The 227,569-nt window shown below is 46.7% G+C and overlaps 4 protein-coding genes, 4 long non-coding RNA genes and 3 pseudogenes across 10 annotated transcripts in view; 5 read left to right on the top strand and 6 right to left on the bottom strand.

The window, feature by feature from the left end:
- The first annotated feature begins 7,699 nt into the window (after positions 1 to 7,699).
- Positions 7,700 to 9,402, top strand: LOC146181354 (uncharacterized). 2 transcript variants are annotated; one of them, XR_014700203.1, is made up of 3 exons: positions 7,700 to 8,126; positions 8,239 to 8,378; positions 9,196 to 9,402. It is a non-coding gene; the product is annotated as an uncharacterized LOC146181354 (long non-coding RNA). The 2 variants fall into 2 exon arrangements; XR_014700202.1 differs by having other exon boundaries at positions 7,700 to 8,151.
- Positions 9,403 to 12,017: 2,615 nt separating this feature from the next.
- On the top strand, positions 12,018 to 17,914 carry LOC146181353 (uncharacterized). The gene is made up of 2 exons (XR_014700201.1): positions 12,018 to 13,262; positions 13,830 to 17,914. It is a non-coding gene; the product is annotated as an uncharacterized LOC146181353 (long non-coding RNA).
- A 5,427-nt stretch (positions 17,915 to 23,341) lies between these two features.
- Positions 23,342 to 149,818, top strand: LOC146181350 (uncharacterized). The gene is made up of 3 exons (XR_014700200.1): positions 23,342 to 23,446; positions 146,467 to 146,564; positions 149,334 to 149,818. It is a non-coding gene; the product is annotated as an uncharacterized LOC146181350 (long non-coding RNA).
- On the top strand, positions 113,835 to 123,785 carry LOC146181352 (uncharacterized). Its single transcript, XM_084577717.1, has 2 exons — positions 113,835 to 120,687; positions 122,178 to 123,785. Exons 1-2 carry the CDS (start codon positions 120,323 to 120,325, stop codon positions 122,512 to 122,514), a joined length of 702 nt encoding a protein of 233 aa, XP_084433843.1. The 5' UTR covers positions 113,835 to 120,322; the 3' UTR covers positions 122,515 to 123,785.
- On the bottom strand, positions 121,838 to 127,519 carry LOC146181351 (uncharacterized; annotated as a pseudogene).
- LOC146181349 (uncharacterized) lies at positions 137,935 to 149,838 on the bottom strand. Of its 2 annotated transcripts, XM_084576393.1 has the most exons (6): positions 149,747 to 149,838; positions 148,820 to 148,852; positions 141,562 to 141,675; positions 140,104 to 140,249; positions 139,846 to 140,030; positions 137,935 to 139,733 (listed from the first exon to the last, which is right to left on the bottom strand). In XM_084576393.1, exons 5-6 carry the CDS (start codon positions 140,007 to 140,009, stop codon positions 139,367 to 139,369), a joined length of 531 nt encoding a protein of 176 aa, XP_084432519.1. In that variant the 5' UTR covers positions 140,010 to 140,030; positions 140,104 to 140,249; positions 141,562 to 141,675; positions 148,820 to 148,852; positions 149,747 to 149,838; the 3' UTR covers positions 137,935 to 139,366. The 2 variants fall into 2 exon arrangements, with proteins under 2 accessions (XP_084432519.1, XP_084432518.1); XM_084576392.1 differs by having other exon boundaries at positions 139,846 to 140,249.
- Positions 149,839 to 152,382: 2,544 nt separating this feature from the next.
- LOC146181348 (uncharacterized) lies at positions 152,383 to 153,856 on the bottom strand. Its single transcript, XM_084577881.1, has 2 exons — positions 153,497 to 153,856; positions 152,383 to 153,386 (listed from the first exon to the last, which is right to left on the bottom strand). Exons 1-2 carry the CDS (start codon positions 153,700 to 153,702, stop codon positions 153,020 to 153,022), a joined length of 573 nt encoding a protein of 190 aa, XP_084434007.1. The 5' UTR covers positions 153,703 to 153,856; the 3' UTR covers positions 152,383 to 153,019.
- Positions 153,857 to 155,178: 1,322 nt separating this feature from the next.
- LOC146181347 (uncharacterized) lies at positions 155,179 to 163,510 on the bottom strand. The gene is made up of 3 exons (XR_014700199.1): positions 163,376 to 163,510; positions 162,453 to 162,485; positions 155,179 to 155,321 (listed from the first exon to the last, which is right to left on the bottom strand). It is a non-coding gene; the product is annotated as an uncharacterized LOC146181347 (long non-coding RNA).
- Positions 163,511 to 167,072: 3,562 nt separating this feature from the next.
- On the bottom strand, positions 167,073 to 169,102 carry LOC146181346 (uncharacterized; annotated as a pseudogene).
- Positions 169,103 to 170,227: 1,125 nt separating this feature from the next.
- Positions 170,228 to 173,213, bottom strand: LOC146181345 (uncharacterized; annotated as a pseudogene).
- A 40,835-nt stretch (positions 173,214 to 214,048) lies between these two features.
- LOC146181344 (uncharacterized) overlaps positions 214,049 to 227,569 on the top strand; it is a 16,645-nt gene continuing 3,124 nt past the window's right edge. Inside the window, exons 1-2 of the mRNA XM_084577880.1 lie at positions 214,049 to 214,158; positions 220,740 to 220,890. Of these exons, the coding sequence (XP_084434006.1) occupies positions 214,106 to 214,158; positions 220,740 to 220,890 (204 nt within the window). The 5' untranslated portion in view covers positions 214,049 to 214,105. The remainder of the gene's footprint in view (positions 214,159 to 220,739; positions 220,891 to 227,569) is intronic.

The raw sequence follows: 227,569 nt of genomic DNA, 5'->3' as shown, positions 1-227,569 counted from the left end.
GGACGGTAGTTGCCTATGTCAGCTTTGTCCCCCTTTCCCTTATATATCATGCTCATTCTACTTAGTCTCCATTCATCAGGAACTTTGCCATCCATTAACATTTTGCTCACCACCTCTCTTAACGTTTCCTTAGACTTTGGGCCCAACATCTTTAATAACCTAACAGGAATACCATCTGGGCCTGCTGATGTGCTACTTGGTACTCTCTTCTCAGCCCTTTCCCAATCTCTTTGTCCAATTGGAACAATTGCACTAACCGGTCTATCGTCCTCTACTAAGGCACCTACTACATTTCTTTGTTCTTTAAACTTTTCTGACATCGTTAGTCGTATATGCTCTATTGCCTTTTCCCCTTTTAGCCGAATACCTTGATCTGTAACAATAGACCTCTGCTCTAGGCTAGTCTTATTACTCAGGGAATTCAAGTGTTGCCAGAATTTCTTAGCTGCATTTTTATCCCTTTTGTTTACTTCTGACAGCCACTGGGAACCTTGTCTTCTAATTTTCTCATTGATTAAGTAGGATGCCTCCCTTCTACATTTTATGTATTTATCCCATTTTCTCTCAACGTCTGCTTCTGGGTCTCCCCTATGCTTAGAATATCTGTGTTCCCTGGAGGCTTCCTGGCGTTTCTCTATGGCCTTCTTCACCTCCCCATCCCACCAGCTCTTTGGTTTTCGTCTTGTCCTTTTTTTCCTGACTCGCACCTTAGCCAACTCTAGCCCAAACAGTCCCATTAACTTTGTGTATGTCCACTCTGCTTTCTTATCCTTAGAGATTACTGCTTCAATTTGGGTGCTTGCTGTTTCTATTTGCTGCTCCGAGTAAAAGATCCCATCTGGCTGGTCATCATGTTTCATTCCTGAATTAGTTTTTATTCCAAAACTCATCTTGATACGTTTATGATCACTGCCTAGACTCCTGGCACCATGTTCATCTATGTTCATGACCCTTAGCCTATCGTACATCCTGTGTGACATTATCGCATAATCTATTGTCGAATGCCGACTCCCTACTTCCCACGTTATGACCCCGTCACACTTCTCAGTACTGTTACAGACAACTAAGTCGTGTCTTTCACACATATCCAGCAGCATGGTACCTTTCGAGTCTGTGTATCCATCTATATCTTCTATATGAGCATTCATGTCCCCTACTATAATTATTTCGCATCCTTTTCCTAGCTCATTAATGTCACCTGCTATACATTCTACCATTTTTTTGTTTTCCTCTTTGGCAGTTGCTCCTGTCCACAGGTATACAAAGCCAAGGAGTGTTTGCTCCCCTGCCACTTTTCCTTTTAGCCATAAATGTTCCTTACATTCCTGTTTGACTCTTTGCCAATTTGTACTTTTATGGATGAATGCCCCAATTCCCCCTCCCTTTCTGCTGCCCTCTGTTCTGTTGCAGTATTCCCATGCATAATCAGGGTTACAGGGTGGTTGCTCCATGTCCCGAAGATGCGTCTCCACAAATCCATAAACCATTAACTTCTCCTGCCTAAGCTGCTCTTCTATTTCCTCCCATTTTAGCCTATTCCTGCCTCCTTGCATGTTAATATACCCTATGTCTGAATTAATTTGGCTCTTGCGCTTATGCCTGTTGCTTCTCCTATGGCTTCTATGTTTCCCTAGTCTATGTTCGTCCTCTTGGTCGCCTTTGTTTAAACTGGTGGCTTCAGGGCCCTGGGCCCTCCTAAAAAAGCTGTTGCCTGGCGGCCTATCCTGCCTCCTACCCTCCTACCGGTGGCCCGGCTGTAGTGGATGCCTTCTCGTGCAAACGGGTGGAGGCCGGCCTCGTACACATCCCTGTTAAGGGGGGACACGGCTCTTTGGCACCGAAAATCGGCCTGAAAATCGGATTTTCAATTTTTTCATTTTCGTATTCCTCGCACCATTCCGCATCTGCACGCAAATTTTCATCCTTATACCCCGCTTATTTATGAAGTTATAGCGATTAAAAAATGCAGTACCACACCCACTGCCCTTTAAATTGTGGACAAACGACACCCAATTTCGATCGCCCGGCGCATGAGAACTACGCGCTCCACCGCGGCGATTTTGGTCTCGTTCGAAAGCGCGCGCTTTCGGCTTATTTTTTCTTTCGGAAAGCAACCCTGTGCGCTCCGCCTTCCCCATAAAAAACAAGCAAAAAGATAGCATGCAGCGCGCGCTACTATTGGCCGGTTAAGGCACGTGATCAAAATGGCGTCGTTTGGTTGGTTCCAGCAAGCTAGCCCTGAAATGCGGACTCCCAGTGACGCCATTTTGTCTTTCTGCCGACCACGCTAGTGCAACGCGAGAGTCATGCCAGGCGCGAAGAAGTACCGCTCTTTGCACAAGTTCGGGCGAAAGCAACCAAAGAAACGCGTTAAGAATGCGACTTCGTTGCATACTGTGCAAGAAGCAAGTGCCAGTGCTGCGGGATTGTGTGACGATCACGTTGCGGGCGGCGACGCTTCTCCGATTCCGCTGGACAACGGCGCCGTTCTTCGTGCCGACTGCAGTCGTGTACGTATTGATACCGCGCCTGTCACTAACAGTGACATAACTCAAGTGAGTGCCCGTGAGCAGGCTACGCTTGATAGACTGGTATCGACGCCGGCGACGGCACGAAAGACCGCGCTGTTCGCCGATGCAAGTGGTGCGTCCGCAGAGTCAGATGCGGACGGAACAGCCTCCTATGCGGTAATTGACCTCAGCATTGTGAATATCCTTCTGGATGCCGTGCGGTGCAAAACGTGTCGTGGATGCGTGCGTTTAATTACCAGCGACCGGAGCTATGGCCTCGCCGTAAAACTGATCGTGCTGTGCGACAACTGCGGTGAGATTGCGGCCGAGTGGAACTCGCGGAGGGTTGACGGCGAGAAAAGGTGCAATCCTTTTGAGCTAAATATTCTGGCTAGTCGAGCAATGCTGTCGACCGGTAACGGCCAGACAGCAATGAACGATATCTTTTCGGCGATGGGGTTGTCGCGGCGCGGGATGCACAACAAGACATTTCAACGGCATCTGAAGAACACACTGCAACCCGCTGCTACCCGAGCCGCCACGACCGCTATGGCACAAGCCGCGCAGGCAGTGGCGAAGGTCTACGATGACTTGTGTTTTGGGCATAGGGGGAACATTGCCCTGTGCTACGACGGCACATGAGATTGCAGCATCTTTAAGAGCACTGAACGTGCGACTGTCCCCATCGCATAGCATGGTTGTGTAGCGCATGTTGTGGCGCTGCAGAGATCTTTCAAACAGAATTTTGCCAGCCTCTACTTCCATTTGACCAGCCTTGGAGTTGGTGTTTTTTTGGCACTGGTGGCGTGATTTCCAAAGTTCGTAGCCGTCAGTGTTTGGCTTGGGACCAATTTCGCAGCCCAGACAAAAGTTTGACAACACCACATAATCAAGCACGTAACCAGTGAAGAGTTCCACCACGGCACCGACGCCTATATGTGATGAGTGTACACTCATCACATATAGGCGTCGGTGCCGTGGTGGAACTCTTCACTGGTTACGTGCTTGATTATGTGGTGTTGTCAAACTTTTGTCTGGGCTGCGAAATTGGTCCCAAGCCAAACACTGACGGCTACGAACTTTGGAAATCACGCCACCAGTGCCAAAAAAACACCAACTCCAAGGCTGGTCAAATGGAAGTAGAGGCTGGCAAAATTCTGTTTGAAAGATCTCTGCAGCGCCACAACATGCGCTACACAACCATGCTATGCGATGGGGACAGTCGCACGTTCAGTGCTCTTAAAGATGCTGCAATCTATGGCTACATTGAAATAGTCAAAGAGGACTGCATAAATCACGTGCACAAGCGTATGGGAGCAGCTTTGCGCAACCTCTTGCAGAGACACAAGGGTGCAGGGAAGCAAAGTCTTGGCGGCAGAGGAAGGCTGACAGCTGATCTAGTTGACAAGCTGGCAATATATTATGGCCGAGCGCTTCGATCAAATGTAGGTGATGTGGATGCCATGCAGCGAGCTGTGATGGCGACATATTACCACATCACATCTACTGATGACTGCCCCAAACACAGTTTGTGTCCTACCGGTGAGAAGTCATGGTGCCGCCACAACGCTGCAAAGGCAAAAGAGGAGCCTGCACCAAAGCACAATTACAGTCTGCCAAGAGATGTGGCTGATGCTCTTTTGCCTGTTTATAGTCGTTTATCAGAGAAGAGCCTGCTGCAGAGGTGCATTCGGGGGAAGACCCAGAACTCGAACGAAAGCTTCCACTCGGTCATCTGGACCTTGATCCACAAAGAGCGGCACTCATCACTGTTTGCTGTGGAAGCAGCCACAGCAGAAGCTGTGCTGCGCTTCAATGCCGGCTGCAAGCATACAGCAGCAGCAATTCTGCAAGAATGCAGTACAAATGTGACAGCAACTGGGTCCAGGAGAGCTGAAGAAAAGGACTTGCACCGTAGCGTACGTTCTGCAAAGAAGCGGGCGGCTTCGCTTGGCGTTGCTAAAACAGAAAAAAGAAAACACCGCGACAGCATGCACCCCGACTATGCTCCTGGTGCATTTTAATAGCATGAGGTCTTTGGGGTTGCCCTTCCTGATTAAATGCCGTGAGGCTTGAGTGCTTCCGACAATCCCCCAATTTTGGTAGTGTTGCATTTTTTAAAGATCAATATCTCTGGTCCTGTTCTTGCTATTGCTTTAAAAAATTTTTTTCTAGAAAGGGAATCCTGCGAGTCTCATGAAACCAAGGTAAATGCAGTGACGACAAAAGAAAATTTGCTGAGAAGGTTATGTTGTCTTCGGTACCCAAATGGAATTTTCCTTTCAAGCGTTTCCTATTGCGTAACTTTGGCTCAAATTGGCATAGGCCATTAATTTTCGCTTCAGATCACTTTCCACCTGTTTCTGATCTTGTTGACATATCAATCATTGACATAATTTACACCTACATGCTGTGAAGTGTTTTTCCTCGTTTTCTCAAAACTGCAATTTTGAGGGTGCTGCAATTTTGGAGGAGAGATATCTCTTAGTCTATTTGTGCTATAGCTCTCATTCTTGTCTTGTTAGAAAGAGAAAACCTTCGACAGTGCCGTAGGACAAAAATATGTACAGTTATTATGCGGCAACATTTACAGAATTAATTATCAATCTTAGGTGCCAACCTGGGCTTTTATTCATAAAAGTTTGACTTATTGTAACTTTGGTTCAAATTCTTCTACCACGTTAATTCATGACTAGCGGCACTCTATGATCCTTCTAGATCACTCTGGCAGGGCTATTCTCCTCATGCCATAAAGTGTTTAGTAATTAACTCACCTCCAAACGAAGAACATGAATTAGGGATTATTTTGAAAGCTATTTCATCTACAAGAAAACTAATCAGATATTTGAAATCAGCATGCAAAAGTACATTAATGGTGCGAGTTTCAGTCAGATCCACCCATAAATAAGGAAAAAAGTTTTAAGAGGGGTGTCCCCCCTTAACCTCCATTGTGGTGTACCCAAGTCGTCGGCTTAGGCTCCTAATGACCCGGTTGGCTTCGACTACTCTCCCCTCTGTTCTGCTGGACTGCCCTTCTACTTCCGGGATTGTGCATACAGTCACGTGTACTTTCTCAGAGGCCTCCTTTATGTTATTTATACCTACCTCTAACTGCCTCCCGAGATTCCGGCTCGTCCCCTTCAAGACATCATTGAGTCCAGCATGGATGATGACCAGCGTAATTATAGGCGGCTCCTGATGGGCAGCGCCATCTGTGGCAGAAAAATACACAGTGGGGCGCCGCCGGCTTGGCTCGCTGTCTTTGCGGCGTGCGCCGCGCGCTTTCTCTCGCACGAGCACGCGCCCTGACGCGCCCCCGCAGGCGCATCGCGACATGCCGCCTGCATTCCGTCTTGATTATTGGACAACCTGCCGCGTATTTCCATGGAGGAAGCGTAATTATAGGCGAGAAAACTTTTATTCACGTTTGTACTGCACAGCAGACGACAGACGGCAATGAGTAAATACTGATTGTGAATGCGTTTCCCACGTTAGCGAAAACGTAGGAAGTGTATTTCGACGTAAGTCTGCTATGTAATTATATTATTGTATATAAAATGTTTAAAAACTGCAAACGTATTATCAGAACTCTGAAATAAAGAGGCTCGCTCGTTGATCATCGTTTTGGCCTGTAGCATTAGATCTGTATACGGTTTTGTTTTTATTATAACGACGTTGCTAACGCAAATCTTGCAGTAGAAGAATGAGTTATAGTCCGAAGGAGGTGTTTCTTCAAAGGCACGAACGCTAGCAGTCTCAAAAGCACATGTGTGCTGCACGCGACATAACCATGCTCGCTGGCTCGGAAGGCAGGTGAGATCAAAGCTTGTACTACATAGTGTTTTATTTCGGTTCTTATTAAATGGTTGTGCTTCATTTCTATTTGGTTCGCATTAACGAAACCTGTGACGCGAATAGGGTGCTCCGCGCGAGTAATTGTCAATCGAGCCATAACTAGGATCGCTTTTGTATTGCACTTCCGACATATTTTCGTTATGAATAATAATAATGTTGGTTCATTTATTGGCTAATTTGCGGATATCTGTAAAAGAGTTTCAGCTCAGCAAGGCATGTCCCCCCCCCTCCCCCCTTTCCAAGAAAAAAAAAAGGTCTCGTTCCTAGATATTGTCAAAATTGGTCTTAGGGTACATTCACACAACATTGTCGATCGTGGACGTCGCGCGCTGGATATCTGTTGATTTGGTTGCTTTCAGAGCACCCGCAAAGCAGGGAGAGAGCACAGAACAAAGCAAGACACGCGGGTAGCGAAGAGCTGGATATTCCTTCACCCCCTTCGCTTTGTATGCATGGTGTTAAACCACTGTACTCTTTCGATGCCTCTCCAAGCCGTCTTTACCAACTGTCGACATTTCTGAGTTTATGGAGGAGGAAATTAGCTCTTTTCGTTTCCACAAAGAACGCAACACTTCTTAGAACGCTGTCACGCGGTTGGAAAACAGGTTTTGTGGAAACGCTTCCAAAGGAATCTGCAAAGTTTCACACATGAACCTCGTCTTTTGGCGCTTCGCCTACTATTGTGGCTGCCAATAACACAATGCTACTTAGTACCTCCGTTTCGCATCAGCGGAAGCGTTTTTGTATCGCCAAATAACCGCCAGGCGCAACTCAATCGCCGCACGCGCACAGGAAGCTAGCGGAGCGTCTGCTCCGGCGACGTCCCATCGTTTCACATTTCGCCACCATGCCAGGAATACGGCGCTGCCATCGCGCGGCGAAACTTGAGCTTGGGTTCCCTATCCTGCAAAACCGCAAAACTGCAGACCACGCGTTTTGTCAAAACTACACACCAGCTTTTTCTGACAGTGAAGTGTTTATTTCTTCACTAATGTGCTTGCCATCTTGCCCAAGCAAATTATTCAGGCGCTGCACGCAGCGTACGTACAACCGTACAACGTTGGTATGTACATACCAGGTACAACCAGGTATGGAACAACCAGGTACAACCAGGGGGGGAATTCTGTAACGCTCTCAATACAAAACCAGTCTCAAACCGCTCAACTTGCCCTGCTCCTATTGGTCGGCGGCCATATTGAAATTTTGCGTCATCACTGATCTCACCGGTGACTGCGCTTACGTCATCAACAAGACTAAAGTAGTGACGTTGCCCATGAGCTGAATATTGACTGAAATTGTGAGCGAAACGAGGTAACCCCAAAAACAGTCAACTGAGTAGAGCGAAAATGGCGGCTGTGTTCCTTGCGTTGTTATAGCGTTGCGCTGGCTGTGTGACAGTTGTGTCGGTGCGATCCACGGCGTTGAAGGGAGCACGAAGACGCGTTTGACGTACCGGTCTAGTTGTTCCGACTGTGTTCAACTCGGAAACCAGCAGAAAGTGGAGTGACTGTGCGGCGATTGCCGACGAACATCGATGAACGGGGGCTCACGCAGCTCACGGACGAGTGCGCAGCCACTGCGGCTGCATGCGCACCGCGTTTTTTTTTGCTATCGGGGGCTACCAGCTTGCGTCGGGAACGTAACATCGTTTGCATCGCATAGGCATCGATCAGCAGGTGCGTGTGCTGATAGCGGAAGCCATCGGGCGGAACGCTGATTGTCGTCAAGGCGCCGCGGTGCGATATGGAAAGAAGTCGCTAGGTTCTACGTTCTGAACATCACAGTAGTGAGTAAATGTTGGTTTTGACTGTGTGTGTTTGGCTACGACTTCGAAACGTCATTGTAAACTTGTATTGTGCCTATTTTATTACAGATCTGCGACGCGAACATACGCACTTTTGACCCTCGTTGCCCCGTGGGACCAAGGACTCCAAACAACGCGTTCGTCTAGCGGTACTCCTGCACGCCGAAAGGTGAACGAAGGCCTGCTAAACGCCTGCGACTTTTTCTTGGGTAAGCTGTAAAAAACCCGCGTCGGTTATCGAACGATATTGATTATATGCATTAATATGTGCAATCGACCACTTGCTGTAAGTTGGCTTCTCTGCAAGTCTTGTTTTCTAACCAAAAGGACTCGTTCCCCCTTGCAATGTTAAAAAACGAACAGAGGAAAGATCTCTTTTCTTTCCAGCTGTTGTCTTCGAGATTACTCAGCGACACCTGACGAAAGTTCAATACCTGTATATACCTCAAAATACAGGACGAAGGGACTAGGGATTGTAGTGCCTTGCCCCCATTCGTTACGCTCCCTCCCTACGACACGTTCGCTACTCGAAAGTGTGAGTACGCTGCAAAAAGCGCCTGCTTCTTTTCGTTTCAGCAAGAACTAGAAGAGTGTTGTGTGATAACGAGACCTTTTGGTTGGATTACGAGCCTTACAGAGAAGCTGACTTGTATTTCGGCGATTGATCGATTGTCTGAATGAAGCTGCATGCATAATACGGACTAGTTATGCATATGAATGCTTGTTAATGTACAAATTTAGTGTTATGGCACCAGGAACCAAATATTCAATGTTTTAAATCTCTTTACTGCCTAAGAAACCGTAGCGCTTGTGTTGTGCAGGTAATCTGTTGATTTTTGTTTATATCACTGTGAAGCTACAAGGCTATCCTTACAATGATGCTTGCTTGGACAGCCCTGTGACACGTTGCCAACATTCCTGTGAATGTTTATCACCTCACTGTGGGCTAGTTGGTATGGATCTTTGATTGTATACTAGAACATGCAAAAGGCGGACTTAAGTGGATGTCATTGTTTGGTTATGCAGGAGACAGTGACTACCCACTGGAGTCATGGCTGCTTACACCAATGCCAAGTCATCCCAGACCCAACTTGCTGTCCCTTCTCTGCTATCACCTTGCAGCCTGGCACAGTTGGCTGTGGTCACTAGCTGTGTGGTAAACATGCTTAAACCGAAAAGCGTAGCGTTACAGCAAGGTAATAAATATCCATGACGCTTATTGGAATCAGAAAATGGCACCAAAGATTTTTTACTGCCACATATACTCAGTAGAAGCACTTATTTCTTGGCCGCTGTATTTCACTCCAGTGTTTTTATTGAGAAAGAGACGTCATACATACCAGCACACTTACCTTGATGTACAATGACCATACAACATTGACATGGATATTGCAGAATAATTATCGGGCTCAAAGAAGCCGCTCCCTTTCAACATATTGAAGCTACCTATACAAATAGGTACTGTATGCATGGTGCAGTGTGCAAAACGCTTACATATCAGAGGTAAAAATGCCAGCTAGATGGTATACTACTAGAGATCTTGCTCGCAGTGCTAAATGCTGTAACAGCTGTTAGGAGAATGGTGTACAAATACTAGGCTGCAGTGCCCACAATGATTGCTGAATGATTACAAAATTCTAGTGAAAATAAAATAAGCATCACACATACATTGTCAAGGCAATGTGTGAGCAGATGTTATGTACACTAATAAAATGTGTAAAACTGCAAGGGGACTGCTGAGCAGCTTTAAGACAGTAGAGGCAGCTAAAACATGAGCGTTCAAAAATATTTTACACCATAAACATGGTAGAACGAGGGAAATAAGATGGCTACTCAATACAAAACAGCACTAAACAAGGGTTGAGGAGGAACCTTGGTTTGTGGTTTGCTAGCCAAAATCGAAATGTGGGCTCGGCTTGCAAACTGAGGCTCCCCTCAACCCTTGTTCACCGCTCTTTCATACACCATAAACATGTGATAAGCACCTCTTTACATAATTGTCACCTACTTTTGACCTTGGAATTTATTTTCCAAGTTGTTTTCACCAAATAATCAGAAAAAGCATCTTTTGTGCAAACTGGCTTTTCAATTGAAATGGTTTGTACATAATGCACACAACATGGAAAGGTAATAGAATGAGGAATGTGTGTAAAATGAACATCTTTATGAAACACTGCACAGACTCCATGATGACACTTCAAAACGCACACATTGTTCGCCTTCGAGGTAATCTGCACACCTCACTGGTGGGCCCCTTGTTTATAAGACTAGGGAAATTAAGCAGATTCACCAGCTCGCCTCCGGCATCGCGCACCAAGCTTGCGTGATGTGTTTGCCTTTCCCGTCGAAAAGGGGGGGGGGGGGGGGGGGATACCGTTCAACATGAACAGACACTGACAACGTTTCAACAATGTGCCACTAACAAACACAGCCTGCTGCGCGAAATACAACATACTGCACATCCCTGTCCAGACCTGGCTGAACAAGCTCGTCCTCGGTCACTATATCAAATTTCTGAATAAAGTATTTTCTTTCTCTGAACATACCAAAGGAAGCATTAACATCACAGTTTGTGTACCTTTTAGAGACTAAACAATCAACATCAAAACATCAACGGAATATCGGGAACGGAGCCCGATGTGGCCGAAGTCAATTGGCTGCGAAGCACAGGAGTGTCTGTCACCGTGGCTTTCATGAGGAGTCCGTGGTGGAGGGTCGTGTGTCGGATCCCGTTTCCCGCACTGCAATTGCTAACTCTTGCATAGTAGCTGCCACCTGCCTTACTGCAAGTGCAAACGTTCCTCTGTCGGCAAACACAGTAATGTAGCCTTCATGATCTTCTTGTATTTTCTTTTAAACAAACAGAACAGCAGACCACATACCTCCCACTCGTCGCTCTTGCCATCGATAGTAAACACTGTTTGACAACGCTGACACTCTTCAGTAAGCTGATGACTTAGTCGATTTTCATGCCCAACGCTTTCACCACGCTGATCACTGCAGGTTCGTAGCCTTCATTGTTTTCAATCGGATTTTTCCAGCTGCTCACGACATCCGCACAGGACCTCGATTTCAGGCGACGCACGGAAAATAGCAACTAGCCGAGGAATCAGCTGTTTTCTGGCAAGCCGCCATGTGCACTCTTTGACACCTTCAGCGTGCCCTCGCGGAGACAAAAAGTTACTGAGGAGCAAATTTAATTGCGAAGCCTAAAACGTATCTCCTTATGCTTCATGTTTGTTAGTTGTAAATACAGTTCCTCAGTAGAATAAATATTTATTAATTTTATTTACTGCGTATTAACTGCGCCGTTTCATAAAAACTTAGGAGACGGTCCCTCGTCGGCCTCGGCTAGCGTTGCGACAAATGTGTAGCAGTAGGCCCGACCGCGGAACGGGGACCTCAGGGGCGGAGTCATGCTACGAGTCGCTGGCAATTGGTCGATTCCGTAATCCGTCACAATTGACGTCTTAAGGTCACGTGAAAGCCGCGTCAATTTGACGTCACGCTCTACAACTTGAGAGCGAAATTGAGAGCGTTACAGAATTCCCCCCCAGGGGTGTGAAACTCCCTATACCTCCCAGCGGCCACGAATTACAGACGCTAGCGCCAAACTCCCCATTATAGGATTATAGCGGGCGGGGGCGCGTAAAAAATGGACTTGACGGGGGAGGCCGTATAGCGGACTGGTCCAAAAAAACGGTGCGCTGAAGGGGGTGTCGGTAGGCTGCTTCAAGCAGCGCGGGTCGCGCGCTCGCGTGCGCCCGCGCCCGGGAAAACGCTCTGCCCGTGGATTTTCTACCGCATCATCGTTCTGCCGCGGCGCGACCATGCGACCGGGGGCCCGATCCTCGATATTCGCCTTCCCCTGGCGGCGCCATATTGTCTTTCTGATTGGCTCTGAAAAGAGTCACGTGCTTCAAACTTGTGGCGCGAAACCATCAGTTGAGGCAAGCACTTTTAGCGGTTACGTCAAAATGACGTAGCCGTGAAAATTGATTTCAACCGGAGCTATCCTTGTTGCCTGGATGACAAATACGAATGATTTTGGAGTGGAAGCAAAGTTACTGATGGTGGTTTGGAGAACACTTACGCTCGATTAACCAATGTGATGAAAATAATGGCATACTGGGAAGGAGCGGATGCTCAAATTTGATTGGCTGGAGCTATGTCACGTGAAACACGTGATACGCAGGCATATTTAGATTACGTCAAATTGACGCGTCATGACGTAACTGATGTGCCGCCATTACCGAAAATGCTGACGTTTGGCCGCCATAATTTCGCCGAGTGGCGAGGTGCCCGAATTATGCTAATGAGACTATGGCGACAGGCAAGCTGATTTATGCAGCCGTTAGCCTACCGTAGTTTCTTAGCTTGTTATTAAAAGTAAAAGGATAACTTTATATACACCTTGCATGGCTTTTAAACGCAATAGAAAGGCAAATAATGAGCGCGTATGAAATAAAGGACGCTTGAGACAATCTGTAATGGGGGCAGAAGCTTGCGGCCGCGTGACGGCGCTAACTGCTTTCTTATTTCAAACCCTTTCTTCCCATGGTAAGAAATCATTGGTCTGTGCGGTTATGATAACCCAGCAATGGCGGCGGCCATGGAGGGAGGCATGAAGGGAGGTACGCTTTCATTATAGTGAACTAGAATATATATTCTAGTTCACTATAGCTTACATGGAGGAAAGAAAGAACTTGTACGCTTATGAGTGGTCTTCGTGCCGTTCGTCGTCTGCAAGTAGTGATCGAGGATTTGCTGCAGCACAGCAATGCTGTCAAATTGTCTTGAAAGATAGCTCGTCAGTACAGTCAGATCAATCATCTGACGAGGAGTGTAGTGTGGCGGCTTTGCAAGCTCCGAGGCGAGAATTGTCCTGCGCTCGGAATGTTGAACTGTTGAGCTACTGGTGCTTCGGGTGTGATCGCCAGTGGTGAACGCCTCTGATGTTGGATGGCACGAAATGTATTCGTTCGGCCGAGCGACAAGCTCCCGGAATGTGTCGGGCTTCTCGATGGGTGTCGACCAGCAGGGCAACGCAGTCAATCTGCTGGAAATGGTGCAGCACGTCGAGCATCACAGAGGTAAGTGCAATAAGAAAACCTGTAAAGGTGACTGTTCATGCAGCGTCATTCGCATTCAAGTTGTACGCAGGCGGGAAATGACAAGATTAAAGGAATACTCACAGGACGCATGCGGCGAATCCGATATTTTTAATCAGCACTTTGCGTTGCTTTTAGCTGCATATTTCTACGACGCATTATAATTTTCTTCAACTTCTCTACACTGCACGAACTTTAAAAAAAAAAAAAAAAAAAAAACTGAGTGTGCTTGTAGTTGTCAAGATTTCTTGGTTAATGGTTTCGACGACCGAGGAAGGAAAAACAAGTGAAATCGCCTGATATAAGTCGTTCCCTTAATTGCAAAAAAAGAAAGAAAAAGTTAGCCACAATACAATTTCCGCCACCAAGCCGTCTTTACCTGTTACGGAAATGGTTCACTTAGGTTTAGGTTTTGCACTGACCATTTCTTGCATTCATAGATTACACTTTACCGCAGCCTAGCTTGTAGCTTTGATGATTTTGAATGTTCCTGTGCCATGCGTGTTTGATATTTTATTTGCATATAATTTAGGCACTAAACATTTGCAGGTGATCGTGTGGACCTTGTGCAGCCGTTGCAGCACTTCCAATCCGAGTCATCATGTGGTCGAGAAGTCCTGGGGCCATATTCAACATCATTAACCTCTCTGCTAGGCTTGTATAATCTGGGAGGCCACGCCTTGTCCCTGGACGGCCACATCAGATGTGAAGTGCTATGCAGATGGACAGCTCTTTTTGAAGATCGTTACAGCTTGTAGTGTGTGCAGATCACATGACATTGACGCCACCTGCAAATGGTAATCGCAGCAGGAACATCAACAAGTACAAGGAAGAGGACGTGCAACATTTATATTAACTCGGACAGGAACAACTTGATCACCTGCACTTGAGATTTTCACTCGCTGTCATGATTTTGATATATGCCACAAGTGATCAATGTGCACATTCTTACTGCTTCATGTTCGATAGCATACTGCTGAAAAGCCGTCCAAGTCTTAATTTTTTCTGTGGTTTTGAGATATAACCATCTCTTTGGTGTACATTTTGTTGATAGCATGTGCAAGAACCAAGTTCAGCTTTGGGGTGGCGCAGTGGTTACGGCGCTCGACTATTGTTCCCAAAGACGCGGGATCGAATCCCGGCCTCGGCGGCCGCTTTTCGATGGAGGTGAAAAGCAAGGCGCCCATGTGCTGTGCGATGTTAGTGCACATTAGTGCGATGTTAGAACCCCAGGTGGTCGAAATTTCCGGAGCCCTCCACTACGACGTCTCTCATAGTCTGAGTCGCTTTGGGACGTTAAACCCCACAAACCAAACCAAACCTTTCCTTGGTGCTATAATTTTTTGTCTACCATCTGTAGACATACTGAGTGTATTCTACAAGTGCTGTGGCCCTTGCTGAGAGCTGTCATTCTTTGTTGTATACTTTGCTTTTTTGTGTTCTGCTTAAACTCAGTGTGCATTTTATTAAGTGCTTCATGTCAATGAAACACAGGAAGGTACAAAAACGTTCTCCTTCTACCTCCAGAAGTGCCATTCTGAGTAGGACATGCGGGCAGCAACAGTTCACAATTCACTTTGGTGTTTGTGGCAAGCAGGCAGCCTGCGATGTACTACTTCAGTGAGAATATTTGACATACGTGCACCCTGGTGGATGTGTCTGCAGTCGTTTACCATAGCAGAGTCCATTTCGTTACACCTATCTTGTGTGCTACTAGGGTGAAATGTGAGGTGCCCACTGTGTTTTTCCACAAACTGCAGAGTGAAGCGAGCTGTGCTTCTTTGTATTTGGTTGCCTTTATGCTTGTTTTCTATTGCTTCCTTCATATGCTGAATGTAGATGAACAGCAATCAACTAGTTTTCCCAAGGATAATTTGTGCATCTATTTGGTGGTCATTGTCTTTCATTGTTGTATGCACGGAAAATGAGGCCCCCGCCAACTTGTCAACCCATTTTGGCAATTTTAGATTCCACTTTTGCAAAATTTGCCAGTTTCATTTTGCACTGCAATTACTGATGCTTTGTAGTGATGTTAATCAAGATCCCAGATAACCTGTTTAACCTCTGCATCATTTGTGTGGCTCGGCGATCAATGAACATTTTTGTATTCTTCAGTTTTTTCACAAAGGCAACTATTGACTTCTCTGTTTTGTAACTAGGTGATATTGATGTGCATGTGCACCCACTGGCAAAAGTTCTTGAAGGTGGCTTCGCAGGGGAAAGAATGCATTCATTTGTGTACGGGATAAATTGCTTGACATTTCATGTTTCACTATATAACTCATAGTCACAATAATGATGCACAAGCGCAGGAGTGAAATAAAAACTTTTTGATAAGATTGTCCTTCATAAATTTTTGACTGCAGCTCTACAAAATGCTTTGCTCCTTTTGTGCATTGCTACATATCTTGTTCCATAAAATACCTCCCTCCATGATAGCGTTGTGTGTAGTCCTTCCATACCTCTATTATGAGGCTGCTATCTGGGCCATTTGCTTCTTGACACATTCTTGCTGCTGCCACATGCCCTCCGGCACTCACATATGTTAAAAGAGGGTTGGTAAAGCTCTCATATTCATGCTCTAAGCCACTGGAGACTGGCTTCATCACTCGAGATGTTTATCGAATGATTGCAGCTGTGTATAACTGCTTCATTACTTTTTTTTCTGTTAGTTGCTTTTGTAGCCTTCATTGTTCTTTGTGAGCTTTAAATTGAGAATTTTAAGGAAGGGGCACAAATTTTATGCCAATCACTTTCATTTCATTTATGTAGAAGCACTTTCAAGGAAACTTGTGTTTCATCATCACTTTTCAACATTTTGTACCATTGTGCTAGTACTGAGTTGTATAACTTTTTGCTCTCATAAGTGACAGCTGCGCTAGTTTCACTTACACCTATCCTATTGTCGCATGTGTTTTCTATGTTATCTAGTATCCCTATGCTTTCCTATTATATCAGCTTCAGCAATCCTCTCTGCATTTAACCCTCAGAATGTGCTGCATATTTTGCACGTCTGCTATGTGTACAGCCTAAATTGAACACCACAATATATTCTTAAGATTGCATTCAAAAGATAACTTCCTGAAGGTACAATCCTATTGAACACAGTAGACGTCATACTATCCATAAGTGAGCCATTCTTTTTCGTGATGTATTGAAGAATTTGTGAACAAAGCGATTTCATTTTATCTTGACCACATTCATCTGTTGTTTCTGCGGTACAGCCTCTGCCACAGCTGCATCTATAACTCGGCTGTTGACACTGTGGTCAAATGTCTTGCGAGCCAGCAGAGCCTAATGTAGCGTTGATGTTCAGCTATTGGCTTCTTGCTTTTATTTTTTTTGATGCAGCAACGTTAAAGCCTCTTTTCTGCACAAAACGCGACGTTGTGAGTGGAAAATCTTGGGCACATTTCAGACAGGTGACATGGCCGAGTACTCAGTGTGATGTCTCTGGCTTCACCTTTGAGATGAATGTGTGAGGTGATAAACCTTGCAGGATCTTTGGGTAATAAGACAGGCAACCCTTAGGCCATGGAAACGCATCCGTACAGCTTGGTTAGAGTGGGCTTTATAGGTATCTAGACAAGTGGTCTTCCACATAATTGGATAACTTACAGGTATATGCTACTGATATGTATCATAGAATAAATACTAGATGTTAGCAGTAGCAAAGTCGATTCACACGAATGAGAGTCTGCAGACAGGAGCCATAAAAGCTGTTGTGTCATAGCGGTAAATGCTGAGCTTGCGTGTCCCCACAATTGTTTTTAGAGCATGAAGTTTTCAAGTGCTGTGCTGGTTTGCCTGATAGCCGTCACACTGAGTGACTTGCTGAAATAATGCTTAAGGCTTGTCTTCCTGAGCCAAACATTTCTCCTTTTTGGTAGACTGCATAAAGGGAACATTCTAGGTGTGGCAGGCATTTATGCACAGATAAAATCATTCTTACACACACTATAACTACCTTTGCCCTGTCCATAACAGAATCAGGGAATACTTGCTCTGTCCCAGGTGCCGACTACCATTTAAATGACGTTGAGTTCCATAATCTTTGATACTGGTAATACTGCGGAACGCATAGCATCCCTTGACTGCAGTTGCAGCCTAGTGGTTTGAGCATTTGGGGACCAATCCTCAGTGGTGTTGGGTACTCATTGGTAAAACAGTGGGTGCTTGCTTTGCTGGTGTTGGGGTTATCTTGGGCCAAACACTTGGAGAATGGGTTTTTGACCCTATCTTGTGTTCCCTTGCTTTGTATAACTAATTTCTCTTCTTTGGTCTCCAAGGCCGTGCCACCTTTCAGATATGGCGATGAGCTGTACAAGTACAACAATACTGTAATTACTTGAATGTGTGACAGCCTTTCATTTTAGGCTGTGTATTGTAGAGTGTGCAGTGCTGTAAATAAATTTTGTATTGTTTTGTATATTGTAATTTTCAGTTTTCTTATAAGCAAGGCTTCATGTCAGGTGCATGTAAAAAAAAATGCCAAAAAGTACCGAAAGCAAATGATACACCAATTGTTAGTCAACGACGAGCTGTTTAAAGCTACAGGGAATGTGTTACGTGAGTAGCAGGTCTCTTAAAGTGTGCATGTTTTACCAAAATAAAGGACAGAAGCTATACTGCAACCTGTTGGAAGAACCATGCATACAAGACGCACTAGCTGCAAATCATACGCTCATTTAAATCACGTTTAGTTTTCCAATGATATGCAATCAGAATGTCGAAAAAGTAAATTTCATGCTTTATTCCCATATTTATGCCCGTATTCAGGTGAGGTTCATTTGAGCATGTTTTTGAGTCAGAGTGTAGAGAGTGGATGTTAGACAGTTGCACGTTGGACATTATGCATTGCTGGAAGAGCACACAGGGGATGGCACAGCCAATACAAATCATACAGTATTATCACCTGGCATTAATGAACCTTTGCCAAAAAATCCAGAACACCACCCTGATGTGCTGCAGGCCACATTGCTGCAGGCCTTGCAATTCATGCCTCTTTTTGTCGAATATTGTTCCTGTGCATGCTTCTGTTTTTCTTTTTTGTTGCTGTTACTTTTTACTTACGGTGTCTTTAAAGTCACGCTTGCTTTCCCCTTTGGCTCCCTTGCTTCACTCAGAGACAGGTTCGGGCTTTGTGTATATAGCATGTGCACTGGTTAATGTGTGCATGAATGCTACATTCATTTGACAATTGCTTCAAGAAAATGGTTTCCGTACTGCATCTAGCTCATTGTAATTAGGCATCATATATCATATTCACTCTTCATGTCTGTTCCTTCACTTCCTGATCGTCAAATAGTATATGTGAAGGCATATCTCTAGCCGACCTCATCACCCTTCTCTCCTCTGAGGAATCATGCTGCACTGAAAGAAAGTGCCGGATGCTATTGCAAGTGCAAAACTGGTAAACAGTAGCAAAGGAACTAGGCTGTACCTGACAAATTTTGTTTCTCTTGTGACATTGTGGTGTGATGTGCACCTGCATCAGACGAGCAGTGTTGCTACTTTTATAAAATGTTTTTATGCAACATGCTCAGAAACCAAGCAGAATAATACCGACAGCTTTTTTTTTTATTATTATTATTTTAACGAGGCATCTGCCACAACAGAGTGACACACTCTGCATGCGGTGAAATGTGCATACAGCGTGCTATGTCTAATTCAGGGCACATTAAATGCCATCAGCGTGAAAGCTAACCTGTTGCTGCCAGTGGGCATCTGGATACACTTTTCATTGCATTTTCATTGCTGCCAGAAAATCTTATCTGCTTATTTTTGCGGCTGCGTGAAAACGTCCCCGCCTCGATGGCTCAGTAATGATTATAGACGCTCGGCTCTCTGACCCGCAATATGTGCGTAGCCCAGCTACGACGATCGCATTTCGATGGAATTAACACGCTAAAGGTGGTCCGATGTCAGCGCATGCTAAGATCGCCAGATATATGGCCTAATCGAGCTCTCCACTATGCGTGTTTTCACTACGCCGCTCCAGTCGGGCCGATATCCGCACGCTACGCCACAGAAGCCGACACGTATACCCGGCCGTAGCAGACTTGCTAACATGATGGAAACGGTGGGCTGCCGCAGGCAGTTTCCAACGACAGTGATACCCTGAGAAGGCCAGCGTTGTCGTCGGATAGGTGCGTCTCTTCTCTAGAGGCAACTGCAGCCCGAAAATCTGTTGGGCGCTTCCAATTCTCAGTCGTAAACAAATTCTTGAATCCTGATACTCGCCGATTTCTCTGCGCGACTAAGTCCATAAATGAAACACGGACAGCTAGCAACATGCAGGCATCTCAAGTGAGGCATCGCTCACACTTGACGACCGGCTGTTTGTGGGGTTTGCGTCGAGTACCGCCGTTCGCTCAGCCTAGCTGCTGGTGGACGTCCGACAGCGTGTGTACTATGATGCACTGTGGTCGCAACTACCGTTACTATAATAGTACAGTACAGCCGCAATGTATACGTAAGTATCTCACTATCTCCTCAGCCTTGCCCTGCCGCGCGACGCGTGTATGCAGCGTAAACACTGTTCGCACCGACCCTTCAGCTTCTTGGCATCGCAGCGTTGGCATTTTTGTAATCGGCGCCAAGTAGCAGACGACAGCGTTATTTTTTGTAACTTTTTTCCTTGTTTTTTAAATTTCGTCATCAATTTCTGTTTATACGCGTTTTAGCGCCGCCCCAATATTTACGTCACGGGTACGTCACAACATGGCCGAAAAGGCGAATATCGAGGATCGGGCCCCGGCTCGCGGCAGGAACAGCATAGAGAAAGAGATTGGTAAAGAGCGGACACTCCCATAGGGCCCAGCGGCCCATTTGACTGTAGTGCACCAAGCGGCCGGCGGCAACTACTTCCGGTCTTGCTGAAAGGCGCGCGATTTGAATGCTAGCCTTGCGCTGCGCCCTTCCCTGCCCTTTTGGCGCATTATTTTGGTTTTAAATAATCTGCCAGTGTTTCTATTTATTTTCAGCATGCATAACAACAGGAAAAATAGATTCCCAGTTCTCTAAACTGCCCATAAACGCAGCTGCGCCACAGCCTTTGCAAAACCGTATTGCAGAAAAGACGCCAAGTGCTTTGTGAAATGAATTTATTTTGCTTCATATAAAACACGAGATGCAACAGATGTAGACGGATGCATTGACAATACTTGACACACATTAGGCGATGTGCACAATACAGAAAAATAAAAATACACAAGGTGAAAAACAGCACTTAGGTAGAGACAAAAATAGCATAACTGATTTCCGAATTATTGCAAATGATATGTAACAAAACAGGCATTTTACATAAACGACACAGTCCCAGTAGTGGCTACCTTAGCAAGGGTAACTTGTATTGTCCAGGGCAGAGAGGAGTACTGACGCTTGAGGGAAGGCCACACCATTCACTCGTCGCATCTGCCGTGCTTCGGCTGCAGTCCGTGGGTCCATGCAGTGCTGTTGGAAAAGGAATGAACATGATGCAGAAGGTTGCAATGAAATGTAAGGCCACTGCACCGCGCACACATCTGTGCATGTGGGTGGGTACTGAAAACTTGGTCAGCAGCAGTTATGGTCCAGAACAGAAAAGCTACTCTTGCAACGTAGAGGTCAGGAAATGCAGGCTAACCTAACCTATCTGAAAATGCATTTCTACAGAGCGTGAAATAACAGCCACTAATCTAACAATATTCCTCAAGAGCACTGAACAGCTGAAGCAGTGAAGCTTGCCGCATAATAAAACATTTTTCACTTTAACGTTGTCCCGTTAAATGTAACGCGCCACCACGCAAAACCGCGGCCGGCGAGCACGCCATTTTGGCTTGCCTTTCATACGCGACTTTGTGAAGCGCAGACCACCGCGCTGAGCTAAACTGCCCCGCAGTTTTACAAGAATGAAACATTTTTCACCTTGCGGTTGCCCTGTTAAACGCGACACCACGCAAAACCTCACGCCATGCCACATGTCATCGCGGCCGGCGAGCCATATTGGCGAGCGCCTTGTCATGCCTGTTGGCTGCCCTTCACGTGCGACTTCGTGAAGCGCAGACCGCCGTACTGAGCTAAACTGCCTGAAATACTGCGTAATTTAACAAGAAAGTCAAGAATGAAACGTTTCTCACTTTACCGTTGCTCTGCTAAATGCGACACTTAGCAAAACTATAGCCGTTCGGCAAACTGCGTCAGCATGGCCGCACCGGCCGGCGAACACGCCATTTTGGCGCAACGGCATCCCTTGGTGCCTTCACATGCCACTTTGTCAAGCGTGACGAGCTAAACTGTTCGAAATGAAGCTGCTGCCCGGGAACACAACATATTACACCTCGCCGTGGTTGGGAACCGCCAGAGTTACGGCGTAACGAACTGCGCCTGAACAGCCGGCGCGCCTGTTCACGAGCTGCGAAACTTATTGGCACCGGCCGGCACGGTCAGCGTAAACTGCTTGAAATGCAGCGTAGTTAAGCAAAAAACGTGGCTCACCTTGCCGTCGTTTCCAACCGCTGTCGTTCCGCGCAGCAGCCCACGAGAGGTCAGTGACGCACAAGCGCGGCGAGGCACGGGCACACTACCGCTCCCTTCGACACCTTCTTGTCGTCTGCTCTGGCGGGCTACCGCTGCTGCCGCTGCAGCGAGTGCCGTCGCGCGCGCGTCCGCGCATGCGCACGTCCGTGCCGCCATCCATCAATCGGCGGCAGCGCAAAAAGTCGCGCGTCATTTCCTGGGGCCAGTTTTCGCCGAGTGACCGCTCTTTACCAATCTCTTTCTCTATGGGAACAGTGTGATGGAAAGAAAAACCACAAACAGCGCTCTCGAGGGCGCAGGCGCTCGCGAGCAAGCGTACCCGACCGCAGCAAGAAATAGCACAGAGAACAGCAGATATCGTTTCTCTTTTTTATTAGCTGCACGTGAAACAGAAAATGAAAAGATGCGACAAGGTATCCCTCACACACGCGCACTTTACATAGCTAACAGTTTACAGTAGCGTTATGTGTTCTGCGCTAACATTGTAATCTTGCATGCTTGCTTTATCACTACAAAAGAACACAGTTTGCCGGCACTGCTTCTGTCAGCATGTGTACAGTTGATATGAAATTAAATAAATGATGCACATATTCATTCTACGCATTCCATACCATCAAAGCAATGTAGAAACATGAGCAAATACCTGCATTCTAGTTACCTAGTGGTTGGTATTTGATGCAAGTAATCACATGTCACTGCGCTATACATAACCAAAATGCATGATTAAAAATTTACACTACCCTTCCTGGAAGAACAGTCTTCTTCGAAACGCACGTCTCTCCACAGTACATGAAGGTAACAAGTTCAACACGAAACACAGCGGATATCGCCGACTGTAATGGCCAGCACAATCAGCAGACGAGATGGGTCCACGGAACTGGAGGTGCACGCAGACAAGTCTCTCGTCTCACGAAGGGGCGAAGAGCCAGCAGGAATGAGATGCACAGAGTAAAAGAACCGCGACGAAAAATCGCGACTTTGGCCGATAAGCCAACACGCAGAGAATTCACAGCGCTAGGCTACGCAGACGACCGACGCAGACGACAGTTCTAATTCAAAACGAGCGGAGTCGTAACGGTTGCAGCGGTTCACGCGACGAAGCAAGCCACGCAGCGCAGTCGGCGGCGCCGTCAGTGCGAGGGGAAAATTTAGGCGCGAGGGAGAAGTCCTCCTCTCAGCTTTTTCTTTCCTCCTTTCGCCCCCGCTTGGGAGAATTAGACGGGACGGAAGTGCCCCTGACTTTCCGCGGCCTGGTACAACCAACGTCAATGGTACAACCGCCTTTCTGGATCTGGTGCATCTCTTGCTGCGTTCATGATCAGTCAATGGAAGTTATCCATATTTGTTTTGTAATGGTAAAAAATTTCTTATTTCCTTTGCAAGAGCTTTAAAAAAAATAACGAAGGTCAGTTCCGGTTTTTATTTTATTGCTGTTCGTAATAAATTTCTTATTTCCTTTGCAAGAGCTTTAAAAAAAAAATAACGAAGGTCAGTTCCGATTTTTATTTTATTGCTGTTCGTAAAAGTCCAGATCAATCCAATCCAGACGAGCACCATCTTTCTTTTTTGCTTATGTCACTTGTGTCCAAGCACAACTACCAAGGCCCGTCCTTCCTGGCATCGTTTTTACGTTAACCGGCCATACAGTAAGTGCGTACACAGTCATTTGTTTTCACTGACATGTTTTCTATTGACTCATTTAGCTCGAACAATCAAATAGCAGTACGGAACGGACGTCGGAGTAGTCGGAAGTTATTTTTCTCGTGCCCTCTTGCACGTGCTGACTTATCAGCGTTGACGCCACCATTGGTAAGTAGTGATTCTCACATCGACGCACCATGATGCTGTTCAGGGTTGAGATCTTATCAGAGTGCGCGCAAACGAGCATAGTTGAGTAGCCTTTTTATTATGCCGACTTGCGCCCGCAAAAGAACTGCACAACTCTTCGGCGGCGATAGTGACAAACGTTATCGCTGGTTGTCTAACTACATAATCACCGCTTGTCCCGGCAGCGCTGAATTTAAAGCCAGCATGGAAACGTCGTGCAGAAGCCGCCAAAGGCAACTGGAAAGATCTGGGACATTGTGGATTGCAGTCGCGTGCGGATGCGGTCTTAAAAGATCGAAATAAATCTTGGCGCATCTTGCGCTACAAAGAATGCGATAAAGAACATCAGAGAATGGACAAGGAGCACATAACGTTCGTTGCACAATTTCAGATAATGCGCACTCCTCACATATTGAAAGAATTCTTAGCACTGAAAGAAAAATATACGAATTACATTGCCTTTTACACAGATGGTTCAAAAACGAGAGAATATATGTTGGAAGTGCAGTAGTACAAAATGAAACAGAAGCAATAGCAAGACTACTTCCTTATACAACAGTGTTCACTGCAGAGTGTTATGCTGTTTGTGCGGCGGTAGAGAAAATAAGAAATCAAAACATCAAAAATAGCATTATCTACACTGACTCCTTAAGCGTCCTCACTGCATTAAACTCTAAAGATGCAGTTGAACCCCTAATTGGCAACATATATATGCATAGGGCACACACACATCACTCATAATTTTTACTTGACAAATAAAGACAAACCAGTGTGTGAATTGTGCGGAGATGAGCTCACAGTAAATCACATTTTAATCTCATGCATGCAGTTGAGAATCTCAGAAAAAACTATTTTACTGTATTTTATAATGAACACATTCCATTTCATCTTGCATTGCTTTTAGGGGAACAAGCATTTGTAGATTTTTCTCTAGTTTGTATATTTCTTAAGACAGCAAATGTTTTAAATCGAATATGAGAACCGTAACTCTTAAGTACCTCACTTAACAAATCATCTAATCTTGTGTTTGGTGCAACCTTGTGTTTGGCGCAACCTTGTGTTTGGCGCTGCACTTATAGAGAACTGCTTCTTTTCACTGCCTATAAATACATAAAATGCACAAAAGTAAGCAAGCAACAGCACATCCCCTGTGTGTGACTGATTGGCCGCAGCTTCACTTTATGGGTCTAGAAAATTCATGTGGATGCTTGCAGGTATACCATGGACGGGCAGATGTTTGTAAGGGCACAGCACACCTACACAATTTTATCTAGTGCGGAGTACTTGTGTCTTCGTCTCCCATGCAACACACTCAATTGGCTGTACAGCCTTCAAAATGGTGTATTTGTTCCGCACTAGGCCAATCACTCGTTTTACATGGATACTTACATTAACTAGCCGTCTGGCTGTTTCCACGTCCAAAGCAGTGAGCTGCCTTTTGCACCTAGTGAAGGCAGGAATGTGCAGTTTAGCAAAGTACAGTTGTCCGCAGGCTTAACACGAATAACAGAAACCGTGGCCGGAAGCGGCCTGGACTGATGCCAGCGATGCAAAGTGTTGCGCGCTGTTGCCTAACATCTGGGTATGTTTGAGGTGGCCGACGATAGCAGGAGCGCAGCTCGATTTGACTAGTCACCTTGTCTTTTGCTTGTGTGTAAGGTTAAAAACTATCCATTTTTAACCTTACATACTGGCATGATGCATTACGTTGGTTGCACTAAATCTTTCTTCGCTTCCTTATGCATGTTTTTAATTTCAGGCAATATTTGGAGCTCCAGACCACTAGGTGGGTTCTCCACAGTGCATCAATATCGCCAAAAATTTGAAAACAGTAGTAAAGGGCAAATTTGATTGCAATTTAAAAAAAATCGTCTTTGGTTTTTATTTCAATGTCTCTTAAGAATCCTCAGTACCTCAAAAATACCACGGACTAAAAAGTGTTCCATTATATTGCTTAAAAATATACCAATAAATATAAAACTGAGTGCTTGTCTTTATAATGGCCAAATTCAGCCTGCATTTTGGCAAGATTCAATAATATGTTGGCACTAAACTATTTCTCTACATTATCTAGGTTCATTTCTTTATTCCTGAGAAAATTTGAAGCTCTAGATTTGTCTGTTTTTTCTGCATATTATTTTGAAATCGGCCAAAATTCAAAACATGGCAAAAGATGGAAAACTGATTCGAATTTAAGAAACTACCGCAACTTTGATTTTTATCGAAATCTGGAAACAATGCTAAGTACTTTGTTAATATCAGTCAATAAATTTATTGAATTCTGCAAAATAATAATAGAAAGATATAAAAGTACATGTTTTTATTCTATAGATGTGCTTATATGGCTTTCCCTTATGGAGTAGGCATCAAAACTTCAATTTAGTATTTGCTGAATTTAGTTACGTTTTATCTTATGCAATATCTAAAGCCTTTTCAGTGCTTATAAAGCCTTTTTCTGCTTGTTGGCAAGGGTTGAATATGGCTTAAAAGGGTATTAATTCATTATTTCTGGCAATTTCATGGCAGAACACAAGTGAAGGCTGAACCATTTTCTTAATTATATTATTCCATTTCTCAATTTTGGCAATATTTAACAATACTATATTTTTTAAATTTTTTTTTAATGTTCACCTTAAGTAACTATCATAAGCAAATCGCTTTGCTGCACGAGTTTTGGTTGCATTGTGGTGGCGTTGTGGGGAACACACCTAGTGGTCTAGAGCCCAAAATTCTGCTTTAAATTACAAATATAACCTGCGTAATAAATGGAAAATTGTTTAGTGCAAACAACACAATGCATCATTCCAGTATGTAAGGTTGAAAATGAACATATTTATAGCGCGCTGCTCCCGAAGCAAAGTTCGCAATTTTTGAGTAAATCAACTGTATAAACAAAACAAGCTTTAATAGTTCTTATAAAAGTATAATGTTTCTTAGTCGTGGTGAGTAAGAAACAATGGATGAAAAATTTTAGTGCACAAGCAGCAGGTCCCCAAACTTGCAACTTTTTGAAAAGGCAAAAACTGTGTTCACCACCTTTAGTGATATGTCTTTTTTTTTTTCGAGAAAACTACGCCGCACCTTACAAACCTAAGGGTCATTTCTTTGGGTCGAGACATTAGCCCACCACATATAAAAATTTAATTGATAAAAAAAATGGTCATGACACCATGATTACTGTTCCTGTCCGAAGACATCCATATTTATTTTCATTTCGTCTCTTCAGGCAATGCGGTGAATAAAAATATTATAGCATATGTTAAAGATTTTTTGCGTCTTATGTTATTAAAGCCACCAACCTACATTGTCACAACTGTCATCCGCTATTTGTAGCTGAAATGACATCACAAAAAGAATTCTGTTGCAAATTGTTCACAAGTTAAATAGACGTACGAGATGACACATGTATACAATAGTAGAATACAATTTAAAAAAGAGCAGTTACTAATTATAGGCAAATTAAAGTTATGATATGGAGCGTGTGTATTACTCTGATTAAAAGTAACAAAGTAGATTTTTAACATAATTATAGGCAAATTAAAGTTATGATATGGAGCGTGTGTATTACTCTGATTAAAAGTAACAAAGTAGATTTTTAACATAATATGTTCGACAATTAATTGCATGTTCACATAGGACACAGTGAGGTCATCCACACATCTGTCTGTGGGGATTAAAGTCATGCCTCGTTAATATGGACACTTTGGTTTCCGACCAAAACTGTCCATAAAGCGAGCCATCCATAATAACGAGTCGTGAATAAAAACTAAAATGATTTTATTCAGAAAAAAAATTTGTAATTTATTTATTTATTTATTTATTTGAAAATACTGCAGGCCATTGCTTGGCCCAAGCAGGAGTGAATTCACATTGTTACATAATGAAAAGAATAAAATTATTCTTTTGACTGCTTTTGTACATAACGGTGTTCACTGGACTGAAAATTTGACAGAACACCGGCAATTTTGAGTGCATTATCCTTGTCATTGTTATCTTCGAAAAATTGTAATGCAGTCTGAAGCAACTCGCACACCATGACACGCGTGAGGGTGGGCTTTGTGTTGGTCGAACTTTCCAGCACGAAATCCTCACTGGCCGATGAATCAGCGTCCGATTCTCTACTCACCGCCACTTCCAAAGTGGCCTTGTCACTGAGTAAAGTAGCCGCCAAGTAGCTGCTTAAGATTCTCTTGAGGCTAGGAAACAGGAGATGCCATGTCTGTTCTTAAAACTTATCAGCCATCCTCTTGAATAGTCACGCCTAGACAGAGCGCAGAATAATTTTTCTCAGTAAACATCACCCTGTTTTACTGAACAAAACATTCCGTAAGTCATCACAACTAACATTTCGTCGCTCACGACCGCACCATACGCGCACACATTTCCAAACCACATTAACAAAGCTGTCTCCATTTCTTCGAACTGCGCTGAGCGCTGTCAGACTGTGGCTGACGCTGTGATGCCGACGTTGAGCCATTTATCGGAGTCCTGTACTATTGATGCTACCGTCGACCTGGCGAGGCTGAGGCCTAGTTTAACTTGGGCCCAGTCCCTCATTGCTTGGATTGACTGAGATGGTTTTTGCTGCTTCTATTAACAGATTGCTTGCTTTGCGCCTACGCTCGGCTCTGTTCTTTTGCGTTTTAACTCCTGCCATGCAAAAAGCCAGACTCAAGTTGAGGGTTACAGGATCTTGATGCTTTGCACTTTTTTGCTTAGTTAACCTTCCTGCCTTTCCGTTCTTGTGATTCTTTCTTTTTTGCCTTGTGCTGTTTTCGTAAGGAAGCGAGGGAGTCAAGTTGGCAAGCTGCTGTGCAGAAGGCTATTGTTGCGTCGAGTCTGCTCCTGTAGCGGACCAGTGGGTAGCGAAAAGCTGAGTCAGACGTCGAGCTGCAGGCACTTGAACATTGGGCGGTGGTCACCCAAGCAGAGACTGGCCGAGAGTTAGAGAGAACTTAACGAAGGTTTATTTACATGGTGAACATATGAGAAGGTACTATCGGCCGAAAAATAATATGGACCACCGCTCAGGTCTAGGCACTATAGCTCAGGGTAGCGAAGCGGCTACGGGGCCGCACAGGGGCGCTGTTATCTCGCGCCGCTCGCTGGCAGCCAGAGCATAGAGAAAGAGATTGGTAAAGAGCGGACACTCCCATAGGGCCCAGCAGCCCATTTGACTGTAGCGCACCAAGCGGTCGGCGGCAGCTACTTCCGGTCTTGCTGAAAGGCGCGCGATTTGAATGCTAGCATGCGCTGCGCCCTTCCCTGCCCTTTTGGAGCATTATTTTGGTTTTACATGGTCTGCTAGGGTTTCTATTTATTTTCAGCTTGCATAACAACATGAAAAATAGATTCCCAGTTCTCTAAACTGGCCATCAATGCAGCAGCGCCACAGCCTTTGCAAAACAGTATTGCAGAAAAGACGCCAAGTGCTTTGTGAAATGAACATTTATTTTGCTGCATATAAAACACATAGAGATGCAACAGATGTAGACGGATGCATTGGCAAAACTTGGCACACAGACGATGTGCACAGCACAGAAAAGTAAAAATACACAAGGCGAGAAACAGCACTTAGAGACAAAAAAAAATAGCATAACGTTGATTTCCGAATTATAGCAAATATGTAGCAAAACAGGCATTATACATAAACTACACAGTCCCAGTAGCGGCTACCTTAGCAAGGGTAACTTGTATTGTTCAGGACAGAGAGGAGTACTGACGCTTGGGGGAAGGCCACACCGTTCACTCGTCGCATCTGCCGTGCTTCGGCTGCAGTTCGTGGGTCCATGCAGTGCTGTTGGAAAAGGAATGAACATGATGCAGAAGGTTGCAATGAACTTTAAGGCCACTGCACCGCGCACACATCTGTGCATGTGGGTGCATACTGAAGACTTGGTGAGCAGCAGTTATGGTCTAGAACAGAAAAGCTCATTCGTAAAATTGATACAAAAGCTACTCTTGCAACGTAGAGGTCAGGAAACGCAGGCTAACCGAACCTATCTGAAAATACATTTCTACAGTGAGTGAAATAACAGCCACTAAACTAACAATACTCCTCAAAAGCACTGAACAGCTGAAGCAATGAAGCTTGCAGCATAATAAAACATCTCACTTTATCGTTGTCCCGTTAAATGCAACGCAACATTACGCAAAACTAGCCGTTCGCAAAACCGCGGTCGGCAAGCACGCCATGTTGGCTTGCCCTTCATACGCGACTTTGTGAAGCGCAGACCGCCTTGCTGAGCTACACTGCCCGAAATGCCTCGCAGTTTGACAAGAATGAAACATTTCTCACCTTGCGATTGTCCTGTTAAACGCGACACCACGCAAAACTAGCCATTTGAAAAACCGCCTCATGCCATGTCGCGTCACGGCGGCGGCCAGCACGCCTTGTCATGCCTATTATCTTGCCCTTCACGCGCGACTTTGTGAAGCGCAGTCACCGCCATACTGAGCTAAACTGCCTAAAATTCTGCGCAGTTTGACAAGAAAGTCAAGAATGCAACATTTCTCACCTTACCGTCGTCCTGTTAAACGCGACACTCAGGAAAACTAGTCGTTCGGCAAACTGCGTCAGGCCTGGTCGCACCGGCCGGCTACGCCATGTTGGCGCAACGGCGTGCCTTGGTGCTTCGCATGCCACTTTGTCCAATGTGCTGAGATAAACTGTTCGAAATGCAGCTCAGTTTCGCAGGAACACAACATTTTAAACCTCGCCGCGGTTGGAAACTGCCGGAGCGTCACGAACTGCGCCTGAACTTCTCTATGCCTGAACAGCCGGCGCGCCTGTTCACGAGCTGCGAAACTTAATTGGCACCGGTCGGAGTGGTCATGGTAAACTGCTTCAAATGCAGCGTAGTTCAGCAAACAACGTTGCTCACCTTGACGTCGTTCCAAACCACAGTCGTTTGGCGTAGCAGCGGTCTGTGCCGCACAGGCGCGGCGAGGCACGAGCAGACAACTCACTCTCTTCGACAGCTTCTTGTCGTCTGCTCCGGCGGGCGGTGGTGGTGGTGTGGGTGGTTGATAGGAAGATGAAGGGGGAGTGCACTGGCCGGTTCACTGCCGACGGTGTCGACACCGCCACTGCCGAGTGCAGATAGTTGGAGAAGGGGGAGGGGAAGAAAGATAAGGAAGAAAGAAACGCAGGCGCTATGCAAAAGCAGTCATGCCCCCCAGGGCGTCTAGAGAAGGTCGGCGAGGCCGGTTACCGCCAAGAAGGCGAGGAGCAGGCGGAAGGGCTTGTCAGATATCGGCCCACGAGGAAACAGAACCTCTTCTGAGGTGGAAGAGGGGAGGGAAAGGGAGTGATAGCCCGAAGAGAGGACGGCACGCTGCAGCGCGAAGGCTGGGCACTCACACAGAAGATGTTCGAGTGTCTCTTCCTGGTGTCCACACACTGCAGACATGCCGGAGAGGGGGTGAGGCTGAACCGGTGGAGACAGGAAGATGTCCGAGCGGAGTCGACTCGGAGAAGGAAGGACCGGTCGGCAAAGGAAAGGCCCGTGGTGGGAAGCGGACGGGGGGGAGATCCGCCCGCAACTCTGGAGTCCGGGTGTTCCAGGAGGAGGTGGTGTCGGATGATGTCTCTCGCCTTGTCCAGAGGTCCCACCGTGGTGCTGGGGAGGGGGGGGGGTGCCAGGATCGTGGGCAGTCCTGGCCAGGGAATCGGCTGCCTCGTTGCCAGCCACTCCAGAGTGGCCCGGCACCCAGCAGAGGATCAGGGTGGTGCCCCAGAGTCCAATGGTGGTGAGTCGTGCAGCCAGGCTACGCACCATAGGAGGGGCACCATCCGGTTTCTGCAGGAGTTGGAGGGCGGAGCGGGAGTCTGTGAGAATGGCCGCCTTCTGGATGTCCGGACTCTCCGCTAGGGTGTCCGCCGCCAGGTGGAGGGCAGCCAGCTCGGCGGTGGTGGAGGCCACAAATGGCAGCCTGGCCCGCCTGGAGATGCCGAGGGCCGGGACAGTGCAGGCAGCCGCAGTCGACGATCAGGGCCCAGGAAGCACCGAGCCGTTGGTGAAGAGCTGTGTTGCCCCAGCGAGGTCCTCCTCCAGGAGGCAGGCAACCTCCTGCTGCAGGCATGCAGCAGCCGCAGTCCTCCTGGTCCCAGCCCCAGGCAGGAACAGCCGGATGGAGTTCGGCCGGCCCAGGTCCGGTCGTGGTGGAAGGGGATGGTCCTCGCTGGTGCCACCCACGAGCTGCTCGAACTCACCCGCCAGGTGGCCTATGCGGGAGCGAGGGCAGCCCAGGAGGCGGTCCAAGAGGGGGGCGGCCATCAGGGGCATTATGGAGGCCCGGCGGGCTACCACTGCAGCGAGCCTTGCAGCGAGTGCCGTCGCGCGCGCATCCGCACATGCGCTCGTTGGTGCCGCCATCCATCAATCGGTGGCAGCGCAAAAAGTCGCGCGTCATTTCCTGGGGCCAGTTTTCGCCAAGTGACCGCTCTTTACCAATCTCTTTCTCTATGGCCAGAGTGCCCCGAGTGGCAACAAACTTCGCCCTCACCCTCGCGCGGGGGCTTGTCGCGCTTGATAAATATCTAGTGTTGCGGTCAGCTGCTCTGCTGTTGACGGTCCCGACGAAGGGGAGCGCACATCGCCTATTCATCGAGCACATCGGGCTGTGGCAGATCAGTTGGACAGCCGCAGTCCGTAAAACTGCAGCTGTGTGAAGAAACGAGTTGGAGTTTTGTTTTTGGCTGTCCTTTTATATTGCCCTCATGTTAGATGTAACTGCTAATCCCCTGCATCCACCATAGCCGGATTTTAGGCAACGTGGTCCAAGACGCCGCACCAGCAGCCACCGTGACTGGCGCTTTTTCACGCCAGTGAGATAACAGAGACGGCGAACTTCCCTGCGGGCGCTGCTTCTCTTTCGAAGCTTTTGTATTGGCACTGTCTTCGCAATAAGCTTGATATTCTGTTAAGCAAAACATTGCAATTTTTTTTTAATTGGGGTCTACGATACATAGTCTTTGATGATAATTTCTTTACAATGGTTCAGTCCCGAAGAGATTCTTAGGAAGACGAATCACAAAAATTATTGCCAGTGATGAAATTTATTTGCAAAAGCAGATTAAGAATCTCATTGGAATTCTTCAGCGTGAGCTAGCAGCCATCCGGGAACGGTCCATACAGGACGTAGGGAATCATGTGACCGGTAAGGATCTCGCAGTACCTTGGCGCTGTGAAAGAGCCCTCGATCCGCACGAGTGGGCCGAGGCCGTCCCTACTGATGGCGCCCCAGACGCTGACTGAACACCGGCCACTGCTGAGCATGTTGTGGGTGTAGTCAGGGAGATACCTGTGCATAGGATAGTTTTTGTTGCGCTTGACGCATTTCTCCAGCGGAAGAGGTGCTCTGCCTCTTTTTTGAAGCTGAATTGGCCACCCGCGGCCAATTCTTCACCACATGGCCCACATCCCAGGCCATGTCGGAGATCTCCTGGAGAAGCTTCTCCCTCTGTATATTGCTCCTCCGTGCCGGATCTGAGGTGAAAACAATGCTCCCGTGAGAAACGAAAAACATCCGGCAGAGACTGTGACAATGTTAGCGTGGGATTACAGTCTGTGCTCAGCATACATACATAACATGCCACTTACTTTCGAAGGTTTTCTCGGTCTTCCCGACGGAAGTAGCCCACCAAGAGATCCGTGCGCTCTTTGATGTATTGAAGCGTCAACGGCTGGCCGACCGCGAACGACACATAGCGTAGCACCGCCATCCAGTTTTCAGGTCGTTCAAATGGATTCTGTGCCACTACCTCCTGAAGAAGCAGCAAATCTTCATGAATGCGGAAGTGTTTCCGCATCCTCTGCTGCGACGAGCTCGAACCACTGGCTGTAGAAGTCGCCGAACCGCTAATCATGCCTGCTACGCTGGTGGCAGCCATCTTTCTCCGCTTGCGGGGACCGTCTCGCTATGCCCGTTACGCTAAGATCGTCCGCGAGCGGAGCGGGTGGTGCGCTCCGCTAGCCCCCTAATGGCTAAGCGGGCTGCGCATGCGCAGTTGAGCTCCCGCTAGCTGCCTTAGCGGAGCGGGGTCTCCGCTCCCGTCAACTAAAACTCTAACAGCGCCCCTGTGCGGCCCCGCAGCCGCTCCGCTACCCTGAGTGGTAGTCCATTTTATTTTCTGGCCGATAGTACATACCAGAGAGCACTCATGCTCTCGTTTTTGACAACTTTTTTGTCCCCAAGTACCTAGTTAGGGAATGTTTTCATCTGGTCGAGACAATTTGTGCAAATGGCTGCCTGCAGCGTTCGGTCGCGCGTTGGTGGCACACATACCTGTTATGCCCGGCTGCTCAATTTTCGTTGCAAAGGATCGCAGCCAGCAAACAAGTCCACGCACTACCTGCATATAACCCTGATGAAAATTCGCTTATTCTTTCATGCTTCGCACAGTTGTTTTGAGCAGGATACGAAACGAGAACATTTGGGATTGGTAGGAGAATATATAGAACCACTAATGGGACAATGGCATGCTGCAAGGATATATACTCACGGTTTAAGATGACGATCACTGAGTCCGAAATGCTAATGGTTTCCCGCCGTTGCTGTACTCCATACTCCGGTGACATTTCACAGCTCTGCTATTCAGAAATATGTAGGAAGCACAAACTGGAGCACATGTAACATATATAGGCTTAAGAGAACGAAATTGTGCATAGCACAGCGTAAAAGAAAATTAGCGAAGAAATTAAATAAAGGCATAAGAAGCAGTCATAGGTCTTGTAGCTTCTTCAACAAGCTCTGAAGTGAACGCTTACGAAGGAGGCACTGTGCCGCTGCGGGTGCTTTCTAAAAAAAAATAGGAAGCCTCCCCATCCACTGTCCGTTTTTTTTTTCTCGATTGTTGGCTTCCGGTTCTCCAACTTGGGCATCACGGACCAAACGTCCCATCTTTCTGCTTCTATCCCGGTCCCCGCGTTAAGTGTTGTCTTCTGAGAGAACCAAGGCACAGAGGCAGACTGAGAGCTACAAAGGGACGAGAGAGAGAGGGAGCGAGCGAGCGAGCCTCGCTTGCATTGAGATGCCTATCTCTCTTTGGCGCACAGCATGTGCTGTACGCGCCAATCCTGACTCTCTCCCTCTCTTTCAAAGAACTTGTGGCCGGCTGTGCTGCTAACAATAGGCATGCACATATCTACGAGTATTAGAACTCCTGCAGCAGCTTCAAAAGATAACATTTTCAATCTTGTAATGGCCGGAAGGTTTCGCCCTGTCCTCAAATCACATTATAGTTTGTGCCAACGCAACCAATGCGTGAACCCATATAGTTGGTGAATCAACAAATGCACGTCATCTTTCTCCTCCCTTTTGCTTCCCACTCATAGGCAACACTGGTACTATTTCTTTATTCCTTTTCCACCGCGTAGCGCGGTTGGAATGATCGAACTCTGAAATAAGAGGTGGAACAAATTTATTGTTTATTGCCGATACATGTGTTGTGCGCCATATATATGTGCCAGGGCTTGTCATGCTCGCAGCCTGCGCAAGAAACTGCCTTTTTTATACCACTGTGTGAATTCCAAAAAGCTAAAATGGTAACCTCAAGAGTCTTCCTTCGTTTCATTTGCAGGGCTTATGTCTAGAGAGTTTGCACAGCGTATTTGGTCCTTTCCCCAGGTAAACAGGCAATGCGGCGCTAAGTGCCTTATGGATAATGCAAGAGTGCTAGAAAAAAAAAAAGTGACTGAACACAGTCGTTTGTTCAATCAACTTCGATGCCAAAAAGATGTTCGACAGGGTCTGGCTCACCCTGCTTGTCATTACACACTTGAAACCTATATGTTAAGTCAAATACTTCAACGGCGACAAGATACTGGATAGTCGGATAGTGTTACATGCAGTCCAGTTGCTGTGGACTGACTTCCACAGCAATTGCCACTCTGACAGAAATGAGAGGTCAATTTCTCGGCTGATGCAGAGTTGGGACGCAGTGCTTCAGCTGAAGAATGTGGTGTCATGACTTGTATAACACTATGAATGGACATGATGACTTGTATAACACTATGAATGTTACAATGCAATGCATGAACAGCTTAGAAATGTTCCAATGATTTACATTAAAGAGGCTGGGACACCATATTCTGAAGGTATGAAAAGCCTACTGTTGGTTACTCCTGTATGCAAGGACACTCTCAGCGAAGTATCAGACGCTACAAACGTTTTTAAATAATTTTAATTCGGCTCCAAAGAATCTCAAATGCTCTTTCTCTTGATCGAGACCCATCGCTAGCACAACAGTTTGTGACGTATGAGCTCGGGAATCGAAACACGGACGGATCGACGTCATAGCTCAAAAAAGTGACGTACGGTGAGCTGCCGGCCGCACTGGTCGGTGCGGCCCGCGGCATCGACAGCATCCCTTAGGGGCCAACATGGAAACAGCGTACTCGCATTCAACCATCGGGGCGCGTATGAAAAATGTGGTTCAAGTAAGCACTTTTTGCTGCGAAGTCGTTGGCAACCTGTAAGAAAAAAAAAGACTATCTTTTTCTAGAGTTTCTATGTTTCAATAGTTCGTTTAGAGAGAGGCCACGATCGCCGCGCCTCTGATGGCATAACTCGCATGGCATAACTATTTCGTACAACTAAAACTGGAATTGAATAATGTGGGCCACCATGAATATTGTAACGGACGACATCAAGGAATAAAAAGCGGGCAGTGAGCGGACAGGAGCGCTCGCGCTAGGCCCGGCAACATTTTCATTAAACATCAACTCACTGTCATCGACGATCTCTCTGTCCTCTGTTGTCCTGTTTTCATCGGCTTGCCGTATCGTAACAATATCAAACTTCACAGCTAGCTGATCTTGAGGGCACTGTAACACAATGATTACTGTCAAAATGTTCAATGCGGACTCAATCGCAGGCTCCAAACAGGGCCTACGCATTAACGAGCGTAGCCTGCACCCCGGCCCAGTATAAACAACAGAAAGAAAAAATACAACAAAGAAGAGAGTAGTTTACCGAGCAATGGGCCCATGAGAGAAAAAAACAACATACAGCGCTTGTACTGCATTATATTTTGCATGTTTCTCAAGATTTTGAGCTCCTTGCTCTGCGTATAAATTAGCTGAGCCCTCAGTCATCGCATCGCTTCCCGAAATGTTTACATACAAATAAGATTTAGTTACCATCAAAATAGTGTCGCTGCTGCGCTTGCTGGTATTGAAGCTTGGTTGCACTTTCTTCCTTGAAGGCTTGTGCTACAGCTGCTACAGCTCCGTGTTCAGCGATTACGCCCACTGTAGCAGAGCACCACCAAAGAGCCGGCGCTGGTAAATTTACCAGCGATGCCAAATTAGACATGTTAAAATGATTCCAGTGCATAAAATAGTGCACATAGGCATCCAGAACATTAGTTGCAAGGCGTGAGTGCAGGCAGCAAGCTCCAATGGTCAAGACGTTGTAATTGTTAGAGCGGCAGCAATGGCCTGTATGCTTCGAAACATGATGTCCCAACCTTATGAATGCGATTCAACAAGATTGACGACTGGGCGAGCTGGTAACGGTTCATTTTAAACCAGCCAAAGGACGAGACACGGGGAATTGAAAAGAACAGGACAAGGCTGGACTAACAACTGAATATTTATTGAAGGAAAGAAGACAACGAAGACTCGTTCTGAAAAGCGCAAAGATGCAAAAATGTTTCAATTGCTCCCACTTCTCGACATGGCCGAGTGGTTAGCGCAGAAGGCTAGTGAGTAGAGGTACAGAGTTCAAAGTGTGCTTGTGCTGCACTTTTTCTAGTTTCAATTTTTAAAAATTTTTTGAGCATTTTTTAATGTAGTTGAGGAGCGTCGTTACTTTTTAGCTTTTACTTTTTATCGAAGACGTTTTATCTTCTCCGGGCGACCAGTGTCACCAGTGCGGTGCGTGCCAGTACGCCCAGTCTCCAGCGTCATACTGGGTCCATAATCAGCTATGGCACTGGGGCGCTGGGACCCAGCGACACTGGTTTTTGCAATAGGGATATCGTAGTGCAATGTCGGCAACTTGTTATCGGTAGCTAATGCTGGCATGTATGTGACATTTTGTGCAGTGCATTGCTGAAGTTGGTAGCGATCCTTGACAATTCCTGTGATATGACGGCTATGGACGAAGTAACAAGCATCGATCGCATCATTTGTGGGGATTGTCGAAAACAGAAAACTTGCGCTGATAGAGGTGGCTCGCAGATTTGTGTCCAAAATTCATAACCGTAGCATAAGGCAGGTGTTGGCACGATGGAGCGAATGCTAGGAGAGTAATCGATAGGCTAATCCAGCGCGTAGCTGTACAAGTTTGCCGATTAATGCACACTGAATGGACCATTTGCAACTTAGTGTCGTCTCCTCGTGTTGCCTCTGCGCTAAACTTGTTGCGCTCGAACTTGTTGAGCATCCATCGCTTTGCCGTCGTCATCGCTGGCAAGCGGATCGAAGCGAAAATGATTCTCCGGATTCTCAGTTGCGTTTTCACCGCCGTCCTTGCTTAAAAAGGCGTCGATGTCCTCGTATTCTGAAGGCGACACACTTTAATCGGAATCCAAGTCTGACATAGTTGTTGCTTGGCTGGGTGCTCCGGTGCGAGAGCAGACAATGAATAACAGATTGCATCACTACTATTGGTCCCCACGTGACCAAGCCGGTGTGCCGCTTCCCTAGCTGTGATGTCATGGCCTAACCCGGCGCTCAGAAACCAAAACCGAAATCACTCAGTATAAACATGCAATAATAAATTATTCATCGGACATAGATGATTCCTACGTTGTGCATCATGCTCCCTGAAACAATACGCGACGTTTGAAACAAAGAACGCGCAAACGAAAAATGAAGCGTCTCAACCCCTTTAATACAACATTTAGTTAAGTAAAAAGAACAGCAGTTTAACCATTGCTTAGCCGAGATAGGTGATCGATAGCTCGGTTTTGCATGGTTTAGCATATTTTTTTCTAGCCAAAACCTTGTAAAACCTTAATAAAACTTGAAATTTCTCTAACCAACACTTCTATTTTATAAAAACCCGACGTTTCGTAGCCGGCTCGGCTCCTTCTTCAGGGGTGCATGACGCGGGGCTGCGTGCAGCTATAAGTAAAGGAATGGTCGAGGGGGAGAAGAAGGTGGGGGGGGGGAAGAATGGGGAGGGGGTGAGATGTGTGTGAAAGAAATGAGAAGGAAGGAGGGGGTTTAGATGAGTGAGGGTGCCGCAGGTGCAGGTGTGCTCGCTGGCGACTTTTTTCTTTTCTTCTGTGAAGTGGCCAGGAGAGAGCGAAGACCTTGCAAGTATACAGCAGGGAGGTTGCCTATTGTCCGGTTGATGTTATTTGCGGTCGACTGTATGTGCCATGACTCGAGGAGGCGTCTTTTGCGGTAATTGGTCTCGATCTCTAGGATGAATGTTTCTTCGAAATTTATTCTGTGGTCGGAATCTTCTGAATGTTCAGCTACGGGGTTGCGTTCTCTTGAAAAATTTCGTACATCGTTCTTGTGTTGCCGAATTCTTTCTTTTAGGTTTTTTGTTTCGCCAATGTAGCTAGCATCACAGTCGGCGCAGGGAATTTTGTAGACAATGCCTTGGGCTCTTTCTCTTGGTGGTGGATCTTTGGGGAAGGGTAGCAAGCTCCCCAAAGTGTTTGAAGGCTTGTGCGCCATTCGAATTCCCTCTTTTCTTAGAATACGGGCGATGGTTTCGCTGGCGCCTCGGACATAGGGGACAGTGACATACTTTTGAGATGTAGTTGTTTGCTGCTGGTTATTTTCTTCCCGGGGCCTGTCGTTGCATTTTTGGCGGCGAATGATTTTCCGGATAAATTTTTTTGGGTAGCCGTTCATGGTTAGTTCCTTGAATATTAAGCGTTTTTCGTTTGCTTTGTCGGGCTCTGTGGTGCAATGTGTTTCCACTCTTTGTAATAAGGTCTTCACAACTGACGCTTTATGGCTTGTCGGGTGGTTCGAAGTGAAATGCAGATATCGCCCTGTGTGGGTGGGTTTTCGGTATACGGAGAATCGCAGACGGTTGTTTTTTCGGGCCACCAGAATGTCCAAAAACGGCAGGGCGCCTCGCTTCTCCATTTCTAGGGTGAACTGAATCTCCGGTTGTATGGAATTTAGATGAGAGAGGAAATTTTGGACTTCAGATTTCTTAATAATTGAGAAACAGTCATCGACATATCTCAGAAAAATTTTTGGCGGTGGGCGGAAAGAGTTGAGAGCTCGTTCTTCGATGTGCTGCATAGTTATATTCGCCATAGCGACAGAGATGGAGGCACCCAAGACAACCCAACCAGACAGGCAAATCTGTCGAAATGTTTAGCTTGTAAAACCTTGTCTTGACCTTCATTTGCAACGGTGTCACAGATATGTCTGGAGTACTTGGTGCCTCTTTCATGAATGGTCATTGCAGTGGTAATACTTCCTGCTGTGCCTTTCACTACATAGTTTTTCTTCATAAACGCTACAACCTACAGCTCTTCATAAAGCAAGATGACGGTAGGGCATCATCGTTGGAAGTTCAAAAAAACAAGTGCAGCTGAGCAATGTGATCCTAGTTTCACTAGAACTCGACTGGCATTGCCGCTAGCTGTGGCAGTTAGTTTTCATCACGGAAACATTCTTTGAATGTTCGTCTTGCTGCTTGACAAATGGTAAAGCGTAGTGTTTCAGTATACTGGTGGAAGAGTTGCACCACTTCTGTACGTGCTGGGCATTTATAATAGACTTCTGCAGCCATGGGGTCCAGATATCTTGCAGCAGTGTGGTCAAGAAGCGGAATAGTGCTGAAACAAACTGCTCAAGAGAGCAGTACAGAGGGACAGCACTTTTTAGGTTAGGATTCGGTGAAATTTATCGCGAAGTGACTTCCACCGCCTCTGGAGGAAGTTTATTCCTTCTGCGTGATTGAAATACAGTGACAAATTATTCTTTATGCACATGCATGTCATAAATGTCAGGTTGGCTTACCTACTCTTGGTGCTCCCGGAAGAATTACTCCCAGTATTTCTTCCCAGAGAGCTCTTTTGACCGATTTGTTTTTATGCAGCCGGTGGCTCGCCAGCCACAATGATGGCCTCCTTTCCATCTCTGCAATTAACAACTCATTATCAACTTCTTTACTAGCCCACAAGGTCTCCATCGCGCTGTTTCCTAGTCGACGAGGAAAAAAGCAGTATGTGCATTCAGGCCGCTCGAAGCCTCATTCCGGATGTGGAACTACCAGTGCGTTGTCCGATTGGTCTACGCCGGTCATGACGCCTGCGCGCCGGTAACGATGCGTGCATCGCGCGCGCCAAATATCTGGCAAGAACAGATCGGAGCGTCGTCGCTCGCGTTGCTCGCATCAGGGCCCGCGCGCATGTGCAGACTGAGTTTGGCTGACACGTGCGACGTCGCGCGCGCGGCAGTGCATGACGCGTGTGTGTTTGGAGTCGGGCCTTAAGGATGTGGTCACATTGTTCTGCTGATATGGCCATCTTTTTGCAGATGACTTCATGCCTAAATATCTACCCTAAAGGCCCTCGTCATGAGAGTATTACATAGGGTGGGGTAAAAAATTAAACATGAAAGTACAAGAAAGAACATATAACATTAAGAATTGAACAAAAACAAAACAAGAAGCGCACAATAACTCAATAGTCAATAAGTATCAAACTGCAGTGGAACAGCAAAATGCAAAATGAACATAATGAAAGAAAACTACAAAATAATAAACAGAACGAAAAATTTCAAACACATAATGATGAGTAGAATGGAACTAAAAAAAAAAAACTGCACATCGTTTTCATTTTTAAAAGTTCATGAAATGATGTCGCATTCGTTTCAGTTTCAATTGTGAAAGGCAGCTGGTTTCATCCAATAATAGTTTTAGGTATGAATGATTTGGCGAAAGTTGAACTGGGGTATGTGATGTGTTTGGCCTTAAAAGGTTGCTCACGGTGCAGAAAAACTGCTGAGGGTGAATGAAAGAAATCGTTTTGGAAGGAACAGTATAAATTTTGTGGGAAGGAGTTAAGCGAGTCTGAGCTGGTTTGCGATGATGGGAAAGGTTTTCAAGTCCAGCACGAGCTTTTAATCTGGTGACGCTAGTAAAACGTGAGTAGTCTAAAAAAAGTAAAGTGAGCAGCACGGTTTTGCAGGGATTCAATGTTATCTTTGACGTAGGCTTAATCTTGGCTCCATATGGCAGAAGCATACTCAATTTTAGGTCGTTAGTTAATGCAGAACCTTTGTGCTCTAGCTCTAATCGTCTTGGGATGCGGCACAGTGAAGTTTTCATAGCCGCACACATACTTGTAGGCAGGGGGTGAAATTGTAAACAAAAAGAATCAAAACACCATAAATTTAACTGAATAACACTCATTGCTTCATCAGGCAGAGAGCTGGGAAGCAGTACTGGTTGCGTAGGTTCCTTGTCTGTTTTGTCTAGCAGACGGGGTCGCTAACTTAAATGGCACGAGCCCACACCTGGCAGGCAAGATGAGGCTCTGGCAAGTGTGAAAGACACTCTTGAAATAAAAGTTCCATAGGCTTCCGCACCACGAGCCCAGACCGTTCCATTGTACACCAAGTGACCTCTACAGTGGTGTTTTTTTTACACACCCAGACCGGGCCCTCAAGCATCTTATTAGCATCTTTTGAGGAATTTCGCCCTTCAGGGGGATATGCACAACTCCACATTGCGGTTTACTAGCCCGAGGTGGCCACCATCTTCTAGAGCCCCCTTACCACCTCATACTTGTTAAAAGAGCAGAGTGCTTGCTTACACAGAACTCCTCTACAGCATGCTACCTTCACATTCATTTGCTTCTCATGCATAACAAGGTGGACACCCACACTAAGGTGGACACCAAAATATTACATTGCGCCTGCAACATGAACACTTCTGCCTTGCAGATATCACTGTGCTGAGAGAGGTTGCTCCATCCCGTGCCATCACATGCTTAGCCTGACTTCGTGGTCGGAGAAATAGATGGATATATGCTCGACTTACTGCACTGATGCCTGGTTCTCAAAGATGAGGCAAGTATTTCACAAGGTTGTCACAGCTATGAAATGGGATGCCCTGCATAAGTTGTAAGAAATTCCTGTTTGTGTTTATATCTCCATTAGTCTCCCACTACTAACGTTGGTGTGGATTGATGGGCAGTTATTGTGAGTCGAAGGAAGTGCACATCTTTGGTGAGCGCAGTAGGGGAGAAGTAGACAGCTAATACCAGCAAGCCATTGATCAACTTTGCGGTGCACAGTCTACCAACTTCATCTGACATGCCAAACATTTCGATCGGTATTGCAGAGAGACCTGTACGGTGGCTATGCGTTTTGGCTCGGGCGGTGCACATATCGAGATCTGCCGCCATTGATCTGGCGCTCTAATTGCCGCCGCACAGGGGTGGCATTGGAGGAGGAGCAAAGAGAGCAATTAAGGTACATAAGTTATCAGGAGTGGAGAGGCAGCATGTGGACGCATTGGAACGCTGCGTGGCGGAGAGATCGCAGGGACTAACTGATGCCGCTGACGCTGCTAGCGAGTCGAGTGAACATAGCTCTGCATTTCTGCTTGGGATGCACGCACCGTGATCCATTGATGCTGAGCCAGTGCTTCGGCAATCGGAGAACACCATGCACTATTGTGCAGTCGTCGCCGCGGATGAAGAAAGTGGGGGGTGCACGCAGTGGCAAACAGCGGCGGCTATGCATTTCGGCTTGGGCATGCGGTAGAAATGGCAGGTTAGGAGTGCGCTGCCTTGGCTGCGGAGCTGTTTACAAGGGACAGCGACGCGAAACGCAGGAATGAGCGCGTAAGAGCTGTGCTCTAAAATTCGCACTGACATCGGTGTCCACTGCTACCTATGGTGCAAAGTTGTGCAAGTCTTCCACTGTGCACGCAGTGCATCGTGGCAGCCACCTTGACGTTCTTTGGGGTGATCTCTTTCTTGGGCTGGCAGTCGTTGAAGCATGGCATGCTTGGTTTTCTGCTGTGACAGCGGCGGGAGAGTGGGAACAGCACAGAAGAGGGCAATGGCACAGTAGAACGAAATGAATTAAATCACTATAATGCAAAACCAAATCAGGTTGAGTATTGTATGAGGAACGCAGCAAGCACAAAACACAAAATGTGCCAAATAAGGGAACGCAATATCGTGTCTGAAGGGACCATAACAGCTCGAGAGAGGGAATACAATTACAGTAGAGATAACATGGCTGCCTTGAAAACGTAGAGCAATGCAAAACTAAAGAAGAGCATCATACTAAACATTAAACAGCATGCATATAATCACATACAGCTAAGAGCTTTCAGAACTTCAGACAATACACTACAAATCACGGTATACGCACCAGCGGCAGCGACAGGCGGCGGGGTCATGCGGCGTATCACCAGGGATTGTCGCCTCATGCGGTTACCAAATCTGGTAGCTTCTATTTTTTTATTATGGGCATGAAATTAATGAGACGAACTTCGTAGAATAGCAACTGTGAAAATATCTCGCGCAGAACAAAAGACCTTGTTGGTACTGCACCTTTTGCAAGACACGGTCGCCGCGGTGCACTGAGTGCATGGCCCTTGTTCTCAGCTTCCCATGATTTTGACACGAGATGCGGCTCGTAATGGTTTTTGCATAGGAAGTCTGAATGTTGGAGTAAACGATCCTTAGGTGGGATGGCATTTCTCCGCACCTTCAAATGGTCTTCATCCTTTGGTGCCGAAAACAGTGCCAACTTTGCACAACCTGTTGCCTGTCGTGCATCGTGGGGCAAAGCACTTTCGTTCCATCTTCGAGACCCTGAAGCACTGGCAACAGCACCATACACACCAACAATCAAAGTGCAGTCATGTTTGAGTAAAACAAAAACATTGCATACCGAATTACAACACCGTTCCGAATAAAACTTACATTTAACGGCGCACTCACTGCGAGCAGACAGCGGCGCAGGAGCGCCCACTTGGGTCTGCATGTCTGCATCGCCGCCTGTCGGCAGGCAGCGGAACTGCGAAACATTGCGCAACGTTTGGAGCACAGGACAAGCGGCGCCGCTGACGCACCTTTCTATTTTTCACCGTGGCGCAAACACAACGTTATGCTTTTTTTTTTTTTTTTCATATTTCTAAGGGACAGTGTCGATGATTGCAAGAACGTAACGCTGGAGTTCCAGCTTTTTTTTTATCAGCAATGCTTTCTGCAATAGCAGTTTTCCGTACAGCATTTCCTGAGTGAGGAAATTAAAAACTGGCAGTCGCTTGTTCACGTTGTTGCTCTTTGAGCGCGGTTATTACCTTGTGGCCTCGACGCGCAGCCCATTGTCAATAAGCATTTCAAGTGCCGCGGTGAGTGCCACTTCGTCAAGGCACAGTGTAAAAAAATGGGGGTGCTCTGTAATGCATCCAGACGGTTGCTGCCTAGTTGCCGCCGGGATATCACGGCTGCAGATGCTCTCGAAGGCAGACGGCATCAGCACAGTGTAAAAAAATGGTGCTCTGTAACGCATCCAGACGGTTGCTTCCTAGTCGCCGCCGGGATCTCGCGGTAGCAGATGCTCTTGAGAGCAGACGGCATCAGCACAGTGTAAAAAAATGGGGCTCTGTAATGCATCCAGACGGTTGCTTCCTAGTCGCCGCCGGGATCTCGCGGCAGCAGATGCTCTCGAGGGCAGACGGCATCGGCACGCACTGCCCGCAGCTGCACCTGTTCGAATTCATCAGTTAGCGATTGCACTCTCTCAATGTCTGAAAGTAGGCCAGGTTGCAAGGCTCGAACATCACACACCAATGCGTACTCCCGAGACGGCCGGGCTCGGGAGGCTGACGATCGGGGCTTCTGCCTTTCGGCACGACTGCTGCTGGTCAGGCGCAGGCTCCGTCTTCGCCTTCGCAGTTGTCATAGTCGCTGTCGTCTGAACCTTCTCGACCTCGCATCCATAAACGTGCATCGGCCTAAGGCTCAAGGCCCAAGCGTCGGCTTCTTTCTAAAAGGCGACGCTGGATCTCGGGGAGGTCGGCCATATTTTTAGGAGGTAGTATTGCTGTAGAGCATGATTAGAACTCCTAAATATGCGCCGAGCTCGGTCAACTTCGGCTTAGCAGGCTCTGACAACAGGAGCTCATTGGCTTAGTGACATGACGTAGGTTGTTGAGTTGAGGAGGACGTGCGCTAGGCAACCGAAATTGTTTTTTCATTATTATATCAATGCAGATGATGAAACGAATCAAGGTATAATGTAGGATGAAGGATCAGGATTTCATAAACAGAAGTCATGCAAAATTTCCGGAAAACGTTTCACGACCCCTTTAAAGACGAGACATTTTGTTATGCAGCAAAGTGTGAAGCATTTATTATTTACAGCTCTTGTTAAAATAATAATAATCGTCTTGTTTCTGAATTGTCACAAAGGTGACCTGATGATCTGTAAAGTAGCAGGCAGCAGTCTCGATGGCCCCAATGCAGTACTTTGGAAGGTTTGTCTCTGGTACGAGGGGCGTTCAATAAAGATTTCTCCTGACCCACTTTCTATAGACTGAGAGCAACGAAACTGCAGATTTATTAGTCCTCTACATAGGTGCCACCCAGGCACACACACTTCTCCCATCTTTTTATGCAACTGGAAACACCTCAAGTTGACTGGTTGCTGCAAAAGCCATGTTGTGACTTCAGAAATCAGTCTCATCATCTGGTAAATGCTTGTTCTTCAAATATGCTTCATTGTTAGAAAGAGGTGGAAGTCCGATGGTGCGAGGTCAGGTGAATAAGGGGGATGTGGTAGAATTTCAAAGCCGCAGCTGCGTGCTTCCATCTGGGCAACATGTGAGTTGTGAACTGGGGCATTGTTTTGCAGAAGGTGGACACCCTTGGTGAGCATGCCACGTCTTGCTTTTGATGGCCTCCCGCAATTTCCGCAGCAGTGAAGCATAGTATGCCGCAGTAATCGTGGGACCCTTTGCTAGGAGATCTATCAAGACTACTACGCGGTGGTCCCAGAAGACTGAGCATGACCTTGCCCGCCGAGGGCTGGGCGTATGCCTTCTTTGGAGGCGGTGAGTCCAACTCCTTCCATTGCATTGACTGGACTTTAAAACATTGCTCCTCGCGTGGCAGCAACTCACGCAAATACGCCTAAGTCATTCCTGTAGGCACTGCTTCTCTCTTTGTCTGGCAAGTCTTCATTCCGTCGTTCGTGTACATCCCGCTGGCCTGTTAGTCTCCGGATCATAGTTATGGACCCAGCTTTCATCCCGAGTAGTTGCGCTTCGTCGGCGACAGTGCGTGGCTGGCAAACGCCACGGGGCGCAGTTTCTCGTCCTCCTTTTGAAGAAGCACTGTGCCCACTCCGAAATCACAGGCATATGTCTGGATCACGAAGGGTTGGGTAGCTTAGGTAGTATTTAGGTTGGGTAGTTTCGGTGATGCGGTGTCGGCGATGGCTTGCGAGAGCCGACGAAAACTCGACTCCTGTTCCTCTTTCCATTCCCACAGGGCTGCCTTCCTTAACAACTTTGCTGGAGGGGTTTGCAGTCGTATCCAGCGACTCCCCCCTTTTGGGGGGAGGACAATCACAGTTCTAAAATCAGAAAAACATATTTTTCATCCGAGCTTGCTGCTTTGTTTCTTTTTTTTTAATACTTTTTTCCGACCTTTTTTTTTTTGAATTGGTGATAGTTGCTCACAATTCTGAGAAAATGCCGCATGGCCATTACATCATTTGGCCCTGAGAATTCTAGGATATCGCGAAGTTTTCAAGGTTCTGGAGCAGCTTGTCCTCGCTGAACGCGGTAGCCGCACAAACTGACTTCAGCTCTGTACAGCTGTGCCTTAGTGGGGTTCAGTGTGAGGCCTGCTGTTCTGAGTTTTTCCGGAACGTCTCGGAGATGATTGAGGCGTTCCTCGAATGTGCGGGAGTAGCTGACGATGTCGAGGTAGGCGAGGGCTTGATGCCATTTGGCGCCTCTCAGTACACGGTTGACCAGCCGCTGAAAGCTGCTCGGACTTCTGGACAGGCCGAAGGCCATCCTAACGAATTCGTAAAGACCCCTGTGACAGGTGAATGCCGTTTTACACTCGTCGCCTAGTCACATCTCTACTTGGAGAGATAGCCTTTGCTAGCGTCCAGAGTAGAAAAATACTGCGCTACGCCGAGGTTCGAAACAATGTCGTCCACTCTTCAGAAGGGGCATGCATCCAGTAATAACCTGCACGTATCTCCTTTGCACCTTGGGTGCTCCGTCAGGGACGGTGAGCGTTACAATATACAATATTTGCAATAGGGGTTCAAGGTGGCACTGGCTAACAGGGAAATATTCCCAGCTCGGCATAGTCGAAGGTGCAGAGCATCTAAACCTAGTCCAGAACAGCGTCTCAGCTTCTGAGGCTCTGTTTTATCGACCCGTAAGCCCTGCCCACATCTTGGTACACCCCGTCTCTGCAAACATGCAACCCGATTCATTCACAACACGCGACACGCCTTTCTAATATTGGGACAGTACGCGACCCTTTCCCCAAAGCGTAAAACACACAAAAAATTCGCTTCTTTACGTATTGGCCACCGCTGCTCAATTGATTCACCACATAGTGGGCCCTGCCTGGTGGCACTTGCAGTCCAGCAGAAAACTCTCTGCTACCAGACAGACTGACGCGTTCCCACGCCTTGTGGTGGTTTTCCCCTTTGCCCGTAAGCAGCTCCGACAGGTAGCGATTAGCGGTGTCTCGACGTTATGCACCGCCTACGCCCCTTCTCGAATGCGACCCGACGAGGGCACCCTTTTCCATTCAGGGACTCTGGACGCTCATCCACCCCACATTGCGTTGGCGTCTGTGACAGCGGGAGACGCGCTCGTCTCTTCATCGCCTCTCGAATTTTGCCTTTCTTGGCTGAGTGGCTGAAGCTAGCCTTTACGCATCCTTTTGTGCGACCGCATTCAGTCGCCTATAGTCCACGCACAGTCTTGAGCTTCCGTCCTTTTTGGGGGAAAGCACAACTGGGAATCCCCAGGGGCTTGATGAGCGGCGAACAGTACCCGCATCGATAGAGTGTACTGGAATAGCCTGACCACAGCCGCATCTGTGAGGCGTGGCGTACAGACGGGAAGAGGGGGCTGCGAGTGACCTGTCTTGGTTGGCTTGCTGTCGTCTGCCTGCAGCGTTGCATATTGCTGCACGCTTTGGTGGTTACTCCAGTGGCTGGTTAAGCTGTCCATTCAGTACAGACTGCGTGTGCGCGAAGGCAAGTAAAATGCCTCCGAATTGTAACGAAATACTGTCAAGGGAATTGCTTGTCCAGAGCGTCTGCTGCTGTGGCGGATACGCCCTGTGCAGTCGCTGTTCTTAACTTGTTCCGACTGCGGCGGTTACCTAGGCAAGTCTGTATCGATGCTGGCGTCATGTTGCAAATGCAAGCTTTTTTTCCTTGTGTAAGCTGCGGAAACTCCAGCAAGGATAAGCGTCCAATCGAAACTAGCAGCCAACACGGCGGTCGCATTCACAGTTTCGGCAGTGTATGGCCGGTGTGAAGCACACGTGCAGTCGTGGCACATGTCACTCCGACCGCACAAATCCTTGCAAAATATTCTGTCACCTACCCCTGTACTTTTTCAGACAGAATGTGGAGTTTGCATTTATTGCTTAAATGGATATGGTCATGCAATTGAAAAACAATAAATGCAATTACAAAACTTTTAATGACTATTTCACAAAGCATTAGCAAATTGCCAAACAACCATACACATCCATATTTTTCAACATACCATAAGCATGCATCAAAAACAGCTTCAACATCATAACTGCACTAAAGCTGACCTTAATCTTGAGTGTTTTTTTTTTTATATTCTTTTGCGATTCATTATTACGGGCTACTCTTGTGGACAGTTTTGCTCGGGAACCAAAGTATACGTATTTAAAGAGGCATGACTAATTAGAATTCAATGTGTCTGATGTATAGAATGGTTTGAGAACAAGGTGAAGGGCCTGGGGAAGAAAATGGGGTAAGCTACAGTGCACTTGTGAATTCTGTGAAAGTATGTGAATTTGTCAAAATACAAAGAAATGTGGCAGCCTGAAGGGTCAACACAGTAACAAAGTTACACACATCGACGCACCCTCAGATGCTGTAGCATCTTTGCCGCTCTTCGTTTGCCTTATTGGTACCCTTCAACAGGAAGTGCAGACGAGTGACAATATAAAATTTCACTATGCTGCCCTTCACTTCAGCATCATGCAGAATACAGCCAAAGCTCTTGTCTTCAGCCCTGATAAGGGCAAGAACATCTAAAATGCTGTCAGAATGAACGTTATTCCCACTGAAGCAGTCAGTGAATGCACATTCTAAGTGGTTTACGAAGTTAAACAACTGCTATGATGGGTAGAGCAAACCAGCCCCTATCACAGTAACTTGTAAACCCAGTGCATTCGCTTCTGTTGAAGCTACAAGAAGAAGGGAAAGACAAGCTTCACAGCCAGACTTTTCACACATTTTCTCGCAACATAGCTAGCCATATAATATGCAAAGCGGGCATCACTTTGTTTTTTTTTACAAGGCTGGAAGGTTCATTTGGGAGACACTGCTGACAGGCAGGTTCCGCTCAGAAATATGCTTATCTATTCCACCAAGAATGATTCTAGCCTCAGCACGGCGTGCATCTGCTGCATCTAGAAGTGATGTCAGAACCAGTGGCTCAACACTTGTGTCATGAACTGGTCTTGGTCTGGCTGGGCTGTAGAAGCTTTTGACAGTTCACAGAAATTAAGATTTGCTCAGGGGTTGGGTGATGTTACACCCAGGCGATTGGCGCACAACCCCAAACAAGTTTTCAATAGGATCTTGAGAGAGCTTTGACGTCAGTAGATATCAGTAGCCAAGTTCCTTGGTGACATAGCTGAGCAAGGACAGGTCACTAGAAAGGGTAACCTTCAGGCCGATAGCAGTTGGTTTGCTCAAGAATCCTTTGCCGTTGCTGGTGTGCTACTCCCACTTGTTGAGGTACTCGAGCAAGCCAGAAAGCACAGCTGTACCATTAGAGCCCGGCCAAAGGGCTTCTGACCTTAACTGGGATGTAATGATTTTAATGACTTGATTCATCAACCTGGAATTAAAAAAAACTTGATTCATCAACCTTGAATTAAAAAAAAATGATTGTAGAAATCGGAATAAAACGAATCAAAAAGTCGCAAGGTTTTTGGAAGGCACACAGAATCTAAATGTTTTGTTACCTGAAGAAAAATTCTGTTGCATTAATGGCCCCCTTTACATAGCTGTCTTCAAGTTTATCCTTGTAGTGGTGCAGGTCCCATAGTACCATGTCTCCAAAAAAGTTGGAAAGTCAGAGACACTCATTTTTTCGAAGCCATTCGGTTCAAGGTGGCTACTGGTCAACCGAGGCATCGCTTTCAAAGTGACATTGTCTTTGTCTAGTTTAAATGTTTCCCAGAGAAAATACATAGATACCTGAAGCAATGAAAACTGCAATAATGAGTTATTTAGCAAAGTATATGAAGTACCATAACTGCAACGTATAAAAAATCATACCCACCCACTTGGTGTGTGTGGTAAAGCCATCTTTCAAGAGTGCGTTGCGAAGGCACTTGACTGAAGGCACTTGAAGGGAAGTCTGACAGAAAATGAAGGGTCCTCTTTGGGTCGACAGGGTGCGTCACTTTGCAGACAGTTTTACTGGCTGTTCCTCGAATGCCCATAAGTGTCCACATTCTCCGGTTCCACGAGGCACCATCGCATGTGATGAAGTCCACAAAAAGTCAAGCCTGTTCTGACAACATTATGGCCTCAATTAATATCTTGCAAAGCAGTTCACCTTTCACATTTCCATGTGGCACAAAAACTGCCAAAATCTGAGAAAATTTTCCAGCAAATGGAAGCACATGCCATGTAACCATTGTGCAGATGTGCATCTTCGGGATGGGTAAACTTAAAAACGTCAACAAACAAAACGTCAACAGTGCTGACCGATAGTTCATCTGGAAGTGGCTGGCTGTAGTTGTATGATAACTGTGGGAACGATGCTGAGACTTAGCATTGCCTTGGGGCACTGATATCGATGAGCGTGCTGGCGTTGCTGGAAATGTTGCCCTTTCTCTCTGTTTACGGCCCTTTTTCTCTGTGCGCCAACCTTGCAAATGGCCTCAGCCACTCATTGCACACACTTGCTCACTGTCAGCTGCGCGAGGCTGATGCACACCTTATTGCTAAAGGCGGCTTGGAATCCTTCAGTGGCGAATAGCGCAGTGTGCACAGTACCTGCCATCTCACTGACAGTGTACTTGGCTGCACACTTCTCAGTTCATCGGCGAATTCGTCACACAGCCACTGTACTCGCTCTTTCTAGAGTTGGAACATCCGTTGAAGCACCTCGTCAAATCAAACGGCAAGTCAAACGGCTCTTCGTACACCTCCTACGATGTTGCTTGCGTCACCACCACTGCCACAACCACTTTATCCTCTTCAGTCCCAAGAAAGCAGTTTTCGTGCGATTTCTTTCAAACTTGTTTATTTGCCACTTCTAGGCACAAATGACCGTAGAAAAAAAAAGTAAAAAAAAAAAACTAAGGGAAGTGGTGAAACTTGGCTGTACCCGATCGGGGACTGTGGGACTCAACGGGTGTGAAAGTCCATAAAGCAGTTGCGGTTTTGCAAGCAGAGAAATATGCCGCACTTGATGCATTTGGCTCTTGATTTGCCGCTGCAACCTGGATTTCGGCATCTATTGTGGGATCCGAGCTTGTGGTGTTCTGGAAAGTGCCCCGTCCTGTCATATCTGACGTCATCCGGAGGTAGCGGAGTGATCTTGCCACGCTGTGGTGTACTTGGCTGCGCGTCTTCATCATCACTTTCGGCTTCCTGATCTCTTGGTCTTTTAGATCGCCGTGTTTCCGCTTGAATTAAGGCAACAGCAATGTTCATCTTGAATTCCAGCAGGTCGAGCCGCTGCTGCTTTGGGGTCTCACTTTGTTCACAACCTCTTCTGTACTCAATCCACCCGTTGCAACAGGCCATGTCGAGAAACTGTGCGAATATACGGACCATCCACTTTTTCGTTCTCATAGAGATGCGATAGTAGGAGACGAACCGGTCAATCAGGTCAACTCCACCCATGTACTGGTTGCATTTCGCCACCGCATCCGGTTGCTGCACTTTGACTTTTTTTTTCTGATCTTTACACCATCTTTGGCAGCTTCCTTCTGGTGCGATGGCAAACGCAGTGGATAACACTAGCACAGATTTATTGTCCTTCCACTTGACAATGCACATTTTATCGTCACTGCATACCTTAGAGACTGAATCTCCGCGCTGCATGTCTCGGTCCTGCGGCATTGCGGCCGCAACTCCGCCAGTTCGGTTTGCCATCACTGTTCCAGTTAGAAAAACGTTTTGGTCGACCAGGTGCTCAGCAATCTTGAGGCCTGTGAAATACCTGTCCTTGAAGACAAAAGTGTCTCGATCCCGATTTAACGTTTGGACAAGTTTCTTTATAACGCTTCCTCCGAGACCAAACTCCCTCATGTCGTCATCAGGAACTGTTCCCTTGCCAACATAAATGGCGAAGTCCAGCACCAAGCCGTCCGGGGATGCCATTACAAAATTTTTAAGCCCTACAGGATTTGGCTTTGAGGGAACGCACTGCCGCACAGGGCACCTTCCAGAAAACGGTATCATCTGCTCATCAATGGACACCTCACGAGATCGCGGTAGCTCAATGCAGGCTTTCCGGAAAGAGGTGATGATGGGCTCTACCAGAAACAGCCTGTTTTTTTCCTGTTCTTTTTTCGGTATCGACAGCTTATCCACGGAGTGCACGTAGTTCCTAAGCTCAAAAAATCTATTTCTGGTCATTGCCTGAGCAATGAGGTCGATTCTGAACATTCGTGGCCAGTACAGCCGAACCCTTGGTAGCTTTAGAATCCCCATTGCAATGTGGATGCCCACAAAAACCTTCAGTTCTCTCGCATCTGTTTGCACAGACCTCCCTCTAGCCTGAACTGAATACAGGTTGGTCTGGAAGGCACATTTTTCCCAGAACTCTTCCGGAAAGTACTTAAAAAAATACTTCAGCGGAGTGTCGAAGTCTTCGTGTCCCTGATTCATCAGCATTTGCTCTTCCTCCATCGTCATGGCAGGAAACCTGATTCAAAAGAAAAGAAGGCGCAATTAGGTGCAAAGAGTTATTTCTTTCAAAGCGCTTTATTTTTTTAACGTGCATCAAGAAATAAAAGAAACACGAAAACACTTACGTTCCATTCGTCCACTTGAACTTAGTCTGTCTTTTTCGTCGCTGGTCATTTGTGACGGCCGGGCTGTCTTCAATTTCTGCTTCTGTGTCGCTATCTTCGTCCGGGGCGTCGATAGAGTCAAAACTTTCGATGTCCTCTGAATCTGATAGTTCAGCGTCACTTTCTTGAAGAATAGCCTGAATTTCATCGTCAGTCAAGTACCTCGCTGAAAACAACAATGCAACAAGTGTTAAGACCCACAGTCCCCGTTCGGGGACATCAAAGTTCAACAGCATCTAACGAGAAACAGCAGCAAAACATGCACACTAAAATTGCCCCAAATTGTCGACCCACCTTTCAAAATTGACGGGAAGTTCTCTAATTAGGAAGACAGTTAATAAAATGTTGTAAAAAAAAGAAGTACTCACGTCGAGGACGACAGCGCCCGGCTTTGCTGGGAGATGCCATTTCTGACCGCGCTTTTTTTTTGCTCTGGCTGGACTAGGAGCGCCATCTCACGGAGGAGAGAGAAAGTATGATCTCTAGAGGCGGGAAATGTGAATTTCGAGTTGAGACGCGCGTTTGTTAGTTGAGTGCTTGCGCTCAAACCAGTGTCCCCGATCAGGGACAGAGGGACTGAAGAGGATACGAGCACGCTGTCCGTGCCATACAGTAATGGTGGCGCCAATTTTTTCTTCGTGAGCGAGATGGGATCGGCTCGTCGCACAGCCACTGTACTCATTCTTTCTCGAGTCGGAACATCCGTCAAAACACCTTGTCCCGTCCGGCAAGTCAGACAGGTCTTCGTGCACCTCCTTCAATGTCGCTTGTGTTACCATCATTGCCGCAACCACTTTACAAGCACGCCATTCGCGGCATAAAGTATGGTGGCGTCCATTTTTTTTTTTTTGAGCGAGATGTGATTGGCTCGTCACACAGCTACTGTACTCTCTCCTTCTCGAGTCGGAACATCCGTCGAAACGCCTCGTCTCAACCAGCCAGTCAAATGGGTCCTTGTACACCTCCTATGATGTTGCTTGTGGCACCACCACTGCCGCAACCACGTTACGAGCATGCTGTCTGTGCCATACAGTATGATGGCGTCTCTTTTGTGAGCAGGATGTGAGCAAGATGTGTAACTCTCACTGGTCACAACAAGCTCTCATAATCAGCCCACATATTTAGGTGGCCTTCGTCATCACTTCAAGTGTGTTCATGACGTAAACCGCAGCCGTCGGTGATGTAAAAAAAATACTACTTCCGCCTTGTTGGTGCTGGCCGATAGGAATGAAGGCATTGTGAGTGTCTGTGAGTGCTAGCCGTTCGTGATCTAGCCCCTGGGTAGATGGGTAGGGGTCCTTGCGGGCGCACTAATTGATGCTGACATATGTTGATAGTGGGATGATTGCCATCACAGACAATACATGTGGGTGGGCATGTAAGGGCGGTCTGGAGGGGTGTGCGTCTCCTCTCCTCCGGAACGTCATCAGATTAAGATGTATGTGAAAGCTTGTTCTTTTCAGCGATGCACACTGCTGCGCACATATTTGTGTTCAACTAGAATTATGCTTGTTGCTGCATGCAAAAATGTTCTTTGATGTTTTAAGCCCCATTGCTTAATGTACACCTAATGCATATATAACACTTTTCAGAAGAGTCGGCTCCAATATTGCTAGTAAACATCTGGATATATATTTGTGCAGTGGATTTTTTAAACGAAAAGAAGCTTTTATTGTGTCAGTGTTGGTATAACGCAATGGATAAAAAATCTCTTCAGAGATCTGGTAGCACATCTTTTATGACTCATCTCTGTACTCGTATTGGAAATACATTGGTAAAATTTTTGTGATGCATTCTAAACACATAGCTCCGAGCTCAGCAGAGTTGTTTGTTTTTGGCCTTTAGGCTTGATTTTAACTCAGTGCACGTTTAAACTGTATCTGCTGTGAAAGTTTTTATTAAAATATGCAAGTGTCCAGGAAAGCTTTGATCAATGTCACACACAAAATTAAGGGAAGATGCGCGTGAACAAACCGGGATTTTTTTTCGAAAAAGTCGATTTTGTGATTTCTTACGTTTTGTATTCTCCCAAGCCTCTTCTTTTATGTATCAAAAAATCAAAGCCGGGAATCAACGGGAAGTTAATAAGAAATGCAATTAAAGCACTCACGGTGGCTCGTGAAAGTGTGAATTTGACTGAATTTCAGGCACGCGGCATTTCATGCCACGCTCTTGAAATTTCGCGGGGAAATAGCCCCAACCCCCTTCTTCCAGAAGCCTTATCAGCAGTGACACATTCTTGATAAAAATAAGAAAAAAATCGTTTCCCGCCCATGTCGAGCGCTATGACTGGCCCTTTAAATCACGTGGTATGTTCGGAGCCCCGCCATTGTCTACGAACATTCCACCGCACGATTGGGCACGGACGCTCTTTCTTCGCTCCGCTGTCACTGCGACGTGAAGTAACGCTTTTGCCTGAGTTTTTCTCCTTTCTCTGCCATGGATGTCAGCGAGAAACGCAATTTTTGTTCATGGAAGTTCCCGATGAGGCATTAGTATTAATCAAGACACCACAACCACAAGCGGAAAGCTCCGTTGACGGGAGGTTAGTCTGCTGTTAGGCCTAACTGCGGCAACGGCGATGTACCCGATTTGGACTTTTCTAGCTTCATCCGGAGCATCGAAGACTTTGTCAGTGCATAAGACCGGAACAAGCATAAAGACGAGCGTGGAAGCAGTTATCTGCGAGATCGGCATGTTGCAAGGCATCGCGCGGCATGCCCTCCGCCGGCTCATTCCTCAAGAGCGTCCCACCATTCCCACTTCGAGTTATAGATCAATTCGCTCTCGCCCTACCGTCTGTTCTGCTGACCGTCCTGGTTAGCTAGTTCAGTCGGTAGAGCGACTGCCCCGGAAAGGCGGTGGTGCTGGGTTCGATTCCCGGATCAGGACGAATTTTTCTTTAACTACGAAGAATCTGAGAAAGCTGTATAGCTTTCCTTTGTAGCCGTATGGCTGCGCTTGGGTGGATGCAATGAGTAATTACTCCCTTATTACAACGTCAAGGTAAATTCAAATCTGCTCCTGTTAAGCACCTGAGCATATTACCAAGATTTCTATACACTGATATGAAAACATCTACAAAATAATATCTTCCGAATATCCGCTAATTCATATTTTGATGCAATAATCCTCATATCCAGACAATATCAACAAATAACATTGGATGCAGGACCATTTGTGAAGATCCTCTGCATATATATGGTTGGCTGGGTACTACTTACGACTGTAGCACATGCCACTGGTATGCTTGCGTATGGGCCAAAGTAACCATAGCATCTTAATTTCAAGCACCAGAAACACACTCCATGATATTTTGGATACCTGCAACTCCTGGGTGGGTGTTTGGCTATTAAGGAAATTGAGAGCAATGCCAGAGCATATGCGCTTACCCAAGGTGGAAGCTGCGTGGGTCTCTCAATTTCCTGGCTAACCACCCTCTGCAGGTTTAGTCATATTTGCAGATGTGCCTCTGTCTCCAGGTTGAAGTGTCCGCTCAGAAACTCCGCTGTCGACCCAGGTCGGGGTTGGCGAAACATTGACACTCGTGCTTTCCCCCAGTTGTACATCTCTTCTGGCGGGTCCCAAATCAGTGTCTTCATGTACTCGATCCATGCATCTGGGTCCCGTTCTTTGGGCATTTCACCAAGCTCTGGGACAGCTGCTGTGTCCCTGGTGCCAGTCAATTCCATCACCAACATTGCTCTAGCCTTGATTACACCCCTAAATCTCTTTGAAACCATTTTACGGAATCCTGATCCAGAGCGATGAGCATAAGCTACCATAAATGCATTTGTGATAATGTCGCTCGGTCCGTCACAGGCGACATACTTTCTGTGTTGCAGAACAAATGCGTTCTAGGGCCGATGGAGGCAGACCATGGTGACTTTGATGATAAATAAAAGTCGGCCAAAAAATGATAGCTGCTGGGTTCACCCAGCTCCTAGTCCCCTTGAACCATCTTCAACTCGCTGTAAAGTTGGGTTGAAAATACCCAATAACACACTTTGGGCTTACATGCCAGTGCAGAAGCTGTCCTTTGGACATCCTTTGGAATAATGGTGCAATCTTTGCCTCTGGAGATGAGAGTTCAGTTCTGAGGAGGCCAGAATCATGATTCCCACAGGCATGAAAGAACATGTCACCTGCTGCGATCATCATCCGCAGTGGCTTATGATTCGTCCATGTAGGTTGCCCAATGGTCCATGTAGAGTCCAGGCATGGAGATGGGTGCCAAAGAAGTCAGGTCCTTGAAATGAGCCTCGAGTCTGGCGATATATTCAGGGGTGCCTCCTCTGTTTTGGCACTGACTAGACGGCAGCTTAGGGCGATCTAATGCAAGGGTTATTAAGCCACTCGGAGGATCGTCTGACGAAACTGTGGTTGTTGGAAGGATGTGGGCCAGGCTCATGAGACAAGCATTGTGAGACTTCGCTCTCCTGGCAAGGAGGTTTTCTCCGTTGAGGAATTTACAAGAGGCTGATTTATTTAGTGTACAAAAACAAAGACAAAAATGTTGCAGCACTGTGGGCACAACAACACGCAGCTTCTTTCTCAGTGGTCCCAGTCTGTTTGTAATGTGCTGTCAGTTCAAAGGGGAAAATGCACCTACTAAGCATGGACTGCCCTTTTGTTCAACACCATATCTGCTCATCTCGTGCATACACAATCTCTGTCATTGCAAGTTAGCACAATCTGCTTGCCCGCATGAAGCAAAAAAACAAATATGCCTGAAAACACTGTTCAGCTACGAGTAAAAGAAAACTATGTTCCCTTCCAAGTTTTTCCGTGGTAGAATGTGAGGTTACGCTCTTCAAGGTGAACAGCAGAGTAACGAAGCCAAGAGATGGTGCTGAAATACGATGGGGTAGGTGATTGGGCTGGTGCCGAAGGTGGCGCCAGTTTATTTGCTGGCATTCGAAATGGCATCAAGAAGATTAAAGACAATGCTGGCATAGTGTTGTGCGCGTGAAGCAGAAAAAAGAAACCATACTTACGGCCTTGAGTGGGATACAAACCCATGGTGGCACGAACAGATCAGCTTTGCTTGCCACTACTTCGTTGGCAAAGAGAGGGCGAGCAAAAAATAAAATCCACGCTACTCTGGCACTGGATTGCTAACACAAAGAGTTCTTGAAGAATTTGATTTCTTTATCATTGGTGGGAGGAGTCTGGGCAGTTGGCCGCATCACGGATCCCTCTTTCGTCTGCACTTTGATGGAGTTGACTGCGCTAGTGTTGTCTTGGTCCAGGTTCTGGATTGACGATGTTTTACAGATCTGTCCATCGTCCGCAGGGGGGCCGTCGGACCCCCCAGTGCTCCCACTGGGGATTTGCGTGTTCTCCTTCTCCAGACTTTCTTTCTTATTCTTTCGTTGTTCTGGGCCAAGTGCTTCAAGGTCAAGGGGCTGGCAACCCCATGAACCCGTTTACATCGCACGTTTGGTCCACAGAACTTCGGGGAGGGCGTTGTTCTGCCATTGCCCCTTGTACCCGATGAGAGGGCACCATATCTGAAGGTGTTCACTGCTTTGGCATAACACAAACCTGCGCCCACTCCCTCGCAGGGCCACCTCCTGGTTACACCTTTGTTGGGTTCCTTACATAACCGTTGCCCTGGGCCGATAAATGAATGTGAAAAACCATGCCTACTCTCTCCTGGCTGGTCAAAAAAACACCTCCCAAACGGTTGCCAGTTGGCCCTCAGTGAAATCAGTGGAAGCCGTGGGTGACACCTTATGAACTCCACCAGCCTCCAAGAGCGCGCATAATCACGCGTGTTACCCACGCGCGGCCCTTTATAATGGAGCAGGGGATTATGAATCCCCACATCCCCCCTCCTTAAAACCGCCTTATCACCTTTTCCGAAGTGGGGTTGGAAGGTTCTTATTCAGCCATCAACTTCGCAAAGTCCATCAGCGGGTCCGCCAATGATGCCGTCGAGGGCGATGACGTGGTTCACTCGTGCGCACTTGGGGACAGTCGGGACCGACCCGGCCACGCGGGGGAAAGGCCACTGGAAACACTGCTGCAGGCAGGCCCCTCCGCTGCTTCGGTGGTGTTCAGCTGGCTCAGCTCCGGCAGCGGTGACGCCGACGCCCCAGGACCGGTGCGCGCAATCGCCAGCGACCACTGCTCATACGCTGAGTCCTCGGCGAGCCGACGCATCATCTCCGCTGCCACGGGACCGAGCTGTGGCGCGAATGAAGATGACGTAGCAGCCTCCGCCCGGTTCTTTTTGTCCCAGCTGCGGTGAAGCCTGGAGCCTCTGTGCCTTGCGCTGGATAACAGCAGGCCTCCACATATGCAAAACACGGGGCATGGTGCTGGAGGTAGAGAGGCGCCGTTGGCGCGGTGATGTTCGTCCTCCACGGTCCGGCCCTAAAACATGCTTAGTAGTCTATGGCTCTTCTTGCTGCGGGGCGTTCGCTCTTGTACTCTCCAGGGCCGGTCCGAAAAATAGCTTACCGGTGCCTCCGTGCCCCTCTGGTGTGTCCAGGTAGCAACCCAGTGCCTCTCTGGCGCGGTGACTGCTGTTGCAGTATCGGAGTGGCCTGTGCGTCCACCAGCATTCAGGGTAGTTGGTCCTGGGCGGGCATTCTTCCTTGGGGGGGCCTCCCGGTGCCCCGTGCCTCTGATTGTAGCGCCTCTTTCCAGCAGGCCCCGTGCTGGCTGAGCGGTGGTGATCAGGGTGTCCCTGCCCCTTATGGCCGACGGGATTGGGCTGTTGGGCCTGCATAGCTTCAGGGCTTGCATGGAGCAGTCAAAATTGCCTCCAGCTCGCTCAACGGTCTGGTGACAAGTGCGATGGGTGGTGGTGGTTACTATGATGAGGGGGGATGGGGTACTGGGCACGACGTATTCCAGCCTGAGCTAGCGGCGGCACTCTTGGTGCCTAGGGGAATGGGGTAGGGGAAGGTTGGGAAGGGGGGGGGAGGACGTGCGAGCAAGTCCGAAGAGTCAGGGGCCGAAGAACGGAAGCACTGCGACGAGGTCCGCAGAACACAGAGGGCTATCCTGGGTGCCCCGCGGGTAGCACACAGCACAAGCGCAACCACTACCGGCAAGTCGGAGCCCAGTGCAGGGTCGGCTTAGGTGCGAGCAGCGTGCTGCTCGGCAAGCGTCCTTTTCCTGTTATAGATCAGGACGCCGGGGTGACTGCAGAGGGTCTGCAGTTCGCTGTCACGTCGGTGAGTCCGGGTGGCAGTTGGGAGGACCGCTGGGAAACCGCTACCGTGGAAGCGGCGCGGTGGGTAGGGGGCATCTCGGAAGATGGCACTCCTAGGCCCGTGCGCGAGAGGCACACGGGACAAGTGTGATGTCCGTGGAGCTTGTTTCGCGCGCTTTTCCTTCTCCACCAGGCATACCCTCCCCACAAGTTGAAATTATGTAATGTGAGGACGTTTAATGTCTTCAATAAAAATATGTTCCAAATAGTGCATATAGTTGTCATGCATGCTCAGATGTCTATTGCAAATGTGTTCTTCATTACTGATATTATCCTCACTACATGTAGTGGATAGAAACAAATAATAGCAGCTTCTTGGAGCACTGATGCATACCAGCTGATTATGGCGCACTAATCAGAACAGCCTAGATCACAAGGCTCACTGCAGCAGCAGGAATTGCGGGCATGCCCTTACTCTCGCTTGCCCATTGCCGATGTCTTCCAGCGGAGTAGCTTCGGGCAGTCGACGATCCCATGTTAAATGGCCGGGTGTACACAGTTGGAATATCTACTCGGAAAAAGTGCCTTGCTAAGTGCACATTGCAGAAAGACAAATATAACGAAAAAAAAAACAATTGGTCTTGGTCGACCGACTCGAATGCGATCACCTTCCAACTGATACTGGCATTGTTTGTCTCAGGATCACTTTTCTGTAAGCGCACTGCTACTAGCAAAGAGCATGGAAGCATTAGTAAGGCAGCCGCCATACTGCATGAAGCAGCTTTGATACTCGCCTAAACATTCATTTTTAATTTGCCGTATAGTGCCAAGTGCAACTATAGTAGTTTTGACCGCAGCGCTGTCATGGCACTAACATAACCACGAGCTAGCACTCAAGGTTCTGAAATGTGCTCATATGGCTACATAGACCTAAACCACTTCAAGACCAGCAACCACATTTTAAATAAGCCCCACGTAACCACATAGTAAACATGACCACTTAAAACTACGAAAAACACCCACCTGAAAGAGCAATTACAAAGACTGGATAGTAGTAGCCTTCTACCTCACCGTCCTCGCTATGCCAAAGGCGTCCACCTTCTTTGTGGGGTTGTTGTCATTGACGCTTGATGATTTAAAATTCTTTATCAAACTTCTAGGCGATATCACCTTCACTTTATTCACATACTTCACATAGGCAAGCATCGTATTGAAAACAAAAATACCTGAGCGTCTTTGTCACGATGCTCAAACGCTGCAGCAATCGCTGTCTGGTTACAACTTCGTCTACAAACGGCTACTGAAGTTTACTTTCCTCTCCCTTGCCCTATACTGTAGGTGCTGTCTGTAGTCGCTCAGCTTCGAAAAGTAAAACATGACACACACATTCAATGTGCAAGATTTCTCTTTTTATTGGATACTTTTTTTTGGGGGGGGCAGCTATTTTCAGGTTGATGATCTCTAATTTAATTAAACCTTCTTGTTGGTGCATTCAAGTTCATGCAGTTCATTTGCATTCTGCACTTGGAGAGCATGCTCGGCTCTCATGAGCTTCATTTTGAGGAGATGCTCCCTCCTCTTTCGTTTGTTGTCATTGTCGATGGCTTTCAGACGTACACTGAGTTCTTCAACAGCCGTCTGTTTTGCGCACTTTCTGCATTGAGCAAGAGCGGGGTGTGGTAAAGGTTGTGAAGCAACTGGTGGTGACTGCTCTGCTTCCACTGCAGCCGCTCTGTCTTCTGTGCCCTGCACAACCTCCATCTTCCACCGTTGGGGTGTCCCACTGATAGGGCATATCTGTGAAAACATTGCAACTGTTACTTTTACCTGCAACTCTTGAAATATCTCCGGGCTTTCTTAACCTGTAAACGGCCCGAGTCGCCGTCGACAACACAGCAGAGCCGGTGTTTGTGTTGACGGCTGCCATCTTGAGTACTCATACATGCCCACGTGCTCTTACGCAAGCTTGCGCGCTGCCTATTGCTCCACTGGGGAAGGCTTCCCAGCAGTTGTAATCTTCGCTCCATAAAAACGCTGGCCGGCCCAGGGACATGCGCATGCGCAGTGATGTCTGCGTTCATCTGCGATATTTTGCAGGCTGTAAAAACGCTCAGCTAAAAACTCTTCAATGAATTCCCGTGACGCTCTTTTTACCCGACGTAGAGCACTCATCCAGTACTCGTAGTCTGACACTGCACTCGTAGGACGTAGTCCGAACATCACAGCATTTCACGGAAAGCACAAACCGGCGCCTACACCTCTAGTCACACAGCAAACAAAAATGACTCGATGCTTGGTTTAGAGACACGCCTGTGGTACCCAGCTCTTTCAGCATTGCTTGTATGTACAGTACAACATGTGGTACCGCAAAGCACATTTAAACCTCAATACGAGCAGAAGCGACACATTACGTGACGCATTTCATCATAGATGGAAGGAAACTTTGAAAAATCAAAACTACATAAATATCGTCGTAGAATATAATCCAGAGTATACGGGACCAAATGAGCGGGCGTGCGGGCCACTGGCTGGCTGTCAACACCGATTACATGCGTTTCTGCTCTAGCTGTGCTGGCCACCCTGCTGCGGTCCAACTCACGTAAACCAATCATGCCATCACGTAATTTATCACCCATTCTAGGCACTATTCTTGCCGCTATACTATCCTTCGTAATTTGACATTTCACTTAGTACTTCCATCCTTGCACACCTGGTATCAACTACGATTTGGGGATCGCAAATCTGTCTGACTTTTTGGACGTATCCGGGAGCATAGAAAAACGCATTAGGTCCGTCTGCTGTACCTCTGAAAAAATATTTCCCGAATCCGTCCGGCTCTTCCGACGTATCCCGAAGAACAACGCACTGGGTTCGTGCGCCATACTTTTTTTAATGCATTTTTTTTCTTGTTTAGGGCATAAATAGTTCAGTTCAGTTCAGTCGTGTCCGACTCTTCGTGACCCTATTGACCATGTCACGCCACGCTTTCCGGTCTCTCACTATCTTCCTAACATCACATAACTTCATCTGCAGTGCCTCGAGGATGCCATCTAACCATCGCGTTCGCTGCCTACCCCTTCTCCGGCGACCCTCAACCTTTCCCAACATCAAATCTTTCTCCAGCGACTCCTCTCTTCTCATCAGATGACCAAAGTAGCTGAGCTTTAACTTTAGAATTTGACCCTCCAATGAGCAGTCAGAGTTTATGGTCGACAATATTGACTGATTTGATCTTCTGGCAGTCCAAGGAACTCTCAAGAGTCTTCGCCAGCACCACAACTCAAACGCGTCAATTCTTCGGCGGTCAGCCTTTTTCACAGTCCAACTCTCGCATCCATACATCACAACTGGAAAGACCATAGCATGAGTTACGGATCTTGGTTGGCAGACTAATGTCTCTGCTCTTTACTAGGCGGTCAAGGCTAACCATTGCTCTCTTTCCCAGAAGCAGGCGTCTCCTAATTTCATGGCTGCAGTCTCCTTCCGAGGTAATCTTGGAGCCCAAGAAGAGAAAATCTGTCACAGCTTCCACTTCTTGTCCCTTGATGCTCCAGGACTTGATAGGGCAAGACGCCATGATCTTTGTCTTTTTAATGTTCAGTTTAAGCCCAAACTTCTCACTCTCTTCTTGTACGCGCATCAGAAGTCTCTTGAGTTCCGCTTCACTTTCTGCCATTAAAGTGGTATCATCCGCATATCTAAGGTTGTTGATACGTTTTCCAGCAATCTTCACTCCAGCTGAAGACTCGTCCAGACCAGCCTTCCTCATGATGCACTCTGCATATAGGTTAAATAGGCAGGGCGACAGTATGCAGCCTTGCCTCACTCCTTTCTCAATCAAAAACCAATCAGTAAGACCATGCCCAGTTCTGACTGTGGCCTCTTGCCCTTCATACAGGTTCCGGAGGAGACAGATGAGGTGAATTGGAACTCCCATCTCTTGGAGAGCTTGCCACAATCTGCTGTGATCTACGCAGTCAAACGCTTTCGCATAATCAATAAAGCAGAAGTAGATGGGTTTCTGGAACTCTCTTGCTTTTTCCATGATCCAGCGAAGGTTGGCAACTTGGTCTCTAGTTCCTCTGCCCTTGTGAAACCCAGCTTGTACGTCCAGAAGCTCCCGATCCACATACTGCTGCAGCCTACCTTGGAGGATTTTCAACATCACCTTGCTAGCATGCGAAATAAGCACGATCGTGCGGTAGTTGGAACAATCTTTGGCACTGCCTTTCTTTGGAATGGGGATGTAAACTGACCTCCTCCAATCCTGTGGCCACTGCAGGGTTGTCCAAATCTTCTGACATAATGTATGCAGAATGTTAACAGCGTCATGGTTGAGGTTTTGAAGCAAGTCGGCTGGAATGCTATCAATTCTGCTAGCTTTGTTCTTAGCAAGGCTGGCTAAGGCCCAATCAACTTCACTCTTCAGAATGCCCGGCTCGAGATCAGTGATCACAACCGTCTTATGTTGGGTTTGCACATTCGGGTCCTTCTTGTACAGTTCTTCTGTGTATTCCTGCTACCTCTTCTTTATCTCTGCAGCTTCAGTGAGGTCCTTGCCTCGTTTGTCCTTTATCACGCCCATCTTAGCACAGAAGCTTCCTTTGATATCTTTGATTGTCTTATACAGAGCTCTTGTGTTCCTTAATTGGCTGTTGTCCTCAACTGCTTGGCACTGTATGTTCAGGAAGGCATTCTTATCTCTCCTTGCTATTTTCTGAAAATCCGCATTGAGAACCTTGTATCTTTCTCTATCCCCCATAACTTTTGCCATCCTCCTTTTCTCAGCTATTTGCAAAGCCTCTTCAGATAACCAGTTTGCTTTCTTGCATTTCTTTTGCTTTGGAACTACCTTAGTAGCAACTTCTTGTATTATATCACGAACATCAGTTTACGTCTCTTCGGGCTCTTTGTCTTCTAGATCTAATTCTTGAAATCGATTCCTCACTTCCACAGCATATTCTAATGGAATTTTATCCATATCATACCTGAAAGGCCTTCTAGTTTTCTGCGTTTTCCTCAATCGAAGCTTAATTTTGGCAACAAGAAGCTGATGATCGGTGCCACGATCGGCCCCAGGCCTTGTTTTTACTGCTTGTATAGCGCTTCTCCATCTCTGCCGGCAAAGAATATAATCGATCTGATTCCTGTACAGACCGTCCGGTGAAGTCCATGTGTACAGGCCCCTCTTGTGCTGTTGAAAATGAGTATTCGCTGTGGTCAGGTTGTTTTCTTGACAAAACTCTACTAGCCTCTGCCCAGCTTCATTTGGCTCACCAAGACCGAACTTGCCTGTAATTCCGGATATTTCTTCACTCCCTACCTTAGCATTCCAGTCTCTTATGAGAAACACGACGTCTGATGATGGGGTGCGGTCTAAAAGGCATTGTAGGTCCACATAAAATCTCTCAACGTCAGCTTCTTCAGCAGTAGTGGTCGGTGCATAGACTTGGATAACTGTTATGTTGAAAGGGTGACCTTGGATCCGAAGTGAAATCATTCGGTCGTTTTTGGGGTTGTACCCTAGCACTGCTTTGCCCATTCTTCTGTTTACTATGAGAGCGACCCCATTCCTTCTCTTGGATTCGTGCACACAATAAAAGACATAATGGTCGCCGGAGTTAAATTCTCCCATTCCGGTCCACTTGAGCTCGCTGATACCCAAGATATCAATGTTCAATCTGTCCATTTCTCGCTTGATGATATCCAGTTTACCTTGCGTCATAGATCTTACATTCCATGTTGCTATGTGATACATCTCCTTGCAACATCGGACTTTCCGGTCGCTTCCCGACACATCCACAACTGAGCGTCCTTTTGGCTTTAGCCCAGCCGCTTCATTCGTCCTGGAGCTACTAGGAATCGCCCTTTGTTCATCCCCAGTAACATGTGGGACGCCTTCCAAACTGGAGGGCTCATCTTCCGGCGCCATATCATTAATGGTATTGTGACTGGCCATAGGGTTTTCTTGGCAGGAAATACTGGAGTGGGTTGCCATTACCTTCTCCAGTGAATCACATTTTGTCAGAACTCTCTGCCGTGACCTGTCTGTCTTGGGTAGCCCTACACAGCAGAGCTCACGACTTCATAGAGTTTCGCAAGCCCCTCCGCCACGACAAGGCAGCGATCCATGAAGGGGAGGGCATAAATAACATCACCAAAAATTTTCAACTTCATAACATCAATACTTACAGAATTACAAGTATGGTGTCAAAACCGTACATCAGGGCTCAATGGTTGCAAAGTGAAAGATGTAGCAGCTTTATTCAAAAGTACATAGGGCGATTCAAAATAGTGACAGCGATCAAAGGGATATCTTATACACGCATATGGAAACCCCTGAAGCAATTTCGCGACTTTGTTAGGCACAAGTGAACCTTGCACTTCTCGCACATTATGCGGCTTCTTCCTGTGCAGCCTTCCATCTTGCACCTTCTTTCTCTCGTGTCATCATGAAGTGGGAAATGTCCGAGCTGATCAAATCTCACATCCTGGACAGGTCTATTTACTGCCATCCTTGGGTGTTTCGAAGCCTGCAATGGTGAAAGTGAAGGCCTTCCCCTCTTGGGTGCCACAGGTTTCAACCCAGCTGCTGACAGTGCGTCGATGACTTTCAGAGTGAAGTCAAGGAGATCAAGCTGCTTAGGGAGGCTCTCTTTGTCCGCGTCACGCTTATACTCAAGCCAAGCGTTCACCACTGCGAGGTTCATAAAATGAAACGTCATTCTCAAGGTCCACTTCCGTGAGCGAATGGTAGTCCGATAAAGAGAAATCAGGAAGTCTACTTTATCGACCCCGCCCATGCTGCGGTTGTATGCTTTAATGACTGCTGGTCGCTTCACGTCCACAAAACGCTTTTCCGCTTTGTTCCAACGACGAACACTGTCTTCTTCCTCGATGGCAATGAAATTAGACGCAAGGGTCACAATCCTATTGTCCATCCACCTTGTTATGGCTATCTTTCCATCAGCACTCACAACGCACTCTGAAGAACCGCGGCCGCTTTTCTTCAATTCCTTTTCAGTCAGCAAAGGACACTTTTCACACCTGTTCGATCTTACAGTGCCGGTAGCAAATATTTTTTTACAAAACAGATTACGGAGCAGTGGCAGAGAGGTAAAATAGTTGTCGAAAAAAAGCTTGTGTCCCACATCAGATGGAATTCGGTCAGCTAAATGCAAAACTATTGCGCCTGTAACACCATACTGCTGTTTGACGCGATCTTCGATCTTTGTTGTGGACCCTTGATAGGGTAGAAAGTCATATACAAGGCCAGATTCGCCACAGAGCATAAATATTTTGATGCCCCATGGGTGCGGCTTTCCTTTGACATACTGTTTTATGTCAAGACGCCCTTTGAAGGGCACCATCTGTTCATCTATGCAGAGGCGCTCCTCTGCTATAAGTGATTTACACTTGCTTTGGAAAGCACCGAGCAGTGGCCTCATTTTCCAGAGACGGTCGTTGGAGTCTGGGCAATTCACATCTACAATATGCAAATTATCGCGCAGTTTTTCGAACCGGTTTTGTGGCATTCCTGCAGACGCCACGAGATCGCATCTCATGTTCGGCTTCCAATAAAGCCTGAGCCTCGGATAGTGGAGGACCCCCATTGTTAGGTGTAGTGCGACTAGCCGCCTTATCTCTGCCTCGTTGGTGTTGACGGAGCTGCCTTCATGAAACACCGAGTACTGGTTTGTTTTTTCAGCCAGCTCCAGGAATACACTATTTGGCACATACCCTTTGAAATATTCATAGGGTGACGGCAACTCTTCAAGTCCCGATGCTTCGTGGACATCACCTTTGTATGTCGAGTCTGGTGGCTTGAACGATTTTCGTCTCCAGGCCCCAGATGTGTGCAGTGCACTCTCGTCATCGGAGCTTTCACTGTCGCTCTCCGTTAGAGCTTCATCAAAAGCACAAGGCCGCACTCCCTCGTCCAAATTTGCCGTCTACGTCGCACAAGTTGCCGTTGTCGAGCTCCTCGAACAGCGCGTCGGTTGTTGCTTGTGGCCCTGCGGAACGGGTTCGGTGACACGAATAAAACAAAGTCGCAGGTATACCCACACCTGTGAACAGAGAGAAACACGGTAATAACATACTGCGTCAGGATTCATTCAGATATCGCGCCTCTAAAGCAGGCGCCACAATCGATTCGTCCACCGCCATTTGCAACCGTTAAGCCCTGATGGTGTCGAAATCGTACATGACAAAAGCATGCCGGTGCGAAAAAGCTGCATGTGCAAACAAAAAAACTCAAACGCCTTCTCACTAATGTACTGCTAAGGCACAACATACAAAAAACTGGGCACATAATTCGAAGGAATTACATAGCTACAATTGCAGAAAATTGCAACTCACCCGTCTCCGCATTCGCCATGATGTCTCTGCTGCTTCTTCTTCGTTGTGAACTCAGCGTTCGAGAAAACGCAAGAATACTGATGTCCATGGCAGTAGGTGGGCCCGGACTTCACTTTGGGCGAAAAATTGCCAGTTCTTGTTTCGTTTTCTTTCCGTGGCGGTATCATTCGTCATGCGGTGTCAATTGACACCGCCAGGGCCGAAAGGGCAACCATTGATCGGGTCCGTCCGACATATTTCTAGCCAAATACCTTTAGCCACAGCCTTGAATCAAACTCGCAAGGAGTGCAAGCTGCAGCAGCGCGCTGCTGGGGCTGTGAGGTTGCAGAAACGCCCCCATGTAGAAATGCGAAGCAAAATTTCTACAAGATTGGTTTTCTGTCCTTTTCTCCCGAAATATTGGAAAAATGGCAAAAAGAAGTTTTTTTAGCACACGGCAATAGTTTATGGTCAAAAGTCAAATGCCTTAACTCTCAGTATGTAAATAATAAGTGAAATGCTTTCTGCCTTTTCACTAACGAATGCAGGGTTTAACAGATCGAAAGGCAGATCACCGCGAATGCGTTCAGTTCTCTGAATGGGTGCGGATTCACAGAATTGTTACGGCAATTAGAACAAAGAACACTGAATTGTCTCTTCTGCAGGTATTTCTTCGTTGCTTCGACTATGGAAAAATTGATCAAGGAACATTGAAACGTGATCCCATTCACTGCGAAAGAACAGAGTACTGTAGATTCGAGTGCATTTGCTCCGCTTGATTGTGAAAGGTCACTTTCCCTTCTCCCTCCACTGCTGCAAGTGTATGGATGAATGCTGCCTCTGTGTGCAGTACTGCACTCACCTACTTACTCTGCACTGCCTCGAGGAGCTCTGTGCATATCATCTTGAATGTATCGTCATCTCCAAGGACAAAATCCTGATTACTCTTCCATGCTGCACAGATCTTGGCTGCCTGCTGCATGCCATGAGTCATCGTGGACGAGTGTTCCCCATCTAGCTGCACAGCTTCTTTAAAGATGTGTGTCGTCTGAACAATACTTGCCAGGAACATCAAAAACTTCTTGACATGGGCCATGAGTTCTTTGTTTGCAAAATGCTTGATCTTCCGCATCTACTTGGGCTGTATGTGCTTGGCAAGTCCACCATTGCTCTTTTAAGCTTGAAGGACATGGAATTGAGGAAGGCCGGCTCAACATTTCTTTTTGTGCCATGGTCCCATGCAGCTGCCCTATCGGTAGACGAGCTGTCAGTCAGCCCTAGCGCGATGTCCATCTCCACTTTCCACAACGGGGCACCAACATAGCTACGGACTAGTGCTTTTCCAGCCTTTCATGAACAGCCAGCTGTCACCACTAGTCCATCTCTTCATACACAGGCCTATGAAAACCATGGCTGCTTATTAAATGATAGTGATGGGTGTACGTCGGCCTTCACATATGTGACACCCGGAGCAGCTTCGTGGCTCAGCACCTGGCTTGCCCGGCCACACTGGAGCTGGTTATATGAGTCTAAGCTCTTGTAGGCCTCTTCCTCTTTCAGGTCGTAGGCCCTTTGTTTTAATCAAGTAGCACACAATGACCACTTGTTATGTTGGGCGGTGCTTTAGTGTCATCGCTCCATATTTGAGTAAACACAAAGTGCACGTCACTGTCTGAAAAAAAAAAGGAAATACAAAGGTAATTAAAAACAGATACCTGCAGAAATAAATCTGAAGCCACAGCTCCTTTGAAGGTATTTACAATCATAAGTTGTTTCTGCCTTCCGCGTTTCAACTTTGCCAAAACAAAGAGGCTTGATAATACTGATTTCTTTCCTGAATACAGGGCACACAATTCTAGTTGCAAAATCAGTCTACAGTCAAAACTCGATTTAACGAACCCCGATTTAACGAAAATCTCGATTTAACGAAGGTATCCTAATTCCCCCTCAGACGCCTATAGGGTTCAATGCTTTGACTAACCCGAAATAACGAAACCGATTCCGTGATCTGTCCCGATTTAACGAACCTTTTTAGTGAAATAAAGGTGAAAAAGTGTTAATTTTTGGTCTATTTTGTAGACAGCACCCCAAAATTTATTGATTGCGTGTCAGCGGTAACAGCGCGGAGCATCTTCATCCCGTCGCTTTTTTCAAACTGCGCGCGGCGCCGGTCGTGGTGTTGGCGCTACGCACTCGAAAGTAGCGCGGGGGTCATGACGATGACCATACAGACCCCCAAAGATTGCGCTAGTTGTATGATTACCAACTTTGGCGCCAATTTGTCATTAGCTGTGTGGCTTGCCGTCCCGTCGGAGGTATTTAGCGAAGATTGTTGCGCCGCTAGCCGAACCGTCCTTTGGGTCGGTGCTACCGGCGTGAATTCGTCACGCGCGAGTGCGACGAAAAGTGAAAATGGTACGTGCTAACCGATACGACCGCGATAAGCTGGTACGGTTTATGCGGATGCAAAATGCATTATGTTCAATGGGTGCTCAGTCGGGGACTTGAATTTACTACTTTTAAAACGAAAGTACTGTTTAAGCGGGTACGTTTTAACGAGGTTTTACTGTAATCGAATGTACTGAATTATGTGCCCAAGAAATGCCTCATTCAATTTAACGAAGTTCTCGATTTAACGAAATAATTCACGGCTCCCCTCAACTTCGTTAAATCGAGTTTTAACTGTAGTCATATCAGTCCATAGGAGCTGCCAATCGTACCCAGAACTAAAAACAAATTACCTCCCAAATGAAACAACTTTGTGACCTAGCTGATGTACTTTATAAAATGGTTATTTTCACCACTTGTATTCTTCGCAAAACATCGTGTTGGTCGTATATCAGCTTAGTAGTCGCTGCTAATTACTTAGCTGAAGCCGCCTTCTTTATTTAGACACTCGTTGAGTTCTTTGTACTTTGAGATGAGGTACAAAGTTTTGGCATTGGTCCAGACTTCTCTCTCAGCCTTCGGCAGCTGGCCATCAGTGCTTGCACCTGGGCATCCCAGTTCTGACAACGTCGGCTGGAAACTGTCACTTGCTGATGCCGTCGCTGCCGCAGCCACCTCCCCATCAAATCCATCTCTAAAGATGATACTTACGCTGATGCCATCTGCGAAACAAAAAAAGTGAATAGGGTCAGCAAGCTATTGTACTAGAGGCAGCATGCCATTCTTGCTACCCGTGCCCTGGACAAAATATGTGCTACCAACCCATCAAAAAAAGCATTGCTGCCGCTCACCATCTGTTTTGCACAGCTGTCCTCCTCCAATTGTTTTAAATCCGCTATCGTCGAAGTCGGGGACCCGCTCCACACCGTTCACTGCAATAGGCATGCCGTCTGCTGCACACCTCGTGCGCGATGTGAACTGACAACTCTGGGCGTGCAAGCATGCAAAGAACTCGTGCCCTAAAAGGCCATAATCAGGTAGCACGAGCTGCACTTGTCAAATCGAGTGCCAGAGTGCAGTACCTGCAGCTCAGTTCTGCAACTCGTGCAGAACGCGCAGCCAAATCGAGGAGACCTTTTTTTTGATGGTGCTTCATTGCTGTGTTTGCGTGGTCGCTTACAATGGCTTTTTAGCAAATCCTCCATCTCTTTCCTTATTTCTGAAATTTTCGCAAACACAAAAATGCAAGTCGTTTAGCCATCAGAAAGATCAATATCAACATCATAGGTGCTCACCTGTCAAGTGCAGGATGCTGGCATTGTATCCAGCGCGGGTCACTTCATCGCCTTCCCAAAATGCTTCATACTTGTGTTGTCGCTTAAAATCGTCGACATCTTCGTTATTGCGGTAAGAGGTACAATGTGCTTTTCGCTCTCGTTCTCATAGCATATTAAAGCAAACATTGCAACATGCTCAATGCTCACTTGTCTAGTATACACCATGGTACAACAGCTTTCGACATCGCAGTGCAAAATGTATGCGATGCCTAATACTATAGTGCCTAGAATATACTGCAGTATATTTAACTATACTAATACGTTTTGTTAATTGCTGGACTTGGCCACTGCGAGCAAAGAGGAAGAGATTACTGCCCCCTATTCCAGGGTAAAACGAAACCCAAGTGGTGATATTGATTCAAATTATAGAGATGCTAAATTTTTGGGCGTTAATTGTGCTCAAGACAATTGTATACATGACTCACGCCGAAACATTCACTGGCACTAGACCAATAAGTTCACAGAGAAAGAGTTCACCTGAAAGCCATTACAATGACTAGGTAGTAGCCTTCCATCTTGCCGTCCTCGCTACGCCAAAGGTGTACACCTTTTTTGTGGGAATGTCATTGACACTTGATGGTTTGAAATTTATCAAACTTATAGGCAATATCGCCTTCATTTTATCCACATACTTCATATAGGCAAGTATCGTATTGAAAATAAAAATACCCGAGTGTCTTTGTCAAGATGAAATTTTGGAATGGGTGTTAATTGTGCTCAAGACTTGTGTACATGACATAATTTTGTACATAACTCGTGCCGAAAAAATTCACCGGCACTAGACCAGTAAGTTCAGAGAGAAAGAGTTCACCTAAAAGAGCCATTACAATGACTAGGTAGTATAGCCTTCCACCTCGCCGTCCTCGCTACACCAAAGGTGTCCACCTTCTTTGTGGGGTTGTCATTGACGCTTGATGGTTTGAAATTGTTTATCAAACTTATAGGCAATATCGCCTCCACTTTAGCCACGTACTTCATTAGGCAAGTATCGTAGTGAAAACAAAAATACCTTGAGTGTCTTTGTCACGATGAAATTTTGGGATGGGTGTTAATTGTGCTCAAGACTTGTGTATATGACTCATGCTGAAAAAATTCACCGGCACTATACCAATAAGTTCACAGAAAAAGAGTTCACCTGAAAGAGCCATTACAATGACGAGGTAGTAGCCTGCCACCTCGCCGTCCTCGCTACGCCAAAGGCGTCCACCTTCTTTGTGGGGTTGTTGTCATTGACGCTTGTTGGTTTGAAATTCTTTATCATGTCACGATGAAATTTTGGGATGGGTGTTAATTGTGCTCAAGACTTGTGTACATGACTTAATTTTGTACATGACTCATGCCGAAAAAGTTTATCGGCACTAGACCAATAACTTGAATGAAGATAAAGCGCACAGGGAGACACACAATAGAAGAAGACACAGGACACGCACTGTGTGTGTCTTCCTGTGCGCTTTATCTTCATTCAAGTTGCTATGCACCATCTAGCCCAACTTCAAGTTTTGTTAAACTAGACCAATAAGTTCACAGAGATAGAGTTCACCTGAAAGACCAGTTACAATGACGGGGTAGTATCCTTCTACCTTGCCGTCTTGCAGAAAACCATAACAAAAAGCATTGAGGCAGAACAAAGGAGGGGTACTTATGCACTCTTGCTGGTACATATTTGTCTAGCCTCATTTTTTGCTCTTTTGCTTCTTCAAAAATTCGTTTATTTCAAAGATCTTTTCTGTTTTGGTGACTTTAAATTAATGATGCTTTACTCTACAGGTAAAACCAGGATGTGCAATCTGCCATTTGCTTACATATCTGAGACGCTCTCTCTAAGGCTGCTGCCTCGGATGGAAGGCCTGTCTGTGCCTGTGAACATGAGACAAAACGTATTACAGTTCGCACTAACTAGGATGCAATGTAGTAACTGCTGTTCTCCTAAACAGCTGATGCGCTTCTCTGCTCAAAGGTTTCCGTCTCAGGTGGAAAGCATGTAGAAGTAAGCGTAAAACAAGATAGATCACAGTTTGTGCTAAAACTAGGATGAAATAGTGGTGCCGTTCACACCTCTGAGGGCCAAATGCCGCTGGCTTTTTCAGTCCTTCAGTCAATTACCAGTACAAGGCATACTTATCAGTAATCCTTATTTCCTGTTCAGCAAGTCGAAACTAGTGCTAACTGCCTAATTAGCACTACTATGCTAATTAGCCAATTAGTGTAATTGACTATCACTTCGATCAATTGTAGGTACACCCCCGCGTGACTATGCTCACATTTAGGAAACAAATTAATTTAATTGAGTAAACTCTGTCCCACTTGGAGCATCATTGTACCATCCGTTTAATTGGTTGCATGGTTACTAGCCGAAGTACAATTGGCCCCGTTTGAAACTCGCGCACTGTGACGTCACGACTATTTCAACCAGTTGACAAGTGTGACATTTGTTGACTACTCCTGCTTACAACAATGAGGCAGTAAAGGCTTGTCTTAAAAAAAGATATTAGGTTTCCCTACTATTGGGGAATTCTAATTGCAGAACTGGAGCAGCGCGCACGCTCCGTGACAGAACGCCTGAATCCAGCAGAGAGCACGCTCCCAGACTGCGTTTCAAATACTCTTGCTCCGGTCGGAGCAAGTAGATGGCGCTCACGAGCAAACCGAGAGATGCGGAGAGACGGAGAAAGTACCCATCATTCCTTGCACTTGCCCACGCTTTTCGTGCGCTCGTGTCGTCTGCTTTGCAAGCCTGCAGTCTATATTTTGAAATGGAGGTTACACCAGCCGTTTAAACAATTATATCCTTGCTCGAAGATCCCAGCGCGGACACACATGGTAAGACTCCTTCAGCACTTTCTTTAATATGAAAGGAAAGTTTGGTTCACATATCGAACGTTTTTAGTCTTGCAGAGCCGAGCTGTAACGTGTGCGGCATTGAGTTTTACAAGGACGATGGACATATAAATAGTTCCAGGCATAATTTTGACATGCCGTTAGTCAGGTCACAGGTAACAAATCGCCGCTTGTCACACACCGCCTGCAGCGTCAGTGACAGATAATGATGCCTGTTACATTATGTCGCCGCCACCTTGCTTCTGAGACTATTTCGATGTACGAATCATTAAAACATCAGACCATGTTGAGCATTCTAGAAACCTGTATATGGGGAAAGGAAATAACACAACACTTGACATTTTAACATTGAAGTCAAAAGCACGCCATGTGCATTACAAAACGGGATACATATGGATGACTGTCCATGGCACAGAAAAAAGTATCTACAGCGAATACATATAATGGCAATTGCGGAAAGCAAATGCATATCATTGCAAAGAATTAGCATTACCAACCTTCTCGAAGTCTTGCGACAGTTTTTTGAGGTCAGCAGGGAAAGTTATAACATTTGGCCTCAAGGATAATATGCCTCTCTAATCAACATTCGGTGAATTGAGCTTTCCGCGACGTCAAAAAGTGTTGCAACTTCCCTCATCGACATTTTGTTTGTGCATACCTGTGCAATAATATCAATTAAAAAATGGTTAATTGATAAACGAGGAATATAGAAAAACGCAACACACAAGCACAAGATAGAACCATGCTGTGATATTTATGGTGATATACACTATAATTAAATACCTCGTTAGTTTCATTTCATTCGTCGTCGAAATGTGCAATGGGTACACACAGAAAAAAGTAATGATTGACAGAATACAATGGGAACAACCTACCATATGAAGCAGAGAATGTGCACTTCACATGATATCGCTGGGACGCCGCCCTGGTTGTTTGATGGGCAGCTGTCAGAAGTGGCAAAACCATAGACCAGTCAGTAAACAGCTCGCGGCAACCTCAAGTGCCTTCGGAACTATAATATCACACACAGTAATGATGCAATTATGCATGCCATTGCTTAAAATCTGCGCGGCATCATTATGCGGCATTTGGCTTACCTCTTTTTTTATGTAGTGGTGGACCACTCCTTTGACAAATCCTACAACTTTTGGTCGTCGTTCCGGTATGCGGAACAAGTGCTGAAAAGTGAACTTGCAGGTGACCATGTCACAGTCGCTGTCTGAGCTTGATTCTTCGATAGATGAGTCTGAACTGCTGCTGCTCTCCGATGCGCTGTCCTCAAGCAAAGCGAGTGCAAGAGTGCGATGCTAATCACCATCTGTGGAGGCGGAAAATATTCATAGTCTGCTACGGAGCGGCGCAAAGATCAGAGCCAGTGCTAGCCAATGCAGCCAGCCACCAGAAATGGATGTGCTAGCTAGCGCATGCGCAAGCGTTGCTAGGGAAGTCATGTCACGCAAACTTTTTGTCGGTTCCCCCGAATTCGGCAGAGCAGTCTTGACTGCTCCACGGAGTGACCCTAGCTCTACAATTGCTCGCCTTCTGCGTTTGGAAGACGCGATCCATGTTCTGGTTCTGCGTTTGGAATGCAGTTGCTCCGAAAAGAGCAGGAAACGGTGCTCTGGAAGTGCTCCTGCACTGCGATTTGAATTCACCATATGTATCAACAGGTTATTTCGACATTATGTGCAGTGTGCTTGGATAATTTGTACAGCAAGGAGAGGTTTGTAGACATGTGCTCACCAATCCTCTTGAGAAGGGTAGATGTCAGCTCATTTATTTTCCAACTTTCCTGAAGCTTTTTGCATTGACTTTTGTTTTCTTTCTTTTTTCTAAGGACCTCTTTTAGCCGTTACGTCAATGAAACACTGTGCATATGTGCATACAAAGAAAAGCACAGACCTCCTGTTCTTGGTCCTCATGATCATGTTGGTGCAATATCTTTTCGTGAAGTTCTTAGAAAAATTCGGCTCTTTTTAATTTTTTGTACTCGTCAAGCACTGCTACCAGGAAAGGTAGCAACAAGCATTAAACCACAAAACATGAATTTTTGAGCTTAGAGACTGAACAAAAATATCTCAACTGCATATTTTTATGTCCAGAGTACAGGCACAAAAAAACTAAAGAATATCTCATGCTTTTTCTAAAGACAAGGCTGTATGCATAATTCTTGAATGGTTTTTTAACATGCAGACGTGAGCATGTGTGCACAAATACCTTTTTCTTGGATGGTACAATATTGTCCACCTCAATTAGCCTTGGGAAAGGCTCTCTTAAGGCTTTTGCCTTCTGTCTAAGCCCCTTTTCATCTGAAATAAATAAAAGGTCACTAACAGCAGCTTTATGCAAGTGTGTGCCTGTGCGGTCATGCCAAACGACCACCAGTGTCGGTAAGGAGACACGATGATGGTCTGCTGAACAATGGCCTTGCATAGATATGCCCAGTCAATTCAACAATGACATGTAACCATCGACTGCTCTGTGCAAAAGTGCCGAGCTGAAGCATAGTGGAAATTGGCAGAGGGAGCAGATGTGGGGGGTGGAATTGTGTGCCGCAAGCGAGCATTATCTGCTTGGTTCTTCTGTTCCGTGGGAAGCAAATCCTCTAAGCTTCATTGTCCGAGTTTTGAGAGTGCTTGTTCTATCTCTTGTGTACTTGTGGCTTTGATTCGTGCAAACTTGTATACTTGCGTGGACTACACATGTTTCCGGTTCTGTTTGCAGTTGAAATTATGTAATGTCAGGACATTTAATGTCTTCAATAAAAATTTGTTCCAAATAGTGCAAATAGTTGTCGTGCATGCTCAGATGTCTATTGCAAATGTGTTCTTCATTACTGATGTCCACACTACTTGCAGCGAATAAAAACCGAGTAATAGCAGCTCCTTGGAGCACCGATGCATACCAGCTGATTATGGCAGGGGCTGCTTCGCACTAATCAGAACAGCCTAGATCACAAGGCTCACTGCAGCAGCAGGAAACGCAGGCATGCTCTTACCCTCGCTTACTCATTGCCGATGTCTTCCGGCGCAGTAGCTTCGGGCAGTCGACGGTCCCATGGTAACTGGCTGGGTGTACACAGTCGGAAGGGCCTTGCTAAGTGCACATTGCAAAAAGACTGAAATATCAGAACAAGAAAAAAACCCATATATAATCGATCTTGCTCGACTGACACAAATGCGATCACCTTTCAACTGATACTGCATTGTTTCTCTCAGAATCACTTTTCTGTAAGTATACTGCCACCAGCGAAGAGCATGGAAGCATTAGGAAGCAGCTTTGATACTCGCCTAAACATTAGTGTTTAGTTTGCCGTTTAGTGCCAAGTGCAGCGATTGTACTTTTGACCACAGCGCTGTCATGGCACTAACATAACCACGAGCTAGCACTCAAGGGTCTGAAATGTGCTCACATGGCTACATAGACCTAAACCACCTCAAGATCAGCAACCAGGTTTTAATTAAGCCCCACGTAATCGCTATCATAGTAAACATGACCACTGAAAACTATGAAAAACACCCACCTGAAAGAGCAATTGCAATGGCAGGATAGTAGCCTTCCACCTCGCCGTCCTTGCTACACCAAAGGCGACCACCTTTGTAGGGTTGAGGTCATCGACGCTTGATGGTTTCAAATTCTTTATCAGATTATAGGCAATATCACCTTCACTTTATCCACATATTTCACATAGGCAAGCATCGTATTGAAAACAAAAATACCTGTGCGTCTTCATCACGATGCTCAAATGCTGCAGCAATCACTGTCTGGCTACAACTTCGTCTGCAATTTGTTGCTAGTACAGACGCCGACACGATGCCAATCTTGTCTTCTCAATACCTTGAAGAACTGCTGGGGGAACTGTATGATCATTTGAGCCTGCTGACTTCCCCAGCCAGCCAAAAAACAACTCAATTGGGTCAGACATTTTCCTCGTTAAAACGAAGTGAAAGCACATCTCTTCAAAAAAATATCGAATGCACTCAAGATTTGAATGAGTTGTCATCACCAGGCCTTTATAAGTCTCCTTGGTTAAGAAGTTCTTTGCTAGGCACTGAATTTTGAGATCGGCCAGGTAGTCGAGGAAGCTTCTTTCAAGCCAAATTAGCCGTTCATTACTTGTAGATTCGAACTGCCTGCAGTCGGCATTGTTCTGGTGTATGTGCTGGGTATAATTGCTGACGTCCATGAGCATGAACCCGCGGTGCACGATGTCCATGAATTCAACCGTCGGTCCGACACCCATGTCGGTTGACAGCCTTCGCTTCGCGAGCTCCGTCACGCCGACCTCTCCATGTGTTGAGCCCATAATGCTCCAAAGTGCCTTGACTGGCAGCTGGAGAATGCCTGTATTTTTGTATGCTCGTGTGCACGAGTTGAGAGGTTACATAAAACCACAGCATGGCGCACTGTTGGGATCAGACCACTTTGGTTTCGTTTTCCTGAAATTCTTAACTTGTTCTACTAACACTGATGCAGCCAAGTCATTCTTCGATTTCTCGACAACTTAGAGGAATGCATAAACAAAGCACTCTTCCTTGAGCTTTAGTATATCCTGTTTGCAATTGGCGACGATATTCTTGAGCCGTAAATAGAGGCCCCTTACTCCCCACCCCCAGCACGCAGGACTAGGGGATGTTATGTGACACATCTTTGGTCTCCTTGCTTTGGCTGCACTTTCGGCACTAGTTCTCAAAAGTGCCGTGCTAGTGCAGCGCCAGTTCTTGCGGTGCGAGTGCAGTGCGACACTAGCGCTCTTCGTGGCGCGGCCGAATCGAGTGCACTAGTAAGTGCAAGCCTTGTCGTCTGCTGCATGCATTCACTGTGAGCGCCGTGCGCCGCTGTGTCGCATGCCGTCAACTGTTGTCCTGCTAGCCATGCTTGTTGTAGCTTGTATCCTTCGGCCTTTCAACTTGCCGAATAAACCAGTGATTAAACTAGTGATTTTACTGAGTGAATCGTGGACGAACATCGCTTACGTTCGGTTACCCATGGAAATAGTCGAAGATGACTAGAGTGAAGTGCACTTCTTGTGTGAATCGCAGAAAAAACGTGGCCGACATTGTTCTGCTAGCGATGCAAAATGTAGAGCTCGACGAGTTCGACGCCAAGCAGGAAGCTGTGTTTGCCCTTGCAGCATTCAAGTTACTACGTGTAGACCGCAACCGCATCAGTGGCTACTTCGAAAATGTGACGTCCAGATACTTCGACTTTGAATTTAAAAAGCTCCTTAGGTCGGCTCGAGAAACTTCTGACCTCGTGTGCGAGCCGTATCCAAAGGCTGTGAGCGGACAGCGGTAAATTTCTGCCGAAGAAACAATTTGATTACCCTCAGCTATCTCGGGAGTCAGAGCAGCATGAATTCTCTGGCCGACCGATTTGACGTAACCGAGTCTTCTGTTGTGTTGTGCCTTAGGAGGGTGCTGAACTTTCTCCTGGAGTTTTCTGCATGGTAGCGACACTGTTACATTAAATTTTCGACGCAGGTCAGGACCACACACACAATTTCAGGCAATGGTTAATAGTCGCTTCTGCTGTTGCCATCTAGAGTTCATATCTGAGTCCTGCAAGGAAATTAGAACAAGGCGTGACAGCGACTAAGTGATCGCTTGGCCAGACAACGCAGAGCTGGCCCGCAGCAAGGCACATTTTCTCTCCAAGAGTGCTGGGAAGGGTCCCCAACATACTGTTGGCTGCATTGATGGCAGCCATGTCGAGATTACCAAGCCTGAAGCCTCCACTGCTTCCTATATCAAAGGAAGAAGTGGCCGTCGATAATACTACAGGGAATCTGCAACGACCACAAGTTCTTGGATGTGTTTATAGGACTTCCTGGCTCTGTGCACGATGCCTGCGTGTTGAAAGAGAGTCCTTTCTTCGCAGAAGCCACCAGTAAGTGCGGGGACGATTACATACTGGGTGACTCGGCGTACCCGCTTCCTCTGTGGTTATTGACACCCTACAGGGACAACGGATCAAGCTTTCCGTTGAAAAAGAAGTTTAACAAGTATCATAGCCAGCAATGAGTGGCTATAGAGAATACGTTCGGGCTTGTTAAACAGCGCTTGAGGCGGCTGTATCTGATTGATGCCAAGAGCATTCTTCATTGCTCCAAGATTATACTGGGAGCCTGTGTGCTTCAAAATTTGTGCAATGCCGAAAGAGATTTCATGACCGAACTTGCAGACAACCCTCACCTTGACGATGTAGACGACGAAGATACCAGAATCACCTCACCAGCGTTCTCGGAGAGCCGAAGGCAAATGATTGCTCAGCATCAGTGCTAGAAAAACATTCTTGCTTACGTAAATGAACATTTCCCCGACAAGTTATGGATGTCTGCTTTTTATTTGAGCAAACGGCACTTATCAGTTCCCTAAGCAGGGTCATTCTGGCAGCCTCCGAATCTGCAATGATCTTCAAAAGGGGCTTCTACAGGTGTGTCCATGCGACGCCTTTTCCTTGTCGGCTCAAGGTGTAGCTCTGCTTGGGACTCGCTGCTGGGATTCTCTATTTCCTCCCTGTAAAATGCATGAGAGTGACTTTCCGTCATGTCATCAGAAGTAAAAACAACTTACCCAGAGGCAGTGCCTTCTTGCTCTGGGGCTTGCTGGGCTGTCAGGACCCTTCCCTATGTCACCAGCACAGTTGGAGTAATGTGGTGCTGTTTTTGTAGTACTTCCGCTAGGTCACTGAAAAATTTAAGCAGCATCTATAGCAGTTTGGAAAGAGACACGAAACCAAACTGATTTTACTTGTAATCGCACGACACTCAAGAGTTGCCCGATGAGTTGTTTTTCACTTTCGTTATTTTATAGCGGTGCTCAAGCGATTTCTATTTATTTTCTACCTGAACCGCTGTCAGGTTTCCGCCGAACTCTGCGTTTATCATGTCTGCCAGCTTCGTCCACATCATCTTCTTTGTTCTGTATATGTTGGAGAAATGCATGTGCATACAAGAAGCCAAACAGATTAAGGCATGTTGCTGTTAATAGAAAAATTTAACCTTGTTTACTAGTATGCACGACTTACCTGAATCCGCCTTTCTTGCAGCCCAACTCGGTGATCTCTTTATACCTTGGCAATCAAAAAAAGTCTTAGGCTTCGGCCAAAATTCTCGTTCAGCATCAGGCTGGGCGTCGGCGCTCGTACTAGGGTCTGGCTGTGCCAGCTGGGAATCATCTGCTTCACTACTCTTTGGAGTGCCGACCGTCGGGGCCACAGGGACCGGACAGCTGTACGGGTGGCGCCGCCTCTCGGCGCATCGCTCAAACGCCGGAATGCGCCGGCCCCGGCCGGCGCATTGCCAGCGCATTGGAGCGTACTGTTTGTCATTGGTTTGTGTGGAAATTGGAAATCCTAAGGTTTAGATGACGTGCGTGAATATACTATCCTCAAGAGAAGAAAGTTGGGCTTGTTGTGTGAATATGTCCAGTGAAATGAAGTCTGGCCAAACAAGGCTGGCGAAACGTGGTGCGTTGTTGGCTCCACTGGCAGCTACGCAAACTCGTCAGACGTTTTTAAGTCGATTCATTTCTACGGGTTTCCACAGAAGCATGAGTGGCGGGTGACCTAAGCATGGTTCTTTGAAAGACAAAGGCACGAATCTACGTATTTGGTTACTGTGTGGTCATGGAAAGGGCCGAATTTTTAAAATTCCGCTTGCTACCGGATGCTCTGTGCCTTCTGTTCCCCAGGAGTGGCGGTACGACAGTCTTGGAGTCGAAGTGGCACTCCTTCATCTGTAGTCACTTTATTGACAATTGGAAATCGAAATAACCCTACAACGTAAGTTACAACGCTAGCATTGCCCCGCCTGTGTACAAGACAACCCTTGCACGGAAAAAGAAAAGGCAGCTCCACCATCGTCGTTCGGGCTGCGTTACGATCTTCAGTGATGGGCAGAGACAATGTTTGTGCAGATACTTTCGCTGACATAGTAAAGATAATTAACTTTTTTTTCTCTTAACAGAAAGAGCAGATAGGAGACATGAACAATTCATATAACCATGATCTTGTCATTTTTCCTCTTTTCGTTTGTCAACCAATGAAAATGCGCTGAGAGCTCTTCGTAAATTCTAACATTTGTTTGTGGCATGTCCATTTTGCCTAATAAAATCACTCCTTTCACAGCTCAGTAAATACCGCATGGTCACAAAATCTGCTATCGGCTTCATATAAAAGTCAAAAAAGAAAAAAAAATACAATTTAATGTGTGGGAACGAGCATCAACGTAGCATTTTTTTTTTAATTTCGAAGGCCGTGTAGCAGTTTTTTTTTTTTGCATTCACGTTGCACCTGACACGGCTTTACGTATTTTCTCAGCAGCGTCCATTTCCTGGCCCGCCTAAATACGTGTTTCTTATCGGTGTTTTAGTTAACGTGAGATTTCCTGATTGTGGCGTAGTATGACAAGATCGTTTTACTCTCAGAAATTGCTTCTATGGCCAATGTAAACAGATTTGGCAGCAGTCCGGCAAGCTGCAGTGACAAAGTTGTAAAAGGAATGGCTTTCATTTATCCGGATCCCTTTGCGTGCAAATAGAAAACTACATACATGGCCCCTCACACTCATCAGGTATCGAGGTCAGCTAGGTATCGGCCCCGCAAGTTCGTGGTACGCTGAGAAAGTAGACCACCTTAGCGAACGAGCCATCAGAGGGATTCATTTAACAATAGAACGCTCTCTTAGGGGTCGGTGTCTTATCTTACAACACATCACACTGTGTTTTTTTTTTTTCGACTGTATTTAACAGTTTGACAGTATTGGAATATTGCCTTCAGATGTAAAGGCAGGTGCGGTCAATTGCATTGAACTTCCTGCGCTGAGAGAACGCTAGCAGGAAATTTAATTTTTTTTGCTTTTCCCAACCTCCGCAGCATGTCGGGAGAAAGACATGTATAGTATAATATTTTCTAAGTCAGTTATATGTAGCAGCTCCGACGTGTTCAATAAGAGCATTGCGGTATATGTAAAAATGATGCTGAGGTGGTATTACTCATTTGGCTTATATTATGATTAAGTTTGATAGTCCCGGATTCAGTGCGCTATTGTAGCGTAATTGTGCAGGAAGTCCTGGAAGTATATGTGTGTTTGCTATTCCAACCATAAATAGGATCTTGCAATTGTCTTGCTTGTTTATTTTTCTCCTTTTACAGCTCTCGTTGCAAGGTTGAAACTGGAATGTCATTTGCTATTATTCTACTCTGAATCGTTTGAGCCTAGCTATTACCAAAAAAGACAGGTGCAGCATCTTTTTCATTTTACATGAACACTGACCATTACAACTACCCCTACTACGGCGCCACGGCTACACGGCTCGGCGGTATTTGATCTTCAGGCAGGTTTCGACTAGACCTAATATAAGATGGACGCGCAGTGCAGGCGCAATTCCAGTCTTTGAAGTCGCCTTAACAAGTGCCTAAAGAAGGTGTTCCTAGCACATGGTGAAATGAAGCGCGCGCGGCATTTTCGAGTATATAACAGAAATACCATGCGCCGGGCGGTTTTAAAAAAAAAAAAGCACGCACGCCCTGCCGAGAACGGCCCTTTTATTTTTCAAGATTTTTCGGTCAAATAATACTCCTTGCGATTACTCAACGCAGCTCAAAGCTCTCAAAGCCACACCGCAAAACGGAACAGGCTCAAAAATGCCTCGCAGAACGGAAACGACTGCGCCGCTCAGCTGCCTCGCCATTCCGCTGTTTCGGCACTCTGCCGCGGGCGGCGTTGTTCCACCGAAGCGACTGTGGCGCCATACAACGGGCGCCCGGTCCCTATAGCCCCTTGGCTGCCGTGCAGCTTGGCACTTCCATCTCTGCCAGCCTCGTTCACAAAAAGAACATTGATGCGGATGCCGTCTACGAAACATAAAGGGCAAAGAAAAACAAAATATAGGATCAGCAAGCCATCACGGTATGAACAGAAGTGCGAAATGCATACCCGTGCATACCCGCGAAAGTTACCACACACGTGCTAATATCACCGTGACGTGCTGGAATGGTGGCACTCATCTTCGGTCTCGTATAACAATCCTCCTTGCTCCCCGGCCGCATGAACACCGTTTTCATTGACGATGGGGAACACAAACACATCCCTTTGTTATTCAGAAGCACCTTCATGCTGTCTGCTACAGTCGGATTGCCGCACCTCGTGACCTCGTGAACTGAACAGAACTGACAATGGAGCCAGTGCAAACGTGCAGAGAACTTGTGCTCCGAAAAGGCTTGCACGATGCCAAATGAAGTGCGGCAGTGCAGGTGGCGCGCGCCAAGGTCAATTCAAATGGTCGCATTATTTGGAAGAGAACGCGTGCAGCTGTCTATTGCCAGCGGCATCAACTCTATGATGAGGGCCCCTGTGCGAACTGAGGCCAATTACTAAAGCACAGAAAATAGGATCTGCCAGAACTCCAAAGAACTAGAAAGTACTAGAAAGTAAACATAATATTCGCGTTCAGGAATGAATGCTGTTTTTGTTTCTTGCGTAAGAAAAAACGTGTCACATTTATAATATTTTAACTTGTTTCTAACGCCCTTTTTCGGCCATTTAGTATCCGCTGCGTAGTTGCCCAAAGCTCAGATATGGCTCAGACCAAAGCTTCATCCGCGGATTGGGTGCGTCATCGGCCCCGGTTCAACGCTCATTGTTGCGTGTTGCGTACAGAGTGGGTTATCTGTACCAAAGTCAGTGCTCGATGAGAAACTGATTTCCGCTGCATGTGCGCATTTCCGGACGATGGGACAATGCTGCGTTACAGCTCGGCGGCTCGGCTCTGCCAGCTCAGCCTCCAAGGCACGTCGCAAAAGTGGTGGCTTGTTTTACGGATACACGTCTGCATCAGCTGCGTATCACTGCATGTTTTAAATGAGCAGTGAAGGTGAGATTTTATTGCCCCCAAGACGCATGTCTCATTGCGCAAAGCCTTCCGTTCCGCTCCCTTTGCTGCGTGTTTTGCTTACTGCGTCGTATTACCGCAGCAACGTTCACTGAATGTGCTTTAGCTGTTATCACAGGGATGTTCCTATTGTCAATGGGATCTTTCTCATGAACATGTTAAATGCTTAAGTTGTTAATTTGTAGCCTCACATTGACTCCTTTCAGTAGCAAATGAAGCGAGAGTAAAATAATGGAATCGTGAACAGGGCGAGTTACCTACAAGCAAATGCAAAAATTTGTTCGAATAAATCATTGTACATATTTTTAAACAGCCACTTTAAGGGGCTAACACAATTTTGCAAGTCTAAAAGAGAGATAAGGTGGCTTGAAAGGTTTACAAGCTTTCCCATATCTTTGTACTGGAGTTACGACCCGTAATGTGGCACTACACAAGGCACCTTGAAGGAAGCATATTGAAATTTCGAGGTGCGTTATCATTCTTTAATGCACAGGCGCATCAAACTCTTAGGAAAGCGCAATTCTGCTAGTGCGTTTCAGCAGCGGATTACAGAACACAAGCCCGTATAATTATACAGCGAGAAACGTGACATGTCTGCTTCTAGCAGTTGCCGAGAAAAGAGAATAGCCCCGTCGCTATACTGAGCGCCCTCGCTGGGCACAACCAAGCTTCGCACACGTGAAACCGCACATCATACGCGCCTAGTTTTTATAATCCAATGGGCGAGAGTGAGGGTGCGAAGTTACGTCAACTGTTGTACGCTCGGAGCTGACGAACACCGATAAGCCACAGCGAGCGCAACGCCGCCACACGGCCGCGCGCTTGCTCCGCCAGCCTTCGGAGCAGCCTGGTTACTTTTGGCAAAGACGGTACATAGATGACGGGGAAGAATGGTGGCATCACACTGATAAAAAAAAAAAAAACAAGTACAAGGTGACAGATACAACAAATAAAAAATATGCAGCCAAGCTACTAGTGTAAACATACACTGTATTCAAAAAGTTCATTACATTATTATTTTGTGTAACATGTTCGAGTGTGGGTAGCTGATAAGCAAGGATTTGTTGGCCATAATTGGCCCTAGCAGCTTTAATATCCCATGGGAGGTGTTGTCTCGTCATGTTACATTTGGTGCTCGAAACGATACTGTTTTTTAAGTGATCAATGTGTTAAAAATACCGGTTTTCCATTACTGGAAATTCTGAAGATACGGACAGAAGAAATCCTAATTATGCCTGTCATTAAATACTTTTTTTATTTCACTCACGGCCAAGCAAAAAGTACTCTGTATGGTTTTCTTTGCAGCATATGCATTCTTTCTTGGTTGATTACAGTCATGGCCCTATACAAGGAGTTAGTACACTACATGAGAGAACAGAAGCTGTATATACACAAGTTTAAGAAATTACCCTCAGCTCGCCACCACAATCCCAATGAGAGTGCAAAAGCTAAACGAATATTTTTCACACCACGTTCAACAATAGTAGCCATTAGCATGCTGCTGACTTTTGTCTCTTGGTATGGTTTTGCATTGTCTGAAACATTAGGCAATTAGTTGCAAAGCTTGTGTACTAATAGCATGCCTAAGCAGTTGAGCATAAACAACTACGGGCAACCAGCTTGCACACTTGCTGTGCACGCATCATCATGGTTGTTCAGAAAACGTGCGATGCGCCATGAAACATGAAATATTGCGGATGCCCACTTCAGCATTCAGGCAAGCGGCAAGCATGCTCACGTATCTGAGTGAAGAAAGTTTTTCAGGAAAACAAGGGTCGCAGCACCGTTGCAAGAAAGTGTGTCGCTTTTAATTCACTGAGGTGTGCAAGTCGTTTAGTATCATGCACAGTGTGCTTCCGTGCTCGGCAGAGAACTAGGTCTTTCACGGCCAGCACAAAATTCATTCCTAGCGAGCATTGCTTGCTTTCAATGAGGGGCTGATGACGCAGGAAGACTCCTAAGCGTTGAAAAATGAACACTGAGAACAATGTAAACATACTTTTTGGGTTACAGCCTACTTCGGCGATCACTTCGTCTCATGCCAGCGTTTTTGCCCTGCTGCCTTTATAGTCCATTCGGGATGAATCCCACAATATGGGACACTTCTGAACTGCACTTATCAGTCATTAAATTCAAGACGAGTTGATTTGCTTGACATCGTCATAACTACCTTGCTCAGGTCTAGCTTGGCCTAGCATGCGTGCGCAAAGAGACCGAGCCGGCAAGGAAGGTGGAAGTGCCAGCGTATTTGGTGAGCACCGATTGGTCGCCCTTGCTGGCCGCTTCTGGCGCGTCGTCAGAAGAAGCACGTGTCAAAAGTCTGGCCAGGCGTCGACTGCACGCCATTGGTCAAAAAACACCGGCTTGACGCTGTAAAAACAACGCTAGAACAGAATTGACATAAACGTTAGGTGTTGCCCAAACTTTCTACCTCACTGCGCTCGGATTTAGAGACACAATATTAAAAGGAGCAAAACCATCTCAATTCTCGGTGGGCACCTCTGTTAGAGGAGACACGTGCGTAGCAGTAATGAAACACTCGATCTCCGTATGCCCATAAGTCAGCGCTGCTATTTCTGCCGCCGTTACCGCGTCGGCATTGCACCATCTTTGCAGATTCGCAGACTGCAGAATTACGAGAGGAGTCAAACATCGACGCTAGCCTCCGAAATCAGTCCCGAGTAAGCGCTTGCGCAATGTTTATCTGGGCACCGGGTCAGAAAGTTACAGAGGGAAATGAGTCCGAACAGGGCACCCCCCTAGCTTTTCTCCACTGGAATATCTCCTCCTTCCTCGAAGTCTCTGATATCCCACAACCATTACATAACTGAGCAGATGCATTAAGGAGATTGCACTTATGACAAAATTACCATCTGTAGCCAAGGGATTTGATAAAGCGGAATAGTGTAATTTATGACGATTACAAACCAGGTAAATTATTAATCCAGCAGTTTCAATATATCAAGTCAGAATTCTTCTGCGGCGAATATCAGTTTTGTTGGTGGAAAGCTGATTTGTACCATTTAGTAAAGCAACGTGGGAAGGATTGCAGGCAGTCCAGTGCAGATTGAACCGAGAGGACCAGCGAAGCCTCGTGGAAACAGCGAGGGTGGCGGGCATAGCCAAAATAATTCTAACATTGCTTACAACCCCACTTTCTTTTTTCTTCCAATCATCCGTTTTATTGCGATAGAAATACTGCGCCAGGTTTCAGCCCGTTGTGTCATCCCGAGGAGGCCACTATTGACCTTGAACAGCTGCGAAGAAGGCGAATGCTCGGTCACCGGCAGCTAATGCTTTCTCTCCACATTCGGTTCAGCAGCATTCAACCCTTCTCATTTATATGTGGGCTGGTAGCTTACGCTCTCGCGTCATACCCTTAAAGGATGAGCTTGTGTCTCCAATAATGGCCCCGTCAGAGTGGCACAGTGGTTACGGCGCTCGACTACTGTTCCGAAGGATGAGGGATCGAATCCCGGCCTCGGTGGTCGCTTTTCGATGGAAGTGAAAAGTAAGGCACCCGTGTACTGTGCGATCTCAGTGCACATTAAAAAACCCCAGGTAGTTGAAATTTCCAGAGTCCTCCACTACGGCATCTCATAGCCTGAATAGCTTTGGGACGGTAAACCCCAGAAACGAAGGGATGTGTTGAATAATGTAGCACCTTTAACTGATAGGGTGTGATAGGGGAATAATGTAGCAACTAAAAGAAGCTTCCTTATTCCCCTATCACACCCTATCAGTTAAAGGTGCTACATTATTCAACAAAAGAAGCTTCCAGCTCGACTACTGTTCCCAAGGATGCGGGATCGAATCCCGGCCTCGGCGGCAGCTTTTCGTTGGAGGCGAAGAGCAAGGCGTCCGTGTGCTGTGCGATGTCAGTGCACGTTAAAGAACCCCAGGTGGTCGAAATTTCCGGAGTCCTCCACTACGGCGTCTCTCATAGCCTGAGTTGCTTTGGGACGTTAAACCCTACAAACTGACCAACCAAATGAAGCTTCCGCTGTTACTATCGCAATTCAGCTAGGATTAACCAGAGTTAAACCACAACTAATTTTTTTGTGATCGTCACCATCGTTTGCTGCGACAGGTGGGGTCCATGAGTTCCCTTTTATCGCCGTCTATATAGGTGTTCCCCTTCAGGAGGTGCAGTCAGTCATTGTGACGGGAGTGCTTCGAATAAGTCACAAAACTAAAGTGGGCTAAAATTTGGCAGTGGGCTCACTGTAACACAGACTGCATCACGAAAATACCCCCATACACAGGGTGACGCCACCAGCGACTTCAGTGTAGAATCACTCGATAATTTTCAGAGTACTACTATGGTGGCTAGGAGAGGTGTCATCGGTGTGCCGGAGAGGGAGCGAGAATTCATTCTGATGCGGTTGCGCTGCTGTCGGCTTGGAGATGCTCCCCCCCCTCTGCGTGCACGCATAGCAGCAGTTTTTTTGTTGCAGCTATTTCTCAATATCATCAGTCCGGCAGTATTCCAAGAAAGGCTAGTTGGCACACTTTTCTGAAGCCTCGCAGCAAAGCGTGTATTGGCGCTTAATACTGAACTTGCTTCCCTTTATATTAGCTGCGTGCGCAACTGGCACCCCTAAGCGCTCGAAGATAGGGAATCAAATGACTTGCCGTGAGCTTGTCGCCAAAAAAAAAAAAAAAAAAACAAAGTTTGTGCAGTTCTCGCTTTGATGCTGCAGTATTCTCCATGACGTCTCAATTCAGGTAGAAGCATCAGCAACCATACTTGAACACTATTTTGATGACTTGTACATCAAAAAGCAAGGTCTACTTCGTACAAGCTTTAATACGCAAGACATTTATTTTTACACTCTTACAATCGAACGTAAAAATAACCATCAAAAGAAAATGAACATAAAATATGCATCAATATAGGGGAGTACTGCGTTATACAAAAACTGAGTGAAAGGAAATAAATGAGGCAAGTAAAAAGAAGTCAGTATGAAATGCTGAAATGGGCATACACACAAGACATTGAGATTTGATTTACAAACACAGATGCAGTCATAAAGCAGTTTATGAAAATTGATTTCAACCTGTCAATCACAACCAGATTGTGACATCAAATTCGCTAATGGGACCTTTTTAAGAATGTGAATAAGACATTAATAAAAAGTCACAACAGACGACACAATGTGGATAATGTACAATAACATGAAAAAGTGAAACCTTGTTGGTTGTGTTAATATTACGAAAGTAGTACGTCTAAACTTCAAGAACTTCATCTTTCCTCGCTTTTTTCGGTTGGACGCATTTTCTCCTGCAACAAGAAAATGCATCTTTGTCATTTGAAGAAGCAAATGATTTCATTTGTCACTTCCACTTTGTGCTACTCACAGACGACATTATTTTCCCGCTTCACAGACAGGCAAGAGATGAGGTCCATGATGCTATCAGTTTTCAACTTGTTGAAACTGAAGAAATAGGTAAAAACATCCTCCATAGCTTTGACCAGGTTTGCTAGCGACTCAGAGGACAGGAGGCCACGTCTATCTATGTAACGCATATAGGCATGACTCTGCCGGAAGCAAACTCGATTCCTCTCGGCGAGGCAACAGCCTGCGTTGCACTTCATCTTTTTCTACACCGGGCCACATGGCCACTGACATAAGTGATCCGGGAGTTGCTTTTGCGTCCGACGATTTCAGCGTGGTCATGGAGTACTTCACATCCCACAATCTTTTCATGAACTTCGTTGAGACGCTCCATATCTAGGAGCTCATCGAGCTCATTCTGTAGTTTCATGTGATTAGTGTGAGTGCCCAGACTTAAAATGCTGCTCAGGACTGCTGAAGGAATGTTGCCACTCTAGTGTGACTGCACTAAGCTGTGAAAACTGAGGCAATTCAGAGATATCAAAAATTGTGTCGGTGTAGGGTGATCGTTGGAGCCAGACATTTGTCAGGTCGCTAAAAACTCCAGAAAGCGTTTGATGCTTGCTACTTCTTTACTGTCTGGTCTTAAACCTCGCTTTGAGTATCTCAATATCATGGCATCGATGAGGTGTCTCATCATAGAGACAAATGCAGAAGTAGCCTTGGTACAGCCAGTGCCATAGCAGAGTTTCTCTTGGCTGTTGTAGACGTACAGATCCCTTAAAACATAATCGCTGCAGAAGGTGAATGCAAAGTTGACCCACATTTTTTTGAAGCCATTAGGCTGGCAAACAGCCATGGTGACGTGCGACATTGCCCTGATTGTCACTGAACTTGAAGTGTCGCATTTGCAGGCCTCCTTTACATATTCATTGGTAACTCAACCATCTGGTGTTAAGAGCCCTTTGGAAATTACGTTACGCACACATTTCACCAGTTGGGGGAAATGTGACAAAAAATACCGGCTTGGATCCACTGGCTGCTTTACTTTGCATAGTGTCTTTTTGAGCTTCCCACTTACACCAAAAGTTTTCCACATGCTGCGGTTCAATGCAACCCCGTGGCATGTCACAATATCCATGAAGGTCCCCGATTTCTCGGCATAAATCACAGCGTCAACAATGATTTTGATCTGCCTTTACATTGCTTCATGCACCAAACGCACCGAGAATTCGTTGCCATCTGCCTGTGGATGGCTGAAATAAAATTACATGACCATGTTCACATTTAGCACCTTCTTGTCCTGGTCAGCTGTACTTGCCGAGGTCAACGAAACCATGAACTTCCTGTTTGCTGTTTAGAGCCAAGTTCTCGGACAGTTTCATTTCATCCACGAGTATGCCGCCGTGTTGGTGAACGGATCAATATGCTTGCTTTTAAATTGCCAAAAAATATCAATAGCCAAAACCACTTTTATATTTGCAGACATAAGTATGCAGGCACGAAGTGTTGGTGCAACCATGATCTTGAGCTTATGAATGAGCTCGTAAAGACGGGGGCTTTTCATACTCATCACAATGCATTAAAGGATCCACTCTTGCTGAAATATTCCATTTGTTTTTCTCCTTTTCAATGCTACCTTCAGATACCTGCACTTGCTGCATTTTTGGCAGGCTTTGCAACTTCTCTTAAAAACTAGAGCTACTGAGCGCTTCGGTGTGCTGTTTCATCTTTTTTATGGTCTCACTCAACTTTGCTGTGCTGCACTTTTGCTGTCGCAGCTGCACATTTTTTTGTGTTAGCTTCGATGTGGGTTAGCTCTTGCCTGTATCGCTCTTGTACGCTTATAGCATGCCTGGTTTATCAACATCTTATGAAGGTACTTGCACTGCAAGCATCGGCTTCTATTTTGGACTGTCCCACAATGCGTGAGGCTGTGCAGTTTCTTTCCATGGAGTCTCTGCTTAGTTTTTATTTGTGCATTTTGCATTCCTGTTTCCATTTCAAACTACTCACAAGGAGTCATGGCACCCAATACAAACAGGAGATCCTTAACATTACTAATGCTGCCAGCATACACTGTTTTTACAAGAACATCCTGTACCCATGCCGTGCAATGAAATGTTGAGGAATTACTTGAACACAAAGGTAACTTTTCAAAGCGCCGAGTTCCACCACCACACACTGAGAACGCCACAACGTCCTTGTCGTTTCGGATTACAAGTTTCGCCCAGTACTTGGAAGGTTGTCTTGCATCACACACTCCTTGATATTGTAGCCACCGCTACAGTTCGAACTTGATGGAGCGTCGGTTTCAGCACTGTGTGGTTCCTCGTGGATGGAGTCAACCCTTCACTTGAAAGTCGCACCTCTATTAGACAACATTGTCCTTCTTGAAGGTAGCTTTTTTGAGACGTAAGCAGGCACATTTGGAAATATTGTGGGAATTGCGTCGTCTGTCAGTGTGCGGCGATCACGAATTTACACAGACTCGCCATTGAGGATATGTTTTGTAGATACGGACGATGAATCTCGTCAAAATGAGCCTCACACACAACATAGTTCTCCAATGGCTTATCAGCACGAGGAATCGCGCGCTCCCAGGTTCTGCGTCGTTCATCGACAGGAACAGCGAAGAGAGACGCCTTCTTCCCTTGTTTGCGGGCCAGAACATATCCCGCTATGCATCGAGGTGCAAAACAGTGTCTTTGCTTTTTAGATATCACTGTGGCATGACCACGTCGGTATGTATCGATCCGAAAAATTCAAACCAGCACGCCGCAGATGTGAGAACACGTGCTCGTACCTGTCTGTAGGCAACGATGGTTGGCGGGTGCTCTCGACAGATCTCGAAAGCGACGTGAGTGCCGCCCCGCGGCGGCATGAAACATCAGCATGCCTCCGAACATGGCGCGACCGCGACGACGCTGACACCTCTCCAACGACCATAGTACCGCGATTCTTTTCCCTGCGCTTCTGCACCACCGATTGGTCAGCATGGGTCACGTGGTGCGCCGCAGCCCACTTTAGCCATCAAGCTTCCACAGTCACAGCGTAGATGCCTTTCACCACAATGCGTGTTTAAAGAGAACTAGATAACATGCACAAGTTGTCCGAAGCTATCGGGATAGAAAAGGAATTCAGACACAGTGAAGCGCCTACGAGCTTCTCTACCAGAGTTTCTTCTCATCGCGCTTCTATCAATGTGGTAGAAGCGTGATGAGAAGAAATTCGAATAGCAAAGCACACTACTAGAATAACACACTAACCACGTCAGTTAAAATGCGGACGGCTCTAGTGCTTTTTTGCTGCCTCCCAGACATAAACATAACGGCAAGATATTCGAACAGCAGAGCCCATAGGCGCGTCAATGTGTTCGCTTTTCTTTTTTTATCACGTAGTAAAACATTATGGCCCAAAGGTTGCTACAATCGATCGTTTTACTTGCATACTGAATGCGTGCAACCAGAGAAAGCTTTGTACTCCGTTTTTATTTACGTACAATAAAAGGCGTAACATATGTGTGAGGCATATAAGCAGTTAGCTGATATCGTTTAATGCATCAGGCACTATTCACTTGAATGCTTAGACAAAACTTACAGTGCATAAAAACTAGTACAGTAAAAGCTCGTTAATTCAACATTGTCGGGACCGTGAAAAATTGTCGAATTATTGAATAAAAAGAAACGAAATAAGCCCCTGGATGACATACCTTTATTTGGTAAAGAAGTTAGCTATCACCATCTGTTTTTTCGGGCGAAGTTGACCAGCTACAATAGCGCTAATCTCTGCCAGATACTCTGTGGCATGTGCACCATCGGTAATCTGTTCGCAGAATTCTTCCAGAACGGACAGCGCTTCTGCGGCTTCTTTAACCGTGCGCTTCGACGGCAGGGGAAGCTGCGTCCTCAGTCAGATGTCCAGCGACTGCGACGCCATCATCGATGGTGATGTAATCAGCAAGCTGCACAGAAGAAGGCAAGATGCCGTCCTTGATCGCTTTCAATATTTGCACTTTTGTGGCCAGATCCTTCGCTTCATACTTCGGCCGCTTTGCTAGTGTCGCCATCGCAGCAGCACTTAGCGTCAAGATGCATAGGCACAGCACTCTATGCACACACGCAGCATAGTAAACATGTAGGCGAAGCGTGACCGTAGATGCAAAAAGCACGTGGCGACGACACACGCCGAGGCGAAGCTCGACGACTCCACTGCACGAAGGTAGGGCTAGGAAAGAACGAACTTCCGGCTGACCTCGCTCCCCTCGCATCATTCTGCTGATGGCGATGACAGTGCAGATGGCGTACGCTGCCTTTTTTTTTTAGCTTCACACTAGTGCCGCTCTTGGCCGTGTTTTATTGCGAAAGCAGTACTACTTGCACTTTCAAGCCTTTGCCGTATTGTGGCGGTGCCACCATTGACCTTTTGCGTGACCTCTCTGACGTCACGCCGAAGAGCTGGGCAACTATCTCGCGCCGTCTGCGAGCAGTGGCAGTGCCACCACCGGCGGCCCAACTCCTGCGCTGTCCGCCAGGAGCGCAACAGGTGCTGTGACGCCACGCCGAAGAGCTGGGCGACCATCTCGCGTCGTCTTCGAGTAGTGGCGGTGCCTCCGCCGGCGGTTTAACATCTGCTTTGGCGATGCCACCTACCGCTAGGGAAGCTCGTTGCAATGAGCGTAAGAGACAGCAGGGAGATACAGACGGAGCAACAGCGTATCCATGTGTCCAGAGTGAATCATTGTATAACCACCACAGTCTAACCATAACAAGCATATCCATAAGCCCCACCACCAGCCGAACATTAGCTGAACCTGGGCGTAGCCATGGTTATTGCTTTCACAATCTACCGGGCTTAACCAAGCTAAGCCTCTGCCATTTTTTTTACCCCTTCCGCAGTGAAATGCGAAATGGCGGGCTACGGGGCTATGGAGCTATGTCGAATTAACCAACGCACGGCAAAATTTGGTCGAATTAACGAGTTTTGCCCCATAGACTCCTATGTATAATTGGAGGGACCTCGCGTGCACGTCGAATTGACCGATTTGCCGAATTAATGGTGGTCGAATTAACGAGCTTTCATATAATGCAATGCTGTCACTCACTCTTGTGCAGCAGAAAATCCAACATTGGTGCAGAGGCTGAAAAAGTTTGAATATTAGTCTTCTTGAACAGTATAATATATGTACAAATAGCGTCACCTTTGTGTAGAGCGCTCGAGTAGGATATATCAGACTACAAAAGTCAGAATCAGACTCTGGCTCCCAATTACTGGGCGAGGTGCTCATGTCTACCTTGCTTCTAGGTCTCTGTGGCACTACTTCCTCTCGTGTTTTGCCTCTACAACTGATTAATTGCGGCAAGATCTGACTCTGCTTGCAGAAAAATGCATCTTTCGAGCGCTCTACACAACAGGGATGCTGAATACACTTTCTCGTACCAGTTGCACACATTACTGTAAAAAGCAAAAAAAGATTGCTGCATTACGTGCATTTCTGCCGAGGGACTTGCTACGAGGACAGGATATACGGCGCATTTGCTGAACACGGTTCACCAGTTCCCTTTCATTGTGTTATCGTAAGGAATTATCCAAATATTCACATGAAGTGTTCAGTTGTAGTCTTGACATAAAAGTTGCAACACACAAGCAGCAGTATTATTATTGTAGGAAAGCATAAATACATTCTAGTTTTTCTAATAGTTTGCAAGTACTTGAAGCATATGTGTCTTAAAGACTTGCAAACAAGGCGTGTATATATGGCAGTGCCGTAAGTCACTTATTTGCAGGAGAAAATCCCACGTTGATGGAGAGGCTGAAAAAGTTTGAATATTAGTCTTCTTGAACAGTAATAATATATGTAGAGATAGGGTAACCTTTGTGTAGAGCGCTCGAGCAGGACATATCGGGCTGCAAAAGTGAGAATCAGACTCTGGCTCCGAATTACTGGGCAAGGTGCTCATGTCTACCTTGCTTCTAGGTCTCCGGTCTGGTTTTTTTTTTTGCTAGTTCAAGACCTTGGACATATGTGTTGTTCAGTTTCTTTTGTATTACCAATGCAAAGTAAACAACAATGACTGAACTTAGATTGGTTCCGGGGACACTGGCTCCATGATTTCCATCATTGCATCGAAGTGTTTCCACTTAATTGCAGGGATGTCCGCGGTGCCTGCCCCACTTTTCATTTTCTTCTTAATCAGATTTCTCTGCTTGTAAAAAAGTATCTTTTAGGTTTTTGAACTTTTTCTGGCAAGCGATTCCTGCAAAATAGGATTCATGGTAATACACCGAATTTCTTCTCTATACATGCAGTGGTCCGGCCTTGCATTAATACTCGAACAACATGCCGCATACGTACGACAGCGCAACGGACGGTACACTAGGAACGAAACAGTTCGGTTGGACACAAACGTCCAACCCGCACTTTTATTACATTCCAGACGCATGACAATTGATCGCCGTGGCTAACTTTTTCGATAAATTGGACCTACTTGCATATTAATTCATTTCGAGCATTTGGCAAAATCACTACGCATCCAGGGAGCGAGCCTCGCAAATGTAGAGCACTGACCGTGGTATCGAGGAACTGAGTGGGGGCATACCAAGATGCGTGCACTAAATTATAATAAATGGCACATCTCGGGAAACATTTACCTGCTCACTAAAAGGATGTCCAGAAACAGTTCAGTACTGCTTTCATGCACCCTCGAGGCCTCGACTTCACGAGCGACTAGACTGACTGCCTGAGGGAAGCTATGTACGCCGATAAAGAGCATCCAGCTACGCAAAAGCAAAGCAAAAAGCATTAACATTCAATTATTCACTAAAGCATGGCACATCTGACTCATGAAATGTGGCAATATAAGCCTGGACATGCTATTTGCAGGCACAGTAAACACAAGAGGCATACATACCGCTCATGCCAAGGGCGGCGCCACACTTGTTCCAAATGTCATCTTTGAGTACATTGTTTTTATGTTCCGGGTGACGCTTGTCATACAGACAGCGATAAAGCTTGACAGTGTCAATGAGCATTTCTGCCGTGATGCTCATTTCTTGCCGCAGAGTACATTGTTTTTATGTTCCTGGTGACGCTTGTCATACAGACAGCGATAAAGCTTGACAGTTTCAATGAGCATTTCTGCCGTGATGCTCATTTCTTGTCGCACTGTAGCTATGCTGTCTTCCGAGCTCGCCGTCGCCATGAGGGATGCTACACCGAGCGACACTGCTCAAACCTTCCCCGCCTTCCTATTCGCTGATGGAATTCGGCGGGAAAAAAATCTGGCGGCGAGAATCAGTCTCGGACCGATTCAGCTTTCTGCCGCGATTTTCGGCGGATTCTTTCCCGCGGCGGCGGAATTCGCTCGCTCTCGCCGCCGAATGCTCAAGTGTCAACGAGCCATAAGACCAGGAGTAAGTCCCGACACAACAATGCACCTGGTCGACGTTGCCACACGAGCCTAATCCATTCTTTGACCATTGCAGCGGTCATCCATCCGTTTTCATACACACGAACGATGACGTTCTTCGGAAACACTTCTTTCGCAGGAAGAGTCTTCCGCTTGAAGATGATGTACGGTGGCATCTTCCGTCCATCGGCAGTACAGCAAAGCATTACAGTTGAATGTTCCTTCTCATAGCCCGCAGTATGCACTTTTGCTTCTTTTGACCCCTTCTCGGCCACTGTGTACGCCGTAGGCATATCGAAGTGAACTGGGGTCTGGTCGGCATTTCCAATTTGCTCAAGTGCGTACCCTTTTTCAAGCCTCTTCTTTATTACATACTATTGAAAAGAAATTAATTTCTCTTCAAAATCTCCGGGCAGCTTCTGGTACACTGACGTTCGTTGCCGCAGGCTGAAACCAAACCGCTTCATAAACCTTTGAAGCCAGCCTCTGCTTGCCTTGAACATAGTGCGCGGGATGCCTCGTGCTTTCGCGACCTCCCTTGCCTTCGCCTGAATAACTTCTGTAGTAACAGGAAGTGCTCCGGCCCTCTGCGTCTTAACAAACTTTACTTCTTCTTCCACCAAATGGTGACGGCCTCTGTGGGGTCCGGAAAATGCCATTCGCGTTGCAGCGCAGTTGAACAACTGGTCCCGTTGTTTTCGCCAGCGGCTGATATTTGTTTCGTCCACGCTGTACTCTCGCTGTGCTTGAAGGTTGGACGAGCTTTCCGCTGCAAGTACAACTTTCCGCCTGAAAGCAGCGGTATAATGACACCGCTTATTTGTTGGCGTCATCGCGTTGGGAAACGAAGTTCACGAATCCCCTGGAGAGTCCACGGCCACGCTAGCAATTGCTGTAGGCTTACCCACAGGCCAATGCTAGTCATGCGCAATACCGCAATGGCGATGGAGATTGTGCAGCCACATCCTCGAATCTAAGCCGACACCGCAGTTTCATATTCGGAATTTAAGTAAAAACTATTCGCTTAGATTCGAATAAATACGTATGACTTGAAGGATACAGCATTCCTGGTCACGAAACGTCAAACGAGCAAGCTGAAATTCATCTCCTTGTCGCGGCATATTTAGCAACCTTGTACAAGCTTGGCAATTCATTTCTGTGACAAACGTTCCTGCGACATAATCAGCAAAATAAAAAAAAAGTTAGCCAGGAATTATTTCTAGCAATATGCTGGCTGTGGTCAGTAGATGCTGGTGCAGCATTTGGTTCATCTACAGTGCTTGCACTGCTACCTGACCTAGTGTTGTCCTCATGTGACAGCATCAGCACAGATCTCTGTCTAGCAACAAAGCTAGCTCGACCTGCTCGCAGATCCCCTGGCTTACTGTTTTCGCCAGACCACAGAAAGAAAGGCAACTGACAATGATCAAAAACTGGGTTCGTGTGGAATGGTCGTTGCTACCGCATGACTGAGGCATGATGCCAAATAGGTGTTCTAATGGGCCCTGACTGATTTTTGAGGTCATTAGGTATTTAAATCCAACTTTCTCAGTCAGATAAGTCAGCTGTTCTAGTGTGCTGATTATAGTGACATGCAATACAGTTGCCTTAGAGTTACTCAGGAAGCCTCCAGTGTTCTTTGCATGAGCTTTCTATTTACTTACAGCAGAAACTCCTTCTGCAAATGGGCCTGTGAAGAATCTGGACAAAGGGCCTTGGCAGGATACGGTGAAGTCATTGTACTTATCACGTTGTGTATCTTGCTGAAAGTAAAAGAAAATTCCATTAGTAGCAAAAGACCTAAATGGAAAATAAAGCAAGGGCACTATCAATGGCTTTTTTTGAAAGCTTTCCGCAAAATTTATATTTTAAATTATGAGTAAGAGCTGGCCTCACCTGAAGAAGATTTGGGTTACACTTATGCCCGCACACATGTTCTCTAGCAGTTCTTTGTAGAAATTGAGTGCTTGTATAACTTTCACAGTGAACAGCTGGAAGGCATAGGCACCCTCATTTTTCTAATCAATTTGGCTGAATGTGGCTCATTGTTATTCCTAGCATTGTCTTCAGTGTCAGATTGCAGAAGTCAAGCTGATGGGCCGCTCTCATGTGTCCTATGGAGACCTGCATGAAAATACGGACTCTTGTTCTTAAATGTTATCATTTTCACATTATTACCGGTAAAGGTTACTTTCTTGACTACAGATCCTGTAACAAGCTTGTCCGAAAATGCAGTCTGTTCTTTAAAGGGCTACTGTCCAGGGAAGGACCTTTTAAGTAAGAAGCCCAATGTTTCGATCAGGTACCGGATATAGTCTGAAAAATGCTATGGTGACGCGCGCCGCAAAGCAACGAAAATACAAATCAAAGCTATTCCCTGCGCTGGCCTGTCGAGCCGCAACTATGACGCCTTAGTCGAAAACGACGTCCATTGGTCCGTCTCGCCGTCTGAGGGTGAAGGATGGGTGTCTACCGCTCGCTGCGTGCTTTTCCCTCACCACGGCCAGACTGAATCTAGCGGCACGCGCTCCCTCGCCCATTTATTTTTTTTCGTGCACGCGGAGTGCCACGTCCTACCTCCCGCCAAAGGCGGAGGAAGGGGAATTTGTCTTGCGGAGGCTAGACGACCGGGCAGGAGTGAAAAACCTTTGCGAGGGAACGGGAGGAGAGGAACACGACATAATCGGGTGATTTCAGCTCCTGTACCTGCGTTATTAGTTAATCTTTTCAAAACCATTTTGCGGCCTTGTGTTCTGGGGGCGAAGTCTCACAGTCACCGAGGAAGAAAATATTTTCGACCGGAGGGTAGACAGTGGGCCTTTAATGAGAAAAACAAATCATTAAACAAGAGGCTGTTCAAATTTAAAAATTGTGCATGTAAAATCATCACGCATATGTGTGAATAGACGCAAGAACAGTCAATCCATGGTAAAGCTTACATGGCCAACTGGGGTATTAAATCTGGTTTTGATTTAGGTGTGGAAAGTCCAACATAAAAAACAGGTGTCGAGACACATCAGTGGGGTGCTGTACGTTGCCACTCACTGATTCAGCACTCGCTCCAATGCCCAGTATCTTCCACATGTACCGGTTCCAACTGGCCCCGTCATGTGCAGTGTCTAAAAACTGCCCACTTTAGTCAGCCAGAGTATAGTCGCTTCAATCACCACTTTTGTGAGGATGTTGGTGGTAGTGGTTTATTTTTTTTTAAATAATCAAAAAGAAGGAAAAGAGTATTGCCGGCCGCGGCAACTGCTATCTAAAAAACTGAAGCACCTGAGCGGCGGCCGGCGGTAAGGAAAAGGGGATGAGGATAGCGGGGGGAAGTAGAGAGGGGAGCGATAAGAAGAAAGGACACGGGGAGCTTTGTACATTATTTACAAAGTACAGACGGTCAACAAGTTAGCATCGCTCGCGCGAAAGTGTCCGAGCACTGTCCACAAATGCCTGCGTGTGAGCGGCCACTGCAATTGTTTACAAAATATATGCTTATATATATACATAATACCATTGATGTATATACATAGTCGCGCGCATGTAGCATCCTGTCGCAGACGGATCGCGCGCGCGATACAATGCACCAGCTTCCGGGGTGGGGCGCCCGGCAGCATATGTCCAAGGTAGCACATGCGGAGTGTTCAGGTCACGCATGCACTCCCTGGCGAAGAGCAAGCGAGGCTTCAAGCCCGCCCGCTCGATGAACGCACAGAGGCTCACCATTGCCTTGTCACGGGTGCGCGCACTGCCTCGCGGCCATAGGAGCGTATCGATGCTGTCCGGGATATGCGGGGATGTTCCCTTTCATGTTTGCATCTGCGCAAAGCACCGAATAATTTGGCTCCATTTGCTTTTGAATGGAAAGAAAAGGACAACAAGCCCATCTTCAGAAGGTATATCCTTGTGCTTTTCTGTTGCGAAGGGCCCTAAATCTACAAAGCCCTCGATCAGCCCAGAATTATTCACAGCAAAGTGCCGAGACAACTTCAACTCATCCATGAGAAGGCTGCCATGCCTTTTGCTGGGATCAAGATTTGCTGCCTTTTCTTTTGGCTGCCTTGGAATCTTTTGATTGAAGCCATGTAGCACATAAGAAGACATGTAGCACTGCAATGTAGACTTGGGGTGGAAAGGGAGACTATCTTGTTCTTTGGAGAAGTTTGTAAAGGCGAGAATATTTCAGTTTCATTAAGGTACACTTCAAAATTCAATTTTTGATTGCCGCTACTCATTTTTATTTGCATTGGCAGCTGCGAAACACTGACTGCTTCTTGCTGTCTAGGTGGGAGACCTATGATGTGGTTTTGAAGCGCCTTTTTTTATTGCTGCATTGCTTGCTTGCATTTTGGTAAGGTCTTCCTTGATGCACGGAAGGCGGGGAACAAGACGTCTGTTCTGCGTGACAGTTTGGAGCTTTCGGCGTCTTGGTAGCACGTCTTGGTGCGCTGGCACTGAGCTCGTGATCGACGGCTGCGTAGAACTTGCCTCAAATATTTCCGAGAAATACAATGTACCCCTAGAAAATGAGGAGAGAAAGTCGATACATTTAGGAGTATAACAATAAAAAGCATAAGTTATGACAATGCATGTAGGTTAAAACAGCATGCATGTAAAAATATCGTGATAGTTACCTTTTTGGCAATTTTTGTCATGGAGCTCCTGCTGAAGTAGCATCCGTGGCGTGAAATGTCGTCCTTCTTTAGTCAACCACTCCTCTTCATAACCTTCTTGGGCTTCAAGGATCATCTCAGCCTGCACTTTAGTTTGCACTGGGACCTCTTCCAACAAAGTACCTCTTTCGTACACCTTGCAGTACCCGTCAAGTACCTCGCTTTTTGCAGTCAGACATACAGTAAACGACGGTGCCTTGTCCTGGCAAGTGGCGTCTGCTCCAGAATAAAGAAGGAAGTTTTAAACTGCCAAATAAATTTGTGTCCGTATTAGCTTGCAGCGCGCAGTCCACGTGCCTTTCCGGTGAGTCTCCAGGACAGTCACAAATACCACCATTACTGGTACGCGAGCATGGGTTCTTTTCGACTGGAATACAGCTTTCTGACCACTTAATTTTTCGTGTGGGAATTTCTCGTGGTGTCCTCTTCGTTAATTATGATGCCACATCCGGGAGGATTGTTGGTACAGTGTCCTTTCTGAAGCAAGGTTTTCCACCTTGTGTACACACTTCCTTACCTTCAATTATATGCACGTAGTCCCGTAACACATACTGCGGCTTGAAGTGCAATTCACTGACTGCACATGTGTCGTCCAGAGCTTTGTCTGCTCGAAGCAAGTTCCTCTCCCATTGCTTCCTGAAAGCCTCATCCTTCGGAACGCCAAATAAAGTCGACTTCACTTCTCCTTTCCGACAGCCTGGCGCAAAACTGGTTTTGTCGTTGGGGTTTCATTCCGGTCGCACAAGACAGTCATTGGTTGAAAGATCACATCACTCTTCGCAGACAAAACCTTTAACAGATCGATAATACAGACAGTGCGTGACGAGTTCCCGAAGAAAACGCCTCATGCACCTTCGGCAACTGCGGCCAGTACATGATGATTTATTGACTATTTCCACTGCATCGGGTGGGCAGTTGTAAGAAAGAAAAAAACAACAGAGTACACAACAACACACATCTAACACTTGAACAAATTCTTAGCGCTTGCCTACTGCAGCACACCAGTCGGCGAGTCGCGTTTTAGCTGCCCTCACTGCGGCTGTTCTTGCAGCTACACTCGCGCCTCTACCGGGAGGATTATCAGGCGTGTGGTGTCCTCTGGGAGCATTGGCCGGATACTTGCGCACTGCACTACATATGTTCGATTGTTTCAGCTTCATGACCACACAACCGACACAGTGTGCACGAGATTGGTCGTACTCGCTTTGGTATGACAGCGTTCTGAGAGCACCCGCTCTAGATTCAAACAAGGCACTGCCAACGCTACTGTCGTAGACATGGTCCTGGCCGATGCTGTGCTTGTGGCTCCGGTATAAAGGCAGGGTGGCCTTCTCTTCCATGCTTGCGCACCACAAAACGGGTTCAGCCTCGGCTACCCATTCGCGCACCTCGGCAGCCCATTTGCGAGGCAGGTCGCCATAAGTTAGACATGGCGTGCCCATCGCTCATGTGCCATAAACAGAAGTCGGCCGCGATACCGTAAATTGCTGGAAGCTTCGCGTGCTTCAAAGCTGGACCATTCCAGGTCCCCCTGTAGGGCCTCATTGGCAACCCTTCCACACAGCCAAGTGGGATGCGCCCGATCTCCTGCTGGCCGCGCTCCAGCCATGCGTGTGCTGTCGCTGACAGGCAGACAACTGCATTGCAGAATGTCAGCCCGGGAACATGCCTTGCTTCAAAAGGTCGCGGACGATTATATAGCGGTTGCAGCCCCTACAGGCATTGCCTACGTAGGATTCCTTGGGTGCAAATGACTGCTTGACGCACTGTCCCTTCAGGCGATGGTGCATTTTGCCTGTTGAGCAGAATGTGATGCCCAGGTACCTGCATTCTGTAAGGACCTGCAGAATCTCCTCGTCAAGCATCAACACCGCATCAGCGCTCTTCAGCAAACTGGATAACGGCTGTCTTCGCATAATTTGTTGCATTTCCTATTGCAGATCGTCCTTAATTTGTGAGGGATAATTTCAATTTATACGAAATTTGCATCTTTGTTCAACGGTAGTATTGTTTCACGCATTTTAGCAGACTGAATGAAGGTGCTCATGAGCTATGCTCTTGTACGCACAAAAACAAGGTGCGTACATGGTTGCAAGCAGAAAAGTTCAAAGTGTGGTTGCATAGCCCGTTCCGTCTGCAATGCAAGGTAGGCATGGGTGGCGACGCAGCGTTCTGCGGCAAATCAAGCATCATGGAATCCACTGCCGCTGGATATGGAGGCGTACGATGACTCCTGTGACTCCTCCCGTCGTGTGGCACCAGTCTCTGTTGGCTGTGTCCAACACCAGATAGCCCAAAAGTGGCTGAGCAGAGCCCAGCGGGGCGGCAACTTTCCCAGTGTTACTACTTGATGAAGAGCAAACAACACCCGCGAGAAGCATTTTCTGTAGAGACGAAAGCGCGGCACGAGCACGTCTGGTTATTGCAGCCGTTCAGGCGGCGGATTCCAGAAAAAAAGGGCTTCGACAGGATCGCTGGAAAATTTCACCTTTAAAACATAGACGAAGCTTGATTGAATTAGATATCTGGGGCACAGAATTGTTGAAACCGTTGTCACTCTTAGTGCTTCATAGGTTTTCAGTGACAGGAATACACTCTTGCTGGGCGCTGCTTTCTTCCACGCATCAAAGAAAGGCAGGAACTTATTATTCAACAAGGACAACCTGAAATGATCGCCAAGGATAACGACAGCGTGCGATAAAAAATTATGACAGACTGTACCTCTCATCGTCAGGAGAGCTGAATGGCATCCCATTGGGATCCCTGCCCAGAAGATAAAAGGTAGTGCTGCGTATGTTGTGGACAGTGAACCATTTGAAAACGAGTTCCATCAGTTCTATTTTTGGCAGACTGTCTTCAAAACCTTGTTACCCCAAATCTCTGTCCGTGTTTCTGGAGATATCGGGGCACAGCTGTAACCTGAAAAAAAAAAAAAATGCACACACACGAGGCAAAATGTGTTAGGCCTCTCACATATGAGTACGTGTCAGTGACTTAGTGCCTTTTTTTTGCTTTAAATAACTATCATTGGTACGAGCCTCCGGACAAAAGACGTCAAGGAACCTTTTGAGATTCATCTCAAAATTAGTCTGGAATATGTGTTTCCGGGTGAGACATTTCGCTAGCAGCATTCTGAGATATTTGGGGCTGTAGGTTTGATCCCCATTGCACAGGTGTCGGTTTGAAGCAAATAGCTGGTTCCGCAGGTTCTTTGGTATCTAGCAGTGATCAAATGCTAGGAAAAACTTTCTGCACTGTCTATAGGGCACCTGAAAAAAAAAAAACAGTGAATAATGCATCAGTGGAGAAAGTAAAATATACCATATCTTGATTACTTTTCCGCCACTTCAAGCAAACTAACTGCCTTTAACTAACATAACGGGCATGTTTTTGCCTCTGAGTTTATTCAGCTGATTAACATCGATCAGTAGGAAGGTAATAACGCTGACATATCAAACTCTAAAATTTCTTACTAAACTTGTTTATCTAAAAGACTAAGCTGAAATTTGAACTTCTAATAGCGGGTTTGTCTTCCAACGAACAGGGATCATGCGCAGCGAACAAAAAGATGAGCGGGTTTTTCAAGGTTTAGTGCAATTAACTTGATCCAAGGCCCTGCAGAGTTATGCGCATGCGTGTAGGCAAGAAATAACGTCAAAGCTACTTACGTCACCTCCGGGCTTAATTTGCCATTGCCTAATATATTGTGACATATATGCCCTGCGTCGCTGGACGTTAAAGAACGATCATCTACAGTGACACAGAAGAAAGACGAAGCTGCAGCAATGGTAGTCGGTGCTACGAGAAGGTTGGCGCTTTCCAGAACATTCACATAAGTCGTCAGCTGTTGTGTTCTTGAGCTAACCTTCTTGCCACATATCAATATCAAACATCTTGCAGTTGGAGGCATGGTTGTCTGCTACCTGGCACACCACCTTGAATCCTCCGCTTTAATGGACTGGATAATGTAGTACCCTACTGGAAGACTGAAATAACACTGCACTTATATGTCAGACTACTTTTGACCGACGATTTTCATCCTTGTCAATTGCTTTTATAATGTAATTTTTAGTGTATATATATATATATGCAGATCAATTAAGGGAAAATGAGGGCGCTCGTTATAATACATGAAGGAAAGAAGCCAACAGTCGGCAAGGCCAAGGAAAGCGTTGGGAATGGTACTTTATGTATTTTTTTTAATGTTTACTTGGATAATCACAGAAATTAGTAATGTAATCTTTATGGGAAAGATAATTAAACACAATGTATAAGAAAAAACGTGCCGATGGTGGGAACCGAACCCACGACCTCCGAATATCGCGTTCGGTGCTCTTCCAACTGAGCTACATCGGCCGCTGTCCCCCCTGCTACTTGCTTGGGTATTTATGTTGTCTGTATACGAACCTTGAGAGTGTTCACCAGCGCCACCCTCAACCATAGCGGTGGTATGGCGGTAACACAGGACGTTCCACGTCCGCCGCTATGGTTATACATTGCACATTCATTATACATTATACATCTTATACATTGCACATTCATTATATATCGCAAATGAATTTTAGGCCCTATACATCATTGTTCTTAGCATATTACAGAGCGAATACATTTTTAGGCCCTATACACCAGTTTTTTATCCCTTCATGAAACATCACAACTATTCCATTATATAAACTTGAGTACACCATTAACCTTGAGTTTGGCGCTCTTTGGCCTGAGTCGCCCTTGCGCCATTAAAATCCATCATCATCAATATCTCTCATCTGTGCTGCAGACACAAGTGACATAGCAAATATTGCCTAAAAACACAATCAATACTACTAAGTTTGAAATACCTCTTCGGTGTTTTTCTTTTGCTCTGCAATAAGCCGTACACAGTTGCCAGCCAACTGTGGCGGCAATCAGGAATACCACCTTTTTTGGTTAGAACCAATACCTAGATATTTGATTTTCCATACATTTACTGGCATTTTCAGTAAACTTTTAAATTTAACTCATAATTAAAAGCCGGTAACTGCCGTGAGTATATAGGAGAGAATGGTTCTTTTCACATTATCCATATTACTGAGACAACTGAACCTGTACAAATATACAATGCTTACATCTATTTTGGCAGGTTGAATAACAAAGTAAACTGAAGCAGTTGAATCTTACCTTGCCCTCATTCCAAGGTATAAATACTGGCAATTCTTTGGTGCAAAATGCAACAGAAGGCCATGAAATGTTTCCAGACCATAGTTCTGGTGCTTGGTTGAGAGCTTTGGCATGTCGGCCAATAGAACCTTCGAGGTAGCTATGTCCCGTAGCTTTTCAAATGCCTTTGATTCTGAAAAACAGAAGACAGGGCGAACCAATCCAAAGCTGAGTGAGGAAACTGAATACTCTCAGCAAATTTCCACTGGGGAGATAGCCTCACACTGAACAAACTGAAGACTCAGGAAAATTTGAAACATCCTGCCCGGCTTCCTCTTTACAGCAAACAACTAAGTGTGAATCGAGCGAGAATGGTACAGTGGCATATACTTTGATGGTACAGAAAGGGCGAAAAACATGTACACACAACATAACAGCATTGCCTGTTATGTTATGTTAACAGTTTTGCCTGACTCGGGGTAGACATATACTAGCCGGAGTAAATCAGAATAGCATTGCCATTTCTGCTCGGCCAGAGAAAAGAGACTTGATACAGATTACTAAATTGAGCTAAGGATGGTTACGCCATCTGAGTACAGAGCAACAAGGAACAAGAGTGGCTGCACAAACATACTCTGATACATTTTGGAAAAGGCTGAAAAAAAGTCCCACCTTGACTGATAACACATGTTGGCTCACAATAAACAACTCTAGGTGGTTACCACTATGGTGTTCCACATAGCTGGAGTATTCAAAAATATTAAACCCTGCAATTAACAGTGTACAAATTTTTAACAGAGAAAAGATATTAGACATGAAGGAAACGTGCGCAAAGTGAGTCTTCCTGTGTATGTTTCCATCTTCTCTAGCATATTTTTACACATAATATCGACCAACTTGGGCAGCTTTCAATCCTAACGAGTGTTTCATTGCTTTCCAACATCTTCAGTATTCTTATATTTTTCGGCTGCATCTCTGCTTACCCTCTTGGAGCCACTGCCGGCACTCAGGCTTGCCGTGGAGGCAGGCTGGAAATAGTGGATTGCCGTGAATATGCACATTCCTAATATGGTTGAGAAGCGACAACCATTTCGAAACAATGTGGTCGCTATTCTCGTGGCTAGACCCCGCTGACCAGTACAGATGATTTTGGATGGACTTAGCCCAAAGCTGCAGGTCCTTGCAATCACGCCGTTTTGATGCAGCCATCACTTTCTTGAAGACACCTAAAAGGCATAATGCAAGAGCTAACAGTCAGCGTTCACATTTTGTTACAAGACACTTGAGCAGAAAACATTGCAAATGTCAATACTGCCACCAAAAAATGTGCTGCTTCAAAGTACCTTTTGCAACATGCCAAACATCAAACTTGTGCTGGATGCCTGGTCTTTCCTTCCACATATATGCCTTGATTTGGACATGTCAGTCTGTGACAATGGCTTTCACATTGATGCTTTGGCTTTCAAGGAATTGCAGGCCACGTTTCAGTCCTTCTAATTCCATATAACAACTGCCTCCTACTTCATTGGACTGCAATATACAACATATAGGCAATTATTTTTTTCTCACAATTAGAACAAAGTGAAAGCAAAAGCAGCCATAACTGCTGCAACAGCATAGCATTCACCAGTATTGAGTGGTGAAGCCTCCCAAGAATGCTAAATGAGAAGTTTAAAACAAACCTGGACAAGCTCGAAGTGCAGGAGTTTGTTGTTTTCAACATCCAACAGAGAATATGTGCCAAATTTAGCACTGAAGCCAGGCGAATCGGCTCAGCCATCCCCGGCAAGTGAGATTTCCTTGCCTCTGGCATTCTCCAACAAATGGTCTTGTTGTTCCCTCCAAACCTTCAACGAAGATTTTCAAAACAGTGAGCACTTGCAGTGGAATTTTTCTTAGGCACGACCTTTTTTCAAAACACTTACTTTCTCGATTGCAGGCCAAAGATGAATCCGCTGAATGTTGAAGAAAGTTCTATCGGTGACCACCTCAACACCAATTGATGACAACATCCTCAAAGATGCAGTGGGGTTATTTCCTGAAAATAGCAGGGCAGCACAAAGTTTTAAGTTTAATACTGGCTGCTGTCTCACATCTTGGTTTCTCCAGTACAGATGGTACCCTGAGGGGCACCAAGCATGTATTTCAGTCAGCGTTCCTTCACAATGTACGCTGCATGTGTAAGGTGCAAGGCACGTGTGGCACACTTTGAAAAATTCCTTTAGGTGCTTTTTATCCACAAGAACCGTGCCTTTTTTCACAATCACCTAAGGTAGATGGTGGTTCTGGATATAGGTGCCCATCACAATTGTCAGGCCTGAAAAAGAAGAATAGGATTCACAGAGTGAAAGCTAGTGGGGCAATGGCACAGAGTTTCGACATGGAGCATAAGCTGCATGAAATGCTGCCTCAAGCTTAAAGGCTAAGCAATAGTAAGAATAGCAACACATACTCTTGCCAGGAGTCACTGCCAGGGCTGTAGTCGTCGCAATGCTCGGGCTCAGATTCAGGGTCAGTAAGGCTACTATCCTCTTCACATGGCTGTTGTGCAAAATTCACCTGGGTAGCTGTGTCTACCAGGAAGCTACCAACCTGGACACCTTGAAAAAAAAACACGTATTAACCAAATATTTTAGAGTTCAGTGTCATTATTTTCACTAAGACAAAGAGCCATTCACTTTAAATTAATTTAGAAGCTAACAAGTACAACTGAAATATCATATTGTATTCCATGTGCTCAACATAAACACATGCACAAAGAAACATGATAATGAAAGTATTGCACCTACTGAAACACCTCGAGGCTTTGTCTGTGTCTTTCGTGATGTTTTCTTGGGTTTTATATCTGCTTGGGATGCATTGCAAACTGTTGGCGGCCGCACCACAACTTGCAGGCTTTTGTCAGCAGTTTCCTTTGAGACGACCTGTGCCTCTGTAACCCTGATTTTTACATTCTCTTCGCATGGCGAAGGGGGTGAAGTGGTAGCTTCTTCTTCAGGAGGCGTGTTCTCGAGCATTTCTGCGAGGACCTGAAAGAATATGAAATATGCACAACATAAATGCCAGCCTACTATGAAGAAATACATAAAAATTCATGAAAACTCTGACAAAAGCATTTTCTTTAGTATCAATAACCATAGTGCTTTAGACCACATCCAAAGATTAGGAGCCTCAAGGAATTTACTATCCTGAGACGTGCTCTTCCCTGCACTCTGTTCTTTTGCATTGTGAAAGATGTAGTTGCAAGATTCTGTTCAAAAGAAGTCAGATTTATACTGATTAACAGCACAAGCGTGAGTGCAACTTTACTAACGAGCACAGAAAACTACTGCCATTGCACCAATATGGTGCATTTTGACAGATATGTTCAGAGGGTGAATGAGAGAGAATCCGAAAGTTAAACTCCGACCAAAGGTCTCAGTTTTATGCTCTACAGATATACCACCACGTACTACAACGCTGATAGCACGCAACTAAAAAAAAAAAAGATACTGTCCCACCGCGGTGGCTCAGTGGTTGTTTTGACGAATGTCATCGAAAGGAAAGAGACGGACTGCCGAGTCACACCTTATTAACTGGTGGGCCTCGTGCCGCCGACTGGTCGCTGCGGCGCACAGGATATGTTCACACGATCCACTATACAGTTATGGCCTTCGGGTGCCGATTGCTAGGACCCTGATTTCGAGGCAGAGGGATTTGGCCCCGCCACAGCAGCCGCAATCCAGTTTTGGGAGATGCAAGGCGCCTCTGTAATATCCGATGTATGGAGATTCGGGCAGGAGAAATATTTCCCGAGCCCTTCGCCACTAGGTCCTTCACATAGCTCTAGTCAGTTCGCGGAACGTTGAACCACACAAGCAAACTACGGACAGGCACAAGCGTACCTTAAACACTTACCTCCCGCCGCTTTCTTTTGGCGAAGGCCGCTCTTGGAGGTGGCGAGGCGTTATTGTTGTGCGGGAGCACTGACGGAACGACTCCGGGCTTCAGTCGCGCTGATTTAATTGGAATTCCGAGTGCCCGCATCATTCCCAAGCTCTGATCTTGTTTTCTGCGTATGCTGCGGCAGTTCCATTGCCAAATTATTGTTTCTGTTTGCGTAGTGGATTGGTGTCGCTGCCGATGTTTTCGCGTGCTATTGTTCTGTGCCATGTTGCTGAGCTGCAGACGCTGAATGAGAGCAGGCTTCGGGTTGAACTACGCGCTGCTTGCGAGGCAATTCCTGATGGGGTACAAGTTCGAAAAGCTTGTTGATGCCGGCTTCATGTTTGTCCAAGCGTGTGTTGATCGTGGTTTCTATCCTCTCGGTCATGGATTGTATGAGCTGTACCTGGGCTTGTATGAGCTGTTTCTGCATCGCTCCGATTTGTTCGGCAGCTATGGTGTCGATTATACTAGTAACTTCTGACCGAAATTCGGCGGAACGTATATATTGTTTAACTGCCTCTTAAGGTGTAATGGGAAGAATGGGAGGGGTTGGATGGGGTGAAGTAGCGGAGGCTGCTTGGACGGACAACTCACCTTTTTTAGCAGGGCCGGCGCCTTTCTCGGGTGTGACTTGCCGCGCCGGCAGCGCCTCCTGGGTCTCCTTTATGCGAGCTGAGGACTCACTGGCTTTCGACGTAGATGCCTCAGACTCGGGGTCTCGAACGCCAGACACTGTCACGAACGCCGGATGAGGGACCACGGACGCTAGCTTCTTTACTGAGAACATTGGACGCGGGGTCATTGTCTGGCCTGGCAGACACAGGGCGCGTCTTGAAACGGCGACGTCCGGACGATGGCCGAGCTTGCGACAAAGGTTGCAAGCTTCAACCTTGCGTCTGAATGGAACGCAGCGGGTTACACGTCCTTGATAAAGTATGTAATAGGGGACTCTGATGCCACGGAATGTGATCAGAACAGACTCGGTAGAGCCCATACGCCGACCCATAATGATGGTATCGTGCCGGTCAAAGTCAAGAAGACTAGAAGTGATTTCCTCTGTGGAATGGTCCAAGGGAATTCCGTGGATGATGCCTCTGCACGAATTCAGGGGATCAGTGACATGCGTGGCAACGTCGTAGGTAGTATTGTTAAACTGGAAGGCTTTAATCTTGTGATAAGCTTCAGTATGATGCATGTTAGGTGTGCTGATAAGGAGAGTTATTCACGGGATTAGGTCGAAATATATCAGTACTTGCTTCAGCAGTTGAGATTTTCGAGGCTTGGCGAAGAGCGTGAGCAGGAATCTTGGAGCAGTCAAGGCCCCCGCGAAGACGAATAATAACCTTGTAGTCGCTGGCTGGTAATGGCGGTGGGCGAGGTGTGTTCCTGCGAGGCACTTGCGAGGTAGTTTCCTTCATCTCCGACTGGAGGGTGATGGATTTCTTGAGTGAAGGATTTGTTGAGTTTCGGGCGCATCTGTCGTGCACTACATGCCAGCTGCTGTCGGTGGCTTCTTCCAGGGAGATCTCCTTTCCATCGACCGTGTATGCGTTGAGCATAGTGGGAGGGTAGGCCTAAGACGCTAGGCCTAGCAAGAGTGTCGGGGCCGAAGTCCCAATATTGGCCTGATTCCAGGGGAACGGCGCGCAGTAACCAGATGATGGTGGTCCAGGGTAGTCTTGAGACACTCATGATGATCTCAAAAAATCTCTGCCACTCTGGTGATGGTATGGATTTTCAGTATGGTGTGTACATGCAGTATTGCCTTGCGTTGCTAAACAACTCTGAATGCTTTTAATGTTTGTTCGGTCACACGTGCTTCTCAATATTTGATGTTCGTTCCAGCATCCTTAGTAGACTGCTTAAGCTGTCGGACACGAGGAGGGGAGCACATTCAGTGCAATGGAGTGTGCGGCTGATTTTCCCGACGATGTAGCCACCTACGCACTCAACCACTTTGCTTTTAAATTCAACTAAAGCAAAGCAGTCTTGGTGAAGAAGTGACTGTGGCAGTGCAGCTTTTGTTAGTTGAAATTCGTAGCTGCAATCTTCCATGCGAAGCCTGATCCGCTGTCCCTGGCTCCTGGATAAGGAACTGCCTTCCAGCTCTGTGGTGACATTGCAGTTCTTTGAGGCAACCACAGCTGCATGCGGAATTGTGCTCCGGTTGTTATGCCAGAACTGGGCAGGTGATGGATTGTTGTTCCAGCCGTCATGCTGCCTGATGCAGCAGATGAAGTACATTTCCAGGCTGGGGACCCTCCGTGAGCCTCCTCATGCAACTGTACCTGCAAACATGGTGGATGGTATGTGAGGAATGCAATGGCATTGTGAACTTATTTACGAGCTCATGTGCCTCTTTGTGAACTCCCAATGTCGCTCTATTGATTTATCTTTTTCTGTCATTCCATCTGTCCTGTGTAGGGTAACAATGTGTGTCTGTTGGTTGGTATCTGTCCCATTTCTCTTTATTCTCTGTTATTCTTGTATGTGCGGGAGACAAGTTGTGATTGATGTTGGAAACAGGGCTGCTCCCCTAACTGGGGAGCAGACAAATAAAAAATCAAGTGTTTCGCATGTCCACATTGTCTTGTGCAGCACTCGTTGAGAGTTGCCAGGTAATGACAGTGGCCTGTTACTACAAACATCTTCCAGCAACAACTGTTTTGCAGCTGTGTGTCATTTGAAACAGGTTTCAGTGTGGTATCCCCACATGCTGTTAAGTTTGAAATTGGCAAGTACTTTGACTGCAAAGCATATTGTGCAAAGGCAAACCTCCGAAATCATGATTAAAAATATGGCTTTCGGTCAAGTGTATCCATTGGGCGCAAAGTCATGACAGCAACTGAATAGTGAAGCAAGGCAAAGTATCCTTAACCTCTTTATTTGGATTGCGGATAGTGGCCAATTGATTGCCTTTTCTACGGTAGGTAGATTTTTGTCGGGTAGGCATATTAAAAGGAGCCTAAAAACATTCCCTCGTAGGGTAATTTGGTGAAGGCGGCAAAGAAAGGGCTATCTGTCTGCAGCTTTTGTGCTTTACTGTCCATATTCGTCAAGGTCATTAGACGCCACAATTCGACCTTGAACTACAGGTGCTGCTGGGCATGTATGCTGTGCCCCATGCCAGCTGCCATGGAGAGGAGGTGCAGTCCAGGGAGCCTCCATACCGCTCCCACTCGGGGCCATTTTTAGGGTGTTGCAAAGCACACAGTATCTGTCACACTTCCTGGTGGATGCCTGAACCACATCATAATGGAAGGAAGGAGGAAGTGAAAAGGGGAAGAGCTTCCATACTCGAGGGTTCTGGAATAATTTCGGCCATGTGCAGATTTTAGCCTTAAGGACATCACATCATCAGTAACCGCATTCAAACTAGGGAGCTTCCATAGGAACACTATTCTTAAATCGGTGCCAACTCAAATTGGAGTGGAATGAGCAGGTGCCAGGTTGGAGTAAAGTGAAAATTTTGATGACTATATATGAAATCAAGTAGTCGCAGCGCATGGGGCAAAAAGGTTGCACTGGAGTGCAACTTTTGTTTTTTGTCCCATTTGCGTGCCCTGTGACCAAATCCACCAGATTTTTTTTTTTTTTTGGAATTTCCATTTTCAATGAATGGTCGCTAATAAAGCATCATCCAAATAACTAACAGTATAATGCATAAAGAATTTATGTACTATTAAAAAGGTCAGTTTATTGCATTTCGCAATAATCACATTTTTCTGAGCACAGTTGCATTTCCCTGAACAGGCTCTGCCACTTGCTCGGCTGTAAGCATTTTTGTCTGAGCTTTTTGCATAAGCAAATTGCGCGTGTTCATAACAATGTTGATTCCACATTGTCTTTGCAGCTGCTAGAGAACCATCATCTTGCACTGCTGTTGGAGCGCTCCAGCATCCTGTGTTATCCGCACAATTTGTCAGCCACAAAACGAGGGCTTACTCAAAATAGACGAGGTAGGCAGGAGACAAGGTGTTTAGTGTTGAGTAGTGCATTGGCACGCCAGTAGTAGCTTGCCTAATTTATGCGATGCAACAGAAATAAAAATCAAGGACTCATGCAAAGAACTGGCTTCTTCTCTTACTGGAACTGGTGTTAGTTGCCACTTACTATAAGGTTGTCATTTAGTATGAAATCATTACACCACAAAATCACGTTGGTCATTGTTCACTTATTTTACTGTGGCTTGTTTTTCCTTGAATTGCTGTTTTCAGATCCTGATTATTTTCATTTGAGACACTTCCTTATTACTCACAATATGTGGATACAAGCAGAGAAATGTAAACATTTTCAGCATTGCAAGGTCTGTCCGAGTTGTGACCCTTCTAATGCCGCAAAGTAAATTATAGTTTCTTGTTTGAAGATGAATGGTTGGGTGTTCTTGCATACGTTATGTTCTGAAAATTGTTTTTGCATTAACCTTACCACATGGCATTCTTTACAGTACTTCAAAACACATGCAAAGTAACCAATTTTAGGTCTTCTGCAATCAGCAAAGTCTGGCAGTTGCAGCCATTTGCTGGCATAGCTGCGAATACCTGTGCGGCTATCATAACTTTCATCACCTGTTAAAGGAAGAAAAGAGCAGGTATAATAAACTGCTGGCGACCTTACAGAAGTTACCTCACCTGGCGATAGTACTCAATGTGGGCTCTTGAATGTTTGTTGGCTGCACACAGCCCTTCCTCATCTTGCAGCTCGTGGAGGCGTACAATGTGTTCCCACTGGATAGTTTGCGTTAATTTTAAAGCCCTCCTAACTTTCCTGGCATTTGCGAGCTTTCTTGAATATATCAGTTTTCTCATTACTAAAATATAGTATTTCTGACTCCATAGAAGCTGTTCACTTAGACATCTTTGTCATCAATGAAATTTCTGGGCAGCTTTATGCCATGGCAGGCATCAAATAGCATGAAATTTTTTCCTGCTGATCTTCTGGATGGGGAAAGAAAGCCTTCAGGTCTTTGTATGAGTGCTCGTGAACCTGGCATCCAAGCAACTTTGCACTCGACACATCCACAATGATGCAGTCGTATGCGACAGGCACTACTGTCAGCCCACACTTAGTTATGCAGTGTATGGCACCAAGGAGCAAGTTCTTGAGTACTTCGCTAGGGAAGCCAGCTTTGAGAAATAACCAAATGCATCTTCCACGGAGCTGCTATGTAGACCACCATGAACACTGGCACCTCTGTTGCTAGTGGTGCATCATCTTCATGTTCTGGTGAGTGTCCAAGGTCTACATAACTGACGAGACGGCCACTGGAAGCAACAAGCTCACATTCCTTTCATATGCTCATCCCATCAAATACTATGGAGCATCGGCGCTCCCGTGGCGAATGTTGCCCATGTTTGACCTTTAGGTCGTTAAATACTTCAGCCGTCAAGCCTGGCCAGCCACTTCCCACTTGTAGCCACTTCCTGATATCCTGTGCACTGGACATAGGAACCAGCATGTCCAAGTATTCATAATCCCGTGATGAATAATGGTAAAGTGTGGAAGAACATTTTTTTCATATCATCACTATACATCTTGCGACAGGAATGCTCTTTAGTTGCATTTTCTCCCCATCCTTTTAGAATCTCTAGTGGCAGGTTCTGAAACTCTTTAAGCTTTTTCTTCAGCTTCTTGGGAAATCAAACTTTCTCCTTCACCTCCTGAATGGCATTCTGTAATGTTCCACTTTTTTCTAGTATGTTGTTTTTTCGTGCGGCACTTTCAATTTATTTCGGACAGACGTAACTTTCTTCCAGCAGCTTCACTGTCCTCGATTATTTTGCGGCTGTAAGTGTGGTCATAGTTTACTGCAGTCTTTTGGCGACTGGTTGATGATTGTTCTACTGCTGGCAGAGACACTGAAGCACTTAGTATGTCTCGTGAGCCTGGTGATGGTGTTGGTTCTCCCTGTGAGGCCTCCTCTGCCAGCACATCCACTGAGTTGCGGTGCTTGCTGGGAACGAAAGGCATTCATAATAAACTATCTTATGTGGCATTGCCATACATCTTTAAAATACGTGTTATAAGGCCATTGCCACTTGTATTAAATCAGGCCAAGAGGTTGTCTCATGTTGCAAGGTCGCATTATCCCACACAACTCTACCTCTGTAGAGTACCTGTTGAATGCACTCAATTTTTTTAATATTACTAGTGATATTTATTGTACCATTTCCCCTTGGCAACTAAAGTAAGTTACATCACACTTCCTGATTAGTGCTGTGCCTGCACTGCATCATCTTGCCAGTGAAGATAATTTCATTTTTCTGTGCCGAGCCAAGAAACCGTGTAACTAAATTTGGCCTCTGCCAGCTGTTCTCTATGATGTGTGCTTGTTAATTGATGAAGCTCCAAAAAATATATGCGTGTGCACACATACTTGTGTGCCTCCAGTGTTGTGTTGAAAGTGCGATGGTACTGCTCCTTCATGGATCACGCGATGACACCCTGCTCTAAAATCGCTTGCCAAGAAATGAGCTGAGCAAGGTTTTGGGGATCAGCTGGGCCTGAAGTCTGGTTGCACATCCCTTGCAGCCATTTAGAAAGTAAGTTGGAATTGTCCAGTGGGGACCTGTGCATTAAATAGATTCGCTACAGGCGAAAAACCCCCAAAAATATTTTGTGTATCTAGAAGCTAAACTGTGGGCTGCAAAGAACAAGGGAGAAAATGGAAAATGCTGCTTTATTGTGATTTTTAAACTTCAAAACCTGCTACTGTCAGAACTATGTACATTTCTCATACCGACACTTGCCTTTTAGAAGCAGGTTATTTCAACGAGCTACAGTAAAGTTACCCACAGTTGAAATTTTCCCGTCCCTTTCGAAGCTGGGCAGTCATCGCGCGCATTGCAGATGCGACTTCATGAATTCACGGAAATACCGACCTGATGTGCAGTTGTAAACGCATATGCCAGGCCTGTGATTGGACAGGCTTCCACTTCGTACTTTGCGGTTCTCTTTGCAGTGTCCATACGCGCAGTGCCAAGACATAGTAAGAGCGTCAAATGGCTCGCGCTGTGTGCTCTTGGTTCCCTAGCGCGCAGAAGACAAGCGTAACACGCAAAAGCCTTAAGGCCCGTTCACACTACGCCAGATATCCTGCGAGCGAAGTGAATTCGGCCGCTTTTGACGCCGACCGAGGCGGAAAGCGGCGCGGAGAGGGCGATCGGTCGCCGACCGATTTTTCCCGCTTTCGCCGCGGTAGGAAGTGTCGTTCTGGGCATCACATCCTCCGTATTTTCAACATGGCAGCCACCGCGTCTGTGACTCCGACGTTCTCCGTGGAGATGTTTATCGACGCCATAAAGGAGTACCCGATACTCTACGACAAGAGTCATCTAAATTTTAAGGACGTTGCGTACAAAGATCAGTTATGAGAAAAAATCGGCAAAGAAATGGGCGTCAGTGGTAAGTACAACTGCTATTCCTGCTTGCTCGCGCCGATGCATGCTGATGCCGGAGCACAGCTCGACTTTTTCAGAGCCAGTATTATGTTTTTGTGCCTAGTCTCAGTCACACGTAAGCAATAATTTTGCCCGCGCCGCTGCTTGTTCCTATCCAGTGCATGCGCAGCTCGTGCGCCGTGGCTCGCCCGAGCGTACGCGCATGACGCTGACGGCACCGCGAAAGCAGCGCAGTACAATGTGAACGTTTCTGTGCGACAATGGTGAGCGTAACTTATTTTTATCGAATCATAATCTGCGCCGGCAGCCGATGCATGGGAATGATGCCCGCAAGCGATAGTGGTTGTGTTATTGTCGACCAAAGACAGAACTGTTGACAAGTGTTGTGGCAGAGCACGAATAGCCGTTCAAAATAATCGTAGCTGCTGCGCTGAATGGCTTGAAAGGCTGCAAAACATGAAAACGAGAAGGTCATCAATTCGCTTCACGCTAATTTACAACCGAAGAATAACAGTGTCTTTTATTTTCCCTAGGTTCGCTGTGCCAAAAAAAATTTAAAAATTTGAAGGACACCTTCATGAAGATCAGAAATCAAATAAGAATGACTATGAAGAGCGGTGCCGCAGACGTCACCACTATTAAATGGAAAAATTTTCCACAGATGCAAGCCATCATGGAACCAGTTTCGAGAGACCCTATGTGAGTAGAGTAATTTCCCAAAATGTACAAGATATGTAGCCTAGCTTGTTTGTTGTGTTATCCATGCGAAGCCTCGGGAGGGAACGAAACCTACACTCAATATATGACTGTTACAAGTTACCAAGATTTTGGAAACAAAATGCAAGTTATCATGCTCTCCTTATGTGTAAATATATTTTGCAGGCTCTACTCAAGTCTCGATTTTGCCCCTTCCCAAGAGTAAGTTGATAAAAAATGTTCCACTTTCTCACATATAAGTTATGATATCTGCTACTCATGACCAGGCCTAAAATGAATGCGTTGCAGTTTTATTGCATCAACTTAGGCCATAAAGAATTACAGGTTTATTCATGTAATAATTGCTGTTCACTGGAAGCAGAAACCAGCAAGATCACGCTGAACTGCCTGGAACGTCCTCTTCTGTTCAGTCAAGCGGCCCAGCCACACCAGTAACAGCTGCAACTGAAAGGTAAACATCTCTGAACGTAGGCATACAAAACAACAGTCACTAAAATGTAATGCGATCAGTACCAGCATGGCATTTGCACTTTCAATTTTACAGCCATCCCGTGACAAACGAAACTGCAGATGAATGTGATTCTGACATTGAAAGGTAGGTGGAGCACTCGACATGAGCTTTTTTCTCATGTAACACACACCTGCACCTCGGCGCTTGCTATAGTGCTTCTAGAATGAGTGCATTTCACTGCTCAGAAGGCTTTAATTTTTTTTAAAAGGACACCAAGGCCAAAAAAAGCCCGGCGGTCACCAAGGAGACAACAGATGTAAAACAGAAATGGATGAACAATGCATACCTGCTACAGCATTTTTCAACTTGCAACCCATCTAAAGCCCCTCAACATGCTGCTGTCGCTGCTGCCTGTATGGAGCACTTGCAGTTGGTGTGGACTGAGAGGCAGCAGAGGCATCAACATCAGTGGGAGCCACAAGATGCTGTGCACCACATATGCATGGCACTTGCTGCGCAGCTGCGAACGCTTAATCAAAGGGATCAGTGTGATGCAATCTTTGAAATCCAAACCTTAATGTATCACAAGATGCAAAGAGCCATGAATGAAGATGAATCAAATTAACAGTTTATATCTTGGATAGCATTTCTTCCCTTCTAAGTGTAGCTCTGTATTGCCCAGTAATACATAAGAAATGGTAATTTTTGAGAATAAAACTTTACACAATTAGAATTAGTAAATATACTAATATATGAGGAGCTAAAGCAATAAAACTACACAGTGAGACGCATGCAACGAAGGGATAAAAAAAATTTTGAACTATTTCATCACAGGCCCATGCAGCGGCACGACCACTGAAGTGGGTTGTGGGGTTTTAATGCCCTGAAGCAACACATGGTGAAGGGCTTTGAATTAATTTAGACCACCTGAGGCTCTTTAATGTGTAGTGACATTGTATAGCACATGGAGTGTTATGCTGTTTGTGAAAACTAGTTATTATAGTAAAAGCTTTTGCATGTGCTCTCCTCACAGCACTGACACCTAGCCGTATTGAACATTTGAATTAATGTCGTACTGTAGCTGTGAAAGAGCAAAGGACCAGAACACACTGACGGGCAAAGCACGCTATGTCTGTGTTTTTAGTCGTTTGTTTTTTCATGCTACAGTAGCATAAGAAAGTCGAGAATGAAGAACCAACTAGGCACATTTGAAGCTTTACTGACATATTGAATATATTTGTAAATATGGTTTGCGTACTTCTGAAAAGCTGTGGTGTTCTCCTGCAACCACACATATAAAACAACTCACATTTCTACACTCAGTGGTGTTTGCATTCAAGGCATTACAGGGGTAATCACTGCCACCTTTCCACAGCTGTGACTGCATGTGCCTTATTTTCTGTGAGAAAAGTACTGCCAAATGTAACTGTAACATACATATGTTAAGCATATTTTTTTTTAGTAGATGGCCAAGTGTGCAAAGGTGCTGTCATCAGTGCAAGCAAACTAACCGTGCAATATAATGTGTGGTGTGTTGCTGTAGTTGCTGTAAGTCAAAATAAATTACCATCAACTACACTCTGCTGCTCCTGATCATTTCCTCTTGCCAAGGAACCTTGCCGCTTCCAATGAAGTGTCTGCAGAGCCTGTCTCGTGCAGCATAAGCAAGCCTAAACACAAAACACATAGAATATAGAAGGGTAAGTGCCCTCTCCAGTATGCAAACAATTTAAACTACTCATAACAGGTGAAAGGTTAGTGGGGTGGATAAGAAGTAAAGAACAGTCCCAATTATTGGTCACAGACATTTCCACCACATTATTACCTCGTTGGATTATAACCTGTGGCAGGTGCGGCAGTCAGTCCACCATTCTCGTCCACTTCTTGCCGCCATGCACCATCGATTAGCTATCCTTGCCAATACTCATGGCCAACAGTTCCTGGTGGACAGTAAACTGTACGAGAGGACGTTTTTTCAGTCATTAGGAAGTTGTGTAATGATATGCAAGCCGATATGATACGTCTGACATTTTCTTTAGCTTTAAATGGCCGACGTAGAATGCGCCATCTTTGAGCCAGTATGCCAAAGGCATTTTCGACGACTCGTCGGGCCCTGCTCAGTCTATAGTTAAAAATTCTTTTTTCTTGTTGCTGCGAAAATTGACTGAGTGCTCCATCAACATCTGTCTGGTGAGCTTGCCCGTCAGTGCAGCTTCCAAACAAAGGGGGCAGACCTGCAGAAAAAAGGAGTGCCACTTCAGCTTCTTTGAAGGACAAGTCATGTTTGCACATATAAGCTGACCATGATCTCTGGCCCACATGTTTAAGTAACAAATGTGACAGCCAGTAAATGGCTATCTGCATAAATGAAATGGTACCATTGATAGCAGTTTAGGTCAATACAGGAAAAAAGATATTTGTACGCTTGGACATATTCCCTCATTTTTACACATTTGTAGGGTTGACTACTGACACGCAAAGTATTACCTTGTTAGTAGACTCTTAAAGGTGTGTAAAACCACTCCTTAAGCTTTAGCTAATAACTGGTACTCTAATTGCCAAGGAATGACCAAGGTGATGGGATTACTTACTCTTCCTTGCATAGGGCCTCATGAGGTAAGTCTTTAGGGGGAAAGCTTCATCTCCCACGAAGAAGTATGGCATGCTGCCAATGTTGGCCAAGGGAGAATCTCCCAGAATTCCTTGCTGCTTTTGGTCAACTTTCATGATGAAAGGGCTCTGGCCAAAGTTGCCACCATCTGATTCACTGCCATCGTGGCCCACTTCTGAAGACAAGAACCTGAGAGTGGAGTGGGAAAAATTTCAGTACATTCATTTACTGTGGTTAATAGGAACATAGGGCACATTAAGCGTCCTATGGCTGCCACGTCACTTGTGTGTAAAATTCTTGATGAAAGTCGGGCTGGCACATATGTCAACATGCACTGATACAGCTAGAAGCATCCTCCTTTTTTGGGATTTAAAAGGCTGACAGAGCTAAGAAGGCCTGATCTATAGTCAGAATCTGAGAAGGTCTGGCATTAACCCTTTATTTGACCAAAGGCATCACTTAATGTTGGATAAGTTCTCAACAAAGCATTCTTTACTGGCTATTTTCTGAAATTAACACTATGAATGACTGCTTAGAGCCCTAAGTGAATGTTTTGCATGTAGCATGTGACATGATAAAAGGAGAGCTCTTGGGGATTGTTACCCATAATTACGCACTAACAAGCTAACATTAAGCAAGAAACTAAAATCCAGGCACAGCACATGCAATGGCTTTAGGCACTTGTAAGTAAAACAACTCTACTTCCATACCTGTAATGTGCATCGCTGATCGCTAGCAGGGATTTGCTAAAAGAATTCTTGTAGTTTCTGTCCACACTGCCTGAATTATTTGGGCACTCAATGTTAACATGTTTCCCTTCTATGGCACCTATGCAGTGTGGCAAATTCCATACCTGCTCAAATTCATTGGCAACCTAAGTTTGGAGCAGAGAATAAAATGCAATCAACTAAAATGTAAATATACAAGCCTCTAAGATAACTACAGGGACCACAAGGGACGTGCAACATGCTTCATGTAAAATAGCAGTCCTATAACTCACAGTACTCTTTTGTACCCTCAAGAATGACATTGAAACTATTTTTCCTGAGAATCATGCATTCTAGACAGGCGTTTTTGCACAGGTTGCTTCAGGTCACGAGGTTTCAGTGCCTAAATTCAATTTGATCAATACTGTCAGTGGTTTACGCTGCATGCAATAAGTACAACGAAATGAGAACAAGGAACTAACCTTCAACCATTGTTCTGGAGACGATGGTGTTACAGCGTATATGGGGCCAAGCACTTCCCAAATGGCCAGGCAAACCTCTGAAATCAGGTTGCATGTTGTAGATCTGCCAGCCAAAAAATTAAAAGCAGAAGACCGCAGGGCGTCGCCAACTGACAGAAATCTGAAAAGAGGGGAAGAGAAGTGACAAATCAGTGCAGCTACATTTGCTAAGCAGCATTCAAGTCTTCGTCCGCGACAGCGTGTCGGCGACGGAAGCCTTTCAATCGTGGGGAGGCAGACCGCATGAGTTCCGCCACCTGTTGTTGTAGGCGCGCTATCTTAGCGTCGTGAACTCGTTGGTTTTGAAACATAGGTCCTAGTAAGAGCTTAATTTCTTCCCTCATCTGTGGCACGACTGGTTGCATAGCCTCCTGAATCATCTGCCGCATACTTTGAAAAAGTTCTGTCCTTAGGTTATCTATAGCCTGGGTTACCCACGTTTTAATTTCGGTATACTGCTCGGGTTCCCCTGTGGCTTCAGATCGGATGGTAGGGGGGTTGGGTGCGAGTGGAGAGGCGCTAGTGTCAGTGGAGGGTAGGGGGTTGGTTTGCGTGGGTGATGTGTTGTTTTGGGGTTGAGATAGGAGCTGTTTTAACCGGCGGTTTTCGGCTTCGAGCGTGTTGAGCTTATCTTGCATTTTGGTTTGTGCCAACAACTGAGGGGAAGTAATGGCTACCTTAGCCCAGCTCACCTTTTGTGCGGAGCCGTCTCGCTTGTCTTCTCTTTGACTGCCGCCTCGCCGCCCGGGTGAAGTGCTCGAACGCCGGGAGTTTGCAGAGCCTCCGCTGGACGACCGCAGGCCCTGATGTTTATGTGGCTCATGGTGCTGCAAGCGTTCTGTCCCTGGATGAGCGGGTGCTGGTTTGATCGGTGCCAGATCGCTGACCTCGGGGGGTTGGTGTCCGATATTTAAGTTTGCATCTGTTTGAGTTGGTGAGGTGATCGCCTCCGCAGGTGAAACAGGTAACTGTGCACTCATGGCCAGAAGATGGGTTCTGAACACCACAGGAGGGGCAGCATGACGTGTCCGGATGAGGACAGACGTCTTGGCGATGGCCTACCTGGCCGCATTTCAGGCACGTCGGTGTGGTTTTCTTGTATAGCCGGACCGGGGTCGCTTGCTGGTAGAAGATGTGTCGGGGTAATTTGTGCCCGTCAAATGTGAGGGCTACCATGACTGTTTTCCCAAGGCGGCGAACACCGATGACCGCAGCTTGTGGAGAGTAAATGGCTTGCATGATTTCGTCTTCCGTGGTTTCCAAGTCGACAGGAATGACTCCTCTGCATGTCGCATCTTGAGGCTTGAGGTATGCAGTCACTGCGTACAGATTACCTCCGACCCTAATGTGCTTGATGTTCAAGAGCTTGCGGACAGCTTCCTCGTTGCGTGCTCCTATGACGATGAGATTCTGGTTCCATTCGGACCAGATGCTCAGTAAGTGCGCCTGCGGAAGCGCGTGGCTGATTTTTCCGCTGTTCTTGAATTGGCTTAGATCGAGGGTATCCTTGGGTTTTATAATTACGACTGCTTCGTCCTTGCTGATCTCTGCCTGTGTTGAAGGACGCCAGCGGGGCGGCCGCGTCCGTGGTGAACTGTCTGTCGTTGCAGAGCCGGACGCTTCCTGACCTTTTGGCGCTGCGACGTGGCGTTGGCTGGAACGCACTTGGGTCCATATCTCTTTCTGCCTTTCGAGTAGCGTCTCCGTGTAGGCGTTAAATTTTGGAGAATCGCTCACCTGGATTGTGGAAGTTTGCATTGCGTCGGGGTTGTATCCCGTGACGGTAGCCATCTTGATGTAGATGGTAGCATACGCCTGGATCTGGGGCCGAAGCCCGCGCTCAGGCGGTTAGGCCTAGCTGCAGGCCACTGCTGAGTTTCGGAGTTCAGAATTTACGGGAAGCGAGCCCACGTGGTCAGGAAGGTAGTCGTGGCGTCCCAGAAGTGTCGGCAGTTTCTCAGGTGCACGTTGCGACAATGCAATGCTCGTAGACGGCCAACAAGGCATAGATTGAGCAGAGCCTACTCGAAGCAGACCCGCTGCTGCTCTCTGCGCCGAGTGCTTCCACACTGCGTGGCGCCCCCTTGCGGCGAAAAAGCATCGGGGCACGACGGCGGTCTCTGGGCGAATTTAAGGGCACTGAAAAAAAAAAAAAAAACAGGAGGCACTGTCCGCTGCGCACAACTGTCGCCCCAGCCGAGACAGGACACCACGCTACCGCACTCACTGAGATTTGAATGGGCAGAACACGGACAGCAGAGCCCCGCAGGGGGCACCTGTTAAAGCAGGTGTTTGTGTGTTTTGTGCGACACCACGGACCCCGAGCACCCACGCTTAGCCGTGCGTGGCATCGTCGTGTCTGGGGAAAAGGGGATCCTGGTGGTTGAGCCGATGCCGAGTGTTTGGACCTTTAAGGCCCCTCGGCGGAGGCAACACACCACTTTGGCCCACGCTTCCCACAGACGGCACCTCCGGGCTGACCCACCCGGGGGAAATCGGCAGTCGCCTTTTCCTGTCCTCCCCTCCATCTTTCACTTTCCTATCCTCTCTCTTACAACTGTCCTGTCTTCTCTTACCTTCTTCGTTTCTTCCTACTTCCAGGCGGCGAGGGTTAACCTTGTGTGGCTAACCACCCTGCGTTATGCCATATTTGGTTATAGTCGGGGTGTACGGCTGGCGCGGGCAGGTCTGCTTTGCGAGTTCCTGTCCCGTCCCCTCGTTGGGCTCCATGGTGGGTGGCCGCCACCCCGGCTGAACAAAAACTTACTGCATGGCTTCTTCTTTGCTCTCCAATGATCGTTCCCGAAAAAGGGGACGGACCGATGAAACTGCAAACTTCTTTCTAAAGAATGCAAACAGATTCCCACGCTTCCACGTGGTGCACAGTGAAGACCCTCAAAAAACAGCTAGGCAAATATCTCCTTTTGTCGTGACCAAGACATTGACTGAAGCAATAGGCCAAGGATACAATGTCAAAAAACTTCCAAATGGCGACCTACTCTTGGAAATTATGTACCATCATCAAAATGAAAAACTTCCTACAGTAACCAGCTTTGGGGAATGCCCAGTTAATGTCACCAAACACCGCTCTCTAAACATGGTGAGGGGAGTCATTTCAGATGATGACCTAAAGTACCTAAGTGAAGAAGAACTCCTTGAAGGACTAAGAGAACAAAATGTCATCAATGTGTTCAGAATTAAAATCAGACGGGATAACAAAGAGATACCGACCAGGCACTTAGTCCTTACCTTCGAATCGAGCACACTGCCCGAGGCTGTGGAGGTAGGGTACACGAAGATAAAACTGAAACCGTACATACCTAACCCGCGTCGCTGTTTCAAATGCCAAAGGTATGGCCACGGCTCACAGACTTGCCGAGGCCAACTTACATGTGCGAAGTGTGCCTCCCACGAGCATCCCACTGAGAACTGTGAATCCGAAACGCATCTTTGCATCAACTGTGAGGGCAGCCACGCTGCTTACTCACGAACCTGTCCAACATGGAAACAAGAGAAAGATATCATCACACTAAAAGTCAAAGAAAACCTCACTTACAGGGAAGCACGTAAGAAACTCACGTCCACTCACACCCCAACTTATTCTGTTGTGACGCAAAAGGGGGCGGCGTCACAACAGTCTTTGGAACCTGCCCAGGTGACACACGGTGCACCTAAGGCAGGGACCTCTACGTCCCCGGTGGAAGTAGCTGGGGCTGCTCCACCACCCCCAAAGCAGGCTGCGCGGGCCTCTAGGTCAGCTGGCCCCAAGGTCTCTCCAGTAACGGCGGGATCTACCACAAATGTGTCTGTGCAGTCTGCACAATCGTCCAGCACGTCCGAGGACGCAATGGACACAACAAACGACGACCGTCCGGGGCCGTCAACATCTGACAGGCGACGGAGCTCCTTGGAGCGAACTAGAAAAGAAAAGGCCCGAATCACCGGGCCAGAAAAAACTTAGTCTCTCTACCTTCCTCATATAAAATGGCGTTCTTAGTTCATTGGAACTGTAGAGGACTTTTAAGAAACTACAGCGATATAAAAGACATTCTTGCTTCATTCTTACCCGCAGCGCTGTGCGTTCAGGAAACCAATCTCGGTGCGCAGCATAAAAACATACTAAAAAAATATAAAGTTTTTCGCCGCGACCGAGAGCACGTTAGCAGGCTCTCGGGTGGTGTTGCTATCATTGTAAGGAATGATATTGCAGCTAGTGAATACAAACTTGACACTCAGTTTGAAGCAGTGGCAGCCACCTTGCTTACATTTAAAAGAATCACGGTGTGCTGCGTGTATGTTGAGCCACATCGAAAAATAGCTCTCAATGACTTAGAAAACCTTATAAATCAACTACCGGAACCTTATGTGGTAGTTGGTGATTTTAATGCACATTCTCCTTTCTGGGGAAGCGAAAAAATTGATGCGCGAGGCCTAATTATTGAAGATTTTATTCTATCTAACAACATTTGCTTACTAAACGCGGGTAAACCGACCTACTGCTCTCCGAGCACGGGAAAGATGAGTGTTTTAGACCTGTCATTTTGTTCACCTTCTCTCTTTAATGATTTTAAATGGGAAGTTTTAGAGAATCCATATGGGAGTGATCACCTACCAGTACTAATCCGCATGTCATCATCACCAAAAGTCACCCCAAGCAAACCGCGACGATGGAAGCTCCATTTAGCCGACTGGCCACTTTTCGAGTCCAAAGCCAATCTGGAAGAAGTTTTCTCAGAGGAGCTCACTGTAGATGAATTGAATGAAAGGTTTACTAATTGCATAATACGTGCAGCAAAACTAGCTATTCCACAGTCTTCGGGAGTTGTGCATAGCAGTAACAAAGCCTGGTACACGCAAGAATGCCGGGATGCAAAAAAGAAACAAAATAAGGCCTGGGGAACTTTCCGCAGGTACCCAACCCAAGGAAACCTTATAGCATTTAAAAAGGCAAGAGCAGAAGCACGATTTATTCGTCGAAAGGCTGAAAAAGAATCGTGGCAGAGGTATGTAACGTCAATAAATAGCTCAATGACGTCTAAGAAAATGTGGGAACAAGTTCGTAAACTCTGTGGAAACTTTTCCCCGTTTACAATTCCCATCCTCACAGCCCCTGGTGTTCAGACTAGCATAGAAGAACAGGCCAATATACTAGGCGAACATTTCGCACACGTTTCAAGTTCGTCACACTACACAGAAACATTCCTAAAATACAAAAACATAGCTGAGAAACAAAAACTCCCAACAAGTGGTGGCAGAAATGAGTCATATAATAGCTTTATTACACTCCAAGAAGTAAAGAACGTCCTTGCTGCTGGAAAACAGACTGCGCCTGGTCCTGACGAAATTCATTACGAAATGCTGGCTCATTTATCTGAATCCTCTGTAGAGGCACTTGTGAAATTCTTTAACAAAATTTGGACTCTGGGCAAACTCCCGGAGGCTTGGAAACAAGCCGTCATTGTTCCGTTTCTGAAACCAGGAAAGCCGCCGACCTCAGCGGGCAGTTACAGACCCATAGCTCTGACCAGCTGTTTATCAAAATGTTTTGAAAGTGTTTTAAACATCCGACTAACTTTCATCTTAGAATCTCATAAACTTCTTAATGTTCATCAGTGTGGTTTTAAAAAAGGGTGTGCAACGACCGACCACTTAGTGCGTCTTGAAAATACTGTCAGGGAAGCGTTCATACATAAACAAAATTGCCTTGCCGTTTTCTTTGACATGGAAAAGGCATACGATACGACTTGGAGGTTCGGGATCCTACGCGATATAGCAGATTTGGGCATCCGAGGCCGGATGCTAAATGTTCTGAAGGACTTTCTATCAGGTCGTTCATTTCAAGTACGTCTCGGTACCACCTTCTCGAGGAACTTTATTCAAGAGAATGGGGTACCTCAGGGGTGCATTTTAAGTACAACTTTGTTTATTGTAAAAATGAATTCTATTAGCAAGGTAATCCCAAAATCCATTATGTTCTCGCTGTATGTCGACGACCTTCAAATAGCCTGCACATCCTCAAACATATCAATTTGTGAAAGACAAGTACAATTAACACTAAATAAACTAGACTCATGGGCTTTTAAAAATGGGTTCAAATTTTCCCCACAGAAAACCGTGGCAGTAATGTTCTCGCTGAAACGAGGTATTCAGATCAATCCCAAGTTACACTTAAATGGGATTGAGTTGCCAGTAAAGAGCGAACATAAATTTTTGGGTGTAACGTTCGACAGAAAACTAACATTCCTGCCTCACATAGACATCCTAAAGAGGAAAGCCATAAAATCTCTAAACATACTGAAGGTTCTCTCTCGGAAACACTGGGGGTCTGATAGGGCGTGTCTTCTACATATATATCGATCTGTTGTGCGGTCTAGCTTGGACTACGGGTCCATAGTCTACGGGTCAGCTAGACCATCATACCTAAGGAAATTGGACCCGGTACATAACTTAGGTTTACGCCTTTCTTGTGGCGCTTACAGAACATCCCCTGTTGATAGTCTGTATGCAGAGACGAATGAGCCTCCGCTGAAAGATAGAAGGGCTTCACTTACATGTGCTTATGTCCTTAGAATAAGGTCACAGAAAAAACACCTCTGCTATCCAATAGTCTCAACATGCCGCTCACGAGTAATTTTCACAAATAAACCACAAGCGACGAGGCCACTGATAATGCGTTTCGAAAACATTTGCAGTCAGTTAGAAATTCTGGACACCTTGCCCGACACTGCACCAAAAAACAGCCCCCTACCCCCATGGTACAAACTTCCAAATGTCTGTGATCTCACTCTAACACACTTGAACAAAAGCCAAACTCCTAAAGAGCATACAATACAAGAATTTCGCACAATAAAAGAAAAGTACAGTAATTATACAGAGTTTTATACAGATGGATCAAAAACTTCTACTTATGTTGGCTGTGCCGTAGTTGAAGAGAACTGGGAACAAATAATTAGGCTTCCTCAGTGCGCATCAATCTTTACAGCTGAATCCTATGCTATCCTGACAGCTGTAGAAAAAATAGTGAATGAAGGCATTTGTAACAGTGTCATCTACACCGATTCGTTGAGTGTACTGATGGCTTTAAATCACAGAAATGCAGCCATGCCTCTAATCGGTGACATAATACATAATGTAAAAATGATCACGACACAAGGACACAACATAGTGTTCTGTTGGGTCCCTAGTCACGTAGGCATTGACGGCAATGAAAGAGCAGACAAATGTGCTGCACTTGCCCACAACAAATTGATTCAGAAAGCAAACATACCACATAGTGATTGCTTGAAATTAATAAAACATAAACAGATGAATAAATGGCAGTCCAGATGGCACAACCAAGAAAATAATAAGTTGCGTCTCATAAAGCCTGTACTAGGAGAATGGAAATCGAGCACACATCAACAACGTTTTATGGAAGTGATAGTATGCCGTCTTCGTATTGGACATACTCATCTTACACATAACTTTCTGCTAATGAAACATAACAAACCGACCTGTGAAGAATGCGACGAGATACTCACTGTAAACCACATTCTAATTACATGCTCAAGACTTGAGGCACTACGGAGAAAACATTTTACTATATTTTACAATCATACCATCCCATTTCATCCCACCTTGCTTTTAGGAGAAAGAGCACTTGTAAACCTAGCATCTGTTCTCAGTTTCCTAGAAGAAGGAAACTTTTTAAATAAACTATAGATTTAACATTAACCTTGCTCTTGGCGCATGATAGCCTTAGTTGCTTATGCGCCATAAAACCCAACACAACACACAACGGACAGCAGAGTGACGTCATTCGTGGGACGAAAGCGCGCCTAGCGCGGCTTTGCATATGGTGGCGCTCGCCCCATGCTGATAGTGCTATGGCGGTTCTACCCTTCTTCTTTACTCATGTTCTCTGCTTTCAACCGGCCGGGGCGCATTCTTGCAGTCACCTCATACAAAGCGCACAGCCACGACTCATTATCATCATCGGACGTGATGCCTTGTGAGCGGCATTATGGCTAGAAGCTCTAGGTGGACATCCTTTGTGCAGACTACATGTAGTGATAATAAACGTCTCGTAAAATGGAACATCACAATATGTTTTTTACACATTACACATACTAGGATCTGCTCTGCATCTTCAGCGCTGTTCATCAATCTCGAGAAACTCGAAAACATGCCTCATTAGTTCTATTTTCTGTTCGTGTCTGGCTGCCCTTTCTTGCCTCACTGCTTCTCTGTAACTTTTTTTTTTCATCATGGTGCTACCTTTTCTGTTCTTAACAAGCTGCATTTTTTTTTCTTTAAACTTCTGGAGGCGCTCCATTTCTTCAAAGAATAGCTTCATTTCTCGGGCCCTTGGAGCTGATGTTCGCACGGCCTTAGTTATTGGCTGCTTGTCGACTGAATCTGCAGAAGTCTGTGGCGTGCTTGGCTGCGATTCCGATGTGCTGGCGGATTCATCAGCCCTTTTTTTCAGTGCTGCATTGCGATAGTGGTGACGCTGTAGTGGTTTGGAGGATGGGCCTTGCCTTTTTGGAGAGGACCCCATAACTGTGCCGCAGCTGCGCCGGTTTCGAGATGTCATCAAGCCAGCATACTTTTTCTACCTCATCATCAAAGGGCACTGGCGTTGAACAGTTGCCCGATTTATTATTGTGAGCTGTAGCGGTTTTCGTTCTCTTCTTCAATGTTTTGTAGCGTGTGCTGCACTGGTAGGCTGTCCTCACTACTCCAAGTGCCGCCTTCAGATTAAGTGATATTTGAGAAAACATTTCCTTTTCGTTGCAAACATTTTTCATTGTCCCCACTCGTGTGAACTACTGCTCGTAATAATATAAGAGAATTTTTGTTTCTTCTGCAGTCCATTCGCAACCACGGCTTGCAAACAGACACGAAAAAACTCAAATCAATATTTCCTTGTTCATAGGGTACATGTGTGTAATGTGTTCAAGTTCCAATAGAAGTGTGGAAAACATGCGTAAAAGCTTCAACTTACCGCGGTTGTTGCCTGTTGCTCCTCGAGAGTGGTCTAAAAAAAATAACACGAAGCATGAATGCTAAAGAAAATTTTCAGAATAATTGTTACATATGCATAAACATAAGATCGTGGCAAAATACTGCAATATCTCCTTTTCTTGGAGTCAATGTAAGCATGGTTAAACGTTAGCAGTATAGTCTGAGGTCTTTGGATGTATATTGCCATTCACTCGATTAACCGGAATTTATTGCACTTTTTTACTGATAGTGATTATTCTGCCTATGGGTGAGAAAGCATATTCTCACTTTGACTGAATACTGGTCTAGCCTGGGTGACCAGGTTTTTGAATATTAATAAGCAGCAGATAATTCTGAAATGAAATAATGTTTCAAATCAACCAATTTCACACCAGCATTATCAGATGTTGATAAACGGCTTCTGCACATGGCGGATCCTTCTTGTGCTACGTACTGTGGTATACCTCGTTGCAACAGATCAATAGCAAAATCTACAACCCAGTTTCTTCTTACAGCGAAAAATCACTGTACAATAGCTGCTGTAAGTTTCGCCACCAATGTGTGGACTCGCCGACGCGGCTGCAGCGGACGCATAGGCATCTATCCGAAAAACCTGTTCCTGCGCTGTGCCGACCGCCGCCCAACGCCTCTCCGGCACGCTCATCCAGACGCACTCCTTGGCCAGGCGTGAGAATGGTGCAGAACAGTGCAAGAATGGAATACTTTCAATGCAGATTCACTGTTCGGTTCATCGGCGATCAATGTTGGGTTAAAAAATAAAAAGCCATATATTCGATGCCCACAACGTTGCAGAAGAAATTTCAAACACGCTGTCGATAAACTTGCAACGGAGGCCCTGCGACCGCAACTGCTTAGTGTTCACGCGTTGGAAGACCAGCAAAAAAAAAAAAAAAGAAAAATGAACACGTACCATGTGTCTCCGGCTCTGTCGACATCATTGAGTGCACCAAGGCACTCACTGTTGAGCCGACGTCCAGTGCAAAACGGCCACGCAGTCCATTTGCAGCAGTGTATCCAGTGCCGACGAAACGTGCCGTACAACGTGCTACACACGTGGCGAAGAAAGGGAGTTAAATACGCATGGGATGCTGGGATAATCCAGTGGATGATGATGATGATGATGATCCGGTCGCGTCTAGCGTCACCTCAAGAGCTTTTCTTTCACTAATTGCTGCCGCGGTAGCGAACGCGTTTCAATGCAAATATGGAGGAAGTGATCCCAGCCAACCATTAATATTCAGAGGATGTCCACAAATGGTCGGAACATCCAATGTCACCTGTGAACATCATGCGGATATTGAGTGGGCCACTAGATAGAGATATCATTTAGGGGACATTCAGGGGATATTATCTGGATGATATTCTGTGAATGTTGGAAAGTTTCCTGAACAGCTTGACAAATGCAGTTACCAATGTAATATTTCTGCTTCAGATCTATCCCACTCAAATTATTCTAAATGTGGTCTTGCCTAAACTAACTTTGTCTTAATATTCTGTGGATGCAGTTCTCAGCCTTTAGCAATTGACAATGTACTACGGCAACACAAGTTTTTCATTGATGACACGCTCGCACGCACGCACGCACGCACGCACACGCACACACACACACACACACACACACACACACACACACACACACACACACACACACACACACACATAGCAAGGCTTGCTGTGCTCAACTGCTCTATGGATCATTCCTGCTCTCCCCTGCTAATCTGGATTCAAATTGATGCAGTTTTTACAATGGTGGTTTTGGTGGAAGCAGTGAAAAAATGTGTAGTATAACTGAAGTACACAATTTGGTATTTCGATGAAAGTTATAAAAAATATGGCCGATTTGAATAGTTAATCAAATACGAAGACGGTGCGTAGCACCGCTTATCCCCGCTATACATTTCATGTATGCACTTCAGCGATTTACACTCTCTCCAAAATCTTCCCTCAACTCACGCAAGAGGTGGCCAGCGGTCACAAAGACAAACAGCGCTGGCGGGTGCGCCGTTTGCAAGAAAATCGCGTTCAAATATCCTTGTCGCAGCTTGATTTTTCGCTAGCCTCTCAGCGGCGTGTACCTTTCTGGCAGCATCCTTCGCTTGCAGTCGAACATTCCGTTGCCCTGGAGTTTCTACCGCACGTTTCTTTCTCTTTGCTTCGACATCCATTTTCACGCGGACGCTGTGTCTTGAGCCGTTTCGTGAGCACGCTCGGCACATTTCCTCGTTCTTTGTGCTTCTAAATTCTTGCACCGTTTAGCTGCAACACCAGATTCAGTAGACTCCTCGCACACGGCACAAAGTAAATATGGCGCGCGGCTGACTGGTGCGCCGGGACGCCGGGGACGCAGGGAGTAGGCCGGCAGGAAGTGACGTCACGTCGGAGCGCGCAGGCCTTGAAAGCTGTCTAGGAGGTGTTGGACGGCCGCCACGTCCACAACTGACACGCCCCTCTCTCACTGTCTTACTCTCTAACTGGGTGCATCATGCTGTCGCTCCGCCCCCTCAGTGTTAGATCGCGGGATGTAGGCGTCGCCACTTTCACTTCATCCTCTCAAGTTCACGGAGAGATGGATGGACGGAGAAAGAGAGAAGCTTCTACTAAAGCTCCGCGGCTGCTCCACCTCCTCAATGCTGAGATGCGCTCGTAGCCACCTTCTCTTTCTCCGCTTCAAGTTTACTAAGAGAGAGTGAGTGGCTTCGGATAGACCCTGGCGAAATCCGTGATTGCGGCTAGTAGTGCTATGCACTAAAACACTTGTGTGCCGTGCAATGCTGGTTCACGTTAAATGACCTCCATGTCGACAAAAATTCATTTTCAGCTCACTGCTACGCCACCTTTTTATCCCAAGTGCAGCTTTGAGACATGAAACCCTGGATGCCATTGAAAACTATTCGTCTTGAATACGTCTTCAGACGGTACACTTAGGCATTACAAGATGCCACATGACTGCGCCTGTTGCAATTTCTTGTTCACAGCAGTAAAATAATGCAAGGTGCACATATATTTATTTCTTTTTGTATACCTTGCAGACTGCATGAAATTATGCCATGGCATGGCAGTCTGGGAGAGGGTATTGCAATCAAACAAGTGAACAAAAATGGTGAACATGCACTGATCGATTAAACATATAAAGTGAACAATCTGACAAGACTTCAACAAAGCAAAAAACAAAGTTGAAAGATATTCATACAACTGCCGCATCCAAAATAAACGTAAGAACGTCTTGGTCCCACCACTGCCCTATCACATCCTACACCCCCTCGTCAGGCCTTCCTTCTCTAGGTGACAGCCCTATGTAAAATGCCACCAATGACAAGTCCTCTTGTCGAAACACTGGCTAGTGCCCGATGATATCCTTCAACCTTTGTTCATTTGCTCTGCACTCTTCCAGTATATATAGTAAGTTAGGCTTCTCAACAAAATACAAAAAAGACACACATGGACAAAACACCTGCCAAGTCATGGCTGCTCTTCTGGACACTTTATCTTTGTTGCATTTGGATAATTTCTTAAACTGCAGCACATGTCCACCTCTTTAAATGTATCAATTGAAATACATTTTTGTACAATAACAAGACAGAAAGCTAAGGCTACTGGCACAAGCTGCATCTTTCTTTTCTAAACAGCCTTTCTAGATTATCCGCACCTGCTGCCACCTGGTGCCAACTGCTGTAGGCTCTCAAAACTTGAGCTTTGATGCAGTAAATGAGTAGAGGAGCACCGATCTGGATGGACAAATAGCTAGTAAATGCGCACGTGTGTTGACTTTGAAGTCAAAAGACGAGTTGCATGCATTTGTGTTTTCTTTGTTCGTGTAGTCATATTTTGTGGTTTTCATAAAGTATGTCACACTAGATGGCCCAAGCCAGTAGGCTCGTACACAGTGTGCCTGGTGTACACCTGCCTGCCTGACACAATGCTATCTTTTTGACATAGCACCCGGGTACCTGTAATGTGATAAATAGCCCTTGACTCTGCCCAGATACTAGCTCATAAGAATATGTATAAAATAGGCCAACAGTCTTTGCAGCTATGAAAGCAGCAGAAATATCTGCCCCCTTCAGATGAGGCAGTTGAGTAAGCACTTCGTCAGCTGAAAATAAAATTGAGTAAAATAAAGAATTACACATTAGTGGAAGCCAAAGCCATGAGCTTGTCATGTTGTATGCAGCACTAACCCAGGGCTGTGGCTGTCAATTTTTCTTTTGAAAGAAACAATCTTTACTTGACAGGCGAATTAGCTGAATAATGCTCACTAGCACCGCACTCAACCATGAAGCAGCAGTGGCAAGTATAAAGGTGACTGCTGCTGTTTTATCACGTTAAACCTCCAGGTGATCGAAATTACCCAAAGGCCTCCACTACAGTGTTCCTCGTAGCAAGAATATATTTGGGACGTTAAGCCCATTAAAGTAAACCAAACTATAAGTGTTTGCCCTGTAAATGTTTTTCCCAAAAGGAAAAAAAAAAACTGACACTAGTATCATTCCAATAAGCCTTGCCTGCTGACTTCCCTTATGTATTTTATGTCTGCAGTAAGGGAAAAACTACCGATTTACTTCCAAAAGGTAGTAAGAATGCCTTCCTGATGTCCTTAAATGGCCAGAATGGTGCAATGTTGGTGAATGCACCTCAGTGCCGCAGCTCAGCCGATGCCCGTTGCCATGGCACAGCTCCCTGGCTGCTCATGAAGTAGTCCTTAAAGAGCTCTCTTGTGGCAGCTGCAGAGCGGCTGTAGTTATGGCCCACTGTCGGCTCGAGGTCAAGCATGGCTGTTGCCTCTTCATCATCTCGCCACTGGCCTTGTGTCACGTTGCCGTAGTAGTCCTCCGTGTCTGCATAATTTGGTGGCATGTAGGCTTCGTCTTCTTTAAGGAAATTGTGCAGCACACAAGCAGCCATTACAACATAGTCTGCATTCTCTGGTAGCAAATTTATGACTCTTCGAAAAATTCGGAATCTTGATGTCATGACTCCAAATGCATTTTCGACACACCTCCTGAAAAAAAAAAAATATAACATACATAGCATGAGTCATCTGAAGAGGCACATTAAATATGCTAGCATCTTGTTTCACCAACCATTGGTGCAGAAAATACTATTCAACAAACCTTGCACGGCTGGGTCTGGAGCAACAAACTTTGCACGGCCGAGTCAGGCCACGGGTCAAGAGTTTTCCTAGCCTTGAGGCCTCAAGCGTTCCTCCATCACACTGCCTTCCGTAGGCGCCAACGTCTACTAGTGTAAACTTTAGATTACTGTCTTCGACAGCCATCAAAACTATAGAGTATGTACCCTGTAAAGACCAACAGTTCATATATGCAAAACAATATTGTGGAAAAAAAAGGATTGGTTAACGTGCGCATTACCTTATAGAGTTGAAGTACAGGCTGCCTGAATTTGGCGGGGCTTGAATCTGAACATGTTTTCCATCCATGGCACCGAGACAGTGGGGAAAGTTCCACTTCTCAAAAAACCCTTCGGCCACCTCCTGCCAGTCAGTGGTCGTTGGCACCTGTAGAAGCATTAAAGCAGATGTATGAGAGTATTTTCAGAGTAGAGTAGCAGTGCAAACCGAAGACGGGCATGCAGAGAGAACTCGTTCTGGAATTTCTTAAAATCCCTCCCTTTAAATGAAACATTCGTTCGTAAATAATTCATTCACTCAACCTCGTTTTAGGTTTACCTACTTTTTTGAGGTACAAACTGTAGAGATTACCAACATTGTGCAGTATATTGTTTCATGGCACTGATCAAGCATTACTTCCTCTTTGGGAGATGGAGGATGCACAAACGCTGTGCTAAATTTATTAAACCATTCATTTTAGGGAGGGCATGACACAAACAATAACAATTCTGGTAGCCGAAATCCCAGCATGCACATCACGTGGATGGAAACACTGTACTAGTTTGCAAATAGTTTTGTTGTATATGCAGTGCTTTTTATAACTTCTGGTTGCATTACTTTGGACCTTTCTGACATATACTTCTTCCCTTTCTCACTTTAGGGCTTCCTTTTCTTTATCTCGTCTACAGACCAACAGAGCGCATACAGATCGGACACTACCTGAGTGGCAGGACACTCATTGCTGAACTATTTGAAAAACTCTTCGAATCAAGTGATTTTTAAAAGGAATCGCATATTATGCATTAGAGCAGTTTCTACGTTCCCTTTTCTATACTCCATGTCGAATTCCCTAAAAAAAAAAAGAAAAAGAAAACGAATTGCATAATAATCCTGTCTGAAGCTCGTTGGTCTGGCGCGAGTGCGCCAGCCTCCATCACTGGTGCATTTGCAGAAAAGGAATGTGTTTCAAAACAACGAAATATAGAAGAACACCTATTCCCTATTCCTACCAGGAACGCACCTTCAGAACAATGGGCTTAAGAATCTCGCACAGCACCTGGCAGGTCTCACGGATAATTGTGTCGGCTACGCCCACTCGGAAGGCCATAGCCATATCTTTAATCTGCATTCCTGATGCCATGTACCTGGTTGGAAGTATAAAAGCAATTTCAGCTTGGCATAATCGGGTCAGCGATTAGTCGATGAAAGTGTGTACACTTCCTAGTCGTACCTTATCGTCATGGCAAGTCTTGCTCGTGACGGTATAGGTTCCCGCACAACGAAACGTTTCGTGAGCGGGGCTTCAACGAGCGCGTGAAGATCCTCAAACTTTGCTGGCGACATCCTGTAATACTAATTGAAGTAATCAGAGTCCCCGCTCATGAGCAGCGGCATTTGTAGAAATATATTACGACAAAACATCAACACCACGAAAAAAAAAAAAAGCACCTTATGTACTACACGGAAGCTCTGAACTCACCGCGGTGTAGAATTCGGATTCTTTTTTCCGATTTTCCCAAATGGGACGCACCCACCAACGCCGCGGAATTGGGAGGCTGGCTAAAGCCTTCTTCTTTTTGAGAAGGCAGTACTCCTGCAACAAAAGGAGATGCATGAGAGAGTCGTCATGAACGGCACATAACTCCATCGCACTCGACTCTCCAGCGTCCATCTTTGCCAAAAAAGTGTGCTGACACAGGCGCCAATGCAGCCGCACCGAACTTTCATGCTTTCATTCTCAAAACAAAAAGCATATAAACAATAAAAAGTAATCATGATTTAATTCTTAAAACGCAAGATTTGCATTTATTTATACAAATGTTTAGAAGAAGCGACGAAATCATATTTAAAACTGAGCTTGTTCATTCTTGCAAGCCACCGAAACCGAATGCGAGCGTGCGTTGTTTACTAGCAACGTTGGTTTTCGCAGCGATGAAAATCGCGCTGACGCGATGCGTGTGAAACGAAGCCTCGCGAAAAGCTTCGCAGCGCAGCGCCGCGCCGCTGTTCGCTCAGTTCGCTCAATCGCTTGCATGTGAACCGCGCTTAACACGTATTTAATGGCCGTGTTTTATCTCCCCCTTCAATTCTATTATGTTCCTCACCATTCTTTTTCAATCTTTGCCTCCCGAATTCCCCTACCCATACGGAGTAGCATGCCAGCGAAATCTAAACGCCGGCAAAATTCTCTGTTTTTCCATTAAAGAGTTTCTCTCTCTCTCTCTCATTCAATGTGCTTTTGCTTCTTCGCTTGGACATGTTCCTTTTCGATCATTCGGTTGTACAGTTGCTGAAGCAATACCCCTGGCTTCCGAAGCTCTCTTTTAATTTGCTGGAGGCAATTCTCGAAGGGGAATGCACTCTAATTGTCCAAGGGTCTGAAATCATTCACATCATCCGCAAGGTGCAAGAGGCAGTGCACATTAAATGAAACATGCTATTTCCCATACAATCTAGCAAATTCAGAAACAAAGTGCTGCAACAGAAGGCGTACATAGGAGCACTGCTGGATGCAGAGGTCTTTGCTCACCAGCACTTATATATCACAGTGGAGAAGAAGGAAGTTCGAATACAATGCTGGTGGCAAGATATCTACAAGAACACGAGGCCCTGCCTAAAGCCGCTCTTGCTCATGCCTCTATTCCCACGCGGCAGTCTTTTTAAGGGCTTGGTCAAGGGCGCCTGCACGCGGGCACAGGACAGGATAAATGACCTATAAAAATTTGGCATTCCCAGAAAACGACACAGGCCGCGTACGTCGTTGGGTACAGGAAATTCGAGTATGACTCGAAGTTTCTCCTCATCCGGTTCAATGGAGCCTTCGCCCAGCGCAAACCCGAGCAACTGTACTCGGGTTCGTGCTGTTTGGGCTTTCACCATTTCGGCCGACGCCATTGGTTTCACGTGGGGCTTTTTAATGAGAAAAGCCGCTTTTCCTATAGTTTTATCCAACTAAAGACTACAATGAACGTGTTGTTTGGCTAGTTGGTGACAGTTCACCTTAGTTAAAAGGCGCGAAAAGACACGAACGTAGGAAGGCAACATTACTGAGCGCCGCTCACTATTGTTTTATTGGAAATTAAAACAAGCACACGTGTGACCATAGTACATGATAGATACAGCTTTAAGAATCACGACTGATATGATAACACACCACATCGCCAGAAACGTCCGAAGGACGTCCGGATAACATCGGTAAGTCAGAAGCCGGGTCGGGACAATTCGCTGGATGAATGGTACACTCGGAAACGGTTATTCGAATTGGGACATAAACCGGCAAAGCTAAGCACACTCGAAAACCGACATCCGAATCTGTATGACCGTCAGGCTTATGAGGGATCGTCTTTTTCGGATGAACATTTAAACAAATTGTTTCAGATAAACAATCTCCCCTGGCGGCAACGAGAAGACAGCTCGTTTGTGGTCGATAGATGAGTGGGATGGATTAGAAATAGCTACCAAGATAGCTTCTGACTTGAATGTACTCTTTAATTAGCCTCAATGTGCCTGACAAAAAAGTCCCTTTCTTTCATTGCCATTTTTATCAATGCGATGGCGGTTTATATCAAGGTTCCATCAACTTTCCGAAGACGTTTGATGTACGCTCGCTCCACCTGTAAAAAGGAACATTCACCTGTTTCTTTTTCTAAAATTGCTCATTAATCATTTTAAAGCGGCATCTCACCTCCCATGTGAAACCTCAAGATCGTTTGGCGCTGAACATTTGTTCTTGAGCTCTAGCGCGGCTAAATATACAGCATCACAGATTTTGCAATGAAGCAATCACTGCATCGGACTTTTTGTTCTGTGAAGAATTGCAGCCAATCACGCTACTGCTTCAAAATCATTCATTATCAAAGAAACTACCATGCCTCATCACACCAAACATAAAGTAAACATGTTCGACACAGTATGTGTTAAGGCAAATGCGTGCATCTGTACTAGGTGTGCATAAAGGAATGTTGCATAACTGGGTAAAAAGTGTTCAAAGCACAGAAAAGCATGTGAAAGTTATGTTTTTGCCTGATGCACAGCATAAGAACAAATGCAGTGCCAGAAAAAGACACTGAGTTCGTCCATTTATTACGTAAACATTAACGGCGAGAAAAAGCTGCGTGAAATAACCCTTTATTTATGAGTATTGCTATACATAGCAAAATACAAATTACATTTCTCATCTAATTGGGTATTCTGGGTACACCCCTGCAGACATCATGTGCTAGATTGATGTGCTTGCATATATGGAAGCAGACACTATATTCATGTTGGTGTAGTGAATGAACTAGTTCTGCGTGTGATATATTTTATGAAAGAAAGCAATGAGATGTCGCAAATACAGCTGCTGCCACTCAAACATCACTTGAAAGTGGCTGTCATAAAACCCGAAATGAAAGCTTGCACTGCTGTTGCTACTCAGACTTTGAAAAAGTGGCTGCCAGAAAACCTTAAATAGAAGAATGAGAACTCTTTTCACTTGATATTCAACATGGAATTCAGGAGTATAGAGGAATTCCACACACTGACGGGTGGGCCTCCCCTCTAATTGGATGAAAAGACCAGCTTACAAAAACCCTGAAGGCCTCAGAACACCACCCAGCTATTGATAACCATCTGCTTCATTTTTGGGAGACTCATAGAAGCCATCATGAAGTGGAAAAACCCGGAAGCACATAACACAAGTTTTGAAGTTCAGACCAAGAGCTGACGTCAGAGATCGCGAAATATGTATCCGTAACTTGCAAGATACACTATCCAACAAAGAATACAAGGGACAGAGCAACACAGAGCCTGACGATGAGTTAACCTGAGAGGAAGTACAGCCACCATTCTTAGAACTATGCTAATGAGCAGCTACTGACTTAGACAAGGTGACAGTCGGACTCCCTGCTTGTCTGGAACCGACAGCATTGTAGCAACTCGCAGAGTACTGCAAGTAATGTTCGCGGACAGATAAGATTCCACGAGGTTGGAAGATCGTCAATACGAACTTTGTTCCTGAACACCAAGCAGAGAGATCAACAAGCCAATAGGTACGTAATAGCTCTTACATTGTACATGATAAAACTCATGGTACCGCACACTGTGTTCGGGTTTCGGGCTTTTCTATCAATGCAGCTGTCAAGAAAGATATTAATCCACCATGGAAAAGTATCAACAAAGCTATTCCCAACTAGACAAGACAATTTTTACATTAAACAGTTGACACGATTATCTGGCTGCCAGTGTAGAGAGATGAGAGAGAGAGAGAGAGAGCAGAACTTTTTATTTATTCGAGCGGATGAAGAGGCTCCGGCCCTCCGTCGCTTGGGATGGATGGCGGGTGCCCCGCCTCAGACGCAGGCCGGCAGACGTTGTTGGCTGGCGGCGTCCCAGGCCAGCTGGATGGCGGCTAGCTGGAGCCCAGGGTCCGAGCAGCGCAGCATGCTCTCCCAGATTTGCGGCGTCAGATTTAGACCCCTCCCGGGAGAAAAGGGGCAGTCCCAGAGGATGTGTTCGAGGGTCCCTCTCGAGTCACAGTTTGCACAGAATTCTGATCTTTCTCCTGGGAGCATATGGCTCACCAGGAGCGGGTGTGGGAATGTCCCAGTCTGAAGGCGACGCCAGGCGACGGCCTGGCTGCAATTTAGGGTAGGAGCTGGCGCAGCAGCCACCCGTCTACTGAGTCTATAATGCTGCAGAATTTCTGTGTAAGATTTGGCACACTCTATGCTCCCCGCTGCAAGCCCCCCCCCCCCCCCCCCCCCCTCTCTGCCGCCGGCTCGGTGGTAGAGCCCTCGAGCCATGGTATGGGTGGATTCGTTGCCGGGAACGCCAGTGTGCGCTGGAGTCCGAATCAGCTGTGTAGTTCGCGAGATTGGTGTAATATTCGAATTGCGTGGGGAGCAATCAACCCACGACTGTAATTTCGTATGGCAGTTTTGCTGTCACAGATCACGAAACGCGCCTTTGTCTGGGCGCAGGCTAGAGCTACAGCCACTTCCTCAGCTGTCTCAGGAGATGTAGTTTTCAGGGTGAACGCGTTGATCAGTCTACCCGACCCATTCGTTACCGCTGCAACCATAAAGGGGCTTGTCCCTCCGGCAGCATCTACAAAGGCTACTTCCTCCGGCGGCAAGCGGCTAATTTTGTTACTGAGCATTTGAGCTCTTTTTTCCCGACGCTCCGTATGGTGTTCGGGATGCATGTTTTTTGGCAGCGGAGGTATCCATAGCCTGTCCCGTACAGCCATGTCTATTTCAGATTTTGTCTGAGCGCCTCCCCAAGTGTCGATGCCCAGTTTTTCTAGAATGGATCTGCCTGCGGTGGTTGGGCGGAGCCGTTCTACCTGTGAAGTGCGCACCGCTTCCGCGATCTCATCCCATGTGTTATGGATGCCCATTTGCAGGAGGCTAGCGGTGGAAGTGCAGCGCGGGAGTCCAAGGGCTCTTTTAATACTTGTGCGGATGAGGCTCTCTAATTTCTGTCGTTCTGCTGCCTTAAAGGGTGAGTATGGCGTAGAATAGCTGATTCGACTAATGATAACTGCCTGGATTATGCGCAGAATATTCTTTTTCCTTTAGTCCTCTGCCTTTACTCGAAACTCGGCGGATGGGGCTAACTGAGATACATGCCGCTCAATCCTCTTAATAGTTTCTTTGTTGTAGCCAATATCTTCGAGAAGGAGACCTAGTATACGGATCTGCGATACCTGGGGAACTTGATGTCCTTGTACCGAAATCTGTATATCCACTTTACGCTCGTTCCGCAGGCACCGTGGATTGTAAATGAAGAGTTCTGATTTTTCCGCCGAGCATGTAAGTCCACGTTCTGCTACAAACCGCACGATCGTGTCCACCGCCTCTTGTAGCGTGTGTTCAATTACGGCATCGCTACCCCGGCTGATCCATAGTGTAATGTCAGCATAAATACTAAAACTTAAATTAGGGTAACGTCGTAGTTCTGGTAATTTTGCCATTGCTACGTTGAAGAGAAGAGGCGAGAGTACCGAGCCCTGAGGAGTAGCCCTAACCAAGAGGGAAAAGTGATGATGTGCTATCGCGGAATTTAAAGTGGGCACTACGCCCACTCAAAACGTTTTTGATATAGTTATACGTTTTTGTCCCTACATTCAATGTTGATAGGCCGTTTATGACTCCCTGATGCGAGATATTATCAAATGCCTTCTTTAGATCGAGGCCAAGGATGGCCTTAGCACATTTACTCTTGAACCGGATAATGTCATGTTCCAGCTGGACCATGAGGTCCTGAGTGGAGAGATGCGAGCGGAAGCCTGTCATTTCCCGCGGGAAAAGGTGTCGGAGTGCGGAAAGCGAGCGGAGTGCTTCCACACTGCGTGGCGCCCCCTTGCGGCGAAAGAGCATCGGGGCGCGACGGCGGTCTCTGGGCGAATTTCAGGGCACTGAAAAAAAAAAAAACAAAAAAAAAAAAAAAAAAAAAACAGGAGGCACTGTCCGCTGCGCACAACTGTCGCCCCAGCCGAGACAGGACACCACGCTACCGCACTCACTGGGATTTGAATGGGCAGTACACAGACAGCAGAGTGACGTCATTCGTGGGACGAAAGCGCGGCTAGCGCGGCTTTGCATGTGGTGGCGCTCGTTCGATGCTGATAGTGCTATGGCGGTTCTACGCTTCTTCTTTACTCATGTTCTCTCTGCTTTCAACCGGCCGGGGCGCATTCTTGCAGTCACCTTATACAAAGCGCACAGCCGCGACTCATTATCATCATCGGACGTGATGCCTTGTGAGCGGCATTATGGCTAGAAGCTTAGGTGGACATCCTCTGTGCAGATTGCATGTAGCGATAATAAACGTCTCGTAAAATGTAACATCACAATATGTTTTTTACACATTACACATACTAGGAACTGCTCTGCATCTTCAGCGCTGTTCATCAATCTCGAGAAACTCGAAAACACGCCTTATTAGTTCTATTTTCTGTTCGTGTCTGGCTGCCCTTTCTTGTCTCACTGCTTCTCTGTAACTTTTTTTTTCATCATGGCGCAACCTTTTCTGTTCTTAATAAGCTGCATTTTTTTTTCTTTCAACTTCTGGAGGCCCTCCATTTCTTCAAAGAATAGCTTCATTTCTCGGACCCTTGGAGCTGATGTTCGCACGGCCGTAGTTATTGGCTGCTTGTCGACTGAATCTGCAGAAGTCTGTGGCATGCTTGGCTGCAATTCCGATGTGCTGGCGGATTCATCAGTCCTTTTTTTCAGTGCTGCATTGCGATAGGGGTGACGCTGTAGTGGTTTGGAGGTTGGGCCTTGCCTTTTTGGAAAGGACCCCATAACTATGCCGCAGCTGCGCCGCTTTCGAGATGTCATCAAGCCAGCATATTTTTTCTACCTCATCATCAAAGGGCACTGGCGTTGAACATTTGCCCGATTTATTATTGTGAGCTGTAGCGGTTTTCGTTCTCTTCTTCAATGTTTTGTAGCGTGTGCTGCACTGGTAGGCTGTCCTCACTACTCCAAGTGCCGCCTTCAGATTAGGTGATATTTGAGAAAACATTTCCTTTTCGTTGCAAACATTTTTCATTGTCCCCACTCGTGTGAACTACTGCTCGTAATAATATAAGAGAATTTTTGTTTCTTCTGCAGTCCATTCGCAACCACGGCTTGCAAACACACACGAAAAAACTCAAATCAATATTTCCTTGTTCATAGTGTACATGTGTGCAATGTGTTCAAGTTCCAATAGAAGTGTGGAAAACATGCGTAAAAGCTTCAACTTACCGCGGTTGTTGCCTGTTGCTCCTCGAGAGTGGTCTAAAAAAAATAATACGAAGCATGAATGCTAAAGAAAATTTTCAAAATAATTGTTACATATGCATAAACATAAGATTGTGGCAAAATACTGCAATATCTCCTTTTCTTGGAGTCAATGTAAGCATGGTTAAACGTTAACAGTATAGTCTGAGGTCTTTGGATGTATATTGCCGTTCACTCGATTAACCGGAATTTATTGCACTTTTTTACTGATAGTGATTATTCTGCCTATGGGTGAGAAAGCATATTCTCACTTTGACTGAATACTGGTCTAGCCTGGGTGACCAGGTTTTTGAATATTAATAAGCAGCAGATAATTCTGAAATGAAATAATGTTTCAAATCAACCAATTTCACACCAGCATTATCACATGTTGATAAACGGCTTCTGCACATGGCGGATCCTTCTTGCGCTACGTACTGTGGTATACCTCGTTGCAACAGATCAATAGCAAAATCTACAACCCAGTTTCTTTTTACAGCGAAAAATCACTGTACAATAGCGGCTGTAAGTTTCGCCACCAATGTGTGGACTCGCCGACGCGGCTGCAGCGGACGCAAAGGCATCTATCCGAAAAACCTGTTCCTGCGCTGTGCCGACCGCCGCCCAACGCCTCTCCGGCACGCTCATCCAGACGCACTCCTTGGCCAGGCGTGAGAATGGTGCAGAACAGTGCAAGGATGGAATACTTTCAATGCAAATTCACTGTTCGGTTCATCGGCGATCAATGTTGGGTTAAAAAATAAAAAGCCATATATTCGATGCCCACAACGTTGCAGAAGAAATTTCAAACACGCTGTCGATAAACTTGCAACAGAGGCCCTGCGACCGCAACTGCTTCGTGTTCACGCGTTGGAAGACCAGCAAAAAAAAAAAAGAAAAATGAACACGTACCATGTGTCTCCGGCTCTGTCGACATCATTGAGTGCACCAAGGCACTCACTGTTGAGCCGACGTCCAGTGCAAAACGGCCACGCAGTCCATTTGCAGCAGTGTATCCAGTGCCGACGAAACGTGCCGTACAACGTGCTACACACGTGGCGAAGAAAGGGAGTTAAATACGCATGGGATGCTGGGATAATCCAGTGGATGATGATGATGATCCGGTCGCGTCTAGCGTCACCTCAAGAGCTTTTCTTTCACTAATTGCTGCCGCGGTAGCGAACGCGTTTCAATGCAAATATGGAGGAAGTGATCCCAGCCAACCATTAATATTCAGAGGATGTCCACAAATGGTCGGAACATCCAATGTCACCTGTGAACATCATGCGGATATTGAGTGGGCCACTAGATAGAGATATCATTTAGGGGACATTCAGGGGATATTATCTGGATGATATTCTGTGAATGTTGGAAAGTTTCCTGAACAGCTTGACAAATGCAGTTACCAATGTAATATTTCTGCTTCAGATCTATCCCACTGAAATTATTCTAAATGTGGTCTTGCCTAAACTAACTTTGTCTTAATATTCTGTGGATGCAGTTCTCAGCCTTTAGCAATTGACAATGTACTACGGCAACACAAGTTTTTCATTGATGACACGCTCGCACGCACGCACGCACGCACGCGCACACACACACACACACACACACACACACACACACACACACACACACACACACACACACACACACACACACACACACACACACACACACACACACACACACACACACACACACACACACACACACACACACACACACACACACACACACACACACACACACACACACACACACACACACACACACACATAGCAAGGCTTGCTGTGCTCAACTGCTCTATGGATCATTCCTGCTCTCCCCTGCTAATCTGGATTCAAATTGATGCAGTTTTTACAATGGTGGTTTTGGTGGAAGCAGTGAAAAAATGTGTAGTATAACTGAAGTACACAATTTAGTATTTCGATGAAAGTTATAAAAAAATATGGCCGATTTGAATAGTTAATCAAATACGAAGACGGTGCGTAGCACCGCTTAGCCCCGCTATACATTTCATGTATGCACTTCAGCGATTTACACTCTCTCCAAAATCTTCCCTCAACTCACGCAAGAGGTGGCCAGCGGTCACAAAGACAAACAGCGCTGGCGGGTGCGCCGTTTGCAAGAAAATCGCGTTCAAATATCCTTGTCGCAGCTTGATTTTTCGCGAGCCTTTCAGCGGCGTGTACCTTTCTGGCAGCATCCTTCGCTTGCAGTCGAGCATTCCGTTGCCCTGGAGTTTCTACCGCACGTGATTGCGGCTAGTAGTGCTATGCACTAAAACACTTGTTTGCCGTGCAATGCTGGTTCACGTTAAATGACCTCCATGTCGACAAAAATTCATTTTCAGCTCACTGCTACTCCACCCTTTTATCCCAAGTGCAGCTTTGAGACATGAAACCCTGGATGCCATTGAAAACTATTCCTCTTGAATACGTCTTCAGACGGTACACTTAGGCATTACAAGATGCCACATGACTATGCCTGTTGCAATTTCTTGTTCACAGCAGTAAAATAATGCAAGGTGCACATATATTTATTTCTTTTTGTATACCTTGCAGACTGCATGAAATTATGCCATGGCATGGCAGTCTGGGAGATGGTATTGCAATCAAACAAGTGAACAAAAATGGTGAACATGCACTGATCGATTAAACATATAAAGTGAACAATCAGACAAGACTTGAACAAAACAAAAAATAAAGTTTAAAGATATTCATACAACTGCCACATCCAAAATAAACGTAAGAACTTCTTGGTCCCACCACTGCCCTATCACATCCTACACCCCCTCGTCAGGCCTTCCTTCTCTAGGTGACAGCCGTATGTAAAATGCCACCAATGACGAATGCTTTGCCCAAAGACAAGTCCCCTTGTCGAAACACTGGCTAGTGCCCGATGATATCCTTCAACCTTTGTTCATTTGCTCTGCACTCTTCCAGTATATATAGTAAGTTAGGGTTCTCAACAAAATACAAAAAAGACACACATGGACAAAACACCTGCCAAGTCATGGCTGCTCTTCTGGACACTTTATCTTTGTTGCATTTGGATAATTTCTGAAACTGCAGCACATGTCCACCTCTTTAAATGTATCAATTGAAATACATTTTTGTACAATAACAAAACAGAAAGTTAAGGCTACTGGCACAAGCTGCATCTTTCTTTTCTAAACAGCCTTTCTAGATTATCCGCACCTGCTGCCACCTGGTGCCAACTGCTGTAGGCTCTCAAAACTTGAGCTTTGATGCAGTAAATGAGTAGAGGAGCACCGACCTGGATGGACAAATAGCTAGTAAATGCACACGTGTGTTGACTTTGAAGTCAAAAGATGAGTTGCATGCATTTATGTTTTCTTTGTTCGTGTAGTCATCCTTTGTGGTTTTCATAAAGTATGTCACACTAAATGGCCCAGGCCAGTAGGCTCGCACACAGTGTGCCTGGTGTACACCTGCCTGCCTGACACAATGCTATCTTTTTGACATAGCACCCGGGTACCTGTAATGTGATAAATAGCCCTTGACTCTGCCCAGATACCAGCTCATAAGAATATGTATAAAATAGGCCAACAGTCTTTGCAGCTATGAAAGCAGCAGAAATATCTGCCCCCTTCAGATGAGGCAGTTGAGTAAGCACTTCGTCAGCTGAAAATAAAATTGAGTAAAATAAAGAATTACACATTAGTGGAAGCCAAAGCCATGAGCTTGTCATGTTGTATGCAGCACTAACCCAGGGCTGTGGCTGTCAATTTTTCTTTTGAAAGAAACAATCTTTACTTGACAGGCGAATTAGCTGAATAATGCTCACTAGCACCGCACTCAACCATGAAGCAGCAGTGGCAAGTATAAAGGTGACTGCTGCTGTTTTATCACGTTAAACCTCCAGGTGATCGAAATTACCCAAAGGCCTCCACTACAGTGTTCCTCGTAGCCAGAATATATTTGGGACGTTAAGCCCATTAAAGTAAACCAAACTATAAGTGTTTGCCCTGTAAATGTTTTTCCCAAAAGGAAAAAAAAAACTGACACTAGTATCATTCCAATAAGCCTTGCCTGCTGACTTCCCTTATGTATTTTATGTCTGCATTAAGGGAAAAACTACCGATTTACTTCCAAAAGGTAGTAAGAATGCCTTCCTGATGTCCTTAAATGGCCAGAATGGTGCAATGTTGGTGAATGCACCTCAGTGCCGCAGCCCAGCCGATGCCCGTTGCCATGGCACAGCTCCCTGGCTGCTCATGAAGTAGTCCTTAAAGAGCTCTCTTGTGGCAGCTGCAGAGCGGCTGTAGTTATGGCCCACTGTCGGCTCGAGGTCAAGCATGGCTGTTGCCTCTTCATCATCTCGCCACTGGCCTTGTGTCACGTTGCCGTAGTAGTCCTCCGTGTCTGCATAATTTGGTGGCATGTAGGCTTCGTCTTCTTTAAGGAAATTGTGCAGCACACAAGCAGCCATTACAACATAGTCTGCATTCTCTGGTAGCAAATTTATGACTCTTCGAAAAATTCGGAATCTTGATGTCATGACTCCAAATGCATTTTCGACACACCTCCTGAAAAAAAAAATATAACATACATAACATGAGTCATCTGAAGAGGCACATTAAATATGCTAGCATCTTGTTTCACCAACCATTGGTGCAGAAAATACTATTCAACAAACCTTGCACGGCTGGGTCTGTAGCAACAAACTTTGCACGGCCGAGTCAGGCCACGGGTCAAGAGTTTTCCTAGCCTTGAGGCCTCAAGCGTTCCTCCATCACACTGCCTTCCGTAGGCGCCAACGTCTACTAGTGTAAACTTTAGATTACTGTCTTCGACAGCCATCAAAACTATAGAGTATGTACCCTGTAAAGACCAACAGTTCATATATGCAAAACAATATTGTGGAAAAAAAAGGATTGGTTAACGTGCGCATTACCTTATAGAGTTGAAGTACAGGCTGCCTGAATTTGGCGGGGCTTGAATCTGAACATGTTTTCCATCCATGGCACCGAGACAGTGGGGAAAGTTCCACTTCTCAAAAAACCCTTCGGCCACCTCCTGCCATTCAGTGGTCGTTGGCACCTGTAGAAGCATTAAAGCAGATGTATGAGAGTATTTTCAGAGTAGAGTAGCAGTGCAAACCGAAGACGGGCATGCAGAGAGAACTCGTTCTGGAATTTCTTAAAATCCCTCCCTTTAAATGAAACATTCGTTCGTAAATAATTCATTCACTCAACCTCGTTTTAGGTTTACCTACTTTTTTGAGGTACAAACTGTAGAGATTACCAACATTGTGCAGTATATTGTTTCATGGCACTGATCAAGCATTACTTCCTCTTTAGGAGATGGAGGATGCACAAACGCTGTGCTAAATTTATTAAACCATTCATTTTAGGGAGGGCATGACACAAACAATAACAATTCTGGTAGCCGAAATCCCAGCATGCACATCACGTGGATGGAAACACTGTACAAGTTTGCAAATAGTTTTGTTGTATATGCAGTGCTTTTTATAACTTCTGGTTGCATTACTTTGGACCTTTCTGACATATACTTCTTCCCTTTCTCACTTTAGGGCTTCCTTTTCTTTATCTCGTCTACAGACCAACAGAGCGCATACAGATCGGACACTACCTGAGTGGCAGGACACTCATTGCTGAACTATTTGAAAAACTCTTCGAATCAAGTGATTTTTAAAAGGAATCGCATATTATGCATTAGAGCAGTTTCTACGTTCCCTTTTCTATACTCCATGTCGAATTCCCTAAAAAAAAAAGAAAAAGAAAACGAATTGCATAATAATCCTGTCTGAAGCTCGTTGGTCTGGCGCGAGTGCGCCAGCCTCCATCACTGGTGCATTTGCAGAAAAGGAATGTGTTTCAAAACAACGAAATATAGAAGAACACCTATTCCCTATTCCTACCAGGAACGCACCTTCAGAACAATGGGCTTAAGAATCTCGCACAGCACCTGGCAGGTCTCACGGATAATTGTGTCGGCTACGCCCACTCGGAAGGCCATAGCAATATCTTTAATCTGCATTCCTGATGCCATGTACCTGGTTGGAAGTATAAAAGCAATTTCAGCTTGGCATAATCGGGTCAGCGATTAGTCGATGAAAGTGTGTACACTTCCTAGTCGTACCTTATCGTCATGGCAAGTCTTGCTCGTGACGGTATAGGTTCCCGCACAACGAAACGTTTCGTGAGCGGGGCTTCAACGAGCGCGTGAAGATCCTCAAACTTTGCTGGCGACATCCTGTAATACTAATTGATGTAATCAGAGTCCCCGCTCATGAGCAGCGGCATTTGTAGAAATATATTACGACAAAACATCAACACCACGAAAAAAAAAGCACCTTATGTACTACACGGAAGCTCTGAACTCACCGCGGTGTAGAATTCGGATTCTTTTTTCCGATTTTCCCAAATGGGACGCACCCACCAACGCCGCGGAATTGGGAGGCTGGCTAAAGCCTTCTTCTTTTTGAGAAGGCAGTACTCCTGCAACAAAAGGAGATGCATGAGAGAGTCGTCATGAACGGCACATAACTCCATCGCACTCGACTCTCCAGCGTCCATCTTTGCCAAAAAAGTGTGCTGACACAGGCGCCAATGCAGCCGCACCGAACTTTCATGCTTTCATTCTCAAAACAAAAAGCATATAAACAATAAAAAGTAATCATGATTTAATTCTTAAAACGCAAGATTTGCATTTATTTATACAAATGTTTAGAAGAAGCGACGAAATCATATTTAAAACTGAGCTTGTTCATTCTTGCAAGCCACCGAAACCGAATGCGAGCGTGCGTTGTTTACTAGCAACGTTGGTTTTCGCAGCGATGAAAATCGCGCTGACGCGATGCGTGTGAAACGAAGCCTCGCGAAAAGCTTCGCAGCGCAGCGCCGAGCCGCTGTTCGCTCAGTTCGCTCAATCGCTTGCATGTGAACCGCGCTTAACACGTATTTAATGGCCGTGTTTTATCTCCCCCTTCAATTCTATTATGTTCCTCACCATTCTTTTTCAATCTTTGCCTCCCGAATTCCCCTACCCATACGGAGTAGCATGCCAGCGAAATCTAAACGCCGGCAAAATTCTCTGTTTTTCCATTAAAGAGTTTCTCTCCCTCTCTCTTTCAATGTGCTTTTGCTTCTTCGCTTGGACATGTTCCTTTTCGATCATTCGGTTGTACAGTTGCTGAAGCAATACCCCTGGCTTCCGAAGCTCTCTTTTAATTTGCTGGAGGCAATTCTCGAAGGGGAATGCACTCTAATTGTCCAAGGGTCTGAAATCATTCACATCATCAGCAAGGTGCAAGAGGCAGTGCACATTAAATGAAACATGCTATTTCCCATACAATATAGCAAATTCAGAAACAAAGTGCTGCAACAGAAGGCGTACATAGGAGCACTGCTGGATGCAGAGGTCTTTGCTCACCAGCACTTATATAGCACAGTGGAGAAGAAGGAAGTTCGAATACAATGCTGGTGGCAAGATATCTACAAGAACACGAGGCCCTGCCTAAAGCCGCTCTTGCTCATGCCTCTATTCCCACGCGGCAGTCTTTTTAAGGGCTTGGTCAAGGGCGCCTGCACGCGGGCACAGGACAGGATAAATGACCTATAAAAATTTGACATTCCCAGAAAACGACACAGGCCGCGTACGTCGTTGGGTACAGGAAATTCGAGTATGACTCGAAGTTTCTCCTCATCCGGTTCAATGGAGCCTTCGCCCAGCGCAAACCCGAGCAACTGTACTCGGGTTCGTGCTGTTTGGGCTTTCACCATTTCGGCCGACGCCATTGGTTTCACGTGGGGCTTTTTAATGAGAAAAGCCGCTTTTCCTATAGTTTTATCCAACTAAAGACTACAATGAACGTGTTGTTTGGCTAGTTGGTGACAGTTCACCTTAGTTAAAAGGCGCGAAAAGACACGAACGTAGGAAGGCAACATTACTGAGCGCCGCTCACTATTGTTTTATTGGAAATTAAAACAAGCACACGTGTGACCATAGTACATGATAGATACAGCTTTAAGAATCACGACTGATATGATAACACACCACATCGCCAGAAACGTCCGAAGGACGTCCGGATAACATCGGTAAGTCCGAAGCCGGGTCGGGACAATTCGCTGGATGAATGGTACACTCGGAAACGGTTATTCGAATTGGGACATAAACCGGCAAAGCTAAGCACACTCGAAAACCGACATCCGAATCTGTATGTCCGTCAGGCTTATGAGGGATCGTCTTTTTCGGATGAACATTTAAACAAATTGTTTCAGATAAACAATCTCCCCTGGCGGCAACGAGAAGACAGCTCGTTTGTGGTCGATAGATGAGTGGGATGGATTAGAAATAGCTACCAAGATAGCTTCTGACTTGAATGTACTCTTTAATTAGCCTCAATGTGCCTGACAAAAAAGTCCCTTTCTTTCATTGCCATTTTTATCAATGCGATGGCGGTTTATATCAAGGTTCCATCAACTTTCCGAAGACGTTTGATGTACGCTCGCTCCACCTGTAAAAAGGAACATTCACCTGTTTCTTTTTCTAAAATTGCTCATTAATCATTTTAAAGCGGCATCTAACCTCCCATGTGAAACCTCAAGATCGTTTGGCGCTGAACATTTGTTCTTGAGCTCTAGCGCGGCTAAATATACAGCATCACAGATTTTGCAATGAAGCAATCACTGCATCGGACTTTTTGTTCTGTGAAGAATTGCAGCCAATCACGCTACTGCTTCAAAATCATTCATTATCAAAGAAACTACCATGCCTCATCACACCAAACATAAAGTAAACATGTTCGACACAGTATGTGTTAAGGCAAATGCGTGCATCTGTACTAGGTGTGCATAAAGGAATGTTGCATAACTGGGTAAAAAGTGTTCAAAGCACAGAAAAGCATGTGAAAGTTATGTTTTTGCCTGATGCACAGCATAAGAACAAATGCAGTGCCAGAAAAAGACACTGAGTTCGTCCATTTATTACGTAAACATTAACGGCGAGAAAAAGCTGCGTGAAATAACCCTTTATTTATGAGTATTGCTATACATAGCAAAATACAAATTACATTTCTCATCTAATTGGGTATTCTGGGTACACCCCTGCAGACATCATGTGCTAGATTGATGTGCTTGCATATATGGAAGCAGACACTATATTCATGTTGGTGTAGTGAATGAACTAGTTCTGCGTGTGATATATTTTATGAAAGAAAGCAATGAGATGTCGCAAATACAGCTGCTGCCACTCAAACATCACTTGAAAGTGGCTGTCATAAAACCCGAAATGAAAGCTTGCAATGCTGTTGCTACTCAGACTTTGAAAAAGTGGCTGCCAGAAGACCTTAAATAGAAGAATGAGAACTCTTTTCACTTGATATTCAACATGGAATTCAGGAGTATAGAGGAATTCCACACACTGACGGGTGGGCCTCCCCTCTAATTGGATGAAAAGACCAGCTTACAAAAACCCTGAAGGCCTCAGAACACCACCCAGCTATTGATAACCATCTGCTTCATTTTTGGGAGACTCATAGAAGCCATCATGAAGTGGAAAAACCCGGAAGCACATAACACAAGTTTTGAAGTTCAGACCAAGAGCTGACGTCAGAGATCGCGAAATATGTATCCGTAACTTGCAAGATACACTATCCAACAAAGAATACAAGGGACAGAGCAACACAGAGCCTGACGATGAGTTAACCTGAGAGGAAGTACAGCCACCATTCTTAGAACTATGCTAATGAGCAGCTACTGACTTAGACAAGGTGACAGTCGGACTCCCTGCTTGTCTGGAACCGACAGCATTGTAGCAACTCGCAGAGTACTGCAAGTAATGTTCGCGGACAGATAAGATTCCACGAGGTTGGAAGATCGTCAATACGAACTTTGTTCCTGAGCACCAAGCAGAGAGATCAACAAGCCAATAGGTACGTAATAGCTTTTACATTGTACATGATAAAACTCATGGTACCGCACACTGTGTTCGGGTTTCGGGCTTTTCTATCAATGCAGCTGTCAAGAAAGATATTAATCCACCATGGAAAAGTATCAACAAAGCTATTCCCAACTAGACAAGACAATTTTTACATTAAACAGTTGACACGATTATCTGGCTGCCAGTGTAGAGAGATGAGAGAGAGAGAGAGAGAGCAGAACTTTTTATTTATTCGAGCGGATGAAGAGGCTCCGGCCCTCCGTCGCTTGGGATGGATGGCGGGTGCCCCGCCTCAGACGCAGGCCGGCAGACGTTGTTGGCCGGCGGCGTCCCAGGCCAGCTGGATGGCGGCTAGCTGGAGCCCAGGGTCCGAGCAGCGCAGCATGCTCTCCCAGATTTGCGGCGTCAGATTTAGAGCCCTCCCGGGAGAAAAGGGGCAGTCCCAGAGGATGTGTTCGAGGGTCCCTCTCGAGTCACAGTTTGCACAGAATTCTGATCTTTCTCCTGGGAGCATATGGCTCACCAGGAGCGGGTGTGGGAATGTCCCAGTCTGAAGGCGACGCCAGGCGACGGCCTGGCTGCAATTTAGGGTAGGAGCTGGCGCAGCAGCCACCCGTCTACTGAGTCTATAATGCTGCAGAATTTCTGTGTAAGATTTGGCACACTCTATGCTCCCCGCTGCAAGCCCCCCCCCCCCCCCCTCTCTGCCGCCGGCTCGGTGGTAGAGCCCTCGAGCCATGGTATGGGTGGATTCGTTGCCGGGAACGCCAGTGTGCGCTGGAGTCCGAATCAGCTGTGTAGTTCGCGAGATTGGTGTAATATTCGAATTGCGTGGGGAGCAATCAACCCACGACTGTAATTTCGTATGGCAGTTTTGCTGTCACAGATCACGAAACGCGCCTTTGTCTGGGCGCAGGCTAGAGCTACAGCCACTTCCTCAGCTGTCTCAGGAGATGTAGTTTTCAGGGTGACCGCGTTGATCAGTCTACCCGACCCATTCGTTACCGCTGCAACCATAAAGGGGCTTGTCCCTCCGGCAGCATCTACAAAGGCTACTTCCTCCGGCGGCAAGCGGCTAATTTTGTTACTGAGCATTTGAGCTCTTTTTTCCCGACGCTCCGTATGGTGTTCGGGATGCATGTTTTTTGGCAGCGGAGGTATCCATAGCCTGTCCCGTACAGCCATGTCTATTTCAGATTTTGTCTGAGCGCCTCCCCAAGTGTCGATGCCCAGTTTTTCTAGAATGGATCTGCCTGCGGTGGTTGGGCGGAGCCGTTCTACCTGTGAAGTGCGCACCGCTTCCGCGATCTCATCCCATGTGTTATGGATGCCCATTTGCAGGAGGCTAGCGGTGGAAGTGCAGCGCGGGAGTCCAAGGGCTCTTTTAATACTTGTGCGGATGAGGCTCTCTAATTTCTGTCGTTCTGCTGCCTTAAAGGGTGAGTATGGCGTAGAATAGCTGATTCGACTAATGATAACTGCCTGGATTATGCGCAGAATATTCTTTTTCCTTTAGTCCTCTGCCTTTACTCGAAACTCGGCGGATGGGGCTAACTGAGATACATGCCGCTCAATCCTCTTAATAGTTTCTTTGTTGTAGCCAATATCTTCGAGAAGGAGACCTAGTATACGGATCTGCGATACCTGGGGAACTTGATGTCCTTGTACCGAAATCTGTATATCCACTTTACGCTCGTTCCGCAGGCACCGTGGATTGTAAATGAAGAGTTCTGATTTTTCCGCCGAGCATGTAAGTCCACGTTCTGCTACAAACCGCACGATCGTGTCCACCGCCTCTTGTAGCGTGTGTTCAATTACGGCATCGCTACCCCGGCTGATCCATAGTGTAATGTCAGCATAAATACTAAAACTTAAATTAGGGTAACGTCGTAGTTCTGGTAATTTTGCCATTGCTACGTTGAAGAGAAGAGGCGAGAGTACCGAGCCCTGAGGAGTAGCCCTACCCAAGAGGGAAAAGTGATGATGTGCTATCGCGGAATTTAAAGTGGGCACTACGCCCACTCAAAACGTTTTTGATATAGTTATACGTTTTTGTCCCTACATTCAATGTTGATAGGCCGTTTATGACTCCCTGATGCGAGATATTATCAAATGCCTTCTTTAGATCGAGGCCAAGGATGGCCTTAGCACATTTACTCTTGAACCGGATAATGTCATGTTCCAACTGGACCATGAGGTCCTGAGTGGAGAGATGCGAGCGGAAGCCTGTCATTTCCCGCGGGAAAAGGTGTCGGAGTGCGGAAAGCGAGCGGAGTGCTTCCACACTGCGTGGCGCCCCCTTGCGGCGAAAGAGCATCGGGGCGCGACGGCGGTCTCTGGGCGAATTTCAGGGCACTGAAAAAAAAAAACAAAAACAAAAAAAAAAAAACAGGAGGCACTGTCCGCTGCGCACAACTGTCGCCCCAGCCGAGACAGGACACCACGCTACCGCACTCACTGGGATTTGAATGGGCAGTACACAGACAGCAGAGTGACGTCATTCGTGGGACGAAAGCGCGGCTAGCGCGGCTTTGCATGTGGTGGCGCTCGTTCGATGCTGATAGTGCTATGGCGGTTCTACGCTTCTTCTTTACTCATGTTCTCTCTGCTTTCAACCGGCCGGGGCGCATTCTTGCAGTCACCTTATACAAAGCGCACAGCCGCGACTCATTATCATCATCGGACGTGATGCCTTGTGAGCGGCATTATGGCTAGAAGCTTAGGTGGACATCCTCTGTGCAGATTGCATGTAGCGATAATAAACGTCTCGTAAAATGTAACATCACAATATGTTTTTTACACATTACACATACTAGGAACTGCTCTGCATCTTCAGCGCTGTTCATCAATCTCGAGAAACTCGAAAACACGCCTTATTAGTTCTATTTTCTGTTCGTGTCTGGCTGCCCTTTCTTGTCTCACTGCTTCTCTGTAACTTTTTTTTTCATCATGGCGCAACCTTTTCTGTTCTTAATAAGCTGCATTTTTTTTTCTTTCAACTTCTGGAGGCCCTCCATTTCTTCAAAGAATAGCTTCATTTCTCGGACCCTTGGAGCTGATGTTCGCACGGCCGTAGTTATTGGCTGCTTGTCGACTGAATCTGCAGAAGTCTGTGGCATGCTTGGCTGCAATTCCGATGTGCTGGCGGATTCATCAGTCCTTTTTTTCAGTGCTGCATTGCGATAGGGGTGACGCTGTAGTGGTTTGGAGGTTGGGCCTTGCCTTTTTGGAAAGGACCCCATAACTATGCCGCAGCTGCGCCGCTTTCGAGATGTCATCAAGCCAGCATATTTTTTCTACCTCATCATCAAAGGGCACTGGCGTTGAACATTTGCCCGATTTATTATTGTGAGCTGTAGCGGTTTTCGTTCTCTTCTTCAATGTTTTGTAGCGTGTGCTGCACTGGTAGGCTGTCCTCACTACTCCAAGTGCCGCCTTCAGATTAGGTGATATTTGAGAAAACATTTCCTTTTCGTTGCAAACATTTTTCATTGTCCCCACTCGCGTGAACTACTGCTCGTAATAATATAAGAGAATTTTTGTTTCTTCTGCAGTCCATTCGCAACCACGGCTTGCAAACACACACGAAAAAACTCAAATCAATATTTCCTTGTTCATAGTGTACATGTGTGCAATGTGTTCAAGTTCCAATAGAAGTGTGGAAAACATGCGTAAAAGCTTCAACTTACCGCGGTTGTTGCCTGTTGCTCCTCGAGAGTGGTCTAAAAAAAATAATACGAAGCATGAATGCTAAAGAAAATTTTCAAAATAATTGTTACATATGCATAAACATAAGATTGTGGCAAAATACTGCAATATCTCCTTTTCTTGGAGTCAATGTAAGCATGGTTAAACGTTAGCAGTATAGTCTGAGGTCTTTGGATGTATATTGCCGTTCACTCGATTAACCGGAATTTATTGCACTTTTTTACTGATAGTGATTATTCTGCCTATGGGTGAGAAAGCATATTCTCACTTTGACTGAATACTGGTCTAGCCTGGGTGACCAGGTTTTTGAATATTAATAAGCAGCAGATAATTCTGAAATGAAATAATGTTTCAAATCAACCAATTTCACACCAGCATTATCAGATGTTGATAAACGGCTTCTGCACATGGCGGATCCTTCTTGCGCTACGTACTGTGGTATACCTCGTTGCAACAGATCAATAGCAAAATCTACAACCCAGTTTCTTTTTACAGCGAAAAATCACTGTACAATAGCGGCTGTAAGTTTCGCCACCAATGTGTGGACTCGCCGACGCGGCTGCAGCGGACGCAAAGGCATCTATCCGAAAAACCTGTTCCTGCGCTGTGCCGACCGCCGCCCAACGCCTCTCCGGCACGCTCATCCAGACGCACTCCTTGGCCAGGCGTGAGAATGGTGCAGAACAGTGCAAGGATGGAATACTTTCAATGCAAATTCACTGTTCGGTTCATCGGCGATCAATGTTGGGTTAAAAAATAAAAAGCCATATATTCGATGCCCACAACGTTGCAGAAGAAATTTCAAACACGCTGTCGATAAACTTGCAACAGAGGCCCTGCGACCGCAACTGCTTCGTGTTCACGCGTTGGAAGACCAGCAAAAAAAAGAAAAATGAACACGTACCATGTGTCTCCGGCTCTGTCGACATCATTGAGTGCACCAAGGCACTCACTGTTGAGCCGACGTCCAGTGCAAAACGGCCACGCAGTCCATTTTCAGCAGTGTATCCAGTGCCGACGAAACGTGCCGCACAACGTGCTACACACATGGCGAAGAAAGGAAGTTAAATACGCATGGGATGCTGGGATAATCCAGTGGATGATGATGATGATGATCCAGTCGCGTCTAGCGCCACCTCAAGAGCTTTTTTTTCACTAAGTGCTCCCACTGTAGCGAACGCGTTTCAATGCAAGTATGGAGGAAGTGATCCCAGCCAACCATTAATATTCAGAGGATGTCCACAATTGGTCCAAACATCCAATGTCACCTGTGAACATCATGCGGATATTGAGTGGGCCACTAGATGGAGATATCATTTAGGGGACATTCAGGGGATATTATCTAGAGGATATTCTGTGCATGTTGAAAGTTTTCTGAACAGCTTGACAAGTGCAGTATTTAAGTACCAATGTAGTATTTGTGCTTCAGATCTATCCCACTCAAATGATTCTAAATGTGGTCTTGTCTAAACTAACTTTGTCTTAATATTCTGTGGATGCAGTTCTCAGCCTTTAGCAATTGACAATGTAAGGCAACACAAGTTTTTCATTGATGACACACACACACACACACACACACACACACACACACACACACACACACACACACACACACACACACACACACACACACACACACACACACACACACACACACACACACACACACACACACACACACACACACACACACACACACACACACACACACACACACACACAGACACACACACATATATATATATATATATATATATATATATATATATATAGCAAGGCTTGCTGTGCTCAACTGCTCTATAGATCATTCCTGCTCTCCCCTGCTAATCTGGATTCAAATTGATGCAGTTTTTACACTGGTGGTTTTGGTGGAAGCAGTGAAAAAATAGTAGAACTGAAGAACACAATTTGGTATTTCGATGAAAGTTATAAAACAAATATGGCCGATTTGAATAGGTAATCAAATACGCTTATCCCCGCTATACCTTTCATGCATACACTTCAGCGATTTACACTCTCTCTTCCCTCAGCTCACGCAAGAGGTGGCCAGCGGTCACAAAGACAAACAGCGCCGGCGGGTGCGCGGTTTGCAAGAAAATCGCGTTCAAATATCCTTGTCGCAGCTTGATTTTTCGCGAGCCTCTCAGCGGCGTGTACCTTTCTGGCAGCATCCTTCGCTTGCAGTCGAACATCCCGTTGCCCTGGAGTTTCTACCGCACGTTTCTTCCTCTTCGGCATCCATTTCAGGCCGACGCTCAGTGTCTTGAGCCGTTTCGTGAGAACGCTCGGCACGTTTCCTCGTTCTTTGTGCTTCTAAATACTTGCACCGTTTAGCTGCAACACCAGATTCGGTAGACTCACGTTCCCGCTGCCTTCGTAAGTCGAGCCCGGCGAACCTGCGCCGCAATGCCAGATGGGCCGGCTTCGTCCATTGCGACGCGAAGCAACCGCACACACACTTGTGCAGCGCTGCCCTGGGACGGCCCAACACCTCCTAAACTTGTTCCAGGCCTGCGCGTCACGTGCCTCGACGTCAGCTACGTCACCACTGCCCGTCCCAGGCGACGCGCCGCTTCCAACTTTCCCCTGCTTGTTGGCGCTTGCTGCGTAGCCGCGCTCAGGCTTTCCATGAAGCTACGCGTGGTTGGTGCGCAAGTGACGTGTAGATGTTGCACATTATCGTTGAGATGTAGGAAGAGTTAAAAAAAATAGAAAAGAATGAGAACGTTTGACAAATAGCATGTCGTGACGTTCGCTCCAGTTAAATAAATGCAAAATGCTTAAAAGCTTTACAAATGGGGACAAATTGACAAATAGCATGTCGTGACGTTCGCTCCAGTTAAATAAATGCAAAATGCTTAAAAGCTTTACAAATGGGGACAAAATTTATTTGCGGCACAAATGATGAAGCACAATAAACAGCCAACAATTGCTTTCATTATCACTTTTTGGTGACAGTCTTTAATTTGCGTGCTTTTGCATCAGCTTTTGCAGCAGCAGTGGCAGTATCGTTCCTGTCTTTACAATAATTGTTCAGGATTATATTTGTAGCACATTTTGCTGCCATGTTAATTACAAGTTCTGGCTCATGGCCGTTTTCACATGTGCACAGTTCTTCGAACTATGGCAGGCTTTTAATCACAAGGTGCTTCACAATGTCCCTGTGATTAGACATCTGCAAGAAGTTCGTGGCATTTTCGGGCTGCAGCAATTTTTTTACAACTTCGGCGTGCATAACGATGGTAACAACACACGCACTGGGAAATTTTAAGCCCCCTCGACTGAGGTTCGCTGTTAGTGAGTACATATCCGTGTCTCTCTCGTCATCTCTCTCAACAACAAGCTTTTCCATGCAGGTGTCGCACTTCAAAACTTTCAAGACAGAGTGCGCGCAAAAGCCTGCAACATAGCCAAACACAGCAACACGTGAACTCAACTTGTCTAAGTCTTCAGACTCTACGTTAATGTCGAAAGACGCTTTATGTGGGGCACTTTGTGAAGAAGCAGTGTCTAGCAGATCATCATCGCTTAATGCCGGAAGGGTGCTCTGCAGTCGCAGCCTGCCTTCACATTCATAAAGTTGTCGGATGCTAATGTGATAGTGGCCTCCTGCCATTTGCCTCTACTGACCGAACCTGTGTTCGAGACCATCTGTCTGCACCTTTCCGAGAAGTACGTACTTGTAACCAAGTTCAACAGTACAGTACTTTGTGAACTCCAGCAAAGCGTAGGCTGAATGCCTCCAAGCAGTAAGAGTTTCTCTTGTGAGTGTACCATTGTCATGCTTATAAAACTCCCACACGTCCAACCAAGTCACTAAGGCACCCAAGAAGGTCAGCTTAGGGTCATCTGTCCTTGATGAAGCTGGCTGCTCGTAAACATCTCGATGGTGATACCCTTTGTGCGGTGTTTTAACATTTACAATTTTCCACCATCTAACGATTACTCTAACAAAATTTGCAGTCTGCTTAGCATGTTGAAATGCTGGCAAGTCACTGTGGGCATCTAATGCTTCAGCCACAAATTCATTAAATACCTGTAAAGCGAGCTTGACATTCTGTCTCTCTAAGTTGCTGGGGTTCAGTGCTTTTGAGGAGAGGTGGTAGCTGTATTTTAGGAGCTGCGAAGCTTCAAGCTTATGAAGCTCACATAGTTCCTTGAAAGAAGCCCACTGTATGGCATCATGATGCACTGTGTTATTTGAAAGGTCAAACAGTGGGAAATAAAGGTTAGTTCCAGGATTTTTTTGATTTAACCAGTTGTTTCTAATGCACTTGAGCAAATGCACGGCATCTACAACATAAAATAAAGGCCGTGATGCGTCAGCCGGATTCGGATAAGCTATTTTCAGCTTGGGGGGACTTGAAAACATACTAAGGGCTTTCCTGTTGATCGAATTGTTATCCGACACAACAGCTAGCACTCTGAATCCAAGTTTTTCAAGCCCGAGGATGACTTCCTTAAGCACTTTGTGCAGAGACTCGGCATTCAGCGTTCGCACAGGAAGAATGTGTACAACGTCTCGAAAAGAGCTGAGCATGCTTTGCAACATAAACACATGCGCGGATGTAGCGGCCACATTGGAGTTTGCCGCTGCTCCACTGATATTGCCACCTTTATAATCAAAAAATGGTTGGATATGGATTTCATCTACCATCAGAACAATATCTTTTTCATATTGCTTCAGTTGTTTGGATCTGTGGGCGATGTACTTCAGAAAATTACCATTCCCAGATTCATTTTGCGGTGACAACTGAAATGAAGAGCAGACATTTCTTATTGTACTCGGATGTGGCAAGACAAGGACACAAGATGACCTAAGGAACTTGTATGCGTGAGGGGATATGGTGTGCAAAATACAAGCAAGCACCATAATCTCTGATGAATATTGGATGCGTTCCTTTACAAGCAATGTCACCTGTTCTTTCAAAAATCTAATCATATCCCTTTTGCTGTCTGTGATGTGTTCCTCAATTTTTTCCAGAAGAGCACAAACAATATCTGGAAGGCCATCAGAAGGACACTCGTCGCTCTCAATGCATTGCATTCGATTCAATATTTCCAGGAGAACATTGACATCCATGACCTTATTTGGCACCAAGTAATTTCCAAAACGCTTCAAACTTTTGCCCAAGAAACACACGCTTAACTCCATATCAACGGAGATGGTCACGGATGACTGCAAAACAGGTGCACTCTCGTTCACTTTGTTCAAAAACAGCGCACAGTTAGGGCGATGAATGACTGCCCACACATCAGGTACACACACTGTCTTCAATCGTTCTTTCAGTTCAGGAAGCGAGAAAAAACTACGCTTAATTTCTTCACTGTGGTAGGAAGCTGCGGATTCAGAAATCGCACGAGCAAGGTCTGATGCTTCTCGGCGTGTTCGTTTGCTATCTGGTGATATTCTGGAAGGGCAGGCGTCTTGCTTTGACAAGTAGGATGGGCATCCCGGAAAGAGAGCAGGCACTGATCCTTTTCGAAGCCGGGGTACTTTCAATGAAACCTCGAGCACTCGCCCGGTCCTGGGATCCGTGTACGAAGTTTTCCGTTCAAGACATGACTCCTCGAAGTGCAGTGCGCATACCTGCATGCAAACAAAAGCGAAGGCATACTGATAATATGCGACTGCTAGAGCGAAATACCTGCTATATACTGTTCTCGTTCGATAAAAGGAATAATCGAATTGCGCTTCAAACGTAGTCTAGAAGCACAGTGTAACAAACAAATCTCTTACCTTGTTATTCTCTGTAGGAATAAAATCCTTCCTCGGTATCGCCCGCAGCCACTTCGTGCGTTGCACTTCGTCCTTCGGGAAGGAAAACACTTGGGCTTTTTCCCCTGTTCGGTAATTGCTTGAACATGCCGGTACACAACACTTGTTCGGCATGTCAAAACCAGCATATGCCGCAAAACATGGGCGCACAGCAACCAAATAGGGCAAGAAAACACACGCAGAACAGCAGCCCACTCGCACACGGCACAAAGTAAATATGGCGCGCGGCTGACTGGTGCGCCGGGACGCCGGGGACGCAGGGAGTAGGCCGGCAGGAAGTGACGTCACGTCGGAGCGCGCAGGCCTTGAAAGCTGTCTAGGAGGTGTTGGACGGCCGCCACGTCCACAACTGACACGCCCCTCTCTCACTGTCTTACTCTCTAACTGGGTGCATCATGCTGTTGCTCCGCCCCCTCAGTGTTAGATCGCGGGATGTAGGCGTCGCCACTTTCACTTCATCCTCTCAAGTTCACGGAGAGATGGATGGACGGAGAAAGAGAGAAGCTTCTACTAAAGCTCCGCGGCTGCTCCACCTCCTCAATGCTGAGATGCGCTCGTAGCCACCTTCTCTTTCTCCGCTTCAAGTTTACTAAGAGAGAGTGAGTGGCTTCGGATAGACCCTGGCGAAATCCGTGATTGCGGCTAGTAGTGCTATGCACTAAAACACTTGTGTGCCGTGCAATGCTGGTTCACGTTAAATGACCTCCATGTCGACAAAAATTCATTTTCAGCTCACTGCTACGCCACCTTTTTATCCCAAGTGCAGCTTTGAGACATGAAACCCTGGATGCCATTGAAAACTATTCGTCTTGAATACGTCTTCAGACGGTACACTTAGGCATTACAAGATGCCACATGACTGCGCCTGTTTCAATTTCTTGTTCACAGCAGTAAAATAATGCAAGGTGCACATATATTTATTTCTTTTTGTATACCTTGCAGACTGCATGAAATTATGCCATGGCATGGCAGTCTGGGAGAGGGTATTCCAATCAAACAAGTGAACAAAAATGGTGAACATGCACTGATCGATTAAACATATAAAGTGAACAATCAGACAAGACTTCAACAAAGCAAAAAACAAAGTTGAAAGATATTCATACAACTGCCGCATCCAAAATAAACGTAAGAACGTCTTGGTCCCACCACTGCCCTATCACATCCTACACCCCCTCGTCAGGCCTTCCTTCTCTAGGTGACAGCCCTATGTAAAATGCCACCAATGACAAGTCCTCTTGTCGAAACACTGGCTAGTGCCCGATGATATCCTTCAACCTTTGTTCATATGCTCTGCACTCTTCCAGTATATATAGTAAGTTAGGCTTCTCAACAAAATACAAAAAAGACACACATGGACAAAACACCTGCCAAGTCATGGCTGCTCTTCTGTACACTTTATCTTTGTTGCATTTGGATAATTTCTTAAACTGCAGCACATGTCCACCTCTTTAAATGTATCAATTGAAATACATTTTTGTACAATAACAAGACAGAAAGCTAAGGCTACTGGCACAAGCTGCATCTTTCTTTTCTAAACAGCCTTTCTAGATTATCCGCACCTGCTGCCACCTGGTGCCAACTGCTGTAGGCTCTCAAAACTTGAGCTTTGATGCAGTAAATGAGTAGAGGAGCACCGATCTGGATGGACAAATAGCTAGTAAATGCGCACGTGTGTTGACTTTGAAGTCAAAAGACGAGTTGCATGCATTTGTGTTTTCTTTGTTCGTGTAGTCATATTTTGTGGTTTTCATAAAGTATGTCACACTAGATGGCCCAAGCCAGTAGGCTCGTACACAGTGTGCCTGGTGTACACCTGCCTGCCTGACACAATGCTATCTTTTTGACATAGCACCCGGGTGCCTGTAATGTGATAAATAGCCCTTGACTCTGCCCAGATACTAGCTCATAAGAATATGTATAAAATAGGCCAGCAGTCTTTGCAGCTATGAAAGCAGCAGAAATATCTGCCCCCTTCAGATGAGGCAGTTGAGTAAGCACTTCGTCAGCTGAAAATAAAATTGAGTAAAATAAAGAATTACACATTAGTGGAAGCCAAAGCCATGAGCTTGTCATGTTGTATGCAGCACTAACCCAGGGCTGTGGCTGTCAATTTTTCTTTTGAAAGAAACAATCTTTACTTGACAGGCGAATTAGCTGAATAATGCTCACTAGCACCGCACTCAACCATGAAGCAGCAGTGGCAAGTATAAAGGTGACTGCTGCTGTTTTATCACGTTAAACCTCCAGGTGATCGAAATTACCCAAAGGCCTCCACTACAGTGTTCCTCGTAGCCAGAATATATTTGGGACGTTAAGCCCATTAAAGTAAACCAAACTATAAGCGTTTGCCCTGTAAATGTTTTTCCCAAAAGGAAAAAAAAAACTGACACTAGTATCATTCCAATAAGCCTTGCCTGCTGACTTCCCTTATGTATTTTATGTCTGCAGTAAGGGAAAAACTACCGATTTACTTCAAAAAGGTAGTAAGAATGCCTTCCTGATGTCCTTAAATGGCCAGAATGGTGCAATGTTGGTGAATGCACCTCAGTGCCGCAGCCCAGCCGATGCCCGTTGCCATGGCACAGCTCCCTGGCTGCTCATGAAGTAGTCCTTAAAGAGCTCTCTTGTGGCAGCTGCAGAGCGGCTGTAGTTATGGCCCACTGTCGGCTCGAGGTCAAGCATGGCTGTTGCCTCTTCATCATCTCGCCACTGGCCTTGTGTCACGTTGCCGTAGTAGTCCTCCGTGTCTGCATAATTTGGTGGCATGTAGGCTTCGTCTTCTTTAAGGAAATTGTGCAGCACACAAGCAGCCATTACAACATAGTCTGCATTCTCTGGTAGCAAATTTATGACTCTTCGAAAAATTCGGAATCTTGATGTCATGACTCCAAATGCATTTTCGACACACCTCCTGAAATAAAAAAATATAACATACATAGCATGAGTCATCTGAAGAGGCACATTAAATATGCTAGCATCTTGTTTCACCAACCATTGGTGCAGAAAATACTATTCAACAAACCTTGCACGGCTGGGTCTGGAGCAACAAACTTTGCACGGCCGAGTCAGGCCACGGGTCAAGAGTTTTCCTAGCCTTGAGGCCTCAAGCGTTCCTCCATCACACTGCCTTCCGTAGGCGCCAACGTCTACTAGTGTAAACTTTAGATTACTGTCTTCGACAGCCATCAAAACTATAGAGTATGTACCCTGTAAAGACCAACAGTTCATATATGCAAAACAATATTGTGGAAAAAAAAGGATTGGTTAACGTGCGCATTACCTTATAGAGTTGAAGTACAGGCTGCCTGAATTTGGCGGGGCTTGAATCTGAACATGTTTTCCATCCATGGCACCGAGACAGTGGGGAAAGTTCCACTTCTCAAAAAACCCTTCGGCCACCTCCTGCCAGTCAGTGGTCGTTGGCACCTGTAGAAGCATTAAAGCAGATGTATGAGAGTATTTTCAGAGTAGAGTAGCAGTGCAAACCGAAGACGGGCATGCAGAGAGAACTCGTTCTGGAATTTCTTAAAATCCCTCCCTTTAAATGAAACATTCGTTCGTAAATAATTCATTCACTCAACCTCGTTTTAGGTTTACCTACTTTTTTGAGGTACAAACTGTAGAGATTACCAACATTGTGCAGTATATTGTTTCATGGCACTGATCAAGCATTACTTCCTCTTTGGGAGATGGAGGATGCACAAACGCAGTGCTAAATTTATTAAACCATTCATTTTAGGGAGGGCATGACACAAACAATAACAATTCTGGTAGCCGAAATCCCAGCATGCACATCACGTGGATGGAAACACTGTACTAGTTTGCAAATAGTTTTGTTGTATATGCAGTGCTTTTTATAACTTCTGGTTGCATTACTTTGGACCTTTCTGACATATACTTCTTCCCTTTCTCACTTTAGGGCTTCCTTTTCTTTATCTCGTCTACAGACCAACAGAGCGCATACAGATCGGACACTACCTGAGTGGCAGGACACTCATTGCTGAACTATTTGAAAAACTCTTCGAATCAAGTGATTTTTAAAAGGAATCGCATATTATGCATTAGAGCAGTTTCTACGTTCCCTTTTCTATACTCCATGTCGAATTCCCTAAAAAAAAAAAAGAAAAAGAAAACGAATTGCATAATAATCCTGTCTGAAGCTCGTTGGTCTGGCGCGAGTGCGCCAGCCTCCATCACTGGTGCATTTGCAGAAAAGGAATGTGTTTTAAAACAACGAAATATAGAAGAACACCTATTCCCTATTCCTACCAGGAACGCACCTTCAGAACAATGGGCTTAAGAATCTCGCACAGCACCTGGCAGGTCTCACGGATAATTGTGTCGGCTACGCCCACTCGGAAGGCCATAGCAATATCTTTAATCTGCATTCCTGATGCCATGTACCTGGTTGGAAGTATAAAAGCAATTTCAGCTTGGCATAATCGGGTCAGCGATTAGTCGATGAAAGTGTGTACACTTCCTAGTCGTACCTTATCGTCATGGCAAGTCTTGCTCGTGACGGTATAGGTTCCCGCACAACGAAACGTTTCGTGAGCGGGGCTTCAACGAGCGCGTGAAGATCCTCAAACTTTGCTGGCGACATCCTGTAATACTAATTGAAGTAATCAGAGTCCCCGCTCATGAGCAGCGGCATTTGTAGAAATATATTACGACAAAACATCAACACCACGAAAAAAAAAAGCACCTTATGTACTACACGGAAGCTCTGAACTCACCGCGGTGTAGAATTCGGATTCTTTTTTCCGATTTTCCCAAATGGGACGCACCCACCAACGCCGCGGAATTGGGAGGCTGGCTAAAGCCTTCTTCTTTTTGAGAAGGCAGTACTCCTGCAACAAAAGGAGATGCATGAGAGAGTCGTCATGAACGGCACATAACTCCATCGCACTCGACTCTCCAGCGTCCATCTTTGCCAAAAAAGTGTGCTGACACAGGCGCCAATGCAGCCGCACCGAACTTTCATGCTTCATTCTCAAAACAAAAAGCATATAAACAATAAAAAGTAATCATGATTTAATTCTTAAAACGCAAGATTTGCATTTATTTATACAAATGTTTAGAAGAAGCGACGAAATCATATTTAAAACTGAGCTTGTTCATTCTTGCAAGCCACCGAAACCGAATGCGAGCGTGCGTTGTTTACTAGCAACGTTGGTTTTCGCAGCGATGAAAATCGCGCTGACGCGATGCGTGTGAAACGAAGCCTCGCGAAAAGCTTCGCAGCGCAGCGCCGCGCCGCTGTTCGCTCAGTTCGCTCAATCGCTTGCATGTGAACCGCGCTTAACACGTATTTAATGGCCGTGTTTTATCTCCCCCTTCAATTCTATTATGTTCCTCACCATTCTTTTTCAATCTTTGCCTCCCGAATTCCCCTACCCATACGGAGTAGCATGCCAGCGAAATCTAAACGCCGGCAAAATTCTCTGTTTTTCCATTAAAGAGTTTCTCTCTCTCTCTCATTCAATGTGCTTTTGCTTCTTCGCTTGGACATGTTCCTTTTCGATCATTCGGTTGTACAGTTGCTGAAGCAATACCCCTGGCTTCCGAAGCTCTCTTTTAATTTGCTGGAGGCAATTCTCGAAGGGGAATGCACTCTAATTGTCCAAGGGTCTGAAATCATTCACATCATCCGCAAGGTGCAAGAGGCAGTGCACATTAAATGAAACATGCTATTTCCCATACAATCTAGCAAATTCAGAAACAAAGTGCTGCAACAGAAGGCGTACATAGGAGCACTGCTGGATGCAGAGGTCTTTGCTCACCAGCACTTATATAGCACAGTGGAGAAGAAGGAAGTTCGAATACAATGCTGGTGGCAAGATATCTACAAGAACACGAGGCCCTGCCTAAAGCCGCTCTTGCTCATGCCTCTATTCCCACGCGGCAGTCTTTTTAAGGGCTTGGTCAAGGGCGCCTGCACGCGGGCACAGGACAGGATAAATGACCTATAAAAATTTGACATTCCCAGAAAACGACACAGGCCGCGTACGTCGTTGGGTACAGGAAATTCGAGTATGACTCGAAGTTTCTCCTCATCCGGTTCAATGGAGCCTTCGCCCAGCGCAAACCCGAGCAACTGTACTCGGGTTCGTGCTGTTTGGGCTTTCACCATTTCGGCCGACGCCATTGGTTTCACGTGGGGCTTTTTAATGAGAAAAGCCGCTTTTCCTATAGTTTTATCCAACTAAAGACTACAATGAACGTGTTGTTTGGCTAGTTGGTGACAGTTCACCTTAGTTAAAAGGCGCGAAAAGACACGAACGTAGGAAGGCAACATTACTGAGCGCCGCTCACTATTGTTTTATTGGAAATTAAAACAAGCACACGTGTGACCATAGTACATGATAGATACAGCTTTAAGAATCACGACTGATATGATAACACACCACATCGCCAGAAACGTCCGAAGGACGTCCGGATAACATCGGTAAGTCCGAAGCCGGGTCGGGACAATTCGCTGGATGAATGGTACACTCGGAAACGGTTATTCGAATTGGGACATAAACCGGCAAAACTAAGCACACTCGAAAACCGACATCCGAATCTGTATGTCCGTCAGGCTTATGAGGGATCGTCTTTTTCGGATGAACATTTAAACAAATTGTTTCAGATAAACAATCTCCCCTGGCCGCAACGAGAAGACAGCTCGTTTGTGGTCGATAGATGAGTGGGATGGATTAGAAATAGCTACCAAGATAGCTTCTGACTTGAATGTACTCTTTAATTAGCCTCAATGTGCCTGACAAAAAAGTCCCTTTCTTTCATTGCTATTTTTATCAATGCGATGGCGGTTTATATCAAGGCTCCATCAACTTTCCGAAGACGTTTGATGTACGCTCACTCCACCTGTAAAAAGGAACATTCACCTGTTTTTTTCTAAAATTGTTCATTAATCATTTTAAAGCGGCATCTCACCTCCCATGTCAAACCTCAAGATCGTTTGGCGCTGAACATTTGTTCTTGAGCTCTAGCGCGGCTAAATATGCAGCATCACAGATTTTGCAATGAAGCAATCACTGCATCGGACTTTTTGTTCTGTGAAGAATTGCAGCCAATCACGCTACTGCTTCAAATTCATTCATTATCAAAGAAACTAAAATGCCTCATCACACCAAACATAAAGTAAACATGTTCGACACAGTATGTGTTAAGGCAAATGCGTGCATCTGTACTAGGTGTGCATAAAGGAATGTTGCATAACTGGGTAAAAAGTGTTCAAAGCACAGAAAAGCATGTGAAAGTTATGTTTTTGCCTGATGCACAGCATAAGAACAAATGCAGTGCCAGAAAAAGACACTGAGTTCGTCCATTTATTACGTAAACATTAACGGCGAGAAAAAGCTGCGTGAAATAACCCTTTATTTATGAGTATTGCTATACATAGCAAAATACAAATTACATTTCTCATCTAATTGGGTATTCTGGGTACACCCCTGCAGACATCATGTGCTAGATTGATGTGCTTGCATATATGGAAGCAGACACTATATTCATGTTGGTGTAGTGAATGAACTAGTTCTGCGTGTGATATATTTTATGAAAGAAAGCAATGAGATGTCGCAAATACAGCTGCTGCCACTCAAACATCACTTGAAAGTGGCTGTCATAAAACCCTAAATGAAAGCTAGCACTGCTGTTGCTACTCAGACTTTGAAAAAGTGGCTGCCAGAAAACCTTAAATAGAAGAATGAGAACTCTTTTCACTTGATATTCAACATGGAATTCAGGAATATAGAGGAATTCCAAGCACTGACGGGTGGGCCTCCCCTCTAATTGGATGAAAAGACCAGCTTACAAAAGCCCTGAAGGCCTCAGAACACCACCCAGCTATTGATAACCATCTGCTTCATTTTTGGGAGACTCATAGAAGCCATCATGAAGTGGAAAAACCCGGAACCACATAACACAAGTTTTGAAGTTCAGACCAAGAGCTGACGTCAGAGATCGCGAAATATGTATCCGTAACTTGCAAGATACACTATCCAACAAAGAATACAAGGGACAGAGCAACACAGAGCCTGACGATGAGTTAACCTGAGAGGAAGTACAGCCACCATTCTTAGAACTATGCTAATGAGCAGCTACTGACTTAGACAAGGTGACAGTCGGACTCCCTGCTTGTCTGGAACCGACAGCATTGTAGCAACTCGCAGAGTACTGCAAGTAATGTTCGCGGACAGATAAGATTCCACGAGGTTGGAAGATCGTCAATACGAAGTTTGTTCCTGAACACCAAGCAGAGAGATCAACAAGCCAATAGGTACGTAATAGCTCTTACATTGTACATGATAAAAGTCATGGTACCGCACACTGTGTTCGGGTTTCGGGCTTTTCTATCAATGCAGCTGTCAAGAAAGATATTAATCCACCATGGAAAAATATGAACAAAGCTATTCCCAACTAGACAAGACAATTTTTACATTAAACAGTTGACGCGATTATCTGGCTGCCAGTGTAGAGAGATGAGAGAGAGAGAGAGAGCAGAACTTTTTAGTTATTCGAGCGGATGAAGAGGCTCCGGCCCTCCGTCGCTTGGGATGGATCGCGGGTGCCCCGCCTCAGACGCAGGCCGGCAGACGTTGTTGGCCGGCGGCGTCCCAGGCCAGCTGGATGGCGGCTAGCTGGAGCCCAGGGTCCGAGCAGCGCAGCATGCTCTCCCAGATTTGCGGCGTCAGATTTAGACCCCTCCCGGGAGAAAAGGGGCAGTCCCAGAGGATGTGTTCGAGGGTCCCTCTCGAGTCACAGTTTGCACAGAATTCTGATCTTTCTCCTGGGAGCATATGGCTCACCAGGAGCGGGTGTGGGAATGTCCCAGTCTGAAGGCGACGCCAGGCGACGGCCTGGCTGCAATTTAGGGTAGGAGCTGGCGCAGCAGCCACCCGTCTACTGAGTCTATAATGCTGCAGAATTTCTGTGTAAGATTTGGCACACTCTATGCTCCCCGCTGCAAGACCCCCTCCCCCCCCCCCCCCCCCTCTCTGCCGCCGGCTCGGTGGTAGAGCCCTCGAGCCATGGCATGGGCGGATTCGTTGCTGGGAACGCCAGTGTGCGCTGCAGTCCGAATCAGCTGTATAGTTCGCGAGATTGGTGATTGGTGTAATATTCGAATTGCCTGGGGAGCACTCAACCCGCGACTGTAATTTCGCATGGCAGTTTTGCTGTCGCAGATCACGAAACGCGCCTTTGTCTAGGCGCAGGCTAGAGCTTCAGCCACTTCCTCAGCTGTCTCAGGAGATCTAGTTTTCAGGGTGACCGCGGTGATCAGTCTACCCGACCCATTCGTTACCGCTGCAACCATATAGGGGCTTGCCCCTCCGGCAGCATCTACAAAGGCTACTTCCTCCGGCGGCAAGCGGCTAAATTTCTTACTGAGCATTTGAGCTCTTTTTTCCCGACGCTCCGTATGGTGTTCGGGATGCATGTTTTTTGGCAGCGGAGGTATCCATAGCCTGTCCCGTACAGCCATGTCTATTTCAGATTTTGTCTGAGCGCCTCCCCAAGTGTCGATGCCCAGTTTTTCTAGAATGGATCTGCCTGCGGCGGTTGGGCGGAACCGTTCTATCTGTGAAGTGCGCACCGCTTCCGCGATCTCATCCCATGTGTTATGGATGCCCAGTTGCAGGAGGCTAGCGGTGGACGTACAGCGCGGGACTCCAAGGGCTATTTTAATACTTGTGCGGATGAGGCTCTCTAATTTCTGTCGTTCTGCTGCCTTAAGGGGTAAGTATGACTTAGAATAGCTGATTCGACTAATGATAACTGCCTGGATTATTCGCAGAAGATTCTTTTCGTTTAGTCCTCTGCCTTTACTCGAAACTCGGCGGATGGGGCTAACTGAGATACATGCCGCTCAATCCTCTTAATAGTTTCTCCGTTGTAGCCAATATCTTCGAGAAGGAGACCTAGTATACGGATCTGCGATACCTGGGGAACTTGATGTCCTTGTACCGAAATCTGTATATCCACTTTACGCTCGTTCCGCAGGCACCGTGGATTGTAAATGAAGAGTTCTGATTTTTCCGGTGGGCATGTAAGTCCACGTTCTGCTACAAACCGCACGATCGTGTCCACCGCCTCTTGTAGCGTGTGTTCAATTACGGCATCGCTACCCCGGCTGATCCATAGTGTAATGTCAGCATAAATACTAAAATTTAAATGAGGGTAACGTCGTAGTTGTTCTGGTAATTTTGCCATTGCTACGCTGAAGAGAAGAGGCGAGAGTACCGAGCCCTGAGGAGTACCTCTACCCCAGAGGGAAAAGTGATGATGTGCTATCGCGGAATTTAAAGCGGGCACTACGTCCACTGAAAAAGTTTTTGATATAGTTATACGTTTTTGTCCCTACATTCAATGCTGATAGGCCGTTTCCCTGGTGCGAGATATCAAATGCCTTCTTTAGATCGAGGCCAAGGTTGGCCTTAGCATATTTATTCTTGAACCGGATAATCTCATGTTCCAACTGGACCTTGAGGTCCTGAGTGGAGAGATGCGAGCGGAAGCCTGTCATTTCCCGCGGGAAAAGGTCGTGTCTATCGATATATTTGGTGAGCCTGGTTAGGTTAACATGCTCTAGTAGCTTTCCCAAGCGTGATGTTAGGGTAGTTGGCCCTAAATTGTCTATCCGAAGCGGTTTACCAGGCTTGGGTATGAGAATAATGTCAGCCGTTTTCCACTGCTGAGATATTTCCCCTTTTTCCCAGCACTCCTGCATATGCTGAGTTAGTGCGGCTACCGATTGGTCATCTAGGTTTCGCAGTATTTTATTAGTGACACCATCTGTGCCCGGCGCCGCGTTGGTTCTAAGCCGAAGAATCTCTGCTCTCACTTCTACCGTGCTAATAAGGGCATCAAGCTCATCATTGGCGTCCCCTAAGTAATCTGGAAGGGCCCTCCTGCTTGTATCGCCAACATATAAGTCTTGTAACTGTCGAAAGAACTTCTCGTCATCTCCTGGAAAGGAGTATCTAATCTTCATGACGTTAGTGCCTATATATACTTGAGCTTTCGAGCTCTCAGGGTCCAGAAGGTGACGAAGAAGTCCCCAGGTCTTAGGCATGCTCATAATCTCCATGTGCTCGCATCGATCCCCCAGTTTTGCTCGCATAGCTTGATAGCGTAATCTTCAATGGCCTTATTATGCCGAGCTATCTTGCGCCTTAGGTTAGGATTCCACCGCTGTCCCTTAAGTCTCTGTTCCATTCGTTCCTTTGCCTCCCACGTGCGGAGAAGACGACTATCCACTAAATCCGGAGCGTTAGCGTCATCGAGATATTTAGTCGCTGCCTTGACGTCGGACTTTAGTTGTGCAACCCACGTGTTGAGGTCGGTTATTTTGCCTTCATTGTCGCCTGTCCTGTTGTCCCGGAATTTGTCCTATTCCACTATCGCCGGCTTTGCACGACGTTTGGGGCCAGGGCCACCACCAAGTTTAAGCGCGATTATGTAGTGATCGCTACCGAAGTTCATGTGCGTGTTGTTCCGCTGGGGACTGAGGGTGCGCCTAGATAGTGTGAGGTCGGGGGATGGTATCGACGCTAACACTGTTCCCAATTCGTGTCGAACAGGTAGGATCTGAATGTATAGTGCACCCTAGGTCTTGTATATCCTCTCACAACTGCCTCCCTTTTGGGCAAGGCGTACAGTATCCCCACGCAGGGTGTCTTGCATTGAAATCTCCCATAATCACTAACTGATGTTCCCCGCTGACTTGCTCTGCTTTTCGGAGCAAAGTCCTGAATCTGGCCTTGCGCTGCCTCAGTGAGCTGTAAATATTGAGGAGGAAGATACTGGCCCTAGGACTGGTTCCCAGGATAATCTCCACAAAAACATTTTCTATCTCTGGCGATGCGAGGTCGTGTTGCACTGCTGCCATATTTCTTTTAACTAAAGTTGTCACTGCCGCCCGCTCCCCCTTATCGCTGTGGAATGCTTGGTATCCCGACAGTTTAGCCGGGCCCCCGGTTTCCTGAAGTGCTAATGCGAGAGGCGCACGTTCTATCGTTGTGAGGAACTGCAGCAGCACCGGCCGTTTCCTTCGGAATCCGCGACAGTTCCACTGCCATATCTCATACTTAGCCTTGCGAGCCATGTTTACTCGCAAGGGTCTGTTCGATGTTCTGCTGGCAGGCGTTGATGCCTAGCAGCTCGTTCCGGAGTACTTGAGACTCTGCCACGTCCACGAGAATGACACGACAAGTCAGCTGTTCCCGTGCTGGCGCCCGACTGTCTTGGTCGGCCGCAATACATTTATTAATAGCTGTTTAACAAGCGCCCCCTGCCGGATTGGCAGGTTGTCAGTATACAACAGACTCCTCCGCTTGTTTTTGCACTGCCCCCATGGAATTGGGAGGTGATTTGATTTAGGGAGGCGGTCATCCAATCTAGCGCCCCCTAAGTTCGGGTCACCCTTTCTTCTACTGACTTTTCCTAGGAGGGATCCTCGCGTACTTTCCGTTTTACAGGTGGAGGGCTTGCCGTGTCAGTGATCATGCTATCCTCTTTAGCGTTCTTCGTATTGGGCCTGATATTGAGATTAGCGGCATTGCCAAATTTGGACTGCCACTGCTGTTGCAGATTTTGAATTTGACCTCGAAGGAAATCTACCACCCCATTAAGCTTTTGTAGCATGCTTCTAAGCTGTCTATTTTCATCTCTTAGTTTTGCCAATTCCTTCTGGGAGACCATATCTGCGAAACTCGGCCCCTGCTGCTCCTGGCTGCCGCTCCGCCGCCAGGCGTCCGCCGGGTCCCGCGAGCTGGAACATTCCACCAGTTCCGTCTTCTTGCCGTCTAGCCGGGGAAAGTATTCGTCCCTGGCCTTGAACTCTCGCCCTTGCTTGCTCTTCGATCTGCTGCGCCGACCCGTCGGGGGTTGGTCTTGAGCTTGCGGCTGTTGTTGCTGCTGTTGCTGTTGCGTCAGCTTGTCCCATGCCTTCTTCTTAACGTGATGCGGGTGCGATACATTTCCTTGCACTTGTCTCCGAGAATATGGTCTTTCCCACAGAGCATGCACTTTGGCTCACAGCGATGCTCCTGTGGTGGGTGCTCCATGCCGCACCCCCTGCATCTTATGTTGTCGGGGTCCGGACAGACATCTGAACGGTGTCCAAGTCTCCCGCACGATTCACAAACTTCACATTTCTTGCGATAAAGTTGGCACTTCTGAGGCATGCCTCCATAGAAGATCCATCGGGGCACCTCCGCTTGCTCGAAGAGTATAAACACCGTCTTGGAGTCTTTTCCAAGCCTCCGGGCACCAACTCGAGGATTGTTGAGGCAATCCAACATATCCAAGATGTACTCCACGGAGTGTTATCGAGGTATGTCTGGTATTAGGCCTTTCCCACAATTTTCAGGAGACGCTAAGTAGGCAAATGTGTCGATGCGATTTTCTCCGCAGGGGATGTGGGTAATTTTTGAATACTTTGCCATCTTCTCTTTTTGGCTGGTGCCAACCATAATCGAGTTCTGCTTGTGGTTGAGTATAACGACGTCGTCCTTATTTTTGGAGGGACCGAGTCCTGCCGCCGTCTTCACCGCGTCTATCGCGGTCACTTCTCCACCCTGTAGCAATTTTGTTAGGCCGTCTCTCGGCCGCAGAATGATTTTGTACGTGCACGGCGGCAAACGCGTACGCAGCGTCTCTAGTGATTGGCGTGCTAAGCGTCTGCCTTCCTTCGTCGTAGATGTTTGCTTCGTGTCGCATTTTCCTTCGTCTGTTTGCGCCTCCGCGATCTCGAGTGGTAGCGCCTTCGACTTCCTCACGGTGAACCATGAGCCTTGTATCATATCCTCGGGGCTTATATTCTCTCCGTCAATGATCTCCATGTTTGTCATTTCCTTAGAGTCTGCGCTACTTCCCGCGCCGTGCCGTAGACGTGCGGCGTCGGCGTCAGTGACTCTGCCGCAGCGTTCGCCGCGGCAGCTCGGTAATGGCGGTGTAATGTAAGGCCGCGGTGGCCCTTTAATGTTTTGGCGCGCGCGCCGCAGAAAACGGCGATGGAATGTTCTCCAAGCTACGAGAAAGCGACGCGACAGATTACGTCATCTCGGCCACCGCGCTGCGCCTCCTCGCCCTCGTCGCCATGCGCGGAGTCAAGCCAACACATTCCCCCGCACGGTCCCGGCCCTCCTCCTCGCTTCGCGCGGGAGGGCCGCGCGTGCTGACCATGTTCGAGAAAATTCGAGGCCTCTCCAGAAGGCCAAGGGGGGAAGGCACAGCTTTGGCAGCGCTAAGCTGTTTTTCGTTCCTCCTCCGCGTCTAGAAGCTTCTGCGCTGGCCATTTAAGAGCGCGCCGCGCAGCCATCGACGGTTCTGGTTCTGATTCGATTCTCGCTCGGAGAAGACAGCGTAGCAGGCAGGCCCCGACTGAGAAGTAAAAAGAGCGATGCGCTCAGTTTGATGTTAGTTTTTAGCTCAGTCTCCTTTGTAAAGTGTGTCGCCTCTCTGTCTCGTGTAACTAAGTTTTCTGTACCCTGTGCTTCGTGTTCTTGTTATATAAAGTTAATGTTCGTTTTGTTACTACAAGTTCGTTGGCCTTCGTCTCAGTGTGTTTTGCGTGTGAACTACACGTCGCCTGCCGAATCGAGGAGCACCTAGCTTGGAGAGGTGCGGAAGATTGAAAGAAGAACGAGAAGAACCTTTGACGTTTTACTGGCGCAGCCGACAGTACGATTCGGCAACTGCAGCACTCCGCAAGCCCAGCGCGTTACTCGAGCCGTCGCAACGTTATCGGCGCTCACCGAAGTCTGCCGGCCGTTCAAGGTGGAAGAGCTTCGCCGCGTGCAAGGACCTAGGGACCCCAAGAGAAGACGGTCAGAGGCAGCGGCGAATAGGAGTGCCCACCAGAGAAGCGGCGCGGCAAGGAGGGAGCAACCGTTGCTGAGGTGCTGAGATCTCCCGGTCGTCCGGGGTAGGAACTTCATCGACGCGTGCAAGGACCCAGGGACCCCCAGCGGTGACGGTCAGAGGCAGCGACGATCGGATGTGCCCCACAGCGAGGAGCGACGCGGCGAGGAAGGCGCAACCGTTGCTCAGGTGAGCGGGATTTCTTGCGTCCGTTGGTGTGCGTGGCTCAGGCATTAGGAGCGGGAGGTGCGCGGTGTCGACGTGTAGTTAGTTCGATTAGTAAACATGAACACCAGAAAGTCGGTGTTTTCCGGATGGACCAATGTGTCCGTTAGAGTCCCCGTAGCTGCACTGAGACGGAAGAATTGCGTAACAAAGACGAATAGTAAGGACCTAGCGAAGCGTAGAGAGACAGAGGTGAAGGCAGAGACTGAATTAGAAATGAGAAAGATGGAGCCGAGGTAGAAATGAGAAAGATAGCAGCTAAGTTGGAAATCGCCAAGATGGAGGCAGAATTGAGAAAGCACGAACTGGAAACTCAAAAAGCGATAGCTGAAGCTCTAAATATACCAGCAGAGGTCCAGTTATTAGAAATAAGACAAATGCCCCTCGGACGCCAAATCGAAACAGGTATTCAAGCAGAAGAAACTAAAAAGAACCCTCCGAAAAAGCGGCCCCCTTATAGGGAGCGTGTCAGGTGACGAAGCCGCAGGGTCCGACGCAGCAGCGAGCGAGGTGGCGGAGAGGACCTTCGCCGGGGAGAACGATTCAGTCTGTGTGTGCGGCGCGTCGCCGGCCAAGGAAGTAAAGAACGCCAAAACAACTGCGAAAGCTGTAGCGACAGAAGTGCCCGGTTTCGCTCACATTACCGAAGGCGTCAGCGGTCAGCCAGGTGCGCCGGAAGGCGCGCGGCAACAGGAGACCGGACTCAAACCCGCTGTAGACGAGGTAATCGAAGAACGTAAAGCTGCGGCGTGTTCGCAAACTAATCCTGACGCGTTAAATGCTGCTAATTCGAGTGAAACAGCGGCACCGGGCGTGAGCGCTTATCAAGAACAGGGCGCCACAGTTGATTCAGTGACAGCGGTCGCGAGTCATGCTATCGGCGATCATGCGTTGACCGCTGCAGACGCTGTTTGTAGGGCAGAAGTCCCAGCAGCTGTCGCGAACATCAAAGTCAGCACCGCAACAGTCGCGGAATTGGCCGCCACTAGCACTCGTGAACCCGAGACGCTCAGTAAAGCGACGAGTCTCCCATTCGAAGGCGAGTGTTTAGCTTGCTGCATTGTTGTAGACCTACACGAGCCGCATGATGCCGCGCCCCTCCTTAGCTCTAACGAGTGCCGAGACGAAACAAATTCTCCACTTGAGTCTGAGCAGCGTTGCGCCGGCGGGCGTGAGCGGTCCTGCTCACCTATGCATGAAAGTGCGTGCGCTCGCGAGCATGGAGTGGCAAGCGAAGCGTGCAGGGAACACAATTGCCGGACTTGACCACATGTGATGTGTGCGGAACTCCAGGATATGGGACTTACCGTGAACATTTTGCATGCTGTGCAGTGACAGTGCTCGAGAGAAGTGCTTTTGAACTTCGTGCTCGTGAACTTTGTGCACCAGGAACTGCGACTGGCTTTGAACGCCATGCATGCCGCGAAGCGACTATGAGCAGAAAGTGTGCATGTAGACCGTGTGCCAGCGGACGAAGGGCCGCGGCCTTTAGTATGTATTCGGTTTGGCTGGGCAAAAAAGCCCAGCAATCCTCTAATGGTGAGGCGTGTAAGGCCGCGGTGGCCCTTTCTTTAATGTTTTTGGCGCGCACGCCGCAGAAAACGGCGATGGAATGTTCTCCAAGCTACGAGAAAGCGACGACGCGACAGATTACGTCATCTCGGCCACCGCGCTGCGCCTCCTCGCCATGCGCGGAGTCAAGCGTGCATTCCCCCGCACGGTCCCGGCCCTCCTCCTCGCTTCGCGCGGGAGGGCCGCGCGTGCGAGAAAATTCGAGGCCTCTCCAGAAGGCCAAGGGGGGAAGGCACAGCTTTGGCAGCGCTAAGCTGTTTTTCGTTCCTCCTCCGCATCTAGAAGCTTCTGCGCTGGCTATTTAAGAGCGCGCCGCGCAGCCATCGACGGTTCTGGTTCTGATTCGATTCTCGCTCGGAGAAGACAGCGTAGCAGGCAGGCCCCGACTGAGAAGTCGTAAGAAGAGCGATGCGCTCAGTTTGATGTTAGTTTTTAGCTCAGTCTCTTTTGTAAAGTGTGTCGCCTCTCTGTCTCGTGTAACTAAGTTTTCTGTACCCTGTGCTTCGTGTTCTTGTTATATAAAGTTAATGTTCGTTTTGTTACTACAACTTCGTTGGCCTTCGTCTCAGTGTGTTTGTGTGTGAACTGCACGTCGCCTGCCGAATCGAGGAACACTTTGCAGAGGTGTGGAAGATTTAAAGAAGAACGAGAACCTGACTTTTACTGCGGCTCTCTAGGGTTAGCTTGTCGACGTGGTCCGTGAAAACGAGAAACCGAAAACTCGGCGGGAAACAAAGTTCACTTGCCGAAACAGGTCACTCCGCGTGGTCCTTGTAGCTGTCTTCACGTTTTTGGTAATAAAGTTCCTTCTGACGGCGTCAATGGCCTTGTCGTGAAACACCCCCGCTGGTAGCACGGCAAATCCTCCCTCCTTGTCTGCCTGCAGAAGCATCAGCTGATGATCCCTGAAGAAGGATACGACTTCTTCGGCGTTCTTTTCCAAAGTTGATTGTCCTCGGCCCGCAGATACTTGAGACTCGGTGGCTGTCCGCAGCAGGCAATCAACCCCATCAAGAAGACACCTTTCACGGTATTCTTCACTAGCTTTGCGCGCCACTTGTCGATTCAACGACAGCAACTCGTGCGCTGGCACATTAGGCTTCATGCTGAACTTCGGGCCTTTCTTTAGCACATCGGCTATCTTGGGTGGTAGTTCCGTGTCGGCCAGCAGAGAAATCGCACAGCCAAGACTTTTTTTCCCTAGGCCTGACTTTTGAAAGGCGCAGCAAAAGACACTTCCACCAGAATTCGACCGCTTGGGAAGTCTGTCGCCGATAGGACTGTAACCTGGCTTCACCTATCCACTCGGAGTCTGTGCTAAAGGCGAGCAAACGCAGCCAGTGATTCAGAAGTATGATTTGGCGCCATAGCTCCGATCTCAATATCTTGCAGAGGCGCTTCAAATGACCAACAGACGGCAAAACGTGGCCAAAAAGAGCTGTGAATTCTATTGGCACTAGATTCTTCTTGAGGCAATAGCCAAAAAATCGGGCACGGCAGGTCGCAGACACAATGGAGCTTATCAAAGTGTATTCACCACGAGCCCGGAAAGACCTGTTGCCGTTTGAATCTGCTCATTCTAAGACGGTGAAACGCGCCATTGTTATGCTGTCCCTGAAAGAAGCCTTGCAGAAATCATGTGTTCACCTGGTAAACGACAGCCTCACCAATCAGGTTGGAAGGTTACAGAAAGCTGGTTTCCCTGTTTCGGTCGTGGCTGCTGTGGCAGAGAAGCTTCTGCAAAGTTTTAATGCTAGTACACCTCAAGAAGGTGGCGGTCAACCGAGGACCAGACCGGCGGTTGTCCCCTATATCCATAGGGTGTCCCACAACGTGAAGAATGTAGCCAATCGCTACGGTGTGCCGGTGGTATTTTCTTCCCCGCGCAAGTTGGCCTCTTTGTGCCCCCGGATTGTCTACGGTGACGAATGCGTGCGAGACTGCACGAAGCGTCACGCCACCCAGTTTGTCAGGTGTTCTGTCGGGGCTGTATACGAGATCCCCCTGACTTGCGGAAAAGTTTACATCGGCCAGACGGGCGGTTGTATAAATGAATAACTAAGGGAACATCAGCTCTCTATGAAAAAACGGAAAAGGGTGAAATTTACCCTTACATTGCGGCGCTGCCCTTTGGCTACGCCTGTTAAAGCATGCAAGCCTTAAGGCGCAGTCCTAACCAGGTAGCACGTGAACTCGCAGAGGCCTTTTTCATTGATAGGTCAGGTGATGAATGCGTAAGCGATTCTAGTATCAAGTTGTGTAAGAAAGAGACAACTTTCCTGGCATGTGCGCTTAGGCATTGATTGGATAAGCTTCATGGTATATATATTTGTGTTCTTTCTGAATGAAATCAGTCGCGAGTTTGCGCCCGTCCATGTCCTCTTCTCGTCCGTGTCTTTTTTAGCGCAATTCCCTTTTTTAAGTATGTATGACCGACTAGCCCAACAACGTGCTCTGTTTCTCTGACACACAGGGTTGCTTAGAGAACGGCTGAGCGTTGCATTGTGTTAACTTTGCGTATTTCAAGCCTACATGAAGTGTTTTGAAAACCAAGGGATGCGGAGAGGGGAATCAGTGTGAGAAAGGCTTGGGCGTCTCTTGCTAGAAGCGAGAGAGCGAACGTCTAGTACACTGTTTTAAAAAGGCAAATAACAAGAGGCCGGTATAAGTGATGAAGAGTTACAAGGTCAGAGAACTTCAAATGTGTGATGAGTTGGGCATCGATTTGGGCTCAACAAAAAGAAAAAAGGAAATTCTTGAGATCATGCAGGCAGAGGAAGTGACGGTTGAGGAAGCCAATGAGGCTTGGGATGATATTCAAGAGAGAATAAGGAAGGAGGAAGCCGAAAGGCTAGCACTCCAAAAGCCCGAGGAGCGCTATGAGCGTAGGTTAGAACGCGAAAAGCGGTTTTCCCGCTTAAAGAAGCTTATGCAGTTCGAGCTTTCGGCACACGGAAGAAGTGTTGAAAGGAATGAAGCTTCAGTTGCCATTCAAGGTAACAGTTCGAAGCCGCGAGAGGATCTGCAACCATTCCTCATCACCGAGGATATGGCAGAGTATTTGGCAGATTTCGAGCGTGTCTGCAAAAGTAAGCGCTTCGAGCAAGATACTTGCGCAAAAAAATTGATAGCTCTTCTCTCCGCTGAGGCGTCGCGAGAAATCAAGCGCGTGTTAGACGGTGACTTGAAAAACTACGATTGCCTGAAAGAGTCCTTACTGAAAAGGCATCGGCTGTCACCAATGGAGCTTAGGGACAGGTATCGGCGTGAGAAAAATTGTACCAAAACGTTCTTGGATTTGGCGTATAATAGAAAGCCGCTATAACCGAATGGCTAGACGGTCAGGAAATCTCGGAGCAAATTGTACTTGCACCAGAGAATGAGGCACAGCTTGGGGAAGCGGCCGAGCAACGCGATAGCAGCAGCGAGCCGATCGAGTCTCGAACAGAAGGGTCTCGGATTACCTTGGTCGAGCCACTGGCAGCTTAGACTGTTGGAGCCGGCTCCATCGGCGAGAAATCCGCAGTGACAACGTCCTGCCCGCCGCCCCACGTAGCTGTAAGCAGTCCACGAAACGAGAGTGGAGAACTGGCAGTAAATGAACCGCGTGACAACTCAGAAGCAGAAGTTGTAAAGCGTGGCGGAGATGTAGTCAGGCTAGGAGACCACAAATGGGCGATTTCCGAGATCAGCGTTGTCGTAGATCATCACTCGCAGAAAAACGAAGTGGTGCTCATGGAAACTGCACAGCCCACGATTGTTGAACAACAAAGGCAGACCCATGACGCGGACGCTGTCGAGAGCCACACTTGTAAAGTCCACAACGAGCATGACAGCGAACGACTAGACAGGAGCAACAAACAACAACCCTAGTGCGAACATGGACCTGATGCGATCCGAAGCGTCCCAGCTGTCGGACGACCTTGATCGTGCGCCGGTTAGCGCTGAGCGATGCGGCACACCGACAGATCAGGGTAACTTGAGTGGCGAGCTTCCAGAGGATGTGCCTAGCTCGGGGGCTGGCGCCAGCGAGCCTTGTTCGGACGCGACTGGCAGTGAGTCATGCGCTGCTGGCCGCACTGCAAGCGTGGCGCCGCACTCCAACGATGCCGGCGCCATACTAGCTCCGGTTACCGGCAGCTTGAAAGAGAGCTGCCATCAAAAGCTAGAAAGGAAGCATTCAAGTGCTGCCACCGAGCGGAAAGGCAGGTGCATGAAAGAATACTGTCATCGAAAGGTGAGAAAATTCAAAAAAGGAAAAGAAGCGGCGGCGCAAATGCACCCGTGCTGAGAAAATGCGCGATTGGTACGCAAAGCGTCAGCAACGAGACAGATCATTCAACAAAGCGAGCAACTTGTACTGTTCTTTCACGCACAAAATGGAAAAAAAGGTCTCATAGAGAAATGGACAGCCGAAGCTGTAGCGAAGGGAGGAGAGCCAAACCGCCCGAATACTGCTGGGCGTTCTGCCGCTTGCGGAAGAGAGCAGCACAGTGCGAACTCGGATGCGTTGAATCATGCATTCGAGACATAGCTGCCTTCGACGACCATTTCGTCGCTAACGGTAATGCTGTAGGCAGATCGGGAAAAATTGAATGACCTTCTTGCTTCCTCAGTTGTGGTTTACGGTCCAAGTGATTCCAAGAAGACTCTTTTCCATTACTGATTATTAATTTTCCCTGCTATTTAATGTATCGTTAATGTGCAAAATTGTTGTTTGAACCTTGTGTACTGCATCGTATAGACTTGTCTCTTGTAGTGGGAGCAAAAAGGGGCAACAATTAGCTAATTGAATTTGAAATGTTTTCTGTCTCTGGTGTTTGACGACCGAGGGAACTTGCTTGTGTTAGGTGTGGCCTGTTGTCGGTCGGTTTTTCAAGCCGCAGAACAGTCTACCACTACTAGTGGTGAGAGGCAAGGGCATCGGAGCGACCCGAGCGAAGTTGCTGGACGTTCCCCGGCAACAAGGCTGTTGGCAGAGGTCCTGACCTGGCGAGTGGAACCCGAGGCACGTGAGGCTACCTGGCGCCCGGACACTGGACGTGAGCTTGGAGAAACCTGGCGAACGAGCGCGCCCGGCATCCGAGCCACATGCGAGCAGCTCGTCTTCCCGGCGCGTTCTCTGATGGCGGGGGTGTTTGTGTCCGGCCAAAGCCGCCCAAAAATTCAGCCGGACGCCAAACTTCTCCGGCGAATACCTCATTCACAAAATCCGGATACTTGTGTGCAAAGCACCGGTGCACTGGAGGCGAGCCGTACCAAGGGGAGAGAAGCGACGTGTTTGAACATGAGCTGAGTATCCAGACAGCTCAGCGCCGTGGCCCTGGCGGTGAACCCCATCTCGCCCCGCGGCATATTTGAAGCAAGAGCGCAGCAAGCTCTCGCATTGACCCTGCGAAAGTGCTGCCGTCGGATTGGACCATTTGAGCGTCAACGGTTTCACGCTTTACGGAGACTCAAGTGGTTCCGTTCGTGACTCCGAGTGTGAATTCGTCACTAGCGTCCATCAGAAGCAGTTCGCCCCCTGAGAGAGCGGACGCGGTGGAATCTCCCCGGCCGTCGCTGCGCGAGGACAGTCGCGTATGGCTATGTTAGCTTTCGGCCCCAGAGCCGAACTCGTTGTGTAAATGCGTGTAAATAGTGTATAAAACTTTTTCTTCATCTCACCAGCGCCAACTCGGATTCATCGCTACCGGCCAGGGAGCTGACAGCCCTCGTTCACGAAACGGGTGACGAGCGCTACGCAACCAACTCCTTGGCACAACCCTGTTGGCGGTGGGCTACTGTGGGATAACCCCACCGGCACAACAGTATGCACGTTTGAGAGTCGCTGCTGGCGTCGAAAGGGCCAAAGGCGGCAAAGCGCCGTCCTGTGAGAACAAAGGCATACAAAACAAGCGGTTCTACACGGAGCGTTGGCCTCTACTCTGGTTACAACCGCTGCCACTGCGGGCAGGCGGAGAATGCTGCTGTGATCCGAGGATCTCGAACCAGACATGCAAGTCCTAAGCTACGCAGACACGCTCGTACGGCTTAGCGGGTTTATGTCGAGTGGTCTTTTATATAATATCGTAGCTTACTACTGTATTTCGGCGAGTACGTGCGAGGTAACAGAACCACAAATTAAGAGTCTATTGATTGAGCAGGTGGAAATGCGCCTGTACACAAATGAGCACCTGCTAGGAGAGCTGCCAGGTGTAGTGTGTCCAAATCTTTTTCTCGTATGTTGTCAATAAACGGTTAAAACAAGCACTATGTACAAAACACTGTCTGAATGTGCCCTTTACAAATCAACATAGCTGACACTCATTTCAACATGGCACCAAATATTCATCTAGTGCCGGCGGATCAATACCGAAGAAATCCCACCTGGCTGCCATACAGGCGTGTGTGGTGGTTGAAAAGCAGGGCGCCAACATTGTACGTCCGGCCCAAAGCTTGAACATGGAACCTCTGATTTTTCTGGTAACCCACGAAGTCAAAGTAGCCAGCCACCTTGCCAAAGCCGCACCCTACAACTTGTCTCACTTTGATCATAGCGCATTAAGTACGCCTCGTCAGGCAGCACAGTAGACCCTCAATAAGACTTGAGCAGGAGATGACTCAAAGGATAGGCTCGGCTCAATAATGACGCACGTATGCCCCTGCAAAAGCTTTTCCAAGTTTTTGCAGAGAACGGTCTGCCTCAAGATCTCTGCGGTTGTGAAAGATGTTTTGGTAAACACACAGAAGCCATGAGGGGCAAAATGCACAAGAAAAATAGATGTGCTGTACTGGTAGTAGTAGTAGCGTGCAGTCTCTGGTACACTGTCTGAAAATATTACTGGTGTAGAATATAGAGGTCATATAACTTATGTTTAGTTTGATTCACGTGCCTGTCATATTACCTCAACAAATAGTACACAAAATTAAAGGACAGATCAGTACAGCTGCAATAAAGATATTCAGGACATTACATACCAAGTATTGTCACTAAAACAAGACTGCATGCATGAGATATAATGTATGCACAAGTGCGCAGTGTGACATTGCTAGAGATAGAAACAATAAAAAGGCAGGGAAGTTAACTAGGTGATGCCCAGTAGGCTACCCTACACGTGAGGAGGGGAACAAAGGGAGAAAAAGGAAAGAAAGCGCCAAGGAAAAAGGTCTGTCATATGTACAGAGTTATCTAGGAAAAGAGGTAGAGAGCGTGCACTTAAGCACTAGAACTCGACCCGAATCCTTTAAAAACTTAAGGAGCGCCTTCACTGCTTACCTTTCTGGTGAAAGTGTTGCCCAAGGGCCCCGAACCTTAGCTTGTGTAAGAGGGAGACAGTCCTATTGGCGGAGTGTAGCAGCCAGGAAGGTACGCTCACGCTAAAACTGAGCAGTCACAAAGTATGTGCACAGTCATTTCAACACATGTCGGAGAAATTATCTACGTGATTTCATGTCACAATTGTTGAGACCTCCATCATTCTTTATGCAGTGTTCAGCGGGATGTCACATCATTTTGCATTCATGTAGCATCATTTAGTGAAGCCGGAGGATAGTATGCGATGAGGATTGGAACCAATGGCATATGCACCCCTGACAAGTGTGGGTGCCCACTGTGAAGTGAGACACAGCGCCTTGCATTTCCCCCGAAACAAATAAAGATATAAAAGTATTCGTTGCTTGAGCGGGTGGAGTTAAAAGTGCTTCACATAGGTAATTTTTGCAAGCGGAAACCTCTTTTCGATGTGGGCTGCTTTTGATAAAAACTCACCCGAGCTTAAAATGTGAAGTAAACTGAGGCCAGGTGATGCGAGCCGTTAAGTGTGGGCACATGAAATGTAAATACCCTGAAGTACCTGATGGCTGCCCAGATGAGTTGCTTAATATGAAAATAATACTAACCATGAATGACAAGACCAGTTCATAATAATAAAGGTGCTAACTCATTAGCCAGTGAGGCTTACACAGCAGCCGTCTGCTATGCCAGATGACTGTTTCTAGTTAATGTCTCAGAGAAATGCATACAAGCCTCTTCTCTCAAGGGAATTTCGGAGCTACTGAGGAGGATCCTACTGTCTAACTACTCAAGTTCCTATCATACTCGACTGGACATACAAATAACCAACGATTGCATATGCAACCATTTCTATCGAGACTCATTAAACGTGTTGGGGTTGGGTAAATTTGGCGTACAAAAATTGAATAAAAGTTCGAAATGCATTAACCAGCATTGTGAAGCCGTCCTCGGGGCCATTGCAGTGACCATCTCCTCTCGAACTCGCTGCTTTGCGCGCATCCAAAATGTCCTGTAGTGCAGTCAAGCTGCCCCGCCGGGGTGGCGCAGTGGTAAGACGCCCAACTACTGTGCCGGAGTTCCCGGGTTCGAACCCGACCTCGGCGGCTGCGTTTCGATGGAGGCGAAACGAAGTGGCGTCCGTGTGCTGTGCGATGTCAGCGCACGTTAAAGATCCCCAGGTGGTCGAAATTACTCCGTAGCCCTCCACTACGCCTCCCCTTTCTCTCTTTCCACTTTCATTCCCACCTTCCTCCCTTCCCTTACGGCGCGGTTCAGGTGTCCACAGAGCAAGTGTGACAGATACTGCGCCTTTCCCTTCCTGTGAACCAACCAACCAACCAACCAACCAACCAACCAACCAACCAACCAACCAACCAACCAACCAACCAACCAACCAACCAACCAACCAACCAACCAACCAACCAACCAACCAACCAACCAACCAACCAACCAACCAACCAACCAACCAACCAACCAACCAACCAACCAACCAACCAACCAACCAACCAACCAACCAACCAACCAACCAACCAACCAACCAACCAACCAACCAACCAACCAACCAACCAACCAACCAACCAACCAACCAACCAACCAACCAACCAACCAACCAACCAACCAACCAACCAACCAACCAACCAACCAACCAACCAACCAACCAACCAACCAACCAACCAACCAACCAACCAACCAACCAACCAACCAACCAACCAACCAACCAACCAACCAACCAACCAACCAACCAACCAACCAACCAACCAACCAACCAACCAACCAACCAACCAACCAACCAACCAACCAACCAACCAACCAACCAACCAACCAACCAACCAACCAACCAACCAACCAACCAACCAACCAACCAACCAACCAACCAACCAACCAACCAACCAACCAACCAACCAACCAACCAACCAACCAACCAACCAACCAACCAACCAACCAACCAACCAACCAACCAACCAACCAACCAACCAACCAACCAACCAACCAACCAACCAACCAACCAACCAACCAACCAACCAACCAACCAACCAACCAACCAACCAACCAACCAACCAACCAACCAACCAACCAACCAACCAACCAACCAACCAACCAACCAACCAACCAACCAACCAACCAACCAACCAACCAACCAACCAACCAACCAACCAACCAACCAACCAACCAACCAACCAACCAACCAACCAACCAACCAACCAACCAACCAACCAACCAACCAACCAACCAACCAACCAACCAACCAACCAACCAACCAACCAACCAACCAACCAACCAACCAACCAACCAACCAACCAACCAACCAACAAACCAACCAACCAACCAACCAACCAACCAACCAACCAACCAACCAGTTAAGCTGCTTGACGCGCACAGGAACGTAGCTTATCTATAGTCCGTAGCGCTCTACATCGCATCCGTCACGTACAAAAAATCCGCCTCGTCTGACCACTGAGCCATCGCTTCTCCCTGGCAATGAACGCGTTTATGCAACGGCCGATAGACGTACTCTCTGAGCACCAAAGAAAAACATCCTAGCCTAGACAAGCTGGCTACCGTCACACTCACCTGTTTGCGTATGCTCAACTATTAGTCAATGCCACTTTAAACATGCTCGTCATGTTAAAAAATAGTAGGAAAGCAGGCGGGCTTCTGGCGCCAACGCCCCACCGACGCTGTCTGCCATTTTGTACATTGTCACACGTTTCAACCCACGTGCTACGCCGTAAATCGCCTATTTGCGCAGAACAAACCCCCATCTACGAATGTTTCCTCTTGGCTCAAAATTGAATTGTCCTACGAAAAAAAATTAATTACCTCGTAACTAAGGTCATTATCAATAAAGATATAAGGGTTGAGCTCCTTTACCTTTTTGTTAATGTACGACGGCACAATGCTGAAAAAATGTCTCTAAACATTCCACGCTGGCTGCTGAGGTGTGCATTCGCCAGCTTTCATGGACGCGTATGGGAACACTGGCCTATAGAACAAGTCGATTACAAAAAGTGGCACTTGGACAAGGGAAAGAAAGCTTTAATGTGAGCTAATTAATTATCTACTGTCGAGACATAAGTTCTTGGAGAGGTGCTGATATCGCAGTAAAAAAAAAAACTCAACGTCAGAATTTGCATACTTGAACATTTAAATACTCTTTCTAAAGAAAACGATCTCTGATGGCGTAGAATTGATGGTGCATTCCACGACCGGTTTTGCTCATCGTCACTCTCACCTTAAACCACGTTGCAAAATTTCAAATTTAAAAAAAAATACCGCTAGTAGTGACCACGCGAGAGTCCACCGAGTACCTCGTGCTGTTCTGCAAGAAGAAGACGTTCGCATCGTGAAGCAGTCACACCAGCCAAGCAAAACGTGGGTTTCCGGAACCTCTTTTTCATAACTGGCTCACAGGCTATGAGTGAAAGCAGGGTTTCAATGGGCTCCGCAGAGGAACGACACGTCTCGTCATTGCTTCCTTTTGACGTCACCTCAAACGTGAAAGGTGACACGATGCCGTCGATCGTCACCTCTGCTCCCGAAAGTGGCGTCGCCACCCAGGCGCACAGTGAAGAAGAGGACACGGCCACACTTCCTAGCGTGTCTTCCAGCTGCTTCGCTGCCTATCTGCAGGCTGAGTCCTTCCCGGGCTCCACTGTAGCCGCTGAGTCGGTGCACCTGCTTCCCCACAGTTCCACTCTTTCAGCGCTCGGTGAACAAGTGCAAAGCGTGTGGCGCCGCAATGCCCTGCTTCTAGCTGGTCTGGCCATCTTCGCGGCGGCGTGCGTGGTTGCAGTCGCCGTGGACCGAAGATGGAACTCCTCCGGGGGGAACGAGTTGCCAGTCGTGGTTCACGGTGCCGCCGAAGCAGGTACTGCTGCTGCTTCGGCGAGGCCCCATGCTGCTGCTACGGGGACCGCTGGACGAAAGGCAGAGGTCAGTGTGCCAGTGAGGGAAGATGGTAACGCAAGTATGAACAGCTTCTTGCAGGAAGCGCAATACTGCTGGCAATTCATTTTGGCGTGAGCGTTGCAATGTGCAACTTTTATGGCCGAACCATCTCAGCAAGTCTTCAGAAATCTGTCCACTGAAATGTCTGGGCAAATTGTTCAGAACATAACTTGTCAATCCGTTGTGTGATGAGAAGGCTAACTGCTTTATTTTTGGCCTTGTTAAAACTTGGCTTTCAACGGTCCTATTTAGCTTGCTATGTAAGTACATGTGCGAGTGAATACCCCTTTAAGAGTCAGTTTATCCAATCACATTGTTATGGTCATTCAATGCTTTTTGAAATGGAGGCTCATGTTTGCAATATAATGCTGCTTACGAATATTCATATGCAATACGAATATGATTTTTTTTCTTTCGCGTTCTCATGGCAATTCGCCCAATTTGAAACAGGTGTTTGCACTTTAGTGCTGGTTACGAATATTCGATATCTCTGAAAAGGGCATCAGATATCACCTATTCGAGTCGATGTACTTGTTGAATAGTGCAGGTTCGCATTTATTAAAAACTTTTAGACTGTCGTCTGAAGTTTGCGCACACTTTTTCTATCACTTCCTCGCCGGGGTGGCGCAGTGGTTACAACGCTCGACTACTGTTCTCAGGGATGCGGGATCGAATCGCGGCCTCGGCGGTCGTGTTTCAATGGAGGCCTGATACTGGCTCTGTAGCTGAGCCGCCTCCGCTGCCTCGTGCAGACAGAAGAGAAAATAGGGAAGAAAGAAAAGGAAGCGGGAAAGAAAGACGCATGCCGCAACAACAGCCGTCGTTCACCAACGAACCCACGACCTCCGAATATCGCGTAGGTTCGGTCCCCACCATCGGCACGTTGTTTTTTCTTCTACTTTGTGTTTAATTATCTTTCCCCTAAACAGATTACATTACTAATTTCCGTGATTATCCAAGTAAACATTAAAAAAAAAGACAAAGTATCATCCCCAACGCTTTCCTTGGCCTCGCCGACTGTTGGCTTCTTTCCTTCATGCATTATAACGAGCACCCTCAGTTCAGTCAGTTCAAGCGTTCAGTCGTGTCCGACTCTTCGTGACCCTATGGACCATGTCACGCCACGCTTTCCGGTCTCTCACTATCTTCTTAACATCACATAGCTTCATCTGCAATGCCTCGAGAATGCCATCTAACCATCGCGTTCGCTGCCTACCCCTTCTCCGGCGACCCTCAACCTTTCCCAACATCAAATCTTTCTCCAGCGACTCCTCTCTTCTCATCAGATGACCAAAGTAGCTGAGCTTTAACTTTAGAATTTGACCCTCCAATGAGCAGTCAGGGTTTATGGTCGACAATATCGACTGATTTGATCTTCTGGCAGTCCAAGGAACTCTTAAGAGTTTTCGCCAGCACCACAATTCAAACGCGTCAATTCTTCGGCGGTCAGCCTTTTTCACAGTCCAACTCTCGCATCCATACATCACAACTGGAAAGACCATAGCACGGGTTATACGGATCTTGGTTGGCATACTAATGTCTCTGCTCTTTACTAGGCGGTCAAGGCTAACCATTGCTCTCTTTCCCAGAAGCAGGCGTCTCCTAATTTCATGGCTGCAGCCTCCTTCCGAGGTAATCTTGGCGCCCAAGAACAGAAAATCTGTCACAGCTTCCACTTCTTGTCCATTGATGCTCCAGGACTTGATAGGGCAAGACGCCATGATCTTCGTCTTTTTAATGTTCAGTTTAAGCCCAAACTTCTCACTCTCTTCTTGTACGCGCATCAGAAGTCTTTTGAGTTCCACTTCACTTTCTGCCATTAAAGTGGTATCATCCGCATATCTAAGGTTGTTGATACGTTTTCCAGCAATCTTCACTCCAGCTGAAGGCTCGTCCAGACCGGCCTTTCTCATGATGCACTCTGCATATAGGTTAAATAGGCAGGGCGACAGTATGCAGCCTTGCCGCACCCCTTTCTCAATCGGAAACCAATCAGTAAGACCATGCCCAGTTCTGACTGTGGCCTCTTGCCCTTCATAAAGGTTCCTGAGGAGACAGATGAGGTGAATTGGAACTCCCATCTCTTGGAGAGCTTGCCACAATCTGCTGTGATCTACGCAGTCAAACGCTTTCGCATAATCAATAAAGCAGAAGTAAATGGGTTTCTGGAACTCTCTTGCTTTTTCCATGATCCAGCGAAGGTTGGCAATTTGGTCTCTAGTTCCTCTGCCCTTGCGAAACCCAGCTTGCACGTCCGGAAGCTCCCGATCCACATACTGCTGCAGCCTACCTTGCAGGATTTTTAACATCACCTTGCTAGCATGCGAAATAAGCGCGATCGTGCGGTAGTTGGAACAATCTTTGGCACTGCCTTTCTTTGGAATGGGGATGTAAACTGACCTCCTCCAATCCTGTGGCCACTGCAGGGTTGTCCAAATCTTTTGACATAATGTATGCAGTGTGTTAACAGCGTCGTGGTTGAGGTTTTGAAGCAACTCAGCTGGAATACCATCAATTCCGGTAGCTTTGTTCTTAGCAAGGCTGGCTAAGGCCCATTCAACTTCAGTCTTCAGGATGCCCGGCTCGAGATCAGTAATCACAACCGTCCTATGTTGGGTTTGCACATCCGGGTCCTTCTTGTCCTCAGCTATTTGCAAAGCCTCTTCAGATAACCAGTTTGCTTTTTTGCATTTCTTTTGCTCTGGAACTACCTTAGTAGCAACTTCTTGTATTATATCACGAACATCAGTCCACATCTCTTCGGGCTCTTTGTCTTCTAGATCTAATTCTTGAAATCGATTCCTCACTTCCACAGCATATTCTAATGGAATCTGATCCAGATCATACCTGAAAGGCCTTCTAGTTTTCTGCGTTTTCCTCAATCGAAGCTTAATTTTGGCAACAAGAAGCTGATGATCGGTGCCACAATCGGCCCCAGGCCTTGTTTTTACTGCTTGTATAGCGCTTCTCCATCTCTGCCGGCAAATAATATAATCGATCTGATTCCTGTACAGACCGTCCGGTGAAATCCATGTGTACAGGCGCCTCTTGTGCTGTTGAAAATGAGTATTCGCTATGGTCAGGTTGTTTTCTTGACAGAACTCTACTAGCCTCTGCCCAGCTTCATTTGGCTCACCAAGACCGAACTTGCCTGTAATTCCGGATATTTCTTCACTCCCGACCTTAGCATTCCAGTCTCCTATGAGAAAAACGACGTCTGATGATGGGGTGCGGTCTAAAAGGCATTGTAGGTCCGCATAAAATCTCTCAACGTCGGCTTCTTCAGCAGCAGTGGTCGGTGCATAGACTTGGATAACTGTTATGTTGAAAGGGTGACCTTGGGTACGAAGTGAAATCATTCGGTCGTTTTTGGGGTTGTACCCTAGCACTGCTTTGCCCATTCTTCTGTTTACTATGAGAGCGACCCCATTCCTTCTCTTGGATTCGTGCCCACAATAAAAGACATAATGGTCGCCGGAGTTAAATTCTCCCATTCCGGTCCACTTGAGCTCGCTGATACCTAAGATATCAATGTTCAATCTGTCCATTTCTCGCTTGACGATATCCAGTTTACCTTGCGTCATAGATCTTACATTCCATGTTGCTATGTGATATATCTCCTTGCAACATCGGACTTTCCGGTCGCTTCCCGACACATCCACAACTGAGCGTCCTTTTGGCTTTAGCCCAGCCGCTTCATTCGTCCTGGAGCTACTAGGAATCGCCCTTTGTTCATCCCCAGTAACATGTGGGACGCCTTCCAACCTGGGGGGCTCATCTTCCGGCGCCATATCGATAATGGTATTTTGACTGGCCATAGGGTTTTCTTGGCAGGAAATACTGGAGTGGGTTGCCATTACCTTCTCCAGTGAATCACATTTTGTCAGAACTCTCTGCCGTGACCTGTCTATCTTGGGTGGCCCTACACCCTCATTTCCCCTTAATTGATCTGCTTGTAGCTTACGGGGGTCTCGGTTCTGGCAGTCTTGAAGCCATAGGTAGCGTAAGAGGGTTCTAGCACAGCTTTCGCCCTCGCTCTTGATGACGTTCTACGTGACGCTGGCGGTAACAAAGGACGTACCACGTCCGCCTCTATGGCTGAGGGTGGCGCTGGTGAACACTCTCAAGGTTCGTATACAGGCAACAAAATACCCAAGCAAGTAGCAGGGGGACAGCGGCTGATGTAGCTCAGTTGGAAGAACACCGGACGCGATATTCGGAGGTCGTGGGTTCGGTCCCCACCATCGGCACGTTGTTTTTTCTTCTACTTTGTGTTTAATTATCTTTCCCCTAAACAGATTACATTACTAATTTCCGTGGTTATCAAAGTAAACATTAAAAAAAAGACAAAGTATCATCCCAACGATTTCCTTGGCCTCGCCGACTGTTGGCTTCTTTCCTTCATGCATTATAACGAGCACCCTCATTTCCCCTTGATTGACCTGCTTGCAGCTTACGGGGGTCTCGGTTCTGGCAGTCTTGAAGCCATAGGTAGCGTAAGAGGGTTCTAGCACAGCTTTCGCCCTCGCTCTTGATCACGTTCTACATGACGCTGGCGGTAACAAAGGACGTACCACGTCTGCCGCTATGGCTGAGGGTGGCGCTGGTGAACACTCTTAAGGTTCGTATACAGACAACATAAATACCCAAGCAAGTAGCAGGGGGGACAGCGGCCGATGTAGCTCAGTTGGAAGAGCACCGGACGCGATATTCGGAGGTCGTGGGTTCGGTCCCCACCATCGGCACGTTGTTTTTTCTTCCACTTTGTGTTTAATTATCTTTCCCCTAAGCAGATTACATTACTAATTTCTGTGATTATTCAAGTAAAAATTAAAAAAAAACATAAGACATAATCCCCAATGCTTTCCTTGGCCTCACCGATTGTTGGCTACTTTCCTTCATGTATTATAACGAGCACCCTCATTTTCCCTTCATTTATCTGCTTGTAGCTTACGGGGGTCTCGGTTCTGGCAGTCTTGAGGCCATAGGTAGCGTAAGAGGGTTCTAGCACAGCATTTGCCCTCGCTCTTGATCACGTTCTATGTGACGCTGGCGGTAATACAGGACGTTCCACGTCCGCCGCTATGGTTGAGGGTGGCGCTGGTGAACACTCTCAAGGTTCGTATACAGACAACATAAATACCCAAGCAAGTAGCAGGGGGAACAGCGGCCGATGTAGCTCAGTTGGAAGAGCACCGGACGCGATATTCGGAGGTCGTGGGTTCGGTCCCCACCATCGGCACGTTGTTTTTTCTTCTACTTTGTGTTTAATTATCTTTCCCCTTAGCAGATTACATTACTCATTTCTCTGATTATTCAAGTGAAAATTAAAAAAAAGACATAAGACATAATCCCCAATGCTTTCCTTGGCCTCACCGACTGTTGGCTTCTTTCCTTCATGTATTATAACGAGCATCCTCATTTTCCCTTCATTTATCTGCTTGTAGCTTACGGGGGTCTCGGTTCTGGCAGTCTTGAAGCCATAGGTAGCGTAAGAGGGTTCTAGCACAGCTTTCGCCCTCGCTCTTGATCACGTTCTACGTGACGCTGGCGGTAATACAGGACGTTCCACCTCCGCCGCTACGGTTGAGGGTGGCGCCGGTGAACACTCTCAAGGTTCGTATACAGACAACATAAATACCCAAGCAAGTAGCCGGAGGGACAGCGGCCAATGTAGCTCAGTTGGAAGAGCACCGGACGCGATATTCGGAGGTTGTGGGTTCGGTCCCCAGCATCGGCACGTTGTTTTTTCTTCTACTTTGTCTTTAATTATCTTTCCCCTTAGCAGATTACATTACTCATTCCTGTGATTATTGAAGTAAAAATTAAAAAAAAAGACAAGACATAATCCCCAATGCTTTCCTTGGCCTCACCGACTGTTGGCTTCTTTCCTCCATGTATTATAACGAGCACCCTCATTTTCCCTTCATTTATCAGCTTGTAGCTTACGGGGGTCTCGGTTCTGGCAGTCTTGAGGCCATAGGTAGCGTAAGAGGGTTCTAGCACAGCTTTCGCCCTCGCTCTTGATCACGTTCTACGTGACGCTGGCGGTAATACAGGACGTTCCACCTCCGCCGCTATGGTTGAGGGTGGCGCTGGTGAACACTCTCAAGGTTCGTATACAGATAACATTAATACCTGAGAAAGAAGCAGCGGGAACAGCGGCCGATGTAGCTCAGTTGGAAGAGCACCGGACGCGATATTCGGAAGTCGTGGCTTCGGTCCCCAGCATCGGCACGTTGTTTTTTCTTTTACTTTGTGTTTAATTATCTTTCCCCTAAGCAGATTACATTACTCATTTCTGTGATTATTGAGGTAAAAATTAAAAAAAAGACATAAGACATAATCCCCAATGCTTTCCTTGGCCTCACTGACTGTTGGCTTCTTTCCTTCATGTAATATAACGAGCACCCTCATTTTCCCTATATATATATATATATATATATATATATATATATATATATATATATATATATATATATATATATATATATACATACAGTACGCAATGCCTGCTGTACGCAGTACAGCAGGCATTAGCGGCGTCTAAAATTGGTTGACATAAAAAAAGGTGCAGTATCGGTCACAGTTCTGCGCGGACACCATACCGAGCTGTAGAGAGAAGGAGAAAGGTGGCCGGGAAAAAAGAGAAAGAGGTACCTTAGTGGAAGGCTTCGTACGACCACAAAGCTTCCTTCATGGCAGTCAAGAACTGTTAGGGGAATGTTTCCTGAAGGAATATGTGTGAAAAATTTAAAAAAGTTTTCTGTAATTCTACATACATGTCTTCCTGAAAATGTTTGCCTCAGTCTATCAAAAATGTGAAACAGCTGATGAGCTGCGCTCAAATTTCGAATTAGGAAGTGTACTGTGATAGTCAGCACTTCAGCCATCGACATGCACCAGTGCGTTGTGCGACGAAGACAAAGAAGAAGTACGCTGGGCTCGCCGTTGCAAGGTCCTCTCCTCACAGCTCTCCATCCGAGCTTCAATAAACGCCCTATTACAATTGGTGGAGGTGCCGGAAACGATCCCATCCAAACTGGAACTGCGAAGCCGTACACTACCCTCTACAACCGCCATGCAAGACGAGTCCACTTCGACGCTGGCGGCCGTTCCACCCACGATCATGTGTTCTGGCGTCGTGCGCCAGCGTGACCCTTGCCTCTTCAGTGGCACGGCCGACCAAGATGTCGACGACTGGCTGTCATCGTATGAAAGAGTAAGCAGCTACAACAAGTTTGATGACTCATATAAGCTCAGTAACGTCATATTCTATCTGACGGACGTGGCGAACCTCTGGTTTCGCAACCATGAGGCTGACCTGTCATCTTGGTCGACATTTAAAAAGAATTTCGCGGAAGTGTTCGGCCGCCCGGCAGTGCGTAAGCTTCGTGCCGAACAACGTTTGCACGATCGTGTTCAGCGCGCTGATGAGACCTTTACCAGCTACATAGAAGACGTCGTTGATCTCTGCAAACGAGTCGACCCGGCCATGCCGGAAGCGAACAAAATCCGCTACATCCTCGAGGTTATTTCTGAGGACGCCTTCCAGATGCTGGTAGCGAAAGATCCCACCAGCGTTAGTGAACTCGTGAAGCTTTGCCAGAGCTACGACGAGCTCCGCAAGCGGCGCGCTTCTAGGCGCCGCTCCAGTGTGTGCGACGAAGGCGTATCCGCATTAGCCCTGGGTGGTTCGCCAACTTCTGAAGGGAGCCCGCTGAGTCAACAGATCAAAGATTTTATTCGTGAAGAGGTCGCACGTCAAATCTCACTCCTTCCCCATTTTCAAGACTCGGGCCGCCTCGTTCCTGAACTGGCTCCATCTTTGGCCCCTACTATACGCCGTGTCGTGCAAGAACACGTCGCTGATGTCTTGCCGTCCAACCCCGTGCTGCCGCCTGTGACGGCACCTCTCACGTATGCCCAAGTAACGGCTAGGCCACCACCTTCGCCCACGTCTGGCTCCTATGTGCAGGTCCCTGCCTACCGTTCACCGCCGCATGCTGAGCCTTCGTTCCAAGCCCCACCCTCAAGGTTCCGCCCACATCCTATGAAACCTTGGCGTACTACGGACAACCTTCCGATTTGCTATGCCTGCGGTCGGCCGGGCCATGTTGCACGCCTTTGTCGCCAGCGCCTCCAACCTTCACAGCCTGACATTCGACTTTACCCGTACGATACCGACTCACGCTCGCAAATGATTCCGCCCGGTTCTCAATTTGTCTCACAAGATCGTCAAACCTATGCCACTCGTCGATCACATTCTCCTCGGCGCCGATCGCTTTCTCCAATGCTGCGACGTTCTACTAGCACCGTTGAGGGAAACTAACAGTCGCAGTTCCGGGGGCAAGAACTGCGCTTGTTTCGAATTCCTCAAGTCCTCCGTGTCGTCCCGCTAATGTTATCAAAGTTTCTGTAGAAGGCGCCACAGTTCTCGCTCTCGTCGATACCGGTGCAGCCGTCTCCGTCATCAGTGAAGCGCTCTGCCGTCGAATTCGCAAAGTGACCACTCCGATTTCCGACTTTTCGTTCCGCACCGCCTCATCACAGCACATTCACCCCTCCGCATCTTGCACAGCCCGTGTGCTCATTCAAGACGTCTTGTACCCCATCGAGTTTATTGTTCTGCCGAACTGCTCGCATGATATCATCCTCGGATACGATTTTCTATCGACTCATCAAGCCGTTATTGACTGTGCTCGTGCGCAAATTGCCTTCGCCCCACTCTGTGATGCCCCCTTCTGTGATACCCCTCCCCGCACTGCAAAACTTCTCGTCGCCCATGACACCGACATTCCTCCGTTCTCTGCTGCCCTCGTACCACTGTCTTGTGAGTGGGTAACTCCTTTGACTGCGATTTTTACACCTTCCGAAGCCGCCTCCCGTCATCCCTGCCTCCTTTTTCCGTTCGCAGTTCTCGAAATTCAAGACGGCAAGAGTGCACTTTACGCCTCGAACCCATTTTCTTGCCCAGCAGTCCTGCTCCGTGGCGAATGCATTGGACGTCTTGAAGAGCTTGATCCCGGTCATATCACCACTCTTGCTGACTCAACCCCCTCCTTCGACGTTAGTCTGTGCTCTTACGATGTTGCGACCGCTTCGACGCCCTCCGACGTTTTCCAACATGCTATTGATGCTGATCTTCCACCTGCGCAACGTGATCAACTTGTCGCCCTCTTGCAGAACTTCGCTTCTTCATTCGACCTTCCTCAAACTGACTTGGGCCGCACGTCTGTCGTAGAGCACACCATCGACACCGGCAAAACCGCACCTTTGCGCCAGCGCCCCTATCGTGTGTCGGCTTCGGAGCGCCAAGTAATTGCTGATCATGTGGACGACATGCTCCGGCGTGGTGTCATTCGGCCATCCCACAATCCCTGGGCGTCTCCAGTTGTGTTGGTACCTAAGAAAGATGGCTCCTTCCGGTTTTGTGTCGACTACCGCCGGCTCAACAAGATCACGCGCAAGGACGTCTATCCTCTGCCACGCATCGATGACGCACTGGACTGCTTGCAGGGCGCCGAGTTTTTCTCCTCGTTGGATTTACGATCTGGCTACTGGCAGGTGCCAATGGATGACGCTGACCGCTCTAAAACTGCCTTCATCACACCAGATGGATTACATGAATTCAACGTCATGCCCTTTGGGCTTTGCAACGCCCCGGCCACATTTGAACGCCTCATGGACACTGTGCTTCGTGGATTCAAGTGGCGAACCTGTCTTTGCTATCTCGATGATATCGTAGTCTTTTCTACCGATTTTCAATCCCACCTGCTCCGACTGAAGGACGTTCTCACTTGTCTCGCTACCGCCGGCCTCCAACTGAATCTGAAGAAGTGCCGCTTTGCTGCTCGCCGACTAACTATTCTAGGTCATGTCGTTTCTAAGGATGGCATTCTTTCCGATCCCACCAAACTTCGTGCAGTTGCCGAATTCCCACGCCCAAAATCACTGAAGCAGCTACGAAGTTTCATCCGCCTGTGCTCCTACTTTCGCCGCTTCATCTTAAATTTCGCCTCTATTATTGCTCCTCTCATCCAGCTCCTCTCCGGCAGCTCCGACCTCTCCGCATGGACACCTGCTTGTGATGACGCCTTCAACACTTTACGCCGTTTTTTGGTTTCGCCTCCCATCCTCCGCCACTTCGACCCAGATGCGCCAACTGAGATTCACACTGACGCTAGCGGTATTGGGATAGGCGCCGTTCTCACCCAACGCAAACCTGGTATCCGAGACTATGTGGTGGCGTACGCAAGCCGCACCTTGACCAAGGCAGAGTCCAATTATTCTGTTACGGAAAGAGAATGCTTGGCCATTATTTGGGCCATCGGCAAATTCCGTCCGTATGTCTATGGCCGACCATTTTATGTGGTCACTGATCATCACGCTCTGCGCTGGCTGGCGTCCCTCAAGGACCCGTCCGGCCGCCTTGCTCGCTGGGCTCTTCGCCTCCAAGAGTATGACATTCGTGTCATATATCGCTCAGGCCTCAAGCATACTGACGCGGACGCTCTTTCGCGCTCACAGCTGCCTCCCTCTTCGTTGTCTGATGAAATCTGCGCCTACGATTTGTCTTCGCTTGCCACTATCGACATGGCCACGGAACAGCGGCGCGACCCGTGGATATCTACACTTCTGGACTTTCTTTCAAGTCACTCTCCAGGATGTTTGTCTAGGGCGCTTGCCCGCCAAGCTCACCATTTTTCAATTCGTGACGGGCTGCTCTATCGCCGCAATTATCTTCACGACGGAAGGAAGTGGCTTTTAGTCATCCCCCGTCATCTCCGCGCCGAAATTTGTGCTGCTTTCCATACAGATCCCCAGTGCGCCCACGGCGGAGTGTTGAAAACCTACACGCGCTTGCGTCTACGCTTCTTCTGGCGTGGAATGTACCGCTTTGTCCGCCATTTTGTCCGCTCTTGCCAGTCTTGCCAACGCCGAAAAACTCCTCTCAAGTCTCCTGCTTCATTGCAGCCGTTGCCCTGTCCTGCCCGTCCGTTTGATCGTGTCGGCATAGATCTATACGGTCCCCTTCCTACAACTTCAGCTGGCAACCGCTGGATTATCGTGGCAGTGGGTCATCTGACCCGCTACACTGAGACATCATCACTGCCCTCTGCTTCCGCACGCGACGTGGCTGCCTTTATTCTGAAAAACCTGGTTCTTCGCCATGGTGCCCCTCGCGAACTGCTCAGTGACCGCGGACGCGTTTTCTTATCAGACGCTCTTGAGGCTCTCCTGAAAGAATGCCGCATCATACACCGCACCGCTACCTCGTACCACCCTCAGACGAATGGACTGACAGAACGTTTCAACCGCACTCTCGGTGACATGCTGGCTATGTACGTGAACACCGACCATTCCAATTGGGACCAAGTTCTACCGTTTGTTACTTACGCATATAACACCGCGGCACAGACCACTACTGTATTCTCTCCATTCTTTCTCCTTTACGGGCGCGAGCCACCCTGTACCATGGACACACTTTTTCCCTACCGCCCTGACGTTTCCGAATCTTCCCCGCTATCCGATGCCGTCACATACGCAGAAGAATGCCGTCAACTCGCCCGCTCTCTCACAACAGAAAATCAGTGGCAACAAAAATACCTCCGTGATACCGGCGAAGCTTCGTCATATCTCCCGAACTCTCTGGTGTGGCTCTGGGTGCCCTCCACAATCCCTGGCCTTTCAAAGAAATTTCTTGTTCGCTACCACGGACCATATAGGGTCCTCCAGCAAACATCTGCAGTCAACTACGTAGTTGAGCCCGTCACGCCCTCTGCGGACTTGCGTCGCCGTGGTCGTGAAACAGTTCACGTGAACCGATTGAAGCCATTCTATGACCCCGCTGTGCTTTCCGCGCCATAAGTCGCCAGGATGGCTCCTTTTTTACCCGGGGGGGAAATGTACTGTGATAGTCAGCACTTCAGCCATCGACATGCACCAGTGCGTTGTGCGACGAAGACAAAGAAGAAGTACGCTGGGCTCGCCGTTGCAAGGTCCTCTCCTCACAGCTCTCCATCCGAGCGTCAATAAACGCCCTATTACAGAAGTAACGTAATAGTCGGAAAATTGTCTCTATCACCTACCTGAGTGTTACCTCGCTGCCCGATGCTCAATGCTGTACTGATGTCGCCATGCAGAGGTATAGAAAATGGAATAACAGCCGTGACCCTGATGAGGAATGGGGTGAAAAATCGTTACCACTGCATTGCGCGGCCTATCCGTTCGTTCGAAGCAGGCATGCGTTTGATACTGGACCTGCGAATTTCGGGTGCGTTTTGAAACATAAAAATTCGGTACTCTCCGCGGTCGGTTTGATTTGTTGGCAGTCGATATGGATGCGTTTGCCTTCTTGCACGCACGTGAACACCTGGTATTTTAGTGATGTTAAACCTTCATTGTTATCAGTAACGTAGGGAGGATGGGGAATCAGATGACTCTACTACAGCCATCAGGGTTCTAGCCCTACCGCTTCTTGAATGGCAGGAATACAGCTGCGTATCAGTGCCTCCAAAAAAAGAGTTTATAACATCTATAAACATTGGTTATAACTGGCTGAAAGTTCTTTTATAGACATTTTGGTTGCTGGTCGAAAATTTTAGGTTACCATCATATTTGTTCAGTATAAAACGTTTTAAAACTCAGTAAAACTGCGGAATAATTTTAGGTCTTTTAAACTGATTTCCCGTGTTTTGTTCAGTGTTTCTAATTTTGAAACCACTACCTCGAACACAGAATTTTTCACGTCAGAAATTGGATCGCCAGTGTTTTCGTCTTGCGATTATCCCGCTGCGCACGAATACCACGTCAAGCTTAATTATACCCCTCACGCTATCGATCCCAGGCTTCGTCTTTGGCGTCGAAGAAGAAGAAACCCGAAGTGGCTCATGCGGAAACCACAACATCCTCCAAGTTCACCGCCGAAGAGAGCATTGAAAAGGACGCTACATCCGATGATGCCAACTACCTCGCAGTGTCGGTGAGCCCGCTAAAGCACGTTTTAAATATCAGCACCGATCTATGACGTGAGCAAGTAGCGGTGGCGCTGCTGTCTTCAGGCTGTGCCGACTGGTAGTGCGAAGCTTAGCGTCCCTAGGTGCATATGCGACCAAATGTTTTCAATGTAGTTTGCTCATTTCACATTGCGCCTATGATTTCGTCACTAGATGCAAAACGACCATGTAACTAAGTCTTAAAGTATGAAATCTTGGTACAAAGCAGCACTATTCTTAAAACGCCGGGAAGCGTTGGGGGTTACGATCCGTACGAGTCGGGAGCGCTAGCAATGGAGACAGATGTAAAGGAAGCTTACAAACCCTTCCCACATCAGAGTGCACAAATCAAGGGAACCAGCAGGTAAAAGTTGTTGAGTGCTTTGAAGAAGAACATTATAGGGGAAACAGGCTCCGCCTTTAGTTACATAACGCTATAGCGTAGGCCTAAAGAAAGTGCATAAAGAAAGTAACAAAATTCCCATAAAGAGAGGTGTTAGGCAAGGAGACACAATCTCCCCAGTACTATTCACAGCTTGTTTAGAGGAAGTATTCAGAGACTTGGAATGGGAGCAGTTAGGGATAAGGCTAGATGGAGAATACCTCAGTAATCTGCGATTTGCTGATGACATTGCCTTGCTAAGCAACTCGGGAGATGAACTGCAAATAATGATTGATGACCTAGACAGGAAAAGTAGAAAGGTAGGCTTGAAAATCAATATGCAGAAGACTAAGGTAATGTTCAACAGCCTCGGGAAGGAACAGGAGTTTACATTAGGTAGCGAAATACTGGAAGTAGTAGGTGAATATATCTACTTAGGACAGGTAGTAACCGCAGATCCGGACCATGAAAAGGAAATAACAAGAAGAATAAGATTGGGATGGAGCGCATTTGGCAAGCACTCGCAGATTATGACTAGCAGCTTACCGGTATCGCTCAAGAGGAAAGTATACAACAGTTGCATCTTGCCTGTACTCACCTATGGGGCTGAAACGTGGAGGCTAACCAAGAGAGTTCTACTTAAGTTGAGGACAACCCAGAGGGCTATGGAACGAAAAATGGTAGGGGTAACATTAAGAGATAGAAAGCGTGCAGAGTGGGTCAGAGAAATAACTCAAGTTAACGACATTCTAGTGGAAATTAAGAAGAAGAAATGGACATGGGCAGGACATGTAGTGCGAAGAGAGGATAACCGATGGTCGCTGAGGGTAACAAACTGGATTCCAAGGGAAGGAAAGCGTAGCAGGGGGCGGCAGAAAGTTAGGTGGGCGGATGAGATTAAGAAGTTCGCAGGGGTCAAGTGGATGCAGCTAGCACAGAACCGGGTTAAGTGGAGAGATATGGGAGAGGCCTTCGCCCTGCATTGGGTATAATCAGGCTGATGATGATGATGATGATGATGATGATGATGATGATGATGATGATGATAGCGTAGGCCACCAGTCCGCATTTATTTAAGCCCTCCTTTTGACCAAGCCGTATGAACATGCCTATGTGGTCTAGGGGTAACGTGAATGCAAGGGTCTGGACATTGAAATTCTGATATCACCTTTCCTTATCGATGGAAACGCCCGAGTTGGCAGTTCCTGCCAACCGTAATGTCAGGCAGCCGTACGTCATTTAATCCTCGCGTTAAAATTGTGACGAAGTATGCTACGTCCGACTACTGGGCCGTAGTACCCGGCTTCGAACATGACAGGCATCACTGCCTTTCGGTGAAGGCGAAACGGAGAGGCGTTCATGGGCTGTGCGATGCGTTTTTTTTAAAAAAACTACGGAACTGTGTCAAAAAAAACGACAAAATATCCTGTTGTTCTGTCATAACAATCAGATTGTTCTGTAGTTCTTCTGTAGTATATTTCTGTTGTCTGTAGTTCTGTAGCACTTTTCTGTTGTAACTGCAGAAATTTCTGATGTTACTACAGAATGTTCTGTTGTCGCAACAGGTTTCCCGTCAAAAACCGCACAGAAATTCTGTCGTAACATCAGAAAATTTTCTGTAGTTTTTTCCTACTGGGCTGGCTTTTACACATTCTATTTCTCCAAAACAAAATCAACAAAAATCACCCATAACGCTATTTACATAAGACACTGTCTTGATCAGCCAGCATGGAACGGGATTCATCACAATAAAATTCACGCATACACAACAAAGGCATGCACAACAAAGCTCAGGGTCACTAGAAAGGTTCCGCAGAAGCTTTCTGAATTGCCAAAAATCTGTCTTCAAACACGCACTGATATCGCACAGCAGAATGCATTTTGTGCTGTGCGAAGTCAGTGCACTTTAAAGATCACTAGGGGGTCGAAATTGCTCCGAGTGATTGAGTGAGTGAGTGAACTTTATTAACTGCTCGGGGATCTTTTTCTTCGCCTGTTCAGCCGAGGCTGACGAGCGGTTGGCGCCCCCCAGTCCAGGACACCACTGCCTTTCGCCAGTTTGCGAGCTTTTGTGACCAGGTAGAGCTGAGCCTCCGGGTCAGAGCTGGCCAGGCAGAGACATTAGTCTGCCAACCAAGATCCGTATAACTCGTGCTATGGTCTTTCCAGTTGTGATGTATGGATGCGAGAGTTGGACTGTGAAAAAGACTGACCGCCGAAGAATTGACGCGTTTGAATTGTGGTGCTGGCGAAGACTCTTGAGAGTTCCTTGGACTGCCAGAAGATCAAATCAGTCAATATTGTCGACCATAAACCCTGACTGCTCATTGGAGGGTCAAATTCTAAAGTTAAAGCTCAGCTACTTTGGTCATCTGATGAGAAGAGAGGAGTCGCTGGAGTAAGATTTGATGTTGGGAAAGGTTGAGTGTTGCCGGAGAAGGGGTAGGCAGCGAACGCGATGGTTAGATGGCATCCTCGAGGCACTGCAGATGAAGTTATGTGATGTTAGGAAGATGGTGAGAGACCGGAAAGCGTGGCGACATGGTTCATAGGGTCACGAAGAGTCGGACACGACTGAACTGAACTGAACTTGGATGATAATGCTCGGTAATATCCTTATAGCTGACTAGCCTGTCCCTGCTCGGAGTATAGTGAGGGTCAAAGCCAAAATTTTAAATTTTAGCCCTGACTTCTGTTTCTTCGTGGGTCTATCCAAGTCCGTGGTAGTCTGGGAGTGGTTCAGGGACAAGAGTTCCCACATAGCGTGCCTGTATTCCTTTAAGGAGTTCCGTCTGCGTCCCATCATAGAAATTGTGTATACACAACTGAAGTGCATATTGTGAAGTACATGCCCGTTATTTTTTGGTGGCTATGATTAATTATGTTTCCATTTGTTGGCCTCGTTTCCTCATCCAGCGCGGTGAAGCGCGCATCGATCTCTCACCGAACTTGAGAGGGAACGCATTTAGTGGCGCCCTGATATCCGCAAATTCTGCAGCTATCTCCTCATGGAAGACATCAGGTTTCTGCTCTAGTTTCTGGTCGACTATTCTACTGACATCCTTTAACGTTATGTGTCGATCCTTTTGGTCTTCCGCCTTTCTCTTCGCTGAAGGTGGGGCATCCTCTCTTCTTTCGTGCTTTGCTTTAGCGCTGGGCCTAACCTGCCTTCCTACGGCGCTCTGTTGCTCTGATGCATTAGGATTTTCAATTTTTTTTTCTCTGAGTAGCCTGTCTGCCAACTTTTGAAAAAAGAAACTGCGAAGTTTTTCTCTTCTCGAAGACGTCTAAATACACAAATAACGGCATACAACTGAAGGCACAGATGCCCTCGGTTCATAGCCCTGTCGCAGGCTAGCCTCCAGCTTGCCTAGAAAATGGATGCTAAAAGGGAAGCGATACGGTGTGACGCCACTCTGGACGATCGCGTCGATCCCGGCCGCGGCGGCAACAAGGCGCCCGCGTGCCGTGTGATTGATTGATTGATTGAACGCCTTTATTGAATGGGAAGGCTCATGGCCATTGATGGGAGTAGAGGGGAATAGGCAGAATATTAATTGTTTTCACAGGTCGTCACTCAAATCATATTGCTCTGACCAGGCCACTACGGGAGTCATAATTGGCAAATATCATCTCTGTGTTAGCATCAGTTGTTAGAAGGGAACGGTAGTTCAGGCGGTAGGGTTCGATCTCGGAGCGTCCAGTAGAAAAAGCAGGGCAATCCCAGAGTAGATGAGATATGCCGCCCCACGTTAGAGTCGTACAAACCAACCAATAATAATCGGTTTACAGGAAAGGAAAGGCAGTGTTTATCGCAGGTTTTCTGTAGACACCTGAGCCGCGCCGTAAGGGAAGGGAGGAAGGTGGAAGCAAAAGCGGGAAGAGAGAAAGAGGAGCCGTAGTGGAGGGCTGCGGAGTAATTTCCACCATCTGGGGATATCCTCACCTCACGTGGTAACCGGAAATACAAGTCCTGCTTACCAGTATATTTCTACGGGTCGAGCTCCATGCTAATACCCTGATATGTTTAGCTGTATTTCAATAGTTTTTAATGACATCTCATACACCGTAATCTGATGCAGAACGTTTATGGTTACTCTAGAATACAGGATGACATCGTATTTATTTTTATGGACGCTAACCCTAATGTTGCATTCCTGGTGTGCTGCGGCGTACGCGAACGCCTATCTGTTTCTAGACATGGTGTTGATCCATAATGGTAAGCGCGTCATAGAGCCCACCATTTTTTGAGGACTTAAAATTCACACAAAACGAGGACCAAAATGTTTATTTTTAATGACTTGCATATATGCGTGTTACTTAAAATCGCCATTTAAAACCAGTAAAATGAGCCGTACAATGCCATATATTTACCATATCTATTTATCTATCTATACCAGTGGGACTGCATAACTGTGCGTTTTACAAGGTTTATTTCCAGTTCTAGATAAGGAGGCAACACTCCGGATGCTTTCATGTCATTGGAGCTGTTCTTTTGTTCGTTGTTGTTATGCAGAAGCGCCGTACTTCCACTCGGCCCCTTTTTACAAGACGGAAGGCGGCTAAAGCAAGAAGAAGAAGACTGCATGCGCAGCAAGAACCCGCAAAGAAGCAGCAACCGCTTAAGCATCGCCAGCTGGTAAGCAGCATGCAGCGTTGCTGCATTCGCAACGTGAGTGATGGTATGAATAACAGCCGCTTTTGGTGCTTTTACCGTGGAAGCTGCTCTTCAGAATGACGAGAACCCTGCCACAGTTGGGACGTAAGCTGTAACGGCACTCGTTGGTCAAATATTTAGGGGAATCCCCCAAGGTGGAGCAGATTTGTAATAAGGGAGTAATTAATCATTGCATCCACCCAAGCGCAGCCATACGGCTACAAAGGAAAGCTATACAGCTTTCTCAGAAACTTCGTAGTTAAAGAAAAATTCGTCCTCATCCGGGAATCGCCGGCCACTGATTTTTATTTGTTGTAGGCCGTCGTTGCACCCGCCAACGCTTCGGTGGTGGTAAACCGGCGCGTCTTTTTCTCCTTCTTTTTTTTCTTGTCTATTTTCTCTTCTGTCCGCACGAGGCAGCGGAGGTGGCTCAGCTACAGAGCCAGTAGCAGGCCCGTGAATTTTCTTTTATTTCTTCCTACAGCCACAACAACAACATCTAGTGTCCGTACATATTTCTTTGGCAGGGAGATGATCGATTCACCTATTCTGTGCCTATAAGGGTGGTCTCAAAGGAGAAGTTGGTTTGGATCAGCTGCTTGGAAACGTCAAGGTGTCAGCGTCACGGCTGATAGCAGCATATGGCACACATACGGTGTGAAGTCTGCACGTAATATATATATATATATATATATATATATATATATATATATAATTTTTTTTTTTTGGGGGGGGGGGGGGTCAGATTATGCGATGTTTACTGCTACATATGTCCCGAATGCTGCCGTCAGGAATACGCCGACTTTAAATCTTCAAAGTTGTCTTTTTTGCGATATTTGCAGCAATATGTCTTCCGAATATTGCCTGCAATGAGTCATGTTCTCGGTTAAATTGGTTGAGAGTAACTTCTGTCTTTTAATTCGTTGCAGCCGCGCATTTATTTATGGCACCGTTGTTGCGCGATGTAAGCTGTCACTTTCGGCAGTTGAAGTACTGCTGTCTGCTTCTGTCGATGCTCGTCCAGCTTCCGCCTGACGAAGCCACTCAAGTTGAAAAATGAATAATAGGTCTACTGGAGACCAGTCTTCGTTGCCTAACCTGTCAACCAGCCCGAAAAACTGATATCGTCCACAGCGTATTTTTTAAAACATTATCCTTTTATCGGCTATATATCTTCATGTTGCGCTAGCCATGAAAAAAAGTGTTGCAGTTTTCTTTCTTTTTCATCGCTTCATGAGAGAGCAAGCACAAACTACACCTGCAGAACTATTGACGGCATCATTGTCACTCATGCGACTTCCAGCAGCTAATGGTTGATATTTGAAGAGGTAGCTGTGCCAAATAATAAAGTTAGCTAACAGCCAACATGACTAAAGTCTCCGCGCTGTGAACATTCAAACTCTCGCGACCGAGTCTTGGACATCTGACAAAATTATTCTGTTTTGCTCAGCAGCCACCACGAGCTGTATGACTGCTTAACACTCAAATTCAGCACTGGAAGTGTGAGTGTTTGGTACACTGCAATTGGAGTTTGAAATACCCCAGTGATTTGCTTGGCCATCGGAATTGCTGATTTGTGAAGAGGAATCATTGAATAGTCCAGGCTATAGTGAACTAGATCAGTTATAGTGAACTGTAAACTATTAGCAGGTACCGTTTGTCATGATTATTATGTCTGCGGGAAACCTCTGGGGTATCTAGTTTTCTATATGTTCGAAGTAATATCTCCATTGAGCTAGGCAGATCAACAGTATCTCTTGCTGGGCTAGTGTTTTTCCTTTGAGCTAGGCAGAGCTCGCTACTGAGGCCATCAAATGGCGCTAGTTGCACAATGACCGGAAATGCTGGTCATTTATCTACAAAAATCTTGTGTTTTGTTCAGTACAAGAACGAAATTGACTTCCTTCCGTCTCTGCGCAACATGATGGTTCAAATGCACATCACATGCACTGGCACCAGAACTCCTTAATTAATACCATGTATTGCAAGGAAATTGACGACATGTTATTTCTCAGAATTGAAGCTTAATATGATGTAGAATATCTATCCCAACCTTCACCCCCACCCCCATACCCTCACCCCCACCCTTAACCGCTCCCCCACCCTACATCCATGAAGCAACTTAGTTCTGCCGCAAGGTAAACGCCTACCGTAAGCAGAAATAAAGACGTAATAATAAAAAAAAGGAACAACAATAACCTGTCTTACGGTAACCGCCTCGGATTTATCTGCACTCGCGCATTATGGGAGTGTTGACTATACGGACATGCCCATTTCTGTCCTCTTCGTTCGGCTGAAGCCAGAAGCGCAGAAATGATGGCTGGGCAGGAACACGTGACCAGTGTTACGTGCCTAGGCCATATCGGCTGCAACTGCTTGGTACGTTTTATCTGCGACTACGATGCAAAAGTATTTGCTACAAAGTCTGTGCGAAAGACGCGATTTGTCATGAAGAGTTCCACAACAGATACGCAACTGCGTGTGATACAAATGCGTTAGAAGCTTCTAGGCAGGTAACTCGTGATCTGAGACGGCCGCTGAAGAGGTTCTGACGGTTTTTGTGGTACACGCGAATGCGCTTATTGTGACGCCCGTATGGTGAGTTCCGGTTAGGTGGATACTTCCGGAATATGGGATTTGCTGTCGGTTCTGGAAGAGGCACGGTATATGTCACTGGTTCACAACATGCTTTAACTGTGGGGACATCAATGGTGTAAAGAAAGAAGAATGAATGTATTCTGGCACTGGTTCCTTTTCTCTTTATTTATTTTGGCTCGAAAAGATCCTATTGTCGCAAATGCTGCGACAAATGGCAGTATTCGTGCCTATCTAGGGCACCAGCACCAAACGCAAGTGTGCACTTTGCAAAAACAAAAACACTACAGGGTGTAAATTTTTTTCACTCATTAAGAAATCAGCAGAAAGAAATATTTCCAGTCGTTTTCGCAAGGTATGGAAAACAAAAGAAGCCTGAAGTACATCCGGACGTTATTCCCTACAACAGTCAGGAAAATATATCTTATATTCTGATTTGAACTTGAATCCGATTTTAGAGTTTTCGACTTTCCCCCAATGCTAGCTTGATAGCAAGTTTTGTTCATTATTTAATGGTTACTGTGTTATGCAGCCAAAGGCAGAATGTGGTCCGCCTCTTTTCACTCTGTGCCCTCGGTCTCGGCGCGAGTACTACTACCAGCCCCGGGGAGACACCTGCACCCTGGCCAGATGGCCAGCAGAACAGGGGGAAGCTTCACTGTCACTCTGCAACCGGAGCCCCAACCGATTTGGCACCCTAGACAGCTGTCGCCGGAGCTGCATGACTTCAGTCATTCCGGCCCAGCGCTGCTTCGACAAACCGCTCTTTGTCGGATGTTCGAGGTTAGTGCGCCTCTCGAGCGCACGCATGGTTTATAGCGTAAGTCACAACTGTTGCTAGGCACCCTCGATTCAGTATACAGTAAAATTTGTCAGTATTCACTCTGTATTCTATATCTTATCAGGTGTTATCATTTAAAGGGCCTCTGAGAGGGTACTTGCAGTATTGTAATGCAAGTATTTTTAGGCGTCTTTGTCGGTACTCGAATAAAATTTAAAATCTTTTCGTGGGCTTGTAATATGTAAATTATTTTAAAAATACGCTTTTGGCAACATCTCGTAAATGATTAGGGCGACACCTCACCACGCGCTCCTTCCCTAATGACGTCATCGGGGCTTGTTGTGTGCGCCCGTCCCCTGGGATATCCCAAGTGGCGCAGACAGGGCGTGGTGGGGCACCGTCGCAACTTCTCTGCATTTTGTTTCTGCCATGTTGGTGTTCACCAAGTTGATGGGGGAGAGTAGGAGCATCATATTCCATTGCCGACATGGTCGATGCTGATAAGGCTGGCCTAAAGATTTTTGCTTCGCGGAGAGGACTGATTGGATACATTTTGCTCGTGGAACGTTTCCTAGTTTTAGTAAATATATTTTTATGCGCCCACTAATACTGTTGTATTCGCTGTTCTAAAAGCTATTCTGCCCTGTAAGCAGATTGTTTTTGGAAGGGTTTGCCTACCTTCATCGTTTCCTATCACGGTTGCGTTGCATTTGGCGTAGTTATTGGTTAATCACTGACGAACGCGGGCTCATAACAATTCCAGACCAAATTTTTCAATTTTGAGATTCCAAATTGACTTGAAAGCACCGGAGCTGAACTCTCCCGCGATTACCCTAGGAGTGTGGTTGCATATACGGCGGAAACATTTGTGCAGGGCACTTAACACTGAATACTTGCTGTTAGTGCGAAATCTGAAGTTGGGTAAAATGGATTAATGTTACATGAAAGATGGGTTAACGTAGATTAATGGTAAGAGGATGTTATGCTCAGCTGCTCACAAATTACCTTGAATATAGACAGTAATATGTGCCCGTAAACGGATGCACATAATCCACATGACAGATAAGCAAAGGTGTCCCTCAGGGAGGTATTTTTAGTCCACTTCACTTTAAATCATACATTAACGAAATTGTTGTTATTCAGCTAGGCGTAAAATTAATAAAATATGCATAGCATACTTGTGTTCTCTTTATCGTCAAATTCTCATACAGGGCTTATCAGCAGAGCAAAAGATTTCTTGACCCATCTGCCAAAATGGAGCCGGGGTAATACTTTAAAGGCAAACTCCAAATGATCACATGCAGTTACCAGAACAAAAGGTACGGGTATTCTAACCACACACAATATATTCAATAACTCAGATAATATAGAAGTTGTCAACTCAGTAAAATTACTCAGCGTATACTTCACAAACACATTGCAGTATGAAACTCACGTGGATTTTATACTTCAGAACTAAGACGCATTACAGGTATACTAAATCAAAACCGCTATTTAACGTCAGCTAAACTGACCATTTACGATTAACTCTTTTCTGACATGTCAACTACTCCCATCTTGTTTGGGGCACAACAGCAGCCTCTAATCTGTCCGAAATACTATTGATGCAAAAGAATATTAAGTGCTATTGCAAAGGTGCCCTACAATTCACGCCAGAATACCATTTGGAAAGTCATCATCTGTACAAACGAAACCTCTCACGTACTACTATTTTCCTCTAAACCAACATGCTCATAACGTGCTAATGAATACAGGAAGTTTAAGAGGGACCATTCAGAAATATAATACGCCCAGCCATGAAAAATGGCTCACCCCTGTCTCGAAGACCAATTATGGTTATCAAATAATTGCTACAATTTTGTAGCCACTAATAAATTTCTATCTAGAGGCCGACATAGACATTCATACATTATTACTATCGGAGCTCATCTGCTTTGCAATATTTATTGATTGAATTTTGCTGTTATAGTGTCATTATGTTTGTCTTTTTTTCTTTAATATGTTTCTCTGCTATCTGTCTGCTGATATGTAAAGGAGGTCAAAGACACCTCAAGCTGGGAACCAGCAGCTTTTACCTTGGCCCTATTCATTTGCTTGTAAATGGGCCTAAATAAATGAAATGAAATAGTTCACTGCCTAAATATATGATATAGGATCTCTGTGACCACATGACTGTTCTGATGACGAAGCGCCGATTTTTCGGCAATTTTTTCGTGAAGCCGCGGCCTTCGATTGCGTCGCTTATGGGGTATAATAAGGCTTCCATCTTAAAAACAATATCAAACGTCATGTGTCCGAAGGCTCGTCATAGACAGCATTCCGTCTTATTTCTCAAGCGAAGTTTCTGCTTAAAACAACTGTATAAGAAACGTCGCGTCTGGTTCTGTACAACCACAAAAACTCATGCCGGTAGTAACCAATCAAGGCTACTGCAAGAATTGCGTTCAATCGTTTGTGATAACTACATCAACAATCTGTCATCCTACTTACCAGGGTTTTTTGTACTTCACAGGGGCTTTCTTGCCTGTTTATTTCTTTATGCGTTCCATCTGAATGTGTTGCATTCTATGTAATATACCTAAGTACACAGGCATGAGCATTGTTCATCACCGGTATTACCTGTGCTCTTCATTTCTTTGTCGCCTTGCAAGGTAAAATGGATAGCATAGCTTTTTCTTCGATGCCCAAATATGTCCTAGGTTATAAAGGCATCATTGGCATTCTATTCGTCCACCTCAGCTTGATCATAGCCATGCCCATAATAAAAGCTACACAGAACTGTGCACGTGAACGAAAAAAACAAAATATTGACATTTTATTGCACTTTCAGATTTTGTGTAGCGTTTGGTACCTTTTCTGAAGTACTGCACTATATTGCCGTCGTTTTTTTCCCTAGTTCTGTTCTAACAGGGAACAGCACTATAACACATCATATTTTCAGGCTATTGAAAAAATTGCTCTTCTTACTACAAGTTTGTGATGAAAACCGTTGCATGAAATCTTGGCAAGTAACTGTTCTGTTTGTTTTGCTTTTCTACATTATGTAACAACATGGACAATTTTCTTATAGTCCTGGTGATGTCTTGCTGTGGATGCACAAGAATGAGATGTGATAAAGGGGAAAATTGAATATACACTGAAAATGCATTCTTTCGCGAACATTGAGCGTATCTGGTATGCTGTGCAGGCAGCTGATCATCTCTGCCTGGTGGTTCTTCAACGGTCGCCGCTGCCAGCCGTGGCACTTCCCGGAGGGCCGGTGTCCCGATCTTGGATTCGTGTTCCGCAGCCGGACAGAGTGCAGTCGGAAGTGCGGCCCTCGCCGTGCCCCCTGGAAGGTATGTTAGATCTTCCTCAGTACACCACTTCCGAGAGAGAGAGAGAAAAAGCGAGTATGGATGATCGGGTGAGACGCAGCTCCCCCTTTCACCGTCTATCTCCCCCCTAGACGTCTGCCGGAGTCAGTTGGCTTCCGGTGGCGGCCCGGACATGACGGATGACTTGCTTCTGGATTTGTTCTTCCTGGCTGTGAAAGGAGGATTCCCATGTGTCTACTTCCATGTATCCCGTTTAGCGCCGGGAAAGTATGTGGTTAAGTCTCGATTTTTGGACAGGGAATAGTCTGCTCGCGCTGGGATCCAGTGGGTGGGGCCTCGGGAGACCTCGTTGGCGATCTCGTTCCCTGTGAGTCCACATGGACGGATGCCCACATTACTTTAATTAGGTGGTTGGTTACGTTCTCCTTGCCTACTCGCAGAATTTAGCCGGCCTCTGGACACCTTACCGTTGTCATATGATTTGATTGCTATTTTAGTATCTGTGATGATTATTCTGCTTGATGGATTTGTGATTGCCAGGGCAATCGCCACCATCTCTGCCTCCTCTGGCGAAGGAAAGAAGCCAACAGTCGGCGAGGCCAAGTAAAGCATTGGGGATTGTACTTCATGTCTTTTTTTGTACTTTTTACGTTGATAATCATATAAATTAGTAATGTGAAATGTGGATTTAATAGCTCGTTTGAATGTCTAGCGTTGCCAGTAATTCGGGCACGGCAGGGTCGAACTGCCAGCCGCAGGGCACAGCTTCAGCACGAGAGATGGGCGCCGGAGACAAGCGATGGTGATGGCGATGCCGCAGCGTTTTTCGTTCTTTGTCTTCTTTACATTTCCCCCACGTGAAGAAGTCGCCATCCTGGCGACTCAGGGAGAAGAGACGACCAAAGGGTTGTAATATGGCTTGAGGCGGCTAACGTGGACAATCTCGCGGCCGCGACGGCGGTGGTCGGAAGAAGGTGTGACTGGCTCGATGACGTAGTTCACAGGGGATGTGTGTTCCAAGACGCGATAAGGTCCGTGGTATTTGGTGTCTAGTTTGTTGGTGGCAGGAACGCATAGCCAAACTAAGCTGTCGGTCTGGAACGAGGGAGCAGGGGTATCGGTATCATGCTGATCTTTGCGATAGTTTTGAGTGTTGGAGGTAAACGCGCGAGCTAGCTGACGGCATTCCTCGGCCTTCTGTACAATGTCTGACAAAGCACCGTACTCAGAGGCATCTGGATGGTATGGCAAAATTGTGTCCAGAGTACAAGATGGTTCACGGCCGTATAAGAGAAAGAAGGGCGAAAAACCAGTTGTTGCTTGGGTGGCAGTGTTGTACGCGAACGTTACGAATGGCAGTACTTGGTCCCAGTTGGAGCTTCCAGATTCAGATGTAACATACATTGCGAGCATGTCCCCAAGCGTACGGTTGAAGCGCTCCGTGAGGCCGTTTGTTTGTGGGTGGTACGCAGTTGTAGTCCGATGTATCGATTTACAAGACGACAGGAGCTCTTGGACTACTTCGGAAAGAAAGACACGACCTCTATCACTCAGTAGCTCGCGGGGGGCGCCATGTCGAAGAATGAAGTGGTGTAGAAGAAAATGGGCTACCTCTCGGGCTGTCGCCGCGGGAAGTGCAGCAGTCTCGGCGTAACGGGTCAGGTGGTCGCCGGCGACGATGACCCATCGATTACCAGCGGCACTGCATGGTAGCGGACCATAAAGGTCGATCCCACGCGATCAAACGGGCGAGCTGGACACGGTAAAGGCTGAAGAGGGCCAGCAGGGTGGCGAGAAATCTTGCGTTGTTGACAGGCGGTACAAGAGCGAATGTAGCGACGTACGAAATTGTACATTCCCCGCCAGTAGTACCTCTGACGAATTCGATCATAGGTTTTGAGAACGCCGGCATGAGCGCTTTGCGGGTCAGTGTGATGGTGGGCACAAACCTCGGAGCGGAGGTGGCGCGGAATGACAAGAAGCCACGTTCTGCCGTCTGAGTTGTAGTTCCTTCGGTAGAGAAGGCCGTCCCAAATGGCGAAATGAGAGGCCTGTCGGCGGAGTGCCCGAGGATACATAGCCGCGGAAGTAGTGCCAAGGATATCTAGCAGGTTAGAAACCCAAGGATCTTGTCGTTGCTCGAAAGGCATATCCTCAATGGTGAGTGCTGACAAGGATGCTTGAGGAGGGGACGATGAGTTAGGCGAGCGCACCGGTGACCGAGAAAGGGCGTCGGCGTCAGAGTGCTTGCGGCCAGAGCGGTACACTACACGGATGTCGTATTCCTGAAGTCTGAGAGCCCAGCGCCCGAGACGGCCAGACGGATCCTTGAGAGACGCGAGCCAGCAGAGGGCGTGATGATCTGTAACTACATCGAAGGAGTGGCCGTATAAGTAAGGGCGGAACTTCGTTACAGCCCACACGATTGCCAAGCACTCCTTTTCGGTAACGGAGTAGTTGGACTCGGCTTTGGTGAGAGCACGGCTTGCGTAGGCGACAACGTATTCGGAGAAGCCAGGCTTGCGCTGGGCGAGAACGGCGCCGAGGCCGACACCACTGGCATCGGTGTGAAGTTCTGTAGGTGCAGTAGGGTCGTAATTGCGAAGGATTGGCGGTGACGTCAGAACATTGCGCAGTGTCGCGAATGCATCATCGCAGGCTGGCGACCAAGAGGAGAGGTTAGGGGTGCCTTTCAAGAGCTGTGTAAGGGGGGCTATGATGGTTGCGAAATTCCGAACAAAACGACGAAAGTACGAGCAGAGGCCCACGAAGCTTCGCAGTTGTTTCAAAGTGGTCGGTTTCGGAAAGTCAGCGACGGCGCGCAGCTTCTCAGGATCAGGCAGAACTCCGTCTTTACACACAACATGTCCGAGTATTGTGAGCTGGCGGGCACCAAAGCGGCACTTTTTGAGGTTCAGTTGAAGACCGGCGCGGGTTAGGCAGGTGAAGACTTGGCGAAGTCGAGTCAGGTGGGTCGGGAAGTCGGTTGAAAAGACGACGATATCATCAAGGTAGCATAAACAGATGTTCCATTTCAGGCCGCGCAGTACAGTGTCCATCATTCTTTCAAATGTAGCTGGGGCGTTACAGAGTCCGAATGGCATAACATTAAATTCGTATAGTCCGTCTGGAGTAATAAAGGCGGTCTTAGGACGATCCGCCTCTGCCATGGGCACCTGCCAATACCCGAAGCGTAAATCGAGTGAGGAAAAGAATTCTGCGCCTTGCAAGCAGTCTAGGGCATCGTCGATTCGTGGGAGGGGGTACACATCACGACGAGGGATTTTGTTGAGACGGCGATAATCAACACAAAATCGTATGGAGCCAGCCTTCTTTTTAACTAGGACCACAGGAGACGACCATGGGCTACAGGATTCTCTAATTACTCCGCGTTGGAGCATGTCATCGACTTGTTGGGCAATAACACGGTAGAAGGTCAAGAAGTTGCTCGCGGTGGCGCGGCTCTAGACCGCTGTCCACAGAATGGTCAAAAAGGTCCCGCTGTAGCGGATCGGAAGCCACACGAGTTAGGGTCAAGGCGTCAACTTGGCAAACAGGGAATGACTCATCATCAAAGGCGAACAGAAGGTCCACGGGCTCGATGCGGCCAAGGCACTCCCCTTCGATCAACATAGCGGGAGACGCAAGAGGATTGGCTACCAGAAGTGTGCTAGCGCCGTTGTTCATGTCAAGGACGGCAAACGGCAGCGGTAAGTGGCGGCGGCGGCAGACAACGTTAGAGGGCGCAAAGAGGACTGTCGCGGCGGTGGTAAAAGAGGCAGCGAGGGAAACCAGAACAGCACTAACGGGTGGGATGGTTGTGTCATGAGCTACGAGGAGTTTGGTCGCAAAACGAGGACACGGTTCGTGGAGCAGGGCATCAGACGGTGCATCACTCGATTCAATGAGCTCTACTTGAGGACTGGCGCAGTCAATGATAGCATGATGCTGGGACAGGAAATCCCAGCCGAGAATGACGTCATGAGAACATGTGGGGAGAACGACGAATTCGATGATGTACAAGGCTGCAGCAATGACGACGCGAGCAGTGCAGATAGCTGTCGGCTGTATACTGTGAGCGGATGCGGTACGAAGCGATAGTCCCTCGAGAGGCGTAGTCACCTTTCGGATGGAGCGGCAGAGTTTTTGGCTGATAACTGATACAGCGGCACCGGTGTCGACGAGCGCAAGAGTATGAACACCTTCAACGATGACAGGAATAACATTCGCGGGATTAAGACGAGGACTTTGAATTTCTGTCGAATACGCAGTTCATGCCTCGCGAACTGCGGCGTTTAGTTTTCCGGCTGGGTAACGGGTCGTCGGCGCATTGGCGAAATGGAGCGGTGACGTGGTGATGGCGAACGACGAGGGAGGAAGTCCGGAGGATCGGGGGGTGCTGTTGGAGGACCCGATGGGACTGGGAACTGGGGGGCCAAATAAGGTGGCGCAGGCCGTGCAGCAAAGGCCATATTTATTCGGCGCCGGCAGTAGCGTGTAGTGTGTCCAGGGATGCCGCAGTGGTAGCAAATAGGCCTGTTGTCTGCAGTGCGCCATGGAGATGGTGTCTGACGCAAGGGGGGAGCAAAAGCTGTATGTCCGGACCGCATGGGGGGCGAAGCATAGGCATATGCTGGCTCAGGCGGTGGACTTGAAGTGACTTCGGCATACGTGCGACGCAATACTTGAGGAGGAGCCGGCGCGAATGCTGGAGCGTAGCTCAGTGGCGCAATGCCGGATGATGAAACTGTGGGCGTGAGTAACGGCAGTGAGGGTGCGACCGGAGCTGATTGAGGAACAGGATTAGGGAGGACTTCAGATACATGCTGCTGGATTGCATGGCGAAGCTTCGGAACAAGGCCAGTTTTTGACGACTCTTTAACATATGGCTGTAGGGACAATTGTCGCGCGACCTCCTGACGTACAAAAGCCTTGATGTCTTCAGAGAGGCTAGACGACTCCCTCTCCGCGGCTAATCCAGCGAGTGATGCATGAGGCTGGCTAATCAAAGCACGCTCCTTGCGGAGTTCGTCGTAGCTTTGACAGAGGTCGTAGATATCCTTGACCGTATTGGGGCCTTTGGCGATCAGCATGTTGAAAGCGTCGGCATCAATTCCTGTGAAGACATGACGTATCTTAACGGCCTCGGTCATGGTCGGGTCAACGCGGCGACACAAATCAACAATGTCCTCAATATAACTGGTGAACGTTTCACCGGGCAGCTGTAGTCGCGATCGAAGACGCTGTTCCGCGCGGAGTTTTCGGACGGCGGGGCGGCCAAAGACATCAGAAAATTTCGTCTTGAAATTCGCCCAGGTACTAAAGTCCGACTCGTGGTTTCTAAACCACAGATTAGCGACGTCGCTCAAGTAAAAGATGACATTGTTGAGCTTACGGTTGTCGTCCCAGTTATTGTGACGGCTGACACGTTCGTAAGTGGTCAGCCAATCGTCGACGTCGTCGTCGCTGCTTCCACTGAAGGTAGCGGGGTCCCGTTGACGAATCGCACCTGTGCAGGTGACGGGCGGAGGTAGGTGCAATGAAGTCGGCTCCGTCATTGGGGTAGTTAACGTTCTGCTGCGAAGTTCCAGGGCGAGATGGGTACAGGGAAGCTCAGATTGACCTCCACCAAGTGAAATGTGGATTTAATAGCTCGTTTGAATGTCTAGCGTTGCCAGTAATTCGGGCACGGCAGGGTCGAATTGCCAGCCGCAGGGCACAGCTTCAGCACGAGAGATGGGCGCCGGAGACAAGCGATGGTGATGGCGATGCGGCAGCGTTTTTCGTTCTTTGTCTTCTTTACAATGTAACGTAATATGTTTAGGGAAAAGATAATTAAACGCAAAGTAGAAGAAAAAAACAACGTGCCGATGGTAGGAACCCAAACCACGACCTCCGAATATCGCGTCCGGTGCTCTTCCAACTGAGCTACATCGGCCGCTGTCCCCCCTGCTACTTTTTTGGGTATTAATGTTGTCTGTATACGAACATTGAGAGAGTTCACCAGCGCCACCTTCAACCATAGCGGCAGACGTGGAACATCCTGTGTTACCGCCAGCGTCACGTAGAACGTGATCAAGAGCGAGGGCGAAAGCTGTGCTAGAACTCTCTTACGCTACCTATGGCTTCAAGACTGCCAGAACCGAGACCCCCGTAAGCTACAAGCAGATAAATGAAGGGGAAACGAGGGTGTTCCTTATAATACTGTTGTATTATAAGGAGTCTGTGGCATATTACACGTCACCTTAAAAATTGACCTTTCCGTCTTCCTCAGGCTCCTCGAATACTGAATCTGGCTTCACTATAAGCATTTTCGACCCCTTAAAGCTTGAAGGAATGAAAAATTGATTGTATTTGAATATTCTTTGCGTGGCGTTTTATTAATGTTATTTATGCATTACTCCAGTGAGGACCCTTTATCCTCATTCATGATGGAATGGGGAAAAGAAGGTAGGGATATTTCCGTGTATACTCTGGACCTGAACAATGGGATAACTTACCTGAAAGAAAATTATTGTACTTTTCTAGAGCATACTGATCGTTAAAAGGTAGAAGCCCCCAAAAATGAGAAAAAGGACTTATCGGAATAACTGCCTTTGAAATGATAGCCTGAAACTACGTAAGAAATTCCTTTTTCGAATCGTGCAGAAATGAATAATATCGGCCGTTAGTGTGAAGAGAAGTGTGCAAAGATTTTGCG

Source organism: Amblyomma maculatum, chromosome 8 (genome assembly GCF_055883805.1).
Source record: "Amblyomma maculatum isolate TAMU_Amacu chromosome 8, ASM5588380v1, whole genome shotgun sequence".
NCBI classification, from domain to species: Eukaryota; Metazoa; Arthropoda; class Arachnida; order Ixodida; family Ixodidae; genus Amblyomma; species Amblyomma maculatum.
The sequence above is the reverse complement of the archived record's forward strand: the minus strand, read 5'-3'. Positions and strand labels throughout refer to the sequence as shown.

Excerpts from the sequence above, each read along its gene's own strand:
- LOC146181352 (XM_084577717.1), top strand. The coding sequence starts at position 120,323 with ATGGCTCGCGCTGTGTGCTCTTGGTTCCCTAGCGCGCAGAAGACAAGC. Across the intron at positions 120,688-122,177 it reads GACGTTGCGTACAAAGATCA|CCCGGCGGTCACCAAGGAGA; the intron begins GTTATGAGAAAA and ends GGCCAAAAAAAG.
- LOC146181349 (XM_084576392.1), bottom strand. The coding sequence starts at position 140,051 with ATGAACTGTTGGTCTTTACAGGGTACATACTCTATAGTTTTGATGGCT. Across the intron at positions 139,734-139,845 it reads TCCAGACCCAGCCGTGCAAG|GAGGTGTGTCGAAAATGCAT; the intron begins GTTTGTTGAATA and ends TTTTTTTTTCAG.
- LOC146181348 (XM_084577881.1), bottom strand. The coding sequence starts at position 153,702 with ATGAACTGTTGGTCTTTACAGGGTACATACTCTATAGTTTTGATGGCT. Across the intron at positions 153,387-153,496 it reads TACAGACCCAGCCGTGCAAG|GAGGTGTGTCGAAAATGCAT; the intron begins GTTTGTTGAATA and ends TTTTTTTTTCAG.